The sequence below is a fragment of the Mesoplodon mirus genome (assembly GCF_964341445.2).
Source record: "Mesoplodon mirus genome assembly, chromosome: 12".
NCBI classification, from domain to species: domain Eukaryota; kingdom Metazoa; phylum Chordata; class Mammalia; order Artiodactyla; family Ziphiidae; genus Mesoplodon; species Mesoplodon mirus.
In genome coordinates this window covers 52,106,188-52,381,960 of record NC_138988.1, presented here as the reverse complement: position 1 = coordinate 52,381,960, position 275,773 = coordinate 52,106,188, and the positions used below count along the sequence as shown (strand labels likewise).

The following is a 275,773-nucleotide window of genomic DNA, read 5'->3' as shown; positions in this document are numbered from 1 at the left end:
TTTTTGGGAAAAATCTTTTTTTTTTTTTTTTTAATGCTGCAACAGTGAACTTCCTGTGTTCTTTTATACCTCAGTGTGTTTCTCAACCCGTTCAGCATCAGTATCTTTTCTTATTCCTAGAAGAAGTGGCTGTGGCTTGCTAGCCAAGAAAAGCAGACCATTCCTATCTTAGGGTATGCAATCTTTGTTTCTTCTAAGGGAGGGTGTGTGTGTGTGTATGTGTGCGTGTGTATGTATGTGTGGGTGTGAAGCCACCTTACACCAAAATAGTAAAACTGAAGATGCTATACCACCTCCCAAAGAACTTTTTCTTTTCACACTTTGGTTTCTGAAAAATAGGTATAGTTCAGGATTTTTGATTAAAAGTATTCTCAGAAGTTGTGTTTTTAGTTTGCTGTTGGTTATACAGAATTAAGTAGAAGAAGAAAATTAACCTCCTTTTCAGAAAGAGGATTTTCAGGCATGTGGCGTGTGGACATTGAGTGGGTGGATGGACATGCGTGTGCTGAGTTGGTCAGCAGAGAGCATGAGACACAGGCAAGGGACCCCCAGACTGCGGTTGAATGTTGTTCTCTTAATGTTAGACATTTCTTTTCCTAAGAAGAGTAGGCAAAGGAATGAACTTTTGTTTTAAAAGCACAATTTTTTCCTGGTTTGGAAGTTCAGGGAAATAGAATGTTTTAAAGTCAAGTTTATGGGAACAGCCCATCCCCACACCCTCTTCTCGGGTCACTTTTACAGAGAGGTCTGCTCCCGAGCCATGGAGCACGGTAAACGTGAATTTCCCCCCCAAAGGCCTTTGAATGTAAAGGATTTGTAAACCACATTGCCCCAACCGGAAAAACGTATAGGACGTGAAACCTCTTGTTCAACCTGTATCTCGGTACCAAAGAAAGAAAATTTATTAAGCCAGGCTCCCGCTGCAGAAACATGGGATGGCATCCGTCACTTTACAGGGTGGGTTTGTCGTAAGCTGGACTTGGGTGCAGAACCTTGTGCTTCTGGGCATTAACCGTCTTTCAAATACTGAAATGAGAACCAAATTCCAGAGCACCACAGGAGAAAGAGGTGCTCTCAGATGGCAGTGGCTTCCAGGACACCTCTTGTTTAAACTGGAAGACTAACAGATCAGTTTCTATTCCTGTATTTAAGAGAAATTCCTCTTGCAATATGGATAGAGTTTTTAACGAACAGACTAACAAGTGGATCGATTGTTTTTGTCATCCCCCACCCCACAAAAAAAAAAGGAGCTGATGGGGAACAGTGTAGCAAGCCAATCAAACTGCTTTTCCCATCCAACTCTTTTGGACATTTGATTTACCACTTCATGGTCCCCTGTCTCTTCCCATTGCTTTAGTTCTGGGGTTTCTGAGTGACCAAGATGGGGGAAACCTTGTTCCATAAAGGAGAACCACATGCAATAAAGGATCCAAAAACTGGAAAGTAGCTTCAAACCGCTGTTCCCCAGCTGCTGTGTTTCAGGGTGGGAAGGTGTCGGGATCTTGTTATGTAAAAGCGTTTCTTCTTTTATTGAAGAATCTAATAGTCGTTCCCTCTCTAATAGTGAATCCATCTCTAATTCCTATTCAGTTGCCTTTTATGTTGTCCCTAAGTTCGAAGTTCTTTGACTGGTGAAGAGATCATGTAATTGAACATTTTTATTGTTTTTTATTTTGGAATAACTTGGTGCTGAACCTCCTCCTCTCAATCCCCCTGCCCCCTAAATAATCCCCCTTTAAACACCAAAGACAACTGGTTTTAAATGATTAAATTTTTTTAATTGAAAAAAAAAGTATCTTAAATTCTTTAAAATGTTCTCAGAAACTCAGGTCATGATTATGGCTAGGCTAAGTTATTTCCGGTAGTCAATACCTTTGATTATTCTGTCTTCATTTTCATCATCTTCACTCTTAACCTTTCCTTCCCAGTTTCCCCATATGTGGGGAAATACTGGAACCTGAGTGAGAAATTTTCTTGGTGCGTAGCAGCAACCAAAGCTGCTTATTTAACATTTTTTTGTGGATCTGGTTGTAAAGCCAGGGTTTCCACATGTGGCTAAAATGATTAGGGCTTAATTAATAGACTATTCAATTTGCCTGCTTAAAGCAAGCAGGTCCCCTCCTTGAAATGAACGTGTCGCTGGGTGATAACTGCCTCTTTACTCTCTGTAAAAGGTACGTCTCCTTACATTTTCTGTACCCAAAATTGTGCATTGCTGCCATTTGAGAAACATGGTCACACTTGGGAAGCTTTTGTTTTTAAAATATTGCCATCTGTGGCTGCCCCAGATTGACTCCTGATCCACAGGGATTGGTGCAAAGCACTCCACAGAGTGTGTTTCTTGTACAATGTGGAAGAGAGATGAGAAAAGCCAGCATTTGGACCTCCCTAGTGTGAGAGATAACAGTGTTTATCAGTGCGTATCTCCTGCCCATTATGAGGTGATGCTAGGGTAGCAGGAATTGGGTCAAAGAGGGTGTCTTTAACGTGGTGAAAAGATAAGGTCCTGGGTGCTGTGAGGGAGGAGGATAAAATGTTTCTCTTGAGGAAATGTGATATCGAGACAGTAATCCCCAGGTATGTCTGATCTGGTCAGGGGGTGGGGTGAGGTGTAAGGTCAGTATATGGTTTGAGATGCCAATTGGATTTGGATGTATAGGTTTGGATATTGAGATGGCTAAAGGAAACCTAAATAACCCACAGATACAAGCCACTTTTGGTTGATACCAACTTAACGTTTCAGAAGTGTTACTGTTTTTTGTTGTGGTTGTTTGGTTTTTGTTTTTGAAATAATTCCTCTTTGTGAATTTGGTCACGAGAAGCAATGCTGTCTGAGAACCTGTGCTGTGTGGTGGCTGGCAGGTGGCATGCAAGTTGGCTGGAGCCCAGTGGCCCAAACAGTACCCCCAAGTGCACTAACTCTTTGATTGATGGATGCCCTTTAAAGTCTAACTTATTTGGGGAATCGAGAAAACACATACAAGGGTACCATAAACGGAATCTAAATTACACGCTGGGCCAAAAAAAAGTTGCCAGATGGAAGGCACTTTGTAATGGGGCTGTAAGAGAATAGCATGAGATTGGCTCAGTCTGCTTTATTCTAGTTAAGCCAAAGCTTAGTGATTGGAGGCGGGAGGTCTTCTGGGCTTGAAGCAGCAGAATACTGTTGTATGTGTGTCGTCTTCCTCTTTGGAAGATTCTAAGATTGCTGTGTCCTGGTAGATAGTGAAAGATATGCCAAAGTTATAGGCTTGTTTTTCTGTTTAAAAAAAGAAGAAGAAATCCAATGGTGCCAAAAAATATTTATTTAAAACATCACTCTTACTGAGTTTCCAACAGTCTGGGGCTGTATAAAAGTCATAGTCTTGTACTCGCGTGTGATGGAATCGTGGAGCCTGGCCCTCTTGAGGCGCTCTGTCCTCCCGGGGCTGGGCTGCCTGTGGGCCAGGGCACAGGACACACCAACCACTCCATCCCACACCATCTGTTTTTGTTTAGTTTCTACCTCACTTTTGGTGAAAGTCATCTACCTCATGTTAGTATCTGACGGGTCTCTGAATAGTATTAATCCACCGGGGAGTGGGTAGGAGTGGAGAGCTACCTCGAGAAGAAAACGTTTTCATAAATCCAGAGCTGACTTCTCACAGGAGAAGCGTTTGATTGACCTTGGAAAAGAAACTTTGAAACCAAATAGTCCTATACAGGCAAATGTAGTCATAAATCCAAGTATTTCTTACCAATCTGGCTTTTTTCCCCCACCAGGAGTTACGCACACCGTTACCACGTTGTTCAGTGTTCTGAAACCACGGGTTCATCTGACCTTTTTGAGGACTTATCTGCAAATGAAGACCTTTAGGTCTTTTTTTTTTTTCTCTTCAAGAGAAAAAATATCTGTATTTTGAATGTCTGAAAATACACCCTTTTAGGAGCAATTCTAAGGGTCTAGTTGTTGGGAACATCACCTATTGGAAGGGAATGAACATCCTTTAGACCTCGTGATTGTATTTGTACCCTTTCTGGACCCAGCAGGATGTCGCTCACCATGGCATTGCAGCAATCACTGTGTTACTGAGCAGTGATGGTGAAGTGTGTGTGTTGCTCTTTTGTGTTTGATTTTTTTTCCCCCTACCAAAGGTAACATGTTCTTTGACGGGTTATTCTTTTCCTTTGCTTGTTTATTAAATACTTGATAAAGTTGAGAAGCACATTACCATGATATACTGTATTGCCTCTCCACCTCTCTTCCCCCCCTCGCTTAATTTTTGTTTTGGTTGGAAGAGAGCATCCTTAAGACCACTGTCATTATTGTGAATTTGGTTTATATATGTCATGGTGAAGAAATACCTCAATGATGCCTATTTTAAAAACCGATCTTACGGGTTAACAAGCCAGCCTGGTGGGATGTTTTCCATCATCATTTAACCAGTAATGGTTCTAAAAGTTTTGTGTATCCACATGGTCGTAGACCTCCTTTTAATGATTGTATTAACTTACAAGCTCAGGTAGTATTTTTCTTAAGGCTCTATCTCAGAGCACACTGACTGAATGTTAATGTGTGTAGCAAAGTGTTTACTTTCTTTAAATAACCAGTTCTGGAATAGTTCTTTGTGTTTCTAGCAGTCTGTGTAGTTGTCTTTTCAGAGGAGGATTTTTCACATTTCTGGGGTGTTCTTGTTTCTAGGGCAGTAAGATTTCTTTATTTTCTTCTTTTCCCCTAAATTCAATGCAGGTGAGAGGGTGGGAGGGTAAGGGCTGTTGTTTTTAACTAGCATGTTAGGTATATTCGGGTGGGTGGGAAGGTCGTTTGTATTTTTTTAAATGAATCTTGCTTAATACTGTCCATTAGCTGTCATGCCCGGTCAGCAAAATGTTTTAATTTTAAAGTGTAGAATACATGGCTTGGTTGAAGGTTTTTTGTTTTTGTGAGAAAAGTAAATGCAAAAATTGGAGAAATTAACACGGGCATGTTGCCTTGATGTTAGAATGACTAAGGTAAGACTTTTTTTTTTTTTTTTTTTTTTTAATTTGTCCAAGGCAGACATGTAAGAGATATGCACCACCAGACTAACTGCCCAGGCCACAGAAACCATGCTGCAAGCCCACACCTGGGTGCTGACTGCCTCTTGACACTTTTAAAAATGGGCATCGCGGTGGTGATGCGGATCCCGTCAATTAAGTGGAGAATGGGGAAACAAAGGTTTTTCCCCCAAACCTTTAAGGTAGATTTTTGTTTGGGGTGGGTTTTTTTTTTTTTTTTTTCTCCTGCCCTCTGGATTTTTACTTTTAAATCTTAAGTGATTTACTGCAGGCCTCAGGCATGACAGGCAATGAGCAGGTGAAGAACCAGTGGAAAAGTGTTCAAAAACTCCTGTGTTAGCTAACAGGCTTCTGAATGTATCGCTCTGGTCCACAGAGAAGGCTGGAGAAGGTAGCAAGGAGATGCTGTATCAGCTACTGCAGCCTTAAAACAAAGTTGGTGTCTCTTTGGACTTTAAAATTGTTCCTATGCAGCTTATTTTATTTTTGTTTAATCAAATAAACAAGAGGGTTTTTCCATGGAAAGAGTGTGTCTGTGTCATCCTTTAATTGAGAATAAATAAGGGTGTGTACACTGCCCATCATGAAAGGGAGTCTCTGATGCATGGCCCAGAGGTTGTACTCTGGTCAGTGGGTCAGATTGGGTCCATGCAGTGTTTTCAAAACAGGTGGATACCAGCATTTTAAATGAGGAAGTGTTAAAGAGCTTAAATGCTTAAAATCTGGACTTTTGGATTCTTGGGAAGTTTCAGATCTGGCAGCCACAGGCCTGTCTTCTCCCAAGAAGCTGAGTAGCAGATGTCCCTTTAGAGGGATAAGTATGCGATTTCCCAATTACCACAGCCCCCCACCCTGTTTTCCCACAGATGCCACCACCCAGGTGGGCACTGGCCTTATAACCTCTGTCTGGGTTGGGAGGAACTACTTAGGTGTGAACTCCAGCCGAGGGGACTTGAGCAACTTGCCCAAGTGCCTCTTTGCTGGCAGGGTACCATAGATGCCAGGAGGATGAAGAAGTCTCTTCTCTTGTGCTCTATGTGTTCACAGCTTACTAGGAGACCTCATTTTTCACTGGAGAATTCATTTTTCACTGGGAAATTTTCCCCAACTTTGCTCACCTGCTTTCTGTGTCTGATCAGTCTTAGGTTTAACCTCTGAATGGAGCGTCTGGCAAGCCACCACACTGGATTCCACTCTCCACCCCCTGCACGTTTTCCCCTGTTGTATGTCCCTTCCCAGCTGTGATAGCCTGTACAAAAGTTCCAGTGGTGGTAGGTTCTACCCCTACTGTACAGGAACCTCCTTCCTAAAGTGCCAGGCATAGGGAACCTCTCCACTTCAGCCCATGTTGGCATTGAGCATTTAAAGTGCTTTTTGCCCACTGGTTGCTTCAGCTTCAAGATTGTGACCCATCCTGAGTAGCAGTTTCCTCAAAGACTCAAGATAGGGGTGTATGACTTACTGAACTCTGGACTCCATTCCCCATTTCCTTTTTCAGGCCTCTCACTTTTATTTCCCTTTTACTCCTAGCTGAACACAATGGGAGACTTTTGAACATAGAAAGTTGGATGGATGCACTTTTTTTTTTTTTTAAACGGAAGAAATCTTTAATCCTCTGAAAGCCCGAGGAGAAGCTGCCAATAAAATGAGGCAGGGCTTCCCTGGTGGCGCAGTGGTTAAGAATCCCGCCTGCCAGTGCAGGGGACATGGGTTTGAGCCCTGGTCCGGGAAGATCTCACATGCCACGGAGCAACTCAGCCCGTGCGCCACACCTACTGAGCCTTCGCTCTAGAGCCCACGTTCCACAACTACTGAAGCCCACGTGCCTAGAGCCCGTGCTCCGCAACAAGAGAAGCCACCACAATGAGAAGCCCACGCACGGCAATAAAGAGTAGCCCCCGCTCACCGCAGCTGGAGAAGACCTGTGCACAGCAGCGAAGACCCAATACAGCCAAAAATAAAAACAAATTTAAAAAAAAAATGAGGCAGAACCCACTAACGAGGGAAGTGCAGAAAAGGAAAACTCTAGAAAGAATCAATGCTTGATCTTCAGCCCTCCCTGGTTCCTCCAGTCTCTTCCAGGAGATTCAGGTGAGTTTTGAGGGACCTAAACCTTCTAAAGGTGACTACAGGCCTCTGCAGCTGCCCGTGGGGCTGCCAGTAATCAAAATAGAATATATGGAGTAATGGGAACCCTCATACATTGCTGGTACTACAAACACTTTGAAACACAATCTGGCAGTTCTTCAAGGCCCCTCAGCGCACAGCAATGCCATTTCAAGGTATATATCCACAAAAACTGAAGACATGTCCTCACAAAAACTAGTACATGAATGTTCATAGTAACAATAATAGCCAATAAGTGGAAACAACCCAAATGTCCCTCAACTGATGACTAAACAAAATGAAATATTATTACAGTGGAATATTATTCAACCTCAAAAAGGAATGGAATAGTGATACATGGGAACCTTGAAAATGTAAGTGAAAGAAGCCAGGTACCATACATGATTTCATATACATGAAATATTCAAAGCAGGCAAATACATAGAGTCAGGAAGTTATTGCCAAGGGCTGGGAGGTTGGGGGAAATTGGCAATGACTGCTATTAAGTTTACTTTTTCTGGTAAGACTGTTTGTTTGTTTTTCTTTTTGTTTGAATCTCGGCCGCACTGTGTGGCTTGCAGGATCTTAGTTCCCCGACCAGGGATCAAACCTGGGCCCCAGCAATGAGAGTGCCGAGTCCTAACCACTGGACCGCCACGGAATCCCCAAGACTTTTTTTTTCTTTTTAAGAGCAGTTTTAAGTTCATAGCAAAATTGAGAGGAAGGTACAGAGATTTCCCATAGGCCTCCTGCCTCCACAAGCAAGCATAACCGTCCCTCGTGATCCACATCCTCCTGGGATTTCTTTTGGGGATGCTGGAAATGTTCTAGAATTAGGCAGTGGGGGGATGGTTTTACAACTATGTGGGTGAATTCTATGGTATATGAATAATCTCAATATGAAAAGGCACAGGAAACCAAGCAATACATCTGACTACATTGAAAGCCTGTTTAGGGAATTCCCTGGCGGTCCAGTGGTTAGGACTCAGTTCTTTCACAGCCAGGGACCGGGTTCTATCCCTGCTCTGGTAACTAAGATACCACAAGATGTGCGGCGAGGCCAAAAAAAAAGAAAAAGAAAAACTTAAAAAAAAAATTACCAAAAAAACCCTTCTGTTTAAATGAAAAGGTCTGATTGCCTTTTCTGTACTTGTATTGGGAAGGTCATGTGACTAGCCTGTCCCGAAGGTTGTGAGCGGCAGTGATATGGTGCCACTTCCTAAGGGGAGTATTTCATCAGCAGAGTGAGCCCTTGCTGAGCTCTGGTCCCTCTCCCAGGGCCACAGGCAATATCCTAAGGAAGGCAGCATCACCAGCCTGGGAATGAGGCAGGCACATCCAGTCAACAACCATGGAGGTACATGTGATCAAAATGTGTACGGTTGTTATTTTTTAAATCTTTTTTAAAAATCTGTCCAGGATTGATCCCTGGTTGGGGAACTGAAGATCCCACATGCTGCATGGCACGGCCAAAAAAAAAAAAAAGTATCCAATGAACAACATAAAAAATTGAAAGCATTTTCTTCTGGGAGAGGATTTCTATAATGGTATAAGAGGGTATAGGACTTCCCTGGTGGCACAGTGGTTAAGAATCCACCTGCCAATGCAGGAGACACACGTTCGATCCCTGGTCCGGGAAGATCCCACATGCTGTGGAGCAAGTAAGCCCATGCGCCACAACTACTGAGCCTGCGCTCTAGAGCCCGTGTGCCACAACTACTGAGCCCACATGCAACAACTACTGAAGCCCATGTGCCTAGAGCCCGTGCTCTGCAATGAGAGAAGCCACCACAATGAGAAGCCTGAGCACTGCAATAAAGAGTAGCCCCCTGGGCCGCCCTGGTGGCGCAGTGGTTGAGAGTCCGCCTGCCGATGCAGGGGATACGGGTTCGTGCCCCGGTCTGGGAGGATCCCATATGCCGCGGAGCGGCTGGGCCCGTGAGCCGTGGCCGCTGGGCCTGCGCGTCCGGAGCCTGTGCTCCGCAACGGGAGAGGCCACAACAGTGAGAGGCCCGCGTACCGCAAAAAAAAAAAAAAAAAAAAAGAGTAGCCCCCGCTCGCTGCAACTAGAGAAAGCCAGTGTGCAGCAACAAAGACCCAACACAATAAAAAATAAATAATAATTAATTAATTAATTTTAAAAAGAAGGCATAAGTAACAACAAATAATATCCAGAATATTTAAAGAACTACAATAAGGAAAACATAGCCCAATTTAAAAAAACAGGCAAAGGATGTGATTAAGTAATTAAGTAATTTACATAGTTCAGGGACTTCCCTGGTGGTGCAGTGGTTAAGACTCTGCACTCCAAATGCAGAGGGCCATGGTTCAATCCCTGGTCAGGAAACAAGATCCCACATGCGTGCCGCAACTAAGAGTGCATGCCGCAGCTAAGGAGCCCACTTGCCAAACTAAGGCCCGGCAGAACCGAATAAGTAAATTTTGTTGTTGTTGTTGGTTTTTGGTTTTTGGGGGGTTTTTTTTGCAGTACGCGGGCCTCTCACTGCTGTGGCCTCTCCCGTTGCGGAGCACAGGCTCCGGACGCGCAGGCTCAGAGGCCATGGCTCACGGGCCCAGCCGCTCCACGTCATGTGGAATCTTCCCGGACCGGGGCACAAACCCATGTCCCCTGAATTGGCAGGCGGACTCCCAACCACTGCGCCAGCAGGGAAGCCCCAATAAATTTTTTTTAAAAGGTAATTTACAGAGTTCAACTGCACTAGAACTCAGACAAATAACAAACTAAATAAAAATAAGATTCACACCCATAACTTTGATAAAAATGTAAGAGTCTCATAACAAGTGTTGGTGAGAAATAAGAACTACACAGCTGGTGGGAATGTACAACCCTTACTTAGTAGGGGAATTTGTCAATATCTAGTAAAATGGGAGATGTGGGTGTGCACTAAGACCCAGTACTTTCACCTGCAAGAGTGTGCTGTGGAGAGATTCTAGTACAGAACGTGAGAAGAGCTCATGCGATATATTTATTCAGTGGAAGCCAAAATGAATGACCAGGAGCTAACTGTGGGTATGTTTAAAAGTCAAAGGAGCTAGTTCCAGGGTGACTTTACAGTACACATTTTACACGTTTGAAAAAAGCTCAAAACAATACTGCATATTTGTTATAGATCTGGTTTTTGTTCAGGCAGCATTACGTGGCTCGGTGGGTTACAACAGGGGCCGCCGACCACCGGGTGTGGACCGGTACTGGTCTGCAGCCTGTTAGGAACCGGCTGCACAGCAGGAAGTGAGTGGTGGGCCAGTGATCAAAGCTTCATCTGCTTCTCCCCATCTTTCGCATTACCGCCTGAACCATATCCCACCCCTCCCCCACCCCGGTCCCTGGAAAAGTTGTCTTCCATGATACCCGTCCCTGGTGCCAAAAATGTTGGAGACCGCTGGGTTACAAGATGGATTTCTTGCTGGATGAGCGAGTTGTAAAATTGAAAGCAACTAATCCCCTTATGGTTACTAAAAATGGAGGGTGACCAAGAAGATGAAGAAAACCTCAGAACTTCTATTTTCCCTTTTCCTCCAGTATAGATCCTGACTTGCTCATAAAACATGACAATAAGAAGCAGAAATATGAGAACAATAATGGCAGAACTTTGCGTTTCTAGAAATAATACAATGGGGTATAAAATGGGGTAAAATTGGGTATATAGGGACTTCCCTGGTGGTCCAGTGGTTAAGAATATGCCTTCCAATGCAGAGGACGTGGGTTCGATCCCTGGTCAGGGAACTAAGATCCCACATACCGTGGGGCAACTAAGCCCCCATGCAGCAACTACACAGCCCATGTGCTCTGGAGCCCATGCACCACGACTAGAGAGAAGACTGCACACCGAAACGAAGAGCCCACATGCCACAATGAAAGATCCTGCGTGCCACAACTAAGACCCAATGCAGCCAGAAATAAATAAATAAATAGATAGATAGATAGATAGATAAATAAAATGGAGTATATAGCTATTAAGAAATTTCCTTTCCATGAGTGATATATGACTCCCTACCATCCCTCCATTCTCCTCAGACATGTTGTAAGTTTTGCTTTCTCTACCTTTGACATCTATTCTTTCTCCCTAAGTGTATAGTACTAGACTTACTCTTGCTTAAATGTGAGTTTTATGTCTCCTAGGCAACAGTGCTAGTTATTAAAATTTAATAATGAGCACCAGAACAAATCACAGTAAGCATATAATCTGGTGGGATATTTAGAAAATCAAATTTTAGAGACTTAACACTTTTTTTTAATTTCAAAAATTGAGGTAAATTTTACATATAATAAATTTCACTCTTTTTGGTTTACATTTCTGTGAATTTTGACAAACGTACATCGTCATGTAACCAACACCACAATCAAGATAGAGGCCAGTACCACCACCCCCCAAATTCCTCCAGTGTCTCTGTAGTCAACCTCTACAGCACCCTTAGCCCAGCCAGTCACTGGGCTTTTAATTTGTTTTTTCTTTTTCTTTCCTTTTTCAAAATGTCACCTAAATAGAGTCATTTGATTCAGGACTAGCACTTCTGAATTAATGGTAGGCCCACAAGAATAATAATAGTTTAGGCGATGGTGACTTAAATTGTTTTCATATTCTTTGAGGATGAACCTACCAAGTATAAATTTTGAAAGGTAAAATGATGCACACAATATAGAGTGTGCATGCGTCAAAGACGTGTTCAGCTCATCAATGAGGGAATGGCAGTGTTAAAGCTGGTTCAAAGAGGATAGGAAGAGGGACGAACACATGTCAGCAGAAAAAGGAATGCTGGCATAGGATTGCGATGTGAGTTACAAATCCACTTAATGTCCTTCAGGGCAGTGAGATCTTTGGGGTTATCATTCCTATTGGACAGAACTCGTTTGCACTCTTCCCCAAGTTAACATCTAACTTTAGAGAGAGAGCTTGGGCCTACTCAATAGTAAATAGTAAGTCAAATTTAAGTTACGGGCTTCCCTGGTGGCGCAGTGGTTGAGAGTCCGCCTGCCGATGCAGGGGACACGGGTTCGTGCCCCGGTCTGGGAAGATCCCACATGCCGTGGAGCGGCTGGGCCTGTGAGCCATGGCTCCTGGGCCTGTGTGTCCGGAGCCTGTGCTCCGCAACAGGAGAGGCCACAACAGTGAGAGGCCCGCGTATCGAAAAAAAAAAAAAATTTAAGTTACGTTTCTCTAGAGCATCACATGACCCTTAGGGCCTAAAAATTAAAGAAAATATAATTCAAATCCTTTGAAATACTAAATTCACTTATTATTCTCTTAAAAGGTGCCTCTGTCCTGGGTCCCACACTTCAGCAGTCTCCACTCTGGCTCTCCTCCATGTCCCACACCACTGGGGAAGGAGTCCCAGTGGCCAAGGGCTGTCCCTTCTAGACCATGCTGCAAAACCTGGGGCTACAGCTCAAATTACCTTAATGCTGCTTCTAAGGCCTGCACAGGTCCCTTCCCTAGAACTGCCTTCCTAGGGCAGACAGAGTCAGGTGTGGCCAAGCATGGCTGTTTGCAGGATTGGGGGGTAGGGAGTAAGGATGTGGGCTGAAGCACCCATATATTGTAAGAATATGGCTCATTAAAAAAAAATTTATTTATTTGGCTGTGCTGGGTTTTAGTTTCAGCATGTGGGATCTTCGTTGTCACGTGTGGAATCGTTAGTTGTGGCATGAGGGATTTTTAGTTGCAGCATGTTCCCTGACCAGGGATCCAACCCAGGCCCCCTGCATTGGGAGTGCAGAGTCTTAACCACTGGACCACAGGGCAGTCCCACAATATGGCTCATTATGGTGGGGACAGCCATTTCTCCAAGAAACCCTGGTTCCTTGTATTGCAAACTGGTATTTAGAAACAAAAATCTGGGTGCAGAGTGGACTCACTTTTGCTGGAGTGTCATTGCTCTTAGGTCCTCTTGGCAGACAGCACTAGGAAATATATTTATGTACATAGATGCACCTACACACATATCTATCTGTAATATACTAAAAACCTTGAGTTCATACTGATACTTCTGATTCTAACCCAACATCACAGGCTTTATTCCAGTCTCCTTCCTTTCATTATTTGTAAGTTTCTTCACAGAGAGAAACCTGGGACTCATTATCTAAAATATACTTACTTATTTGCCCAGTCCTAGAATACGTATATAGTAGTTTCAGAAATGCTTCACCAATAGTCTTATGTAAAACAAATTTACTACCTAAAATACCATATTGATGTACAGTTCTTTTCATCTTTAGCCTTACAACTAAGGACGATGTTCCCTTCTGCAAAAGGATTTGGGCTGTGTTGCCTCATTCCTTCTAATTCTTCATATCCAGGGAGTGGTCGTTTAGTTTGGGCATTGTCTAGGATGACTTAAAACCAGTTACAGGGAATTCCCTGGTGGTCCAGTGGTTAGGATTCCACTTCTACTGCAGGGGGCACAGGTTTGATCCCTGGTCGGGGAACTAAAATCCCACAAGCTGTGTGGCGCAGCCAATAATAAATAAAATTTTTAAATAAGTTGTCTTAAAAAAAATTACAGTCTTCTCAGTTAGCTCACCATTTCCATTGTTGATCTTTTTTTTTTCCCCAACAAGACTGATTTTGGGACTTCCCTGGTGGTTCAGTGGTTAAGAACCCGCCTTCCAATGCAGGGGACTTGGGTTCGATCCCTGGTTGGGGAACTAAGATCCCACATGCCACGGGGCAACTAAGCCCATGCACCACAACTACTGAGCCCACACGCTCTGGAACCCACACGCCACAACAAAAGATCCTGTGTGCCACAACTAAGACCCGACGCAGCCAAAAAAAAAAAAAAAAGAAAGAAAAAAAAAAGACTTTTTCTTTCTTTTTTTGTTTTAAGGTTGTGTTATGACTTACAATTACTCTTGATCCCCCATGCCTAGCCTAGTGCTGGAATGAAGGCTTTCCTAGAAGAAATGAGGAGGTGGGGAATGGTGGGGAAGAAGTTGTGTGGGTTTTGGAACTGGGTTTGGAGGTGAATATTCCTGCAACACTGACTGACACATGTGAACATGACCTTGCTAGTCCAGTCAGGCGGATGCATGATTTTGGCTGGGTATTCACCCACTTTTACCTCGTGGGTTCCATGATGTGAATGTACTTTCTGCTCAACCAAGCCCTTCTAGGGCCTGCTGGGACAGGTGGCCTGACAACTTTGTTTTCTTGGGTGGGGTAATTTCCTAGTGTTTTACCCAAAAGATGTCAACTTTGATTTTAGTGACTGGAGACTTATCTTGGCAACTTTTACAGTCAAGCATTCCCAACATTAAAAAAAAATTTTTATTGAAGTGTAGTTGATGACATGTTTTAAGATGGCTATCATATATAACACTCAGAATTCTATTTCTAGTAGTATGTGCTATCCTTGCTACAAAAGGCTAAAGACAGAGTATTTTCACTGGACCAAGCTAACTATCGTTGAATCGGAAACTTTTAACTTTTTTTTTTTTTAGGCCGTGCTGCTCAGCATGCGGGATCTTAGTTCCCCGACCAAGGATCAAACCCGTGCCCCTTGCAGTGGAAGTGTGCAGTCCTAACAACTGGACTACCAGGGAATTCCCAAAACTTTTAATTTTTTACACTGTGTTCTCAGTTAGCTCACCATTTCCAGGGAGACACCCTACTGCCTGAGGAGAGTTCAACAGCAGCCTGGACCACCTTCTCCCAGATGAGCTGGGGTTATCTTCGAGGGGCTGGCACCAGGACAAATTCTTAGTAAGAACAGGGTGGGCTGGGGACTGCAATACAGCCTCTAACCTGGACTGAGAGATCTCATCAGGTTTGGGAACTCAGTTTAGGAATGTGCCTGTAACATTAAGGTCTGGGATGGGAATGAGAGAGAAAGGGGGAGGGATCCACCCAGAACACGCTGTCCCACTGCCCTCATGCGGGGCAGGTGCCAGCATGTCAAGGTTCCCAGCCAAGTCCGGCAGCATCCCCAGGAAACAGGCTCTGTCGTGACTCCTTTTGCAGAAGGGAACATCGTCCTTAGTTGTAAGGCTAAAGATTAAAAGAACTGTACATCAATATGGTATTTTAGGTGTATTGCTGCACCTTCCACATAGCAACATACTCTCTCCCAACAAGATCTCCCTCCAGGACACTTTTCCTAAAGCAAGAGAGACCGAGATGCAGGCAGAAGCCCACTTTGGAGGAGTAGGAAACCACTGGAGACAGAGGAATGGCCTTTTGTGGGTGGGGCTTTTTGCCCATTTGTGACAGAGGCCAGGTAGCACTCTCCAGTGTTAAGGAGCCATTCCTTACTCCTTTGGGTTCCTTTCTGCTTTAAATATTTTTATTCTTTTTTCTTTGCATATATTTTAAAAAGTATTTTTATTCTTTTATTCTTTCTTTTTTTTCTTTATATGTATATATTTTTTCTTAAATCTTTTTATTCTTGATCGTATCAGATATGCAGGTGTGTGTGTGTGTGTGTGTGAGTATAGGTATGACTATGAACCGAAGAGTTCATTTTCATATTTGTCAGTTCTCCAGGAATCTCTGCCAACACCACCCATAACAAGCTGTGAAACTGAGCCCATCTTGTCTCTTCCCTGCCAGCTGGCTTCCTTCACCAACTTCCTCACACCTGCCAGGAGGACCTCCGTTGTCACACTCTCAGACTAGAGTTCTGGCAATGCCCTTTTGTTTATTCATTAGTATATTCTATAGTCAAATATTCAAATATTTCAACTCTCTTTGTTTTCTTTCTCATTTTTTACTAGCATTTATGACTAGCTTATTTTACCTTGTTTATTGATTAGTCATTTTTATCCCCTCCCTCTCTGTTTAGCTCACTTTCTGTTGTATTCTCAGGGCCTAGATAGTGTCCAGCATGGAATAAACACTCAATACATATTTGAAAAATGAATGGGGGACTTCCCTGGTGGCGCAGTGGTTAAGAATCCGCCTGCCAATTCAGGGGACACGGGTCCAAGCCCTGGTCCGGGAAGATCCCATAGGCCGCAGAGCAACTAAGCCTGTGCGCCACAACTACTGAGCCTGCGCTCTAGAGCCCGGGAGCCACAACTACTGAAGCCTGGGCGCCTAGAGCCCATGATCCTCAATGAGAGAAGCCAGGAGAGATGCCACCACAATGAGAAGCCCACACACCACAACGAATAGTAGCCCCCACTCGCCGCAACTAGAGAAAGCCTGCATGCAGCAAAGAAGACCTAACACAGCCAAAAATAAATAAATACTTAAATACATTAAAAAAAAATGAATGGGGACTTCCCTGGTGGTCCAGTGGTTAGGACTCCGTGCTCCCACTGCCGGGGGCCTGGGTTCGATCTCTGGTCAGGGAGCTAAGATCCCAGAAGTCCCACGGTGCAGCAAAAAAAAAAAAAAAAAAAAAAAAAAGAATGACAGATCTATGTAAGGTATTTAGAATTTTGTAAGCAGTATTAATTCCAACTAATTATGTTTTTTGTTTCATCAGTCATCACTTCACTCTATGAATCATCTGCTCTGGAACACATATTTCTTGAACGCCTCTATGACCCAGGCACTGTTCCAGGTGCTGGGGATACTGCAGTGAACAACGTGGACCAAAGTACTGCCCTCGTGCAGCTCACATACTGCGTGCCCTGCTTCCAATCTCTCACTAGTTCCTGTCATTTCTCCTGAAATGATCCCATTCCTCTTTATTTCCTCTCTCACTGTGCTTCTCCCTTTATATGTAGAACCACAGCTTCTTCGCTCCCTGCTCTCTCTACTCTCCTGGCCTCACAGTCCCGGTGTCCATTTCCTCCTGTGTCCTATCGCCACACTGCCCAGAGGGGAGAGGGACCTTGGAGCTCAGCTCGGTGGTTTGGCTTTGGTGGGTAGGATGATATGGGTGTAAGGATGGCTGAGACTTGGGGGGCTGATTCTATGGCAGGAGCAGGAGGCCAGGGGGAGGGATGAGAAGCAAGAGACAAGCCCAGAGTGGGGACTGGGAATAGGTGGGAAGAGCTGAAGCTAAGAAAACCGGAGGGAAAACATGTTAGTGGAGACCTGGAAGGCTTGGTGACAGGTGGGATTGGAGGTTCATTCAGAGGTTCAGTGGCTTCTCCTGTGTCGGGCAGGAGCCCAAACCCAGGGAGTGGTTCCAACCCCAGGCTCAAAACCTTTCTATATTTTGGTTCTGGTGAGTAAAGGGAGAGCTTCTCTCTCTTCTCCCCCAGATGTTGTCATCCAGCCTTGGGGAAAAACCTTTGTGGGCGCCAGACCAGAAACCCCAGCTTTCAGAGGCCCCTAATTCAGGCGCTGCTGCCCCCTCACAAGTGAAGCTGTCTTACCTTTGGGCTCACACTTCTCATCTCCTCCGTGCTAGGACACTGCACTTCCCTGATCTTTTTCTCCTCCAAATCTTTTTAGAACCAGGAGTGTTTGAGAAAGAACAGCTGCTCTAGAGCACGTTAGAGAAAAATCAGTGTCCTCAGGGGATGACCAGATTTTAGTATTTAATACTTAGCATGTTGAATGTGGAGGAAACACTGTGAAAGATGGTAGAGGATATTGGAGTGGGGTGGGAGAAGGCATTCCTGATGAAGGGCCATGAGGTCAAGGATGTACAGTGGAAGGGTTTGGGGGTGGTGGGCTTTTTTCCAAGGTTGAGCTGCCCTCCCTAACCCTAGAGATGTCCAGCCCAGTCCTCTCATTTTTAATTTATTTTAATTTATATTATTTATTTTTGGCTGTGTTGGGTCTTCGTTGCTGCGCATGGGCTTTCTCTAGTTGCGGTGAGCGGGGGCTACTCTTCATTGCGGTGCGCGGGCTTCTCATTGCGGTGGCTTCTCTAGTTGCGGAGCACGGGCTCTAGGCACGCGGGCTTCAGTAGTTGTGGCACATGGGCTCAGTAGTTGTGGCTCGCAGGCTCTGGAGCACAGGCTCAGTAGTTGTGGCGCACAGGTTTGGTTACTCCGCGGCATGTGGGATCCTCCCAGACCAGGGCTTGAACCCTTGTCCCCTGCATTGGCAGGCGGATTCTTAACCACTCTCCACCAGGGAAGTCCCAGTCCTCTCATTTTAAAGGCAAGGAGGCTTGGGGTCCAGAGGGGAAAATGCTGCCGATCTTCTTCCTTTCTCAGTCATAGATTCCGAGGCTGGGATAAAGTTTGAGGGGCCTTTTGGTCCAGCTCCAGACACAGCCTCTTCCCGCTGGACCCCTCCTTGCAGGGGGACCTCACCCCCTAGCCAAGCCATTTTCCTGGGGCTTCCAACTGTTGGACCCAGTTCTGCCGATGCCATCCTGAGGTGCCTCCAATCTAGAAAGGCCTTTTCCTAAAGAAGCCTAAATTTAGGTACCAGAAGGTGCTACCAATCCCCCTCCCACTCCTCAGCCCCTGAACTCCTCACATTCTTCAGACAACTAGTTAGGGAAATGACAAGAGCCTGCGCTAGGTTTATCTGTCCCTTTTCTTACAGTTCTAGTCATCCAACAATTTAAAGGGAGGCTTTTCCATCTTCCTTCCTTTTGTAGATGAGAAAGCTGATCTCAGAGGGGTTAATTCCTTTCCCTGAGGCCACAAAGCTTGGAGGTTGTGAAACCTGCTGTGAGTGAAGCTTGGCCTCGGACTCAGCCCTTGCAAGTTGTTAGTATGCAATCTGCCTCCACTTCCTGGGGCGAGATGAGCTCCTAGTCTGATGGGGTGGGCGTGGGCGGGCGGCACAAAGGCAGGGCAGTCTCAATGCAGGATGACCAGGGCCAGGCCATCTGAGATCAGATTCTCCCAGGTTGGAGGAGGCTTAGAGGAGAAGATGGCATTGCGTCGGCCTCTGAAGGAAGAACCGAAGTCAACTGGGAAGGAAAGCGAGAAGGGCATTTATGGCAGAGGAACCAGTGTGAATTCAGGCTTGGATATTCAGTAGCTCTCAGTCTCCTATTACTCACAGTGCTGAGCCTTGACAGCACAACAGTGAGACGTCTAGATGTTCCCGTGGATCTCGCCCCATAGGAACCCACAAGACATTGACCACCTCATGGGGGTATTCCTAAGGTTTACCTATGAGATAAAGCCTTGCACCCAATACCTAGCAACCACTAATCTGTTCTCAATCTCTATAATTTTGTCGAGAATGTTGTAAAAATGGAATCTTAGAGTTTGTAACCTTTTGAGATTGCATTTTTCAGCATAATTACCTTGCAATCCATCCAAGTTCTTTTTTTTTTTTAATTTAAATATTTATTTATTTGGCTGTGCTGGGTCTTAGTTGCAGCACGTGGGATCTTTGTTGCTGCATGCAGGATCTTCACTGTGGCAAGCGGGATCTTCAGCTGTGGCATGCAGACTCTTAGTTGCAGCATGCATGTGGGATCTAGTTCCCTGACCAGGGACCAAACCCAGGCCCCCTGCATTGGGAGCACAGAGTCTTAGCCACTGGACCACCAAGGAAGTCCCCATCCAAGTTCTTTTTTTTTTTTTTTTTTTTTTTTTGCGGTATGCGGGTCTCTCACTGTTGTGGCCTCTCCTGTTGCGGAGCACAGGCTCCAGACGCGCAGGCTCAGCGGCCATGGCTCACGGGCCCAGCCGCTCCGCGGCATATGGGATCCTCCCGGACCGGGGCACGAACCTGTATCCCCTGCATCGGCAGGCGGACTCTCAACCACTGCGCCACCAGGGAGGCCCGCATCCAGGTTCTTGTGTGTAGCTTGACACTTGTTTTTAGGAGAGGTTGGGGTTCTTTGTGGACCCATGAAGTGATATGGGTTGACTCCTCTTAGCCAGATCAAGAAACAATGGCTCAAACCTCAAGCACTGGATGTTAATCTAGGCTCCATCACTTACCAACTTTATGATGTTGGCATGGCTACTAATATGTGTGTATCTCAATTTCCCCATCCACATATGGAAGATAATGAAAAAACCTACTTCATAGAGTAATTGTGAGGATTTAAATGGATAGATATATATTCAGTAGAGTGTATATTACAAAGTAAACATTCAGTAGTTCATCTTTTAGAGTTCTCTTATTATCCATTTTATTCATGTCCATGTGAGAGAATAAGATTGATTGAATTATGGCTTTTCATATTTGAAAAGGCCCATGATTACTTCAGCCTATGTCTAATATCCATTACCATTAATATTATGATCTACCACACTAAACATTTTACCATCTTCAGACAGCTAGTGGTACAATCCTCCTAGACTTCACACTATACTACTAAGGTACAGTAATCAAAACAGTGTGGTACTGGCACAAAAACAGACTCATGGGTCAATGGAACAGAATAGAGAGTCCAGAAATGAACCCATACACCTATGTTCAATTGTCTATGACAAAGGAATCAAGAATATACAATGGAGAAAAGACAGTCTCTTCAACAAGTGGTGCTGGGAAAACTGGACAGCTATATGTAAAACAATGAGATTAGAATAGTCCCTCATACCATATACAAAAATAAACTCAAAATGATTTAAAGACCTACATGTAAGACCAGAAACCATAAAACTCCTAGAAGAAAACATAGAACACTCTTTGACATAAGTCATAGCAATATTTTTTTGGATCAGTCTTCTAAGGCAAAAGAAATAAAAGCAAAAATAAATGAATGAGACCTGATTAAACTTAAAAGCTTTTGCACAGCAAAGGAAACCATTGACAAAATTTAAAAACCCTACGGAATGGGAGAAAATATTTGCAAATGATGTAACAAGGGGTTAATATTCAAAATATATAAATAGCTCATACAACTCAATATCAAAAAACAAACAACCCAATCAAAAATGAACAGAAGACCTAAACAGACATTTTTCCAAAGAAGATGGCTAACAGGTACATGAAAAGGCACATGAAAAGATGCTCAACTTTGCTAATCATCAGAGAAATGCAAATCAAAACCACAACAAGATATCACCTCACATCTGTCAGACTGGCTGTCATCAAAAAGTCTACAAATAACAAATGTTGGAGAGGATGTGGTGAAAAGAGAACCCTTGTACAGTGTTGGTAGGAATGTAAATTGGCACAGTCTCTGGAAAACAGTATGGAGGTTCCCAAAAAACTAAAAATTGCATTCTTGGCTATATATCCAGAAAAAACAAAAAGGCTAAATCAAAAAGATACATGCACCCCAGTGTTCATAGCCACACTATTTACAATAGCCAAGACATGGAAGCAATCCAAGTGCCCATTAACAGACAATGGATTAGTAAGATGTGGCATATATACACAATGGAATATTATTCAGCCATTAAAAAAAAGAATGATAGGGAGGGTGGGAGGGAGGGAGACGCAAGAGGGAAGGGATATGGGAACATATGTATATGTATAACTGATTCACTTTGTTATAAAGCAGAAACTAACACACCATTGTGAAGCAATTATACTCCAATGAAGTAAAAAATAAAAAAATTTAAAAATAAATAAAAAATAAAAAAAGAATGAAATTCTGCCATTTGCAGCAATATGGATGGACCTAGAGAATATTATGCTTAGCAAAATGTCAGACAAAGACAAATACTGTATGATATCACTTATATGTGGAATCTAAAAAATAATACCAGTGTTTTCAGACTCATAGAAAACAAACTTGTGGTTACCAAATGGGGGAGGAAAGGGAGAAGGGACAAATTAGGGGTACAGGATTAACAGATACAAACTACTATGTATAAAATAGATAAACAACAATGATATACTGTATAGCAAGGGAATTATAGCCATTATCTTGTAATAACTTATAATGGAGTATAATCTTGAAAAATGCTGAATCACTGTTCTGTACACCTGAAACTAATATAATATTGTAAATCAACTTTTTGAAAAAAAAATAATAAAGATATAAGAAAAGAAACAAGAAAATAGAATATTTGGTATTTTAGGTAATAGGATATGCTAGGGAGAAAAAAAGCAGAATGGGGATTAAAAGAATATGTCAGAGAGTGTTGAAATTTTCATTCGGATAACAGTTGAAGACCTCATTCAGAAAGTAATTTTTTTGGTAAAAACTTGAAAGGAATGGGAGAATTTACTGTACATATCTGGAAGAAGAATATTCGAAGCAGAGGAAAAACCAAATGTAAATGACCTGAGGTGGCAACATGCCTGGTGGCATCTCTGAGGCAAAGGCTAGTGTTGAGGGAGAAAGGAAGAGATGGTAGGAAATGAGGTTAGAATATTAAGGGTAGATCATGTAGTGTCTTAAAGTCATAATAAGGGCACTGACTTATGTATACATGTAACAGTTTCATTTAGATATAATTCACATACCATAAAATTCACCTTTTTAAAGGGTACAATCCAGTGGCTTTTTGTATATTCACAGTTTTGCAACCATTATCATAATCAATTTTAGAACATTTTCATCACCCCAAAAAGAAACCCCATACTCATTAGTAGTCACTCACCATTCTCTCATCCTCCTCTCCCCCAGCCCAATTAACCATTAATCTACTTTCTGTCTTTATAGATTTGCCTATTCAGGGCATCTCATGCAAATGAAATACTATCTTTTCTTTGTGACTGGTTTCTTTCACTGACCATATGTTTCCTAAGTTTATCCATGATGTAGCATCTACTAGTACTTCATTCCTGTTTATAGCTGAATAATAGTTCATTGTGTGGCTAATTACATTTTGTTTATCCAGTAATCAGTCTTCCAAAGTGGCTGCACCATTTTACATTCCCACAGTAATGTGTGAGGGTTCCAGTTTCTTTATGTTCTTGTCAACACTTGTTACTATCTGTCTTTTGGGTTATAGCCATCCTAGTGGATGTGAAGTTGTAGATCATTGGGGTTTTGATTTACATTTCCCTGATAGTTAATGATGCTCACCATTTTTACATGTGCTTATTAGCTGTTTGTATCTCTTCTTTGAAGAAATGTCTATTCAGCTCCTTTCTTCATTTTAAATTTGGTTATTTGTCTTATTAAGTTGTAAGGGTTTTTATATATTCTGGATACAAGTCGCTTATCAGATATATATATTTTTTCCCATTTTGTGGGTTGTCTTTTTACCTGATGACATCCTATGAAGCATAAAAGTTTTTGTAGGGCTTCCCTGGTGGCGCAGTGGTTGAGAGTCCGCCTGCCGATGCAGGGGACACGGGTTCGTGCCCCGGTCCGGGAAGATCCCACATGCCGCGGAGCGGCTAGGCTCGTGAGCCATGGCCGCTGAGCCTGCGCGTCTGGAGCCTGTGCTCAGCAGCGGGAGAGGCCACAACAGTGAGAGGCCCGCGTACCACAAAAAAAAAAAAAAAAGTTTTTGTAAGTCTAATTTACTTTTTTTGTTGTTGTTGTGCTTTTGTTGTATATCTAAGAAGGCTTTGCCTAATCCTGGATTACATTTGATAACTCACAATATCTTAACTTGTGCCTAGGATTAATTTGAATATACTAAACTATACCTTCTGCCACCTGCTGGCAAGATTCATTACCCTAATACTGCAGTTTTCAAAGTGTGGAATGTGGAGCCCTCTGGTGGGAACCAGAGATTCTTTTAGAGTGTTTGCAAGTCCAAAACTATTTTCATAATAATGATAAGATGTTATTTGCCTTTTCCACTGTGTTGATATTTGCACTAATGGGGCAAAGGCATTGTCAGGTAAAACCACTGGCAGCATCATCACATTGTAGCCTCTGGGAAATTTCATTGTACATTCTTTATTTATTTTTTAAAAAGAAAAAATATATTTATTTATTTATTTGGTTGCACTGGGCCTTAGTTGTGGCACGTGGGCTCCTTAGTTGCAGCATACATGTGCGATCTAGTTCCCTGACCAAGGATCAAATCCGGGCCCCCTGCATTGGGAGTGCGGAGTCTTAACTACTGTGCCACCAGGGAAGTCCCCTCATTGTACATTCTTTAGGATATAGAAGAAAAAAGTTAAAGACAGATATATAGTTGACCCTTGAACAACACGGGTTTGAACTGCACGGGTCCACTTATAGGTGGATTTTTTTTCAATAGTAAATACTACATTACTACACGATCTGATCCGTGGTTGGTTGAATCCACGGACATGGAACTGCATACTTGGAGGGCCAACTTAACTTATAGTCGGATTTTTGACCACATGGACGGTGGGTGTCTCTAACCTCGACGTTGTTCAAGGGTCAACTGTAATTCTAGAAATTCTTTAGAAGTTAAAATTATTTACTTTGGGCTTCCCTGGTGGCGCAGTGGTTGAGAATCTGCCTGCCAATGCAGGGGACACGGGTTCGAGCCCTGGTCTGGGAGGATCCCACATGCCGCGGAGCAACTAGCCCCGTGAGCCACAATTACTGAGCCTGCGCTTCTGGAGCCTGTGCTCCGCAGCGAGAGGCCGCGATAGTGAGAAGCCCGCGCACCGCGATGAGGAGTGGCCCCCACTTGCTGCAACTAGAGAAAGTCCTCACACAGAAACGAAGAGCCAACACAGCCATAAATAAATAAATAAAATTAAAAAAAAATATTTACTTTGGTATTAGTAGTAGTATTACAAAAATAGTTTTGACCTCATAGGCCCCTTGAAACAATCCTAAAGCCCCTTTATGGGTCCAAGGACCACACTCCAAGAACCACTGTACTGCCATAATAGATCCTTTGATGGAAGAATTATTTGAAATGCACTTTAAATTTCTACCAGTATCACTTATATATTGAGGAATCTTTGATCTAATTAAATACTAATTTTGGGGGGGTTGGGGAGAAGGAAGGATTCTCCTTGCAGCAAGTAAGGAGAATACTGGAGATCTTTTCCCAAAGAGGTGTCTCCCCGAACTGCAAAATTGGGGAAGTTTTAAACTAAGGGTACGTGCATATTCAGGAGGGGGCTTGAGCTGAGGAGAATTCAGCATAGAATTGGGGCAAAGGTCGACAGAGTCCAAGCTTTAGTTGGTTGAAGTCAGGAGGGTCAACATCATCATTCCATCCTCCACCTGAGTGGGGGGTCTTATTAGTTCCTGCAGAACTGGTGTCAGGACTTATTGAAGCTCAGGTTCTTTATGCCTTGTCACAGAAAGAATCCACTGAGAGACAAAGCGATCGGTAAGAAGTGGCTTTATTTAGAGAGGTACACGTTCCATAGACAGAATGCGGTCCGTCTCAAAAAGTGAGAGTGGCCCTGGGAAAAACACACTCCACGGACAGAGTGTGGGCCATCTCAGAAGGCAAGAGTCTAAATATTAATATTTAATTTAGTTTTCGTATGTGACTTTAAGTATATTTTAAATTAGTACATTATTTCTGTTCTTAACTTTTTTTTCTAAATTCTGTGATGAAAAGGCTGCACATGCATATAATCAGATTGTGGCCCTTAAAATAACTGCCAAAATGAAGCCTTGAATCCTAGTTTGGGTACAAGAACAATAGTCAAGATCTGTCATATGACATAACAACTGAGGTAATATCTTTATCATTAAACTGATTATGTGAATTTTTCTAGGTTTTAGTCTACAGTAATATTTCTCCCCAAATATTCCAAGCTCTGTAATAAACTGTGACTGCTAAACCATAAGGTGGGTGGGAATGATATTGTTGATGATCGTCTTGAGCACATTCATAGGTAAGAATTCTGAAACTTAACTCTCAATTTCTTGAGAAGGGATATTTTTTCACATGTAAATTTTCCACATGTTTAAGAATGATAATATTATTTGGATCCTCCAAATTAATTCTGAGCTGAATTTATTTATTTATTTATTATTTAATTTATTTATTTATTATTTTTTTTGCGGTACGCAGGCCTCTCACTGTTGTGGCCTCTCCCGCTGCGGAGCACAGGCTCTGGACGCGCAGGCTCAGCGGCCATGGCTCACGGGCCCAGCCACCCCACGGCATGTGGGATCCTCCCGGACTGGGGCACGAACCCGTGTCCCCTGCATTGGCAGGCGGACCCTCAACCACTGCGCCACCAGGGAAACCCCCTCTGAGCTGAATTTAAATGTTAGATATAAAATTAGATTGAATTGAAAAGTTGGTTACATTACTTCATAACCCATGAGAGGCCCTAGTATGCAGATGAGGATGTGACAGTGAATTTGGAGTGGCATTCAACTCTGGAGGTAATAGAAGCATCAAGCAGAAACTCTTAGAGAAGCTGAAAGAAGCTAAAGCATTTAAAAACATACTAAATGGGTGAGTTTAAATACTATAGTTATTCCCTTAGTTGCAAAACTTAGTTGATTAGAAGATTTTGCTCATGAATAAATGATGTAAGTTACACTCAGCATGGAAAATGCATTTCTTTGTTTCACTCTCATAATTCTAAAATCAGCTTTGTATGTTAAAATATGTTTAATGTAGCTTGGCTGACACTTTTGACCAAATCAGTCCCACTTCTCAATTATATGCAAGAATGATCCTTTTCCAGCACTCAGTTATTGATCACAACATCTCTTCCTTTTTTCCTTAATAAACCAAGACATTCAAATAAATACATCTTGGAACTGCTAACAATGTGTGCATGTCCCATAAAGTAAAAGGAACCCCGTTTCAAAAAAAGTATGAGGGAGGAGGGCTTTTGTAATGCAGATATACCATTGTACCGTGGATACATTTTAGTACATGAGCTTTTTATTACATCATGTCATTGGGTAGGTGTGAGTACTGCTTATATAATATCTGCACCCAAAAGTGTATGTATACAGGGACACACACACACACAAGCTAACACACACACACATTCTTGTTTGATAACATATTCACAGTATCATTTTGTGTTTTATTATATAAACTTTAAATATTTTCAGAAAAGAGCAAAAGTTAATTTTCTCTACATGACATTTTTAAGTACCATAGATAATATATAAAAAATGTTTTCTGATTAAAAATACATTTTATTTTATATTAGGTATCACTTCTTATCTTGGAATGTTCTCAAATATCATAGCATGAGAGAATCACAGTGGCTATGTGGCTATAAGGTAAATATTCAGTCTTTCCTACTTCATTTCCCTCTCCACATTGACTTCTGGCACTTAGGAAGGCTTGGTATATCCCAGCTCTTAACCCTTGGTGCTAATATTTAAGCAGATTCTGGGACTAAGTGTTGACGTGGGAGTGTCAGGGAAATGGCAGGGCCGGAGGAGGCCAGAGGAAAGAGAAGAGGGAGGATGGGGATATCTATTCCTAAGAGATGGGAGAGACAGTGTCTGACACCTGGGAACACTGAGGAAGGAGTAACCCCTAAGGGAATATGGCCCAGGGTTTCTCCCAACTGCTTTTAAGCAGTTTTGTTTTTCTTTGTTGAAAGCCCTGGGTTTTTCAGTTCAGGGCTTCATTATTCAGCACATCATGGAGCCATTATTTTCCGACAGATTTTTCTCCTCTTTTTACCCTAGACCAAAAAAAGATGGCAGCAACAGACCATGGTGTACCTCTGCAGTCTGTTTTCCAGTCTCCACAGCCACCTTCTGCCTCCACAGGTCCCACCCAAGGATTCTCAGAGCTGCAGGAAGGAGATTTTTTTCCAACTTCTTTCCTCATGGTGACTCCTCACGTACCCTCTTGAGGGCTGTGGTAAACTGTTTCTCTGTAGTAAAAATGCCCATGATACTCTTCTCTACTGCCCCTCTCACATATAAGATGGCACTATTAAAATTCCTCATATTGAATGTACTGTCATGTTTCCAAAATTATTTACATGGTAAAATAAAAATATATTCTTTGAATATGCAGAGCTGTATTTTATATTTTGTGTCTTCAGCTGTGTTTAACAAGGAAGGAATAGAACCTTGGGTTAAGATGGGAGGAAGAACCTCACAGGGCTGACTTACAGGTAGAAAGTCAGGATTGGAGGCAGTTGGTTATTTCAGAGACAGGATTTGGTGGATTGTAGGTGTGTTGGGTGGTAGTTGCTCTGGAGGAGGAAAGGTGGTCGTTGCTCTGTGTGGAGTATATGTCCTGAAGAACTGATGGAACATGTTGGTATCTAGCAGTATGGAAGGGACCTCTCTAGGGTCTAGGCGCTGTTCCCTGGAGACTCTGCTGCCCATCAACAGTCTCCCATTGTTTTTTTTATACTATTTCTCAGGGTCAAACAACTGCAATTTCACCAGTGGGCTATAGTCGCCGGGGGCTTGGGGGGGTGGTAGACAATATTCGGGGGGCTTCCTAATAATGTAAAAAGTCTATCTCTGGAAGAAAGTCATTGAAATTGGCCTCCATAACTAAGGAATGATGCAGCAAATAAACTCATAAATCATATGGTTACGTATATGTTTCTATTGATTAGGTACAGCAAAGATGAAAAGGCAGGAGTGTTGCCCCAGCCTGCTCCAGTGTTTGGCATTCTTTATTGTGTGAATTTGAGGAAAGAGATGAGCAAGGTTCTTAGATCAACCATCCAGCTTCTTGCAGCCTCTCCCAAGCAGAAGCAAGGGGAACGGGTTGAGGAGCTGTGCTGCCGAAGCGGCTGCTGGGAGTGGCAGTAGGTGTTTGGCGTCTCCTGCTGGTCAGTGTTGAGCAGTTAGGGGGCAGGTAGCCATGACCAACTCCTCTGAAGCCATGCCCCCATGCTGCTCCCTTGGCTGGTAGGCTGTGAGGCACCACCCCTCCTTGTGCCCTACAGACAAGACCCTTGTGAGCCTAAGCCAGGCTGGAGCGAAGGCTTTCAGGCTTTATCTGCTGCCTACCATATTTCTCTCACTTTCTCCTCTCTGGGCCACTGGTGGGTTTTGTATAGGGGTAGGGGTGTTGGAAGTTAGGGTTCAGAAGCTCAGGGGTTGGTGGGAGGGCTGGGCTCCACTCTCTTCAGAGCATGAGGGCCCGAACTGGGGGACAGGCTATGAGGTGTCCGAGCCTCACCCAGAAAAAAATCTACCTCAGGGGATTGAAATACCCTCTGGCCAGTGACCCTGGGCAGTTTTTTCCCCTCAGTGAATCTCTAACTGTAACATGGGGACCGGCTGGGTGGGAATGAGGTCGTTGGACTCTGGGCTCCAGCTCCCTTCTGGCGTCAAGCGTCACCCTTGGGAGGAGTAAGGTGTGTAATCAACCATCGATCTGTTTGAGATGATTGGATTTGTTCCTTCATGAATGCTGGCCTCCGCTTGACTTCACACTAATACATTTGTTCATAAAAAGAGAATAATGCATATTTTATTATTCAGAATTTGGCAGTACTTGTGTGATATATTTAGTTCCTTGGATGCAAAGAGGAAATTAGCTGTTGTCTCCTATCCTCACCTAACGGGAAGGAAAATTGTCAGGGTTAAATCCAAAGAAGGGGTGCTGCACACTGGCTAAGCTGGCCCTGGTGTGCTTTGGGGCAGAAGAAAACCATCAGGAGCTCAAAAGAAAGCAAGGAAGTGGAAGGTGACTATCCCATGGGGTGTTCCCAAGAGCTACCTACTGCATGGAGCCTTAGACACATCCGCATCACTGTGCTCAGAGGTAGAGCTAATGTTCGATTAGAAAGAAGAGCATTGGGCTTCCCTGGTGGCACAGTGGTTGAGAGTCCGCCTGCCGATGCAGGGGACACGGATTCGTGCCCTGGTCCGGGAAGATCCCACATGTTGCGGAGTGGCTGGGCCCGTGATCCATGGCCGCTCAGCCTGAGCGTCTGGAGCCTGTGCTCTGCAAGGGGAGAGGCCACAACAGTGAGAGGGCTGCGTACCGCAAAAAAAAAAAAAAAAGAAAGAAGAGCATTGGTGAGATTATGGTTTCTCTTATTTCAAAGAATGCTGATGCCAGTGATGACTTCAGCCTGTGTCTGATCTCAGTTACCATTAGTGTCCCTCCCTGCCTACTACACTGAGCATCACCATCCCAAACAGTTTTCCTGTCCTTTCTCTATTCCTTGCCTCTGACCCCACTGTTTCCTTAGCCTTGCCAGTCAGTCCTTACGTCATGCCTTCATTTGGCAAATATGGTTGGCGAATATCAACTCTTCTTAGGAGCCTTCCTTCATTCCAACAAGCAGAGCCAGGTATGATTTCTGTTCTATTATAGAATTGTGCTCATATCTCACTTACTCAGTATTATACTTTATAAAATATCTATTTATTTTATTATACAGTTCTGTTCAATCTTATTTTACATAACATTCTATCATAACTATCTTCTTACATTGTCATCTCCTCCACTGGATTGCGAACTGGTGCCCTGAAACATGGACACTTCCTCTTGAACTCACCATTGTCCAGTACATAGGAGATGTTCAGGAAATCTTGTTGAATCATTGAATGAATTTTCACCTAGGAGAATTGGTCACAACTTAAATTCTTAGGAAAAAATCTCTTGCTTTTGTTGTTGTTGTTTGCTAGGAAGATTGCACATTATTCCATTATCACTTATTACTAATTGTATTTTCTATTTGGTGAATTGTTACTTTTATACTTTTTGCCCATTACTGAAGTCTTAAGTTTCTTGGTTATGTCATATAAAGTAATTTGTGTAAGATATTCATTCAGCGAATAATTTTGAGCATATCCCATGTGTGACATTGTTTTAGGTGCTAGAGATGTGTAGTTAGCAAAGAAACAAAAATCCTTGCATGGCAACCTAAATGTCCATCAACAGAGGAATGGATAAAGAAGATGTGGTACATATATACAATGGAATATTACTCAGCCATAAAAATGAATGAAATAATGCTATTTGCAGCAACATGGATGGACCTAGAGGTTACCATACTAACTGAAGTAAGTCAGAGAAAAACAGATGTTATATATTAATGCATATATGTGAAATCTAGAAAAATGGTACAGATGGATCTACTTGCAAAGCAGAAATAGAGACACATGTAGAGAACAAACGTGTGGGTACCAAGGAGGGAAAGGGGTGGGGGTGGGATGAATTGGGAGATTGGGGTTGACATATATACACTACTATGTATAAAATAGATAACTAATGAGAACCTACTGTATAGCACAGGGAACTCTACTCAGTGCTCTGTGGTGACCTAAATGGGAAGGAAATCCAAAAAGGAGGGGATATATGTACATGTGTAACTGATTCACCTTGCCGTACAGCAGAAACTAACACAACATTGTAAAGCAGCTATATGCCAAAAAAAAAAAAAAAAAATCCTTGCATGTTTGGTAGAATTTTCCTATAAAACCATCCTGAGATGTTTTTTGTATTTTTTTTAACTTTGTTTTTGTGCAAAGCATCTAAACTACTGATTCAATTTTTGAAAGATTATGTCAATTTTTATTTCAATTTTTGACTGATTTATACTTCTTTTTGAGACAATTTGGGTAGGTAGATTTTTCTAGGAATTTATCCATTTCATTTAAGTTTTCAAATTCATTGTAATAAAATCATTCATAATATTTATTATCTTTTAAGTCTCTGCTCTGTATTTATTTCTCCCTTTACATTCCCAAGATTGTTTCCTATTTTTTCTTTACTTATCTTCCTAGAGGTTTGTCAATTTTGTTACTGTTTTCAAATACTTTTATGGGTCTATTTTACTTTCAATTTCTTTTTTTTTTAATATACTTATTTATTTATTTATTTCTTTTTGGCTGCATTGGGTCTTTGTCGCTGCGCGCAGGCTTTCTCTAGTTGCAACGAGCGGGGGCTACTCTTCATTGTGGTGCACAGGCTTCTCACTGTGGTGGCTTCTCTTGTTGCGGAGCATGAGCTCTAGGTGCACGGGCTTCAGTAGTTGTGGCATGGGGGCTCTGTAGTTGTAGCTTACGGGCTCTAGAGCGCAGGATCAGTAGTTGTGGCACACAGGCTTAGTTGCTCCACAGCATGTGGGATCTTCCCAGACCAGACCTCGAACCTGTGTCCCCTGCATTGGCAGGCAGATTCTTAACCACTGCACCACCACGGAAGCCCCACTTTCAATTTCTGTTTAACTAATTTCTCTCTTATGTTTATTATTTTTTCCTTATACTCTTTTTCTTCTTCTTCTTCTCTTTTTTTTTTTTTTGCCACACCGCACAGCTTGCAGGATCTTCCCTGACCAGGGATTGAACCTGGGCCACCTCAGCGAAAGCCTGGAATCCTAACCACTAGGCCACCAGAGAAGTCCTTCCTTATACCCTTTTTGAGTTTCTTCTACTCTTCCTTTTTCTGCAGTTTCTTTTTCAAGTTAAGCACTTCTTACCAATTTGTAGCCTTTCTTCTTTTCTGGTATAAACATTTAAGGTCTAAATTATCCTCTAAGAGTCTCTTTAGCTGCCGACCACAATTTTTGTTGTTGGTTGTTTTTTTTGGCCGCACTGCACAGCATGCAGGATCTTAGTTCCCCCACCCACACCCCCTGTAGTGTAAGCTTGGAGTCTTAATCACTGGACCGCCAGAGAAGTCCCTGACCACAATATTGGATAAATGATGTTTTATTATCATTCAGTTATAAGTGTTTTCTATTTTCTATAGTATTTTCTTTGACATCCAGGTTACATGAAAATGTGTTTTCTAGTTTTCAAATGTGCAGTAATTTTTGGTTCTTGTCAAAAAACAAAACAAAAGGGCTTCCCTGGTGGCGCAGTGGTTGGGAGTCCGCCTGCCAGTGGAGGGGACACGGGTTTGAGTCCTGGTCCGGGAGGATCCCACATGCCGCGGAGCGACTAAGCCCGTGCGCCACAACTACTGAGCCTGTGCTCTAGAGCCCGCGAGCCACAACTACTGAGCCCACGTGCCACAACTACTGAAGCCCGTGCGCCTAGAGCCCGTGCTCCCACACACTGCAACAAAGAATAGCCCCCGCATGATGCAACTAGAGAGAACCCACGTGCAGCAACGAAGACCCAACACAGCCAAACATAAATAAATAAAATAAATAAATTTAAAACAAAACAAAACAAAACAACCCATTTGTAATTTAACTGTTTGCAATCTTTTATTTCCTTTCCAAAGTTTTGTCTGTTTCTTCAGACCTCCCCTGTAATATAGTTTGTTCAAATGCTTTCTTCCCCCAGTTTTGAGGCCCGGTCAGTTCCCCTTTTTGAAGTTAGGTCCATACCCCAGTCACTTCCCCCATTAGCCTCTTGTGTGCACGCTGGGATCACTAGGAATCAGCCCTACTTGTCCTGGGGACTGGGAACCAGATGACTAGGGACAGCTCCCCTGCTCCAAGCCTACAAAGTTTTTCAACTTAGCCAATCAACAGAGAGCTCTTGAAAGCTAACTAACCCCACCCTGCTTGCCATACATAAGTCGCCCCCTACAGCTCTAGCTTGCTATTACTCTGTCCTTGGGTGCAACCCCTGTGTGGCCTGCCTGACAGCCTTCTCTCATTTTAAGCTGTAAGTAACAGGTCTGACGCCAAATTCTGGATGCTTTATCAGCAGAGGTCCATGGAGGTCCTCCTGAAGGCCTTGAGAGTTTTTGCCTTCCAGGGTCAGACACGCTGGGTGGCTACGGTACCTGTGGCCCGGGGATTGTATTTTGATGTCTTTGGTCGTGAAATAAGGCTTGGTCCACCAGGGGGCGCTGTAGGCTCACGCTATCGCTTTGTTTCTTTTCTTTTTTAAGCCTTGATGTGTCTGCAGTAATGGAACAAAAATCAGTCAAGAGAAGAAACTCATCATGTCTCTTATGTCCTTCCAGTATTTCTTTTTTTTTTTTTTTTTTTATAACAAATTTAATCAGTTATACATATACATATGTTTCCATAACCCCTCCCTTTTGCGTCTCCCTCCTACCCTCCCTATCCCACCCCTCCAGGCGGTCACAAAGTACCGAGCTGACCTCCCTGTGCTATGCGGCTGCTTCCCACTAGCTATCTACCTCACGTTTGGTAGTGTATATATGTCCATGCCGCTCTTTCACTTTGTCACAGCTTACCCTTCCCCCTCCCCATATTCTCAAGTCCATTCTCTAGTAGGTCTGTGTCTTTATTCCTGTCTTACCCCTATGTTCTTCATGACATTTTTTTTTTCTTAAATTCCATATATATGTGTTAGCATACAGTATTTGTCTTTCTCTTTCTGACTTACTTCACTCTGTATGACAGACTCTAGGTCTATCCACCTCATTACAAATAGCTCAATTTTATTTCTTTTTATGGCTGAGTAATATTCCATTGTATATATGTGCCACATCTTCTTTATCCATTCATCCGATGATGGACACTTAGGTTGTTTCCATCTCCGGGCTATTGTAAATAGGGCTGCTATGAACATTTTGGTACATGTCTCTTTTTGAATTATGGTTTTCTCAGGGTATATGCCCAGTAGTGGGATTGCTGGGTCATATGGTAGTTCTATTTGTAGTTTTTTAAGGAACCTCCATACCGTTCTCCATAGCGGCTGTACCAATTCACATTCCCACCAGCAGTGCAAGAGTGTTCCCTTTTTTCCACACCCTCTCCAGCATTTATTGTTTCTAGATTTTTTGATGATGGCCATTCTGACTGGTGTGAGATGATATCTCATTGTAGTTTTGATTTGCATTTCTCTAATGAGTAAAGATGTTGAGCATCCTTTCATGTGTTTGTTGGCAGTCTGTATATCTTCTGTGGAGAAATGTCTATTTAGGTCTTCTGCCCATTTTTGGATTGGGTTGTTTGTTTTTTTGTTATTGAGCTGCATGAGCTGCTTATAAATTTTGGAGATTAATCCTTTGTCAGTTGCTTCATTTGCAAATATTTTCTCCCATTCTGAGGGTTGTCTTTTGGTCTTGTTTATGGTTTCCTTTGCTGTGCAAAAGCTTTTAAGTTTCATTAGGTCCCATGTGTTTATTTTTGTCTTTATTTCCATTTCTCTAGGAGGTGGGTCAAAAAGGATCTTGCTGTGATTTATGTCATAGAGTGTTCTGCCTATGTGTTCCTCTAAGAGTTTGATAGTGTCTGGCCTTACATTTAGGTCTTTAATCCATTTTGAGCTTATTTTTGTGTATGGTGTTAGGGAGTGATCTAATCTCATACTTTTACATGTCCCTATCCAGTTTTCCCAGCACCACTTATTGAAGAGACTGTCCTTTCTCCACTGTACATTCCTGCCTCCTTTATCAAAGATAAGGTGACCATATGTCCGTGGGTTTAACTCTGGGCTTTCTATCCTGTTCCATTGATCTATCTTTCTGTTTTTGTGCCAGTACCATACTGTCTTGATTACTGTAGCTTTGTAGTATAGTCTGAAGTCAGGGAGCCTGATTCCTCCAGCTCCATTTTTCGTTCTCAAGATTGCTTTGGCTATTCGGGGTCTTTTGTGTTTCCATACAAATTGTGAAATTTTTTGTTCTAGTTCTGTGAAAAATGCCAGTGGTAGTTTGATAGGGATTGCATTGAACCTGTAGATTGCTTTGGGTAGTAGAGTCATTTTCACAATGTTGATTCTTCCAATCCAAGAACATGGTACATCTCTCCATCTATTTGTATCATCTTTAATTTCTTTCATCAGTGTCTTATAATTTTCTGCATACAGGTCTTTTGTCTCCTCAGGTAGGTTTATTCCTAGATATTTTATTCTTTTTGTTGCAATGGTAAATGGGAGTGTTTCCTTGATTTCACTTTCAGATTTTTCATCATCAGTATATAGGAATGCCAGAGATTTCTGTGCATTAATTTTGTATCCTGCAACTTTACCAAATTCATTGATTAACTCTAGTAGTTTTCTGGTAGCATCTTTAGGATTCTCTATGTATAGTATCATGTCATCTGCAAACAGTGACAGCTTTACTTCTTCTTTTCCAATTTGGATTCCTTTTATTTCCTTTTCTTCTCTGATTGCTGTGGCTAAAACTTCCAAAACTAGGTTGAATAAGAGTGGTGAAAGTGGGCAACCTTGTCTAGTTCCTGATCTTAGTGGAAATGGTTTCAGTTTTTCACCATTGAGGACGATGCTGGCTGTGGGTTTGTCATATATGGCCTTTATTATGTTGAGGAAAGTTCCCTCTATGCCTACTTTCTGCAGGGTTTTTATCATAAATGGGTGTTGAATTTTGTCGAAAGCTTTCTCTGCATCTATTGAGATGATCATATGGTTTTTCTCCTTCAATTTGTTAATATGGTGTATCACGTTGATTGATTTGCGTATATTGAAGAATCCTTGCATTCCTGGAATAAACCCCACTTGATCATGGTGTATGATCCTTTTAATGTGCTGTTGGATTCTGTTTGCTAGTATTTTGTTGAGGATTTTTGCATCTATGTTCATCAGTGATATTGGCCTGTAGTTTTCTTTCTTTGTGACATCCTTGCCTGGTTTTGGTATCAAGGTGATGGTGGCCTCGTAGAATGAGTTTGGGAGTGTTCCTCCCTCTGCTATATTTTGGAAGAGTTTCAGAAGGATAGGTGTTAGCTCTTCTCTAAATGCTTGATAGAATTCGCCTGTGAAGCCATCTGGTCCTGGGCTTTTGTTTGTTGGAAGATTTTTTATCACAGTTTCAATTTCAGTGCTTGTGATTGGTCTGTTCATATTTTCTATTTCTTCCTGATTCAGTCTTGGCAGGTTGTGCATTTCTAAGAATTTGTCCATTTCCTCCAGGTTGTCCATTTTATTGGCATAGAGTTGCTTATAGTAATCTCTCATGATCTTTTGTATTTCTGTAGTGTCAGTTGTTACTTCTCCTTTTTCATTTCTAATTCTATTGATTTGAGTCTTCTCCCTTTTTTTCTTGATGAGTCTGGCTAATGGTTTATCAATTTTGTTTATCTTCTCAAAGAACCAGCTTTTAGTTTTATTGATCTTTGCTATCGTTTCCTTCATTTCTTTTTCATTTATTTCTGATCTGATTTTTATGATTTCTTTCCTTCTGCTAACTTTGGGATGTTTTTGTTCTTCTTTCTCTAATTGCTTTAGGTGCAAGGTTAGGTTGTTTATTCGAGATGTTTCCTGTTTCTTAAGGTGGGATTGTATTGCTATAAACTTCCCTCTTAGAACTGCTTTTGCTGCATCCCATAGGTTTTGGGTCGTCGTGTCTCCATTGTCATTTGTTTCTAGGTATTTTTTAATTTCCTCTTTGATTTCTTCAGTGATCACTTCGTTATTAAGTAGTGTATTGTTTAGCCTCCATGTGTTTGTATTTTTTACAGCTCTTTTCCTGTAATTGATATCTAGTCTCATAGCATTGTGGTCGGAAAAGATGCTTGATACAATTTCAATTTTCTTAAATTTACCAAGGCTTGATTTGTGACCCAAGATATGATCTATCCTGGAGAATGTTCCATGAGCACTTGAGAAAAATGTGTATTCTGTTGTTTTTGGATGGAATGTCCTATAAATATCAATTAAGTCCATCTTGTTTAATGTATCATTTAAAGCTTGTGTTTCCTTATTTATTTTCATTTTGGATGATCTGTCCATTGGTGAAAGTGGGGTGTTAAAGTCCCCTACTATGATTGTGTTACTGTCGATTTCTCCTTTTATGGCTGTTAGTATTTGCCTTATGTATTGAGGTGCTCCTATGTTGGGTGCATAAATATTTACAATTGTTATATCTTCTTCTTGGATCGATCCCTTGATCATTATGTAGTGTCCTTCTTTGTCTCTTCTAGTAGTCCTTATTTTAAAGTCTATTTTGTCTGATATGAGAATTGCTACTCCAGCTTTCTTTTGGTTTCCATTTGCATGGAATATCTTTTTCCATCCCCTTACTTTCAGTCTGTATGTGTCTCTAGGTCTGAAGTGGGTCTCTTGTAGACAGCATATAGATGGGTCTTGTTTTTGTATCCATTCAGCCACTCTGTGTCTTTTGGTGGGAGCATTTAGTCCATTTACATTTAAGGTAATTATCGATATGTATGTTCCTATTCCCATTTTCTTAATTGTTTTGGGTTCATTATTGTAGGTATATTCCTTCTGTTGTGTTTCTTGCCTAGAGAAGTTCCTTTAGCATTTGTTGTAAAGCTGGTTTGGTGGTGCTGAACTCTCTCAGCTTTTGCTTGTCTGTAAACGTTTTAATTTCTCCATCAAATCTGAATGAGATCCTTGCTGGGTAGAGTAATCTTGGTTGCAGGTTTTTCTCCTTCATCACTTTAAGTATGTCCTGCCACTCCCTTCTGGCTTGTAGAGTTTCTGCTGAGAGATCAGCTGTTATCCTGATGGGGATTCCCTTGTGTGTTATTTGTTGTTTTTGCCTTGCTGCTTTTAATATGATTTCTTTGTGTTTAATTTTTGACAGTTTGATTAATATGTGTCTTGGCGTATTTCTCCTTGGATTTATTCTGTATGGGACTCTCTGTGCCTCCTGGACTTGATTAACTATTTCCTTTCCCATATTAGGGAAGTTTTCAACTATAATCTCTTCAAATATTTTCTCAGTCCCTTTCTTTTTCTCTTCTTCTTCTGGAACCCCTATAATTCGAATGTTGGTGCGTTTAATGTTGTCCCAGAGGTCTCTGAGACTGTCCTCTGTTCTTTTCATTCTTTTTTCTTTATTTTGCTCTGCAGCAGTTATTTCCACTATTTTATCTTCCACCTCACTTATCCGTTCTTCTGCCTCAGTTATTCTGCTATTGATCCCATCTAGAGTATTTTTCATTTCATGTATTGTGTTTTTAATCGATGCTTGATTCATCTTTAGTTCTTCTAGGTCCTTGTTAACTGTTTCTTGCATTTTGTCTATTCTATTTCCAAGATTTTGGATCTGGGAAATAGAATCTTGGATCATCTTTACCATCATTATTCTGAATTCTTTTTCAGGTAGAGTGCCTATTACCTCTTCATTTGTTAGGTCTGGTGGGTTTTTATCTTGCTCCTTCTCCTGCTGTGTGTTTTTCTGTCTTCTCATTTTGCTTATGTTACTGTGTTTGGGGTCTCCTTTTTGCAGGCTGCAGGTTCGTAGTTCCTGTTGTTTTTGGTGTCTGTCCCCAGTGGCTAAGGTTGGTTTAGTGGGTTGTGTAGGCTTCCTGGTGGAGGGGAGTAGTGCCTGTGTTCTGGTGGATGAGGCTGGATCTTGTCTTTCTGGTGGGCAGGTCCACGTCTGGTGGTGTGTTTTGGGGTGTCTGTGGACTTTTTATGATTTTAGGCCACCTCTCTGCTAATGGGTGGCGTTGTGTTCCTGTCTTGCTAGTTGTTTGGCTCAGGGTGTCCAGCACTGTAGCCTGCTGGTCGTTGAGTGAAGCTGGGTGCTGGTGTTGAGATGGAGATCTCTGGAAGATTTTCGCCGTTTGATATTATGTGGAGCTGGGAGGTCTCTTGTGGACCAGTGTCCTGAAGTTGGCTCTCCCACCTCAGAGGCACAGCACTGACTCCTGGCTCCTCAATTTGGGATGATGTGTTGTCTATTCATGTATTCCACAGATGCAGGATACATCAAGTTGATTGTGGAGCTTTAATCCGCTGCTTCTGAGGCTGCTGGGAGAGGTTTCCCTTTCTCTTCTTTGTTCTCACAGCTCCTGGGTCTCAGCTTTGGATTTGGCCCCGCCTCTGCGTGTAGGTAGCCGGAGGGCGTCTGCTCTTCGCTCAGATAGGACAGGGTTAAAGGAGCAGCCTCTTCGGGGACTCTGGCTCACTCAGGCCGGGAGGGAGGGAGGGGCACGGAGTGCGGGGCGAGCCTGCAGCGGCAGAGGTCGGCGTGATGTTGCACCAGCCCGAGGCGCGCCGTGCGTTCTCCCAGGGAAGCCGCCCCTGGATCCCGGGACCCCGGCAGTGGCGGGCTGCACAGGCTCCCGGAAGGGCGGTGTGGGCAGTGACCTGCGCTCGCACACAGGCTTCTTGGCGGCGGCAGCAGCAGCCCCAGCGTCCCACGCCCGTCACTGGGCTCCGCGCTTTCAGTCGCGACTCGCGCCCGTCTGTGGAGCCCCTTTAAGCAGCGCTCTTAATCCCCTCTCCTCGCGCACCAGGAAACCAAGAGGGAAGAAAAAGTCTCTTGCCTCTTCGGCAGCTCCAGAGTTTTCACGGACTCCCTCCCGGCTAGCTGTGGCACATTAGCCCCCTTCAGGCTGAGTTCTCGCCGCCAGCCCCAGTCCTCTCCCTGCGCTCTGACCGAAGCCCGAGCCTCAGCTTCCAGCGCTGCGCGCCCCGGCGGGCGAGCAGACAAGCCTCTCGGGCTGGTGAGTGCCGCTCGGCACCGATCCTCTGTGTGCGGATCTCTCCGCTTTGCCCTACCCAGGTATGTGGGGAGTTTCTTGCCTTTTGGGAGGTCTGGGGTCTTCTGCCAGCGTTCAGTAGGTGTTCTGTAGGAGTTCTATCGCTTTGTTTCTTGTTGAAGGTCTGTGCTGTGCAGCATATGGCATACCACCTTGCTTTGGGGGAGGGTTTGCTCTGGGTATTTTTTTGTTGGTCACCTTCTCTCTGGTCAGGTTTCAGAAACTTAGCTCAATAAAAGATATTGTCCATGAAAATGTCAGGAGGGTAGGCGTTAGCCCTGACTGTGTCTCTGGCTGTGTTGCCTTGAGTGCACCACCTCCCTTCTCTGGATTCTTAAAATTTCATCCTTTCCTTTTTTTTTTTTTTTTTGTGGGTGGGGATATTGTTTAGTTTTGAATCCCTTACTGGAGGGAAAACCTATTTAGTGTTTCTCCAGGACACTATCATTATTACTTTGCAAACCTGAAGACCGACTTTCTCTAGGGCAGTAACCTTTGTAACTTGGAAATCTGAAACCTGCTTTTTTAAAAAAATTTATTTGTTTTTGGCTGTGTTGGGTCTTCGTTGCTGCGCACGAGCTTTCTTTAGTTGCAGTGAGCAGGGGCTACTCTTCGTTGTGGTGCACGGGCTTCTCATTGTTGTGGCTTCTCTTGTTGCAGAGCACGGGCTCTAGGTGCGTGGGCTTCAGTAGTTGTGGCACGTGGGCTCAGTAGTTGTGGCTTGAGGGCTCTAGAGTTCAGGCTCAGTAGTTGTGGTGCACGGGCTTAGTTGCTCCGCGGCATGTGTGATCTTCCTGGACCAGGGCTCAAACCTGTGTCCCCCTGCATTGGCGGGTGGATTCTTAACCACTGTGCCATCAGGGAAGCCCTGAAACCTGCTTTTAACCTGAACAGCAACTCAGAAATTGATTGGGGCCCACTGAGTCTAAATCAAAATATTTCCTGGATTCCTAGTTATGGCTAAGGGCAACATGCCAGGCTCACCCATTTCAAGAGAGAAAGCTATTCCTGTGTGTTTTATTTATCCTACTAATTTTCACAGCTGGTGCCATTCTGAGCACATATCTGTACCAGGCACCATGCTAAGTGTTTTACAAACATTAGGTCATTAATTCTCCCACAATCCTCAGACTTTATCACCCTTTTTTACAGATGAGAAAATTGAGGTTCGTATAGCTAGTACATGGTGGCCCTGAGACCAAAACCCAGACTGAGCAGGCCTCAAAAAGCAAGTGCCCTCAGCTAACATGGACCCTGGAGCTTGGGCTTATCCCCACTCATGGGGCCAGGTGTCTGTCACATGGCCAGTCAGTCAAGGGAGCACCAACTAGCTTTAAGGGACCATCTCCAGACCCACAATGACCAACTACCACTATGACAATTTGGACATCCAGATATCATCTGTTCTAGACCTTACCACTTCTCCCCCCTCCATGGAGGGTCCATGGAGATTTAGGCAACATGCTCAGATGGCCTTGCCCAGGGTAATTCGTCCCTCAAGACCTCTAATTCCATGGTGGAACCTTGCTCAGGCTCTGCATTTCTAAAAATAAGTTACTCTGTATAACGGGCATAGATTTGCTGGTCAAATTGTTACTGAATTAGGTCGTATGGACCCCTGCTCGGGGCCTAGCCCAGCCGAGGCCCCCTGCCTCAGCAGGGAAGTTTTAGGTTCCTGCAGCCCGAAACAAAAACGAAGCTGAGATTGATGCAGTGCAAGCTTTATTAAATGGCCTGAGAATGGAGAAGCGGGAACTTTGTTTACGGATGAGCTTCTCGCCCACGTGGCGCAACTTTGGGTCATGGCCGCGAGCAGGAGTGTCATGTAGTAGCTGATGTAGTGAAATCAGCATAGAATGAGGCTCAGGGGTTGCTGGAGGTCAGATTCATCTTGGTTCCAGCTGGTTCTATCTGAGTTTTTGTTTTTCTCTTCCTATAACTCCCCTTCTTTGTCTCCAGACCCTGTGACTTAAAGATATGTGTTAGTTCCTGTCCAAGGGAGGGGTTGGAGGGTTTTGAGCAAGGATCTGGTGTCAGCTCTGGCAACAAAATACATCTGGGACATTTTTGCTCTACATCTGCTTCCAGAGTTCATGATACTATTAACACTGGAAAGCACTGCCGTAAGGAACTGTATTTAACCTGAATCCAAGCCCAGCATTCCCTAAGGTTATTTGTCCATTTCCTTTTCACAGGATTTCTATGAATCTGGCTCCACAGTTCACAGGTGGGAATATTGCTCTAGCTGACAAGTCCTCAGCCTCAGCACTGCTGGCCTTCTGGGCTGTATGACTGTATTGTGGAGGGCTGGCCTGTGTGTGGTAGGATTTTAATCAGCATTTCTGGTCTTTTCCCATTAGAAGCCAGAAGCAACTCCCCCCACCCTAAACAAACCTTACTCTTACATATATATAAAGCATATATATTTGCATATATATATACGAAACATAAGCAGATTTACTATTTATCTGTAGTATTATTATTTTATTAATTTGGCTGCACCAAGCAGCTTGTGGGATCTCAGTACCCAGACCAGGGATCGAACCCGGGTCACTGAATCCTAACCACTAGACCACCAGGGAACTTGCCTATTTATCTGTGGTATTAAAATATATCATGGGGAGGTGATTAGGAAAAAAACATCCGAAAAGACTCCTTGGGAGGGGTGATCATGGAAAAAAAAAAAGGTTGATAAACACCGTTCTAGCTCAATTTTTCAGTCATTTATGCAAATTCCTCAGGAAAAATGATATTTGTGGCTCTTGTAAGCTGAACCAAAGAGCCAAGCAACTGTGGACACATAGAAGGAAATGGCTGGGAGCTGGCAGAAGCTGGCAGGATACCATATAGAAAAGACTCAGGACTGATGTCAGCTCCTTGGCTATGATGGGTACATGAACCTGAAGAAACTCTCAGCCAGGAGCACTGTCAGGGGAAGCTCTGTTGTTTCTCAGTGGAAGGGGCTTGGGGGAGGGCTCTTCCTGTTGGGAAAGGGGCTTAGAGCTGTGTTGTCATGTCACTTTACACCAGGCTGAGGACGTTTATCGAATGTGGTTGACTAGGGCCTCCACGTCACTGCCAGACTCACACATTTGGATACACTTTTCTCTCCTCCTGACTATCCTTATTCTTGAATAAATCTGGCCTCTCACTCAGACCTCCTCAGGTCCCACTGTTTAGAGAACACTGAATATATTGATTGCTGGCTACTGTACATCCATGATGGGGAAATAACAAACAGCCCACTGATCCAGAATATAAAGATCACTTCTACTGCACATAGCCAGCTAAAATGAAAAAATTTAAATTAAAAATCCAACAAATAAATTTTAAAACATTTAAAAGTTTCTCTCTTGAAAAACTTGACTCCCCTTATCTTGCAGAGAGCAAACCTTCCCAGCTTTCAGTTTGGGGAAATGAGTGACTAAGAGTTTAACCTGAACCCAAGCTAAGAGTCACTCATTTTCTGCTTCTTACTTCTATCAAAAAACCCCACTTGAACTCAGCGTAGATGGATGAGAAACAGAGCTGGTGCTCACAGGAAGCCACGAGCCCTTCAAAGGCTCCTGTCGCTCTTAGCGCCCTGCTTCTTGAGCAAGCCAGGCACTGCCTCGCAGACCTGCCTTGGAGCCACTTTCCGAAACGCAAGGTAAGGGGCCGGCGTGGCGGGGTGGCGGGGGGCAGGGGGCGGGTGAGGGGGCGCATTCCCAGGGCCTCAGGCCCTGCGTTGTTTTGTCCACAGGTGTGTGGACTTTGGAAGCGCTGAAAGCTGCCCAGCCACACAGCTAACCCCATCACTCAGGCATCCTGGTCATCCTGCTGGTCGTTCTGTTGGCACCTGTCCTGCAGCTCACACACAACCTACCCTCCCAGCCCTCATCTGACTGGCTCTCACATACATACAGGGCTCTCCTCCTGCACACATCTGGCTTAAGCCACAGGCTCAGAACACACAGCTAATTTTCATTCAACATATACACTTCTCTGCTTCTGGCTTCTATCAAGACTCCCAGGTCAAGAAACACCAGCCAAATAAGGCCTGCAGAATAATTCCAGACAGTTACCAGCTGTGTTGACTTTCGTTTCTTCTCCTGATAATTTCCTAACACCTCAGTCTCTCTTATTCCTTTCATTTTCAGTGGTAAAATGATGGAGGAAGGCTAGAATTGTTATTCATTTAACTAGAATTGGTAATCATTTAACACAGCTTTTTTTTTTTTTTTTTTTTTTTTTTTTGAGACCCTGAGATGCCTCAGGTCTTCAGCATCTGTTTGCAGGAATAAACCAAAACCTCTCTCTTGAGAAACACATAGCTTGGGTGTTTGGGTGTGTGGTGGTCAGGGTGGGAGATGGGGAATAGATGTGAACTATCAAACAATGTGAAAGGGTTTTGATAAGGAATATCAGGGTGCCACTAAGAAGGATGCAAGAGGAGGCGGGCTTGAGTCGGAAAGCCTCCTGCATTGCTCTGATTCACATGTGGACGTGTGAATAACTTTAAGCAGGTTTTAACCTCCTCATCTGCCAATTTAGATAATAAATGAGGGTGGTTGGCGAGGTAGAGATTTTATTTCTGGCTATGATGTGCCTTTTCTAGATCTGTCCTGCTAATTCCCACTGATAGGATTCAGTGTGTAAGGTTGATTCTTTACATGTGGTTTCAATGAAAAGGCCAAAAATTTCCCTCAATTTACCCAACTGAATACTGCAACCTTTTACAGGGCCTGGAAAACATTTGCTGCATTAGTGTCAGGTTGGCCCAGGAGTGGCCAGCCACCCAGCCTGGGAGGCTAGGTGTGTTCCAACTAAGAAGGTGCTCCAGAGGGAACATGGGGCTTGGGCGTGGCGTGCTAGGGCCCACCGCCACCAGCTCTCAGGAGCTGATTGTTAAATCTTCAGGAATTTTTGAGGCGGTTGGTGGCTTGAACTTGGCCACGGTGGGAGTATTTACACCACAGAAACCAGCAAGAGCCATAAATCAGAGCCTCCCCTCCCCCACACCTCTTTGCCCTCCCAAACCTGGTTCACCAGCACATCACTGGGACTTGAGGCCCGAGGAACAAGTTCTCTACATGGTTGTGTGGCCTTCAGGAGGCATTTAACTTCTCTGAGTCTTTCATGAGTCATCTACACCATGGCTCAGTATGCTTATTTGGCTTAGAGTACCAGGTTTTTGTTGGAGGGGGGTGTGGGAACAGGAGCACAGGACTGGGATTGAAGGTACGATAGGAGTGAACATGATCTGAAATCCTATGAAGTACAAAGCACACAGAAGGAATTAGAATTTTAAAAAAAAATATTTTCTTGGTCCTTGCCCCCTTTCCTTTTATTCTTTTTTAAAAAAAAATTTATTTATTTGGCTGCATCGGGTCTTAGTTGCGGCACGCAGGAGCTTCGTTGTGGCATGTGGGCAATCTAGTTGTGGCATGCAGGCTCAGTTGCCCAGCGGCATGTGGGATCTCAGTTCCCTGACCAGGGATCGAACTCGCATCCCCTGCATTGGAAGGCGGATTCTTAACCAGTGGACCACCAGGGAAGTCCCAGAATTTTTATATAAAGGCAAGAGGCCAACCTGGTTCCCTTCTAGCCTGATGATTTACCTAAGTCATCACTGAATTTTTGGTGTTACAGTCTGAAGGGGAAACATGCATAGATTTTAAAATATTTGTTTAATTTTTTTTTTTGGCTTTCATGTCAGAAAGGCCCTGGGTAAAGTTCTGTTGGGCACGTCAGCTAGTCTTGTCATTCTTGCGAGTGATTTCAGTAATGCCAGACTAGCTTTCAGAAATATATTTTTGAAAAACGCCTCATCGTTGGGACTTCCCTGGCAGTCCAGTGGTTAAGACTTCGCCTTCCAGTGCAGGGGTTCGATCTCTGGTCGGGGAACTAAGATCCCACATGCCTCACGGCCAAAAAACCAAAAAACATAAAACAGAAGCAATATTGTAACAAAATTCAATAAAGACTTTAAAAATGGTCCCTATATTGAAAAAAAAATCTTCAAAAAAAAAAAATAGAAAAACCTCTTGTTGATAAGGAGGTTTTACTACCCCCGCTTACAAACAGGAGAACCCGAGCTCCCAGCAGAGAGGTAGGAAAAGTGTCAGAGCTGCTGTAATTTGGAATCTGCCTCCAAAGGGCAGGATTATTTCACTTTGGCTGCACTGCCTTTCAGTTCAAGGACCTGAGCCCTTCAACGTGGGAAGGTTGGGAAGAGTGTATGATGATCTGGGCAAAATACGAAGCAGTTGTGCTCTGTACACAGCACCGTTCTGATCTGCTTTTGTTCTGATAGAAATCTTGTTGGCTCTTCCACTCATTAGGTTCTTCTGGCTGGGCTCAGACCTGCCGTGAGGAGCCTGTAAATCTGAAAATGAACCCCACGGGTATAGCAGACACCACCCTGGATGAAAGCATCTATAACAATTATTATCTTTATGAAAGCATCCCCAAACCCTGCACCAAGGAAGGTATCAAGGCATTTGGGGAGCTCTTCCTGCCCCCCCTCTACTCTTTGGTCTTTCTGTTTGGTCTGCTTGGAAATTCTGTGGTGGTTCTGGTCCTGTTCAAGTACAAGCGGCTCAAGTCCATGACCGACGTGTACCTGCTCAACCTTGCCATCTCAGACCTGTTCTTTGTGCTCTCGCTCCCTTTCTGGGGCTACTATGCTGCAGACCAGTGGGTGTTCGGGCTCAGCCTCTGCAAGCTAGTTTCCTGGATGTACCTGGTGGGCTTCTACAGTGGCATATTCTTCATCACACTCATGAGCATCGATAGGTACCTGGCCATTGTGCATGCGGTCTTCTCCCTGAGAGCGAGGACCTTGACTTACGGGGTCATCACCAGCGTGGCCACGTGGGCAGTGGCTGTGCTCGCTTCCCTCCCAGGCCTCGTGTTCAGCACGTGTTATACTGAGCGCAACCACACCTACTGCAAAACCAAGTATTCTTTCAACTCCACGAGGTGGAAGGTTCTGAGCTCCCTGGAGATCAACATTCTAGGGCTGGTGATCCCCTTGGGGATCATGCTGTTCTGCTACTCCATGATCATTAGGACCTTGAAGCACTGCAAAAATGAGAAGAAGAACAAGGCAGTGAAGATGATCTTTGCTGTGGTGGTCCTCTTCCTGGGGTTCTGGACCCCTTACAACGTGGTGCTCTTCCTGGACACCCTGGTGGAGCTGGAGGTCCTTCAAGACTGCACCTTTGAGAGACACCTGGACTATGCCATTCAGGCCACAGAGACACTGGCCTTTGTTCACTGCTGCCTTAATCCGGTCATCTACTTTTTCCTGGGGGTGAAATTTCGCAAGTACATTGTACAGCTCTTCAAAACCTGCCGGGGCACTTTGGTGGTCTGCCAGTACTGTAGGTTCCTCCCGATCTACCCCGACACCCCCAGCTCATCTTACACACAGTCCACGGTGGACCACGATCTCCACGATGCTCTGTAAAAGATGAAAATGCAAAAAGCAGAGTTAATAAGCTTCCCAAATTAAGAGCTTATTTAAAATTGTATTGTAGTAAGAGTTTCCTGAACAAGTACCGGGAAGAATTATATCCACTGCAAAAAGTAGGGCTTGACTTCCTGCCAAGTACAAGTTCCGTGTGACCAGAGTTCACCCGGACCAAGGTGTCCTTCCTCGCACCAGGCATTCCTGCAGGGATGAGTAAACCTGAGGAGGATTCTGAGCAGTGTTTCAATGAGGAGTTGGATGATTCTGGAAAGGGAAGACCAGTCCCTTCTAACCTGAACTCATGGGATTCTCTAGAGGGGACTGTAGAGAATTGACTGGGGGAGTAAATCTCTACTTCTTGCTGTGAAAATGAGCCCTTTAATTAACGTCTAGCTTTTTGTGAAACAATATAGAAAACTTCGGCATGCTGTCCCAGTGTTTTCCTAAGAATATATCTGAAGCATGGTATACTCCATGAAGCCAGGTATCTGCAGAAACGAATAGTGAAGTAATGAACTTAGATCTTTTTTTTTTTTTTTTTTTTCGGTACGCGGGCCTCTCACTGTTGTGGCCTCTCCCGTTGCGGAGCACAGGCTCGGGACGCGTAGGCTCAGCGGCCATGGCTCACGGGCCCAGCCGCTCCGCGGCATGTGGGATCTTCCCGGACCGGGGCATGAACCCGCGTCCCCTGCATCGGCAGGCGGACTCTCAACCACTGCGCCACCAGGGAAGCCCTAGATCTTGATTCTTTTATTGTAAAGGATTATTTGTTAATGGAAGCCAAGCTTTCAATGTTGATTACAATCATAAGGAGAAAAAGGCATTAGCATGGTCTGATTTCCCAACGTGAAATACAAGGCATTAACAAATCTAAACATACTTGTGGAAATTCAAACACAGCTTCATATGCTTGTGGACATGTTTTAATTATAACAGATGAATATTCAAATTTAAAAAATAATACATAGGCCCAGACACATTTATTTGGGGTCTTTTACTCATTTACAAACATTTCCTTCAAAACCAAAAATGATGAGGACTAATCAAGTATGACAATTTTTCCTTAATCATTTTAAGTGCCTGCCGTCAAGTGAGGCAAGAATAATCCACCCAAAGTTATTGCTGATGTGGCATAAAAATGACTTTCCAAGGTGTCATCCTCTCTTTTGAAATATTGGCCCTGCTTTTTAACTTTTGGATGACTCAAAAGTTCTTACAAGTCATTTTAATTATGTAACTAATCATTTTACACCATTAGGATAAATCTCTGTTCGTACAGCCTTAATCAGAATTAAGTAAAGACTTTAACAAAGTCTAGGGATACCTGTAATATCTCCAGAAACAAAACCTATTTTACAGACTATTACCTGAGTTAACCAGTTTAAAATGTTTTTGTAAATTTACACATTATTGCACGCTTTACATTTATAAAGAATGCATTTCCAGAAAATTTATTTTCAGAAGTGATTTTAACAGGGTAAGTTGATGTTGCCTTTATAGAAATACAATAAAATACAATAAAATAAACCTGGGTATGGTTTCTCCTGGTTATGTGTGTGTTTGGTCTCCCGATGGGGATGAGAATCTGAGCCACTAATATTCCCATTGTCTCGATTAATCATCTTTGCTACATGTCGTAGACGAGATGGATGTCCCTGAGAGGAAGAATTAAAGGGTTCACTGTTAAAATCACCACTTGGGATGGGGAAAGGAGTCGCTACGTGTTGTCACAACAACTCTTGGAGGTTAGAATGGATAAGGAGTGGGGGTGGGCCGGGTTCCTAGGCAGTGTTTCCTTAGAAATCCTCCGCACCATATGGCAGGGTCTGCAAATCTTACCTCTGTGTTTCCTTGTGAGTCTGAGCACATTACTTTCCTCTCTTAGCCTCAGTTTCCTCACAACTGTAAAGCAGAATATAGTTCAGAGTGATTGAAAAAAAGAAATAAGATGATTACTGAAAGCATCTATGCTCCTTAGGCATAGATAAAGTGTGGTTTTGAACTTCCCAGCCAGTGACTGCCTCCCCTTTCCTGAGGGAGCTTGTAATCTCATTCATTTAATCACAAGGAGACAGAAATTTAAGGACACCGAGGGAGTTCCCTGGCAGTCCAGTGGTTAAGACTCCGAGCTTCCACTGCAGGGGGCACGGGTTCGATCCCTGGTTGGGGAACTAAGATCCCACATGGCACACAGCATGGCCAAAACAAAAAAAAAACAAAACCCCCCCCCCAAAACCCCAGTAAGGACACCAAAAGACAAAGACTGGCCAAAGGGGTTTTACTGTCCCTTCCTTGTGCATCGCATACAATGCTAAGCAAGGCTGCAGTGCAGACCACACAGCTACCACCCTTCCACCTGAGGGTAGGGTCACTTATCACCTCCAGCCACTCAGGGCCTCCTTTGTTCCAAAGTTGGGGGGTGTCCCCTCAGGATGGGAATTTAAAACCTCTGGTGATACCCAAACATGATCCTCTCAGAACACTGAAAAGAAAGTTCCTTCTTCCCCTTAACAGAAACATAGAAAGCAAGCCAGCTTGATTTCTACACAAAGGTTTTTTTTTTTTTTTTTTTTTTTTTTTTTTTTTTTTTTTTTTTGTGGTACGCGGGCCTCTCACTGCTGTGGCCTCTTCCGCTGCGGAGCACAGGCTCCGGACGCACAATGGGCCCAGCCGCTCCACAGCATGTGGGATCCTCCTGGACTGAGGCACGAACCTGTGTCCCCTGCATCGGCAGGCGGACTCTCAACCACTGCGCCACCAGGGAAGCCCAAGGTTTTTTTTTGAGGGCATCAGGACCAATGATCACCAGCTGCCCAAGTACCAAAAAATTATGCTTCCAAAATCTCTTGATGTCGATTCCGCACAAAGAACAAGCAAGCTGCCCTACGTGTGCCACTCACAACAGAAGCCTTTTTTGTGTGTGTGTGTGTGTTACGCGGGCCTCTCACTGTTGTGGCCTCTCCCGTTGCGGAGCATAGGCTCCGGACGTGCAGGCTCAGCAGCCATGGCTCACGGGCCCAGCCACTCCGTGGCATGTGGGATCTTCCTGTACAGGGGCACGAACCCGCATCCCCTGCATGGGCAGACGGACTCTCAACCACTGCGCCACCAGGGAAGCCCCAGAATCCCTTTTTAAGGTGGGTTTAACAATAAGTTTTCAGACATTAGACCCATCCTTTTCTTGTTGCAACATGCCTTGCTTCTGGGGAACACAGGCTAGGTGTAAATTCTTTAAGAACAAAAGAAGCGGGTTTGCTTTGGAGGTGATGTAAATGTTTTGGAACTAGATAGAGGTGATGGCCGCGCAGCATTGTGAATGTACTAAATGCTATTGAATTGCACATTTTTAAATGATTAGTTTTATAGTATGTGAATTTTACCTCAACAACAACAACAACAAAAAGAATAATAAGAAATAGCCCTGTCAGGATCTGTCCCGTAGTTGGTACTCAAATTCTATTAAATAGATGTGTTACCTGCTTCCCATGAGAAGGAAGAATACAGGATGATGGCAAAAGGTCTTCAGATCTTAGGTTATTCCTAAGAAACTCTCATAACACTTTGGGACATTTGATGCAATTAATTCCTATTTGTTGAGTCTGTTTTGTGCCAAACCGGATGTTAGGTAATGGATAGGATATAGGATAAAGGAGTGAGCTCTGCATGTATGGAATTTATAATCTGAGAAGGGAAAACACAAGCACAAGATTGACTATAGTGCAAGCAGGACAGATAGGATAACAAAGTCACAAACAAAATGCTTCAGGACCCCAGATGAAGGAGAAATCGATTCAATGTCAAATTTCATAATACAAGTAGCTTTTTTTTTTTTTTAGCGGTACGGGGGCCTCTCACTGTTGTGGCCTCTCCCGTTGCGGAGCACAGGCTCCGGACGCACAGCCTCAGCGGCCATGGCTCACGGGTCCAGCCACTCCGCGGCACGTGGGATCTTCCCGGATTGGGGCACGAACCCGTGTGCCCTGCATCGGCAGGCAGACTCCCAACCACTGCGCCACCAGGGAAGCCCTACAAGTAGCTTTTGAAGTCGGCTTTATAAGAAGAGCATGATTTGGATCAATGGAAGGGAGGAAGGACATTCTATGCTGATGAAATCACACATGAAAAGGCAGGTGTGGTGTCAAGAGCACACTGTGTGGTCAGGTAGTGGTGAGTAGGTTTTTGTAGTTAAAGTGAACGTTGCAGGTGGGGGAGAGGAGCAAAGTAGGAAAAGATGAGACAAAAGAAAAATTACAGACCTAAGAGGCAGCAGCTTTGAGCTCCTGAGCCAGTGGCCATCCTGCCTTGGGCTGGAGGAGACTGTTAGTGGGTGCTGTGGAATGCCATCCACACACCCCATGCAGGACGGAGGGCCACTCACTGCACCATCTACCAGGAGCCCGGACATCTGCGGCTCTCAGCTGGTCTCCTTTCAGGACTGTCCTTCCTGGGCCAGATCATATCCAGCGCCTGGATACTGAGGAGAAAGAAACACTTGCCCCCTTGCTTTAATTTGGGACAACGCTGATAGGCCATTACAACTGCAGAGCTCCCCATAAGATTAGCTGGGGCCTCTGTTACAGCTACATTGTGGACCAACTTTTCCTACTGCCCACTCCTGCTTCCTTCATGCCCTTACAGGTGTTGTTCCCAAGAGGACTCCCCATTAAATCTCCTGTATGCTAATCTCAGGGTTTCAGAGTCTGTTTCCAGGAACTCAGGTCTACAATGGGGACTTCTGGATCAGCACCTAATATAAATGGAAATTGACCCCACTTCCATTGTGGGAAAATGAGGAAGCACTGCGTTTGCATCAGGGCTGTCCATTCATTGCCTTCTGGCCCCCATTTGACTCTTGGTTCATGCAATTCCATTAGTCAACCTCACCTTTGCTGCCATAATTTGCCTGCCTCAAGCCCTGAGGCATTGTCCCTACACTCTGTTTCTATTATAGTCATAGGCCAACTCTACCCTTGGCCATGTTGCGGCCACCTGACATCCTGTGTTCTGTACCAGTCAGTGACTTCCTGGGCTCAAAGGAACCAGACACAAGCTCCACCCATTTCTGTGGTCACAATACTTTACTCCTGAATGGCCATCATCAAAAAGTCTACAAATAATAAATGCTGGAGGGAATTCCCTGGAGGTCCATTGGTTAGGACTCCATGCTTTCACTGCCAAGGGCCTGGGTTCAATCCCTGGTCAAGGAACTAAGATCCCACAAGCCATGTGGCCCAGCCAACAGCAAAAACAACAACAAATCAAAAAAAAAAAATGCTAGGGAGGTCGTGGAGAAAAGGGAACCCTCCTACACTGTTGGTGGGAATGTAAATTGGTGCAGCCACTATGGAAGATAGTATGGAGGTTCTTTGAAAAACTAAAAATAGAGCTACCATATGATCCAGCAATCCCACTCCTGAGCATATATCTGGAGAAAACTCTAACTCAAAAAGATACATGCAGCCCAATGTTCACAGCAGCACTATTTACAATAGCCAAGACATGGAAGCAACCTAAGTGTCCATCAACAGATGAATGGATAAAGAAGATGTGATACATATGTACAATGGAATATTAATCATCCACCAAAAAAAAAAAAAAAGAAATAATGCCATCGGCAGCAACATGGATGGACCTAGAGATTATCTTATTAAGTGAAGGAGGTCAGACAGAGAAAGACAAATATCATATGATATCACTTACACATGGAATCTAAAAAAATGATACAAATGAACTTATTTATAAAACAGAAATAGACTCACAGACATAGAACACAAACTTACGTTTACCAAAGAGGAAGGGGGGAAGGGATAAATTAGGAGCTTGGGATCAAAATATACACACTACTATATATAAAATAGATAACCAACAAGGACCTACTCTGTAGCACAAGGCACTATGTTCAATACCTTGTCATAACCTTTAATGGAAAAGAATCAGAACAAGAATAGATACATATATGTATAACTGAATCACTTTGCTGTAAACCAGGACAACATTGTAAATCAACTAATTTCAATAAAAATAAAAATAAAATACTTCACCCCTTAAAAGCTTATAATGGTTCCAAATTCCCCTTTCAGAATATCAGAACTCCACCAACTGTTTTCATATATTGAAACTCATTTTAGCCTCTTCTTAAAGTAGATAAGGTTGTTTTTATTATCTCCCAGCAACTGAGTTCAGGGGAAACAATATTCTAATAATGAATTAGACAAACCTTACCAACAATAATCATCACCTCACTGCTTAGTAAAATGCCTAGCGCAGAGCAGTTGTTCAATTATTTTTTCGTGAATGAGTGAATTTCCTTATCTCTTAATTAAGTACTCTGTGCTGGCAATTCAAGTTTCTATTTCACTACACAAAGTTCACCAGTCCTCTCTCCAAAATCCCCATTATGTTTCTAATAAAACTTTGTGTGACAGAGTTCAAAGGTTGATTGAATTGCCTCCTAGTTCCAGAAATTAGTTTGTGGTCTTTGAGTCAAAAATGACTTCATTAAAGACTTCTGGTATGAACAGAGCTGCAGAAGTCTGCATTTTCATCTTCTCTGGGAAATTGTAAAATAACAGCAAGAAGAAAGAATGAAAAAACCCACGAACTCCATTTTCAATCAAACTTGGAGAGAGAGATACTGTTCAGGCTCCAAAATATATGAAAGGTCTGCTAAAAGCAGCCGACGTCAGGCACAAAGTGTGGGGCAAGGTGAAGAGAAGGGTGGGGAGAGGGTGCAGCAGTGACGGACCTCACAAAGCACTAAAAGAATCCACTTCCCAAAGGGAGGGGCACACCTCCAGGAGAAGGGCTTCAGTCAGAAGCCCTCCGAGTCCCAGTTCATTCAGAAGAGCAGACGAGGCAGATCTGTTAAATTTCACATTTGCAGGATTGCAATATCTCTCTGTGGCAGTAGAAGAGAGTCATTGGGTTGTGAAAACAGCTTGCCTCCTGGAAAATTACTGACACCTTGCCCCAAACACACACACAGACACACACAGACACACACAAATACAAACATAATCATATTTAACAGTTCAAAGATAGGGCTTCCCTGGTGGCGCAGTGGTTAAGGATCCGCCGGCCAATGAAGGGGACACGGGTTTGAGCACTGGTCCGAGAAGATCCCACATGCCGTGGAGCAACTAAGCCCATGCACCACAACTACTGAGGCTGTACTCAAGAGCCCGCAAGCCACAAATACTGAGCCCACGTGCCACAACTACTGAAGCCTGCGCTCTGCAACAAGAGAAGCCACAACAATGAGAAGCTCAATCTAAAACAGCTCAAAATAAAAACAAACAATAAATTAATCAATTGAAAAAAAACAATTCAAAGATGGACACTAAGAAAAATAATATTGACTATAACCAGGATAGGAATACTACAGAAGTGTAGGAATATAGTATTTTATTACCATGATCAAATATATTTATCTCAGTTCAAAATGCTTAACAGGGCACTCCTGAGGTGTTCTGGCTAAAAGCAAAAGACAACAAGAATGCCTGCTATCATCACTGCTACACTCCATCGTGCTGGAGATACTAGCTCCTTGCTGTAAGTGGAATAAATTAGAGGTATAAAAACTGGAAAGAGGGACATTCTACAAAGTATCTGACCAGTACCTCTCAAAACTGTGAACATCAGCAAAAACAAGGAAAGTCTGAGAAGCTGTCCCAGCCAGGAGGAGCCTGATGAGACATGACAATTAAATGTAGTTAGTTGTGGAAAAGAAAAGGACATTAGCAAAAAACTAAGGTCATCTGAATAAAATGTGGACATTAGCTGATAATAATGCATCAATATTGGTTCATCAAGTATAACAAATGCATCATGCTAAGGTAAGATATTAGTAATAGGGGAAATGGAATATGGGGTATATAGGAACTCTCTGTACTTTCTTCATAATTTTATTTTTTTTCCTCTTCCAGTTTTATTGACATATAATTGGTATATAGCACTGTATAAGTTTAAGGTGTACAGCATAATGATTTGACTTACCTACATCATGAAATGATCATCACGTTAAGTTTAGTGAACATCCATCATCTCATATAGATATGAAATAAAAGAAAAAGAAAAAATGTCACCAAAGATATTACATAATTATTGGATATATTTCCCACCCTGTACATTTCATACCTGTTACTCATTTATTTTGTAACTAGAAAGATGTACCTCTTAAACTCCCTCACCTATGTCACTCATCCGCCACCCCCTCCCTTCTGATACCCACCTGTTTGTTCTCTGTATCTATGACTGTTTCTGTTTTTTTTTTTTACATTTGTTCATTTGTTTTGTTTTTGTTCATTTGTTTTTTAGATTCCACGTATAAGTGATGACATACAGTATTTGTCCTTCTCTGTCTGACTTATTTCACTTAGCATAATGTCTTCTAGATTCATCCATGTTGTCACAAATGACAAGATTTCATTCTTTTTTGTGGCTGAGTACTATCACATTATATATATATAATACATATATACCACATCTTCTAAAAAAGAATATTTATATATATATAACTGAATCACTTTGCTGTACACCTGAAACTAACAATATTGTAAATCAACTATACTTCGATTAAAAAAATAAAGATGGCATCTTAAATCAAAGGAGGGACACAAGGAATTGTTTATTTAAGGAGTAGACCAAAATGGACCATCATCTGGGAAAAAAATGAAGCTTGATTCATACCTCACACTATACATGGTTAAATTACAAATAGATAAAATATTTAAATGTAAAAGTTGGAACAATAAAAGTTCTAAATGGAAACATGGGAGAATTTCTTCAGAATTTTGGCACAGGCAAGAACATTCTCAAAATTCAGAAGCCATAAAAGAAATGAGTAATAAATTCATCCATGTGAATACAAAAATATGCAGGACGAAACGTCACCAAAAGAAAAATCAGAAGACAAATGACAAACTGGAGAAAATATGTATACATGACTGAACTTTTTTTCTGATGATTAAATGGCACATGGATGTTTATTACATTATTCTTAGTACTCTTCTGTATGGTTAAAACATTTAATAATAAAAATTAATTAATTAATGTATATCCATATTATGGAATAGGCCATTAAAAATAATCACGTCCAGCTATAAACTTACTACCATGCAGAAATGTTCATGATGTATATTAAGTGCTTCTATTTTTTTGTTTTTGTTTTTGGCTGCATGGCTTGTGGGATCGAACCTGGGCCCCGGCAGTGATAGCTTTGAGTCCTAACCACTAACTACTGGACCACCAGGGACTTCCCTTAAGTGTGTTTTAAAAACCTGGAAGGATAAACCTCAAACTTCAACCCCAAACTATTAGTCATTTTAAATGTTTCCAGATTTATTGAGATATTATTGATGTTAGCCATTTTATAGAGGGAAGAATTATGCTTTATAATTTCAGGGCTTCTTTATTTCTTTAAACAAACATGCATTATTTTCATATTCTTCCAAAACAATATCCTCCATTTTAGAAAAATAAAAAGAGGGAGACCTTGTGATTAAGGAAAACTGACTAATGAACAGCAGAGAGAGAATCTAAAAATCAGGGCTCGCAAGTGAGGTGAGCAAGTGATTGCTCATCCTGATATACCTGCCCAAGGCTATAACTGGAGCCCTGCCAGGCAGGAAAAAGATCTGCACCAAGACTGGACTGTACAACCACCTCTCCATGGTTGCCTTGGTTAGAGGGATTCCTCCTAATTGTAATGACATCGCCACAAAAACATCACATGCAAATAAAGTGAATGGTGGTTCAAGCGGCAGGTTTTGTGGTCTAGCTGGGCTTCTCTTGGGGGAATGACTACGGAGGAGTTTTAGAGGGTTTGTACAGTCGACAAAGAGTAAGCTTATGAGGGAATGGATTTAAGTTGAAAATAAAAGAATGTCCTTTGGAAACTTCTCTTTTTTAAAAAAAATTTATTTATTTGTTTTTGGCTGCATTGGGTCTTCGTTGTTGCACACAGGCTTCCTCTAGTTGAGGCGAGCAGGGGCTACTCTTTGCTGCGGCTTCTCAGTGTGGTGGCTTCTCTTGTTGTGGAGCACAGGCTCTAGGCGCGTGGGCTTCAGTAGTAGTGGCTCATGGGCTCTAGAGCTCAGGCTCAATTGTTGTGGCACATGGGCTTAGTTGCTCTGTGACATGTTGGATCTTCCCAGACCAGGGCTCGAACCCGTGTCCCCTGCATTGGCAGGCGGATTCTTAACCACTGCACCACCAGGGAAGCCCCCCCCAACCTTGGAAACTTCTTGAGGGTTGTAGATGTGTTGAGCCTATCACTGAGAAGACTTCCAATTAAGGTGCAACAAGAAGCCCACAGTTTGGGGGCCTTCCTGTTTTCCAAAACTCACTGAGATGATACATAACATGTAACAAGAAAAATTTAAAAGATGGTTGGATACAAAAGCCACTTTGGAAAATAGCTTGACAATTCTTCGTAAGGTTGAACATATACGTACCCTGCGATCCAGGAATTCTAGTCCGAGGTATTTACTCAATAGAAATGAAGACCTCAGTCCTTAAAAGACTTGTTCAAGAATGTTCACCACATCATACTTGATGGTGAAAGACTGAATGCTTTCCCCTTAAGATCAGGAACAAGACAAGGATGTCTGCTCTCACCGTTTCTATCATAGTGGAGGTTCTGGTCAGGAAAAAATTAAAAAGGCAAGAAAAAGAAATAAAATGCATCCAGATTCAGATTGGAAAGGAACAAGTAAAACTACATCTCTCTGCAGACAACATGATCTTTTATGTGGAAAATTCTAAGGAATCCATAAGGAAAACTCTTAGAGCTAATAAATGAGTTCAGCAGATTACAGGATACAAGATCTATATAAAGAAATCAGTTATATTTCTATTCAAATTTAATCTCATCCAGATACCCTCACGGACACACCCAGAATAATGTTTAACCAAATGTCTGTGGCTTAGCCAGGTTGACACATAAAATTAACCATTACAAGTTGCCTGCATTGGCTTGATTTCACAGGGGCTCTGGAGCATGAATTGTTTCACAGAATTAAGCCCATTTTGAGGCAAAGAGTATGGCCTTTTGTATTCTCATGTTAGTGAGGCATCTTCTTAATTAAGCCACGAGTAGTTCTCTGGGGAAAAGAACAACCAACGCTCACAGCAGGTAAAGGAGGGGTGCAGCAGTGGGCAAAGGCTTCTGGGTAGGGTACCAACAGCCTCCAATACAGAGGCAACCTCAAAATTCCTATATAGGGATGGAGGAGCAGAGAGAGAGAGAGAAACAAATCTTTATAAACAAACTAATAGGAAATCTCCCATTCAAAATGAGCCTGCAATCCAACACTCCTTAGTCCAAGGAAGAAATATAATTCTACAACAATGAATAAGGACAACAATCCAAACGAGCTCACTTGAGATGAACTCAATATAATAAAGTAGCGGAGGAAATACTTCTAAATAAATATGCTGATCCATTCTGAGGAAGTAATAACACCTACTAACAAAGAACAAACGATTCTAAAACATTTACCGACACCAGATAGGGCTGATCCTACCCAAAGGTGTTAGGAGAGATGTATGTGGGTGTTAACAGTAAACTTCTGTCTAGAACTGAACTTAACTTCTGTTTTGAGACCCCAGTTCCTCCAAAAGGCAGAGACTTAATCTCAGTCAATTCAGCATTTAACCCACCCCCCTTCCTTCAGTGACATTTGGTGTCACAGTTTTGGGAAAGGGACTCTGGTCTTTGTCTTCTGTTGCTGTCAGCACCTGCTGAAACGCACCTCATCCTATCTGGGCCTCAACCATCAACCCATGGACTGACCTCCTGAGTTGATCCACTGATCCTTTGGCATTCCTCTTGCAACACTGGCAATGCTCCATTTTCTCCTGTATTCCTCTGTGGCCTCAGAAGACTTAGCAGGGCTTTCTGGAGGCTTTGCTACTTCATGCTGCTCTGGTTGGCATAAAAGACCATCCTTCTGCTCTCCACTCCATGTCTTGCTCATAGGAACCCTTGAAGGAGCCTTGGTCCACGTGCAGACACCCATCTCATGCTGCCTCCACACTTGAGCCACGATGGGGAGCTCAGGGATCTTGCTTCCTCCCCGCAAAGCCCCATTTGCTCAGATCTCAAAACTTTGGTGGGGATTCTCTTGTGGTTTCCAACTCCAAGGGCTTGGCCATGGGAGGTGGCCATGCCAGAACACTTCCCAGGGATGCTCCCTGGCATCTGACTTGGCTTTCCTTTTGACTCCTCTCTCTTAGTGCATGGAAGCCTTCTCAGGGGCCCTTCCTAAGAAACTGGACCTGAAGGAGAAAGGTGAGAATGTGTCATTTCAGGAATACAGCTGGGACATGTTTAATTTTTAAGTTATTAGAAACTCAGAGGGGGGAGTGGACAAAGAAGAGAAGAGAAGCGAAGATAAACAAGGATGGCCAAGCAATATGGAGCATGGCAGAATGTCTTGTAAAAACTGGAGTGTCTGATATTCAGTACTATCAAGCTTATGCTGTTGCTCTGTAGACTGTCCCTCACCCACATCTCTTAAAAGCTTCTGTAAAGTTCTAAAGATGAAAGGCCCAATGTGGGTGAGGTTTTGGTGAAACTCAAGGGACTCAGTTCCACATTTGAGTCAAGATACTGCAAAAGACTGTGTGGGATGATGAGCTCGTTCATGAATTGAACTAATTCAGTGGAACCACAATGTGTAGCCAGAGGAAACCATGAGAAAGGAAGCTCTCCTGGGGTTCACCGAAATCTTGGGAAGGTTTTAAAGACAAATCTCATCTAAATTTTTTAAAGAGGACACCTCAGCTAGCATCTGTGTTCGACACAGGTAAAGGAACACTGAAAACACATGGACCCACTCCCAGTCTGTGAATGTAGACGCAGAAGTATTTTTTCATCCAGGAAGCATTGATTGAGGGCTAGATGTGCTGTACTGGGTACCAAGGATACAAGAATGAAAATCACATGGTACTTGTCATGAAGGCTCTCAGGTCAGCGGTAAACAAATAACAACAATATTATGAGCTAAGTCCCACAGAAGGAGATGTAACCTGAGCAAGGATTAACAGTCCCTCCACTAATAATTATCAGGGCAACTTAGCTCTTCCATTTCCTCGTCTGTCCCCAAGGCTCACAGAATGTTTGCCGACCTGGTCCTAATCCCCAAGTCTGAATTTCTGACACAGTGCCCAGGCTATTTACTTATGTGTCCTTTGCCTAATTAAACGATGGAAGTTCCTCTTCTTTTGTGATTGTTATTATCATTGGCTATTGCTTCATGAGCATAAGACTACTCTGCAGAAGCTCCATGATGACCACATATGGCAGTTAAGGTGATGGGAGAGTACAGTATTAACAGCAAGTGTCAACAAAACAGGAAATCGCCCATTATCTCAAAAACCTTTGGGTGAGATAATTGCCTTAATGTCCATAGTTAGCACGAAAAACAAAAGGTTCTTTTTGGAGGTGGGCATCTGTCCCAAAGAGACAGATGAGATTCTTAGCACATTTAGTGTGAAGATAGAGAGATTTTACGAGACATGATGCAGATGGAGGGATTGTGTGGGACATGTTTTCTTCAAGTATGAGTCGAAAAGAAAAATTCTCCCCTACCATTTTCCATAATAACAGCAATCAAGAAAAGAAAGAAGAAAGAAAGAAAACAAATTATCTAAGTTTCAAGAGTTGAGGAGGAAAATAAGTTCTTGTATTGCAGACTCCTGCAACAGAAGAATTCACTGGACTATGAAACAAGAGTTTTAACCAAAATTTTTAGAAACTGAGACCCGATTGAAATAAAAAAGTGTTTATTCGGGGGTTGTTAGGACTGTATCCTGGGAGACACAGACTCAAGAAGCACCTGAATTTGTTCCGCTGGACTACAAAATGGGGGAGGCTGATAAAGGCAAAACCCACAAGGTTACTGTCAGTTACGAGAGTTGTTTATCGAGAATTAGAATTGGAGCTAGCGAGAAGTAAGGGTGCTTGTTAAGTAAGATTGGTTGGGGTCTGAATATTTCTGGAATTCTCTATTGTCTGTCTAGACGTTGGATCTTTGTAGTTGCTGCTTCCTTCCTGAAGTACCTTCTGTTCTCTTCATTTCTATTCCTTTCTCCTTCTCTTATTCTCCACATGGCTCCACTCCAGGAGGCTTACCCTGACCAATCCCAGCTCTGCAACAGGTCCAGGACTAAATCCGGAATGTTCACAGCACGCTGGTCTTGTCCTTCGAATTGTCTTCCCCAAAAACACTGCATCGTCCATTCACACATCTGTGTGCTCCTTGAGGGGCAAGAAATAAGTCCTACTCAGTAGCATGAGGTTCAGAGTAAGTACTGAATGAACATTTATTGTATAAATGAAAACACTCCACTCATAGTTAAAGGTGAAGAGCACACCCACCCTAAAAGGGAAAGGACCTGAGCCCCCGGGGAGTCCTCACTGACACTTTTTGGGACACTTCATGACCTCAAAGGCCATGGAAAAGAGGAGAGGTGATCCAGAACGGCCCGATTTACCTAGATAAAAATCCCATTGCTTAGTAAAAATTAAAGCCAAGGGGAAGTAAATTGGACAGAGTGCACATCTTGCTCAGAAATCTAAATCCAAAGATAACAAAGAAGGAAACCAGACTTTAAGTGCAGTAAACACTCCCATCACCTCACCCTGCCATATACTCTTGCCGGTGGAGGGTCATACAGTGGATTTCTAGTCTATGTTCAGAGTCACAATTCCCCTTTCGTTAATACCTGGTAGGACCCCTAAAGGCCAGTAATCTGCAAAAGAGACAAAAGAATCCAACTCATTAACACAGGCTAAACGTACCCACTCTGGAGCCAGCACGGTGCTCTGCCAACGGGACCTCGGACCAAGGGTGAAGGGATTCAGTTCATGTTCACCGGCTTCTCAGACTTTACTGGGATGGACGTAAATCCACAAAAAGGACGCTCTAGAATTCCCTCCGGGAACACGCCCTCTTGGAACCTGGCTACTGAAGGCATAGAGAAGGCCATGTATGGAAGCTTTGGTTGACAATCCTAGCTGAGCTCAGCCTTCAGACATCCCAGCCCAAATGCCGTCTGGAGTGAAGGAGCCTCCAGAGGATTCCAGGACCCAGCAGAGGTCGCAGATGTCATGGAAGAGACAAACCATCCTGTTGTGCCTGTCCCAATTCCTGATCCACGGAATCATGTACATCACAAAATAGTTTTTTATGCCACTTATGCAAATGTATTGAAGCAGTTTGATGTGTAGCAACAGGCCATGACCAGCGCGGCATGCAGTGATGGGAAATGCCCTTCAGATTAGGAATTCAAGGTGTTGGCACCAGAAAGTTGCTTACGTTTTGAGAACAGGTGAACAGAGGCCTTAAGGAAGGCCTACACTGAGGTTTCTGAAGTCCATGCTGGATTTCAAGTGTTTTCTGTAGGGCACAGGCTGCTCCCAGCAAGGCCAGGCTAGTGCTGGAGGGTCCTGACGGATGGAGCACCTTCACCCTTTCTATGGAGCCTCCCCCCTGTTTTCTGGTCTGGGTCCATGTTTGATACTAGACTGTCTCCTTGGCTTTGCGTCTTTCAGCCAAGCATGGCACCCGGTCAGAAGAGCCAAGTTGTTGAACTGAACACAAGGAGCTCCAGGGAAAGGATGGTGTCTCATGGTGGCTTTTCTTCCCTGTGCGTCCCTCAGGTTTCCAGATGATCGGTTACCTGCTTCTGTGGAGGAATGTGATGGGAAAGAATGCAATTAGCCTTCAGGAAGCCCCTGCTCCATGGCAAGTGCCCTATGAGGCGCTTCTATGATTATTGCCTTTGACGTAAAAACTCCACAAGTGGGGACCCCACTTAGGAGGTGAGGATATGGGGGCTTAATAAGCGAATCACTTCCTTGAGACCTTGTCGATGGTGAGTGATGGCGTGGGCACACGCACCTGCGTTTCTGTCCCCAGCCTGTCCTGTTTCACCGGGGCAGGGGTGGGGTGGGACAGTGCTGCCGGCCTGAGGGCTCAGAGGCCTGGGCTCCTGGGGGGTTCCTCACATGTGGAAAACCCCTGGGGGTACAGAGCAGCTGTCTGCTGAGGAATCAGTTAAGAATCTTCCCTGGGCTTTTATAGACAACAGAGGGCTGCAGGGTGTCTAGTTAGCAAACCTCAGGACCCGAAGGCTGAAGGGCAGGGGACAACCTGGGAACGTGCTCAGTCAGACCAAGAGCAGAGGCTGGGCTTAACCCAGAACTGCCTCAGCCCAAGTATCTGGACACCGACTGGACTTTCCTCACAGCCCACGAGCTACTAGGCCACCCGAGCCGTCTCTTCTGCCACAGACCAGACAGACTCCCTCAGAGCACTGACTGAAAAAGTGATTTCAGGAAATGACTTTTTTTTTTTTTATGCTCATAAGGCAAGAAACAAAGACCACACAAGATCATTTCCTTCCTATGTGTGTCATCTGACAGAAGACCTATCGCTTGTTGGGGAAACAATGAAAAAAACCCAAACTTGGATGAACACGAAACAATTTCATTCTGAATAAACTGGATTTGCTGAGAAATAACAATGGACTGACTGACAGACAAAAAGAGAGAGACACTGAGTAGCCTGACACAGAGCAGGGTAAAGAGACAGCGGGCACGGACTCCAGTGCCGCAGGGCTCCACCCAGGGCGACTCTGTCCCTACTTCATCCCTTCCTTGCCTCAGACAAGGTCTTCTGAAATTGTTTAGCAGTTTCTTAAAAAATGGGACATACATTTATCATGTGACTAAACAATTCTACTCCTAGGTGCCTACCCAAGGGAAAGGAAAACAGTTGACCACATGAAGAATTGTGCATGGATGTTCAGATCAGCATTATTCATAAGAGCCCCGAACTAGAAACAATCCAAATGCCCATAACTGACAAATGGATGTCCATACATGGAATGCTCCTCAGCAGAAAAAAGGAAGAAATTTCTGATCACGCTACAACACGGGCGAACCTCAAACACATTATGCTAAGTGAAAGAAGTCAGGCGCGGAAGACTTCATATTGTGATCCCAGTTCCATGAAATTCTGACAAAAGGCAAAATTACAGTGATGGAAAACAGATTCGTGGTTCCCTGGAGTAGGGTGCAAATGAAGATCTTCTGCACTAGAGAACCTTCTGGGGTGAGAGAAGTGTTCTAAAACTGGATTGTGATGGTGGTTTACACCCGTATAAGTTTAGTAAAACTCATCAAACTGAGTGAATTTTATGGTATGTAAATCACACTTCAATAACTCTGTTCAAAACAAGAGGTCCTGCAGGTTGTGTAAATCTGGGGAACATCTAAGCCAAGGGTACCAAGGAAAAGGCCACGATGTTTACAAGGATGGCTGAAAATATGGTAATGTTCCAGGAACGTCAGTGTTATGGTTGGGTTAGCTCAGGCCTGCTCAGAAAGCTTTGACATATTAAAACCAGCTTAAGGGCTTCCCTGGTGGCGCAGTGGTTGAGAGTCTGCCTGCCGATGCAGGGGACACGGGTTCGTGTCCCGGTCCGGGAAGATCCCACATGCCGCAGAGCGGCTGGGCCCGTGAGTCATGGCCACTGAGCCGGCGCATCCGGAGCCTGTGCTCCGCAACGGGAGGGGCCACAACAGTGAGAGGCCTGCGTACAGAAAATAAATAAATAAATAAATAAATAAAACCAGCTTCAGATAAATTTAATATAAAAGGTTTACATAGCAGGCAATAAAGGTGCTGCCCTTATTATTTTCAGAGGTAGCACCCTTCCACAGAGTTAAGAAATCAGGAATGATGGAAGGGGCATTGTATTTTAAGAACAACATTATAGAAGATGAAATGTATGCCCCTGAGAGGCAGTACAGAGAGTTGGAGAGGTTTGGGTAGCGTCCAGGGTGGTACCATTTGTGTATTAAGATTCTGTTTTCCAGAACATGTCATCCTGGACAAGGGTGAGAACCCTAAAAGATTCCCTCACATGAACCAGACAAAACACTCTGGCTTTGCACAGAGATAGACCAGATTGGAATCCAACTCCAGCTCTCGCTGACGTTTAAATGTTTTCATCTGTGAAGCGGGTTTACCGCTGCCTATCGTAGGGTGAAGTTCTGAATATCGGATGAGAGGATGGAAGGGAAATGTACACCCTGACGCGGTGGTTTCACTCCACTGCCTGAGCCTCTGGAGACTCCACGACAGAGAATCTCTGGGAAGGGGACGTGCAATGTACCAATGTATGTAAGGCTTTAAAAGGAATGGTCTCACATCTTCCCAAAACGTGTCATTGGGCACAGTTCTTGAGAATCGTTTTCTAAGTTTTCAGTAACTTAGTAGTGGAAGAAAGAGTGATGCAGTGAGGCTGCGTGTGCAGGTAGCAACCCCCTCACCCTGTGGTCTGCCCAATATCCAAAGGATGCAGGACATCCAGCAGAAGATGCTATGGAAGACAGTCCTGAGTTAAGTTCTGGTCTGTCTCAACTCACACTTGCCTCCTGCAGTGGCTCAACCAGAGTTTCCAAACTCCCTGTTGAATCCCAGACAGTCATCACTGATGTCTAGGAGACAGAGAAAAACACACTCCCGTAAAAGATGTTGTAGATCAGCATCAGAAATTTTTCCTTTCTTCCTCCCTTAAAAAAATGTACATCTTCTCTGTACAGGATTTAAAATACAGGTAAGCAAAAAAGAAAAAGTAAACAATCTCTCAAACACCCACCACCCAGATATGCTCATACTGACAATTCTATTTATGTTGCTGTGGTCCTCTCCTGTGGGAACATGAGCATGTGTCGATACACAACGAATGCAGTGTGTGTCTAGACACCAGAGCCAGACAACCGGGGTTCAAACCGTATCTCTACCACTTGTAGACATGTGCCCTGGTAAATTGGGGAAGAGGACAATACGTTCCTCTGAGTCCTTGTGGGGGACAAGTGGATTAAATATACAGTATGCTCAGAACTGGGTGTGGTGGAGGACAGTGCCCAACGTCTGAGAGCAGGATGCCCCGGGCAGGACATGCATCTCACACAACGCCTGGTCTCTGCATGTCCACATGTGTTCACGTGTCTACTGACGTTGAACAGGCCTGGGCTGAATGTGTGCATACATGCAGCTCTTATGTCTAAACACACAAAATGGGATCCAACTTAAGGCAGCCTGCTTTTTTAACACCACTTACCATGATCTGCATCACCATTTTAGTGGCTCTGGGGTCTCCTACTGTACAGATGCACCATCCTATCTACGCTCTCCAACTGTCAATCCTTTGCATAATTATTTGGAGTTGTGTTTAAAGGCTCACCTAGTAGATATCACAGAGATTCAAAAGGAAGTCAAATAAAGATCAGAAAAGCAATAGTCCACTAGATCAAAACAAGACTATTTTCTGCTCCTTTGAACCAACCTCAAGTTAGTGAAGTGGCTTATTCAGCCCACTCAAGTCTAGTTATGATTTAAATCAGAACCTATAATTTAATACCTGCTCAACATTAAAAACAGTAAGATCATTTGAATACAAATTTTATTTAATCAAAAGACTACATGATTTGTACAAAATAAAAATCGGAAACACCTTGAACGCTTCCATTCCAACTCTGCAGATGCCTCTGTGTGCTGCTGGGCTACCACCCTCACCCTATGTCCACGCAGCCAGACGGGGGTGCGTCAGGCACCGCCAGGCTACAGGGAAACCTCAGGTGAGAACACACCTAATCTATTTTCCAATCAAACTCTCCAGTGAATGCTGACCTTCCGAGGGGCATGTGAGGTATGAGCAAGGCTAGAATTCCAAAGGGTCACAGTCCTTGTCATCACACATGGTCCAGCCATGAGTCTTAGTGTTGGTCTGCAGGGACATGGCTGTGGGTCTTGGCTGCACTGATCACCGGCCTGTCCACGAACTCCACAGTGCACAGTTCTGGGCCACCGTCCCCACAGGGCGCACGCTCTAGCTCCAGCACGATGACGGTGTTTGGGGCCGAGGTCACCAGGATGTGCTGCGGCACGAACAAGGTCATCTGGGGGCCCCGTGCTGGCCAGTAGCGGCCAAGGTTAAAGCCATTAATCCACACCTGACCCTGGAGAGAGAGAAAACCATCAACCCAGCTGCACTGACCACCCTGGGGAGTGCGAGAGCCTTGGTGCAAGGGGCCCAGGGTGGGGAGGCGGGCAGTATCCCCAGAAAGGCGCTCTCCTGCCACAGGCCAGGCCCAGAGCCAGGCCAGGCCAGCGTGGGGTCCAGCATCCTGCCGAGATGTCCAGCCAAGTCGGGCAGGGGCTGGGTGGGAGAAGCCACAAAAGCTGCCCCTTGTACCCACCCTGCTTCAGGAAGAGATGTGTCTGGTCCCTTTGACTGGCTTCAGCACCACATATATCAGCACTGGATGACACTGTGGCAGATGCACCAAGTTACTGGATTTCGTCCTGGGTCCAGGGCGGGGTGGGGGTCAGGTGCCTGTCGGCACACACCAGCCTCTGCCTGGCGCCTCTGTAGGCAGCTGCCTCCCTGCCTCCTCAAGGAGACGAGCTTTCCCTCTTTATTCTCCCCTCCTCCAGGCAGGTGGTGACCTCGCTGCCTCTGTGCACGAGATAAGCACGGGGCCTGCAGCCTGGGATACACAGGTCCTCTAGAAGGATGTGGAGGTCGCGGAGGGAGAGACGGGGGCCGCCCAGGAGGGTGTTTATGTTCCTGCTGTGTTTTGGCAGTTTTCACACCAGCATCAGAGTGAGGGTGGGGACTTGCTTCAAGAAGCAGAGGGGATCCTACAAGCTGCAAAGACGACTTCCGTGAGTAGGAGAAGCTGCTTCCACCACAAAACTGAGAGGGAGGAGAAAGTCCTCAGGAATAGGGACCAGGTGCAGGTGTGTCTGCACAGCCTCTAGGCAGCAGCTAGGACTTGCTCACAGGTGGGACTTAGCAGCTGGATGAATAGATGGAACCTTCTGTCACACAGAAAGAGAGCAAAGGAGGGGAGATCTCACACACACGACAGAGCAAGTGGGGAGAGAGAGAATACATGGGAGAGGATGGGGGAAGGAAGGAAGAAGGAAGGGAGGGAGGGAGAAGTATAAATATCGCTCCCACGGTGGCCCACATGTATTGAGGGACACCCTGGAGGAGGCCCAGTCCTGGCTGCCACCTGCAGCCCTGACCCAGCTGCAGAACTACTCAGTTCTCACCTGGTTAACCCCAGGTGTCCCCTCAATGTCAGCGTCCTACCTGGGTTCAAACCTTACTCCTGCCACTTACTGGCTGTGTGACCTTGGGTGGCTCCCCACTCACTCTGGTACTCGGGGACAGTGAGGGCGGGAGGAAGCAGTGCCTGGCCCGTGGTCAGCATGGCGTGGTAGCACCCGTCACACCAGCACAGTGAAAAGACCTTGGCCTCCACAGGTCCACGAAAGGAGGCCAGTGATGGAAAGCCACCTGTCTGTTGGGATAAGTCATTTAGAAAAAGGGTGACAGTTTCACAATTCTCAGAATTATTTTACTCTTGTTTTTACCACGGGATATGCTATCTCGATCCATCCTGAAGGTACACGCAATGACAGCCTCACCAGGTTTTATCAGTTGAAGATCTGGCAGCGCCGTTTCCGCAGTATTAGAGAACAGCAGAACTTGACTTTTGCGGTCGAGGGGGAACAATGGGCTCCAAGGGGGAGTGCGACAGTGAGTAGCACACAAGGGCTGGCCTGGGCGACACGAGCTCCACACTGCATCCCAGCCACGGCCATGCTGAGGGTCAGTCCCTTCTAAGATGCTACCCCTCACCTCCCTCGTGCTGCACCGGGCATGTCCACCTGGAAGCTGGGGACCGGGTCCTGAGTCCCCTCTGTTGGTTATTGGGACCTGGGAGCTCAGGGTGGAAATAGGCTCCCCTGGCTCCCTCCAGGGTTAGGGGGTGTAACTCGCCCGGGCAAGGAGACAGGGTGCAGCGAGCAGGGGCCCTGGGAGCAGAACGCTCCCCGAGCAAGGAGCAACTTGCTTGACACCGGAAGGTGGAAGGGGAACCGGGACACTGCTGGGGGTTTTCACGGTTAAACGAGGAACTGACAGAACCAGGCAGCTGTGGGCTCAGCTCACCCTTGGTCCAGGTCCAGCTCGTCCTCCTAAACGCCGCCCTGCCAACCAACAGTGCAGTAACTGCACAGACAACGGCCCCAAGGCCTCCCGTGAGCTTCCCAGGGTACCACTTGCTCCTGGGAGTCCCCAGAGAAGCCGACTGGACCAAATCGGGAGGGTGATGCGCGTTTCTGCCTTTGATGGTCTGGTCCTTCTTCCAACTTTCACTTCTCCAGCTGCCCCCATGTTTCTGGAAGGTCCAACTCCCACTAGCGAACACTCGTGGTGGCCCCACTTCCCAGACTACTCTGCGACGGATGTAACCCGCAATTGTCACTCCTAGTTGCACATCCAAGGTGATACAATTTTTCTCCTGATTCTCCTTCATTTGCACGATCTGTTCTAGTTATTCTTTTTTTTTTTTTTTTTTTTTTGCGGTACGCGGGCCTCTCAGTGTTGTGGCCTCTCCCGTTGCGGAGCACAGGCTCCGGACGCGCAGGCTCAGCGGCCATGGCTCACGCACCCAGCCGCTCCGCGGCATATGGGATCTTCCCGGACCGGGGCACGAACACATGTCCCCTGCATCGGCAGGCGGACTCTCAACCACTGCGCCACCAGGGAAGCCCTGTTCTAGTTATTCTTTTCTCCCCCAAATGATCACCTGTGGCCTATTTTAAGCCTTCAGCTCCCACGTGGACTGTTTTATTGGCTGCGCCGCAGCGTGCGGGATCTTAGTTCCCTGACCAGGGATCAATTTCGTGCCCCCTGCAGTGAAAGCGTGGAGTCTTAATCACTGGACTGCCAGGGAAGTCCCTGGACTCTGTCTTTTAACTTGTCCAAGTGACTCCAACATGTAGGCATCCTGCCTGGCACCTTCCCTCCAACTTTCCCAAAACCCAGGGTTACACTGTCTTTGGTTTTGGTTAATTTTCCAAAGCTATGAAAGTCTTCAGGACAGACTTCCCCTCTACTCTCAGTCCTTAACAGAATGGACATTCGATGAAGCCTGTGATGGTTTGGTTGCCCTTCCAAGAGAGGAATGAAGGATTGGGAAAGCACAGGTCATGGTACACAGCTCCGAGGCCTCGCTGGTCAACAGAACTGTCTGCAGAGATGGAGGGCTTGGCGATGCCAGCTGTGTGCCCTGACAGTGGCTCCTGAGCACCTGCGGTGTGGCTGGTGTAAGGAACTGACTTTTCTCTTTGAATTAATTCAAACGTAAACATAAAAGAGCCACATGTGGTCAGTGGCTGCCGTGCTGGGCAGCACAGCTGAGTTGCAGCCAACGGCCGTCACTCCATCATCAGACCGGTGTCCCCGCTGCTCTCCACCCTCATGGCCAGTCCTCCAGAGCATGTCCCAGGCAGTGCTGACCCAGTCTCCTGCAGCTGCCCCCCAAGGTTGGCCCCCGGACTTCCTCTAACTCTAGATCCCAGGCTCCACACAGCAGCCACATAAAAATAAGACAATTTTCACATACTTCTGCTTCTAATCTCCTTAGTGGCCAACAGGCACATGCCTTGGTCCTCTCACCCTTGATCCCAGCTCCCCACTTCCCCACTCCACACGCCAGGCTTGGTCACCTGTGCACCAAGCATCCCCTGCGCCTGCAAGACTGTCCCCCACACCTGAAGCCCTCAGATCCCTCGAGTCTCCACCCCATCATCACCTCCTCGGAGAGAAGGATCATGTCATCCCCTCCTCAATTCTGGGCCTTCCATTCCATCACTCACTCTCCCTTTAATTTCTTTCTTCTAGTTACTGTCAGTGTTTGAAATTTTGGTCATTTGTTTCATTACTGGTTTATCAGCTGTTTCCAGCAGAGACTCTATGAAGGAAAAGGCTGAGTCCGTCTTGTTCACAGAGAGCTTCTCAGCACCTAGCAGAGAGACATTCAATATACACCAGTGTTGACTCAGTAAATAACACTGGAGGATGATTCTGCCTGGGGAGAGACTCAGCCCTACTCAAAGATACTTCATGCCCCTCTGCTCTCAGCTTAAGAATTTTAGAGAATACTGTTTACTGGAAGAACAATGCAATATTTGCTTTCCCCCTTGATTAACACTTTAAAAGAGTCAAACTTAAAAAAAAATCTATTTTAAAAAACATATACACTCTGGGACTTCCCTGGTGGCGCAGTGGTTAAGAATACACCTACCAATGTAGAGGACACGGGTTTGAGCCCTGGTCCAGGAAGATCCCACATGCCCCGGAACAACTAAGTCCGTGTGCCACAATTCCTGAGCCTGCGCTCTACAGCCCACGAGCCACAACTACTGAGCCCACGTGCCTAGAGCCCATGCTCCGCAACAAGAGAAGCCACTGCAATGAGAAGCCAGTGCACCGCAATGAAGTGTACCCCTGCTCGCGTAACTAGAGAAAGCCGCGCACAGCAACGAAGACCCAACGCAGCCAAAAAGAAATAAATGAAATAAATGAACTTATAAAACAAACAAACAAACAAACAAACATATACACTCTGATTCTTGTTTCTCTTTTTAAAGTAATGCTGAAATTATTGGTGGAGGGGAGAGTAGGCACATGTGATCTAGAAGTAGACACACTCTTTTTTTTTTTTTCTTTTGGCCGCTCCGTGCAGCTTGTGGGATCCTAGTTCCCCGACCAGGGATCAAACCCATGCCCCCTGCAGTGGACGCGTGGAGTCCTAACCACTGGACCGCCAGGGAAATCCCTAAAAGTAGACATACTCTTAATTAATACAGGGAGGCTCACTGAGGCCGAGCATCTGTAGAGTGAATCCAGTGGCTTCTGGGGCTTCCTGTGGTTGTCCCAGCCGAAATATCTCCATGACAAAGGCTGACTTTCTCTGACCACGGCTAGACCCCTGGCTGACTCCAGCTCTCTGCTATTATCACCAAGGTGGTAATAGTTCCAATGAAGGATAGGAAGTGCCTGACCTACTCTGTGTTGTCAGACAGACATGTGTCTGCTTGTCTGTTTTAAATTCTCTAGATTAATAGAACCCTCTGATAAGAACGCAAAGCAAAAGAGTCAATCCTGGGGCTTCCCTGGTGGCGCAGTGGTTGAGAATCTGCCTGCCAATGCAGGGGACGCGGGTTCGAGCCCTGGTCTGGGAGGATCCCACATGCCGCGGAGCAACTAGGCCCGTGCGCCACAGCTACTGAGCCTGCGCGTCTGGAGCCTGTGCTCCGCAACGGCGGGCCATGACAGTGAGAGGCCCGCGCACTGTGATGAAGAATGGCCCCCGCTTGCCGCAACTAGAGAAAGCCCTCGCACAGAAACGAAGACCCAACACAGCCATAAATAAATAAATAAATAAATAAATAAAAGAGTCAATCCTGGTTTAAGTCATAGCTTCTTAAAGTTTTCAGATGTGGTCAGGAGTTCCTTTAACAACACCAAACCTGGGTTGAATGTCGACTCTGTCCTACTCTGGAAAAAGACATTTAGACACTTGGAGGACTTAACGTGGAAAAGACAAAGTTTCATTTCTCAAGGTTAGAAGGCTCTCGCCACACACAATTCATGAGTATTTATGGTGCTAACTTGGGAGGAAAAAAAAAAAAGGAAAAACAAGGGTAAAATAGTGAGAGATAAGACATTAAATAAACCTCCATGAAGTACACAGGGGAAAAACAAAATCACCCCTTCCTTCAGACCCCAAGGGGTCTGTAGCTAATGCAAATCCTTTGCTTCCTCCTTGGTCTTAAGAGTAAAAATGTTAAAGAACTTTATGCTTTCTCTGTATTTTGGGACAGACCCAGATAGAATCGAAGCCATGAAAACATAGAATATTAGCCTAAAAGATGAGTCACTTCCTCCTCTCAGCACACCCCAGAGATAAATTCCTTCCTTCTCAACTCCCCCAGAGTGCCACCATTGCTTGATCTTTTTACGGAGCATCTCACCTAACGACAGTCATCACGCGTTCTCACGTGCCTGAAATGAGGCTAGGAACTGGTGAGTGAAAACCACCTCCAGGCAGCCATATACTATTTGTTACAAAGTCCATGCACTAAAATTTGTAGGAGACCTCCTTCACTCAGGGCCTATTTACTCCTGTTTACACACAATTCTTACAAGTTTTGTTACTAAATTAATATATATTTATGCAAAGGAGTCTGATTATGTAGTTTCCAAGTTCAAAGGACTTGTGACTAGAAACAACGAATGAGGTGGAAATAGTAGATTTTGTCGGGGGTAAGAATAACTGTAAATCAGGCCAAAAAAAGTTGAAAAAACATATCAAATTCAGAATGAAAGTAGGGTCAAACAGTGCTAAGACTTTATGGCAGACTGCAGAAATAGCCACAATTCTGTGCAGCTTCCCCTATCAGGAGGTAGAATCTGTTTCTCTATCCCTTGGATGGGGCTGGCCTAGTGACTTGTTTTGGGCAAAGAACATGGAAGAAGTGACATGTGAATTCTGACTTGGGTCTTAAGAAATGTTGCACATCTGCCTTCTTTCTTTGAACCCTGCCAGTCACCATATGAACAAGCCAGGGCTGGCTTGGTGGATGATGAGAGAGATGTGGACCAATCTCTGTGGCCTCAGCAGACAGCCAGCCAGCCCCCAGGAGGAGGGCCTCCTCGCTGACTAGAAGGCCCTGCCCATCTGAGACCAGCAGAAGAACCACCACCCAGTCTGCCAACACTCCAAATCAGGACCTAAATAAATGGTTTTGGTTTGAAACCACTAAGTTTGGGGTGGTTTGTTAAGCAGCAAAAGCTAACTGATACACATCTCCATGGCCTCAAGGTACAGTAGCATTCTGCTTTTTAGTAAAGTAAATGATGTCATTGAACCCGATTTAACAAGAGTAGGATCATCCTCTACTAGTCAGTTCCTCTTTCACTAAATAGTCACCAAATCCCGTTAGGGCTACCTCTGTCGTGTCCGTGCCTCTCTCAGGGTTGTTTTGAAATGATAGTGAGAGGACACAGGTAAGCACTCAGCACAGCGGCTGGTGTGCAGGGAGTGCTCCATGATGAGGCTGCTGGTATTATTTCCCACAGCTGGGCCCCTTCTCCATCCCCCCCCGCCGCAACTGCTGCGCTAAAGTCCAGCTTCCTTCCTTGTCCTTGGACCACTTCTCCTGCAGAAGAGTAGGTTTCAGGGGAATGAGGAGGAAGGGTCTGTCTTATATGTATCGGGTGGGAGGTGCCTCTGAGGCCTCTGGTAGCTGGTCCCCCCAGGTGCTTGGATGTGGTGTTCCCGGTCCTCAAAAGTGGTGAGTTGGAGCTGAAAATTTGGGTATTACCAGCACATCTGTGAGGATGACCTCCCACGAAAATGTAAGAAGAGGGCCCAGGGGCTTCCCTGGTGGTGCAGTGGTTGAGAGTCCACCTGCTGATGCAGGGGACACAGGTTCGTGCCCTGGTCCGGGAGGATCCCACATGCCGCGGAGCGGCTGGGCCTGTGAGCCATGACTGCTGAGCCTGCGCGTCCGGAGCCTGTGCTCCGCAACGGGAGAGGCCACAGCAGTGAGAGGCCCGCGTACCGCCAAAAAAATAAATAAATAAAAAAGAAGAGGGCCCAGGATCAAGTCCTGAGAACTGAAACACAGACACAGAAAGAGAAGCCTGAGGAGGAATGAAGACGGGGAGGGAAACCAGAAGTTTAGTCACAGACGTCAGGATAGCTTCAAGGGAGGGAGTGGTTACCTATGTCAGACGTTACTTGCCAAGACATTAAGTGAGAAATGTCTGGGGTGTCACTATGTGGGTGTCGGTGGCCTCGGCGGGGACAGTTTCCGAGGAGTGTGGGAGCAGAGTTCCTCCCCATCGTCCTCCACTCGGGAGTCAGTTCTACAGGTTGGGTCCTTTTCCTAACAGCCCCAAACCTGGGACAGGCACCAAAAGCACACCTTTAACTTACATTGTAGCCCACCTCCCCATTTGTACAGATTATCCGTATAGACTCAGGACTGACAGGCCTTCTAGAGTATGGCCATCAGGTCTGGAAACAGAGATGACAATATTCCATTGTACTGAGTGCAGCTTTCCTTTTTTGCTGTGTTGCAGGCTTTGGTGGCCAAGAGCAGACAGCTCCTCGTGGATGAACAGGAAGTACTTGAGACTGAACATGCTCAACACAGGGCCTCTGGTCCCCACCTGTGCTGCTCAGTCACCCCTCTCAGAGGCTGACAGCTCCAGCCCTCCAGTTGTGTAGGCTCCAAACTCTGGAATCCTGCTTCTGAACAACCAGCTGTAAGCTGGGGTTTCCCACGCATCCCTCCCCAGGTTCAATAGTTTGCTAGAATGGCTCAGAGAACACAGAAAAACATTTTACTGATATTTATGGGCTTATTATAAAGGCTACAACTCAGGAATGGCCAGATGGAAAAGATTCATAGGGCAAGGTAGGAGGGTGGCTGAGCTCCCAGCCCTCTCCAGGTGTACCTCCCACCCAGGTGTACCACCCAGCACTTGAAAGTTTTCACCAACCCAGAAGCTCCCCGAATCTTGTTGTTCTAGAGTTTTTATAGAATTCCATCTCCAGTCCCCAACGTTGGCTTTAGAGATTGGGGGTGGGGCTGAAAGTTCCAACCCTCTAATCACATCATCCTTCTGGTGACCAGGCTTCTGGATAGGACTGGTCACCAGAAAGACCAATTGATTAGAGAGCTGTAAATTTCAAAGGTAAGCTGCAAAAACAGTCTCAACATAGAAGGGATTTCTGTCAGCTCTTTGTTATAAATTCTTTTACTTCATGATTTTTTTACATCTTCAAAGAGGGAATGTTTGCCTTTAAAGAATAAAATTGCTTTTTGTCCGTATTCTATGTTGATTCTCAACATTCAAAGCTTAATTCTGGTAGAGGAAAAGCGGGAAGTTATCCCACCCCTCTCACTGCCAGGCTTTGCTAGGCACCCAGATGTACTGCGAGTGGTAGAAAAATGCAGGAAGGCTACACAGGATGTTCATGTGAGATTATCCACACGCATCTGAAGGAGAGATAAACAGCACACACGTCACTGCAGCGGCAGAGCATGACATTTAAGGTCTGGCACATCTGACCCAGCTGGAGCACTGGAGAACAGTGTGTACTGCGGGGAGTTTGCATCAGATGCGAGTTCTGTGCGGACAAAGCGCTGGCCTGTGTCTCTGGGATGGAGCAAAACATGCCTGACCGCTTCCCACTGAAATCCCAGTTGACATTCGGGCATTTAACCAGAAAGCCACATCTGACTTAAGTAAGGCTGAGTAATCAGAAGTGATTTTTTTAATCTCCTGAATCACCCTTATCATTCACTCCATCAAGGTAGTTTCTCTACAGCAAGTGAATAGCATAAGTCAAGAGGCTGGGACAGGGGCCTGACAGGGCCTCCCTGCTGGAGGTGGATGGAGCGGGGTTAGTGCCTGGAGGCAGAGTCTTGGAAACGGCCCAGGCTTCAGGCAGTCCATCCCCAACGCACCCCCAGATCTGCCAAAGTGCTCATTCTCCCAAAGTCAGAACTCCATGCCCTGTTGGGAGTGGGATCTGTCTGTTCTGCATCTGCTCATCATTCAGAACCTCAGGAGCTGGCCCGGGACTGTCCTTGGCAACTGGGACCATGCTCGCTGGAAAATAACAGAAAACACACATGCTCTGTCCTATGTATGATACACGTATGTCCTCTGACCTTCAGACCCGTGCAACCCAGGTCCACAAAGCCTGTGGATGGGTCTTTTTGCAGGTGTGTGTGTGAAGCTTTATTGAGTTATAATTCACATATCATACAATTCCCTCATTTCAAGTGTACAATTCAGTGGTTATTAGTTTACTACAGAGCTACCCAACTATCACTCTGAAGAGAAACCCTGAACTCTTTAGTATTTACTCCCCATCTCCCCCCAATATTCCCTTCTCCCTGCTCTAGGCAACCACTGATCTTCCCATATCTAGAGATCTGCCTGTTCTGGACATTTCTTTTTTTTTTTTGGCTGTGTTGTGCGGCATGCGGGGTCTTAGTTCTGCGACCAGGGATGGAACCCGTGCCCCCTGCAGTGGAAGCGTGGAGTCCTAACCACTGAACCGCCAGGAAAGTCCCTGTTCTGGACATTTCATATACATGCAATCATACTGTATGTATGGTTTGTGACTAGCTTCTTTCACTGAACATGTTTTCAAGGCTCATCCATGTTGTAACATGGATGAGTACTTTACTTATTTATTTATTTGTTTTCATTTATTTTTATTGCCAAATAATCTTCCATTATGTGAGTAGACCAGATTTTGTTTATGCATTCATTAGCTGATGGGCATTTGGGTTTTTCGACCTTTTGGTTGATTTTGGATACTACTGCTGTGAACATTTGTGTACTCATTTTTGATCCGACATATAAATTAGTTGGGCTTCTGGGGTTCCAAACCCCTTGACACATTCATAAATATTGTGTGTACACGTGCTTTTCAAGCATGACGGTGCAGAAAATCCATCAGGCTGACTAAGTAAGTAAAGAGCTTCTGCCTGGATAATTAGCACAATCTCCCAGCTGGCCCTCGAGGCCCCATACATGCTGCCTGCCTTTTCGTGTGGGCCTTCAAGTCAGACAGACCTGGGGCTGGGGAGCCTTTCCACCACCATGTCTGTACCTCACACATGATATTGAGGTCTCTGAGCCTCTACCTGCTCATCTGCAAACTGGAGACACTATCAGGATATCCTACCACAGGGGCCTCCTTTGATGATTAGGAAGATAGTGTCTCTTAAGTGCTGAGCAAAACTCCTGAGTCAGTAACTCCTGGGTGTGACACTTCTATTACCTGGCCAAGGCAAAACCCCTTGACCTCAAAAACATCCTATGCTTCTCCATTTCTTCATTTTTGCATCTACTATTCTTTCACCTGAAATTCCCTCCTTGACAAAGCCTCCGATTCCGATGAAGGACCATTCATCCTTCAGGTGTGTTTCAAGCTCCATCTGAGCCCCCTAGCCCTGTTCATAACCCCTGTGACAGATAATGTTCTCTTTCTACTTTGCATCTCCTGAAGGTTGTTTCTCTTAAGGCACTAAACTGACACCACCTGGTGAGCAATGGTTTGTGTTGGGTCTTCTCATTGGCCTTGGCCCTGTACCCAGAGCACCAGCCAAGCCCCTCTTCACCAACAGGACCGCCCAAGGGCCTACACTCCTCTCACGTGCTTTCTTTCAAGGGACCCAGCAACACAGGCAATTCCCCCTTTCCACCTGAAAGCAGTTACAGAGCAGCCAGGCCCAGGGAGGACACAGAATAAACTGGGCACTTAAAGAAATGCCCCTCGTGAAACTTATGACTCAGTGGGTGAAACCAGGGTGCCAGCCTGAGTGATGAAGCATCACGGAGCTGAGTCCAGGCGGGGCACGAGGTGGATCAAGGGGGACTAAGGGTCTAGGAAGGTTTCAGAGAGGAGTTAATGCCAGTCCTGATGTCGTGAAGACCTGGTGGGCAGAGGGAGGGAATGAAAAAGCGTGAACAGAGGACACCAAGAGGAAAAGGGGGGAAGGACCGGGGGTGGGCAGGGAGCAAGAGAACAAGAACGAGCCTGCTTGTGCTCCAGTGGGAAGATCCGGGGAGGGCTTTGTTTTGTTTCTGGGTCGCAGAGGCCCTGGATATTGCTTCTGGGCTGCAACACGGGAGTTGGCAGAGAAGACAGAAAGGCTGACAAAATGCAGGAGGAGAAAGAGAACAGGATCTCGGCCTGGAGGAAAGTGGTGGGAGGGGGATTTGGAGCTTAGACTTCCTCCTAGAGGCCACTGGGCAAGAAGCGAGGGTGGAGGCAGAGAGGTAAGTCTGACAGGAAGCTGAGGAACAAAGGAGCTCCACCTGAGAGTGTCAAGGAGGGTGAGTCCTCAGCGGAGGGGATGGGGAAGAGGAAGGTGGTTTAAGGGGGATGATGAGGGTCATAAAGGCCATCTGGGGACAGGGAAGAGAGAGGCCCAGGACTGCTGGGCAACTTGGCACCTTCAGAGTTTGGAGACAGTGAGGGGAACGTGGCCCTGACAAATGTGCCAGAGTGGCTCCCCCAGGGCTGCTCAGTTACTGGTGAACCAGCGGAGGCCAATGGTGGACCCACTCCCGGTGGAGGATGATCAAGGAGACAGAGTGGAAAGGCAAGGGGGTCAGTGCATTGATGGCCCTTAAAAAAATGGTGGTGATGTCTAGGCAGGATAGGGAAGAACTGCGGCCTTAATGGTGGAGCTTCAGGTCATCCATAAGATCCAAGAGTAGGCTTGGGAGGCATGAGAGTTTGAGGGATAGAAATATGTGGCCAGAGAGAGGATGGTAGAGCTTAAAATTCCGGAGGTATATTCATCAAGAAATACAATATGCTTGGGCCATAAACCAAGTCTCAATAAACTTAAGAAGATTTTGCAACCATCACCACAATTTAATTTTGGGACATTTCCATCACCCCCAAAAGAAATCCCATACCATTTGCAGTCATTCTCTATTCCCACCCTCAGTCCTAGGTGACCATTCACTTACTTTCCGTCTCTACAGATTTGCCTTTCCTGAACGATTCATGCAAATGGGATCATACAATATGTGGCCTTCTATGACTGGCTTCTTTTACTTAGCATAATGTTTTTCAGATTCATCCATGTTGTAGCCTGTATCAGTAGTCTGCTCCTTGTTACTGTGGAATACCATTCCATTGTACGGATATTGCACAGTTTATTTATCCATTCATCAGTTGATGGACATTTTGAATTATTTCCAATTCTTGGTTATTTTGATAATGCTACTATGAATATTTGCATGTAAGTCTTTGTGTGCACATATGTTTTATGTCTCTACCTAGGAGTAGAATTGATGAATCCTATGGTAATTTTATATTTAACCCTTGAAGAAACTGCCAAACTGTGTTCCAAAGTGTTTGTGCCATTTTACATTTCCACTAGCAATGTAGGAGGTTTCCCATTTCTCTACATCCTTGCCAACATTTGTTCTTGTCCATGTTTCATTATTATAGCAATTCTAGTGGGTATAAACTGGTATTTCATTGTGGTTGATTTGTACTTCCTTAATGATGTTGAATATTAAGCATCTTTTCATGCACTTATCAGCCATTTGTATATCTTCTTGGGTGAACTATCCATGCAAGTCCTTTGCCCATTTTTTGATTGGGTTGGTTGTCTTCCTATTATTGAGTTATACGAATTTTTATATATTCTAAAATCAAGTCCTTTGTCAGATATATGATTTGAAAACATTTTCTGCCAGTCTGTGGCTTGGATTTTCATTTTCTTAATAATGTTTTTTGAAGGGAAAACATTTTCAATTTTGATGAAGTCCAATTTATCCATTTTTTCCTTTAAGGACCATGTATTAGGTGTCAAATATAAGACATCTTTGCCTCACCCAAGATCATGAAGATTTTCCTCCTTCTTCCAGAAGTTTTATAGTGGAATTTAATTAGAAATCAAAAATAAGATATGCTTTAAAAAATGTACAAATATATGAAAATTAAACAACACACTTCTAAATAATCCATGGTTCAAAGAGATAATAAGGGAAATAAGAAAATATTTCAAACAGAATGATAATGAAAATATATGTCCATAAACATGTAAAAAGCAAACATTATAAAAGGGCATTTATTAAACACATGCCATGTGCATCGTCTCTTCCAGTTTTTTTTCCAGTATTGTTTTCCTCTTCTCCTTCAGAGTCAAACTTCTCAAGAATGTTTATCTTCAAGTATCCGTATTTATTCATGTGTTCATGTCCTCCCCCTACACTCCTTAGTAGAAGGCCATCTGGCTTGCAATGCTTCACTCTGCTGGCTTAGCGCTTACTGAGGGTCCCCATGATCCCCTGGTGCTAAATCCAGCAGAGATGTTTCTGTCTTCATCTTACTTGTCCTCTTGGCAGCATAAATGTTGTTCTCCTCTCATTTTTGGCCTCTCCTCCTCACTTTCTGTCATGTTTGTGTCTCTCAAAGATCAGCCTGAGGCCTTCCTTTCTTCCTTCTTCATCCTCTCTCCTTAGAGGACCTCATCTATCCCATGTCTTCAACAACCATCCGTACACAAATGATCTCATATGTATGTTCCCAGCCCAGATCCCTCCTCTGAATCCCCACCCATAAATCCAACAGCCTCCTTGTGTACCTTCTCTCCACTGTTCTCCAAGGCATTTCTAACTCAGCTGTCCACATCCAGACTCATGATTTTGCTCTTCCAGCCCAAGTCCTCTTCTGAAATTTCTTCTTTCAGTAAATGGTACCATCTACCCAGCTGCAAGCCTGGAACCTCAGAGTCATCTGATACGTCCTTCTCTTTAAATCCCTATATCCGATCTGTCATTACATCTTATTGATTTAACTTTATTCTTTTTTTTTGGCTGCACCACGTGGTTTGCAGGATCTTAGCTCCCTGACCAGGGACTGAACCCACGCCCTTGGCAATGAAAGTGCGGAGTCCTAACCCTGGACCACCAGGGAATTCCCAATTTAACTTCAAACATCTCTCATATAGTTGATGTCATCTCTATCTTGGCTCCCACCATCCCAGTCTCTCAATGAAACTATGGTCCAGCCTCCTAGACAGTTTCCCTGAATCCACATGTACCCTCAACCAACCCATCCTGGGGTCACAGAGGCTCATCACATCACAATCGTGCCACGTCTCTCTGCTGCTTCAGTGACTCTCAACAGAAAGACCAAACCTTAATATGGTTTAATTGGCCTGTCCTGATCTGGTCTCTACCTGCTTTCTAGCCTCTTCTCTGAACCACACTCCCTTTTCTCTGTGTTCCATACATTTCAGTCCTTTATCAGTTCCTCACACTGGCCACTTTCCCCTCTAACCACATGGCCCTTGCACATGCTGTCCCCTCTGCCTGGAGCATGTTTCCCTCCCCTTTCTGCCACGTTAATTCCTATTCAACACTCCTACCTCTGTCAAGCATCATGTCCACAGGTAAGGCTTCCCTGACCTCCCTGACAAGGTCAAATGCCCAATTATCATCAATCTCCATATCTCTTCTTAGCACCCATTGCAGCTGCAGTTCTGGCATTTAATTTGGGTGATTATATGATTTGGGTTGGCTGCCCCAACAAGACTTTAAGTTCCATGAGGGCAAGAACCATATCTGGTTCTATTCATTATTGTATCCTTAGCACCTGGCACAAAGTTTGGGCACACAGTAGTGAAATGGAGCAAGACGCTATGGTCCTTCCCCACCATGTCCTCGGCCTGCCTTTTGTCTCTAGAAAAATTTTAGCCAAAGGATAAGGTTAATCAGAGAAGTGAGAAAAATACAGAAGCAAAGGAAAACAATCAAATAGGACAAAACAATAATAGTTTAGTCATTAAGCAAAATCAAGGACCTTTAGTTTGGGACTTCCCTGGTGGTCCAATGGTAAAGAATCCACCTTACAATGCAGGGGATGCGGATTCCATATCTGGTCAGGGAACTCAAATCCCACATGCCACAGGGCAAATAAGCCCATGCGCCACAACTACTGAGCTCACTTGCCTCAAGTAGAGAGCCTGTGTGCCGCAAACTACAGAGCCCACGTGCCTTGGAGCCTGCGCACCAGAACTAGACAGAAGCCCATGTGCAGAAAGGAAGAGCCTGAGCGCCACAACTAAGACCCAACACAAGCCAAAAATAAATTAAAAAATAATAAATAAATCTTAAAAAAATGTTTTAAAAAAAGGATCTTTAGTTCCTCCTCAAGGGCTATAGATAATATTCTAAGCCATGTCCTGTGAGCTGTCTTATAGATACTGAAATCCCCACCAGGTGGAAGAAGTTAACTACATGAGGACCAGACTGTAGCCATCACATAAGCTGCCACAATTCAGAGAATTGGCCTCAAGGAAATGGTAACAAACCGACTCTGGAGCTGAAGATTAACTGTACTTAAAACAGTCAAGATGATGGTGGTCAGGCCACCACAGGACCAATTTCAAGACAACCGTCAGAGCTGACTGTGCTGTTTCTATATGTAGCCCCCTCCATCCACCTATAAAAGCTCTTGCCCCCTGATTGTCAGTTGGAGTGCGGGGGAAGTCGGCTTTGGATAGGAGTCTGCCCTCCCCACCACTTGCCAGCCTTGGAAATAAAGCAAACTTTCCTTTCCACCAACCTTGCCTCTTTATTGGCTTTTGAGCAGTGAGCAGCTGGACCCACTTTTGCTAACAGATTTTGGCTTCCAATGTGAAGCTGCACTCTCACAATATCTGGCTCCTTGGAGTTTTCTCCAGCAGAGCTGCCACCATGACGATGCACCGGGATGGCTGCAAGGAGCCCACTGCTCATGGTTTGCTGGCCCTGAGAGGGGGATTTGGGGGCGTTCCTAGCAGCTGCCAAAACCATTTGTTTCGGGGATCCTCCCTGTTTCTGCCCTGCTCGCCGCTGGCTGCCAACGTACGCTTTTCCTTGGTGGAACAGAAAGATGCCTCTGGGCGAGCTGATGAGCTCCAAGACCAAGGTAGGTTCACTGGTGTGTACCTGGGCAAACTTCTCTTTTGAGCATGAGGTGCTATTTGGGCATTTTGCCAATTGGTTCTGATGTATGTCTGACATTGAGAACCATTTGTGAGCACTGAGTGTCATTTGGGCATTTTGCCAATTGGTTCTGATGTGTGTCTACCATTGAAGACCGTTTGTGTTGGAAAGTGTTTGTTTGGGACTCCATATTGGTCATTCTCTCAGAGGATCTGTGACAGTTCTGTCTTCTGGTGTGTGAATGTGTATTCCATTTGTGTCTTTGGTATTCTTGTTGCCTTTTGTAAAATGAGAAATTCAGGTACAGTTCATTAGAAAGATTTTAGCTATGACACTATGACTAAAGAAAAAGAAAGACGATTTCTTAAAACACTGTGTGGCCACCAACAGTATTCTTCAAACTCAGAAAAAAATTGGTTAAGATGAAATTTTTTTTGAAATTCCAAAACTGGTTATTTTTGTATATGCAGTTAGAGAAAGCTAGCTTGATAAATACTTTTTTTTTTTTTCTCAGAATTCTGACCCTGAGAGAACAAAAATATGCTTAGGAGAAAGTTTGAAGTTAACTCTTAACACGTCCTTGAAATACAAACACAGCTCACTTTGCCTGAGACTTCAGCCTTGGGTTAATTAGTAGAACTTCAAGCCAAAAAAAAAAAAAAAGAAAAAAAAAAAGAGAGGAAAGAGGACTTAGGTGTATTAAACATACATCTGGTACCACATTAAAGAGCAATTGTGCATGAAAAAAATGTATGTTTTTAGAGGTTATGGAATATGTTCTTAAGTTTGCCAATCAGAAAATGCTGGTATAACAGTTTGATTACTTGTTTCTTAGTTTTGTTAAGGTTTTAAAGGGTTAAAAATTGTAATATGTAAAAATGATAAGGGAAACATTTCAGTATGTAAAGCAAGTAGGATGTGTGTTGTTGGCAAGAGAAAATATAAAGAATGGAGATATTTTTGTTTTCTGTTGTTTTTTTTCCTTTGGCCATGCCATGTGGCATGCAGGATCTTAGTTCCCCAACCAGGGATCGAACCTATGCCCCCTGCAGTGGAAGTGTGGAGTCCTAATCACTGGACTGCCAGGGAATTCCCTGGAGATATCTTTGTTGAGGGATAAAAGTAGAATAATTTTGTCCTAAAGCTGGTTGCTTCTGGATGGGAAAAAAATAAGGGACAAATTAATATGGATATAGAAAGTATCCTTTTTTTGTAAAAAAAGGTATTTTGAGAAAAGAATTTTGTACATTGTTAAGATCAATTAAGATTAGATTGAATTTAATTATGTAAATGAATTTTGTTATTAACAGTAAGCTGGTACAAGGTGGGAATCTGGTTTTCTCTCTGTTAAGAGAACAAAGTTTTCCTGGAATATTGAGCTGCTTTTGAAAACAGATTGTAAGTTTCTTTATCTATCTAATTTTGAGTTTTCCAGAGGGCCCCTGAGGAATCTCAGAGATAAATATTGATAAGAAATTTGAAGAATTCTAATGGAAAGCTACTGTTTTTCTTCTAACTATACTTCTGACACCAATGTTCAGGATGGAAAAAAGTGTCTAATGAAGTTGTCACAGAGTATAACTACTAATGATGTGTATCACTGCTGGCTTTAAGTTTACTGCTTAAAGCACATGTACAATGTTTGTGTGACAACTGGGTATAACTGATAAAATGTATAGCCTATAAAATGTTCCCCCATCAACAGGCTTTTCTGTACTTGTTTGTTATGTCTGATTAGTTTTCCCCCAACGTAGGTGACTAGACAAATATATAAACAAAAAGTAGGTCTAGGGCTTCCCTGGTGGCGCAGTGGTTGAGAGTCCGCCTGCCAATGCAGGGGACACGGGTTCGTGCCCTGGTCCGGGAAGATCCCACATGCCACGGAGCGGCTGGCCCTGTGAGCCATGGCCACTGAGCCTGCACGTCCAGAGCTTGTGCTCCGCAACGGGAGAGGCCACAACAGTGAGAGGCCTGCGTACCGCAAAAAAAAAAAAAAAAAAAAGTAGGTCTAGCACTGAGGGACATGAATGGACCCAGAGTAGGCAACTGAGCCATTATGGCAACTGAGCCACTATGGCAACTTGGAAAAATACATTGATTATCAATGTTTTCTATTTACAGTTGAAAGGGGAAAATGATAGAAGAAATTTTCACATATTGAGGTATGGGGAAGTCATTCTGTCTTATACCTGATTTAATTTGAACTTTAGGCTAACCAAACAGTCTGTATATGGCCTATTAAACATACACTGTACATCCACTTTAACCATTAAGGAAAAAAATACATTCAGAGAATAGTATAAAAATACATTTTGGGGCTTCCCTGGTGGTGCAGTGGTTAAGAATCTGCCTGCCAATGCAGGGGACACGGGTTCGAGCCCTGGTCTGGGAAGATCCCACATGCCGCAGAGCAACTAAACCCGTGGGTCACAACTACTGAACCTGTGCTCTAGAGCCTGCGAGCCACAACTACTGAGCTCGCGTGCCACAACTACTGAAGGCTGCACGCTTAGAGCCCGTGCTCTGCCACAAGAGAAGCCACCGCAATGAGAAGCCCGTGCACCGCAACAAAGAGCAGCCCCCACTCGCTGCAACTAGAGAAAGCCGCTCACAGCAACAAAGAAACAAAGCAGCCAAAAGTAAATAAATAAAATGAATAAATTTATTTAAAAAGCTGATCTTTAAAAAAAAACATTTTGATTATTATCCTCATTGCAATATGACTACTAATTTTCAAATGTTTGTCCAGGTACTATGACAAGGCAATCAAAGACAGAGGTAATGTTTTCATAATACAAAATATTGATGCTAAGCTTGGAACATGAAATTATTTCCAACTCTGTGTCCAGTCCCCAAATTAGGCAGGACTAGGCCCCATTTCACCAGGAAGTAGCCAGAGCAGTTGTCACCCCATTCCCTCAAAGATTTGGGGGAAATTGGAACAGAAATGGAACTAAAACCAAGTTCCTCTGCCAAGTTTATGATTAACCTCTCTATCCAAAACTTTATTCCCTTTCTTGTTCTATACCTGTCCCTCATCAAGATTGGGGAGTATCAAAGAAAAGGGGGGATTGAAATGGAGCAGGACCCTATTGTCCTTCTCCCTCCATGTCCTCCACCTGCCTTTTGTCTTGTAGAAAAACTTTAGCCAAAGGATAGGTTTAATGAGAGAAGTGGGAAAATACAGAAGCAAAGGAAAACAATCAAATAGGACAAAACATTAATAGTTTAGTCATTAAGCAAAGTCAAGGACTTTAGTTCCTCCTCAAGGGCTATAGATAATATTCTGAGCCATGTTCTGTGAGCTGTCTTATAGATACTGAAACCCTCACCAGGTGGAAGAAGTTAACTACATGAGGCCCAGACTGTAGCCATCACATAAGCTGCCACAATTCAGAGAATTGGCCTCAAGGAAATGGTAACAAACTGACCCTGGAGCTGAAGATTAACTGTACTTAAAACAATCAAGATGATGGTGGTCAGACCACCGCAGGACCAATTTCAATATGACTGTCAGGCTGACTGTGCTGTTTCTATATGTAGCCCCCTCCGTCCACCTATAAAAGCTCTTGCCTGGGGGCTTCCCTGGTGGCGCAGTGGTTGAGAGTCCGCCTGCCGATGCAAGGGACGTGGGTTCGTGCCCCGGTCTGGGAGGATCCCGTGTGCCGCGGAGCGACTGGGCCCGTGAGCCGTGGCCGCTGGGCCTCTGCGTCCGGAGCCTGTCCTCCGCGGCGGGAGAGGCTGCAGCAGTGAGAGGCCCGCGTACCGCAAAAAAAAAAAAAAAAAAAAAAAGCTCTTGCCTGCTGATTGGGGGCGGCGGGGGAGTCAGCCTTTGGGCAGGAGTCTGTCCTCCCCACCCCCAATTGCTGGCAACCAAAATAAAGCAAACTATCCTTTCCACCAACCTTGCCTCTTTATTGGCTTTAGAGCAGTAAGCAACTGGACCCACTCTTGGTAACAGTGGCCACTAAAATATTTGTTGAATGAATAACTGAGTTATGATAAGGGCATCTAGGATGAAAACAGGACTTGAAGTGGAGAAGACAACGGTGAAAGAAGACATGCTGATGTCTTCAAAGAATAAAGGAGAGTGAGCAGGCAGTAAAGTGGCCAAGGGAGAGCTGAGGATCGTACAGACAGTGGTGGATGCCCCCAGGGCACAGGGGCACTTTCACACGGAGGTGAGGGTGTTCTGAGAGTATAGTTAGGCATGAACAAGAGAAAACAGGTTCCCCAGATATTCACCCGGTTGCCTGGGCCAGATTTTCTTCAGGATAAAGAAGAAGGGTTCCTCCTAGGCACTTTCCAAGGGGACTATGATTTTTCTTAAAAGAAGGAGGAAGTTTCTAAAGAAAGTTGTCAGTCAATGAAAATGGGGTAGATGGTGTACCTTCATGCTGACCATTGCACCTTCAAAGATCTGCCATGGTCCTGCTCCTGAGAACTGGGTAAACTTCCAAAGAAAATCTTCCACTGCCAGACTCACACAGCATCCCATTAGCAGCTCTTTTTGATTCTCAATCAGAGACTGAAAACCAGACGTCTGAGGCCTGAATTCAAACACTTCCCATGAAGACACATACCTTGGTCCATCCGGAAAACTGGATAAAGGTGTCCTGGGGCAAGTCTGGGATCCCACTGGGAATAGAGAAATTAGCCATATAAAAGGCCGGGAGTGTGTAGTCAGATGGGCTGTGGGCACAGCCGCTGTCATGGCCATCCCAGGTCCCCAGGTGGCTGCATACTGCATCCTCCATGTCCAGTGGGAAGATCTCCCAGTCGGTGAGGATATTGGAATCAAGGGTCAGGTTAGAAGTAAGACCCTGTAAAGGAGAAACAGAGCAATGAGCTGGGGGTGGGGGTGGAGGGAGGCTTCAAGTGACTCTGTGTTCCAGCCTTGAATTCCTGGGAAAAGCAAACTGGGATATGAAACACAAACAGTATATGCAGACTCAAACGGTGTGTACATCAAAGTGACAGATCTGGCTTGAAGCCAGAGCTTTTGATCTCAAATCCCCAATCTTCAGTTTTTGGTTCAGAGACATTGCTAGAATGGAGGAAATGATGGAATTTGAGGATGAGAGAGTGAGTGGAGGGGGGGATGCAAAAGAACATCCAGCCCACTGTAAAAGGATAGAAAGGGCCGTGATGATGATAGGGAGCCTCAGACTCACATTCTGAAGTTGATCTATTTGTCCAGCAGGGGCAGGGGCCTGGGGTGTCCATGGCATCAGCCACTGCATTGAAGCCTTTGATCATGGTTTATCTGGCTTTCTCTTCCCAGCCTTTTAAAAAATTAATTAATTAATTAATTAATTATTGGCTGTGTTGGGTCTTCATTGCTGTGCGCAGGCTATCTCTAGTTGCAGGGAGCGGGGGCTACTTTTCATTGTGGTGCGCGGGCTTCTCATTGTGGTGGCTTCTCTTATTGCAGAGCACGGGCTCTAGGGTGCATGGGCTTCAGTAGTTGTGGCACATGGGCTCAGTAGTTGTGGCTCACGGGCTCTAGAGTGCAGGCTCAGCAGTTGTGGTGCACGGGTAAGTTGATCCACGGCATGTGGGATCTTCCGGGACCAGGGCTCGAACCTGTGTCCCCTGCATTGGCAGGTGGATTCTTAACCACTGTGCCACCAGGGAAGTCCCTCTTCCCAGCCTTTTATGAGGGGAACTTCTCCAACCCAGTGGGATCCCAAATTAGTCCCAGGACACTTCTCAATACCAAGCCTCAATCGTCCAATTAGTAATTCAATAAGCATTAACAAGGCAGCTGTGTGCCAGGCTCTTTGCTGGGTCCTGGGGACTTAGACACCTCATAAGCGTCCCCATCACTCTATAGGTCATCGTGGCCTGTGACAGCCAAGCAGGAAGGCCACTGATTACAGCCTGAGCACAAGGACTGTAGCAGGGACATTTCTACTGGAGACAAAAGTGGCCCCTGTATGGCTATTCCCTAAGAGTGTCATTGCCTTGCCTCCGAGGTGTCACCAGGAGGGTCAGGAAATAGCCACAGACACCTGTCCTCTCCTAGAGTGGGTGGTGTCATCATTCCCTCAGTGAAGACTTCCCTCCTCTAGCAGATGGTGAGCTACCCATGGGGTAGCCTATATCTCAACATCCTTGCATCCCCCAAAGCGCCTCACGGAGCATGTGCACTGAGTATGAGCTTCACAAATGTTTGCTGAATAATGCTCTCAAAATGTACATTAGAAAAACGTATATGGACTAGACACCTAGGCACAGACTAACCAACAGAAGTGAGAGGCAGTGCACCAAGGGAAAGGTTCAATTCAAGAGTTTGTCCTGGTTCATCCACATCCAGAAAACAGAGCAGACCAAATGCTAAGCTGGCTTTGTTGGCAAGGGAGTGCCTTTTGCGACCTCAGTGGGTTTTTTAAGCAAAGGAAAAGCATGGTGCAGTGGCTTTCTCCCCCTGTTTCTTACTAAAGGATGACTGAATTCAAACGCAAAGGAAGGTTTCTGTTTGCAAAGCTCAACTTTCTCATCACCTGCAGAGGAAAACAGTTCTTCAAAACAACCCAACTTCTAGGTTGCAAAACAAATCAGGGTAGGTTCACTCATCAAATACGGAAGGGTGGGTGTGCTTTTAAAAATTACTTCTATGTGAACAGGGCTGGAGGGAAAGAGTGTATGTGGGAGTTTTTAAATGGATTTACAGAAACTTCCCTAGTGGCTTAGGCACAGGTCAACCTTTGAACCTCACTCCTAACAGGGAAGCTAGGCCTACCTTAAAATCGTTGATAGAATTGCCATAGTTCACACGCCCCATGTTCTCCACCAGGAGGTCCAGGGTGGCTCCAGCTTTCCCTGTTATGTTCAGGGTGATCACAACATTTCGCTCAAGGACTCCGTGGGGGACCTGTCAGTTCAATGCCAAATGAGAATTAACTAGGGTGGGAGGGTCAGCAGAGAGGCAGCCCACTCAGTTAATTCAGCACTCATTTTCCTGCCTGGAAATGTCACCAGACTTGGGAGGAAATGCTCTGATGGCTCCTTTGCCCAAGTTACTGGCCAGACGCCCACATTCCTGAAATCACTGCTTTCTACACAAGAAGATCAGCAGACTCAGCTCCCAGCAAGGAAGGGGCAAGGCTGGTTTCCTTAGCTCTGGGATGTTTTGTTGTGCATCTATTTTTATTTTTAAATTTTGTATTTATTTTTTATTTTTATCTTATTTTTTTTTTTTTTAATTTTTTGGCGCCACTGCACGGCATGTGGGATCTTGGTTCCCTGACCAGGGATCAAACCTGTGCCCCCTGCAGTGGAAGCTCAGAGTCGTAACCACTGGACCACCAGGAAAGTCCTTTAGTTTTTAAATTAAATTTTTATTTTATATTGGGGTGTGGTTGATTTACAATATTGTGTTCGTTTTAGGTGTACAGCAAAGTGGTTCGGTTATACATACATACATATGCATTCTTTTTCATATTCTTTTCCCATATAGGTTATAACAGAGTGTTGAGTAGCCTGTGTATCTATTTTTAACAGAAAGGGGATAGAGGCAAAAATTCCAGGGGAAGATTCCTAATACAGGAACCTCTTCACGTTCTCACAGCAAAAAGGCAGTCACAAAAAGTAGCTTCTAAACAACATGGAGAGAGGAGACAAATGAGATAAAATCAGTGAGTTAGGTGGAGTAGTCTCACTTCAAAATACCTGATATTAACCACAAAGGTGAAATAACAGAATGAGGGGAAACAACAGGTGTTTTAGCAGCAACATATTCCTAGTTTTTTTAAATGCAAGATTTAAAAAAAAATGACCGTAATTCACTAAGACAACCCCCAGATTGGAATTTTAGAAACAACTGCTGCCAGTATACACATAATGTCTTAGACACTTGCTGCCACTGAAATTAAAGCCGCTAATGACAACAGAACGGAAATATTTTCATTAAAAATTTTCTGAACAAGTTTTCTTGGTTAGGAAAAATCTCTTCATGTGTTTTTTTTCACATGATTGTTTCAGTGAGAGGAAGGGAAATCCTAAAATGTTATCTTTACTTTGCTACAAAACCAAAGCCTTTGTGTCTTTTAGCTCTAATTATCATGAACAATCCTACAGAATATAATTTCTCATGTAATGAAGACCCAAAGTTAAATGAGTCATCTGGGGTGTACAGAACGGACCCTGCCCTCCAGGAGCAAAGAAAACATGGGTGACACACATGGTCAGTCAGAGGGGGATGGCCCTGGACTTGGGGCAACCAGGAAGCTTTCCGAGGAGGTGGGGCCTTAAGCACAGCCCTGCGGTTCGGATGGGTGAGGGGGTGTATCTCAGGTAGATGGAGCACAGGTGAGGCTACATCAGCAAGAAAGGGGCACAGCTAAGGGGCATCACGAGGAGGGGTAGAGCCTGAGGATGGAAAGGCAGCAATGGCCTTGACTGTCATGTTACCAAGTGCAACCCATAAACCTCCTCTCCCGTGGAGGCAGACCCACAAGTACAGAGAGAATTCTTACCCCATCCACAGAGACGTAGGCCCGATCGTGGACGCCATTGAAGGGCGAAGAGAGGGGTGTTGGGTTGCTGCAGTCTTGAGGAAGTGTTGTTCGGTACAGCACAAACCCAAAGTACTGGTTAGAGAAGGATGCAAGAAAAAGACATTCACGTTAGGAGAACTTGGTCACCCTCGATCTGTGTGAAAGTGACATTTCTAAAACCAGAGGAATGAAATGCTTTCCCAGCCTCGGCAAAAATTCCATTTGAGAGAAGGGAACTGGCTTCAATCTTCAGGTCACAGAATAAAACTATCACAGCAGCGAACTGCAAGGAAGCCTGAAGAGTGTTTTGTCAAACGTCAGCTCCCCTCCCACAAGAGGGAACTGGGCCCTGGAATGTGTTAAGTCATTTGCCCAGAATCACTCGGGGGATCCCATCATATATATCCCAAAGTTATTTCTGTTACCTCAAAAACCAGAACCAAAGACAACAACAACAAAAGGCAAATGGCAACAGAATGCTCGGTAAAACATTCTCCAGATTCTTGGGCTAAATCCGCGCTAACATACAAAACAAGAGTCAATCAGAAACTGTTTAAAGTGGAGGCACGAGGGAAACCAACAGAGATGGGGGTGTAACCTGTCGCTAAGTCAGAAAGTACTTTGAGAGCTGGGATCCCTGGTCCGAAAGGTAGGGATCCATCAGCCTCGGTTCGTGGCTTCCTGCTGTGGCCATTAGCTGGGGGAGGTGGATAAATCCTGAGTCATACAAGAGAGTCCAAATGGAAATCCAGCAGGGAACAGAGACAAAGTTCCCTACTCCTCAGGTCCCAAAAGCAAGAAAGTGCACCCCAGGTAAGTGGAGAGGTGCCTTGCAGGAGTGGAAGGAAAACGCTAACACACGTTCCTGTGTTGCAGGAAAGTGCTGAACTCAAGAAATGCTATTGCTGTCGCCAGCCAAACCTTCAAGTGCAAGGATGCCTCCCTCCCAGACCCCAAATCTTCATCTCTCTCTTGTTTTTATCTTTTGAAAGTACCAAAGTGGTGAGTCCTAGCTCAGAGGCCGAGGAAAACTTAACCAGGGGTTTCCAGGAGGGGAGCAGAAGCTGAGATCTTCCCTGCGAAGGCAAAGCTGAGGCCTCTGGGGATGGGGTGGGGGGCAGCTGCAGGGGTACCAGGGCTGCACCCCACTCCCTGCCGCTGTGCCCGCCAAGGGGGTTGCTGGAAATAAATCTTCTATGGGCTTGTCTCAGATCTGAAACAGCCAGGGCCCAGGAGCCCCACCCGATCCGAGAGCACTGCCTTGGCCAAAGATGAGAGAGCAGAAGGGGTCTGAGGAAGAACGAGGGCTGCCGGTGTCAACACATGAGCCTGGGATTCACTTCCCAGGTCCCTACTGCTCCGTGTCGTGTCTTGTCTGATGTGCTCAGACCCTACTAGGTGGAGAAGACAGGTAGATGAGGACGTGGACGTACAGTCAGTGTGTGTTAGAACCAGAGAAAGAACCTACCCAACGCTAATAAAAAAGTGTGGGGTGGGGAGCTTAATTAGTCATTTTTATTTATCACAAAGCAGTGCTGTTGGAGTGAAATCACAAGTATAACAATAGTAACTGGAGGCAGAAGATGTTAGAGTGAGATCAGATGTGCTATTATTCCTTCTAGAAGGTGATCTCCCTGGGAGGTCAGAAAGGAGGGCCGAGATAACTTTCCATTTCAAAAACGGGGCTGAGATCCTAAGTGATCAAACTGAACATTGAACCAAAGGCAAAAAGTGACCTCATGGGCATCCTGAAATGGTGCCCTGAGAAGAACACATCACCGCTGTCACGTTTGCGCCAAAAATGTTTCACTGAATCTAACCAGTGAGAGGCCATATACAAAATTGGGCTGACCTCTTCAGACATGTCCATGTCATGAGAGAAAGAAAAAAAGACTCAGGAACCATTTCAGATGAAAGAAGACAATGTGTGATCATGAACTGGAAACTGGACTGAAAAACAGTTAAGCTATAAAGGACACTATTGGAATGACCAGGGCTACCTGACTTTGGAATGTGTATTAGATAATAGGATTGTATCAATGCTAAATTTCTTTCTTTTTAAAAAAATAAATTTATTTATTTATTTATATTTTAAATTTTGGCTGCGTTGGGTCTTCGTTGCTGCGCGGGCTTCCTCTAGTTGTGGTGAGCTGGGGCTACTCTCTGTTGCAGTGTGCAGACTTCTCGTTGCGGTGGCTTCTCGTTGCGGAGCACAGGCTCTAGGCACATGGGCTCAGTAGTTGTGGCTCGGGGGCTTAGTTGCTCCGCGGCATGTGGGATCTTCCCGGACCAGGGCTCGAACCCGTGTCCCCTGCATTGGCAGGCGGATTCTTAACCACTGTGCCACCAGGGGAGTCCCAATGCTAAATTTCTTAAGGGTGATCATTATTTACAGTCGTGTAGGAAAATGTCCTTCTTAAAAATATATGCTGTAATATTTAAAGGTGAAGTGTCATGATGTTGACAACTACCTCAAACTGCTGGAAAAAAAAAAGCAGTTGACTGAGTATACACACAGAGAAAGATAAAGCAAGTGAAGTAACTGTTAACACTTGGTGAATCTAGGTGAAAGCTTTACGGGTGTTTGTTGTACTATTCTGGCAAGTTTTCCAAAATAAAAAGTTGGGGAAAACTTTCACAATAAAGATGGGGCTGTGGCCTGGAGATTAAACACACACACACACACACACACACACACACACACACACACACACACAAGATGTACTGTTCTTGTTCTCTTCAAAAGCAGGAAAAAATCTCTAATAACCTAATCTATTAAGAACACAGTCCTTCTACCTTTGAGCTAAGGACAAATAATTGTCTTTTTTGAGTAATAAAATAGTGGTTTTCCTCTGATACCTTTTAAGAAAGATTAATTATGTCCTAAATATACTCATTTTATAGCTTGTACAGAATTATGCTGAAGCAGGTTGAGCTACTACCTATCTGATAATAAGAAATGGGGGGAAAACACAGGAAAGATCAGCTCATCATGTAGTACTTAGAACTAAAGAGAGCGTGGAGATTCATGGTTAATTTATGTGGGGTCTGATTTATATACTTACCATTTTGGTCTCTGTGTTCAGAACAGGCAGTGCAGAAAGCACATTTTTGCAAGTAGAAAAAAGGTGAAGCATTACCTTTGAAGGCCTACCTGTTTCACCTGGATAAATGTCAAGGGATAAACGCTTTTTACGGGTCCAGAGGGACACAGAATGTCGAGAGCTTCCTCCACTGTCTTTAACTGAAAAGAAACAAAAGCATCATTCACTCACTGTCACCCCTCCCTGGTAATCACAGTAGAGAATAACGTCATTGACCAACCCCTAAATAAATTGAAATGGTTCAAATTCTACTTAGTGTTGTCCCCCAGTCACCTTCAATCAATTCCATCTATTCCTTAACCCTGGATGAAAATTAACAGATGATAAACTTAAAAATAGTTTCAAACATAGCTATTTGCAAACACAACCTCCTGTATATGAAAGGCTCTTAAAATGCATGAAAACCAAAGCTCTGTAAAGCCTTCCCACCACTCCCAATGAAGTAGCTCCGACTGTGCCCTCCTCTGAATTGGTCTGCAGCACATTTCCCACGCCTGTATCACTTTCCAGTTGTTTATACCACTGCTGTCCTTGCTGACCGTCAGCTCCTTAAGGGCAGGGTCTGTACTGTGCTTACCTCCAATGCCAGCAGAAGGTAGACACTCAATTCATACTTACGTTGTGTATGCTTGCAGCTCACGGTGTTTATTCTGATGCAATAACAACAATGATAATGGCTATAAGCTCTGGCTGCCTCACCAAACTCCAGGGGAGACATCACTTTACCCGCATACCTTACTGAAACCTCACAACACCGGGAAAGGCAGGCATTACTGTCCCTTTTTAGGAAAGAAGAAACGGGGATCAGAGCAGCTCACTTGAATCAAGGCACAGACAGGATTTGCAGTTAGGTTTGGCTCCAAACCCAGGGCTTTCCCTAATACGATACTGGTCAGGAATTTTTTTTTTTTTTTTGCGGTACACGGGCCTCTCACTGTTGTGGCCTCTCACGTTGCAGAGCACAGGCTCCGGACGCACAGGCTCAGCGGCCATGGTCCACGGGCCCAGCCGCTCCGCGGCATGTGGGATCTTCCTGGACTGGGGCATGAACCCGTGTCCCCTGAATCGGCAGGCGGACTCGCAACCACTGCGCCACCAGGGAAGCCCGAAAAGAGTCTTAAGTACAGTCCCAATTCAGCTGAGTGGGTGCTTTCCCACTTGGACAACTAAAGGAACTCAACTCATGGTGAAAGCTTTTATCCTATATAACTATGTTCTACTTAAACTTCATTTAGTTATATGCCGATTTGCTATCTTCAATTGTATATATTTAGTTTCTGGTCTCACAATTTTCCTTCCTGGTAAACAAAATGTGCTCTGGTACTAAGGTAGCTATGTTTTAGCAATGTTGTTGTTTGAAACATTTGCAGTTATTTTCTGTTGCATAAAAATAAAATTTTCACAGCTCTATAAAGACATAAACCGGGACTTCCCTGGTGGCACAGTGGTTAAGAATCGCCTGCCAAGGGCTTCCCTGGTGGCACAGTGGTTGAGAGTCTGCCTGCCGATGCAGGGGACATGGGTTCATGCCCCGGTCCGGGAAGATCCTACATGCCGCGGAGCGGCTGGGCCCGTGAGCCATGGCCACTGAGTCTGCACATCCGGAGCCTGTGCTCCGCAATGGGAGAGGGCACAACAGTGAGAGGCCCGCGTACTGCAAAAAAAAAAAAAAAAAAAAAAAGAATCGCCTGCCAGTGCAGGGGACACAGGTCGGGAAGATCTCACATGCCGCGGAGCAACTAAGCCCATGCACCACAACTACTGAAGCCCATGCACCCTAGAGCCCGTGCTCTGCAACAAGAGAAGCCACCACAATGAGAAGGTCATGCTCCGCAACGAAGAGTAGCCCCTGCTTGCCACAACTAGAGAAAGCCCACGCGCATCAATGAAGACCCAGCACAGCCAAAAATTAAAAAAAATTTTAAAAAGACACAAACCAACCCTTTCCTTAAGTAGCAGTAGCAATGAACAAGTAGAAGATACTCCCTTTACAAGTGTGATTAAAGTTTGGTTAATCTAAAGCAAGATTCCTATCAGGCAGAGAGACCACATTCTTTATAGATCATAACACACCTGTCCGACACTAGGTGGAAAATGTTACAAGAGCTCAACCAACCAATAATACATCAAAGGGCTTCACGAATGGAAAAATTATACAATCATGTTTGGTATTTTGCTTAAAGATAAAAACTTATGATGCTATTTTAGAATTATCAAGATTTGTAAGAAATATGTAACTGTTTTTTCCTTGTGAGTTAACCCATGTAGGAGTTAGGGATTATCAGAGGGGAAAACCTGAAGACACAGATGGTCAAAACAAATTGATTTGGGCTTACGTCACTTCTATCAAATGAAACCTCGCTTCTTTGTCTCTTTCCCTAGAATAAAATGGTCTTCACTCATATTTATGATTCACTTCTAGCTTTCCCCCCGATGTCGCAATTACCATATAAGCCACAAGCCACGAGGACATAATTTTGAGATGGAGGGGAGTGTATAATTGAGGGTTAACGCCTGTGGCCTTTGAGAACCCCCTTTGAGAAAGGTGAATTATAGAAAAGAACACCACCAGCCATAACAATAAGGTGCACGTTATTCCCACAAGGGCTCCTAGTGCTGCTTTTGACATGGATAATGGCACCAAAATGATCTAAGAATGCCCGCTCGTGCCCCACGTGCTCACCCTGTCAACATGCACACAGAGTCTCTCACCTCCCGTGTCTCCGTTTTCCCAGAAACATCATCCACCCCATCAGTCTCACAGGAAACTAGTTCACAGAAAAATAACGAACCGATTCCCCAGCATAACACTTTCACTCACGACTGCTGAATTCCACTTCCTCACTCTCAATGTTTCTGTCACTTTTTTTTCCTTACCTTTTTCAGACCAACTTTTCCATATGCAAACTTCGGTGTGGATGGAGGGATAGGGCCTTCCGGTACTTTTTCAAACTATAAACCAGAGTGGAAAAAGAGAGAAAAGAAAAACAGCCGTTAAACTCTCAGAAACATATCTATACAATTCATGTTTCAAAAGGAGGGTCAAAGAGTCAAACAACAGTGCCAGTGATTTTTGGAAAGGCAAAGGAACCAAAAACTCTCCCCAAAACAGAATCTAAGTATATATCTTTGTATGTCTTTTCTTTAAGCTCCAGGAATCATTCAAATAATTATAGAACAAAAGACTTCAAACCGAAAGCAAAAACAAGTAGAGAGAATAACGGTGACAGCAGAAGACTGAAGTGGAGGAGAAAAGGAAAAAGGTACATGGTAAAACGGACTCTGAAGGGAGGGAGTTTATAGTAGGAAAAGATTGTATTTGCAGATTAAATCTCATTGGTAGATTAAAGTTTTGTGTCAATGTTAAATTTGATGTGGTTATATAAGAGCATATTCCTGCTTATTCTTACAAAATACACACTCAAGTATTTAGGGGTAAAGGGTCCTGATGTCTGCAACCCTCCAGAGGTTTAGGAAACACACGGGCTTGACGAGGGGCAAATGATGACGCAAATAGAGTGAAATGTTGACAGGGTGAATCTGGGTGTGGAATGTACAAGTGTTCTTTGTAATATTCTTAGTCTTGAAACTTTTCTGTAAGCTTGAAATTATTTTTAAATAAAAAAATTTAGAAAATAAAGCCTTATTAAATATGTACACACACAGAGTCACACACACAATTTATATTAACATCAGAAGGTATGGGTGTAATTCCCAGGTCTTAAAAATGTCTATGTCCATCTGGAATCTCCAAGTAGGTTGTATTCTGATCTGTCAGGATCCTTACAGTTCTTTCTTTCCTCCTTTCTCCCTTGCTTCCTTTCTCTCTTCCTTCCTTCCTTCCTTCCTCTCTCTTGCTCTCTCTGCTTCCCTTTTTAAAAGTAATAAAAAAGAAGAGAATAAAACACTGCTATAGTAAAAAGCAATAGTCTCCTGACTCACTATTCTCTTAGTTCTGTTCTTCAGAGGAAACCATTTTAAAATCATTTAATTCTTCCAATTTTTGCTTCTTTTAGTCTCTAAATAATATACTCATCTGCTATTTCTTGTTCAGTCAATTTAAAGCATGATTATTGATTTCTTTAATACATGGGATTTAGCTCAGCTGTACTCTTCTGGGTATCTCCCTTTCTTACCAATGTGGTTATGTCATTTTCACTTTCTCTACTGGTTACGTTTGTAGCTTTAAATAATATCATATACCTTTATATCTCAGTTCTAACCAACTAAGACATCCCTTGTGTCCACACATTTAAAGATAAGGCTATTTGCATGCTTTGCTGAGCTCTCCTCTCCACTCCCACCTCCAAACCATCAACTGTACTTTTTACATTGTCACGGTTAAAGTCTAGTCTATAGCCATAAGTCCTCCCTTCAAGTGTACATTGACTCTAAATTAAAAATCAGGGCTTCCCTGGTGGTGCAGTGGTTAAGAATCCGCCTGCCAATGCAGGGGACACGGGTTCAAGCCCTGGTCCAGGAAGATCCCACATGCCTCGGAGCAACTAAGCCCGTGTGCCACAACTACCGAGCTTGTGCTCTAGAGCCCGTGAGCCACAACTACTGAGCCCATGTGCCACAACTACTGAAGCCCTTGCACCTAGAGCCTGTGCTCTGAAACAAGAGAAGCCACCTTAATGAGAGGCCTGTGCACCACAACAAAGAGTAGCCCCTGCTCACTGCAACTAAAAAGAAAGCCTGCATGCAGCAACGAAGACCCAGCACAGCCAAAAAAAAAAAAAAAAAAGTCACCAATGCTCACATTATTATAATTATATAAATATTGCTCTCTGCACAGCTAAGTGGCGGATATGTACTGGGATGGTATGTTCTCTCTCCTTGTAGATGACTTTTTTCTCTTCTTTTCCCTGGGGTTTCTAATTGCTTTCTTTTTTCCTGTCTGCCGTTAGGTTAACACCTCTTTAGGTTGTTCCAAATTTTCAGAGATGGTATCAAGCTTCTCCCACCACTCTTTCCCCCACCTAGAAAACTTCCTACTGGAACCCTCAGTCTTCCTGCTCCAAGGCTTGAGAGTCAAGGATTTTTTTAAAACTTTTATATTTTATTTATTTATTTATTTATTGCCCCACCGCATGGCTTGTGGTATCTTGATTCCCTGACCAGGGATTGAACCTGGGCCCACAGCATTGAAAGCGCCAAGTCCTAACCACTGGACCACCAGTAAATTCCCTGAGAGTCCAGGATTTACCTTCATTATTCTTCTGGCTTTTCCCTCCTGTTTCTAGACTCTCATGACTTCCTCATTTCACTAGAGAAATCTCAAGTAACTTCCTAAGGACTGGTACATGGGAGGTAAACTTCCTGAATCTTTGCAATGTCTGAATATGTCACATTTAATTAATAATTTGGATGAGTATAGAATTCTATATTGAAAATCATTTTCCCTTAGAATGACAAGGGTACTGTTCTGTGTCCTCTATCACCTGGTGTGGCTCATGCCAGGCTCATTCCTGAAAAAGGTGACCAGCTTTTTCTCTCTAGAAGCTTGTAGGCTGTTTATCCTTGATGTCCTAAATTTTTATAAGGATGTGTCTGGATACATATGTTTTTTACATTCATTATGCTAGGCAACTCAGATATCCTTTTCTGTTTTGGAAAAAAAATCTGTACTGTTTCTTTGATGTTTTCTTTTTCTCCATTTTTTTTCCCCTTCCTTGTAAGTAACCTGCACATCCTAGATTCTTCCTCTGTATGTCTCATATATCCTCTCTTGTTTCCATCTCTGTCTTCTGGTTCTAATTTCTAGGATATTATTTTTAATTTCCAATAACTTTTTCTTGGTCTCCTTTATCAAAGTATCCTGTTCTTATTTTATGGATGCAATATCTTCTCAAATCTCTCTAAAGGATACACATTTGAGAAAGTTTGCTTTGTTTTGTTTAAGGTCTCTCCTGTCTCCTGAATTCTGTTGCCTTTAGGGTTTTCTGTTTATTTCATCTTGGTCTTTCTCTTTCCCTTTGCAGGTTTTACGGATGTGCTCAAACATCTGGCCGTCATCCTCAGTTGTCTATCCATATTTAACGGTAATGCAGATGAGTGCGCTAGCATGTGCACACTCAGCTTCTCTCTGCCAGTCTTGCTCTGTGTACAGGCGCCAGGCTTGTGCAGTTGGGAGCTTTGTTTTAGGGTGACTTGGCAGGGAGTCAGACATAATATATGGGGTCTTTGCTCTGGGGCTGTTCTTTTTTTTTTTTTCCAAAAAAAAATCCTCTGATTTTCTTTTTTTTTTTTTAATAAATTTATTTATTTTATTTATTTATTTTTGGCTGTGTTGGGTCTTTGTTGCTGTGTGCGGGCTTTCTCTAGTTGTGGCAAGCAGGGGCTACTCTTCGTTGCGGTGCGCGGGCTTCTCATTGGGGTGGCTTCTCTTGTTGCGGAGCACAGGCTCTAGGCACACGGGCTTCAGTAGTTGTGGCATGTGGGCTCAGTAGTTGTGGCTCGTGGGCTCTAGAGCGCAGGCTCAGTAGTGGCGCACGGGCTTAGTTGCTCCGCAGCATGTGGGATCTTCCCGGACCAGGGCTCGAACCCATGTCTCCTGCATTGGCAGGCGGATTCTTAACCACTGTGCTACCAGGGAAGCCCTGATTTTCTAACTGATAGAAAGATGCTTCCTTGATGGATAGTCTATTTCAAAGTGGGGTGAAGAAGTGAAGGACATGACAGGAAATATGTAGAGTTTCATCAGCCTTCCCATTTTCAGCTTTCATTTTCATCCTTTTCCTTTCCTTTCCTTTTCATTTCCACCCTTTCATTTCCATGCCTGCATTTCCAGGGCCCTGGCTCTCCAGGGTTCTTTAAGGCCAATCTCCCCCTGTTCCCTGTTCCTATAACCCCCTTTCCATCATCACTGGGAACCTAGATGTTCTCATCCTACTTCTTCAGTCACCATTGCTCCACCTATTTTTGTTTCCCAGAAATCCGTTGAAATCTCTCATGCATGGACAGCTCCCCTCTTGCTGGCTTCATTAGAAAAAAAATCCTTTTTTATCATTTAGTAACATTTTGGAAGGGAGAAGAGACAGATATGTAGACAGACAGCCATCTTGAACTGGGAACCCTTTGTATTTCTAATATTCTATGAGTCTATATTTCTGTGAAAATTTTTTAAAGATCATATTAAAAATGATCTTCATGACTCATAGTAACATGAATGTGAGGCCAGAGTTACTGCTAATCTTAGAGTAAGATGTAAGATCTCTCTTCCCAGCTTTCCCTGAAGTCTAGACCACATTCTTTCTTCTTTGTAAGCTGACCCACCCCATTCCCCCCCACCCCCATTCTGGTCAGTAAAATAAGTAAACACAAATCCACAGAGGAGACCTGACAGCTGTACAGTTCGTTTTCTGAGGTCCCCTATACACTGCACATGGTAGTGACCATGGCACATCTAACTCCTGAAGTCAAGGTGGATTCCAATATAGCCAGGACTGCAATCCCTCTACCACATTGGAAGAAAAAGTCACCGCACAGACACCTTTATTCAACCTACATTCAGCCAGTTCTCTCATCTTATTTACTACTCACAAAGACCTTCATAGCTAGTTATTATATTTCCTTTTTAGAGCTGAGACTGAGGAACTTGCTCAAGATTTTAAAGAGGGCAAGGGAGGGAGCTGGGACTTTGACTCCAAGTCTAGCGTTGTTTCTACAGCTCCATCTTGACTCCTTTTTTGCTGAACAATAATGGAGTAGAAAGTGTCTTACCCCATAATTCCAAAACCAAAAAAATCCCACAAAACCTTCTCTCTTCTAGTTTTCCTCCTATACCCCCTCCCCACTTATGCACACATAAAGATAGGAGGTGATTTTGTAATTTGCCACTTACCAAAAGCACTTTTGACATGACCAAATAGTAACAATAATTTTATTTACTTGCATATTACAGTCAAACGGATATGACAGAATTTACATATGGTTATGTATGGTTTACATAACCATAACCTTTCAATATTAGGAGTTGAATTATTTCCAATTTTTGATATTATAAATAATATTGCAATGAACAACTTCATGTCTATAGCATTTTCCATGTTCAGAATTTTTTAAAAATAAAGTTCCAAGTAAGGGGTCAGTAGGTCAAATGATATAAGCATTTTATATGATTCTTAATATAGTGTATGCCAAAGCTTTCACCAAATGTCTATACTTGTTTATGTCTTTTGCCCAATTATCTAATTGGATCTTGAATTTTTAATCAGTGGTATGAGCTCATTATATTCTCATTATTAAGCCTCCATGTGTCTATTCCACTTGCCACAATCTTCTGTCTTTAAAAAAAATAATTATAGTGAGTTTTCATTGATTATCATACAGCAAAATTCTAATCTGTCCAACTGATTAATATGTCAGAAAAGAAATAGACAAATATGCCAAAATATTATACTTCTGAACCTTTATTTCTCCATAGTAATTTGTACTTTAATCATAGTTTGTTTTTTTTTTTTTTTGCGGTACCCGGGCCTCTCACTGCTGTGGCCTCTCCCGCCGCGGAGCACAGGCTCCGGACGCGCAGGCCCAGCGGCCATGGCTCACAGGCCCAGCCGCTCCGCGGCATGTAGGATCCTCCCAGACCAGGGCACGAACCCATGTCCCGTGCATCGGCAGGTGGACTCTCAACCACTGCGCCACCAGGGAAGCCCTTTAATCATAGTTTTAAGAGCAGTCATAAATACTGCTTCTTATCCTACCTGTTTAGATGGACAAATTCAACATGGGAAGCTGCTCTTTTCCCAGTGTAATCCAATAGATTCAATGGTGACCAACTTTTCTTTTCCCAAGATCTCTAATGTTTTCATTCATTTATCTAACAAGCTCTTAGGAAGTACTTTGGGAAATTCCCTGGCCAGAGTTTAGGACTCCACGCTTTTACTGCCAGGGCCCGGGTTCAGTCCCTGGTCGGGGAACTAAGATCCCACAAGCCACGGCAAAAAAAAGGAAAGTACTTTGTGTCAGGTCTTATGCTTGGGACTAAGGATAATAACAGCCCCTAGTCCAGAGTGAGAACGTATAAACAAGTTATATCAGCAACCTAAGAGAAGTTGTGTCTTCAAGAGTTCCACAGTATAATGTGGTGACAGAAAACAAAGTGTGACTAAATCTTCAGAGAGACGAATCAAAGACAAACCCCAGAGAAGGTAATGAGATGTGTCCTCATTTTCCAGATGGATCAGGGCAGAGGGACCAGCGTGTGCAGAGGCCAGCAGTTGTAAACTGCACCTCCTGTAAAATTCTAGAATTTTATGTACCTTCATTTTAAGGCTAGAGACTCACATACAAGAAAGTGAGAATTGAATAGCACAGGGAACTATATTCAATATCTTGTAATAACCTATAATGGAAAAGAATCTGAAAAAGAATGAAAAAGTACTGAATCACTTTGCTGTACACCCCGAACCTGACACAACATTGTAAATTAACCACGCTTCGATATTTTTAAAGTGGTACAGAAAAAAAGGGGAGAATTGAAAGATGAGGCTTGATGAAAACAGGGGCAGAGTCATGGAAGGCATCCTGACGAGATCAGCATTTCAGAGAAACCACTCTGGAAGACAGACTAGAAAAGCCAGGTCTGTAGGAAATGAATAGACTAATGCCACAAGAGTACAGGTGATGCTTTAAAAGACTATCTATTTGGATTAGCAGATGCAAACTATTATATATAGGAAGGATAAACAACAAGGTCCTACTGTATAGCACAGGGAACTATATTCAATATCTTGTGATAAACCGTAATGGAAAAGAATATGAAAAAGAATATATATATATGTATATATGTATAACTGAGTCACTTCTGCTGTAGCAGAAATTAACACAACGTTGTAAATCAACTATACTTCAATAAATTAAAAAAAAGACTAACATTCATTAAGTAATATTCACATCGAACTCCTTAATTATCAGACATAAACACTGTGTCCACCAGCAACATGGATCATCAAGAGACAGCTGTGTCTACCCACTGAGCTAATGTCATTCCAGCCATAAACCAAGAAGGACAATCAATCAGCCAGTATAGACTGGTCCTGGGTCAAGTTTCAAACTTCATTAAGCTTCTGGAGTACTGAAAATCATGATGGCCATTCTCTCATGTCCAGTCCCCGCCCAGCCTCACTACCACCCTCATGGAATTCCGAGATCCCCTCCAGTCATCAAGGTCCTCAACTACAACTTAATTTCTGCAGAATGACCCATCTTCAGAAAGTCAGCTGGACTCACCTTTGATGGAGTCCCTATGAAGAACTGGAACAAAACTCTTTTAAAAATCGGTCTGAAATTCATTCAAAAGCATACAAAAATAAACTCACCACTGCCCCTCTGAGGAATTGCTACCAAGGAGGAGGGCGCTACCCTATAGTATTATGCTTCATCCTCGAGGTCAAGGTGTTAACCACGTCTGGTTGAGTTTTACCCACACCAAAGAGAATACATTTAAAAATGCAAATGTCACGAGCTTTGTCACGCCTTGAAGAGTCCTGTGCAAGGGCTGCCTGGAGTCTTCACCGCTGAGCACAAGCTTGTGCAGCCTGCTGGGAAATTCCCATCTCTAGGAGTCCATGTCAGTGAAACAGACTGTCCATCTCCATCCAGCTTACTCTTGAGATGAGCTAAAGAAGAGACCCATTCGACTTTTTAAGTCTTTGGTGAAGGAAAGAGGCAGGAAGAGCTATATATGGGGGTATTTATGATCCCATTTCTTTTCCTCGATGCAGACAAATACTTTGAATACCACCTAACAAACCATCGAAGTGAACATCTACAAAGACTCAAAAGAAAGAGCTCACTTTTAAAGTCGTTCATTTCTCTCTTCCAAACCTGAAATATCAAAAAAGAGAAGTGGGGAAAGATGACCACATCTTAAGCTGCAATCTCTCATAAGCTACTGAATTACATTAATTTCTGAAGACTCTGTCTCCTTCATGGGTTCATTTTACTGTGGCCACTGGTTAAATGCTTGGGATCCTCTGGGTTTGTCTTTTGCTTGGCCCGCTGCCCTTCTCACTCAGCTTCAATCTCAACCTCTCCTGGACTTCAGCCTCCACCTCCACAATGACTGCAGAATCTGTGCCTAACGGATTCTTCTTGGAGCTTCTCACTCTTAAGTGAGGTGCTTGCCAGACAGACACCTCCACCTGGATGTCCTCAGAAGCATCCTGAGCTCAACTTGCTTCTCCCTCCCCCTTCCCACCTGTGCCTTCTCTGCAACCCTCTATGTTAGCTGCTGACCCCAATACCAATCTAGTTATCCAACCAAGGTTGTAACCTGGACAAATCAATGACTCCTCATTCTCCCTCACACCGGCATTCAGCCAGTTGCCAAATTCCATCAGTTTTACCTCCTGAATATTTTTCAAATCAACTGCTTCCTCTCCACTCCCCGTTGGCCCTGCCATCATCTAATTCCTAGGTTACTGCAGCAGCTGCTGAACTCATCTTCTGCAGCCAGAAGTGCCCCAAGGGAGGGTCCTAGCAGTGCGTTCTCATGGTTATAGGTTTTTGTAAAATTTGCAGAAGTAATGCAATTTAATCACAAAAGGCTAAGACCCTCGCCTCTTTCTGTTCCAGCTTTCCTGTGTTAAACATCCTCTTGGGCCAGGAGGCTTTAGAGTGGCTACAGGCATCTTTGAGATTCAACCAAACGAGAGTTGAGGTGGGGATTTATTTAATTTGGGCATAGAATATATTTACAAGGTTCACTGTCACTCCTATGAGTAGGTAAATTATTGCTAACAGATTATGCTGATTCGCAATATGATTGTGCTCTAAGGCATCCAGCTCCAGAAATATGTGGGTTGTGGAGGGGAAACAGGGTTTAAAATGTTATGGGGCCAGATCATCAAAAAATCTACAAACAATAAATGCTGGAAAGAGTGTGGAGAAAAGGGAACCCTCTTGCACTGTTGGTGGGAATGTAAATTGATACAGCCACTATGGAGAACAGTATGGAGGTTCCTTAAAAAACTAAAAACAGAGTTACCATATGACCCAGCAATCCCACTATTGGGCATATACCCTGAGAAAACCATAATTCAAAAAGAGTCATGTACCACAATGTTCATTGCAGCTCTATTTACAATAGCCAGGACATGGAAGCAACATAAGTGTCCATCAGCAGATGAATGGATAAAGAAGATGTGGCACATATATACAATGGAATATTACTCAGCCATTAAAAGAAACGAAATTGAGTTATTTGTAGTGAGGTGGATGGACCTAGAGTCTGTCATACAGAGTGAAGTAAGTCAGAAAGAGAAAAACAAATACCGTATGCTAACACATTTACATGGAATCTAAAAAACAAACAAAAAAAATGGTCATGAAGAACCTAGGGGCAAGACGGGAATAAAGACGCAGACCTACTAGAGAATGGACTTGAGGACACAGGGAGGGGGAAGGGTAAGATGGGACAAAGTGAGAGAGTGGCATGGACATATATACACTACCAAATGTAAAACAGATAGCTAGTGGGAAGCAGCCGCATAGCACAGGGTGATCAGCTCGGTGCTTTGTGACCACCTAGGGAGGGTGGGAGGGAGGGAGATGCAAGAGGGAAGAGATATGGGGATATATGTATATGTATAACTGATTCACTTTGTTATAAAGCAGAAACTAACACACCATTGTAAAGCAGTTACACTCCAATAAAGATGTTAAAAAAAAAATGTTATGGGGCCAGGACCTGTCTATAGAAATGTCTTCCAAATATTACAGCTCATGCATGAAAGAATTTGAGAGAGATCTCCCCAGTTTAGATAACAATCCTAAATATTCATATAATGCTATCAGTAACAAAACGTGAAGCTTTCCTGTTTTTCTAAACTATCAATACTAAAAAACAAATTTCAATCAGTCACACTTGAGAAAGATTGCCAGTCTCTCTAGAGAAGAAGATTACAAACATTGTTGTCTTCCGAAGAGACAATAAAACAGCATGCAGCCAAAAGAATATAAGGAAAGAAGGATGGCAGAGGTGTTTCAGTTAATAAAGCCAAAATATGTTTTTAAGTTTTGTGATGTTTGCAATTTTTTTTTTTTTTTTTTTTGCAGTATGCGGGCCTCTCACTGTTGTGGCCTCTCCCATTGCAGAGCACAGGCTCCGGATGCGCAGGCTCAGCGGCCATGGCTCACGGGCCTAGCCACTCCACGGCATATGGGATCTTCCCGGACCGGGGCACGAACCCATGTCCCCCGCATTGGCAGGTGGACTCTCAACCACTGCGCCACCAGGGAAGCCCTGCAATTATTTTAATTAAAAAATTTTTTTTAATTTGTAATGATTTTTAAACAATTTTTATTGTGGTATAGTTGATTAATATTGTGTTAATTTCAGGTGTACAGAAAAGTGAATCAGTTATACATATACATATATCTACTCTTTTTTCTTTTTAGATTCTTTTCCCATATAGGCCATTACAGAGTAATGAGTAGAGTTCCCTGTGCCATACAGCAGGTTCTTATTAGTTATCTATTTTATATACTGTAGTGGGTATATGTCAATCCCAATCTCCCAATTTATCTCTCCCCCCACTTATCCCCTGGTAACGGTAAGTGTGTAATGATTTTTTTTTTTACTCATTTAAATATACATTCGCTTTTGGTGCCTCACTCAGTACCCTTTCTGAAATGTATATCTGACTATGTCACATGATGTATTCAGCAGCATTAATGTTCTTGGTGAAGGAGGAGATAGCATCACCTATACCTTAAGGAGAAAGCATGGCAGTGTTGGTTCCCACTAGAGGGGGAGAAGAGACCAGGATGTAAATAGAGAAGTGCAGGTAATTAAAGGTCCAGTTGAGGTTGGAAGTACAAATTCCTGTTCCAGCCAGTCCACACTGAAGTTCACAGTCCTCCTGCCTGGTTTCAGGGCCAGAGTGTGACAGCAGAATGGTCCAGGCCAGTGGATTGTGGAGCAGGTGCCCTTGAACAGCAGCAGAGAGGGCTATGGAGGGTGATGGTGAAAGACCCTAACAGCCATCAATCCTAAGAGCCAGTGAAGATCAAGAAAATGTGAGGGGTTGCAGGGGTTGGGGGAAGGGGCAGAAAGAAGTAGCTAAATATGTGGGAGAATAAAGACGTGAGGTTATGATGAGGCCAAAGATTAGATGATGTTTTGTGCAAGAAAAGCACATGTAAATATCTGCTTTTAAATTTGACTTGGATTGTTTTTCTATGTTAAGCATAGAAAAACTCATTATTTCAGAAGGTAAATGATTCTAAAAATAAACCTGCCAGCAACAGCACTGAGAGGTATATACCCAAAGGAATCAAAAGCAGGGACTTGAACAGATACTTGTGCCCCAATGTTCAATGTAGTATCATTCAAAATAGCCAAAAGATGGAAACAACCCAAATGTCCATCAAGAGATGAATGAGCTGAATAGATAAACAAACTGTGGTATACAAGTCGTCCCTCTGTATCTGCAGAGTATTGATTTCAGGACCCCCACAGATACCAACATTCCAGGAAGCTCAAGGGACTTGAGTACATCTGCATATGTTCCGTGCACATTCTCTCATATATTTCACATCAGCTCTAAATTACTTATAATACCTAATACAGTGTAAATGCTATGTAAATAGTTGTAAATACAATGTAAATGTTATGTGAAAAATTGCCTGCATGCAACAGACTCAAGTTTTGCTTTTTGGAACTTTCTGTAATTTTTTTTTTTTTTTAATATTTTCAATCTGTAGTTGGTTGAGTCTGCGGATGTGGGACCCACAGATATGGAGGGCTGCCTGTATATATACAATGAAGTATTATTCACCCATGAAAAGAAATGAACTTCTGAAACATGCTATAACATGAACCTTGAAAACATTATGCTAAGTGAAATAAGTCAGACACAAAAGGAAAATATTGTATGGTTCCACTTTTGTGAAACATCTACAATATGCAAATTCACAGAGGCAGAAAGTAGACTAGTGCTTACCGGTGGCTGAAAGGAAGGGGAAATGGGGAGTTATTGCATAATAGTTAGCGTTTCTGTCTGGGTGGATGAAAAGATTTTGTAAATAGATAATGGCGATGGTTACACAACATTATGAATGTAATTAATGCCACTGAATTGTACACTTAAAAATGGTTAAAATGGGGCTTCCCTGGTGGCGCAGTGGTTGAGAGTCCGCCTGCCGATGCAGGGGACACGGGTTTGTGCCCCGGTCCGGGAAGATCCCACATGCCGCGGCGCGGCTGGGCCCATGAGCCATGGCCACTGAGCCTGTGCGTCTGGAGCCTGTGCTCCGCAACGGGAAAGGCCCGCATACCACAAAAAAAACAAAAACAAAAACAAAAACAAAAAATGGTTAAAATGGCAAATTTTATGTTATATATATTTTATCACAATTTTAAAAAATTAACATACAAAACCCACTGAATTGTGTATTTTAAATGGATGAAGTCTATGGTATGTGATTTACATCTAAATAAATTTGTTTAAAAATAAACAAACCTGAAGTGGTTTGTGAGATGAGGCAACAGACTGTAAAAGAAATAAGTCCACAGGCACTACAATAAAATCAAAGAAATCAGTAATTTAAAAAGGGAAGTACAATGGAATATTCATGTACCATTTAAAGAGACAAAAAAATTAAATATAGTGTATGTGGATGCATGTATTTGTGGTAAAAAATCACAAAAATGTGTGTGAAGGATAAATACTATTCCTCCTCCTCCCTCTGAGGAGGGAGGAGAAGAAACAGGAAATAAACCCAGCTTTATCTGTGATGTATTTTCTTAAAAAATCAGAAGCAAAGATTTCATAATAACCTGTGTTAAATCTAGGTACCAGGTACATGGATGTGTGTGACATTATTTTATATATTTAACATTTTTTAAGTAGGTTATATTTTAAAGACAAATATATATAATAATATTTCTCATAAAGAAATAAAAGACTCCTTTTATAATGATATTAGTTTTAGAAACATGGAATATTTGGGAACAAACATATTAAGAAATGGACAGGGACTATTTTAAGAAAACTTTAGAACAAGAAGGACATCAGAGAAGACTTGAATAGATAGAAAGGCATTTTCTTAGCTAAGACTCAACATTGTAAATATCACCCCTAATTTGATGTATAAACTTAAAACAAAATAGGTATCTCGAGTTTTTACTTTGTTTTGAAGTTGACAGAATAATACGAACGTTTACATAGAAAAGTAAACTTGCAGGAATAGCCGGAGAAATACTGAAAGACTAAAGATGGAAGACTAATCCTACCAGATAATAAAACATTGTAAAGGTAACAATTAAAACAGTTTGGTATCAATAAAAGAGAAAAAAAATCAATAACATTGGGCTTCCCTGGTGGCGCAGTGGTTGAGAGTCCGCCTGCCGATGCAGGGGACATGGGTTCGTGCCCAGGTCCGGGAAGATCCCACATGCCACGGAGCGGCTGGGCCCGTGAGCCATGGCCGCTGAGCCTGAGCGTCCGGAGCCTGTGCTCCGTAACGGGAGAGGCCACAACAGTGAGAGGCCCGCATACCGCAAAAAAAAAAAAAAAAAAAAATCAATAACATAAAAGAAAATGTTCAAAAATAGACCCAAATACTTATGGAAATTAAGTAGGTGACAAAATGGGCACATCAAACCAGTGGCAAAATAATTGATAAGTCAATAAAAAGGGCTGGGATAACTGTCTAGTCATTTAAGAGATGAATATATATACATGTATAACTGAATCACTTTGCTGTACAACAGACACTAACACAACATTATAAATCAACTATACTTCAATTAAAAAAAAAAAAAAGAGAAAAGTAAAGAAAGAAATGAACCCTTCAGGGACTTCCCTGGTGGCACAGTGGGTAAGACTCCACGCTCCCAATCCAGGGGGCCTGGTCAGGGAACTAGATCCGACATGCATGCCACAACTAGGGAGCCCGCCTGCTGCAACTAAGGAGCCCACGTGCTGCAACTAAGACCTGGTGCAACCAAATAAATAAATAAATATTTTAAAAAAGAAAGAAAGAAAGAAAGAAATGAACCCTTCAGCCCCACGTAAGTCTTCAGAGACTGCTGCTTCGCCAACAGCTTTCAGTGCAACCTCAGGAGAATTCACGAGCTAGAACATCCAGCTAAGCCACCCCTAGATTCTTTACCCTCAGAAGCTGTGTGAGGTCATAACATTTGTTTTTGTTTTTTTTAAATTAATTAATTAATTTAATTTTTATTTTTGGCTGCGTTGGGTCTTCGCTGCTGCCGCGGGCTTTCTCTAGTTGCGGTGAGTGGGGGCTACTCTTTGTTGCAGTGCGCGGGCTTCTCATTGCGGTGGCTTCTCTTGTTGCGGAGCATGGGCTCTAGGCGCACGGGCTTCAGTAGTTGTGGCACACGGGCTTAGCTGCTCCACGGCATGTGGGATCTTTTCAGACCAGGGCTCGAACCCATGTCCCCTACACTGGCAGGCGGATCCTTAACCACTGCACCACCAGGGAAGTCCCACATTTGTTGTTTTAAGCTACTGAATTTGTAGGTAATTTGTTGTACAGCAATAAATAGGGGAGAAAACAAATCTCCCTTGAAGATTCACATCCACAACTAGCCCACAACTAAAATACATGACATTCAGAGCGTGTAAGTCAGGAAGGATGTAATTGGAGTTAATGTGAGATAAAGTTCTGGTTGTAGGAAGGAAGTAAAGATATGGATTAATTTTAAATTCTTGTAAGTAAAAACTGAATGTTAAAGTTTTTTGAAAGCCAGACATAAAGGAGTGCATACTGTATGAACCCATCTATATAAAGTCAAAAACAAGCACAGCTAACCTATGGTGATAGAGGTCAATGGGAGGCCAATGACCAGAAGGAGCATGAAGGGAGCTTCTGGGGGGCTGTGTGTTGGTTCCAGGGGTTCACGCTGTTCTATACTGAGTTGTATTTTGGGGGGGGTACATATTTCACACTTCAATAGGTAACCACTAGAAGAATAAAAATATAGTGCTTCCCTGGTGGCGCAGTGGTTAAGAATCTGCCTGCCAATGCAGGGGACACGGGTTTGAGCCCTGGTCCGGGAAGATCCCACTTGCCACGGAGTAACTAAGCCCATGTGCCACAACTACTGAGCCTGTGCTCCAGAGCCCGCGAGCTACAACTCCTGAAGCCTGGGCGCCTAGAGCCCATGCTCTGCAACAATAGAAGCCACCGCAGTGAGAAGCCCGCACACAGCAACAAAGACCCAACGCAGCCAAAAATAAATAAATTAAATAAATTAATTAAAAAAAAAAAGAATAAAAATATAGTAAATAACATCCAAACTAGGGTGGGAGGGAGATGAAATAAGGACACAAAAATAAACAGTTTAAAAGAAAGTAATAAGGGAAGACAAAACAGAAGAGCTGGACAAATAGATTATTATAAGATGGTTGAAATGAATTGATGTGTATCAAGAATTATAATGAATGACAATGAACAAGTGCACCAGTTAAAAGACAAAAATGTTCAAACTAGATTTTTTTAAAATCCAGCTATATCCTGTTTACAAGGGACACGTTTTTATTTTTATTTTTTTAATTGAAGTAACGTTGATTTACAATGTTGTGTTAAGTTCTGCTGTACAGCAAAGTGATTCAGTTATACATATACATTCTTTTTTATATTCATTTCCATTATGGATTATCACAGGATATTGAATATAGTTCCCCATGCTATACAGCAGGACCTTGTTGTTTATCCATTCTGTATATAATAGTTTGCATCTGCTAATCTCAAACTCCCAATCTATCCTTCCCTCCCCCCTTGGCAACCATAAGTCTGTTCTCTACGTCTGTTGAGTCTGTTTCTGTTTCCGGACACGTGTTTTTTTTAAAAAGGATATAAAAAGGTTGAAATTAAAGCATTATGAAAGATATACCAGATAAATACTAACCAAAAGAATGCAGGTAGTATTAGTATCAGACAAAACAGACTTTAAGGCAAAAAGCATTATCAGAGATAGATGACTTCCATATAATGATACTAAAAGATTTAATTCTCAATCTACATATTAATAACATGGCCTCAAAAACTGACAGAACTACAAGAAGAAATACATAAACACAACTCTCTCAATAACTAATAGAATAAACTGACCAAAAAATTTAGGAAGGATATCAAAGATATCAGCAGCACCATTAATAAGCTTAATCTAATGAACACATATACAGATTATAGCCAACAATTATAAAACACGAAGTCTTTTTGAGAATACACAGAATATTTGTTCATATTGGTATAGGCCAGGCTCTACCGAGAGGTTCAAGAAACTTCAAGGGATTGGTATCATACACACTACATTCTCCAACCACAATGCAAATATGTGAGAAACCAACAGACTAGAAAAATACTTATGTTTAATAATTTAAAAACTCACTTCTGAACGTTTGAAGGGTCAAAGAGAAATCAAAATAGGCATGTTTAAAAGCAAACAATAATAAATATATTACATATCAAAACTTATGAGATGGCACCATAGCAGTACTTGAAGGAAATGTATAGACTTGAGTATTTATATTAGAAAAGAAAAGAAGAAAGCCCAGTTTAAAAAGCTAAGCTTCAAATAAAGGAAGGAAATAATAAAGATAGGAATAGAGAGCTTTGAAACAGTGAACAAATGTACAAGACAGGACTTGGGAGTCATCACTCTAAATTCTACAGAGATTAAACCCACAATAAAAATCACACGAGCAACATTTTAACCACACATCTGAAAACGTAGATCAAATGGACAAACTCTAAGAGTAGTTAAGTATAGATCATATTTTTCAATATGTTTAAAAATTTTCATAATATAAATAACACTTAGGCTTAAACTAAGACTACAGTATACCTAAAACTAACAGAAAAAAAAGTCCATACCATATATAGGCAGAAAATCTTTGTTTTTTAACTTCAAAACTCAGGTGACTGAGCAGAAAAACTGTGGGTTTTTTTTTTAAAGCCACACAGAGACAGGAAACCCCACCTGGGTGCGTTAGATGCCTCAAAGGTCACAACGTTAGCAGGACTAAGCATTCAGGTGTCAGGCCAGGAGGAAACAGCAATCACTTGCCCCAAATAGAAAAATGAAGCATTGCTGACAGCTCACATTTGTACCGTGTTCAGAATGCCCATGGATTTTCTTTCCTGCATACTTCAGCTACTTATGTGGACACACATTTTCTTCTGTTTAGTATGAATAATAGTATAAACGGCCACCGCTTACTGGACAACAGATGTGTCAGGGCTGTACCGGAGGCCTTACCTGTGTTCTTTTTAATCCTTACAACGTACTGTGGAGTACCTTGCTGACAGGCTCACTCTTAATCGGGTGGGACCAAGACTCAAGGCCAAGTCTTGCTCATGCTTCTCTTCATCCGTCCTTTTAAACACAAAGGCTCCAGGAAGTTGTCTACAGAGCATTGTGAGTCCCGGGCAGGCTCTGGCCCAGACCAGCCCCTGCAGCCCATACAAAGCACTCACCTGCTGAATAACATCCCGCACAGCAAAATATTTCTCACTGAGGTCCCCGGCCTCGCTCAGGGGGGCATCATAGTCGTAGCTGGTGGGCTGTGCTTGGTAGGGCGTGTTGGCCCCTGGAAGACAAAACCGTGCCACTAGCTACTAAGGAAGGCCTTCCCCTGGGACAAGTTCTTTGGGATTCATGGCTCGGCATTGTGGAGGGAGAAAATAAGGAACACATTAGAGCCAACTGTTAAGTGACACAGAGGTGGCCCTCAGGAGGCAAGGTTTAGAGAAACGAGTTTCTTCCTGCAGGTGGCCCTCGCCAAGCTCTTAGAGTCTACGGAGCACTTTCCCCATCCACTCTCTCAGCGACCCCAGCAGACAGCCCTGTCACTGGACAAGCAGGGCCTCTGAAGCTCCCCCCAAAATCCCTGGACATCTCACAACCAGCAACGGCAAGGCTCATGGCATGACCCACATGTCTGACTGTTAACCCTGCAGCCGTGATCTTGTTCATGACCTCATGTGTGGCTGAGAAAAGGTCCATGGTGGACACACCGTTTTCTGGGCCCAGGATCAGCTGCAAACAACTAAGGGGCTATCAGACCAAACAAACTGGGAGATGACTGCAGACACACATCAGCCCACTGAAAGTCAAGTGTAACCTTGGGCGTTTGTAATGTCTGCAAAGAGCTAGGGGGTGCTGTGGTGTGCCTCTCACATTGACCTTCAGGGCCCAGGCACTCACTCATTCCCCCAGTTACCGGGAGTGCTGGCTGAGTGCCCCTCTCTGGTCCTTGACCTCTGCTGGGCCGCCTTGCCCAAAATTACACCCCTCCTGGGATCGCCCACATCCAAAGATTGACCAGTGCAGGGATATAAAAGCCCAGTCCCCTTGCCTCAAAGGGCCATCCCAGCTCCAGAGCTCCCTCTAGAATCAGCTGAGCCACTTCTGAGACTGCATCACTGCCCAGCTTCTCCTTCTGCCCAATCCTGACTCTCACTGGTGTTGCCGCTGGGAGCACACCCCAATAAACTTGTGCCAGGCAATCTCAGAGTCCGTTTCCCAGGGAACATGACCCGCCACAGAGACTAATAGGTAATGCCAATACTGTGGATGCAAAAAGCAAACAGCGTTGCAATTATTGTCCAAGGGGCACAGTCTAGACCAGTGGGCCCCAGCCTTGTCACAGGTGATATTCACAGATAGGAGACTCTGCAAATTTGGGCAGTGACCCTGTGTCAGCACAACCTGCCCTGGCCTGAGAGTCACGTGGAGAGCTCGTTAAAACACACTCCTTAGCCCAACCTGGGATTCTGATTCACCAGGGCTAGGGTCAGACCGGAGACTCTGCATTTCTAAGTAAGCCTCCCAGGTGACACTGACGCTGCTGTTTGCAGACCAGCAAGGCTCCATGCCACCCCTTTCTCTTCTATTCCAGAGAGCATTTTGCAGTGCAAGTGTGTGAAAGAATACAGTTATTTTAGGATAATCTTATATCCAATCTAATTTTTAAGTAAATGAGGCACAAAATCTGACAGTTCACTATGATTTAGTAACGAATTCCTTGGAGTGATCCCACAGCTCACGAATGATGGAGCCGCCCTGGGTGATCCTACTGGTGGCGGGGTTGACAGATGAGGGAGGCCAAGGATCAGGTCATCCCCCAAAGACTGTCTAATCTGTTCTATGCACAGAATCTATATTTTGAAAGACCTGGACCACTCAACCAATTGAATTGATCCAGTCATATTACTTTTACTCTCCTGCCTCTGGGAACACCTATGTTAAAACACATCCTTTGCTGTGAGATACAAAGAAAAGAAAAACCACATCCCTTGCTGCAAGGAGCTCACCTTCTCCTTTGTGGTCCCTCCTCTTGCTCAGTGTGGCAGTGACCTCGCTCCACTAGACCAAGTGCATCCTAGTGGTAGGCATGGCCTTGTTTACCCGAGGCCCCTGCAGAGCCATGCATGAGAAGGAGCTCTGTGAAGGAGTGTCAACAAGTGTGAACACCCAGAAACATACTTTACGGGCCAAGGGAACCCAGGCTGGGAAGTTGGCCAATGGGTTACAGGACAGACTGGAAAACTAAGTCTGTGCAGTTCTATCAGTAGAATCTTCCTCTGGATGTTTCAGATCCCCACAGGGCAGTGTCCTAGGGAAACAGTGCTGACTTCAGCCTCCTCTGGCCACGCTGGGGAGTGTGAGGTAGGAAGACAAGAGAAATGGCAGGATGTACCGCTCCTCAGCTTTGCAGGGTGTGTGAGGAGGAGAGGACAGCCTGGCTCCCGTGAGGATACATGAGCACAGAGTGGGCGCCTATCTGCACAGCATGGGCAACTATTGTGGGCAGGAACGCAGTGAGCACCTGAGCCGGAGGTTTTCTCCCATGCTCTCCTCTGGGAAGCTGGCCCGAAGAATAGCAGCCAAAAGCAGAGACTGCTCATCCCCCCCGCCCAACTCCCACAAAGAGACCGGGCAACAGGGCAGGAGAGAAAGGACCGCAAACACAGAGGGGCTGGTTTGGGGGTTGGAAACACAGGCTTCAGGCTGCAAGGAGTTATCCAAAGAGCGGTGACCAGCTTTCCAAGGCCTGAGTTTGAGCCCAGGCTCCACTCTCTGCCAACTGAATGGGAATCTTGTGGACTTTTTTGGTACCCTGTTTTTCTTCTTTGTAAAGTGGGTCCATAATCCCCAGCCCAGATGAGACTGCTATGAGGACTAAGTGGGAAAACAGAGGCAGAAAAAGCCTTGTATTGTTTATGGCAGGGTCAGGGGCAAGGGACAGGATTAAGGACAACTTCTGAGTGGTAGTTTTATACATGTAAATTTTATTTATTTTTAAAATTTTTATTGGAGTATAGTTGATTTACAATGTTGTATTAGCTTCAGGTGTACAGCAAAGTGAATCAGTTATTATACGTAAATTTTAAAAAAGAATGTATTGGGACTTCCCTGGTGGCGCAGTGGTTGAGAATCTGTCTGCCAATGCAGGAGACACAGGTTTGATCCCTGGTCTGGGAATATTCCACATGCCGCGGAGCAACTAAGCTAGTGTGCCACAACTACTGGGCCTGCGCCCTACAGCCCACGAGCCACAACTACTGAGTCCGCGTGCCACAACTACTGAAGCCCACTCGCCTAGAGCCTGTGCTCTGCAGCGGGAGAGGCCACCACAATGAGAAGCCCGTGCACCACAACAAAGAGCAGCCCCCGCTCGCCGCAACTGGCGAAAGCCCGTGCGCAGCAACTAAGACCCAACGACGAAGACCCAATGCAGCCAAAAATAAATAAATATATTAAAAAAAAAAGAATGTATTGTTTTCAATAAAATAATAGGATATAAAAAATTGTTTCATGAACTGTAAAGTTTCAAAAAATATCAGTCTTTATTCCTGGATTGGTGACTGGTCTTGGTTCCATGGATGGAAGCTAGGAGGAATCTCTACTTTCTGAATGCAAAAGGCATCACAAAGTCTGAAGTGTTTCTAAGGGGAAGACAGACACAGGGCTGATCTAACTTCAGTTACCAACCTTGGCACACTACTGTCTTTTAAGAAATGACATTTGAACTTTGCATTATCTCCATTTTTTGGCTCTAATAATAATATTAATAATACTTTAACCAAAGTCTTCTCCTTGACCATCCTGCCCTGCACAAAAGATAGCAGTTTGAAGAAGAAAATTCATTAAGAGCTGATAGTGTCCAATTACTAACACCAGGAGACTGAGGTCCAATTAGGTTTCCAAAACTCAACTGTAGAGCATCCTCAGTGACTCCTAGAGGAAAATGCAGATGTGGAGAGATGTGGGGAATGAGGTCTAGAGAAAAGCAATATAGGATGGTTTGTCTGGCAAAAGTCAATGACAATGAAGAGAATTTTACCATAATTTTTCCTACTAAAAAAAAAGACCATATAGGCCATATAGGAATGTAAAATGGTGCAGCTGCTTTAGAAAACACTGTGGCAGTTCCTCTAACTCTAAATATAGTTAGTTACCATATGAAACAGCAATCCCACTCCTAGGTGTAAAGCCAAAAGAATTGAAACAGGGGTTCAAACAAATACTTACATATCAATGTTCATAGGAACATTATTCATAATGGCCCAAAAGGGGGAACATCCCAAATGTCCATCAGTTGATGAATGGATAAACAAAATGTGGTATATCCACGCAATAGAATATTATTCAGCAATAAAAAGGAATGAAGTCCTGATACACAGTACAATATAGATGAACCTTGAGAAGATTATGCTGAATGAAAGAAGTCAAACACAAAAGACCACAAATTGTATGGTTCCCTTCGTATGAAATGTCCAGAATAGGCAAATCCATAAAGACAGGGAGTAGACTAGTGGTTGCCAGGGGCTGGGAGGAGGGAGAGTGGGGCATTTCTTGGGTACGAGGTTTCTTTTTGGGGTAATGAAAATGTTCTGGAATTAGATGGTGATAATGGCTGCACAAGTTTGTGATAAACTAACCACCACTGAATTATATACTTTAAAATCATGAATTTATTTATTTATTATTTTGGCCACACCATGTGGCTTGTGGGGTCTTAGTTTCCCAACCAAGGATCAAACCCAGGTCTTCGGCAGTGAGAGCGCGGAGTTCTAACCACTGGACAGCCAGGAAATTCCCCAAATCATGAATTTTATGGTATGTGAATTATATCTCAACAAAACAAAGTGTTTTTTTTTAAAAAAAAAAGAGAAGAAAAAGACCAGAATATATGAACAAGTAAGTTATAGCCAGAGACTATGACATGCCTGACTAGCTTGATTTAAAACAATAGGTTCTAAATGTACAAGTTATGTCTCTTAAATCTTTTTTAAGGAAAAATGATTTTTTGACCTACTGTATAGTCAGAGAACTATACTCAATATTTTATAATAACCTATTAGGGAAAAGAATCTGAAAAACAATACATATCTATATATCTATATCTATCTATATCTGAATCACTTTGCTGTACATCTGAAACTACCACAACACTGTAAATCTACTATACTTCAATAAAATAAAAAAAGAAAAAAAAAGAAAACTTTGAAAGATTCGTATTTACATATGAAAAATATTCCATTTCTATGATCCTATAACACATTTATAAATTAAATTAAAATTCTGAATTTAATTTTAAAAGAACAAGTAATTTGTGAGCATCTAAAACAAGTATAGAAGGGTAATTTATAATCATCATAATGCAGTTCCTCATTTATATAACACTGATTATTTCATAACACCTGGATACTCAATTTTTTAAAATCAGTTCTCAATAGAAAAGTAAATTCAACATTTCTCTCCTCTTCTTAATAAATAAAAGAAAAATGATTCTTTAAATTGTATAGGCAATTCTTATATATTAGAAAATTTGGGAGAAAGCAAACAAAAATAGAAAATAACAATTGTCCATAGGCACACCCCTCCAAAAATCAAGCACCAGAAACATTTTAGGATTAGATTCTACAAACAGATGTTAAATTGCTCTTACCATTCCAATAGGCAAAATTGGTGCCACCTATAAACATGTACCTACAAGGAAACAAGAGAACAGACAGTACTTCACCATGAGCCCACAGCTACGGAGAACAGCCTCCCCTCCGAAAAATAACACTCACATGTTCACACTGGCCCCTCGGGAAAGAATATCGTGAAGGGAGGAAGCCACCACTTTAGTCTTGACTGTTGAGTGAGGTTGGCCCCAATGGTCTAACCAGCCAGTGTAGAATTCAGAATTGACCTGAAAAGAGAAAGGGATACGGAGCTTAGGATAGACTTAAGACTTTCACATGCTGGGCTTCTCAGTAACTACTGCCCTAGGTTCTCTACCGAGAAACAGGTGGGGAGAGGAGCTGACATTCATTACCTTACCTGGAGCTGGGGGACCAATGAGGACATCCCATATAGCATTGCCTAAACTCAGGTCTCAGGTGCGGACAATACAGGTGTCCCTGAAAAGTTGTACCTGCATCAAAATCTTGTTAACCAATCCCCAGTTTGAATATGGTAGGAAAGTTTGTTGGGCAAAAGAATCAGATGACAAAGTGTTTATAAAATAATTAGCTCCAAATTCACCCTTTGTGTGAATCCAGATTTTCAGATCTCAGGTTGACTTAAAGTGAGGTAGACTTGTCCAAATATTCTGCCAAGCAGGCCCCAAGCACTTCATGTTTCTGTTGGGCATGACCCTGCCAAGCCCTTGATCTATAGAAGGAAAGAGAAATCTGGACGTGTTCTAGGGACTTCTTGTCTCAGGCTCCAGGAAATAGCTCCACCCAGAGTCTGGGAACTTGGGTTCTGCATGGTTCACCAAGCAGAGACCAGGTTCAGAAAAGGCTGCTTTGTACAAAGGTGGGTACACAGGCGGGGCAGCCTGACTTGCTGAGGGGAAGGCACAGGATATTCCCCCTTACACGGGGCCAAGTGACAAGGATAACTGCCACAAATGCAAGGAGAAGGGAAGCATAGAGAGGGCTGCATCTTTGATGGGCTGAGCATACCTGCCAGGACCTGGCCGCCATCTCCACCTCCCAGGCGCCTACACAGCATGTCACAGAGCCCCGCGGCTCCCAGAGTGGTCAGCAACCCTACATCCCCATGTCACCTGGTTGCTTGTCAGAAATGCAGAATCTCAATCCCCTCCCAGACCCAACAGATCAACGTTTGCATTTTGGCAAGAGTCCCACGTGATTTGTAAGCACACTAAAGGTGGAGAAGCTCTGTCACAAAGAGCTTTCAAGAAACACAGACCTGAACACAGATCCTGGCCCTGCCACTCACCAGCTGTACGACCCTGGGCAAGTGACGTGGTCTCTGAGCTTCACTGAAAATGGAGACAATGATACTACCTATGAGAGCTGGCACGAGGACCAAATACGATGAGGTATGCAAGAGCGCAGAGCCTGGGCTTCCCTGGTGGCGCAGTGGTGGAGAGTCCGCCTGCCGATGCAGGGGACGTGGGATCGTGCCCCGGTTCGGGAAGATCCCACATGCCGCGGAGCGGCTGGGCCTGTGAGCCATGGCCGCTGAGCCTGCGCGTCCGGAGCCTGTGCTCCGCAACGGGAGAGGCCACAGCAGTGAGAGGCCCGCGTACCGCAAAAAAAAAAAAAAAAAAGAGCGCAGAGCCTGATGCAGGCGGGATGTTCACTTTGGTCCCCATTCTGCCCCCCTCCAGTGCAGGGCCTCAGTGTCAAGCAGCAGTACTGCTTCTGCTGTTTCCCATGTGTCCAGAAGGGGGTCTCTACACTCCCATCAGCTGCTGACCTCAGACCCAGAGAAACCAAGGATCCATTCCCACCCTCTGCAGCAGTTAATCGCTCTCTCCCAGCAGCGGTAATGAAGTTAGTACAAGCAAACGGTCTCCCCAGGCCTCACACCTGATTCTTACCAAGGGTCCTTTGGGTTCACTCTTCCTCTGGATTAGGAAAGCAGCTGTGATGTTGACATCTGAAAAATGAGAGGGAGAAGGACGGTCAGCCATGGGAATGACAAGAAGTTAAATAAAAAGATTCCTTGCGCCCGAGGCCCCCGCCCTTCCCCACACCCCCAGGGGCTTGCACACCTCCAAGCTAGCTTTAGGTGGGGACTCAGGCCATCCATTTGACGGACCGTGGGGACCACGGAATGATGCTTCCTCTGTGAACAGTGCCCGGGCCTCTCCTGACTGCTTTCCTTTGGGAGATCACGGCACAGGCTTTGTGCTTCCTCTGTGTCCCCAGCACCTGGACACATGGCTGGTGTCTCTCTCTCTCTCTCTCTGTCTCTCTCTGTCTCTCTCTGTCTCTCTGTCTCTCTGTCTCTCTCTCTCTCTCTCTCTCTTTCACTCGGACATCTGGTTGACCTAGCTGCTCCCTACAGGATAGCCCTGCTTTGAACATACTTCCTGGTAAGCTCCACAGTGCCATACACATCATAGTGGCACAAATATCTACCACTTAATTAACAAATCAAAGGGACAAATGTGCTCTAATTACATTTATCCCTGAATCACGGAGTATACTCTGAATTTTAATTTGTACATCAACAGTCATTCCAGACTACTCGCGAACTCAATTTTTTCTTCTGAAATATTCCATTAGGATGCCTGTATCTCATCTTGCTTTCCCATGTCTCTGTTCTCCCCTCCACCTCTAAAGAGAGAAAGTGTTTCTCCCCAGAGAGATAATGGGCTGCTTTACATCAGTGAACATGCACAGTGCTTCCCAGCCAGAGCAGAGGACACCCTGACCCCACACTGCACAGTCCAGTTCCCGCAGTGAGTGTCCCAGTGTGAAAGGAACACCAGCCAAGTCTCCAAAAATCCCCTACTCTTGGACAAGCCTTGGGCTTCTCTGTAAGGCCAGCTTTCAGGAGAGAATGTGCTGATCAAGAAAGAATGGAATCTCATTTATTTTATGGCTGTAAATTTCTCACTATTAAGCGTTCGGTAGCTTCCAGATCTTTAAATGCTGCTCTCAGGCGCCTCTCCTGGGATCTGACCCCAGGCACTGCCCCTCTTGCACACAAATGAATAAAGCTACCACAGCCCCACCTGCCCCAGGTACACCGGTCTTGAGTGTCTGTCCTTGAACCCGCAGCAGAAGCATTATTTGTATGTGCTGTCACGCTATATACAAATAATGCTTACAACTAACTCATAATAATCTGCAATTTGTTCCTCCCAACAGAAAAATACTGTGCTTTTTCATCACTGTGTTGGGAAGTGTGCCAAAGCAGGACGAAACCAGCATGCCACTTCCTGTGCAGCGCTTTGTGGATGAGTTATTTCATCGTCAAATGCTCTGAGCAACGTACCATGTTTCTAGAAACACTCAATTCACTCAGAGCCAGTTATTTCCTTGTTGGTAGTGTAGAAGAATCTTTTTAAAAATGCAGCTTCAGTTTTCTGTAGCAACGCTGGATGTGTGTCTCATCCCTCAGATGGGAGAACAGCGGGATCCTTAATGCTACTTGAAGAGCTGGTCTTTTTGGGTGGGGCAGTAACTTTTCATTTTGAAATAATTTCAGACTTACAGAAAAGCTGTGAGAATAGTACAAAGAACTCATCTTCCCTTCACCCAGGTTCCCCAACTGTTAACATTTTACCACATTTATCAGGTTTTCCCTCTCTATATGAATATGCATATTTTTTTCTGAGCCATTTGAGAGTAATTTTCAGACAGAATGGCCCCTTACCCCTAGATAGTTCAGTGTGTATCCCCTAAGGGCAAGGGCATTCTTTAAATAAACAGAATACAATGATAAAAAACAGGAAATTAACATGGATAGAATACTATTATCTAATCTAAAGGCTTTATTCAAAGATTTCAATTGTCTCAATAATGTCCTTCATAACAACAAGAACCAAAGAAAGAAAAAAAAAAAAACGGAAAAAAAAAAGTCCAGGGGCTTCCCTGGTGGCGCAGTGGTTGAGAGTCTGCCTGCCAATGCAGGAGACACGGGTTCGAGCCCTGGTCTGGGAGGATTCCACATGCCGCGGAGCAACTGGCCCCGTGAGCCACAATTACTGAGCCTGTGCGTCTGGAGCCTGTGCTCCGCAACAAGAGAGGCCGCGATAGTGAGAGGCCCGCGCACCGCGATGAGGAGTGGCCCCCGCTTGCCGCAACTAGAGAAAGCCCTCGCACAGAAACGAAGACCCAACATAGCCATGAATAAAAAAAAAAAAAAAAAAAAAAAAAGTCCAGGATCACACAATGCATTTAGCTGCCATGCCTTTTATGAAAGCTGCTCTCAACCTACATGGAGATTTCTTAATGTCATTACAGCCCGAAGCATCCCAGCCCTCCTTTCATGTGTGGAACCTCAGCAGCTTACAGAGCACTAATGCATCAGGCAAGACGATTTTTTGTAGCATCTGCCAAACCACCTCCGGCCCATCACAGTTCCCAGCCTTATGAGTTTATGTAGAAAGAAAACGGAAGTGCCAGGTAAGTTCCCCGAACCCCAGGGCTGGCCTCAGAGTTCACGATGGCCACGACCCAGCTCGAGCATCCAGCCACGACTCGGGGGACAGGGGGAGCAGGGAAGAGCAGCACATCCCAGACAGAGCCTGAAAGGTGGAGCTCCTCCACCTGGAACTGCTCCTGGCAGGCAGCCCCTAAGAGAACGGGACTCCAGGCTTCAGCCAGCTCCGCCAGGGCTGGAAATGGAGCTCTTGACCTAAGGGCCAGCTCAGCTGACATAAAATGATCTCTGCAATGGAGGGGTGCATTATCAGGTTTTCTATTTTACCAGTTACCAGACACAGGAAAATTTGGGAAATCTCACTCGATATGCCCTTGCCACTTGAACAACAGCTGCCTAGAACGACCGATGGAGTAAAAAGCCCAAACCTGCCTGCTCAGCTGGGTTTCTGTGACTGTAGACACCAACCTGCTCCGAAGTCCACGGTGGCATAGAGCCCCTGCAGTGCCCCGCACTGCAGGAGACTCTCACGCACCCCGTCCGTGGTGAACAGGAGCACGTCCTCACCCAGGTGGTAGTGGAAACGCTTCTGCAGGAAACGCAGGTAGTTGTAATCACAGGTATAGTAGCTGCCATATTCATTTTCAACCTGCAAATTTAAAAAGAGGAGGGGAAAGAAATCAGGAGACTCCAACGTCCGAAGGCAAGCTTTTGTTTAGAGAAACTACCTGCACATCTCTGAGATGACAAGGCTTAGTAATACCCCCAAATATCTCCTACACTCAAGCCTCAAAACTCATTTTCCAAAAAGCAACTCAGCATAAAAACCTACCTTCTAATACCTCCCAGAAATAAGGAAAACAACCAATATGTTAGTTTTCAGATTGTAGTGATATTGTCCCCTATAATAGGTAACCGATACTTTAAACATTACATAAATAATACCTTTCCATGGCAAAAATATTAAAAAATGAAGAAAAATCATCTGTTAATTCAGTGGGTAGAGGCCAAAGGATGTTGCTAGAGATCCTGCATTGTCAGCCACCACAACAAAGAATTACTGGGTACAATGACAATAGTGCTGAGGGTAGTAACCCCTGCTCTGAAGTGTCCATTCTCAATGAGGTGGAGAGCATCCCCAAGGAGGTGGGAGCTGATTTTTATAGGATTTAAAAAAAAATCTTATTTTTCATATAAAGTACAGATATATGTACAATTATACAGTATATCTCAGGTATTAAAATTTCATGGGGGGCAATTAGAAAAATATGTCTAGAGAGGATCTTTAATGGGCAACAATGAAAAAAAGATTAAGTAACATTGCTCTAAAGCAATAAAATGAATGACCTTCATTTATTTCCAATACACCAGATACACCAAAAAATCCAATACACCAAAGAATCTTAGAGGTATAGAGGTTGGTGAAAGAAGCATGACACTGAAAAATACACACGATACAATTTCCCGAATAGAAAATCCAAATCATTCAAAACCAAACTATCAAGTCTTGGTGTGCACATAATTGGTAAACGTGAAAGAAAAGCAAGAAGCTGATGGCTACGAAAGTCAGAAGAGTGAGAAGAAGTGGGGTGTGATTAAGAAGGACACCCGGCAAGCTTCCAGGGTCCTGGCCACGTACCATTTTCCATCTTGAGTGGTCACTCTGTGGCTGTTCTCATCATAATGCTTCATTATTGCACATTAATGTGTGTGTGGTATACTTCACAATTTTACAAAAATTTTAAAATTTCCCATACATAACAATTTCTACCTGCACACAACGCAAAACAAATTTTTGTGATCCTAGGGATACATGGCCTTTGAATATGAGCGTAAGAAACTGTGAGCCCCCAGAAAAGAGGTGCCCAGTCTGAGAGTGGTTGGAAGAGATGGTTAAGGAAGCTTCTCCGGAGGGATTGCCCGAGGCAGCTCTAGACAGAAAGGCACTCTCTGGTCAGGGAAGCAGGAGGTAGAGAGTATTCCTGCAAGGAGTATGCTGTTGGCAAAATTGCTAGTAACTCCATGAAGCCTATGGACAGAGTTGGGGAGTGGGAAGGGAGTAGGGAGTGATGGAGAAGAACTAGACACCACCATCATCATCTGCAAAGCACCTCCTCCCAAATGGTTTAATGCACGATGGTTTTCTCAGCGAGAATCCCTCTGACTATACTCTCATGTTATGGGTTCAAGAAGCAAAACAGGGCTTCCCTGGTGGTGCAGTGGTTAAGAATCCGCCCGCCAATGCAGGGGACACGGGTTCAAGCCCTGGTCCCGGAAGATCCCACATGTCGCGGAGCAACGAAGCCCGTGTGCCACAACTACTGAGCCTGTGCTCTAGAACCCACAAGCTACAACTACTGAAACCTGTGCACCTAGAGCCTATGCTCTGCAACGAAGGGTAGCCCCTGCTCGCCGCAACTAGAGAAAGCCCACGTGCAGCAACAAAGACCCAACGCAGCCAAAAATAAAATAAATTAAAGAAAGAAAGAAAGAAAGAAACAAACAAACAAAACAAGGACTTCCCTGGAGGTCCAGGGATTAAGACTCTGCGCTTCCAGTGCAGGCGACGTGGGTTCCATCCCTGGTCGGGGAACTAGGATCCCATATGCCATGAGGTGCAGCCAAAAAAAAATAATAATAATAAATTAAATTAAAAAAAAAAAGAAGCAAAACAAGTAGTGGTAGGCCAGTATCAAGGGCTTCACAGGTCATGAAGCCATCCTGCAATAGAAGGTGTTTGCCACTCACACAGAGTAGGAAACTCCCCTTGGATGACTGATCCTGATACTCTGATTAGTGCCTCAGAAGTCCCTTTGGAAATAATTGAAATAAATCTTAAGAAAAGCTTTGCAAATACTGGCAAGGTACTGTCCCCCTCATTTTCTTTTTTCTCCTCTTTAATTAAGAGCTACTTAAATGGCTGTGTCTTCCTTCATCATCTGGCTGACAAGAAGTTCAGAGCTAAATTTAAGGGTCGGCTTTAGCAACTAAGAGGGCCCAGCACCTCTGCACCTCTCGTTCTTTTCTGGCCAAGCCCCAAGCCAATGTCATTGATTTTCACTTACCCTTTCAAATCTTATTTATCTATTATCATCATTGTATTAAGATAAAATACAGGACTGTATTTTAAACAGGATTGTAATAAAGGCATATACCTAATTTGGTTAGGTTTTTAGAGAAAGAGAAAAGCTTGACATTCGCAAGACAGCTTAGTGCTGCGGTCACAGGCACAGACGTGAGAGGCCCGAGTCCCTGTACAAACCTCAGCTCTGCCTCTTCTTATCCAGGTGGCTCCACCTGTAAAATGTCACTTTGTCTGTAAGAGGTGAGCGTATCTACCTCACTGGGTTGTATGAGGATTCACTGAGCCAATACACGAATAGGGCTTTTGCACAACACCTGGCACCTGCTAAGTGCTCAGAAAGCTGGCAATAAGGCATACAGTCAAGTTCTCTATCATTGCCAACGAGAGGAAAGAAGAGGTGTGTGTGGAGGCGGGGGAGGTGAGAGGAGAAACACACAGATAAGGGCTTGAGACTCATAGACGAAGTTGCAGTTAGCCTCAGAGGAACGCTCATTTTTCTAAAGTTTGCCAACTTTTTCTATAAAGGGCCAGAGAGTAAATATCTGGAGCTTTTTGGCCATATGTCTCTGTCTCCACTACTGAACTGTGCTATTGTGGTTCACAAGCAGCCCCAGACAATATATAAATGGTCGGGCGTGGTCATGTGCCAGTGGCCTTTATTTACAAAAACAGGCAGAGGGCCAGGTTTGCAGGTTGCAGGTCTTTGTTCTAGAGTAATTATCTCACCCTGTAGCTCCTTAATAAAGCAACAAAACACTGCAGACGTTTTCAGTTGTTCCTTTTCCAAAACAGCAGGTATAAACAGGGCTAATCCCTCATGAGTACCTCACAAATTGGATGAAGCAAATTTGTGGGTGGAAGGCCCCCACTCCTAATTATCAAGGGGCAAAAGGATTAGGTGGGATTTTAGCAGGTGGAGATGTGACGGGGGGAAGGGAGAGGAGGAAGCTGAGTCCTCCAGCAGGATCCACAGTCAAGTTCAAGTCATCTGAGGTTGCCAGGGATGGACATAGGAGGAAATGCCCCCCAAGACAGTCAGCTTTGCTCTCCCCTGCACAGTTCATATTTGTTGACATTGTGGTGCATTTCAATAACCAAAAAGTACAGAAAAGCCGTCAGCAAAAATGGAAAGTGATTTCGGCAGAAGCAGAGACTAAAAAGCAAGGGAAACTGAGGAAAACCTGAGATCAAGAGAAAGGAAGAAGACCCAGCTATGCAGATACATCCAGTTTCAGCCTTGAAATCTTCGTACAGGAAAGTGGGCTCCTGTAAGCTTAACTGGTACAGACTCAGGACAGGTGAGGGGCAGTGAGTGCTATCAGTACGCCTCTCTGGGAGTAGCAGCCTGGCCTCTCTCCACCACGCAGGATACCCTGGCCAGCCCAGCCCTCTCATATCTGAAGGGCATGGAAATGGCCAGGCTCCCTCCCCACAATGACCGTCCCTGCAAACACTCCACAGTGCTATTCACAAGAAGGAAATCTGGCCCACGCTCCCCTAGGGAGCACCGCACGCACCCCCTTGCTGGTCCAGGATGCAGCCAGTTTTACATAACCTATTCTTTGCAATCAGAGCGTCCTTGGTAAATGACCAACAGACATGGTTTTGTTTTACCTAAGTATTTTTACAAACATTAAAAATCATCGCAGGTCAAGTATACCTATTTTTCACTTGGAAAATTCTTACCACGTGATATACCTCACAATCTACCAGTCATTGCAAAGTGAAAAACACATGGAAGAAGGAAAGTGAGGGCAGGAAGTAGGAGAGAAAACACAGTGGCCCCAATTCACTGCATCCTCTTTCCACACCCATGGAAACTGACGGCCTAGGCAGTGCAGACACCAAAGTAGGTCAGTCCATGCTGCATCCCTGTGGCCAGAAGGCAACGTGGCACCGGAGAGAAGCCAGGCTGCAACATCTGCCAGCTGCGTGACCTTGGCCAAGTCAGTTAACCTCTTTGAAGATGGTGGTTGGAATAACTGAACAGCATTTGTAGGGCATCCAGCAGAGAGTCTCACACAGCAAGCATTCAAAAATGGTAATGCCTCCCCAAAATGCAATTTAAATCAAAGCACCATCTGTGGCATTGCCTCTTAAAGAAATAGACATATGAAGATAAACAGCAAGGACCTACTGTATAGCACAGGGAACTATATTCAATATCTTGTAATAATTTATAGTGGAAAAGAATCTGGAAAAAATATATATATACGTATATATGTATATGACTGAATCACTTTGCTGTACACTTGAAACTAACACAACATAGCAAATCAACTATACTTCAATCTTAAAAATTAAAAAGAAAAAAAAAAGAAAGAAATAGACATATGAGGTTCATGTCTGCTTTGTTCCCATATATAATGTGGATGGGTGGAAACCTCCCCTGACCCGGCCAGGCTCCTCTCTGCGGTTACCTGCACTGTTATAATCGGCCCTCCATTCTGATAGAGGAGGGGCCTCATCTTGGGCAGAAGGATTCCCAACCACTTGTCCACAGCTGCAAGGTAATCTGGAAGACAACCAGGTTTAACACCATCACACGCCTTTTTCTACAAAGAGACACAACGCAGCCTATTACCCTGGGGCTGGCAGCAGAGATTGAACAGACTGGATTCAACAACCACTTTCTGAAATGGGGGGTGCTACATGCACTAAAAGTCTGCTAAAAGTTGCCCTGCCGGGCTTCCCTGGTGGCGCAGTGGTTGAGAGTCCGCCTGCCGATGCAGGGGACACGGGTTCGTGCCCCCGTGTGGGAAGATCCCGCATGCCGCAGAGCGGCTGGGCCCGTGAGCCATGGCTGCTGAGCCTGCGCGTCCGGAGCCTGTGCTCCGTAATGGGAGAGGCCACAACAGTGAGAGGTCCGCGTACCGCAAAAAAAAAAAAAAAAAAGTTGTCCTGCCGAGAGTTGTCTCCTCAGCAGAGCTCTGAGAGGACAAGGACCAGTATGCCTGGTATCTGTCCCTGCCATTAGGACAAAAAGCCTGCAGCACAGGAGGCATCCACCAATGTTTGTTGAATGACTGAGTGATGTGTCCTCTCTGTCACAGTTGAGTTTTTTTAAAAATTAAGTTCTAATCAATTACACATTTACATTGTCAAATGGGGATAACAGAGTACATAGGTCATAAAGTTGCTGTAAGGATTAATTGAGATAAAATGTGGAAAAACACTAATATACTAAGAGCGTAAAATGTGAGGGTAGTACACCAAGAAGGAAATGCATATAGAGCATAATATACTAGCCTTTTACACAGCAAATTTAATCAGTGTTAGCTGCTCTTATGACCAGCTTCATCACCAAGAGAAACTGAAGCCTTCAGAAGACAGAAATGCAGCTAAGAACTCTGCTCAATTCTCTGTAATGACTTATATGGGAAAAGAATCTAAAAAAGAGTTGAGATATGTATATTTATAGCTGATTCACTTTGCTGTACAGCAGAAAGTAACACAACATTGTAAATCGACTATACTCCAATAAAAATTAAAAAAAAAAAAAGAATAGCAGCTAAATGGGACCTGCAGATTGATCAGGGTTTACAGCTAAACAAGAAAAAAACCTATCATTTTACAGATAACCTTGTAAAAGTAGACAAAGGAACTGAAGACACCGCAGCTACTGAGAAATCCAGTGACACCACTGCAGAAACTACACGTGCCATTCTGATTAGCTGGGAGTCATCACCAGCCATGTCGTATTCTAAGAACAGAGGCAGAGAAAGCATTAAAATCAGCCAGTCAACCACAAACAGGGCCCAGTGCCAATTCAAAGAGTTACCAGGGTATCAGCGAGATCTGGTCAAGTTGTTCGAATAGTCCTTCTTTCCTAAAACATTCAGTATCTGGAGGAGGAGGATGAACACTCACACTTTCGCTAAACTTTTGGAAGCATTCACCCAGGAGTACCCCAGCCTTTGAAATACCTGACTCTTTTGATATAAATTATCTAAGCTTTCTTAAATTCTCTTACGACATCTGTAACAGCTTACCTGGATCAGAAGAACGGAGAACAATAGATTCTTTCTCTAGTAGCCAAGCAGGTAATCCTCCCTAGGAGGGGGGAAAAAAAAAAAAGGAAGAAGAGGCCATAATAAGGTCTTAGGGGAGACAGAAATTACTATTAGCAGTGAGGGGAAAGAAGAAAAGTGTCAGGGAGAAGGGGTATTTGAGCTGGGCTTTCTGGGTTGTAACTTTCAGGGCAATTAGAAATTGTAAACATAATAAAAATAAGATCACTCTGCATGAATGCAATGTTTTGAGAATCAAAGCCTTTTCTACAGATTCCTCCACTTAACCTCACAACTACCCTGTGAGGCAGACAGAGGCCACACCATGAACTTCTTTTTACAGATGAGGAAACTGACTTCTGTATGTGACCACCAAGAGGAGGACCCATGCCTTCTGATCCCTCCCTGCTCCTCTCTGCCTGGGCACTGCCCAAGGTAAAAGACAACTGGGTTTGCTCAGTCACAGGCCCGTGTTACCTGGAATTAGAGACTTACCAACGCTGCTTTAATTCACTTGCCCCCAGATCCCTGCCTGTCCGCACACCAGGCAGGCAGGGCAGGTCTAGCCGCACTCACCATGTCCCACTCCGCACAGATGTAAGGTCCAGGCCTCAGGATGACCAGCAGTCCCAGCTCATGTGCCAGCTGAATAAAATGCTCCACGTCATGGTCCCCAGTGAACTCATACTGTCCTGGCTGGGGCTCGTGGAAGTTCCAGGCCACGTACCTGCCAAGACACACACAGCCCCTTCCTGGAAATAGCTCAAAAAATCCAGGTGTCCTACGTGAATTTCTGAACCGTCTGCAGAACTATAAACCCGCAGGACACACAGACATCTTCCTAAGGCAGACTCGCAGAAAAGAAGCCTTCTTTTGAGTTTTCACAGCAGCTACCAAGAGTATCAAACTTGTGGGGAACACTTTTAAGTGTATGACCTTCAAAGAACTCCCATTCCTATTTAATGCTTGACTTAAAAAACAATACAGAGTTCAGGGACACAAATTACTACTATGGAAAAATTACTTATGCCTATGTAAGGGCTTAGGAAAAATGACAATATTGGTGCTAAAGTAATAAGAGGCATACTTATTTTTTGAAAAATATTTTTCAATAAAAATGGGAAAACCTCCAAGCCCTGTGTCCTCCTAACAAAAGATTTTGTCAGGAATAGCCCGAAGGAGGTAAAATAACAAAAATTCTGGGACTTCCCTGGTGGCACAGTGGTTAAGAATCCTCCTGCCAATGCAGCGGACATGGGTTCAAGCCCTGGTCCGGGAAAATCCCACATGCTGCGGAGCAACTAAGCCCGTGCGCCACAACTGCTGAGCCTGCGCTCTAGAGCTTGTGTGCCACAATTACTGAGCCCGCGTGCCACAACCACTGAAGCCTGCGTGCCTAGAGCCCATGCTCCGCAACAAGAGAAGCCACCGCAATGAGAAGGAGCCTGCACACCACAATGAAGAGTAGCCTCCGCTCGCCACAACTAGAGAAAGCCTGCATGCACCAATGAAGACCCAATGCAGCCAAAAATAAATAAATAAATTTATAAAAAATAAAATAAAATTCCAACCAGCTCCTCGGGCTGCCTGCAGCATGGGACACAAACTTATTTATTTATTTATTTTTAAAAGTTTATTTTTTTAAATTAAATTTTTGGCTGCGTTGGGTCTTCATTGCTGCGTGCGGGCTTTCTCTAGTTGCAGCGAGCGGTGGCTACTCTTCGTTGTGGTGCGCGGGCTCCTGCTTGCGGTGGCTTCTCTTGTTGCGGAGCACGGGCTCTAAGCATGCAGGCTTCACTAGTTGTGGCTCGTGGGCTCTGGAGCGCAGGCTCAGTAGTTGTGGCGCACGGGCTTAGTTGCTCCGTGGCATGTGGGATCTTCCCGGACCAGGGCTCGAACCTATATCCCCTGCATTGGCAGGTGGATTCTTAACCACTGCGCCACCAGAGAAGCCCTGGGACACAACTTTAAATGTGAAGCCACCCACTGCCATCACAAAGGTGTCTTTGATGACCGCTGGCTTGTGTTTTTTTTCCGCAATCCCATGGTTTCAGGGTTCCTTGGAACAGTCTTGGTCCCCCAGAACTTAGTGTTGAAGCTACAGACATGTCCCAGTGGCCCTAGAACCAGAATAACAAGTGGGATTCTTCCTAACTATCTGTCCCAGGAATCTGCCGCTGGGTTTTCTCACCCTTTATCTTTGAAGAGTTATCAGCAATCCATATCAGCAATGCAAAAACCAAAGTGGCCAGCCACCCCAACTTCCTTCTCAATTAGTCACTTTACAACAGCAGAAGAGATAAGGAGAGCTAGTTTTGGGGATAAAATTCTGTAACCTTGGGCCATGGAATCACCCCAGCAGAACCACAAAGACAAACTAGGTTTCAGGAATCTACCCAACAAGGCATATCCCTCTAGGAGCTGAGAGGAGCTATGGTTGCCTACCAACACCCTTATCTTCAAATCTCAGCGGGACCTCTGTCCAAAAACATGTGCCTGGGCAAATTTCAGTTTCGCCAGCTGCAAACAAGAAGGGTGACCTTGGAGAAATGGCATCATCCATGTAATGTGCCCTGCACACAGTAAACGCTCAACCATTGTTACTTCCCTTTGCCCTTTCAAGCTGATATTCATTTTATGATTTCTGGTGACAAAGTTCACGGTGGGAAGAAGTAGTTAATTGTCTAAAGAAGGGACACTCAAGCCCATGACTAGACGCTCCCGGGACCCCAGACCATGCTATTCCCCGTTCTGAGCAATGAAACAGCTGCGCCGAGAGATGCAGCTGGACCCTCCCTCCAGGGGTGGGTGTCCAGGCCCAGGTGAGAGCCCAGTGCCCTCCTACTTACGTCTGGATGGCATTCAGCCCAGCCATCTTCATCTTCAGCAGCCGGTCCTTCCAGTAGAAACGGGGCACGCGGAAATAGTGAATGCTTCCCGAGATGTAGCGGAAGGGCTGGCCATCCTTGAGGAAGCAGTTGTGGCCGTAATCGATCTCGAAAGTCCTCTGGGAGGCGTTCTACAGAGCAAGGACGGAACCACATGAGAACTTCCACCCTCCGCATCTCAGAAGCAGACGCTTCAACAGTGGCAACTGACTCTCTTCCCTCTTAGTTTGTGTACGTTCTTGATTCTGGGCTATAAAGCAAACCACTAATAAGTCAGGGCACGGAGGAGCCACGTGCAGGATTCCAGAGGCCGGCACCAATGTGACAATCAGTGGGTGAGCTGCAGAAGTTACATGCCCAAAGAGAAAACCCTGCTGCAGGGGACTCTTCGCAAGGTGTGGCGAAGCTCAGTGTGCTGGAGCTGGAACACACACATACACACCCTGGCCCCCATGGCTGTGACCTGCCAGAGCTCTGGGTGTCCATCAGGAATGTCTTTGTGCTGAAAGCAACAGATCAGAAGTCCGAAGCCCTGAAGCCTTATCCTAGGTGCTGCGCTGAGTCCCACAATGACTGAGCATCGCTCTCTAACCCTGCATCTCTTCATCCATAAATATGCAGGATGCCAGGCTAAATGAACTCTAAGGCAGTATGTGCGACCCCATTTGTAGGTCATGAACTCAATTTGGTGATGATTGGCACTTTTTATAATGAAAGAGAATAGAAATATCAGTGTATTGCACATAGTAAAGACAAGTGTTTTTTTTTAATTTATTTGATTGAAGTATAGTTGATTTACAATGTTATCTTAATTTCTGCTGTACAGTAAAGTGATTCAGTTATACACATATATACATTCTTTTTCATATTCTTTTCCATTATGGTTTATCACAGGATATTGAATATAGTTCCCTGTGTTACACAGTAGGACCTTGTTGTTTTTCCATTCTATATATAACAGTTTGCATCTGCTAATCCCAAACTCCCACTCCATCCCTCTCCCAACCCCCCTCCCCCTTGGCAACCACAGGTCTGTTCTCTATGAAAACAAGTGTCATTTTATGAAATTTTGTTATATATACATATATAGAGTTGCATATGGTTGTATGTCTCTGTGGGGTTGAGATGTAAGATGTATTTCTAGAAGTCAAATCAAAGTTTGAGAAACACAGTTTGGGGATCACTTCAGGAGCTGAAATGCTAGGATTTGAAAGGGAAGACCTCTGGGACTTCCCTGGAGGTCCAGTGGTTAAGACTCTGTGCTTCCAGTGCAGGGGCTTGGGTTGGATCCCTGGTCAGGGAACTAAAATCCCACATGCCATGCAGCGTGGCCAAAAAAAATTTTTTAATTAAAAAAAAAAAAGAAAAGAAAGGGGAGACCTCAAAGGGGAGGCCGACTGTGAGGCAGAATAGAACACTGCCCTCTGGTGGATATAAAAAGGTAGAAATAGACCTCAGGTTCCAACAGGACAAGGGCTACAAGAGACCATTTAATTAGTATCCTCCATTGTTGGTAAGATTCCTTGTGCATCTTTAGGCTTTTTTTTTTTAATCTCTTTTTCATAGCAGCATCACAGTCCATGAGAGCTTTGGGGGTTGCCCTTGAAGCCATATCTAGAAACATCAATGAGAGCAAGGGTCCTAGATCACCTTTGGCCTGAAATCCAAATGTAAAGTATTGTGACTGTGGGCATTCCCTGGCAGTCCAGTGGTTAGGACTCCAAGCTTCCACTGCAGGGGGCCCGGGTTCAGTCCCTGGTCGGGGAACTAAAGATCTTGCATGCCGCCAGGAGACTGCTTAGGGGCAACTTAGGGGAAAGCTTTACTGTACGCGAGTTACTAAAGCTAACCAAAAATAAACAAATAATTTAAGAATCATTTTTTAGAAGGCCAGAGTGTCAATTTAATATCTCCAAACAACGCTTTAATTGCTACTCAAAAGCAAGAAACTCACATGATTTCTTATACCAGGTGCCCCAATGGATGACTTTGAAAACATCTCACAGCATGTATATGATTAAATGTCAAATAAGGGTTTCCCACAAGTTCTTTGAGTTCAAAGGTGGCCCATATGTTGGGGAAAGTGTTTGTACAGGTAGAAAGGGAGTGAGAACCTTTGGGCAGAACTGGGAAAAGGAAAGGGCTGTTTGGAGTTCACTTGTCTAAGGGAAGGGATTTGGAGAAGCAGATGAGGTTGGAGAGAAACGATCTGGGCAGATGGTGGAATATGGCCTTTGTCCCACAGAGCACAGCACCTCTGCATTCAAACAACCTCAAAATCCAGCCCAAACATCAACCTAACAAGCACTTGCAAGTATTACAAACACCTACTATGTGCTGGGTAATAACAGAGGGGGAACCAAACAGATGCAGCCACAGACCACATGAAGCTTCTGTCTAGCAAGGAAGAAACCCAAGAGTGGACATAGTGAGGCCTACATAGTAAAATGAGGATAAAACCACCAGGTTGTACACCTTCAACGTACACAGAATTATCCATCAATTATATCTGAGTAAAGCTGGGGGGACAGGATTAGAGCAGAAGGCTGCAGCAGTAATAAATGGCATGTAATCCAGGCCTGGGGGACAAGTTTCCCAGAGGAAGGAACACCCCAAACTGTGGTTCTCAACCTTGGCCACACATCAGAATCACCTGCACAGGCTTTTAAAAATAGCAAAGTCAAGCCTCATTGCCCAGACATTCAGATGTTAATTGATCTTGGGTGGAGCCCAGGCATTGGTATTTCTTAAAACTGCCCAGAGGATGTAATGTACAGGCAGGGTTAAGAATAATGGGTCTAATCTGAGCCCCAGCATGAGGAAGAGTTAGCCAAGGGGATGGGCGACACAGGCAGAGGAAACTGTGAGCACTGGTGGAGGGGGCTCCACCCTCCTGAAATTTTTCCTAGTAAAATGTTGACACAAATTAAAAAGTCAGGGGCAGGGAGAATTGGAGAAAGGTGGTCAAAAGGCACAAACTTCCAGGCACTTCCCTGACAGTCTAGTGGTTAAGACTCTGCGCTCCCACTTCAGGGGGTGCAGGTTCAATCCCTGGTGGGGGCACTAAGATCCCACATGCCGCGTGGCACAGCCAGAAAAAAAAAAAAAGAGGCACAAACTTCCGGTTATCAGATAAATAAATACCAGGGATGTAATGTACAACACAGGATTCAGGGAAGGAGCAATGGAACCTCAACACAGATAAAGCATGGTGGCAGCCGAAACAGGGGAGACAGGCAGGGGCCAGACTGAATGAGCCCTGAAGTCCATGTTCAAGGGCCTGGGCTTTATGCCAAGAGCTATAGAGAGCAACTTAAACAGAAGAATGATAGGATCAGACATGTTTTCAAATATTTGGCACTGTGGTCTTTTCCTGAAACGGCAATAAAGGAAGCAGAATCATGGACGATGGTGGGTGGCAGCAAGGTGGGCAGCGGGCAGGAGATGGAACCCACAGGACCAGGGGGCGGGGGGTGGGGGGAGGGGTTGGTTAGATGCAGGATGAACACGGAGACTAACCTGAAGAGGCTCCTATTGGCCTCAGGTAGAAAAATTAGAGCTTTTTTTTTTTTTAAGAGAGAGAAACCTAAGAGACATATGACCTGGAGGCAGGGGTGGGGGAAGGCTGCAAGGATATTAACACCTGAGTTCATAATGATACACAGAGAGGAAAAAAGAACTAATCGGTCACCTTTGGAGGTTGCCCATACTCTAAAAGGGTCTTTCCCTTTCACATGAAAACTATATTTTGGGGTAACCGTAAAGCTGACAATGGAAAACTCTTCACAGAATTCCAGCTAATAAATGCAGATGGAATAACAGAATCTGAAAAACCCCCTTTTCTGAACACTTAGTGAAATAATGGATTTAAGGTATAATCATCAATGGATGCTAAAACCATCAGCAAGGTTGATGGAATTTTATAAAGAAGGGATCAGGCAGATTCTCCGTGATCCCAGCTGCTCAGCGTCAACCTCATAAAAATGGAGTGAGCAGACGTCACTCCCATGTTTTTTTTTTGTTTTTTTGTTTTATTTGCGGTACACGAGCCTCTCAGTTGTGGCCTCTCCCGTTGCGGAGCACAGGCTCCGGACGCGCAGGCTCAGCGGCCATGGCTCACGGGCCCAGCCACTCGACGGCATGTTGGATCTTCCCAGACCAGGGCACGAACCCATGTCCCCTGCATCGGCAAGCGGACTCTCAACCACTGCGCCACCAGGGAAGCCCACTCCCATGTTTTGATTCATGAGGAAGGATACAGCCTCTCCTCCAAGCAGTGCTCATTGTGGAACTTAAATCTCCACTGAACCCGAATCTAACTATAACACAAGGAAGTGATAAGCCAAGCCTGAAATGGGGGACATTCTAAAAGTCCAGCAATGGAGTTACTCTGAAAAGCTGATGGTATTAAAACAAAATAGAGTATTGTTAGAAAATAACAATGCTTGGGAAGGACTATGAGGGAACTTTCTGGGGGCAAGGGTAATGTTCTAGGGCTGAATCAGGGTTTTGGATTACCAGATATATGCATTTGCCAAAACTCATCAAACGGTGCACTTACGATTTGTGCATTTCATTGTATGTAAAGTTAACCTTAAGAGGGAAAAAAAGGCATATAAACAAATATTGACCTCTAATTAATGATTTATATGCTGATGTATTTGAGGGGAAGTACACTGATGTCTGCAACTTACTGTGAAACGCATCCCCAAAATAAGATGGATTGATGGATGGAGGGATGGATTAATAGTAATTGTTAATGGTAGAATTTGAAAGGTGAGTATAAAATGTTTTCAACTCTCAATTTTTATGTGTGCAAATTTTTCCTAGTAAAATGATGACACAAATTAAAAAGTCAGGGGCAGGGAGAATTGGAGAAAGGTAGTCAAAAGGCACAAACTTCCAGGCACTTCCCTGACAGTCTAGTGGTTAAGACTCTGCGCTCCCACTTCAGGGGGTGCAGGTTCAATCCCTGGTGGGGGCACTAAGATCCCACATGCTGTGTGGCACAGCCAGAAAAAAAAAAAAAGAGGCACAAACTTCCGGTTATCAGATAAATAAATACCAGGGATGTAATGTACAACATGATGACTATAGCTAACACTGCTGTAGGATATACAGGAAAGCTGTTAAGACAGTAGATCCTAAGAGTTCTCATCATAAGGAGAAAAATTTTTTTTCCTTTCTTCTTTCTTTCTTTCCTTTTTATTTTATCTGTATGAGAAGATGGGTGTTAGCTGAACCTATTGTGGTAATCATTTCACAACATGTAAATAAATCACACTGTTTGCCTTAAACTTATCCCAGTGCTGTATGCCAATTATTTCTCAATAAAACTGGAAAAAGATTAAACTTAAAAAGTGGACTGATGGGGCTTCCCTGGTGGCGCAGTGGTTGGGAGTCCGCCTGCCGATGCAGGGGACGCGGGTTCGTGCCCCGGTCCGGGAGGATCCCACATGCCGCGGAGCGGCTGAGCCTGTGAGCCATGGCCACTGAGCCTGCGCGTCCGGAGCCTGTGCTCCGCAACAGGAGAGGCCACAACAGTGAGAGGCCCGCGTACCACACACACACACACACAAAGTGGACTGATGAAATAAATTACGGTTTCTATGTTATGTGTATTGCATATGAATGTACATACACACACATGATGAAACATTATGTACATCCTGAGAGTAATGACTTATTCTTGCCACTGTGGTAAGATCTCTGAGGCAGAATAAAGAGAAGGTCAAGACGTGTTTTTTAAAACACACCTGGGGACTTCCTGGCGGTCCAGTGGTTAAGACTCCGCGCTTCCACTGCAGGGGGTGGGGCGGGTTCCATCCCTGGTCGGGGAGCTAAGATCACGCATGCCTCGAGGTGCGGCCAAAAAATTAAACAAACAAACAAACAAAAAAACGAAACCTCAAAAAAACACACCTATGTCAGCTCCTGTGGATAGTCCCGCGCGAGTTCAGTGTACAGTGTGCTGACCGTGTCTCATCTCAAGCTCACCCGTCAAGTCTTTGTGTCTTTCCCACCCACACGCCACGGGCACCTGCTCACCCAGGAACCCAGGTGTCGGGGGGAGTCCACGCACCTCGGAGCGGCCCTCAACCAGTGGGAGTGGATAACTGCACTCTCTTTTTTTTTTTTTTTTTTTTTGCGGTACGCGGGCCTCTCACTGTTGTGGCCTCTCCCGTTGCGGAGCACAGGCTCCGGACGCGCAGGCTCAGCGGCCATGGCTCACGGGCCCAGCCGCTCTGCGGCATGAGGGATCTTCCCAGACCGGGTCATGAACCTGTGTCCCCTGCATTGGCAGGTGGACTCTCAACCACTGCACCACCGGAGAAGCCCCACCCTCCTCTCTTAGGCAGGCAATTCGGGAGACGTTCAGTCAGCTCTCCAGGAGACCTTGGCAGAATCGTGGTCCTGTTGCCCAGAGTGAGAATCCGTCCCTCTTGGACCGCTTCCCAGATCACCTGCACTCCAGCCCTGGTTTCATGTTTTAGAGGAACCCAAGTTAAGACACTTGGTACCAGAACTGTCCTAAACAGCAGATCCTCAGGATGTGAGTTAATACCTGGATTTCTCATTTCCTGTGCGTCAAACAGCTGGTGCTAAGTGGGTGGCGACGGCCCACGGTATGCAAACACACACGATAAGGCCCTCACCTGTGCAGGACTGGGAGGGGGCACGGGCGGGGGGGGGGGAGTGGGCATCTGCATTAGCCCCGTGGAATGGGGCGGAGGGGTGGGTGCTGGTAATTATAAGGATTGTGAGGTTGGCTGGTTTTTACTAACAGATTGGAAGCTTTGAGGAAAGAGACCGGTTGACAGGCTCAAATCAGCCATCCACTCAGGGCATTCTGTGAATGCCAGAGGCTTCTATGGCAATGTTTAAAGAGACCTACATCTCCTGCCAGAAAGATAAGGCCAGGACTTAATCGGGGAGGGGCAGGGGGGACACTGGGAGGGGATCTTGAGGGGGCAGAACACAAGGCAGATAGAGGGGAGTGTGTGGACATGGTGCGTTCTCCCATGTGTGAGCTATCATCTTGGTAGAGGTGCCCAACCCAGTCCCTGTGCTGTTGGAACCCAGTGCCTTGGAACTTGGACATGATATTGACTTACAGGAAATAAGGTAGAGGTGCCCGGACTGCCATGGAATCCTGAGGAAGGTATGAGATGGCTCCAAGAAGTGAGAAAGTAAAAACGGTGACCAGACACCCCAACATCTGACCATACTCCCCAGGACTGGCCAGAGAACACACCCTTCAGTAAGGAACACAGCAGTGAGGAGGGTCCTGGTGTCCTCCAGAAGTCCCCTGAGGGCTGTGCTCTGTGGGCAGGGGGTGACAGAAGATGCTCCCTCGTGTCTTCGAGGGTGATGAGATCCTGGCATAACCAAAGAGGTACCACTTAACCGCCAGATGCAGATGGACATAATTACCACCACAACCAGCTAGGCCAGAGTGGCAGCTGGGGTGTTGTTGACAGAGGTGACCTCAGGCAAGGGCTCAGAAACGACAGCATTCCTAGAGGGTGAGATGGTTGGCCAACCAGTGAGGGTGCTGCTTGATGTGTCTCGCAAGAAAAAAATCAATCAATCGTGAGCAAAAGGCTGAGGTCAGCCCCTGCAGTGGAAAATCATGACTCCTTCATCTGGTTCCCAGCTCTGAGGCGGTTCTACAACAAACAGCTGATGGAAGGAAGGATTGGATGGATCCCCTTGAGGAAGGGCCCTGTGATGCCACCCTAAGTACACACAATAAATATTCCTTCCCCAGCGGGACTTAGGACAATGCACCCCCAGATCTCGTGAGGACTGTTGGATGCAGTCTGGGCTGGTATGTATATACCAGGGCTCCTGAATGCCACCACCCTCACCTTGTTGCCACGGGAAAGGGCCCACGTCCTTCTCACTAGTCAGAGGACCTACCCTATGGCGATGTCCCTGGTTCTGAGTGCAAACTGGGGTGGTTTTATTTAACAGCCCCCAGGAGCCTCCCCATGAGTAACAGCCACTGTGGAGGGAAGGGCCAAACAGATGTCCTGGAGCTGCCCACTGCCCACCTCCACCCAAGATAAATCTAAACAAGCCCACAGTTCCTCCTGGAATTGCAGACACTGGTGCCTCTACCACAAAGACTCAGTGGACATCCTCATCACATCCCCATTCAGATCACCAGGGAGCCCCTGCCAAAAACAGATCGTGCTGGATGGTGGTGGACCACTTGTTTAACCAAGTGGTAGCCCCAGTGGCAGCTGTGGGACAGTCAACACAGCCTCTGGCATTTGGTCTGTGGCTAATCTTTTCAAAACTATCAATAAAAAGGGTCAAAAGCAGTTGCTCTGTAAGTGGGCAGGACACCAGGACACATTCTTGGTCTTGCTCCAGGGACCTGGTAACTGCCCGGCTCTCTCCCATGAGACACCTCGACTGTCAGGACACTGCCTGAGCTGTCACACTGGTCTGATGTACAAACAACAGCATATTATTTGGACCTGGGGAGCGGTGACAAGTCTCTGAAACGGAAGCTTAGAAAAGCAGCAGAGGGGATGATACAGACAGATGCAGAAGCTGCATCACCTAAGAGACAGCCTCTAACTGGTCAGGGCCGAGGTAAACAGGGAAAATCCACTTCATGGCTCCAACGTGACCCCTTTCAATGTTGAAGGACCTGAGAGGACCCAGCCTAAAAGAGCCAGCTTCCTTAATCTCTGAGCTGTGGCACCACTGATGGAAGTAGGGCCATCGAGAAATGTGGGGGGAGGAGAAAAGAGGGAAAGCTGCCTTCAGAGTTTATTCCCCCCAAATACATATAATGGAAAATTTGCCCTGTGTGCAAATTCCACCCCCCTTTTTTGGCTGCGCTGGGTCTTCGCTGCTGCACGCGGGCTTTCTCCAGTTGCGGCGAGTGGGGGCTACTCTTCATTGCAGCGTGCCGGCTTCTCATTGCGGTGGCTTCTCTTGTTGCGGAGTGCAGGCTCTAGGCACACGGGCTTCAGTATTTGTGGCACACGGGCTCAGTAACTGTGGCTCGCAGGCTCAGCAGTTGTGGCTCGCGGGCTTAGTTGCTCCATGGCATGCGGGATCTTCCCCAACCAGGGATGGAACCCGTGTCCTCTGCATTGGCAGGCGGATTCTTAACTACTGGACACCTACTTCCCCAACCCCTTTTTAATTAATTCGCATTGGAACCAAATACTGAAGAGCCACAGTTTTATTTCACATGTGCTCGGGTGTGGTAGCATCAGTATTTACAGTGCGTGAGGTCACAGAACTTACAGAATAAAACGCAATTCCAAGCAAGTCAAAGCCCACACCTTTCCAAGCCGTGCCCCCACCCCCAACCAATGTATTATGCATAATGCATATAACACTGGAGAAAAAAGACCACAGTACAAATGAAATAACCCCAGACCAAATACGTATCAGGTAACTAATACTGTCCAATACAACATTTTTAAAGTTAATGATACTGTTGAGATTATTTCAGTGGTGAATAAGCCTTTCTTTAAAAAAAATTCAATGTAACATTGGTGTTTACAACACCAGGTAATGTGAACAAGCCTCAAGTTGCCTAATCCTCAGGACTAAAAATAATTATATTTGCATTATTTGTGCACATTCCTCAACCTGAATAAAGAAATAAAAGGAGCTCAGTGCTATCACAGGTTATGTGTCATGCCGATTACGTGAAGATGCTAACGTCTTCACGTCTCTCATAATAACTCAGGTAAGCACCTATTCCATGGATCTCCATCCCCAGCACCCTACATACCTTCTCAACTCACCCCAGAGGCCCAAGAGCCTGGAGAATTCCAGACATGAGCTGCTCAGCTCCAGGGTGACAGAGACCCAACCATCCCAGGCTGCTAGCACCCTAGTGTTGAGGGAAAAGGGATTAAGAGAAGGGGAGAAGACAGGGGTGGAGGGGTGTTTACACACATGGGCTTCCCAGATCCCTCAGTTCACAGAACAAAGAGAAAGAGAAGGAATATTGCAGACGACTATAAAACATACATTGATAATGCCAGAGCTAGAGCCTTTCAAACATCAAATGTCATGGAAGCACCATTACATCAGACAGGCTGTAGAAGAAAAACCACCACACGGAATGAATGGTGATAATCAATATGGATCTGGAGGAATTTGTGAATGATCTGCTATGGCTTATAGATTTATTAATTTTATTTACTTATTCTTGTCTTGTTCCAAGAAGATTTTTGTTCAGCATTCCGAAAGACTGTGGATAAAGAGTGCAAATGTCAATGGAAGAGGAAGGGGAAATGGCAGAATGGAGGAGAAATGAGCACAGCTGAGGATCAGATCCCTATCCTCCAGGACTCACAGACATTTACAGATTTAATTCTGCTCCCTCATCATGGAGAAAAGGTAAGTACACAGTTTAAAAAAAAATAAAATAAAAAATAAAAAATAATTCTTAAAAGTGAAAAACAGACCTAACTGTCCACAGAGGAAGTAATCATTTCAAGTGAATTTGAAATAGTATTTTGACTATATTTAGACTAAGGATAAAAATACATCTTGAACTGCATTAAAACAAATAAACCTGCATCTGGTAGATTTCATCCTATTAATAATATTTCATTACTATTCTGAATCTATAAAATACATAATAGGATAAATAGGTAATTACATCGGGTTTTTAGGAACCAAACATTTCAGTATAAAATAGAAACAAACATAAAATCAAAGAAAGTTAAGTAAAAGCCCTGCAATCAGGAAATCTCTGTACCATCCACTCAATTTTGCTATGAACCTAAAACTGCTCTAAAAAACAATGTAACTTAAAATTTTTTCTCTTTCTAAAAAAATATTTATTTCCCAGCAATAGCCACAAAAACAGCTAAGAAATGACACTAGCCAGTAGCACTTAGCTCCTCTAGCACTTAAATTATGGTCTCTAAATATTTCCCACAAAAAGGAACCAGGGCTCCTTAAGAAATTACTTAATCCAAGTCTGGGGCAGAATATATACAAAATAAGCCTAAAACAATCAACAGCTATTAGGGCCACACAAAATGACATAGAAGCCAATTTGAAGGAGCTCCAACTGGCTGAAAATGGGATATTTTGAGCATTAAAAGATGTATCATTTCGTTAGATTGAAACACATCAGATATGCAAAAATAGCCAAATTCATAATACTCCTTCCCACCTAAAAGAAAAGCTTATTGGGCATCCCTGAAGTCTGCTGGGGTATCAACTCATTATTCTGAAAACTGATGAATAAAGAGGAAGAATACAGCATCCGTCTTGCCTTTGCTACAGACTTTTTCAGAATAACCAAACAATTGATGAAGAGAATTCTTTGTAGAAGAACCACAGCTAGTAAATGCAGAAGAAATGAGAGTAAAAATCATCGTTTTGGGGGCTGAAGGCAGAATTACACTTCTTTTTCTTTTCTTTTGGCCGCACCGTGCGGCTTGTGGGATCTTAGCTCCCCAACCAGGGACTGAACCCAGGCCCTCGGCAGCAAGAGTGCAGAGTCTTAACCATTAGACCACCAGTGAATTCCCAGGATTATACTTCTAAGCTCCACAAAAACTCCTTCAAAATTCAGAACTGAGGTAAAAGAAGTTTCCATTGTCTCTTGAATAGATAAAAGCCAACTAAATACTCCCAGAAAATCTATTTAGTACTCTGGCCTACTAAATTCTGTATTAAATGTATCAAACTTAAAAAAAATCACCATTTTACAATCCCTGCTGGACTAATGACTTTAGGCAACAATCACCAATGACTGCTGAAACATTAGATGAAAAGATGATGTGGAACTTTCTAGTGGAGGAGCCAAGCTGACAACACCTGGTCAATCTCAGCATCACTGAAAGCAATGAAGTCTTCCTACCAAAAAAGGAGAAAAGTTGAACATGAATCTGTCTAGCTTCTAGCTCTAACTTTAATAGATGTCCACCTCTACCAGTTTACAGAAAATATGAAGGATAGTACATGTCAAACACCACCACAAATCCAAAATGTAGGAAATATGAAGATATAATATCCAGATAACTTGAACAAATAAATGGCACAAAATAAGGAGAGAGGGTATCTTATAGACTTAGAGAGACTTAAGAAATATATCACATACAATATATGGATCTTGTTTTTAGATCCTGATTCAAACAAAAGAACTGTAAAGTGACACAATTCCTCAAGAAATCAAAGAAAAAAACTAAACCTAAAGCTAGCAGAAGGGAGGAAATAATGAAAATTAGAGCAGGGATTAAGTGAAATAGAGAATAGAAAAAAGATCAATGAAAGTAAGAGTTCATTTTTTGAAAAGATCAACAAAACTGATAAATCTTTAGCTAGATTAACTAAGAAAAAAGAGAGAAGACTCAAAATCAGAAATGAAAGAGAAGATATTACAACTGATGGCACACACACACAAAAAAAGGATTATGAGACTATTATGAACAATTGTATACCTATAAATTGCGAAACCTAAAGAAACAGATAAACGTCCAGAAACATACAACCTACCAAGACTGAATCATGAAGAAATAGAAAATTTGAACAGACCAATAACTAGTAAGAAGATAGAATCAGTAATTGAAAATCTCAAAGAAAAACAAAGGATCAGATGGTTTTAGCTAGAGAATTCTACCAAACATTTAAAGAAGAATTAACACCAATCCTCCTGAAACTCTTCCAAAAAATTAAAGAGGAGGGAACACTTCTAAGCTCATCCTATGAGAACAACATAACCCTAACACCAACGCCAGACAGGACATATCAAAAAAAGAAAACTGCAAGCCAATATCAATATTCCTGATTAATATTGATGCAGAAATCCTCAACAAATATCAGCAAACTAAATTCAACAACTTTTTTTTTTTTTTTTTTTTTGGTCACGCTGCATGGCTTGTGGGATCTTAGTTCCCTGACAAGGGATGGAACCCGCGCCCTTGCCAGTAAAAGCACTGAGTCCTTACCACTAGACCACCAGGGAATTCCCTCAACAACTCTTTAGGAGGATCATACATCATGACCAAGTGAGATTCGGAATGCAAGAATGATTCAACATATGAAAATCAATCAATGGAATGCACATTAACAGAATGAAGGACAAAAACATGATCATTTCAATTGAGGCAGAAATTTATTTGGTAAGATTCCACAACTTTTTATGATCAGACACTTAACAAACTATGAATAGGAGAAAATTACCTCAACACAATGAAGGCCATATATGAAAACCAATAGTTAACATCATACTCAATGTGAAAGATTGCAAGCTTTTCTTCCGTGATCAGGAACAAGGCAAGGGTGCTCACTCTCACCACTTCTATTCAACATACTGTTGGAAGTCCTAGCCAGAGCAACAAGCAAGAAAAAGAAACAAAAGACATTCAATTTGAAAGGAAGAAGTAAAATTATCTCTACTCACAGATGACATGATCTTATATGTAGAACACCCTAAAGATTTCACACACACACACACACACACACACACACAAAATTGTTAGAACTAATAAATGAATTCAACAAAGTTGCAGGATACAAAATCAACATACAAAAATCAGTTGCATTTCTATACACTGACAATGAACAATCCAAAAAGGGAATTAAGCAATTCCAATTATAATAGCATCAAAAAGAATAAAATACTTGGGAATAAACCTAACCAAGGAGGTGAAAGACTCATACACTGAAAACTACAAAACACTGCTGAGATTTAAAAAGACACAAATAAATGGAAAGACATCCCATGTTAATGGATCGAAATACTTAGTACTGTTAAGATGTCCATATTACCCAATGTTATCTACAGAGTCAATGTAATCTCTATCAAAAACCCAACAGCATTCTTTGCAGAAATAGAAAAGTTCATCCTAAAATTCATACAGAATTTCAAGGAACCCCCAATAGCTAAAACAATTTGGAAAAGAAGAACAAAGTTTGGAGACTCACACTTCCTGATTTCAAAACTACTGTAATAAAAACAATGAGTTACTGATATAAAGACAGACAAATACACCAATGGAATAGAATAGAGGGGCCTGAAAATAAACTGTCACGCAAATGTTCACATGGTCATCAGTAAGGGTGCCAAGACCACTCAATGGGGAAAGGACAGTCTCTTAAACAAAAACTGTTGGGAAAACTGGATATCCACATGCAGAAGAATGAAGTTGGATCCTTACTTTACACCATATACAAAAATAACTCAAAATGGATCAAAGACTGAAACACAAAACCCAAAATTTAAAACTCCTCGAAGAAAACACAGGGGGAAAGCTTTATGATATTGGGCTTGGTTGGCAGTGACTGCTTGGATATGACACCAAAAGCACAGGCAACAAAAGCAAAAATAGACAAATGGAACATCAGACTTAACTTTTTCACATCAAGGGATACAATCAATACAGTGAAAAGTCAATCTATGGAATGGGAGATAATAATTGCAAATCATATAGCTGATAAGCGGTTAATATCCAGAATAATAAAGACCTACAACTCAACAACAAAAAAATCAAATATGATTTTAAAATGGGCAAAAGACCTGAATAGACATTCTTCCAAAACTGGTATACAAATAGCCAACAAGCATATGAAAAGATGCTCAACATTACTAATCATCAGAGAAATGCAAATCAACACCACAATAAGTTATCATCTCACACCACTATCAAAAACAAACAAACAGGGACTTCTCTGGTGGCGCAGTGGTTAAGAATCTGCCTGCCAATGCAGGGGACATGGGTTCAAGCCCTGGTCCGGGAAGATCCCACATGCCGCGGAGCAACTAAGCCCATGTGCCACAACTACTGAGCCTGTGCTCTAGAGCCTGGGAGCCACAACTACTGAGCCTGCGTGCCACAACTACTGAAGCCTGAGCGCCTAGAGCCTATGCTCCGCAACAAGAGAAGCCCTGCTCGCCACAACTAGAGAAAGGCTGGGCACAGCAACAAAGACCCAATGCAGCCAAAAATAATTAAAAAAAAAAAAAAAAAAGAATCTGCCTGTCAATACAGGGGACATGGGTTCGAACCCCAGTCCAGGAAGATCCCACATGCCACGGAGCAACTAAGCCTGTGCACCAGAACTACTGAGCCTGTACTCTACAGCCCGCGAGCCACAACTACTGAGCCGCGCGCCTAGAGCCCATGCTCCGCAACAAGAGAAGCCACTGCAGTGAGAAGCCCGTGCACCGCAACGAAGAGTAGCCACCGCTCACCGCAACTAGAGAAAGCCCGTGCAGAGCAGAGACCCAGTGTAGCCATAAGTAAATAAATAAATAAGTAAATAAATAAATAAATTTATTTAAACAAACAAAAAAATGGAAGATAAGATTTGGTGAGGATATAGAGAAACTGGAACACTCGTGTACTGCTGATGGGATTATAAAGTGGTCCAACTGCTATGGAAAACAGTATAGAGTTTCCTCAAAGAATGAAAAATAGAACTACTATATGATCCAGCAATCCCACTTCTGGGTATATATCCAAAAGAATAGAAAGCAGGGTCTCAAAGAGATATTTGCACACCCATGTTCACAGCAGCACTATTCACAACAGGCAGGAGGTGAAAGCAACCCAAATGTCCACTGATGGACGAATGAATAAACAAAATGTGGTATATACATGCAATGGAATATTATTCAGCCTTAAAAAGGAAGTCTTGGGCTTCCCTGGTGGCGCAGTGGTTGAGAGTCTGCCTGCTGATGCAGGGGACGCGGGTTCGTGCCCCGGTCCGGGAAGACCCCACATGCCGAGGAGCGGCTGGGCCCGTGAGCCATGGCCGCTGAGCCTGTGCGTCTGGAGCCTGTGCTCCGCAATGGGAGAGGCCGCAACAGTGAGAGGCCTGCATACCGCAAAAAAAAAAAAAAAAAAGGAAGTCTTGTCACATGCTACAGTGTGGATGAACACTGAGGACATTATGCTAAGTGAAATAATCCAGCCACAAAAAAGACAAATAATATATAATTCCACTTACATGAAGTACCCAGAGTAGTCAGATTCATAGAAACAGAATGTAAAGTAGTGGTTACCAGGGGCTGGGGGTGGGTAGGGGAGTTGTTGTTTAATGGGTATAGAGTTTTACATTTGCAAGATGAAAAAGCTCTGCAGATCTGTTGTACATCAATGTGAATACACTTAATGCCATTGAACTGTACACTTAAAAATCACTAAGATAATAAATTCCATGCTATGTGTTTTTCTATCACACACACACAAAAGACAATTGAGATAATCAGGAAAAACTGAAAACTAACTCTTCACAGTTAACTGCATTTGAATCCTATACTAACCTGTAATAGATACAGCCACCTAATCCTCAGACAGTGGAAAAAATACTTTTATTAAGAGGTAGAAAACCTAACTTCTAGCCCCAAGTCTCCTAACTAGGTATAAGATGATATTAAAGAATTACTGTGAATTTCATCGGCTATAACAGCATTATGGATATGCTTTTTTAAAAAGGATTCATACTGAAGCATTTGGGGGTGAAATTATATTTTCTAAGATTTGCCTTAATATACTCCTGACAAGAAAGAAAGAGTGAAGGGCGGGGGTAGATGAGAAGGAACAGTAGAATAGTCACAAATGTTGAAGCTGGGCGATGGGGATTCTGCTGCTGCTCTCCCTAGTTTGTGAGTACTTCCAAGTTTTCACAATAAAAAGCTTTTAAAAAGAACAAACAAGGGGGAAAAAAGGATGGTTGGACGGATGGATGTTTCGAATGAATGGCAGTAGGATTTATGTATTGAGGTTTTATAACAATAGTATCCCAGAGCTTCCCTGGTGGTGCAGTGGTTGAGAATCTGCCTGCCAATGCAGGGGACACGGGTTCGAGCCCTGGTCTGGGAAGATCCCACGTGCTGCGGAGCAACTAGGCCCATGAGCCACAACTACTGAGCCTGCACTCCGCAACAAGAGAGGCCGCGATAGTGAGAGGCCTGTGCACCGCGATGAAGAGTGGCCCCCACTTGCCGCAACTAGAGAAAGCCCTCGCACAGAAACGAAGACCCAACACAGCCAAAAAAAAAAAAAAAAAAAAAATAGCATCCCAGTACACAGGCTATAGTTAATTTTTAGAAAGCTTTATGTTTTATTTTAACTTGCATTTAACAGATTTTTAAAAAGAAACTAGAATGCAATTGAAAGCATTTTCAAGCTTCAAGTAAATGTTTCTCACCACCTCCCCCGGCAATAAATAAACAAATCAAAGAAGGTAAATGAGTGAAGAACAGGGAACAGAGGTACCAAGGGGGCCGTGGAGAGCAGCCCACCAGGACCATATCTGGACACAATTGGAGAAATTTGTGCTGGGAAAACTTCCACCATGTCATGGAATACAAATGAAGTGTGAGAAGGTGCTGCTGACTATTCCTTGGGCACAGAAGATAGACGTGTCTTGTTTCTGTTAAGAGAGGAATCAGTCAAGCAAGGACTTCAGAGCAGGGATGACAGGTGCTCAAGACTGAAAAATGCTGGCACTCAGGGAAAGAGAAGAGACAAGAAGGTGCAAGATGAAAAGCAGGACGGATGGAAGTGAATTCCATCCAGCTCAGGGCACTGATGAGAAAGATCCCAAATCAAGAAACCAGTGAAATAATACTTGGATAGAGGAGACACACAAGGTGGAAGACAAATGGCAGAACTAGTGTAGACTGGGGGTGATCCCACCTGGGGTCAGGGCACGAGAAAGTGAGAGGGTCTGGAAGAGTGACCTTCCTGAGGTGGGGGGGTTGAGTGATGCCACCGAGAAGGCAGTCAGGAAACTTGAGCTGAGCTGGGCGCTGCCCTTGGCAAAGCACTTCCCCCTCCTATAACCCCACCATCCGCAAAATGTGTTAAAAGAAAGGCTCTCCAGGGTCCTTTCCTTGGTTCTGGATACGTTTTTCTCCAAACTTATTCCTGGCTGTAAGGATGATTAAACATGAGGGGGTAAATAATAAGGAAACCACTGAAATCTCAACTCAAAGATACATTTTAAACTTGACTGGAAGACCCGCTGTCAATACTCTGGTTGCCTGGAAACAAGAAAGGTGGTCTCCAGGAGCCCCCAGGGTTCCGCTAACCAAGAGGACAAGGGGGAAAATGGAGAGACTCGCCCTGGCCAGGCTGAGTGTGCACTGGGAGACAATAACACAGGCAAGAGACAAAGAAAAGCAACCCCAGCAGTTGCTGCTGTGACAAATCACTGGGCCCCAGCGGCAGGCGGCATGGTACCCACTCCTGTTCCCCAGGATTGGCTGCTCCATAAATTCTCTGTGCACCTGTGACCAACACAGCCCCTTTGCAGGGCCCATGGGATGTTTAAAAATTAGCAACATCAAGTGCTTCCTTGTGACTGAACCACAAGCAACTTCTGCGCCATGTCTTAATACCCTCCCTGCAAAACAATCTTGAGGTCGATACGATAATTATCCCCATTTCAGGGTGAGGGAAACCAAGGCTCAGTGAGGTCATTTGCCCGATGCTGCCTGACAAGCGGAGGGTAAGCCCCTCCAGTCAGAGTTCCCTGTCGCAGAAAGATTCTCAGTGAGGCCTTGTCTATCAGGCCTTATTGCTACCCCAGGGTCAAAGGGTATCCTACCTCTGGCACAGAGGCCGGCCAGCGAGGGTGGGGCTGCTCCAGACACGGTAACCCCTGCCTTTTTTTCTGAGGGTCCAGCTTAGGGATGGCCATCTGGTTGTGTGGCCAGAGCGCTAGGACAGCTCTGATGGGGTCAGGCTTGGGGGGGGGGAAGGGGGCAGTGCGCCACCAGCAGGAAGGACAGCCCAGCATCCCAGAGCCAGGGGTCCCACGAAGGGAAGGCCTTGGGGCCCATGGGAGCTCAGTGCCCTGCCACTCCCCACGCAAGCCTCAACCTCCCTACCGGTAGAGAGCGAACCTCCGTTTCTGACCCAAACCTGGGGTGGAGGGTGTGCACTCCAGTTTCCTGACTGTCCCTCCAGTGTAACAGCCATCCTACACTGAAACTGGCCGACCCCCTTCCGGGTCCGGCTCACGCAGTTACCATGAACTGAAATCGGCCTCAAGCAGACCACTTCGAAAGGGCACCAGGTTATAGGCCCTTGCTTGTTCTCGTTCCAATGTTACTTGTGTTTGAACCTGTAAGGGTACAGCTACTTACCGTCAGGCAGTGGGAAGAGCACAGGTCTTGGGAGGCAGAAAACCTGGCTTCCAGCCAGAATCTCCCATAACCCTTGTGCTGCGGCCAGTGCTCTGACTCCCTTTGCCTCAGTTCCCTCATCTCTCCGTTGGGGAAAGTCGCCTGCCCCTAATCACCTCATCCAGGTGTTGTATAAAAGGAGCCAAGTTTGGCAAACACCCTCTGAATTCCTAGGCAGCAGCAATCTGACCTTCATTCACCTACCAGTGTTCCCAGCCTTCCACCCCACCCCCACCCGCAAAGGCCCAGGAGCACAGCCAATTAGACAGCATCACTCACGGCCCGGAACGGGATGAGCCCTATATTCCAGCGGATTTGACTGACGCTCTCAGTAAAGGTGACTCTGATAGAACCAAGGGGGAAAAGAAAACCTTCTTCTCCAGCAGCCAGAGGGGGCCTCCATCTCGCCAGTTCTCCCAGATTACCTAGCCACACTGCCCCTTCCCCAGAAAGCTCTGGATCAATGATTTTGAAAATTGCTTAAGTCCTAAAGAGGCTTTTAAAATACCAAGAGTCCCCTCCCTACTCCACTTTCCACAGGCATCCCCTTCAAGCAACCCCCTGATTCAGTTCATCCCCATGAGTTCTGCAGAGGAGGAGGGCTTACTCCACATCATCTGGAAAATAGATGCCTGTTCCTACACATGTGACTTTAGTGGCCTCACAAATGCACAGAAAGAAGCAGATGGCCATCTACAGAGTTAACTGGCCTGGACTTGCCAGGCAGCCCCACCACTGATCACGGTGCAAGCCAGTCTTGTGACAAGCATGTACTGGCAGGAGAGACTGGAGGGGATAAAGCAGGCAGCCTGGTCTTCAGAGGGTCGGGGACAGAGGGCAAGGGCAATGAGGAGGTGCATGGGGCAGGGGCGGGTTCAGGGAACCCGCTGCAGGACGAGCTCTGTAATCTCCGCCCTGCTGCCCAGTCGCATGGGTATCCCATAGTAGGCCGTCCCTGGGCTCACATAAACAAATGTAGTCTGGGCCACTTGGTACAGACCAGCAAAGAAGGGGTTCAGGAGATAGGCTGCCACATTCAAGGGGAAGATCTGCCCAGCGTGAGTGTGCCCAGAAAGGATCAAGTTGATATCTGGCCGAGCCTGGAGAGCTCTCTTGGCAGCCAGGGGCTGATGAGCTAGCAAGATGGTGGTGTGGTCCGGGCTGCAGCCCCCCAGAGCCTTCTCGAGATCCATGCCGTGGCCAGAGTAGTGCAGGATGTCTGCTTCGATGTCGTCCACCCCAGCCAAGCAGATCCAGTCATCATCCTCACCCCCGCCAGGCTGGGCCCGGGTGGCAGAAATCTTCACATTCTGATTGTGAAGGGGCGTGACATTCAGGGATTCCAGCAGCGCAAACCAGTTGCTGACATCTGATGTGTAATACTCGTGATTCCCCGTGACGAAGTAGGTGCCGAGGCGTGAACGAAGCTGGCCCAGAGGAGCGACGGCTGTCCGGAGGACAGAGGCTTCGGCATCGCACAGGTCACCGACAATCACTGTGACATCCGGTTCCAGCGTGTTCACCATCTTCACGAACATCTCCATCTTGGTCCTGCCCACCGTGGGGCCCAAGTGGATGTCCGAGAGCAGTGCAATCCTGAGGTTGTCCATGGAGGCGGGCAGCCAGTGGATGGGCACCTCCACGGTTTTCACAGCCGGGGGCTGGGCAGCGTTCAGCAGCCCTACCACACTGAGCACGGCGGACACCAGCACCGCCAGCACTGGCCTGAGTGCCAGCTTCCTTGTCTTGTCAAGGCTGCCCACCACCCTGCCGGCGCGCAAGGCCAGGAGCTGGTAGGCCTGCTCCATGCCACTGAGGGTACAGAGGAAGCAGACCATGATGATGTATGCCCCGAGGCAGGAGTAGGCCATCAGGGAAAAGAGATAGGGCTCCTCGGCCACTAGAAAGAGCATGGTGAAGAAACTGGAATGGGCCAGGGCCAGGAAGGCCACAACGGCCATCTTCCAAAGCTGGAAACAGGCCGACTCTGCAGCAGGGGAGTGGCTGAGGTTGCTGACGGTGCTTCGCCAGATGTAGAGGGAACCGAGGAGCATGAGCGAGTTGGCAAACAGGGCGAGCTGCAGGCGGAACAGCCACCGCCAGGCCCTGAGCTCGAGGCTCTCCGCCAGGTAGGAGCGGGAGACGACCATGGACACGAAGACAGTGCCGGCTGCCAGGGCGGCCTTTGCGCCCAGGGACAGCTGCCTGAAGATCGCCATCACCTCTGCTCCTAAGAGGGTCCCCTGCCAGTTCTGTGCAGGCGGGCTCTGGAAGGTGAGCTCCTTAGATAGGACAGTGGCCAAGGACAGGTTTCCAGGTCAGCTCCGCCTGCAACCAGGAACCGGCGTCAGCTTTGTGGGATATGAGAGCTTCCTTGTCCCCAGTCAAAACCTGAAGGCCACTTAAACCTGCCCAACCCACCTTGAAACCAAGCCACTCAAATACCAGTCAGTTGCTACATTTTATTATTGAAATACAAACACGCTGGATTATAACAGGATGGGCAGTTTCATTTTCTTACCGTTTTCTGTATGTTTAAGGTATTTCCATAATGCGTATGAACTTTTATAATAAGAAAAACATTATTCTAAACCAGCGGTTCTCAAAGTGTGGTCCAGGGAGACCATATCGGGGGGTCCATTAAGTCAAAACTATTTTCAAAAACAGTACGAAGCCATAACCATTCTCTCATGAGTGTACAGTGAAGTTTTCCAGAGGCTACATGACATGTGATATAGCGAGACTGAATGCAGAAGTAGCTATGAGAATCCAACTATCATCTATTAAGACAGACATGAAAGAGATTTGCAAAAATGTACAATGTCACTCTTCGCCCTAAAATTTGGGAAGAAATTATTATTTTTCAAGAAATATATAAAGTTTATTAACATATAACGATTTTATGATTTCTTAAGTAAGTTAATAAATATTTTTAAATGTTCGGTTTTAACTTCTAGGACAGTTAATGTTTGAGAACCGCTGTTGTAAATAAATGTAAAGAAGGAAATCATGGAAAGCTAGTCGGCTGGTATCTTTTTCAGCTCTAGGCCCAGGAGGGACACCTAGACACCTGACATAAGGATTCCTGGGGTGAAGACGGCCTCCTGGCAGTCACAGGGCAGCCCCTGTGAATGATGCTGCACAGGATAATGAGCAACCACGACATGGCAGGCTGCCCTGTCCCCCAGCTCCTCCTCCATAAATCCTTATCCCTCCTGTCTCACAACACTCCTAGATATTGGTTAAGATCTGCCTTCTCCCCATCTTTCTCTGCCACTGAATCCTTGAACTATTCTCTGTGGCTCTCATAGCTGGCTAGTTCCCACTCCAGGGCTCCCAGACAAAAAACTGGGGCAGGGGAAGCACAAAGGTAGACAAAGGTTAGCAAGTAGTCATTTGAGGTGACCTTTTCCCAAGAAGAACCCAAAATGAAAATATTTTCAGCAGTTGTTTTCCAAATAAGATTCTCAACCTCGGTTTAAAACAAACAAACAAACAAACAAATAATTTTTTTCCCCCTGCCCTACGCACTTTACTGAAAGCCTTTTATCAAAGGTGTAATTTGCAAGTCAAAGTTCACCATTTTCCACTTATAAAACAAGTCCCAGACTCAGCCCACCCAAACTCTGGAGGAACCAAAGTTGGTTCCCTGAACGTGCAGAGAGACAGGCGCCCGTTTCAATCCCCCGGTCCCTCCCTCCTCAGATCCACCCCACCTTTCCAAGGCCGTGATGCTGACCTTCCCAGGAGCGATTCGGAGTTCCCTCGGCCCCTGTCTTAGCTCTGCCGGGTGGACTGAGGCTGTAGTTCTTCTCCCGCAATCGTGCACGGCCCGCACCGCCCAGCACCTCGCCCCGCCAGACCTCCCTCCAGCAACGCTGGCGGCTACCTGCAGCCTGCCTCTTGCCCACCGCCAAACCCTGAAGGTTTGGAAAATCCAAGCCTTAAAAAGTAGGCGGCGGGAAGGGCCGAGAAGGGCACGAGATGTCCGAAAAGAGAACACCTCGAAGGTAATTAATCCAGTGTTCCCATTGAGGGGGCCTCTCCTGACCCCATTTTTCTCCTTCCGGAGCGCTCCGCAGAGCGCTGGCAAGGGAGGGCGCGCCAAGCCAGAGCCCAAGGCGCCCTCCAAGAACGCGCGCTACTTGGAATCCCCCTCCCGGAAACCCGCAAAGCTGGAAAGCACCTTATCTCAGCCCCTCATTGCACCAATAAGGAAGTAGGTCCCAGCGAAAAGAGGCGGCAGAGGCGGAACACACGAGCGACAGAGCTACCGGTAAGGAAGCTCGCCCCGCCCGGCCGGCCCTCTGCCGGCTCAGCCCACTGCCTGAGCTCCCCCGGTTGCCTTGCGGGCCCGGGCGCGCCTTGGGGTCCCAGGACCTCCGCCCTTTGGGACCCCAGGTGGCCGCAGCACCAGCCCGGTCCCCCGCCAGCCTGTCCCCTATCCATCATTCCTGCGCGGGGGTCCTGTGAACTTACGTGCAAGCCACGCACAGAGCCCAGCAGCAGCGGCACCAGCAGCAGGGAGAGGATGCGAACGACCCCCGGCATATCCACACTCCGGCCTCCTGGCTCCACAGTCAGCGCCCGGGCAGCCGCTGGGTATCACCTGACTGAGGACCCGCGGCCTGGCACCGCCCCGCGCCGGCTCCGCCCCGCGCCCCGCCCAGCGGCCGCCGAGCCCTGAACCCAGGGAGGCGGGAGCCTGGGGCCAAGCGCGGCCGCGTGACAGCAGGCTGGTGTTATCTGGCCCTGGCAGGGCTCCGCCGGAGGGAGGGGCCTTTTGCAAAGACCCTCAGGAGGCCTGGCTGTCAGCAGCTTGATAACGCGCCTCGGGGTTGGACTTTAACAGGGGTCTCCTTGCTCCCTGACTCCCTTGACAGGACAGAAGAGGGAAGTTGAGGCCAGATAAACCTAAGTGGAGTAGATGGACTCCCAGCCCTGCCTACGGGGCTGTCCGGAAGACTAAACCAGGGGCCTGCAAAGTGTGGTTCCCTAGACCAATCCTGTATCTGGTACGTGTTAGAATTAGCAGGTCCTCACCCAAGAAATTCTAGGAGTGGGATCCAGAAATCTGTATTTTTACAAACCCTCCAGGTAGTTCCGATTCACGCTAAAGTTTGAGAACCACTGTTCCAGGTTATTGATACATTTAGAGGTGTGTTTCAACTGTGGCGAAATCTTTCCGAATGCCAACCCTCAAAGCACCAGGGGCTGCGGAATTTTTATTTCATCGTTGGGTTTTGAGAGATAAGAGTAGCAACACCTCCCATCTTTCAGTTTTGCCCTTGAGCCTCTCAACATCCCTGCGATGCCGCAGATCTGTCAACTGGGCATAAAATACAAGTTTTATCCAAGTTTTCCACTCGTGAAAACGAAGTCTCTACTGTGTGAGTTAACGTGTCCAGGACCGCTGGTTAACCACTAGATATGAGTCTGAAGTTAAGTCTTTCCTACCTAGTTCCCCGAACTCTCTGAAAATCCCCCCTTTCTCAGAGGAAGGAGCCTTTGGGGAAATCGATTTCAAATATATGTATTTTTCCAGCTTTATTGAGTTATAATTAACATTCCACAAAATTCACTCGTTTTAAATATTTTCGACTTTCATATTGTTAACTTAGTTTTGAAAAATAAAAATGTAGGGTTAGGGGATTCCCTGGTGGTCCAGTGGTTAGGACTCATCGCTTTCACTGCGGTGGCCTGGGTTTGATCCCTGGTGGGGGAACTAAGGTTCCACAAGTCTCAGGGCGCAGCCAAAACCAAAACAAAACAAAACAAAAAAAACAAATGTACGGTTAAATTATGCGGTCTATTGACAGACTCCTAGACTAAACTTTAATTAGGCTCCTCTGACTAGAGACTCTTTTAGAGTCTTCTAGACCTGGACCTTGGCCTTCTATGCCTGTCCTGTCCTTGCCTGCCCTGTATTGTCCAGTCTTAGCAAAGAATCCTGCTAAGTCAGTTTAGGAACAATCCCCCAATTCTTGTTATCTGATCAAGGTCCTCATCCCCACCCCACCTCCCTTTGACATCTAAGTCCTTGACCTCCCCTTAGCAAGAAACCCTTGAGATCTCCTCTTATAATTTTTCACCAACAAACCCTTCTCTCTCTGCTGGCTGTAAATCCCCAGCTATCTTTGCTGTACTTAGAATTGAGACCCATCCCTCCCCACCTATGGCAGTAGAGTTGACCCTTATTACAAAAAAGTCTTGAAGGAAATCTTCCTTACCATTTTAGCAAGTGTCAGAATAATTTTTTTTAGCACTATTTTTTACAACTTGTGCATCTTTTTAAAACTTAGTCTGGTTTTTAACACTGTGAGCGATGATTATAGAAGTCAAGAATAGTGGTTATTTGTGGGGGTGAGATTGTGAGGGGCCCCATGGAAGGGCAACAAAGTTTTGTTTCTTGAACTAGAGGGTGGTTACAAGGGTATTCGCCATTTAGTCCTTTTTTTGTTTTGTGTTGCTTTCTGGGTTTTTTTGGCCTTGCCGTGCAGCATGCAGGATCTTAGTTCCCCGACCAGGGATCAAACCTGAGCCCCCTGCACTGGGAGCACGGAGTCTTAACCACTGGACAGCCAGGGAAGTCCCTCATTGCCTGACTTCAGAGCCCGAATTATTTTTTATTTTTATTTTTTAATTGAAGTATAGTTGATTTATAATGTTGTGTTAGTTTCTGGTGTACAGCAAAATATATTCTTTTTCATATTCTTTTCCACTATAGTTTATTAGAACCCGGATTACTTTTACAAGGCCATGCTTCTGTGCCTACTTTACTTATAGTTCCTGTCCAAGTGTGCATATAGAGTGTGTGCTGGTGTGTAAACCGCCTGCTCCAGGTTGTGGGGAATATGAAATGATCTCGAGAAGGCTATCACCCCATAGGGAATCATTTCCAGTAGAAAGATGTCCACATATACAACTATATATGGGGCATGCTCTGATATAGACCAGTGCTACTCTAAGTGTGGTCCGAGGACCAGTGACATAAGGTAAATACAGAAATTCAGAGTAAGTATTTGGAAACTTATAGCAATTTGAGAAAGCTTGTCTGTTGCATCTAATAATGAAAAAATTAGATGTGAATTTTATGTCTATTTTTATTTCTTTTTTCTAGTAATTTATTGTTATAAATTTGTACAACCAGATCAGTCCTTGAAAGATGGGAAAGAGCACTGTTAATCACAGAAACAAAACTGATCCTTCACCAAAGGTAGCTTGAGAAGCACAGAGGCCTCCTAAGAACAATGAAGGGAAGAGACATATGCGACCCAATAACAGGTAAAAACTTTGTTTTTCTATCCTAACAGGGCTTTGCACAAGTTAGGATAAATTGGGAGATTGGGATTGACATATGCACACTACTATATATAAAATAGATAACTAATAAGGGCCTACTGTATAGCACAGGGAACTCTACTCAATACTGTTATTACCTATATGGGAATAGAATCTAAGAAAAGAGTGGATATATGTGTATATATAACCGATTCACTTTGCTGTACAGCAGAAACTAACAGAACATTGTACATCAACTATTCTCCAACAAAAATTAAAAATAAATAAATAAATAAAGTTTTAGAACAAGAATCAATCTCCCTTTGAATGACCTGTTTTCCATTGTGGTCCTAACAGAGCTTTCCTCAGGTTCCAGTGTCAGTTCTTTTCTTTTCTTTCTTTTTTTTATTTTTCTGGCCTGCACCGCTTGGCATGTGGGATCTTAGTTCCCTGACCACGGAACGAACCCGAGCCTTCTGCACTAGCTCAGAGTCTTAACCACTGGACCGCCAGGCAAGTCCTCCAGTGTCAGTTATGATCTGTATTTCAGTGTAAAAATTTAGCTAACTTTACATTTGTAATATTTTTAAAGTTCTATTAAAGTGATTGTAATTTGCAATAGGTTATAGGAATACTAAATGATAGATGTTAAAAGCAAGGAAAAAACAAGGCCTCCACTAAAAAGAAATGACAAGTAAATGCAGTGCATGATCCCAGATTGGATCGTGAACCAGGAAAAAAAATTGCTACAAGAGACATTATTGGGACAATTAACAAAAGTTGAATATAGACTATGGATTAGAAAATAATATTGTATCAAGATTAAATTTTCTAATTTTGATAACAATACAGTGGTTATGTTCTTAGGAAATACACTCTGGGACTTCCCTGGTGGTGCAATGGTTAAGAATCTGCCTGCCATTGCAGGGGACATGAGTTCGATCCCTGGTCTGGGAAGATCCCACGTGTCGCGGAGCAACTAAGCCTGTGCGCCACAACTACTGAAGCCTGCGCGCCTAGAACCTGTGCTCTGCAACAAGAGAAGCCACTGCAATGAGAAGCCCATGCACCACAACGAAGAGTAGCCCCTGCTCACTGCAACTAGAGGAAGCTCGCACGCAGCAACTAAGACCCAACACAGCCAAAAATAAAAATAAATAAATAAATAAATATAAAAAATTGTTTAAAAAAATCACACACACACACAAAAGGTAATACACTCTGAAACATTTAGGGGTAAGGGGCATAATGTCTGCAATTTCCTCTCCAATGATCTTATGTATATGTTTATATATATAATTATACATTATACATAATATACATATTATTACATGTACATGATTATGGAGCAAATAAGGCAAAATGTTAACAATTGATGAATTAGGTAAAGGGCATATAGCAATTCTTATATGAAAATAAAAAGTTATTTAAAAAATAAATAATAAAGCCTCCTGCCAACAGATGCAGACAATTCTGATGTGCAGCAATTCCTCATGCTTCTCACGAGTCTTTGAGTTTTCTGATACAGGAAGTCCCAAGACCTGTATCCTGGGTTTAAATTGTGCAACCAACTGATGGGTATGGTTATGAAACAATAAAAAGATAAAATTGTGAAATCATTGGCAACAGTTTCCCCACAATCCCAATAAAAGTTAGCAGCTGTGTCCCAGGACTGGCCCATCCCTCTTGACAGTCATGAGCATTAGGATGCCCTTGTCACCATGTCCTCGAACTCCCTTTCAGGAGTCTGAGATCTAAAAACAAATGCCCCAAGTGAGGCCGGCCTTAGTGGGGGGGAAAAATGACTTTGCCTTCACTATCTGGCAAAAGCATCTGCTTCCCTAGGGTCTCCCAGCTGCTTCTTTGCAGTGTTGTTTTTTCCCCTTTGTGTTTATCTAGGCCTGTTGTTTCTTCTTCATCTGGGCCCCCGGATTTAGCCCCCCCGTCTTTATATCCACATCTGCAGCCGTGATTCATGTCTCTGAATGATCACAGTAGTTTTCTAGCTCAGTCGAAGGTTACAACTAGATATGGCCAAAGGGCTATTTGTTTTGACAGTCACCATGTTGGCCCATCGGTGTCTTAAATTTTATGTAATCACTGGAATTGTCAATATTTAATCAGGGGAATTTACATAATCTGGATTTCCAGTTTCTCTTCAAAGATCAGAAGGTCTGGCCATACCAGGGTAACAGTAGATCAGAGATATGCATTGGGACATTCTTTAGGCAGGTAGGTTCTTCCAGTTGGCAACAATCTCCATCTGGTCCACTGCTCTTTTGACATGGCCTGCAGGCCCCATAAGAGATTTAAGTTTGCAACTTCTGAGTCAGACAGTTTCCGTGGTAATTTGATCACAACCTCTCTGAGTGCTATAGCAAACATTATCTGTGTGATGCCTCAGATTCCCTAGTCACCTGTCTCCAGAGCTCTAGCCTTCCTGTTTCACTCAGCTGCCCTGGCAGCACATCTGCTGCCCCAAAGCAACCATCTGGAGTTTCTGGCTCCTCTACACACCTCTGCACTCACTGGAACAAAGCACCATGCTTCCTACGTGGCTGCCAGAGGCTGGGTGGTGCAACCCAGAGGGGCAGGCAAGTTCACTCCCCCGTAGAGAACCATAGTGCAACAGAGATCAGAGGAGGAAAAGAGCCAGTAAATAAATGGCTTCTTCCTTCGGATCAGCTATTTCAAGGAGTGGTTTCTCTCTATAGCCTGTTCAGAGACATTCCACGTAGTCTAGTGGGTCCACCTGCCAAGGCTGTTCTGAAGCTGTAGCCAGTGTGGTAACACATTACTTTGTGTTGCATCTCATCCTTCCTTTCCCTCTTTGCCTCTCCTCTCTCTCCCACTGTCATGGGTTTACCTCCCAAATAAAGAATGAGCACTTAGTTCTTGCCTCAGCCTCTGTTTTCTAGCCCAGGATAAGGTAATTATTTGTTGAACATGAAGAAATTGCTCTGCAGCCTACCGTTACCTGTATGTATTTCTTGAACTTTCTCTAACCATGGGTTTTGGGGATGTCCTCTTAGATTTTGCTTTTAGGACCATAGGTCACAACTCATTCCCAATTCAAGTCCCAGATTTAATACCTCTTTTGTGATGAAGTAATCAGTGCTTGCACTAGCTGAAGGAGTTCTTTCCTTCTAACAATTTCCACACCGCTCTACCTACATCTAACTTATGACATTTATCTTTCTCTGTGTTATGACCCTTTATGGTCTGTGCCTTAACTCAGGCCCTCATCTTTCTTTATTTAATTTAATTAATTAATTAATTTTATTTTTTTGTAGGGGGCACACCATACAGCTTGTGGGATCTTAGTTCCCTGACCAGGGATTGAACCCAGGCCCCCAGCAGTGGAAGCGTGGAGTCATAACCACTGGACCGCCAGGGAATTCCCAGGCCCTCATTTTTCCTGTGGAGATCACACTGAGGGGTGTCCTATGCTGTTATTTGGCCACCAGTCCCATCACTTGTCTTCTTCTTTGTAGTGTTGTTTTCTTCACCCAGAATCTTCTTCCTTTGTTTATTTTTGCCTCCAGCAAACTTCTATTCCATTTTTTCAGGTCCTTTAAAGGAGTTCAACAATGGCTTCTTGGGGCTTCCCTGGTGGCGCAGTGGTTGAGAACCCACCCGCCAATGCAGGGGACACGGGTTCGAGCCCTGGTCCGGGAAGATCCCACATGCCGCGGAGCAAATAAGCCCGTGCACTACAACTACTGAGCCTGTGCTGTAGAGCCTGTGAGCCACAACTATTGAGCCTGTGTGCTGCAACTACTGAAGCCCGTGTGCCTAGAGCCCCTGCTCCGCAACAAGAGAAGCCACTGCAAGGAAGAGTAGCCCCTGCTCGCCTCAATTAGAGAAAGCCTGCACGCAGCAGTGAAGACCCAACACAGCCAAAAATAAATAAATTAAATACATTTGAAAAAAAGAAAAAAAGAATGGCCTCTTGCAAGAAACTTTCCCAGACTCAGACTAGATTAGTGCTATAGACTGAATGTTTATGTCCCACCCCCAGCCCCCACCAAATTCATATGTTGAAACCTAATCCCCAAAGTGATGGTGTTTGGAGGTGAGGTCTTTGAGGTCTTTGGGGTGATTAGTTCATGAGGACGGGGCCTTCATGAATGGGATTAGTGCCCTTAAAAAAGAGACCCCTGGGACTTCCCTGGCGGTCCAGTGGTTAGGACTCTGCTCTACCACTGCAGGGGCCCAGGTACGATTCCTGGTTGGGGAACTAAGATCCCGCATGCTGCGTGGCCAAAAAAAGACTCCAGGGAATTCCCTGGTGGTCCAGTGGTTAGGACTTGGTGTTTTCACTGCCGTGGCCTGGGTTCAGTCCCTGGTCAGGAAACTAAGATCTTGCAAGCTGCCCAGCCAAAGAAAAAAGGAAGAGAGAGACTCCAGAAAACTCCCTTGCCCCTTCTATCCTGTGAGGCCCCAGTGAGAAGATGGCCATCCATGAACCAGAGAGCAGGTTCTCACCAGACACAAATCTGCCAGCACCTTGATCTTGGGCTTCTCAGCCTCCAGAACTGTGAGAAATAAATTTCTGTTTATAAGTTATCCAGTCTATGGTAATTTTGTTATAGCAGCCTGAACCCACTAAGACAGTTACCCAGCTCTCTTTGAGGCCCACACAGCACTCTTTCCAGCTCTGGTGGTGGGTAATTGAAGGTTTACTTATGTCTTCTCCAGACTTTGAGTTCCCTTAGGAAAGAGGTGATATTTATTTAATACAGTGCGTATAGGTTCACTATAGGTTAATGGAACAGTTCACTATAGGTTAATGGAACAAATTAAAAAACTATAGATGTCTTATCTCTACTCGACTGGAAGTTCCTTTCAGTCAAGGATATATGTGTGATTCATGTTTGCATTCCAGTGCCAAGGGCAGGACCTGGTATAAGGTAGATGCTGAACAGTGTATTGAAAGAATGAATAAATTCATGAAGGAGAATTTGTCATTAAAGTCACCTGGGGGGCTTCCTTGGTGGCGCAGTGGTTGAGAGTCCACCTGCCGATGCAGGGGACACGGGTTCGTGCCGGCAAAAAAAAAAAAAAAAAAAAAGTCACCTGGGGGACGGTGGCTCCTTTATGGAGGAGACACTCTTGGACACAGCTCTAATGAAGCTGAACAGACCCCCGAAGCAGGGGTCAGCCACTGTAGACATTGTCTGGTTTCACTTCCATTTATAAATTGTGTTGAATTATCATGGGAAGCAACTGTTCCCTCCACCTCCACCTGCCCACCCACGACTGTCTCCTCAAAGGCAATTCCAGTTAACCTTTGTTGCCCCACACTCTCTCCCCAACTCTTTTTTTTCTTTTCGGTACGCGGGCCTCTCACTGTTGTGGCCTCTCCTGTTGCAGAGCACAGGCTCCGGACGCACAGGCTCAGCGGCCACGGCTCATGGGCCTAGCCTCTCTGCGGCATGTGGGATCTTCCCGGACCGGGGCACGAACCCGTGTCCCCTGCATTGGCAGGCGGACTCTCAACCACTGCGCCACCAGGGAAGCCCCCAACTCTTTTTTTTTAGGGGGGAGGAGCTGTGCCGTGTGGCTTGTGGGGTCTTAGTTCCCAGGCCAGGGATGGAACCTGGGCCCCCTGAAGTGAAAGCGTGGAGCCCTAACCACTGGACGGCCAGGGAAGTCCCTCCCCCACTGTTTATACTCTGGCCACAGTAGCCTTCTCTCCGTCTCTTGTACCCTTCTTGTCTCCTCCTCCAGAGCCATCTTGTGTGGGATACCGGCTTGTGATATGTGGAGGTAGCCTGGGCTCCAGGGAGCTCCCAGAGATTTCCCAAACCCCACTCTCAAAGCAGAATGCCCTGGAAGTGGCATAGAGCTGATGGACCTGGAGGGGCTGGGCCAAGATAATGAGGGTGACGCCTTAGTGGTGACCAACACCAGATGATATTTCAGCAGAGGACACAGTGCACGTATGACAGTTTCTCTCCATTAACCCCACCAGGTTGACTTAAACTGACTTCAAGGACAAGAGAGGAAGCCAGATGAGAAGAAAAAAGGAGGGTACACTTCTTGTTAGTGGGATTGAACTCTTTTCTGTTTATTGGCCCCTTTGTGTGTCTGTTTTGGAATTGGGGTATTGACTTTTTCATGTTCTCCGTACATTAAGGATATCAAGCCCCAAGCAAGATGGTCACAGATTGGGCAGGAGTTTCCAGGGGACCAGGTAAACTCTCGTCCCAGCTCAGCTCTCTCCACAGGCTTCCCCTCACTCGCACATCCCCCCACCACCTCCATGACCCCATTCAGGTCGGCTCAGACATCACCTCCTCGTGCAGTCTCCCGCCCTCCCCCATCCCATCCACTTGTTTCATTCTCTTTACATCACCATTGCAATTTTTTCCCCTAAAGATTGTTTTTAAAATAACAAAGAACTGTAAAATAATATCTTTTTTTTTTTTTTTTGCAGTACGGGGGCCTCTCACTGCTGTGGCCCCTCCCGTTGCGGAGCACAGGCTCCAGACACGCAGGCTCAGCAACCATGGCCCATGGGCCCAGCCACTCCGCGGCATGTGGGACCCTCCCGGACCGGGCCATGAACCCGCGTTCCCTGCATCGGTAGGCGGACTCTCACCCACTGCGCCACCAGGGAAGCCCTAAAATAATATCTTTAAAATATATGTATGGCATAAAAAAATGATGCAGTGAATGTTCCCATACTCACTTGCATCCCCTCTCCCTCCTGTGACCCTCTTCCAATTCCATGTCCTTCCTTCCACCTTACAGGAAACCACTCCAAAGTTTCTGTTTATGGCTCCTTTTTCATTACAGTTTTACCCTGCATGTTTGTATGAAATAAGACTGTATTACTTGCATTCCTAAATAATATTTTGTGTACTTTAGCATATTTTTAAACTTTTAGACAAGTGGAATCATTCTTTTTTTCTTTTTAAGGTTGAACTGTGTTGTTATGTGTAGCTGTAATTCTTTCACTATCCTCTGCTGTAAAATATTCTCCTCTGCACACATCCTTTCTCTCTCTAAAAAAAAAAATCCACTCTTCTGTTTTTAGACAGGTTATTTCTGCTTTCTGCTATTAGGATCTGTGCTGCTGTATCATACCCCAAACACTTATTAATTACAAAAGAAAAAAAATGAAGTGGAGAAAATGGATACGACCTTAACAAGGTAATCAAAATTAATGTCACCGATAAGGTGATAAAGTAAGACCGTGTGTTCCTTCTGTGACAGCCGAGAAGGATGGTATTCTAGTCCAACGAGCCTAATCTGAATCTAATCATGAGGAAACCTCAGAGAAGCCCCAGTGAAGGGCTTTTTATAAAATAACTGGACTGTGTTCTTTTTTAAAATAGACTTTACTTTTTAAAGCAGTTTTAGGTTTGCAGCAAGACTGAGTGAAAGGTACAGAGATTTTCCACATACCTCCCATCACTACATACACACAGCCTCCCCCGCTATCAGAATCCCATACCAGAGTGGTATATAGAGTACAACCAATGATACTACTTTGACACATCGTAATCACCCAAAATCCATGGCTTACATTAGGGTTCACTCTTGGTATTTCACATTCTGTGGGTCTTGACAAATGTATAATGACATTTATCCACCATTATAGTATCACACGGAATAGTCTCACTGCCCTAAAAATCCTCTGTGCTGTGCCTGTTTATCCCTCTCTCCCCCCAACACCTGGCAGCCACTGCTCCTTTTACTGTCTTCAAAATTTTGCCTTTTCCAGAATGCCACATATTTGGAGTCATACAGTATATAGCCTTTTTATATTGGCTTCTTTTAGTTAGTAAACTGTATTTGTTTCCTCTGTCTTTTTTGCAGCTTGATAGCTCATTTATTTTTAGTGTTGAGTAATATTCCATTGTCTGGATGTACCACAGTTTATTTATTCATTCGCCTATTGAAGGACATCTTGTTTCCTTCCAAGTTTTGGCAATTATGTAAAAAGCTGCTATAAATAATTGTGTGCAGATTTCTGTGTGGACATAAGTTTCCAATTTATTTCAGTAAATACCAATGAATGTAATTGCTGGATGGTATGGCAGAGTATGTTTAGTTTGGTAAGAAACTGCCAAACTGTCTTCCAAAGTGGCTGTATCATTTTGTATTCCCACCAGCAATGAATGAAGAGTTCCTGTTGTTCTACATCCTTGTCAGCATTTGGTGTCGTCAGTATTTTGAATTTTGGCCATTCTAATAGGTGTGTAGTGGATCTCATTGTTGTTTTGGCCTGTATTATTATACAGTGTCAATGGTATGACAAGAAAAGCTGAAGGTTCAGATTCCAGAACACCAACTAGAAGAGACAGCTAGATTCAACACAGGGTATTGGATCATATCCTGCCCAGGGGGATAAAGTGCTGTTAAAGACATTATTATGGGGCTTCCCTGGTGGTGCAGTGGTTGAGAGTCCGCCTGCTGACGCAGGGCACACGGGTTCGTGCCACGGTCCGGGAAGATCCCACATGCCGCGCAGCGGCTAGGCCCGTGAGCCATGGCCGCTGAGCCTGCGTGTCCGGAGCCTGTGCTCCGCAACGGGAGAGGTCACAACAGTGAGAGGCCCGTGTACCGCAAAAAAAAAAAAAAAAAAAAAAAAAAGACATTATTAGGACAGTTGACAAAACAGGAATAGGGAATATAGATTAGTCTTCCATCAATGCTAAGTTTCCTGAATTTGATCATTGTCTGTAGTTTAGTTCTTAGGACATACATATCAATACTAAAAGATTAAGGCGTAAGTGACCTCATGTATGCCATGTACTCTCAAATGATTCAGAAAAAAACATAGAGATAAATATAAAGTAAATGTGGCATAACAGCAATTTGTGAATGTGGATGAGAGCTATATAGGAATTGTTTCTACTATCCTTTTAATTTTTCTGTAAATCATTTATTTATTTTAAAAAATTAATTAATTTATTTGGCTGCACCGGGTCTTAGTTGCGGCCCACAGGATCTTAAGTTGCATCATGCGAACTCTCAGTCACGGCATATGGGATCTAGTTCCCTGACCAGGGATGGAACCCAGGCTCCCTGCATTGGGCGCACGGAGTCTTAGACACTGGACCACCAGGGAAGCCCCTCTATCCGCATCTTTTCATGCACACATACAAGTTTCTCGAGAGTATTCTTTTATTTATTTATTTATTTTTTATTATTTAAAAAATATTTTGGCCGCTCCCCGGATCTTAGTTCCCCCACCAGGGATTGAACCCACGCCCTCAGTAGTGAAAGCGCCGAGTCCTAACCACTGGACCGCCAGGGAATTCCCTCTCCAGCGTATTCTGAGGAGTGGAATGGCAGTCATAAGGTGTGTGCATCTTCAACTTGATTAGCTTAATAGTTTACAAAGCGCCACTGACATCCTTATTAATTTTATTTATGCATTGTCTTTCTCATTGAAATGAGGTCGTCGCAGTGCCATCAAAGTGTAGGCCGTGGACCCGCAGGATCAGTCTCAGCAGGGTGCCAGTTAGAATCGCAGATCCTCAGACCCCCATCCCAACCAGACTTGCTGAATGAGAAACTCTGGAGTCACGGTCCAGGAATCTGCGTTTTCACAAGTCCTCTAAGAGATTCTAAAGTGTAAGCAGCGCTGATCTATGATCCATTAGGGCCGCGTCTGGCTTGCAGACTGCCCTCTTTATAAAGGAGCTAACAGTGGAGCCCGGGATCACGGGTTAGATCGTGCAGGAACTAGAGGGCAGCGCCCCTCCCCAGGATACCCACTCCGCGCTGGCAGCTTCGCTCGGACCCCCGGATTGGGTGGGGAGGGGCAGCCGGACGGGGCGGGCCGGAGGCTGGCGTCCCCGCCTCCCCAGCATTCGGCTCGCCGCGTCGCTCAGTCCTCCCGCTTCCTTTCCTTCTCACACCCCTCCTTCCTTTCTTCCTTCCTTCCGCCGGGAGCGATGGAGCCGGGGCGCCGGGCGGCCGCGGCGCTGCTGGCGCTGCTGTGCGCTGGCTGCGCGCTGCGCTCAGGGCGCGCCCAGTACGAGCGCTACAGCTTCCGCAGCTTCCCTCGGGACGAGCTGATGCCGCTCGAGTCGGCCTACCGGCACGCGCTGGACCAATACAGCGGCGAGCACTGGGCGGAGAGCGTGGGCTATCTGGAGATCAGCCTGCGGCTGCACCGCCTGCTACGCGACAGCGAGGCCTTCTGCCACCGCAACTGCAGCGCGGCGCCGCAGCCCGAGCCCGCCGCCGGCCTCGCGCGCCACCCGGAGCTGCGCCTCTTCGGGGGACTGCTGCGCCGCGCGCACTGCCTCAAGCGCTGCAAGCAGGGCCTACCGGCCTTCCGCCAGTCGCAGCCCAGCCGCGAAGTGCTGGCCGACTTCCAGCGCCGAGAGCCCTACAAGTTCCTGCAGTTCGCCTACTTCAAGGCAAGTCCGCCTCGCCTCGCCCCGCCCCGCCCCCAAGCCTAGGCCCCGCCCCTAGGCCCAGGCTCTGTCCCTCGGTCCTGGGCCGCGTCCCACCGCTCTTTCTTGACTTAGTTCTTTCCCACCCCGCGCTGCCAAAGGACGCCTTCAAATCCTGTTCCCCCTATTCTTCATCTTCAATAGAGATGAAAATACTTTTCTTGAAGGGTTGTTCTGAGGCGGAGAACATACATAGAACGCCTAGCACAGTGTTATTTGAAGACAGACTCGTTTTTTGGTATATACCATTAAAATCCCATTTCTCAAGTGAGTGGTGCCTTTCAGTAATAGGGCGGAAGAGGACCTGCGGAGCCGGCCGGTCCCTTTTAAAGAGGAAATTAAGGCCAGGAAAGGGCAGGGCTCCTTGGAAGGACACTTCCCTGCCTGGAGGAGAAGCTGAGCGCTGTGATTCGTCAGGGCTGGCGCTCTGGGCTGGCTGTCTTTCATCTAGAATTAACACAGTTGTCTTCCTCCTTTTTGTGGCTGCTTACATTCTGCCTGTGATTGCTGACTAAAAATAGCCACAAATTGCAGTCTCTATCCTTTAAGTCCTTACTCTGGGGACCCACAAGTTTTAAGAGGGGCTGAATTCCCTGTTACTGTATAAACAGGTTTTAGCTTGGTGGGTCTTCACCGGGTTTTGCCAGTAGAGCCCTCTCAAAGTCCAGTTTCTACTTTCTCTAACCGCAAACGATTTTTTAAACTTTGCTTTCAGTCTTTGGGCTGCAAGATCTGTTTTTCATATTTCCCAGAAACGGAGCTGCGTGTGTGTTGCATTAATATGAGCCATAAAATAGCAGAAACCCTAAATAGGAGAAAAGCTGTGTTATTTCTATGCCTGGTTACAGTTTTATATAAGTATCAGATTTGTGAATGTTTGTCCTGGCAATAAAAAAACAATTTTAAAATAGAACGGGGAGGGCTTCCCTGGTGGCACAGTGGTTGAGAGTCCACCTGCCGTTGCAGGAGACAGGAGTTCGTGCCCGGGTCTGGGAAGATCCCACATGCCACGGAGCGGCTAGGCCCGTGAGCCATGGCCGCTGAGCCTGCGCGTCCGGAGCCTGTGCTCCGCAACAGGAGAGGCCACAACAGTGAGAGGCCCGGGGATAAGATTAATACATTTCCAGAATGTATGAAATGCAGAAATGATGGCTGAGTCATACAAGCAGTATTTTTTATGCTAGAAAGGACTCGTTTTAATCCTCTCTCTTTTTTGTAGAACTTTTGGCAAATACAGTCTGAGCCAAATTTGAGTCACATAGTCTAGGGGAAAACGTTTTATTTTTAAACCTGGAGAATAGGGGAAGCTCTGATTTCTTTAATATACAGATGACTTTGAAACAAGTGCTGCAGGGAGGAGGGGACTGCAGTGCTACAATGTGACCAGAAGGCAGGGGTTTCCTCCATCCTGGCATCCTCAAAGGTTAGGAAATTCATAGCTTCTCTCAAAACCCTTTGTAGGTCTTGTAACAATCACTTACTTATAAGTCAGTATAGGGAATTCCCTGGCGGTCCAGTGGTTAAGGCTCTGCACTTCCACTGCAGGGGGCATGGGTTCGATCCCAGGTCAGGGAACTAGGATCCTGCAAGCTGTGGGGTGCAGCCAAAAAAAAAAAAGTCAGTATAATACCATCCATCTTAGTATTTTGAGATCACTTACAGGGCAGGGAGAAGTTTAGAATTTTATAAATAAACCAGAACCTTCACTTAATTGCTTCAACTGAAAATCACTGAGAAAGTGATTTAGGGTGATGATATTGTATGGCTGATTTTTTTTTTTTTTCCTTAATGGTGTTTATATTTTCAAACTCTGTTTCTGGGTAGAGAGGAAATAATTGGTGACAGGCACATTCATTCTACCTGGCACCTGACGGCTGGCGACAGGTACTGGAGATGGATGGTGCTTCCTGCTCTAGCAGGATCTGAAACCACGGTAGGTTTCATGCTCCCAGCCTGACTTAGGTTCATGTCATGAGCTGTGGGTTCTCTCTGTGGCCGCCATCTCCATGAAATGCTCATCTTCCCCACAGGCTGAGGAACAGGTGGGCCCCAGCGCTTTATCAAATCCTTGATGACTGTTGAACTCTGAGCTGACAGAGCTGGCTGCCTCGCAGGCATGCTTACCCCCTCTTTGCCTGGACCTGGACTGTGTCCTCCCCTGGTTGAGGGGTGGCTGGTTTGGCAGGTGACTGGGAGCCTCTCGTGCAGGTGGCTGTCTCTCAGGAGCCCATGGCAGGGTAGGTTCCCCCACCCCCTCCTTCTCTAAAACCTGCCTGGGGTCTGTCAGAGGTTTAGCTGTCAAGATGTGGCTCCATGCTCCAGCTGACACAGCTGGAGTTAAAAATGAATAAAATCATCCTTCAGGAAGGGATTCCATTTTGTAAAACTCAGGTCCTGAGTGAGAGGCCTTAAAAATCCCACTCTGTGCCACTCTTTCTAAGTGCTCTTCTGAGAATCAGAGAATCTAATTTCATTGGCACATGCTTGAAAAAGGGCTGCATTCATACTCTTCCCTTCCTTCTAGCTGCCAGACTGGCCTTTTTCCAGCCAGGAGTATAAAGCTGTCTGTAGAACTCTTTCAAAGGCAGTTCTGGGAATTCCCTGGTGGTCCAGTGGTTAGGACTCTGTGCTTCCCCATCCCCCTTCCGACCCCCCCCCCCCCAGAGTTCCATCCCTGGTCCATGAGCTAAGATCCCACAAGCAGCCGGCAGCAAAGCCAAAGAAAAAAAAAGGCAGTCACACTCCAGGTCACTAGCTGGCATTCCCCAAATATCAGCACTGACTTCTGGGAGTCTGTCCTTATCACCACCCATCACTCCTCCAGGGCAGCCACTGCCATTGTCTCCAGATGACTGGGCTCCCATGCTGGGGCAGTTTTGCACAGGTATGTACTATCCTTTGATTCTCGGAAATCCAGAGTGTGCCAAGTATCCCTTTATTTTTCTCTCTCCAAACTGAATTCCCTAATTCTTGCCCCCAAGTGTCCCTCTGGATTGGCTGAAGGAGTCTCTGTGCACGAGATCCGGGGGCCTCCCCCCACCCCACCAGGTTGTGCTGTGATTCCAGGGGACCGAGGAGCCAGGACATCGCGGGGGGCCCTCTGTTTGCTGCTCGCGTGTCCACACAGGGAGGTGTCCCTATCCTCGGCTGCCCACCTCTTGAGCCTCCCGCCCCCAGAGCATCCCATTCCTCTCTAAGGACTTCTGCTCTCCTGGGCTCCGCCTGCAGGTGCCAAACCTGAAGGTCAAGGGCCACAGACCTTGCTGCCCCTGCAGACCCCAAGGGGGACTTTCTTCTGGCCTAGAGGATTCCTCTTCCTCCCTCTTCTTCTTCCAGGCCAGTCAGCTTCTTCCTGCAGCTCCCTCTCCCAATTTCCTCCTCTTCCCATACTTGCCAAGTTTTCTCAAGAGTACAGGGGCTTTTGTCATGTTTGTGTGCCCTGACCAGACAGCTACCTCCCATGAGGCAGTGAAACTCAGAATCAGCTGACCACCACCTAATGGGGAGAAGAGAGAGAGGGGAAAATAGAGGGAAACATGAATTAATTTCATGAAAATATTATGCAGTGGTGAGGTTACATCCAAATCACTGGCACTTACCAAGTCCTGCTTTGTCGCAGGAACTGTGCCAGGTACCAGGAGTGCAGACATGAATGACCCTGCTGGGTCCTTCAAGGCTCAGATTCTGGAGGGGGAGACAGACCCATTAGCTGAGACCACAAAGAGGTGTGAAAAGCAGGGAGACAGAACACAGGATGACACAAAAGATGCTATCATCAAAAAATTCACAAACAATAAATGCTGGAGAGGGTGTGGAGAGAAGGGAGCCCTCCTATACTGTTAGTGGGAATGTAAATTGGTACAGCCACTGTGGAGAACAGTACAGAGGTTCCTTAAAAAACCAAAAATAGAGCTACCATATGACCCGACAAACCCACTCCTGGGCATATATCTGGAGAAAAACACGGTCCGAAAGGATGCATGCACCTCAATGCTCATTGCAGCATTGTTTACAATAGCTGTGACATGGAGGCAACCTAAATGTCCATCGACAGATGAATGGATAAAGAAGATGTGGAACATATATACAATGGAATATTACTCAGCCATAAAAAAAATGAAATAATGCCATTTGTAGCAACATGGATGCACCTAGAGATAGTCATACTGAGTGAAGTAAGTCAGAGAAATATATGATGTTGCTTATATGCAGAATCTAAGAAAAAAGATACAAATGAACTTATTTACAAAAATATATACATTTTAATTATAATGTATTACATATATTACATTATATATTATATAGTGTATAAAATATATTAGTACACATATATCCATGAAATAGTAAAGTTACATGTCAACATGCCTATCTGCAAGTATTCACCTGTAGACCCATGTATATGATGGGGTGTGTGTGTGTGTGTGTGTGTGTGTGTGTGTGTATATCTACATATATAGATAGAGGAGAGAGGAAATTAATCCATTTGGTACAGGTTGGGTCAATTACTTGAAATAAACAGGTCATAAGGAGGCATGTCCCCCCACCAAAAAAAAAAAGAGGTTCTTGATCAAGGTTACGGGAATAGGGAGGGCTCACCTGCATGTCCAGTACGTAAAGGCAGGGATTCTTTCCCTGTTTTGCTCATTGTTACAGGCCCATTTCCTAGAACAGTGCCTGGCATGTAGGAGGCTTGCAATAAATATTTGCTGAGTGAATGGATGAGTAAGTGAGGAGGTGGTGGGAATCACTGAGAACAGTGAAGCGGAGATCTGTGAGAGACTCTGGAAAGTATTGATACATCTGTCAAGGTTCTGGCAGAAAAGATGTGATGTAGTCATACTGAGTAGTTGGAGGAACATTTAATAAAGCAGGTAGTTACAAGGGCTAGTGACAGTGAGGTGTGACACTCCCCCACCCAGGCCAGAGGGGGCAAGGGAGAGACCAATTGCTGGAAGCCAGAAGGAGAGATACCGGAAGGAGAGGCCCCCTTTGAGAGGGGCTGTGACCTTCATTCAAGGGAGCGACCTTGCAGGGAGGGAGCCAGGACACTAACAGCCCAGCCTTATTCTCTTCCCTTCCTTCAGTCTCCTGTTGGGTTCCTGTTTGGCTCCTGTTGGAGCTCCACATTGATGAACCCACTGGAAGCTGGGGGGCAAGGGAGTCTGCTGTGACAGCCTGTACACCAGCCTCCCGGGCAGGGCAGGGTAGGGTGGAGACTGCAGGGCGTAGATCGGGACAGGCACACAAAGGCCATCTACTCACCTGCGGGGAATGAACACTCTTCCAGAGTGGCTGGACCAGGCCTTGCTGGGTCTTGGAAATCACTGAACCCTTAGCTTCCAAAATTGTGTAGAAACACAAAGTTGCTGAAGGACTGAACAGAGGTTCATGCTCACCACCCATTGAGTAGCTTTTCTCTTTCTTCTTTGTACTTTAGGCAAATAATCTTCCAAAAGCCATTGCAGCTGCTCACACCTTTCTACTGAAGCATCCTGATGATGAAATGATGAAGAGAAACATGGCTTATTACAAGAGCCTGCCCGATGCCGAGGACTACATTAAAGACTTGGAAACCAAGTTGTATGAGGTATATTTGCATTTTTACACAGTGGTTACTTGCAATGCAAGTTGTCAAAGAAGTGTATCTCAGTGAACATCTATTGACATCAAAGGACCGCTAGTGATTTTTGATGACATTTAATGAATATTATGACAATAGAAATGATTGCCTTTTTAACACCTAGTTGATCCATTTAAGAATGCAATTTTACTTTCCATGATGATTTTAAAGCCACTTTTAAAAAAAATGCTACATTTTAGAAATATGGTCATGTGATGGTAGAATAAGATGGTAGAATAAAGACGGTCTTGGAAATCATCTGAAAATGACCAAGAATAGGAGAAACAGAAATATAATTCTCCATTTCTGATGAAGCTAGGAAACATATATATTAATACACACACACAACTTTATATCTTAAGTTGGAAAGGAAATAGAGGCACTAGGAGGACTGACTTGACAGATTGGAGGACTTAAGTCTCTGCATCTGCAGAGGGGAATTCTGATGAGAAAGAATGAGGACAATAAGAAGAGGAAGAATCTAAGTCCTTTGAGCACTTACTCTTGTCCAGCCCTGTCGAGCTCAGGCTCTGGGGGTGTGGGTACCAGTGGAGGGTGGGCAGGGTTGAAAACAGAGGGATGTGTTGAAAGTACCCATGGGAGCCGTTAGATCCTAAGGTCTGACTCCAGGGTTTCCTATCGTGGGACCAGATCTCAAGCTCACATTTTCACTGGTGGTGACCCTCAAACATAGTGGGTGAAGTCTCTTTTCTGGAGCCCTTCAGTTTTCCAGGGAAGAATTCTCCAGCCTTCTGCAGGGCTGGTGGGGTGTCTGTGCTTCTCTACTGGTATCTGAGAGCCAGTCTCGAGAGAGGGATGGGGGTCTCACAGCTGAGTCGGAGACCTTACCTGCTTCCTGGTTTTCAGCCCATGCCTCGACTCGGCTCTGCTATGCCTGCTCCCTGGCCCCTCAGCCTTTATGGGTAGAGTCTCTAGAATAGACCACCAGTCTCTGGCAAGGAGTGGCTTTGGGAGGTGTGGTCCCTTAGGTGAGCAGGTGGGCGCTGGTGGGGGAACCCAGGGTTCCAACAGCTCTGTTCAGACTTTCAGCCCTGCTTTCTGTCCCATGCCTTGTGCCAGCCTCCGTGGTCCCTGGTGCCTGCAGGTGCCTACGAGTGTATAGCTCACCTGCTCTGAGGTCCCTCCTCTCTGATAATTTGGTTTTTTGTCTTTCCAAAAGTTGTTGAAATCTCTTGTCTGCTGCTTGCTCCTTTCCAGTTCTCCCATAAAAGGACTGAAGTCTTTTTACTTTCTTCCCTGTCGTTTTTTGGGTAGGGTTTGGGGCGCAGAGCGGAGTGCATGCAGCCAGTGCACTGTGCTTCACGGCAAGCCGCTGCCCCCTTCTTGCCCTCTTTGGGGTCCTGCTGGGTGTGGCGGGCTCCCCCCTCCCCACCGTCCCCACTGTGTGCCCAGGGGCTTCCTCTCTCTGCAGGGCTTTCGTGCTGCTGCTACCCTGCCATTTCTGCAGAGCCAGCGGCCTGGTGTTGCTGCTCTTTTACCCAGTCTCCGGGCAAAGCCCCTTCAGCTCTCTGCCTGTCTTGTTTCCAGGAGATGCTGCCTGCCCAGGAGGTATAAGGAGACCCACCTTCTTAACCTGAGGCCTTAAGTTGGGTGAAAATTTCAGGTCCCAGGGGTGACCCTCAAATACCCCCATTCCAGAGCAACTGAAAACAAAACTACAAATGGAGAGCCCCATGCGTATTTCAAGGCCTGTCTTGGCCCCTCCAATTTGGGAGGTTTCCGCATGTGTCCAAGATCTCTACTTATTTCTTGTGAAACCAGGCTGCTTCCTCAGCCCTAGTTAGTTCTTTTACCTGCTCCAGGCAACAGTTAGCAGAAATTCCTTGATGTTTCCACTATCTGGCACGCGGCTGCCCTCCCCAGAAACTTCTACTGATGTGTGGCACTCCTAGTTCATACTTCACTGTTAGGGGGAGGGGTATCTGACATTTGCTTAAGCTTTATCTTTTCCTTGAATCGATGTTTAGAATCAGCTTTACTGAGGTATAATTTATTTAAAACTTATTTACTAATTTTGTGTGTAATTCGATGAGTTTTGTCAAAGGTACCACCACAATCATGATGTAGAATATTTTCTTCTCCCCTAAAAAGTTCCCTCGTACCCCTGTGCAGTCCAGGCTTTGCCCCACCCCTGACTCCTGGCAGCCACTGCTCTGGTTTCTGTCACTAGAGTTTTCTCTTTTTCCTTTATTCAAACTTGATTTTATTATCAAGTGCCTGTTACTTTTTTTTTTTTTTTAGTTTCTGCTTTATAACAAAGTGAATCAGTCATACATATACATCTGTTCCCACATCCCTTCCCTCATGCATCTCCCTCCCTCCCACCCTCCCCATCCCACCCCTCCAGGCGGTCACAAAGCACCGAGCTGATCTCCCTGTGCTCTGCGGCTGCTTCCCACTATCTATCTACCTTACGTTTGGTAGTGTATATATGTCCATGCCTCTCTTTCGCTTTGTCACAGCTTACCCTTCCCCCTCCCCATATCCTCAAGTCTACTTTTTTTTAAAATTAAGATAAGACACACAATACTAAACAGTGATTTGAAAATAATCTGAACGAAAGAGAGAACATGGTATATCTCTCCATCTGTTTGTGTCATCTTTGATTTCTTTCATCAGTGTCTTATACTTTTCTGAGTACAGGTGTTTTACCTCTTTAGGTAGGTTTATTCCTAGGTATTTTATTCTTTTTGTTGCAGTGGTGAATGGGATTGTTTCCTTAGTTTCTCTTTCTGATTTTTCATCATTAGTGTTTAGGTATGCAAGAGACTTCTGTGCATTAATTTTGTATCCTGCAACTTTACCAAATTCATTGATTAGCTCTAGTAGTTTTCTGGTGGCATCTTTAGGATTCTCTACGTATAGTATCATGTCATCTGCAAAGAGTGACAGTTTTACTTCTTCTTTTCCACATTGTATTCCTTTTATTTCTTTTTCTTCTCTGATTGCCGTGGCTAGGAATTCCAAAACTATGTTGAATAATAGTGGCGAGAGTGGACATCTTGTCTTGTTCCTAATCTTAGAGGAAATGCTTTCAGTTTTTCACCATTGAGAATGATGTTTGTTGTGGGTTTGTCGTATATGACCTTTATTATGTTGAGGTAGGTTCCCTCTATGCCCACTTTCTGGAGAGTTTTTATCATAAATGGGTGTTGAATTTTGTCAAAAGCTTTTTCTGCATCTAATGAGATGATCATATGGTTTTTATTCTTCCATTTGTTAATATGGTGTATCACATTGATTGATTTGCGTATATTGAAGAATCCTTGCATTTCTGGGATAAATCCCACTTGATCATGGTATGCTCCTTTTTTTTTTTTTTTTTTTTTTTTTTTTGCTGTACGCGGGCCTCTCACTGTTGTGGCCTCTCCCATTGCGGAGCACAGGCTCTGGACGCATAGGTTCAGCGGCCGTGGCTCATGGGCCTAGCCGCTCCACGGCATGTGGGATCTTCCCGGACTGGGGCACGAACCTGTGTCCCCTGCATCGGCAGGCGGACTCTCAACCACTGCGCCACCAGGGAAGCCCGGTATGATCCTTTTAATGTGTTGTGTTGTTGGATTCTGTCTGCTAATATTTTGTTGGGGATTTTTGCATCTATATTCATCAGTGCTATTGGTCTGTAATTTTCTTTTTTTGTAATATCTTTGTCTGGTTTTTGTATCAGGGTGGTGGTGGCCTTGTGGAATGAGTTTGGGAGTGTTCCTTCCTCTGCAATTTTTTGGAAGAGTTTGAGAAGGATGGGGTGTTAGCTCTTCTCTAAATGTTTGATAGAACTGACCTGTGAAGCCACCTGGTCCTGGACTTTTGTTTGAAGATTTTTAATCACAATTTCAATTTCATTACTTGTGATTGGTCTGTTCATATTTTCTATTTCTTCCTGGTTCAGTCTTGGAAGGTTATATCTTTCTAAGAATTTGTCCATTTCTTCCAGCTTCTCTATTTTATTGGCGTAGAGTTGCTTGTAGTAGTCTCTTATGATGCTTTGTATTTCTACCGTGTCCATTGTAACTTCTCCTTTTTCATTTCTAATTTTATTGATTTGAGTCCTCTCCCTCTTTTTCTTGATGAGTCTGGCTAAAGGTTTATCAGTCTCATTTATCTTCTCAAAGCACCAGCTTTTAGTTTTATTGATCTTTGCTATTGTTTTCTTTGTTTCTATTTATTTCTGCTCTGATCTTTATGATTTCTTTCCTTCAACTGACTTTGGGTTTTGTTTGTTCTTCTTTCTCTAGTTCCTTTAGGTGTAAGGTTAGATTGTTTATTTGAGATTTTTCATGTTTCTTAAGGTAGGATTGTATTGCTAGAAACATCCCATAGGTTTTGGATCGTTGTGTTTTCGTTGTCATTTGTCTCTAGGTATTTTTTGATTTCCTCTTTGATTTCTTCAGTGATCTCTTGGTTATTTAGTAACATACTGTTTAGCCTCCATGTGTTCGTGTTTTTTACATTTTTTCCCCTGTAATTTATTTCTAATCTCATAGCATTGTGTTTGGAAAAGATGCTTGATATGATTTCAATTTTCTTAAATTTACCGAGGCTTGATGCGTGACCCAAGATGTGATCTATCCTGGAGAATGTCCCATGTGCACTTGAGAAGAAAGTGTAATCTGCTGTTTTCGGATGGAATGTCCTATAAGTATCAATTAAATCTATCTGGTCTACTGTGTCATTTAAAGCTTGTGTTTCCTTATTAATTTTCTGTCTGGATGATCTGTCCATTGGTGTGAGGTGTTAAAGTCCCCCACAATTATTGTGTTACTGTTGATTTCCTCTTTTATAGCTGTTAGCATTTGCCTTATGTATTGAGGTGCTCCTGTGTTGGGTGCATATATATTTATAATTTTTATACCTTCTTCTTGGATTGATCCCTTGATCATTATGTAGTGGCCCTCCTTATCTCTTGTAACATTCTTTATTTTAAAGTCTATTTTATCTGATATGAGTACTGCTACTGGAGCTTTCTTTTGCTTACCAGTTGCATGGAATATCTTTTTCCATCCCCTCACTTTCAGTCTGTATGTGTCCTTAGGTCTGAAGTGGGTCTCTTATAGACAGCATATATATGGGTCTTGTTTTTGTATCCATTCAGCGAGCCTTTGTCCTTTGATTGGAGCATTTAATCCATTCACATTTAAGGTAATTATCAATATGTATGTTCCTATGACCATTTTCTTAATTGTTTTGGGTTTGTTTCTGTAGGTCCTTTTCTTCTCTTGTGTTTCCCACTTAGAGAAGTTCCTTTAGCATTTGTTGTAGAGCTGGTTTGGTGGTGCTGAATTCTCTTAGCTTTTGCTTGTCTGTAAAGCTTTTGATTTCTGCATCAAATCTGAATGAGATCCTTGCTGGGTAGAGTAATCTTGGCTGTAGGTTCTTCCCTTTCATCACTTTACATATATCGTGTCACTCCCTTCTGGCTTGTAGAGTTTCTGCTGAGAAATCAGCTGTTAACCTTATGGGAGTTTCCTTGAATGTTATTTGTCATTTTCACTTGCTGCTTTTAATAATCTTTCTTTGTCTTTACCTTTTGTCAGTTTTGTTGCTATGTGTCTTGGTGTGTTTCTCCCTGGGTTTATCCTGCCTGGGACTCTCTGCGCTTCCTGGACTTGGGTGGCTATTTCCTTTCCCATGTTAGGGAAGTTTTTGACTATAATCTCTTCAGACATTTTCTCAGATCCTTTCTCTCTCTCTTCTCCTTCTGGGATCCCTATAATGTGAATGTTGGTGCATTTAATGTTGTCCCAGAGATCTCTTAGGCTGTCTTCATTTCTTTTCATTCTTTTTTCTTTATTCTGTTCTGCAGCAGTGAATTCCACCATTCTGTCTTCCAGGTCACTTATCCATTCTTCTGCCTCAGTTATTCTGCTATTGATTCCTTCTGGTGTATTTTTCATTTCATTTATTGTATTGTTCATCTCTGTTTGTTTGTTCTTTAATTCTTCTAGGTTTTTGTTAAACACTTCTGACATCTTGATCTTTGTCTCCATTCTTTTTCCAAGGTCCTGGGTCATCTTCACTATTATTATTCTGAATTGTTTTTCTGGAATGTTGCCTATCTCCACTTCATTTAATTGTTTTTCTGAGGTTTTATCTTGTTCCTTCATCTGGTACATAGTCCTCTGCCTTTTCATTTTGTCTATCTTTCTGTGAATGTGGTTTTCCTTCTGCAGGCTGCAGGATTGTAGTTCTTGCTTCTGCTGTCTGCCCTCTGGTGGATTGCGCCTGCCAGTTTTTGAATTAAATAAAATAAGTGTACCACTGTGAACAGGGTAGAAAAATCTAGATATAGGTAAGTTACTGATTGGTTTCCTATTTATAATTAAGAGTGAGCATGGTTTCTCCAGAGCTAATGAGAGTAGAGCTTGACGATGGTCTGATTCCTTTCAGGAGGACAGATCTCTCTCCCTTCATGTCTGGACCTTCCTTGGCTTCTCTCTGGTTTACAGAGCCTGATTTTTGTTTGTTTGTTTTTGTTTTTTTTTAATTGAAGTGTAGTGGATTTACAGTGTTTCAGGTGTATAGCAGAGTGATTCAATTACACATAGAATATATATATATGTATTATTTTTCAGATTCTTTTCTATTATAGGTAATTACAAGCTATTGAATATAGTTCCCTGTGCTATACAGTAGGTCCTTGTTGTTTATCTATTTTATATATAGTAGTGTGTATCTGTTAACCCCAAATTCCCAGTTTATCCCTCCCCTACCCCTTTCCCCTTTGATAAGCAAAAGTTTGTTTTCCTACTTTGTGAGTCTATTTCTGTTTTGTATACAACTTCATTTGCATCATTTTTTAGATTCCACATATAAGTGATATCATATGGTATTTGTCTTTCTGTCTGGCTTACTTCACTTAGTATGATAATCTCTAGGTCCATCTATGTTGCTGCAAATGGCATTATTTCACTCTTTTTTATGGCTGAGTAATATTCCATCTTCTTTATCCATGCAACCTGTTGATGGACACTTAGGTTGCTTCCATGTCTTGGCTATTGTAAATAGTGCTGCTATGAACATAGGGGTGCATGTATCTTTTTGAATTAGAGTTTTCTCTGGATATATGCCCAGGAGTGGGGTTGCTGGGTCATATGGTAGCTCTAGTTTTAGTTTTTTGAGGAACGTCATTACTGCTTTCCATAGTGGCTGTACAAATTTACATTCCCACCGACAGTGTAAGAGGATTCCCTTTTCTCCACACCATCTCCATCATTTATTATTTGTAGACTTTCTGATGATTCCAGAGCCTGTTCATCCGAGCCGTGCGGGGGTACAACAGTGAGAACTGGAGGACATGCATCACGGACATGGAGCTGGCCCTTCCTGACTTCTTCAAGGCCTTTTATGAGTGTCTCGCTGCCTGCGAGGGCTCCCGGGAGATCAAGGACTTCAAGGATTTCTATCTTTCCATAGCAGGTTAGTAGTGGGTTGTGTCCTCGACATAAATGGCATAGCTGCCCCTGTGGGTTCTACATGCCTTCTAGGTACTTGAGTGGCCCCTGAGGAACTTTTGAGCTTAAATAATAGAGGGTAACTGGGGAGGCTGACACATGTATGGATCAGCCTCTGATGTGGCTGGAGCTTCTGGAGAAACAGTGAGTATGGTGTCTAGATACAGGCCAGCAGAGAAGGTCTGCCTAATCAGCCCTACTTGATTACAGATTCCCACAGGCTTTTGGAAAAATAAAAATGGGCCTCCAAACAACTCATGCTTCACCTTAGGGAGATAACTTTGATTATGGCATTTTTTTCAGCACACATCAAGGTAAAATGAAGAGTATAATGAACCTCTAATTAGTCATCACTAAGATAACTTTTGGGAAAAAAATTTTCTGACTATAAAATAATTCATGCTTATTATAGGAAGTTTAGAAAACACAGGAAAGAATGAAGAAAATTGAGGACTTCCTTGGCAGTCCAGTGGTTAAGACTCTGTGCTTCCACTGCAGGGGTCGTGGGTTCGATCCCTGGTTGGGGAACTAAGATTCCCACATGCCTCACGGTGCAGCCAAAAAAAAAAGAAAGAAAGAAAAACAATTGAAAACACATAAATAGCCCTAGGGTTTCTCCTTAACCAGTAGTGGGCAGCAATGCTCCAGAGAATGGGAAATGGCCAAGAGATGTCCCTAAGTGGTTTGGGAACACGGATCCTCAAACTGCACCTTGCAGGAAGGGGACCCAGGTCAGATAGGTCTGAGATTGGCCTGAGCACTGTCTGCCTCTTGGAGTCTCTGTGCCCTGTGATGGTTAATGGCTCCCAGAAACCCTGGGGTAGGCAGCTCTTTTACAGTTATTGAATCCAGGATGGTTTTTGTTTTTGTTTTTTATTTATTAATTTATTTTTGGCTGTGTTGGGTCTTCGTTTCTGTGCAAGGGCTTTCTCCAGTTGCAGTGAGCAGGGGCCACTTTTCATCACGGCGCACGGGCCTCTCGCTATCGCGGCCTCTCTTGTTGCAGAGCACAGGCTCCAGACGGCAGGCTCAGTAGTTGTGGCTCACGGGCCTAGTTGCTCTGCAGCATGTGGGATCTTCCCAGACCAGGGCTCAAACCCGTGTCCCCTGCATTGGCAAGCAGATTCTCAACCACTGCGCCACCAGGGAAGCCCTGTTTTTGTTTTTTAATCACTGTTTTGCTCATGGATCTCTTTTTCCACAGAGTACCTTTATTTTTCTTAACAAAACCTTTTTATTGTGGAAAATTTCAGACATATACAAAAAATAGAAGAGTGTAAAGAAACCCCATGTCACCATGACACAGCTTCACTATTGTCAACTCAGGGTCAACTGGGTGTCATCTAATTCCCACCCACTTACCTCTCATATTATTATTATTATTTTTAAAAATATTTATTTATTTATTTGGCTTGGCCAGGTCTTAGTTATGGCATGTGGGATCTTCGCTGCAGCATGCGGGATTTAGTTCCCTGACCAGGGATCGAATCCGGGGCACCTGCATCAGGAGCTCAGAGTCTTAACCACTGGACCACCAGGGAAGTCCCTCATGTTGTTTTGAAGCAAATCCCAGATATTGTTATCACTTCATTTGTAATGTTTCAGTAGGTACCTCTAAAAGATAAGAACTCTTTTTTTTTCAACCACTGAACCATTACACCTAAAAGAATTTTAACAACAGTTCCTTGATCTCATCATCAAATATCCAGTGTCCCAGTCATCTCAGAAATGTCATAAATGTGTGTTCCTTAAATTTACAATTTGTTGGGTTTTTTGTGTGTTTTCTTTCTTTCTTTCTTTCTTTCTTTTCTTTTTGGCCCCACTGCGCGACTTGTGGGATCTTAGTTACCGACCAGGGATTGAACCCGGGCCCCCAGCAGTGAAAGTATGGAGTCCTAACCACTGGACTGCCAGGGAATTCCCAATTTATTGGTTTGAATCATGTTCAAAATAAGTTCTACACATTGCATTTGGTTATCTTCTTAAATTTTTGTTTTGAACAAAACTTTACTATTTTAACCGTGTGTAAGTGTACAGTTCCATGGCAGTAAGTATATTCACATTGTTGTGCAGCCATCACCACCATCCATCTCCAGAACTTTTTCATCTTCCCAAACTGAAACCCTGTACCCATTAAACACTAACTCCCCATCCTCCTCCTTCCCAGTGCCTAGCAACCACCATTCTTCTTTCTGTGTCTATGAATTTGATTACTCTGGGTACCTCATATAAACAGAATCATACAGTATTAGTCCTCTTATGACTGGTATTTCACTTAGCATCATGTCCTCAAGGTTCATCCATATTCTAGCAAATTGGTTATCTTCTATTTTTTTAATTTTAACAAAATTATTTATTATTTATTTATGGCTATGTTGGGTCTTTGTTGCTTCGCGTGGGCTTTCTCTAGTTGCAGTGAGCAGGGGCTACTCTTCGTTGCGGTGTGCGGGCTTCTCATTGCAGTGGCTCCTCTTGCTGAGGAGCATGGGCTTTAGGCATGCGGCCTTCAGTAGTTGTGGCGCACAGGCTCAGTTGCTCCGTGGCATGTGGGATCATCCTGGACCAGGGCTCAAACCCATTTCCCCTGCATTGGCAGGCGGATTCTTAACCACTGTGCCACCAGGAAAGCCCCTGGTTATCTTTTAAATCTCTTAATCTATAAATCCTCCCACCATTTCTTTTTTTTCTCCTTGTTATTGCAGAAACTGTGTTGTTTGTCCTATAGAGATTCCCACAGTCTGGATTTTGCTGGTTGTAGCCCGTAGTCCTCTGTCCTCTGTATTTTTTTTTTTTTAAGCCCAACTTTTTTTTTTTTTAACTCCTCCACGCGGCTTGGGGAATCTTAGTTCCCTGACCAGGGATTGAACCCACGCCCTCGGCAGTGGAAGTGAGGAGTCCTAACCACTGAACCACTGGGGAATTCCCTCTTTCACTTTTTATTTGTATACTTTTTTCTTACAGTGAAAAATCTTAACGTCTCTATAACGTAGAATATTTATTTATTTGCTTTTCTTACAATGAACATAATACGGTCTCAAATGTATCACACCAATATAAATATTAACAATAAAACTTCTGAGTGACATTTGCGACGTCTTTGAAGTTCTTTTAGTCCTTAGATCTGTGCCGTCCAGCATGGTAGCCACCAGTTGATGGTGGCTACTGAACACTTGAATGGTGACTGGTCCAATCTGAGATGTGCTCTGAGTATAATGTAGATACTGGATTTTGCAGAATTAGTACAAAAAAAAGGATAATGAATATCTCATTAATAATTTTTTATATTGATTACATGTTGAAATGATAATATTTTGGACATTTCTGGGTTAAATATGTTATTAATATTAATGTCACTTGTTTCTTTTTAGTTTTTTTTTTAATGTTGCACTAGAAAATTAACAATTACATATGTGGCTCACATTGTATTTCTATTAGACTGTGCTGCCTTACACTGTATCCCACTAAAAATATTCAGTTACTGCGATCTGTTCTTTTCTCTGTGTGGTACCAATTGGGTATACATCTGGGTTTATTTTAGTGTGTTTTCAATCTGGAGGCTTGCTTGATTTTTCCTTTTTATTGTTTAGTTTTTTTTTTAATATATAGAATATTCATATGTTTGAGTGAAAACTATTTAAAAAAGTCACACTCAGAGAAGTCTTGCTTCCATCCACATCTCTCCTATTCATCTCACTCACCCCCAAAGGTAACCTTTCTTTATTCGTTTCTTTGATATACCTTAGATAGATAGATATTTAGGGATTTTTTTTAGTTTTATTTTAAAATACAGTTGACCCTTGAAGACTGGAAAGCACCTCAACCAAATGCTTAAAAATTAATGTCACCAGGACTTCCCTGGTGGTCCAGTGGTTAAGAATCCACCTTCCAATGTAGGGGATGCGGGTTCAACCCCTGGTCAGGGAAATAAGATCCCACATGCCGCAGGGCAACTAAGCCCGTGGGGGCACTGACCCTCAGTGCTGTTGAAGATCCGAGTATGACTTAATAGTTTGTCCACCATGTCCTTTGTTCCTCTGAATCCATAATTCCTCCAAATTTGTGGTTCTACATCCAGGGATTCAACCAACCAAGAATCGTATGGTACAGTAGTATTTACTATTGAAAAAAATCTGCATGTAAGTGGACCTATGCAGTTCAAACCCATGTTGTTCAAGGGACAACTGTAATTTCAAAACTGTAGAGAAGTTCCAAAAGTAATACAAAGAACTCTCACATACTCCTTACCCAGATTCACCAATTTTTGACCTTGTGCACATTTACTGTCATTCTCTCTGTATACGTGTGTATATAGTTATTTTTATTTCAGGACATTTTGAGAGTAGGTTGAGGACATCACGACGCTTTACCCCGTAATTCTTCAGTGTATTTCCTAAGAACAATATTCTCTACATATCCACAGGGTAGTTATTAAATTCAGGCAACTTAACATCGATACAATACTTTTTTTTGGCCGTACGGCATGTGGGATCTTAGTTCCCTGACCAGGGATCGAACCCGGACACCTTGCAGTGGAAGCTCGGAGTCCTAACCACTGGACTGCCAGGGAAGTCCCAACATCAATACAATACTTTTATCCAATCTACAGTCCATATTCCAATTTTGTCAATTGTCACAATAATGTCCTTTCTAGCAGTTTTTTCCCCTGGTTCAAGATCTTGTCCAGGATCACATTTCCTATTTATTTGTCATATTTCTTTTTTGTTTTGGCGGCGTCAGGTCTTAGTTGTAGCACACGGGATCTTTGTTGAGGAATGCGGGATCTTTTGTTGTGGAGTAGGCTCTTTATTGCGGCACGCAGGCTTCTCTCTAGTTGTGGCGTGTGGGTTTTCTCTCTCTAGTTGTGGCACCTGGGCTCTAGAGCGTGTAGTTGCAGCACACGGGCTCTCTCGTTGAGGTGTGCGAGCTCAGTAGTTGTGGCGCACGGGCTTAGTTGCCCCGCGGCATGTGGAATCTTACTTCCCCAACCAGGGATCAAACCCGCGTCCCCTGCATTAGAAGGCAGATTTTTTACCATTGGACCACCAGGGAAGTGGTGACATTAAGTTTTAAACATTTGGTTGAGGTGCTTTCCAGTTTCTCCACAATATACTTACTGTTTTTCCTTTTTAAATTAATAATTTGTGGACAGGGCCTCCCTGGTGGCGCAGTGGTTGAGAGTCCGCCTGCCGATGCAGGGGATGCGGGTTCGTGCCCCGGTCTGGGAGGATCCCATATGCCGCGGAGCGGCTGGGCCCGTGAGCCATGGCCGCTGGGCCTGCGCGTCCGGAGCCTGTGCTCCGCAACGGGAGGGGCCACAACAGTGAGAGGCCCACATACCGCAAAAAGAAAAAAAAAAAAAAAAAAAAAAAAAAATTTGTGGACAGGTGCTTCCAGACTAGGACAACTTGCTGTCCATCAAACTCTGCCCCCCTCCCCACCCTACCCCCACTGATGTAGCACACTGTTGAGAATTCTTGCCTGAATCATTTTTTCTATAAAGGTTGTGTGAATATAAAACTACTTTCCCTAGGGATTTCCCTGGTGGTCCAGTGGTTAAGACTTTGCGCTTCCACTGCACTGGGCAGGGGTTTGATCCCTGGTTGGGGAACTAAGATCCCACATGCTGCGCAATGTGGCCAAAAAAAAAAAAAAAGAAAAAGAAAAAAAAAAAAAACCCGACTTTCCCTTTATTTTTGTGTCTGCTTCTTTCATACAGAATAGGTACCATACGTTAAACACTATTCTATTTTATGCTTTTTCCACTTAACGATATATCCTAACTAGTGCATAGAGATTGTGTCATTCTTTTTATTACTGCCGAGTGCTCCACTGAGGGTTGGGGGAGTGATGTACTACAGTTTATTCAACTATCTGATAGATATTTGGGCTGTTCCAATCTTTTGCTATTACATCTAATACTGCAATGGGGAATTTTAGTGGGTTGTTGTTGTTTGCTAAGTATGGAAGTGTGTTTGCAAAGTCAACATCAGTGGGATTGATAGTTCAGAGTAAAGGTTTACATAAATTATATGGTATTTTAAGGTACCATTTTGCATTCCTACCAGCAATGTAGGAGAGTGCCTGTTCCTCCACAGTCTTGCTGGCAAAATGTTTATCATCATGCTGGAGTCTTTCGCTTCTGGCTGCATGAAAGGAGAAAAGGGAGGGGCCAAGGGTCACCTGGGATGTTGTTAGGGACCAGCCTCAGAAGTAGTATTCATCAGTTGTTACTGTCCACATTTCATGACTCACTTAGTCAAATGGCCCCAACCTAACTGCAAAGGAGGCTGGGAAATGTAGTCTTTGACATCTTTCTATGTGACTGTATTTAGGTATTTTTAAAATTTTATCTTATTTTATTTATTTATTTGGCTGCACCAGGTCTTAGTTTTGGCACTTGGGATCTTTAGCTGTGGCATGAGAACTCTTAGTTGCGGCATGCATATGGGATCTAGTTCCCTGACAAGGAATCGAACCTGTGTCCCCTGCAGTGGAAGCGCAGAGTCCTAACCACTGGACCGCCAGGGAATTACCGAGAATACATGTATTTTAACCTTTGATAAATTTTGCCAAATTGTACTCCAAAACATTTGTTCCTATTTTGCTCCTACCAACAGAACATGAGAGCATGAGTCTCACTATTCTCTTCCTATCACTGGACATCATCAAATTTTAAACGTTTTGCCAGTGTAATAGCTTACATTATTTTAGGTAGAATTGTATTTCTTAATTTCAAATGTGGTTAAGATCTTTTCACAATGTTTATTAGCCCTTTTTATAATTTCTATTAACATCCTTTTGGCTATTTTTTTATTTTTATTTTTTTTTTTTCTTTTTGCTGTATGCGGGCCTCTCACTGTTGTGGCCTCTCCCGTTGCGGAGCACAGGCTCCGGACGCGCAGGCCCAGCGGCCATGGCTCACGGGCCCAGCCGCTCCGCGGCATATGGGATCCTCCCAGACCGGGGCACGAACCCGTATCCCCTGCATCGGCAGGCGGACTCTCAACCACTGCGCCACCAGGGAGGCCCCTTTTGGCTATTTTTATAGTGGACATTTGTCTTTTTCTTAATGATTTAAGAAACTTTGTGCATGAAAGATTTTAGCCCTTTATCATAAGTGTTGTGAATATTTTACTTTTATCATTTTATCATTTATCATTTTTACCTTTTACCTTGATCTTTGGGGCAGTGGGGCAGAAGCAGCATTAAGAAAATAATGGATTCACTGCCTGAAAATTTGTGTGTTCTTTCAGATCATTATGTGGAAGTTCTGGAATGCAAAATACAGTGTGAAGAGAACCTCACCCCAGTTATAGGAGGATATCCAGTCGAGAAATTTGTGGCTACCATGTATCATTATTTGCAGTTTGCTTATTATAAATGTAAGTAATCATTTTCTAGGAGATCTGAGCAAGGTACTAAGACTTAGCTTCCACATCTGTAGAGAGTACTAACCTCCTAAGATTGTTGTGAGGATTAAATGAGTTGGTAGACGTGGAATGCTTAGGAAATTCACACACTGGCACACGGCAAACTCTATATAACTGTTTTTTTGGTTGTTGTTGTTGTTTTGGCCGCTCTGCGTGGCATGCGGGATCTAGTTCCCCGACCAGGGATCGAACCCAGGCCCCCTTACAGTGGAAGCGTGGCGTCCTAACCAATGGACCGCCAGGCAAGTCCCTTTTTTCTTTTTTTTTTTTTTAATATCATTATTTCCCTTCTTCCACATCATTGGCTTTACTTTTCAGACTCTTAGAATGTCATTGCAGTTGGTCCTGCCTTAGCCTGAAATTGGAGTTTATCAATCAGAACCTTCCAAGTGGACAAAGGGGACACATGGGAGAAAGAAAGGAACTTGGAGTTCAGACTTCAGAGCCTGAATTTCCTGGCTTTCCCCCCCTCCCTGTAGCCAAGATTGCTGGGTGCCACTCGCGTGAGCAGCGTGTACCTTGGCAGTTCAGGGACAAGCACGGGAAGTTACTAGGGTCATTTGCAGCAGCAACAACTCTACCCTCCTGATGAAATGTCTGGGTCCACTGGCAGGTGTCTGGCTAGCTTCCCCAAGGCTGCCCATCAAACTCAGGGGCGGCTGGTCTTGGGGACTCAAGGGTGTCCTGGAGGAGTGCCAGGTGACCTTGTCTTCCACAGCTCCCCTTCCCCGCTGTGTCCATCCTGTTCTTTGTTGGGTTCCCTCTGCCTCAGCAGCCACCTAACCTGCCTACCTTTTAATCCCATCTCATCTCCTCTCCAGGACACACTGAAAGCCTTGCCTGCTGAAGGTTAAAAAAGGGAAAAAAAGAAAAGAAAAATATTTTCCTTCTCTCCCTCTCTCTCTCTTTTTAGTTTTTAAATTAAAAATATTTAAATTTTTGCAGTTAATCAAGATGGCTTCTTTGTTCCTGAAAAGTCTCTGATACTGACATTTATACCATGTTTTTCTGAGGAAGGTAACTGGCCTCTCTCAGCAGTGAACCTGATCTTAGAGCAGCCTGAACCTCATCTAAGGATGCAATGAAATGTCCTGAAATGTTGGGACATTTCTGAGATCAAGAGGAGGTTGAGGTGTGTTTTTAACAGGTGTCCTTCCCAGAAGTCCCCTTTCATGGAGGGAAGGATGAGATTTTATTTGCCACTGTCACCCCAGCATGAGCTGTCTGGTAAAGGATTATTTAGCATAGAGGTCAAGAGTCTAGTTCTATATAACGTGTGAACATGCTTTCCTATGAGGCAGCACTGAGCTCACAGCATGGTGCCAGCAAACATTTACTGACCACATTCTAGTGTGGAGGGGACAGTTTTCCACTAGGCAGTGTCTTTGCTTATGAAGAGCCCTCTTTTCTAATATAAATAGCTGATTTAATGTAAGTGCTTTTTTTCAAAAAGGCTTATAAGAGAAGCTTATTGCAGTGAACCAAACATCTCAGAGATGTACAGAGAAACATCAAAAGCAAACAACCCATCTCCATCCCCCTCCCCGCTCTCCCCCAACCCCAGTGTTAACTGTTGGCTTATATTCAGCCACACGTGGAAGGACCCCGTTTTAATGAGAATTATAAAAAAATTATGTACATGTTTTATTTAACTTCTGGAAATTTAAAAACATATATTGGGGGCTTCCCTGGTGGCGCAGTGGTTAAGAATCTGCCTGCCAATGCAGGGGACATGGGTTCAAGCCCTGGTCCGGGAAGATCCCACATGCCACGGAGCAACTAAGCCTGGGCACCACAACTACTGAGCCTGCGCTCTAGAGCCCACGAGCCACGACTACAGAACCCATGTGCCACAACTACTGAAGCCCACGTGCCTAGAGCCCGTGCTCTGCAACAAGAGAAGCCACTGCAGTGATAAGCCTGCGCACGTCAATGAAAAGTAGCCCCCAGTTGGCCGCAAGTAGAAAAAGCGTGTGTGCAGCAGCGAAGACCCAACACAGCCAAAAATAAATAAATAAAATAAATAAAGTAAAAAAAAAAAAGGTAATTAAAAAAAAAAGAAAAACAGGGCTTCCCTGGTGGCGCAGTGGATGAGAATCTGCCTGCCAATGCAGGGGACATGGGTTCGAGCCCTGGTCTGGGAAGATCCCACATGCCACGGAGCAACTAGGCTCATGAGCCACAACTACTGAGCCTGCGCATCTGGAGCCTGTGCCCTGCAACAAGAGAGGCCACGACAGTGAAAGGCCCGCGCACCGTGATGAGGAGTGGCTCCCGCTTGCCGTAACTAGAGAAAGCCCTCGCACAGAAACGAAGACCCAACACAGCCAAAAACAAACAAACAAATAAATAAGAAAATAAAAAGCAGTTTCCTTTAAAAAAGAGTAGCCCCCGCTTGCCACAATTAGAGAAAGCCCGCGCAGCAACGAAGACCCAACACAGCCAAAATAAATAAATGCATTTAAAAAAACCGAGCAACAACAACAACATATGTTGGAGAGGTTGGTATAATGAACACTAGGGTGCCCACCACCCAGTTTCAACTTTTATCAACACATTGCTGATCTTGGATTCAGTTTATAGATGTTCTCTTGGAAGAAAATATAGCCCGTGTTTTTCTTTCATTTTCATGAGAAGCTGTGCTGACACTTCACGAAACTGCCCTGTGAATGGACATTGAAACATGGATCTTCCAGCCACTAAGCAGGCTTGGTTCAGTGGGAACACGCGAGAACACTGGATTTTAGAGGTGTTCCGGACACTTCCAGGCCCTGGAAGCTCACTGGTCAATCCTCTGAAATCCTGACTAACTCTAAAAACCAACCATAATATCAGAAAGTGTGGCAAAGACATAATGGATAAAACACCAGAACTTTCAGCTTTTCTTGCTGCTCCCCAATAAATCTTTGCTTTCTGGATTACAGGTAAACAGTGTGAGTAAAATTTACGTCTTGAAATTGGCCTCTTGAATCCTCTTGGCCCTGTTTTGAATTCTTTTTCAATCACCTACCCCAGGACGTTTCTTGAGGACAGGTGTCATTTCCAACCCCACAGGCCTTGTGACTCGGAAGTGCCCATCAGCAGTGGTTTTAAAGTTGTTGTTATGGGAAACGGCCACAAGGCGGCAGCATTTCTTCATGCCCAACTTGGATACTTCGGTAACCGGAATCTTAGGAAAATCATGTTCCTGGGTTGTCGAGGAGGGCGTAATGTGCCAGAAGAAAGGCCCAAGGGCTTGTGTCTCATCCCTTCTTCCCCCTTACCCTTCACCCCACAGAGAAATCGCAGCCCCAGCAAAACCGCTGCACTGAGGGCGCTGTCGTCCCTGGGTAGGGTGATTCTAAGGAAGGAGGATGGAGGTGGGAACGCCACCACCAGGAGACGTGGAGACCAGGTGACTTTTCAGAGCTTCTCCAGACCAGAGGTCCACCCTTTCTTGGGTGCACTAGGCTTGGCTTAGCTTTGGAAGGGCCCACTTGGATCTGGAGACGGCAGTCTCATCCAGAGGGGACCCGGCACTACAGGTCCAAGGGGAGCTCATTTGATGGCATATGCTCCCCAGCTCCCTCAGCCCCACGAGAGTGCAGCCTTGGGACCCAAGCCTCCTTAGGCTTCAGGGATGTGACCCCAGCCCCGGTTACCAAGCCCTGAGGGAAATATGGCAGGTACTACTTTTTTTTTTTAATTGAATTTTTTCTTTTATATGGACTATAGTTGATTTACAATGTTGTGTTTGTTTTAGGTGTACAGCAATTTGATTCAGTTATACAAACATATAGAGCTATTCCTTTTTGGATCTTTTTTCCATATAGGTTATTACAGAGTGTTGAGTAGAGTTCCCTGTGCTACACAGTAGGTCCTTATTGATTATCTATTATATATATATGAAGGTGTATCTGTTAATCACAACTTTCTAATTCATCTCTACCCCCCCCCCAATTTCCCCTTTGGGAATCATAAGTTTGTTTTCTAAGTCTGTGAGTTTCTTTCTGTTTTATAAATTAGTTCATTTGTATCAATTTTTAGATTCCAACTGTAAGTGATATATGATATTTGTCTTTTTCAGTCTGACTTACTTCACTTAGTATGATCATCTCTAGGTCCATCCATGTTGCTGCCAACGACATCATTTCATTCTTTTTTTATGGCTGAGTAATATTCCATTGTATAAACGTACCACATCTTCCTTTTCCGTTTGTCTGTTGATGGACATTGTGGTGGCTTCCATGTCTTGGCTGTTGTAAATAGTGGTGCAGTGAACGTTGGGGTGCCTGGATCTTTTCTAATTCTGGTTTTCTCCAGATATACACCCAGGAGTGGGATGGCCGGATCATATGCTAGCTCTGTTTTTAGTTTTTTAAGAAACCTCCACAGTGTTCACTGTAGTGGCTGTTCCCAATTTATATTCCCACCAACAGCATAGGAGGGTTCCCTTTTCTCCACGCCATCTCCACATTTATTGTTTGTAGACGTTTTGATGATAGCCATTCTGAATGGTGCGAGGTGATACCTCGTTGTAGTTCTGATTTGCATTTCTCAAATAATAGTGATGTGGAGCATCTTTTTAAAAAATATTTATTTTATTTTTGGCTGTGTTGGATCTTAGTTGCAGCATGCAGGCTCTTTGTTGCGGTGTGTGGGCTTCTCCCTAGTTGTGGCAGTGTGGGCTGCAGAGTGTGTGGGCTCTGTAGTTGTGGCTCAGGGGCTTAGTTGCCCCGCGGCATGTGGGATCTTAGTTCTCCGGCCGGGGATTGAACCTGCGTCCCCTTAATTGGAAGGCAGATTCTTTTTTTTTTTTTTAAATAAATTTATTTATTTATTTTAAAATTTTGGCTGCGTTGGGTCTTCGTTGCTGCGCATGGGCTTTCTCTAGTTGCAGCGAGCAGGGGCTACTCTTCGTTGCGGTTCATGGGCTTCTCATTGCAGTGGCTTCTCTTGTTGCGGAGCACGGGCTCTAGGCGCGCGGGCTTCAGCAGTTGTGGCTCAGGGGCTCTAGAGTGCCGGCTCAGTAGTTGTGGCACATGGGCTTAGTTGCTCTGCAGTATGTGGGATCTTCCCGGACCAGGGCTCGAACTCATGTCCCCTGCATTGGCAGGCAGATTCTTAACCACTGCGCCACCAGGGAATTCCTGGAAGGTGGATTCCTAACCACTGGACCAACAGGGAAGTCCCAGCGATGTGGAGCATCTTTTCCAGTGCTTTTTTTTTATTTTTAAAAACAGTGTGAGTGAAACTTACCTCTTGAAATTGGTTTCTTGAAAGTTGGCCTTGTTTAGAAGTCTTTTTCAATCACCCCAGGACATTTCTTGAGGACGGGTGTCATTTCCAACCCCACAGGCCTTGTGACTCGGAAGTGCCCATAAGCAGCGGTTTTAAAGTTGTCGTTATGGGAAACGGCCACAAGGCGGCAGCATTTCTTCATGCCCAACTTGGATACTTGGGCAGCCAGAGCCTTAGGAAAGTCGTGTTCCTGGGTTGTCAAGGAGAGCGGAGTGTGCCAGAAGAAAGGCCCAAGGGCTTGTGTCTCGTTCCTTCTTCCCCCTTACCCTTCACCCCACGGAGAAATCGCAGCCCCAGCAAAACCGCTGCACTGAGGGCGCTGTCGTCCCTGGGTAGGGTGATTCTAAGGAAGGAGAATGGAGGTGGGAACCCCACCACCAGGAGACGTGGAGACCAGGTGACTTTTCAAAACTCTTCCAGCCCAGAGGGTGGACCCTTTTTTGGGTGAACTAGGCTTGGTTTAGCATTTGAAGGGCCTGCCTGGATCTGGAGATTATGGTTCCCATGCAGAGGGGACCAGGCACTGCAGGTCCAAGGAGGGCTCATTTGCTGGCATGTCCTCCCCAGCTCCCTCAGCTTCAGGGCATTCCAGCCTTGGGACCCAAGCCTGCTTAGGTTCCAGGGATGTGACACCAGCCCAGGTCTCCAAGGCCTGAGGGGAATATAGTAGGCATTTCTGCATAGGTCTCTGCCTAAGGAGGAACTTCTTCTGTTTTCCAAACTGGCCTCCACGTTCCCATGGATACCCTATCTGTGACCTTTTCACCCTGGGAAGATTTCTTTTGTCTTTGCAGGTATTCCGAAGGAGGGTCTGTGGAGAAGGGGCTTGTTGGTGGTCTTTTTCTTTTTGAAGGTGTTATTCAGTGGAGGGTGGGTCGTGAGAGGTTGGCTGATTTCCTGTTCTTGTTTCCTTTGCCTTCAGTGAATGACTTGAAGAACGCAGCCCCCTGTGCGGTCAGCTACCTGCTCTTTGACCAGGACGATAAAGTCATGCAGCAGAACCTGGCGTATTATCAGTACCACAGGGACAAGTGGGGGCTCTTGGAGGAGCATTTCCAGCCCAGACCAGTACGTGCCAGTGCACCAGGCATCACGTTTCCTGTTCTCTTCTTCATCCCACTTTCAGGAAGCAGCTTTGCATCTTAAGAGACAGGTTATTTCAGAAATGAAGGGAAACTCAGTTTTTTTGGTAGCTTTTTTATCTTTTAACATTTTACTTCTTTGTTCTCATTTCTAAATCAGTCTCTACAAATTTTAAACATTACAGAAATGATTCACTTAGGAATTGAGACTGCTTCTTAATCCCATATTTTCTCTTTCTCATCCTGCCCTATAGCTATGCATTTACTGTATATGCAGCATGTAACTTAATTTTTACAAAAATGGGATCTTACATTCTGTTTTGCAACTTGCTTTGTCTTTCTAACAATTTCATCATGAACACTTCCCATGTCCCACCCATACCACCTCCTTTTTTTTTTTTTAACAGCTCCATGGCAGGCTTATTTATGGATGAATCATCATTTAATTCCCTTGATGGATGCACTCAGCTTTGCATGTGTTCAGGGAAACCTATGGATTATATATCACTTTCAGAAGATCTTTTCTAATTTGCCCTTAACTTGTATTTTCATTGAGATTTGTGCATGCTGTCCTGGTTTGCCATACATACATCTTCCTTCAGCTTCACTGTCCAGCCAACACACACTAACATACACACACACACACACACACACACATTTTCTCTTTCATTCACTCAGGATTGGCTACTCTTTTTTTCAAATTGAGATATAATTCATATACTGTCAAATTCATGCTTTCAAAGTGCACAATTCAGTGGTCTTAGTATAGTCACAGAGCTGTGCGACCATTACCACTATTTAATTTTAAACATTTTCATCACCCCCCAAAGAAAGCTCATACCCTTCCCCCGCCTGCCACCAGCCCAGTTCTCCCCTTAAAAGGTTGGTCATATAAACTGTTCTCTGTTTGTGTCTGAACAGGAAGCAGTTCAGTTCTTTAACGTGACGACACTCCAGAAAGAGCTGCATGACTTTGCTAAGGAAAACATAATGGATGATGATGAGGTAAGTTTTCCTGTTTAGCACACGTCTGGCTAAGAGAAAATATTACTCACAGCTTTGGTAAAAATCACTGGAAGGCCGAGTCATCCCTGAAATGAGAAACAGAAGGGGCCTTGGGAAACAGAGTTTCTGTGGGCGTTTTTACGTGTCAGAGTACTGGCCTGGACAAGAAGGGTTTTCTAGGAAACCCAGGCTGAAGCACCACGTTTCCTGACAGAGTACAGAGCCATCCTCCAGGAACCCATCACAGGAGCTGTCTGAGCATCTTTTTTTTTTCTTTTCCTGCACCATGTGGCATCAAGCATCATTTTTTAACATTATAAAAACACACTGAATTTTAGCACTCTGAAGACACCGGGAAGCCCACATCCCAATTTTTCTGTCAGTTTGTTTTGTTCTGTTTTTGTAAATTAGGCATTTTATGCTTCTCTGGGATTGCTTGAAATTCCTGATTAAGTCTTACTTAGCTGACTTCTTTATTGATGGCGGAGACTCTGCTGGTTACGGAGCTGTCATTCTGTGGTGGGGCAGCCTAGTCACAGAAAAGCCATCATTAGGGGTAGCGTTTAGAGAGATGCGTTTGGAACAAACCGTCAAACTCTTTCTAGGACAGCTGGGGACTTGCCAGCCATCGGAGCTGGGAGAGAGCTGCGGGTTTGTTCTCATCTGACCCCTCACTTTACAGCTGAGGAGCTTGGGGGACAGGAAGGTTCCGGGAGCTGCTAGGCCAGACCCGGGAGCCCTGAGCCTCCATGTCTGCTCTTTCCACTGCCCCAGTTTTCGGTGAAGCACCTGTAAATAAGACATCATCATGGAATTTGTTTTCTGTGCATGAATTTGCATGAGATGGATCGACCACTAGCATGCATTTAGCTCCCCTGAGCCTCAGTACTTCGTCTGTAAAATGGGGCTAAAAACATTGACCTCACAGGGTTGGAAGAATGAAATATCACTTTGCACATCGAAGTGCTTTACAAACTAGGAAGTGACCCATGTGCCATATATCTTGGCTTGGATTCTCTTGAAGCAGAGCCTGTGATACGACTACAAGGATGCTGAAAAGGAAGGAATGCTGACCAGACACAAACAAGGTTGACCGCTATGGTTTGTAAAGTGGAGAAAAATATATTTATTTACTTATTTATTTACTTATTTATTGGCTGCACAGCACGGCATGCAGGATCTTAGTTCCCTGACCAGGGATCAAACCCATGTCCCAGGCAGTGGAAGCATGGAGTCTTAACCACTGGACCGCCAGGGAATTCCTGAGAAAAAAGTATTTAGGAAAAACGGGACAGTAGAGTTCCTGATTATGTAGAGGCAAGCTACTATTGATATTTTGGTATTTATGTCTCCAGTTTTTTCTATATATTTCCCATATATATTCACTATAAACTTGACTGTAATTATATATCATGGCTTTTCCACATAACACTGTAGTATGAGCAATTTCCCTGGTTATGTTTTTCTAGAACAGTTTGGGATATTATTTACATATTGTACAATTCTCCTTTCTAAAGTATACAATTCAGTGGGTTTTTTTTTAGTATATTCATAAAGTTGTGCATTCAAATTTGAGAACATTTTCACCACCCAATGAAAACCCAGGGGCTTCCCTGGCAGTCTGGTGGTTAGAACTCCGTGCTCTCACTGCCGAGGGCCAGGATTCTGTCCCTGGTCGGGGAACTAAGATCCCGCGAGCTGCACAGTGCAGCCAAAAAAACAAAACAAAACAAATGAAAACCCAAGCCTGTTAGTAGTCAATTTCCATTCCTTCCCCTCTGCCCACCCTGACCCTTTCCCCCAGCCCCTGGCAACCACTGATCTACTTTCTGTCTCTGGATTTGCCTGTTCTGGATGTTTCATGTGAATGGAATCATGGTTTTTGGTCTCTGTGACTAGTTTCTTTCACTGAGCGTAATGTTTTCCAGGTTTAGCCATGTTGTAACATGCATCACGTTACACGTAAAAATTCCTTTTCATTGTTGAATAATATTCTACTGTATGGATATACCACCTATTGTTTTTCCTTGGTTGATGGACATTTGGGTTGTTTCCACTTTTTGGCTACTTTGAATAATGATACTATGGACATTTGGGTACAAATTTTTGTTTGGGCAAAAGTTTTCAATTCTCTTATACCTAGGAGTATATATTTAGGAGTAGAATTTCTGGGTCCTATTACTCTATGTTTAACTTGTTAAAGAACTGCCAGACTGTTTTCCAAAGTGGCTGAATCATTTTACAGTCCCACCAGCAAGGTATGAGAGTTCTAATCTGTTACATCTTCCTCAACAGTTATAGTGTCTGTCTTTCTTTTTGTGTGTGTGTATGTGTGTGTGTCTGTCTTTTTTATTATAGCCATCCTAGTGGGTGTGAAGTGGTACCTAATTATGGTTTTGACTTGCATTTCCCTATTGACTAATGGTGTTGAGCATCTTTTCATATGACTATTAGCCATTTGTATATCTTCTTTGGAGAAATGTTGATTCTATTCAAGTCCTTTGCCCATTTTTAAATTGGGTTGCTTGTCTTTTCATTGTTGAGTTGTAAGAGTTCTTTATATATTATGGTTATAAGTCCCCCGTCAGATATATGAATTGTAAAATTTTTCTCCCAATCTGTGCATTATCTTTTCACTTTGTTAATGGTGTCTTGAAGCTCAAAAGTTTTAAATTTTGGTGAAATCCAACTTATCTATTTTTTCTTTTGTTGCTTATGTTTTTGGTGTCATATCAAAGAAAATATTGTCTAATCCAAGATCACTAAAATTTACTGTTTTTTTCTAAGGTTTTTATAGTGTTATACACTTACATTTAGGTCTACAATCTTTTTTTGTTGTTGTTAATTTAACATATGATGTGAGGTAGTGGTCCAATTTCATTCTTTTGTGTGTGGAAATACTGTTGTCCAGCATCATTTGTTGAAAAGACTTTCTTTCCCTATTCAATTAGGTACCCTTGTAAGAAATCAATTGACCTTAAATGTGAAGGTTTATCTCTGGACTCTCAATTCTATTCCATTGATCTAGATTTCTATCCTTATGCCAGTACTGCATTGTCTTGATTACTGTAGCTTTGTACTACATTTTGAGATTGGGAAGTGTGAGTCTTCCAACTTCTTTTTTCTTCTTCTAGATTGTTTTGGCTATTCTGGGCCCCTTGCATTTCCATATTGAAATATGGGATCAACTTGCCAAATTCTGCGAAAGGCAGCTGGGATTTTTATAGGAATTGTGCTGAATCTGAAGATTGACTGACATCTTAACAATATTAAATATTCCGATCCATGAATATGGGATACCTTTCTACTTATTTAGGTCTTCTTTAACTTCCTTCAATAATATTTTCCCAAGTTTTGTTATTCTTGGTGCTATTGGAAATGGAATTGTTTTTCTTATTTTGATTTTCTAGTTATGCGTTGCTGGTGTATAGAAATACAGCTGATTTTTGTATGTTGATCTTGTAATCTTGCAAACTTATTGATCCCACATGCCGTGGAGCGGCTGGGCCCGTGAGCCATGGCCGCTGAGCCTGCGCGTCCAGAGCCTGTGCTCCACAATGGGAGAGGCCACAACAGTGAGAGGCCCACGTACCGCAAAAATAAAATAAAATAAAATAAAATTCCTAGGATTCTTAGACTTGGACCTTTCAAGATAACAGGACTCCATTGAAGTTCCCAAAGTAGTTAGGTTATTAATCAAAGCTTTAGAATTATAAAAGAATTTCTAAAGAATAAGCTATTTTTAAAATTATATATCAAATTATGGCAAGTAATAATTTGAAATAAACTGTAACCAACACAATAAAATTCTTAGTTAATCCTTAAAAATTTCCAAAGGACAAAATGCTACTTCGAAACAAAGCGTCAGTACAGTCTCCTGATATTTATGGTATTCTTCTTTATATCTTTCTGGGCTTGAAATATGTGTAAGAACTCCTGAAAGTTTGCACACTGGTTAAAAATTTTGCAGAGGCCCTGTTACAGTTTCAGAATGTTTATAAAGCAAGCTGAAATAGATGCTCTTGGGTAGGAAAGGAGGTGAGGGGCAGGGGAAGGAGCTACGCACACATGTGGTCTCACCTGCAGTCAGGTTATCCTGATCCTGTGGGGAGCTCCGGAGCATGCATTGTATCACAGAGCTCCTTCCGCCTTTTGTCATCCCCTTTCTCAGTCCCTCACTAGTTGTTGGCAGCCCGGAGCGGGTGATGTATAAGCTCCCTGGCAGGGCTGCTCATTTTGGCCAAGATCAGTCATGCAGAGAAGGGATAGGTATAAGCCATTAGCAGCGACACTCCCAGCAGCTGGGGGATGGATGCCTGGAAAATATCGATAGATCTGAGTGTGACACCAGTGACCTTATAGGAGGATGTGTTTCTTTCATCTCTATTGCCGGGGACACTTAGTAGTGAGCTAAAAGCAAACAATACTATCATCCCCACCTCACAGTAGCCACACAACAGGAAACAGTAATCCTGGGAACAGATGTCATGGCCATATATGTGATCCTCTGCCATACCCTGTTTTCCTTGTGGGGTCCAGAAAGCAACTGAAGAATGTTGTTTATTCAAGCAGTGGTCTTCCACTCCCATCACTTGAGTTCCTAATTGCAGGCATGACGTGTAGAAGCATTTGATAAAAATAATAAGACCCCTTTTGTGTCTCATGTACTTGATAGATTTTCTAACTATTCTCAAATGCTGAAAGATTTTATGACTCTCTCCGTGTTAAAATATCAAAAGGAGCAAATTGGCTCTTGGCCTGGGAGGGAGGCCTCCGTGAGGGGGGCCAGGCTTTAGCAGGGGGTGGTCACCATCGGTGGGGCTGCCTGTACTGACCTTAGGGGAAGGGGCTTGGCCTTATTGGTGATTCACTCATTCTCTGCAGTAAAGGGAATGGGTGTCATCAGCTGGTGGGTCAGATGTGTCGTGGGAGTGGAATCAACACAGAGAAGGAAATCAGAAAGTATGCTGGGCTGTTTCAGGTAGAGGCTTAAGGCTCATTGCAAAAGGAGGGAGCAGGTGGGCTCCTGTACTACCCAAGCGTCTCTTGTTTGAGTGGCCTGATTGCTTCAGTTGCACCAGCAGTAAGACGCCTACACGCAGTCAGCCATCCCCTAGCAGGTTTACCGAGACCTGTGTGTGCCAGTTTCTGCAGAAGAGGGTCCTGTTTCTTGAAAAGCTCATGGTCTGGGGATCAAAGCAGAAAGGGAACAGACAGAAAGTCTTCCTGTGGGGTAACTGCTAATGGGAGGGGAGTAGGGCTGGGGGAGGGATGCACAGAACAAGGGGCACTAAACAGGGTCTTTCAGAAGGGGCTGGACCGCCCAGTTCACACAGGCCATCTGGGGGTCTTGGAGCACTTGACTCCAAGTTCACATGGTGTGGAAGCCAGGTCCCTCCCAGGGAGAAGTCAGATCCTCTGGGCTCGAGGGAAGAAAGGCTGCTCCCGTCTAGGGGTGGCTGGCAATTGCCTCTTAGAAACAGTCTGTGCTCACCAGCACTTTGAAGGTCAGGTACCTGCTTAACAGAGGTGTCTTATTGTCTCTTACAGGGAGAGGTTGTGGAGTATGTGGATGACCTCTTGGAGCTGGAGGAGACCAGCTAGCCCCCAGCAGCCAGAGGACTTCCTCTCGATGTTCAGGAAACACAGATTCTTTGTCTTCCTTTTCCTAATAGTATAAGTTGTTGATACCTCAGAGCCTTCTCTTTACTCTGTGAAGTGAAAGGGAAGCCCCCATCTCTCACTACAGCTAACCAGGGGTGAGCCTGCCTTCCACGTGTCCACACCTGCCCCCCCCTCTTCACACCTGTCCCCGCTCTTCACACCTGACCCCCATCTTCACACCTGCCCCCCTTCACACCTGCCTCCCCATCTTCACAGCTGCCCCCTCACACTTGCCCCCATCTTCACACCTGCCCCCCCAGCTTCACACCTGCCCCCCACTTGCCCCCATCTTCACACCTGCCCCCTTCACAACTGCTTCCCATCTTCACACCTGCCCCCCTCTTCACACCTGCCCCCCATCTTCACATCTGCCCCCTTCACACCTGCCCCCTTCACACCTGTCTCCCCCTCTTCACACCTGCCCCCCATCTTCACACCTGCCTTCTCCATTTTTATACCTGCCTTCTCACCATTTTGGTTAGAAGGACAGTTTTCCATGGATAGTATTTTTCTTTTCCCAGAAAATCAGTATTATTTTTTAAACAAGAAAAATACTCCTAAAAGGTGGTAATTATAAAAACCTACTCTAGCCTTTCTGCTTTTCCACATTTTGGTTTTGTTTCTCCCCATCCCCTGATCCAGCAAAGATGGTGAGGACAAAGGCTAAACTTCTCCTCATGATGGTCTGTACACGGTCTGACCTGCATTTTTTTCTGGTGCCCATTGAAAAAGAAGTTGGGTAGACAGGGTCGATTACAGAAATGTGGCTTTTGCCCAACACTTTCACATGTCCAAAGTCTTACAATGGTTGGTAGATCCCATCTGAGGACACTGCTCAGCCGTTAGTCTCAGAGTTGGGAATGGAAGGAAGCAGAGGGAAGCTAGTTTCATTCACTCTTTCAACAAATATTTACTGAGCACCTACTACGTGCTAGGCTTTGACCTGGGCACTGGAGATACTGCACAGAAAAACAGAAAAAAAAAAAAGTCCCTGCCCTCATGGAGCCTACATTCTTAAGGGAAAGACAACAGATAAACAAAAATAAATATGTACAAGGCATCAGAGGGTGATCATTGCTATGGAGAAAAATTAAGCAGGGAAGGGGGTAAGGAGGCCTGGAGACGAGGCTGCAGTTTTTGTTTTCTTTTTTGAATTTTTTGGCCGCGGCGCATGTGGGATCATAGTTCCCCGACCAGGGATCAAACCCGGGCCCCCTGCAGTGGAAGCGTGGAGTCTTAACCACTGGACCGCCAGGGAAGCTCCAAGGCTGCAGTTTTAAATAGAGTGGTCGGGGAAAGCCTCAGCAAGGTGACAGCAGAGCAGAGGCCCAGGGAAGGGGGTTTCAGAGCAGAGCGTTCCAGGCCGGGGGGGCCGCGTGTGCAGTGCCCGACAGTGGGGATGTGCTTGTGTGGTCCAGGGACAGTAAGGAGGCCCAGGGGAGGCGTGGGCCAGGGGCAGAATGGAAGGAGGTGAGGATAAGTGTGTGGGTGGGAGGGTGGCTGGCTCAGCCTTGCCGGCCAGTGTAAGGCCACTGGCTTCTGCCCTGAGCGGGGTGGGAGCTGTGGAGCAGAGTGGAGCCTGGGCTGACTTGCGTTTTACGGGGAGCACGCCAGCTGCCATCCCGTGAGAAACGTGGAAGCGAGCAAGGGTAGAAGCAGGAATACCAGTTAGGGGATGGCTGCAAAAATCCAGGCAAGGGCGATGCGGGCTCGGCCCCGGGCGGTAGCAGGAGAGACATGGTGAGGAGTGGTCAGATTGCGGATTTTTTTTGAAAGCAGGGCCAATAGGATTTGCTAATAGATTGGCCATAGAGTATAAGAGGAAAAAAGAGAGAGGCTCGAGGTGACCTCGAGGTTTGGGGCCGGAAGCACGGAAAGGATGGAGTTGCCATTTCCTGAGATGGGGAAGATGGCTGGGTGGGTAAGTAAGGCATTCGGTGCCAAGCAGCTGTCTGAGGCTGGGATGCCAGGTTCAGGCTGCAAATAAAATTGGAGGGGCTTCCCTGGTGGCGCAGTGGTTGAGAGTCCGCCTGCCGATGCAGGGGACACGGGTTCGTGCCCCGGTCTGGGAGGATCCCATATGCCGCGGAGCGGCTGGGCCCGTGAGCCATGGCCGCTGAGCCTGCGCGTCTGGAGCCTGTGCTCCACAGCGGGAGAGGTCACAACAGTGAGAGGCCCACGTACTGCAAAAAAAAAAAAAAAAAAAAATTGGAGCATTTTCTCAGGTGAGGTCATTAGCAGAGCCTAAGTCAGGGATCCAGTGGGGAGTGGGTCCCAGGGCGGGACTGCAAGGCAGGCAGGGCCCGTGCTTGGGTGCCCTGCCCCAGGACCCCATCAGTGGAGGCTCTGGACCCGCACACACTTGAGCCTCCTTGAAGCTCCAGGCTGCGGCTCTTCCCGGCTGTACGAGGACATGCAAGGAGGCCCGACTGTCCACCTCTCTGTGCCCACAGAGCTCCCCTCTGGTCCTCCTCCTCGGAGCCCGGGTGAGCTTTCTGTGGGTGAGGATGTTCCCCACAGCGTTGCCTGGTGGTGGGCAGAGGTTCTCCTCCACTGTCTTGAGGTTGGCCTCTTTTCACTGGGGACTGAAAGCGCCTCCACCCCCATCCTAGCGGTGTCCCCTGGGAAAGAAACCCTGGGGACAGTAGGATCAACACTGTCAGCACTTTGCTTTGCTTGAAGGCTGTGGAACCAAATTACTAAGTTTTTACTTCGAAAGAAGCCAAACCACTTAAATGAAAAAAAACAAAACAAAAAGTGGGACGATTCTTCCAAACCCACCATGAATAAACCCCAGCTCGCAGGCTGCATTCAGCGACCTCAGCCCAGTACCTCCCTGAGCGGGTTTTCTTGGAAGAACCTAGAAGAATCCTGGATTGAGACCTCGTGGGCTCAGCATTAGTCTGGTCTGTCTTTTGAAAAAAAACAAAACACATTTGTAAGCTTTGTGGGAGTTTCCAGACCGAGACTAGGATGCCTTGCTTGTCCTCTAACCCACCTGCACGCAGCCCCACGGGTACTGTTAGGTTTCCACCCAGGGAAGCTGCCCACCACGGGGCAGGGGGTTCTCTCCAGCCCCAGTGCCTCTCAGGCAGCCCAGGCAGGGGCCTACACTGGGGAGGGTCTAAAGGCACCCCCTGCACCTCTGTTAATGTTCACACTTTACCTTAGCAGGAAAGGGTTGGGGGCAGGTTTGTGTATACATAAAGATTTAAAAGCAACTAATGGACTGAAATGTTGCACATACCATGCTATTCAATGTACTAATATCTTTCTGAGTTTGAGGCTTTCTAATTACTGCCACTAACCTGTTGTGCTCACCTCTGGGATCCAGAACCACTGGGTCCGTTGCCCACAAATGCCGCCTTCGGAAATGTTGCTTTTAGGAGTTCTTACTAAGGGAATCTTAAGAGCACAAAAATTTTATTGAACCAAACTCAGTGGCAAACAGAAAATGATTTGTTAGATTGTCAGTGGGCAAGAGTTTATTATGACTGCTGGTGGAATCAACAGTGGCCCGTTTCTGTCAACATTGATGGGAATAACGTTTTTAAGTTTTAAATGTGAGATGTAAACCTAAACTACTTCAGTTTTTTTTTAAAAAATTCAATACTTAAACTGTGGGGAGAAGGTGGATTGGAGCCAGAGAAAACATTCTCATTTAATAGTGTTTGCACATGGAACGGCAGCTCAGTTTGTAGCGAAGCTCTGAGAAAAACCCACAACTAATCCTTCATCGCAGCTGTCCGAACTCTTGACCATCTGCCATCTCCCAAACAGCGACTTCTTTTTTCTGGTGACTCCAGGCTTGAATGACCTAGTGTGGAGAGTTTAAACTATATACAAGGAGGGGGGTGGGAAGGGAAGGGACCTTAAGTCAGCCTCAGCCAAAGGTTTTGTGCATAGGACTTCCTGTGCCTGCAGCCCGTCCCCGGGGCATCTCCCTGAGAGGGAATTCACCAGGACGGCCCAGCTTCGCCTTCACTCACCCACTCCTACCCCAGAAACAAGTCAGGAGCAGCCGTGGAATGTGCCATAGCAGAATGTTCTCTCTCGGAGGTGGGCACCGTGAGCACCATACCCTAGGCCTAAACTGCGCCCCACCTCAAATCTGGCTTTGGTGGCCTGTTGAATGAGTGAGTTGACTGGCTATCTTCTTGGAGCTGATAGCGTAAGATTAATGGTGCCTCCTTTTACAAGAAAAAGTGGGAAGAAATGAAGCAATTTCTTAACTGTACCAACAGAAACAAGATGGGCCCACTTTAGGGTCGTGGTCAGCAGGCCACACTACAAAGGTTGTTGCCAATATCTTTTCCACCTCCTCTCCTTGGGTCAGGGCAGTGGGTACAATTTCATTCTGTGGGAAATTCGAGTCACATTAAATGTTTTACTTTGCTGCTTCTTTTTTTTTTTTTGACCGCACAGCATGCGGGATCTTAGCTCTCTGACCAGGGATCCAACCCGTGCCCCCTGCAGTGGAAGCGTGGGGTCTTAACCACTGGACCAGCAGGGAAGTCCCTTACTTTGCTTGTTCTTTACTGCTTTCTTTCTCAGTCTGGTGGTGGGGCTGTCCTAACCAGACCCAGTCATTCTAGGACGCGTGTTGTAATGAGCTGTTTTCTCAGGTCTGTGAGGTTTCTGATGTGCATCTAGTGAAGCAGAGCCCTCACCCCAAGGACTGTTGGCTGTCACGTAGAGGGGGAGTCCTTGCCAGCTGTGGACGGGCCCAGAGCCTTCAGGAGATGCAGGCTCATTGCTCTCCCCAGGAAGACTCTCTTTCAGAGAACTGGGATCTCACTAAGAAAACACTGGGAATCCAGGGCTTGCTTTGGATCTAATGAGCTGGTCCCTTGCTGCCAAGGTCTGAGAAGTGATGAAGTATTTACTGTTTAATGAGGACCAAAAGCCTCCAGGCATGACAGCAAATAGCTACTGTGCTCCAGGCCTATCACCCAAGGACCAGCAAGGAGAAAGAAAAGTGTAGAAGGAGGCAGGTGGAAAGAGTGAGGAACCAGCCAGGGCAAAACTAGACCCATGGGCCAGAGAGTTCACACGCATCGGCTATTGGAAGAGGAGGTGGAGGACACAGGGATTCTGTTGATGTCAGCCCAAGAATTCCAGAGGATACAGTGGAAAAGTTTGGACTGAGCAGGAGTGGCGGTGTAGGCAGTAAGAGTTTACCCATCAATGGACGTCTTAAGTCCTGATCTCTTGAAGCAAAGCCTTGTGCGAGTGATGGGGTGCTCTCAGGAGAAGGGAAGCAGGAAGGAGCTGGAAAGGGTGTGGTCTCGTTGGAGACCAGCCTCAGCATGATCCCATGGGAGCTCTCCCACCTTGAGGCAAGGAGGCCGGCCTTCTGTGTGCTTGTGTCCATAACTCACTGGCTGTATGCAGGCTGCCGCATGGGTGGAGGGGTGTGAGGGGCTAATTCCTGGGCGAGGGAACTCCCATTAGGCTGAGGACAATTCTCTGGGTGAGAAGGGTACGCGTATGCATTTATGAGCATTTTAGCAGCCAACAGGGCAGCAGGAGGAGGGTTCACCTGCCCAGTGAAGGGGATCTGGGTGGGCACCAACAGTATCCACAACATTGGGTGGCTTGGGAGGGGTCATACCCGGTCTTTGCAGAGGTAAAGAGGGACATAAGGCAGATGGGACTGGTGCTGATGGTCTCTGAGCTGAGTTACTCCATTCACACCTCCAGATCTGTTGTCCACCTTGCCCTATGCCCCTGGGTAGACATTGCCTGGGCTCCCTCACCCTCGACTGCCGCTGCCCACAGCTGGGACTTGCTGGCAAGGGACTGCAGGCTGAGAGAAGAGGTCCAGGTCTTTAAAAACCCTGCCTCTCTAGGCCACCGCTGGACAGGGGCTGTATTCTTATTGAGGCCAGAGCCCTTGTCCCTCGGGGGCTTTCCTGTTGCTGAAGCTCTCGTCTGGGCCCCTAACAGCCCTCCACCACACGTTGATGGTTCTCTTAACCCTCCCCAGGCTTTCCTGACCACCTACCCCTAACTCTGTCTATTGATTCCTTTTGACTGTCCCATCAGTTAGGAGAAGGGAGGCAGTTCTGGTCTCTTAGGCCAGTGCTTCTCAAACTTGACCGCACGCACCCATCACCTGAGCATCTTGTTAAACACAGAGTCTGAGTCAGCAGGTCTGGGGAGGGGCCTGAGATTCTGCATTTCTAACAAGCTCCTAAGTGGTGTCTGTGCTGCTGGCCTGGGCACCACACTTTGAGTAGCAAGGCCCTGGGCTTTTTGTTGTAGTGAGAGGCATAGTCTCTGGTTGGGGTGAGGAAGATGGAAGGAGGGAGGAGGGGGCAGGAGCTCTGCAGACTCTCCAAAATCCTGCTGTGGGAGGTCACATGGCTGAGAGTTAGGCTTAGAAAAGGTGGTCTTAGATCCAACAAGTATTAAGACATTACTTTCAAGACTACTAGAGAATCCTTTTTAAAAAAACCACTGTGATGTAACGCAGATATAAAATACACTAAGTAACTGTTTGGGGAAATAATTATTTATTTAAAAAATGTCAGAAGCTTTGTGTTAATGGATCCCCACCCCCAAATTTTTGTGAGCAGTAAACATTTACCAGTCTCAAAACACACATGATGACATACAATTTAGGTTTACAGTGTTTTTAAGCATTCCCTTTCTACATGCATTTTTAGATCCTATAACATTAATTTAGATGACACCAAATCAATAAAAACTTAAAAATTGATGTGTTGGGTTTATTTTGCAGTTCTATCAAATAATACATTTGTGTGTCTTATTTATTTGTAATAAATTTGTTAATACATTTGTATTAATATTACCTATTTTTGAGTTGGAAGTGAGGTTTCGGCAACCTCAAATGCTATCCAGGGGCACAGCGATGCCTGACCTCCGTGCAAGACAGACCTCAGGTGTTCCTCATCGGTGCCTCCAGAGCCTCAGCTGGCCTCAAAGCTCAAAATTTATGTGCTTGTAAGCCTGTGGTTCAGTCCTGAGCGTGCATCAGAATCACCTGGAGGGCTAGTTAAAGCACAGATAGCTGGGCCCCACCCCCAGGGTCTCCACTTCATCTGGGGTGGAACCAGAGAATTTGCACCTCTAGCAATTTCCCAGGTGATGTTGATGCCACTGGTCTGAGGACCATGCTCTGTCATCATAAGCAAGATGTGCTGAGTCACCATAAGATGATGGAGACACCGTGAACTGGGTGCTCAACAGCCATGGGGAGTCCATCCTGCACTCAGGCTGCTTCTAGAGGGCTCACAATCGCCACAACAGGGTAAAGAACAGATCGTCACAGACCATTTCATATTCCTTTTCAATTCCTCTGCTTCTCTATCAGGTAGGTACCCATGCTTGATATCCTAGCCCTTGGCCCTCTTGAAACATTTTTTCCCTCCTAGCTCATTCTCTCTTCCTGGAGTTCAGAGAAATGGTTAATCCTGAGAAAAGAAACCGAGGACTGAGTTTTGTTAGTCCTGGCAAAAACTCTTAAGACATTCCTAGGCACAGACTGGTCAAGGACAACCAGGCCACTGCTTCTGAGAGGAAAACGGTGCTTACTGGTACAAAACAAACCTTGTTTTTTAAAAAAACGATGGGCTGTCCCACAGGATAGAGGGAACAGGGTGGATGTGTGTCCCACCACTCCTCCCCTCCCCTCCAACCAAACATCTGTTGTAAATTCTTTCCAATCTCAACAAACAATTTTTTAAAAATCTCAAAGCTTCTAGACTATGTCCTGGTTCTTGGCTCATACGCCCTCGGCAACGTCACAGCATTAAAAGGAAATAACCCATTATTCTTCCATATCCCACTCCCAGCAATTAAATATCTATATCTGAAATAACACTGCTCTCAAATGCTCTGTACATCACATCTATTTTGAAAATTTCATGTTGCAGGCTCAGTCATTTTCTTTCCTAAAAAAAAGAAAAACTGTATGATGAAGAGGTGAATTTTTTTTTTAATTTTTATTTATTTATTTATGGCTGTGTTGGGTCTTCGTTTCTGTGCGAGGGCTTTCTCTAGTTGTGGCAAGTGGGGGCCACTCCTCATTGTGGTGCGCGGGCCTCTCACTATCGCGGCCTCTCTTGTTGCGGAGCACAGGCTCCAGACGCGCAGGCTCAGTAATTGTAGCTCACGGGGCCAGCTGCTCCGTGGCATGCGGGATCCTCCCAGACCAGGGCTCGAACCCCTGTGTCCTGCATTGGCAGGCGGACTCTCAACCACTGCGCCACCAGGGAAGCCCCGAAGAGGTGAATTTTGACCTCTCACTGGAATTAGGAAGCACAGGTCTGGGATTAGTGCAACAGGTTCCAGGGCAGTTGGTCAAGGGGATGCTGAGGTGTGTGAAGATGCCACCAAAGCCTCCCTGCCCTGCCAGGTGCCTCCAGAGATGCTTCTCAGCCTAGAAAACAAAGACCTGAGAAAAAGAAGACGAGCCCTGCTCCACTTTTTTCGTGCGCTAGTGAATTGTCAGTGTTTCTCAATGTGATATGTCACAGTTTATCTTCCTCCAAAGGGGCTTCGGGCAAGCCCCCCAAGGTGGCTAGACCTTCTCCATCTCAATCTGCTGGTGGTAGTGACCAACCTGCCGCTGGCCAACATTCAGCTTGTACACGGAGCTCTTGTGCTGGCACCTGCGGTAACCCCACACGGCCCCCATGCCTGCCAGGAACAGCAGCAGGCACAGGACCATGACAATGGTGGCAATGATGGGGCCTCTGCTGAGGCTGGGACACTTATCCCCTACGCAGGACTCCAAGGTTGGAAGAAGCTCCTCGCTTGCACCTGGGCCGGGGACTTCCTGTCCCAGGAAGTCCTCAGACAGCAGGTATGGAAAGGTATCCTGGACCTCAGGGGCAGTGATTTCCATTGGAGTCTGGGTGGCCGCCATGACAGTTGAGGGAATGAGGTTCGACGTCTTTTGGATGGTGGTTGTCACCATCTCCAGGATAGAGCTGGTGAGCTCATAGGGTAGGATGGACATGGGAGGCTTCTCTGTGGCATATCTCCAAGGAACAGTTGACTGGTCCCTGGTCAGGTCACCATCCCCCTTGCTGGGACTCTCAGTTTCAGACACACTCATGGGTCTGAGAGCCAAAGCTTCTACATCTAGAGTTTGAGTTGGAAGAACTGAACGGTGGGTTGTGTCCTCACTGAGTGTGAGGGTGGTACTCCTGGGCTTCTTAACTTCCACAAGAGCAGGCTGATTGGGTGTAACTAGGATGGTTTCTTCCAGTCCTACTGATCGATTGCCCTTGTCCTCCTCTTCCTCCTCTTCTGCCTCTGTCTTCCTCCAAGCCCCATCGGTCACAGGGTAGCCATCTAACCAGGACTCATCGCTGCTGCTCACCATTGGGTCATCTGCCTTGCTGTCATTCCTGCCCACAAATGGCCCCAAGGGACCATCAGTGCTGCTGTAGATGACCCTAGTTTCTGGCTCACCTGGGGCCAATGTGGTGCCACTGTGGTTTTCTCCAGCAGGAAACTGCTTTTTGGTGTCCTCATCCATCTCCTTTTCCAACTCAGGCTTGTGGAAGGTCTCATCAGGAAACCAGAACATGTACTTCTGGTTTTGTTGGGATCCTGGCAGGTCTGTGGGGACACTGCTCCCAGTGCTGGGCAAACCTGTGGTTGGCACAACAGCTGTATCCTGGGCTGTGTCCTCTCTCCCCACAGAAATAGAGACCAGATGGTCCTGCTTTGGAGCCTCCTCAGAGGCTTCTCCCTGACCCCTGTCCTCCTCTGCCTCTGTCCGGGAATCCTCCATGAGCTCTCTGAATGACACAGATCTGTCATCAGGAAAATTATCTTCATAGTCAATATGTACCTCACCCTCATCTGGAAGGAAAGAGGGAAAAGCCTCATTAAGTCCGAGGTCACAGAGCCAGTGTAGAACACAGAAAGGGAAACCAAAAGCATAATGACTGGAACAAATGAAATAAAACTGTTATTCTCAGATGCTATGACTGTATCACAGATAAACCCAAAGAACCTATATACAAAGTGTTAAACAAATTAACAGGCAAGTTTATCAAGGAAACTGGGTCTACAGTCAACATAAAACATCAACTGTATCTCTATGTACCAGCAATAAACAGAAAACAAAAAATTTAAAAGATACCATTTGCCATAGCATAAAAAATCCCCAAACTCCTAGGAATAAATCTAACAAAAGATGTGTAAGATTTCTACATAGAATGGTACAAAGTATTTCTGAGCAAAATTAAAGAAGACTTAAGTAGTGAAGGGCTATCCTATGTTAGTACAATGGAAGTGTAATGGTTAAGCTGTCAATTCTGCCCAAATTGATCTATGTAGATTTAATACAATCCTAATAAATATCTCAGACATTGACACGCTGATGCTAAAATTTATGGAAATGCAGAGGGCCAAGAATAGACAAGGAAAAAGAAAAGCTGGAGCATGCAAACTACAAGATTTCAAGATTTACTATAAAACGGAGTACTTTTTAAGACTGTGTGTGGTATTGGCACAAAGACAGACAATCGAATTACATTAACTTTAAGAACTTCTGTTCATCAAAAGCCACCATGAAGAGAGTTAAAATGCAAGCCACAGAGTTGAAGATAATTGCAACACATATAGCCTCCAAAGGGTTCCAGAATTTATAAAGAACTCCAACAAATCAATAATAAATAGGCAGAGACTTCCCTGGTGGCGTAGTGGTTAAGAATCTACCTGCCAATTCAGGGGATGTGAGTTCGATCCCTGGTCTGGAAAGATCCCACATGCTGTGGAGCAACTAAGCCCGTGTGCCACAACTACTGAAGTCTGTGTACCTAGAGACCGTGCTCTACAACAAGAGAAGCCACCTCAATGAGAAGCCACCTCAGTGAGAAGCCCGTGCACTGCAACGAAGAGTAGCCCCTGCTCTCCACAACTAGAGAAAGCCCGCGCGCAGCAACGAAGACCCAACGCAGCCAAAAATAAATAAATAAATAAGTTTAAAATAAATAAATAAATAAATAAATAGGCAGACAAACCATAGAAAAGTTGGCAAGATACTTGAATCAGAACATCACAAAAAGGACATCTAAATAGTCATTTAACACATGTAAAGAGGCTCAACCTCATTAGTAATAGAGAAATGCTAATTATAGCCATAATGAAATACCATTTACATAGCACCAGAATGGCTAAAATTAAACAGACCGAAAATCCCTAGCGTAAACAAGGATGCGAAGCACAGCAATTCCACTCCTAAGTATGTACCCAACAGTAACGTGTGGACATGGGCACCAAAAGACGTGCACGAGCATGTTTATAATAACCAGAAACTAGATACACTTCAAATGGCCATTAATTGCAGAAATGACACATACACTGTCGTACATTCATACAATGAAAATCTAGACATCAATAAAAATGAAACAACCCCTGCTTCCCACGACATGGAATCTCACAGCCATAAAATTGTGCAAAAGAAGCCAAGCACAAAAGAGCAGATTCTTTCAGGGGTACTGGCAGCATTCTACTTCTTGACCTGTGTGGTGGCCAAATTTCTTTATTTTTTGATAATTTATTAATCTGTTCCCTTATGATTTGTATGTATGTTTTTTCAAACTTTCTAAAAATTGAATGAAAGATCTTTAAATTCTATAGTGGTTTACAGTTTTCAACAGTTTCACACACGATTCCATATAATCTCATAATAACCCTTTTATTTTTATCTTCTACCCCTATGTTGCCCCTCCCCCTTCCCTCTCCCCACTGGTAACCACTAGTTTATTCTTTTTTTTTTTTTTTTTTTTTTTTTTTTGCGGTATGCTGGCCTCTCACTATCGTGGCCTCTCCCGTTGCAGGCACAGGCTCTGGATGCGCAGGCTCAGCGGCCATGGCTCACGGGCCCAGCCGCTCCACGGCACGTGGGATCTGCCCGGACCGGGGCACGAACCCATGTCCCCTGCATCGACAGGCAGACTCTCAACCACTGCGCCACCAGGGAAGCCCCACTAGTTTATTCTTGATATCTGTGAGTCGGCTTCTTTTTTGTTTTATTCACTAGTTTGTTTTATTTTTTAGATTCCACATATAAGTGATATCATTGTATATATGTTTTAATTAAATAAAAAAGTATCTTTTGAAACTCTGATTTGCTCTTTGTAAGACTTCTGAGTTGTGAGATGTGCTGTGAAGTATCCTGAATCCAGCTGAGTGAGAAGCAAGACGGGCCTCACAGGCAGGAGCCCAGAATGTAAGGACAGCTTGGTGAGGTAGGAACCATGCTGGTTAGGAAGGTCTCAAGTAGCTGTGTCCTCAGAAGAGAGCAGCCCACTGAGCTTGCCCCTCTCAATGGTCTTTGAAAGTCACATCCCACTACAAGACACAATTATTTTATTTTTAATTTATTTTTAAATTTTTTGGCTACAATGGGTCTTCTTTGCTGTGCATGGGCTTTCTCTAGTTGCGGTGAGCAGGGGCTACTCTTCGTTGCGGTGTGTGAGCTTCTCATTGTGGTGGCTTCTCGTTGCGGGGCACGGGCTCTAGAGCGCACGGGCTTCAGTAGTTGCGGCAAAGCTCGGGCTCAGTAGTTGTGGCGCACAGGCTTTGTTGCTCTGCGGCATTTGGGATCTTCCTGAACCAGGGCTCAAACCTGTGTCCCCTGCATTGGCAGGCAGATTCTTAACCACTGCACCACCAGGGAAGTCCAAGACATGATTATTAAATAGAAATGTTTCCTATGCTCTTGTGATATAATAACATACATATTTGGTCTTTGGTTCCTGGCACAGAGTTCCTAAAACCCTTGGAATTTCCTGAGTGATAGGGGTGACAGGAATATTTTTTGTTACGCATAACAAGTTTCTTTGACCATACCTGAGTTATGTTAATGAGGTGACTGTGGGCCCCTAGAGAGCTTCAGGATGGGGGCTGGTTGTCAGAGGAACCAACCACGTGATTAGAGGGTTGGACCTTTCAGCCCCACCCCCACCTAGGGAGAGGGGCTGGAGATTGAGCTGATCGCCAAGGCCAATGATTTAACCAACCATACCTACATAATGAAACGTCCATAAAAACCCTTAAACTACAGGGTTTCAAGAACTTCCAGGTTGGTGAATGCATCCATCGTGCTGGGGAGGAATACACCCCAGGTTCACAGGGACAGAAGCTCCTGCCCTCGGGATCTTTCCAGACCTTGTCCTATGTACCTCTTCATCTGGTTTATTCAACCTGTATCCTTGTAATATCCTTTATAATAAACTGGTAACTATAAGTAAAGTCCTTTCCTGAGTTCTGTGAGCTGTTCTAGTAAATTGTCAAACCTGAGGAGGGGGTTGTAAAAACCCCCAATTTATAGCCAGTTGGTCACAAGTCCAGGTGACCTGGATTTGTGATTGGCATGTAAAGCAGAGGCTGTCTTGTGGGACGGAGCCCGTAATCCATGGGCTCTGCACTAACTCCAGGTAGGTAATGTTAGAATGGAATTGAACTGTAGGACGCCCAGCTGGTGTCCAGAGATTTGCAAAACTGGTTGTTGGTGTGAGGGATCCCCCTCCACTGCCCCCCACTTCACCACATTTGGAGTCAGACATGTTCTGCAGGTGGAAACAAAGCTCAGGAGTTTCCCCCTACTTCACTCTGCACCTTAAAAAGGGCAAAATGCAAAGATCTCCAGCACCAAGGTCTGGATGGAATGCTGAGGTGTGGTGCTTTCCTGGGCTCTGAAACTGGATTAGTGGGCATTTGGTTTATTTCTAATAAGTCTCCTTATCTTGCTTATTTAATGACTTGCAGAGTTATAAACACATTTAAAAATCCTTTCTGATCTGCTCCTAAAATTTAAGCCCATTCATTTTACTTTTCATTATTATATTTGTGATCTTTGATGTTACTGCTATGACTCGATGAAGGCTACTTTGTAGATACTAAAACCCCCAGCAGGTGGAAGAAGTTAACTATATGATGACCAGTCTGTAGCCATGACATAAGCTGCCACAATTCTGAGAACTGGCCTCAAAGAAATGGGAACAAACCGACTCTGGAACTGAAGATTAACTGAACCTAAAACAATCAAGATGATGGTGATCAGACCACCGCCTGACCAATTTCAAGATGACGGTCAGAGCTGACTGTGCTGTTTCTGCATGTAGTCCTCTCCCTCTGCCTATAAAAGCTCTTGCCCACTGATTGTCAGTGGGGGGAGTCGGTCTTTGGACAGGAGACTGCCCTCCCCTCTCGGTTGCTGGCCTTTGAAATAAAGCAAACTTTTCTTTCCATCAACCTTGCCTCTTTATTGGCTTTTGAGCGGCGAGCAGCTGGACCCACTTTAGGTTAAGTATTTGGCTCCCAGCCTGAGGCTGGGCTCTCGCGATATCTGGCTCCCGGGTTTTCAGGTTTTCCCCACCAGAGCCGCCGCCATGAAGACGCGCCGGGGTGGCTGCGGGTAACTAGTTGCTCGTGGCTCGCTGGCTCTGAGAGGGGGTCTAGGGGGACGTTCATAGCAGCTGTCGAGACTGTTTGTTTCGGGGATTCTCCCTGTTTCTTCCCAGCTCGGCACTGGCTGCCCGCGTACGCTTTCCCTTGGTGGAATGGAAAGATGCCTCTGGAAGCGCTGACGAGCTCCAAGACCGAGGTAAGTTCACTGGTGTGCACCCGGCAAGCTTCTCTTTTGAGCACCAAGTGCTATTTGGGCATTTTGCCAATTGGTTCTGACGTGTGTCTGACGTTGAGAACTGTTTGTGAGCACTGAGTGTCATTTGGGCATTTTGCCAATTGGTTCTGCCGTGTGTCTGAGGTTGAGGACCGTCTGTGTTGGGAAGTGTTTGTTTGGGACTCCATATTGGTCATCCTCTCAGAGTATTTGTGACAGTTCTGTCTTCTGGTGTGTGGACAAGTCCTCTCTGCCTTTGTATCCCCAGCACTCAGCGTGGTGCCTGGCACATAGTAGACACTCTGGAAATATTTGTTGAATGAATAAACGCGTGAGTGAAGAGGTGAACAAGTGAGTGACGGAAGCCCGTTTTGATCAAGCTTGATTCAGTCTGGAAGTCCGTCAGTCAGGGCATTATTTGGTGCATGACAGTAGCAAAGAATGGTAACCCACCTCTTAGTCCTAGTACTGAGCATAATCAATGTCGGCTAAATTCCTTCTCCCATGTAACCCAGCCCATGAGCTTCAAAAGTCAAAAGGCACCTGGAATATGGGCAGGACATGAGCCATTTTCTCCTCCCCCATACCTTCTTGTGCAGGAAATACTGGCCTAGCGTATAATGTTAGAGCTGGGGATTTGGGATAGGTCAGCCCACTCTTGCCTGGTGGGCCTGCCTTGACCTGGACCCTTATGGCCAGTCTGAGCTGTGTGTGTGTGTGTGCGTGTGTGTGTGTCTGTCTGCCTGTCCGTCTGGAGGTTCTGCCTTCAGAGCTCCCTGAGCTTAGAGCATCCCTGGATGGCAGCCCAGGGCCCAGAGCCAAGCTCTTCCTGCCTGCCCAGGTTCTCAGGTCAAGGTCTGGCTCAGAAACAGGCTCTCACTGTGTCACAGTTTCGCCAAAACCTCAAATGAAGACACAGACACCAACTGTTTACAAACAGTCTACTCATGACAAAATATCCCAAGCCTGTTTTTCCCTTCTTGAGTAACAGTAGAGTTTGTTGCTCACTGAATGTCAACCCAAAATTACACTCTGCCTCAAGGTGGGGAACATCAGCCCTTTGCCTGCTGAGGTGTAATTTCTCTCCCCTCCCTTTGCTCCCCTGAGTCTGCGCTCTCCTTAACCAACCCTCCAGCCCTCCCTTCCCCCACGCTCTCCTGAAAGCTGGGCTGGCACAACATTGGGCCTTCTGATTTAGACCAACGGGTCCAGGAAATGTAAACTCCATGGGCTCTCTTGGCAAAAACCAAGTCATTCCCTGTGTGTTTAGATTTAATTGTTACTTTAGGAAAACCAAAGACTACACATCAATAGAAATCAGGAGTAAAAAGAAAAGGGTTGCCCAGGTCGTGCCTTTATCAGGGGCAGAAGTATACAGGCCAGGGTCCAGAACCCTGGGCTCTCCCATTGCTGCCACTTTTCATGTTTTTTCATGTTGTTTCATTTATGGAAGCCCACACATGCCTTCTTTTTCCCTCTGGTCTTGGCTACACAGCCTTTAAAAATAGTAATTTTGAAAAAGACAACCAGACAAGCCAGAAATAACCACTGGTTCAATGAACCTCTGAACAAATATGGCAATATTTACAAAGAAATTCTAAATTCAGTCCAGTCTCTGGCTTTTATCCTATGAAGGAAGTCTAGAAGATGGAGAAAAACAGAAATGGAAGTTAATTTAAGAAAACAAATGATGGGCTTTAGAAATGAGGGAAAATAGCAAAGGAACTTAGTGAGGGAACAGCTAGTTTACAAAGCAAGCCCTGCACTGTCCTGATGCTTTTTAGAGGCCCCTGGAGAAGCACACAGCCATCATAAAGATGTTGGAGTGAGACGTGCCTGGTTTTAATCTTGGCTCTGCTTTTTTTTTCTTTTTAATAATTCTTTTTTTATTTTTGGCTGCCTTGGGTCTTTGTTGCTGTGCACGGGCTTTCTCTAGTTGCAGTGAGCGGGGGCTATTCTTTGCTGTGGTGCACAGGCTTCTCATTGCGGTGGCTTCTCTTGTGGAGCACAGGCTCTAGGCGCATGGGCTTTAGTAGATGTGGCACGTGGGCTCAGTAGTTGTGGCTCGCGGGCTCTAGAGCGCAGGCTCAGTAGTTGTGGCGCACAGGCTTAGTTGCTCTGCGGCTTGTGGGATCTTCCTGGACCAGGGCTCGAACCCGTGTCCCCTGCATTGGCAGGCAGATTCTTAACCACTGGGCCACCAGGGAAGTCCCTTGGCTGTGCTTCTTTCTGGCTGTCTGACACAGGAAGTTACTGAACCTCTCTGTCCCTCAGTTTTCCCATCTATCAATTGGAGCTGGCCATTTCTACTTTCAGACTTATGAAGATGAAATGAGATAAAGTGTATAAAGCTCCTCTTTCAGAAAGGAACATGAGGAGACTTGGGGAAGATGAAAATGTTCTGTATTTTGGTTCTGGTGGTGGTTTCATGGGTGTACACATCTGTGACAACTCAGAGACTTTTATATTTTAAATGGTTACTGTTTATTGTATGCAAATTAAACCTCAGGAAAGTTGTTAAAAAAAACAAAACAAGAACAAAACACAACTCCCCAAACAGAGATGACATGGAACAGGTTTGGCATGATTTACGACAGCTCTTTTCTCAGTGCCCAAATGGGGAATGGGTCTTGTTTCCATAGCTGCGACAGACCAGGGAAGGGAAAAGGAATAGCTGTCCATTTGTTGTTGGACTCAGAGGTGGCAGGGCTGGTGGAGTGAGGTCAAGCTTGGTGTCACTCACTTTCCTGATACTACAGACCAGAAAGCACAAACAGAACCATGGAGCTTGGAGTGGAAAATCTTAAAGGCTTTTCAGAGCCTGTCTTAGCAGATACCCTTTGTCAGGGCAAGTTGTCTTTTTTTTGGCCACGCCATGTGGCATGTGGGATGTTAGTTCCCTGACCAGGGACTGAACCTGTGCCCCCTGCAGTCAAAGCTCAGAATCTTAACCACTGGACTGCCAGGGAAGTCCCCAGGGCAAGTTTTAAAGGAGGATCAAGGGGCAAATCAGAGAGCAAGGGTCTATGAGTCTCTCCCTTCCTGGGGTATCTGCAGACCAGGGTAGAGGCCATAGGACCACTGGGTGCTGAGTCAGGAGAGGGCAGAGGTGTTGAAGGCAATGAGCACCCAGGACAGCAAGTAGGGGAATGGTCAGTGTGCCCAGGGAAGCACGTGTGGCACCATGGTCACGTGGCCAGGGGTGGCCACTCGGAGTGCTGGGAGGTCAGAGACTATTCCTAGGGTACAAGTGGCCAGAGATGGATATGGCCTTGAAGATATGGGACTTGGTATAATAAGAAGCCCAAAGAAAACCAAATATAGCATGGACATCTGCGCACATGCGTAAGGAGCAAAGCACCAGGATTTTTCTATAATTAGGGCAACAACCAATCATAGTTGGATACCAAGAACATTAGAGAGGTATGACAAACATTTCGTGCTGCCCAACTGGGAATGGAAACCAACTGTGGTTTCGGGTAGGAGAACGGAAAACAAAATGGCCAGACCCAGACCTGGACGCTAGGAACCAAAGCTAGAGAAATACCAACACGCAGAGGGGAGAAAATGGCAGTTTAAGAAGTCCTCACCCATTCAGGTTGATGGTCATGGTAGAGTCCCTGTGCTAAGTGAGAGATTTCACCAGCACCACTTGAGGCTGGACCATAAGGTCGAGGTGAACATACAACCTGGGTGGGCAGTGTGTGCCTGAGGCACCCTCCTGCACTGGCCACTCATTGACCACCCAGGTGGACGTGCCCCTATGCATTCATGCCTGCTCACCATTCAAAGTTTAAATTTCATCACACTCATTCAGGCAGTCCCCGCTTTACTAATTTTTCTTTAAACCACTGCTCTCCTGAACTGATGCTTTAATAAGCAACTAAGTTCTCCACTGTAGTGGATGCTGTCGGTGCTCATGTCCCCTTTCCCAGACCAGTGCACCCATCCCCCAGCCGCTGTGAGTGACGGCAGCTGAGGGTTCACAGCTGCCACTCCTCTGGAGGACTGCCCTTGGAGGGATGGGAGCCTCAGTTAGGGGGGTTGCAACCCGCCTTGCCCTCCGTGCACAGCAGCCTGCAGCCAATGACAGACTAATATGGAGGAACTCAGGCCGGTCCCCTTGCTTCCAAGTGGGACCAACCCTGTGGTGCAATTCATGCTCCCCAGCTCCCCAAGGGATCAGGCAAAGCAAGGATCCAGCTGAGGCCAAATCCTTAACTCCTCCCTCTCACCTTCCCTGCCTCCCTTATTCCCTTTCTCCCTCAACAAGCCATGGACATCTGAACAGGCTCTGCTTTTAGAGAATCTAACCCAAGTCTTCTAGCCAGTCTTCAAGATGCCCAAACAGTGACAAATTTGAGTGAAACAGTCTTCCTAGTAGCCCTGAGCTCCTAAGCCCCTGCAATCTCCGAGACCAAACTCGTTTGAGCCCCAAGTTCTTTTAAGTCTTGACCTCCATGGCACCCGAGCCTTGAGGCTCTCTGGGCCTGAAGAGGTCATGAGGGGAATAAGGGGCAGGGACCCCGGGGGCAGGTTCTGCCAGAGGGGTTGGAGCGAGCTCCAGCACCTCACAGGAAACATAAGGAAACGTTCTGGGCTGGGGGCAGGGGAGGGTCTTGACAGACAGCCACATGGTGTGTAGGGAGGGTTGTGGGCCGAGCCCAGTGCAGAAGTGACAAGTGCTCCCTGGAGCCGAGGGGCAGCTGGGGCCACAAGTCTGGAATGCTTGGGAGCTACACGTTAGAAAGTCCCCGGCTACTTGCCCACGGGGTCTCCACCAAGTCCTAAAGCCACACAGGCCATGCCTTTCTGGAAGGATCATTTGCTGTCTCCAGAATCTGAGATGCCCGCTGGCAGAGACCAATTTCTCGCCCAAGTACTAGACAGCTGAAGTCACAGCCCGCCTTTGATTATCTGTTGTACAGGAAGCTGGAGTCAGTAACACACAAGGGAGCAAGGAGCCAGCGTCACACAAATCCCTTTAGATCTTTCAGTGAGGGGCCTAATAACCTCCTCCATCAGCGTGAGAGTGAAAGGGAAAGAATATGGTCTGAGCTCAGACCATATCACAGGTCCTGTTCTGAGTGATGTACTTCCCATCTTAGAATAACAAAAGCAAGCAAGCAGACAAAACAAAACTACCCCTCCACCTCTCTGGCCCCCAATCCTCCTGCAGCTCTACCTTCTGCCCCTCCCCCCCGCCGCCCCAATCCTCTCCGTGAACAGCAGAAGTTGTCTGCCTTGGCCCTCTTCCTCACTCCAGCTCATTCCTGTGCTCGCTGCAGTTCCGCCCAGGTGCATCCCACTCCCCAGCTACACACTGAAAACATGAGGCTACCAGAACCTTCTTAGGCTGTGAAACCAGTGCACACTTTTTAGCTTCCATTGACTGAACCTGTGCAGCCTTTGAGCACTTTTCCCACCTGGGAACACACACTTCCTTTAAAATTTCACCTGGGACACATCGTTTTCCAGCTTTCCCTTTTACCTCATCATCTACTACTTCTCTGTCTCTCCTAAGGTATTCAGTTTACTAGTTTCCTTTAGGGTTGGGACAGTTTTGCTCAACGTTGATTACACAGTACCTGGGACCCTGCCAGATGAAGGGAGAGGGACATAGTGAATGAATGAATGGCCAATAGGCCGTAGAAGGAATGTTGTCCAAACCAAGATGGGTCCAACTCCAAAACCCTTGTTCGGCCCACCCTCTCAAGATGACTTTTCTCCAACTGAAGCAGTTCCTTAATCAAAAAAATTTGGTGTTCACTGGAAAAATACATGCAATGTGGAGTCAAACACCTGGTGACAATATTCTTGTAACACACACACACACACATATACACACACACGCACACACTTATAATAACACAGATACTTTAAATGTTAAATCTACAGAGTAACGAAAACTATAATGGTCTGTATATTCAGCTAAGTGTAGAAACCAGAATTTCTGCCCAGCAGCTGAAAGCTCCAACGACTCTGCTTTGCGGTGAGAAAATAAACACCATTTCAGACACACAAAACCTTCATTTAGTTCTCATTCTACTGGGGCCAGTAAACAACCCCTTTGAGTGGTGGGCGTGCCTCGTGGGATGGTGCAACCTCGGTGCCTCGCCAGAAACACAGCCAGCCCACTGACGCCTCAGGGTGAGCCTGGGTCTGCTTTGAGGCGACACATGCAACAAGCAGGAAGTCAGGTCTTATGCCTCATTTTCTCAGACAGGTGAATCCATCGGAACTGGCAGGAGCTCCTGCCTGCCACAAAGCGGCAGCAACGGAGGAAAGTTCTAGAAAATGGCTCAAATTGTGTTTCAGGGACTTGTCCCACTCTGTAACTTTGTTATTAGTATGTGACAAGCAAGTAGGAAGTTTTTAGAAGCTTTTGTCTTTTTCTTTTTTTTTTTTTTTTTTTTTGCGGTACGCAGGCCTCTCACTGTTGTGGCCTCTCCCGTTGCGGAGCACAGGCTCCAGACGCACAGGCTCAGTGGCCATGGCTCACAGGCCCAGCGCTCCGTGGCATGTGGGATCTTCCCGGACCGGGGCACGAACCCGTGTCCCCTGCATCGGCAGGCGGACTCTCAACCACTGCGCCACCAGGGAAGCCCGTAGAGATACTCTTTTTTTTTCTTTCTTTCCTGCGGTATGTGGGCCTCTCACTGCTGTGGCCTCTCCCGTTGTGGAGCACAGGCTCCAGACGCGCAGGCTCAGCGGCCATGGCTCACGGGCCCAGCCGCTCCGCGGCATGTGGGATCTTCCCGGACCGGGGCACGAACCCGCGTCCCCTGCATCGGCAGGCAGACCCTCAACCACCGCGCCACCAGGGAAGCCCCTAGAAGCTTTTGTAACAATTTGACAGGGGAATTTTATGTCTATTTAAGGAAAATTTTTATTTATATCTAGAATATCTTTCCTTTAGTTTTATGCTAACTCATTTTTATTGCATTTTTACTAACGTGTCAGTCTATCAATAACAAGAAAACAAATTTTTAATTGTGCACAGAGAGTATGAGACAACAAAATCTCACTCTTCATCAAAAAACACTCCAAGAGGAAAAAATAAGCCACAGAATGAGAGAGAAAATTTCAACACATTAAGAAAGTTTTCGTAAAAAAGAAATCCAACATTAACGTAAATAATTAAATCAGAGAAATGGGCAAAAATCTTGGACAGACACTTACTGAGTAAATGCTAATAGTATCTGATTAGATAAGTGCTTGGGTAGAGACATGGGTTTTACAGGTCACCATGGAGTAGTCACCAGATTGGTAAAAAGGTAAAAAGTCTCACAATCCTGAAGGTTGGTGAGGATGATGGAACAGAGCTCTTACTCTCAGACCAGTTTACTCTCCCACAGCTGGTGGGAGAGTAAACTGGTCAAAACACTTTAGAAAACTCTCTGGCAGCATCCATATAAGCTGGACACACACCTACCCCATGGGCAGCAACTCCACTGCCAGGAACCAAAAGAAATGTGTTCACATGTGAAACGAATGATGTGAGAACGATCACCGCAGCGTAAATTTTCGACAGTCACAACACGAGAACAAGCCAAATGACCACCAGCAGAAATAATGGGTGGTGTATTCACACTATAGATAGTAAACTGCAATGAACACAAAAAACCACAGCTCAGGCAACAACATGGATGAAGCTCACAGACAAGACAGCACCCTAGTCTCATCATGGTTCTCCCATAGGATCTGCCGGACATTCTGGGGACCAGCTGTCCTATAAATTCAGTAACATTGTGGTGCTGGAGTTATCCCCCTCTATAGCGCCAACCTCCACTTGGTACCCAGAGGTCATGGGGGATCAGGAAGGTGGGCCCTGAAGGAGTCTTGGGGAGAAAGGAACCCTGTGAGGTCAGGGAACAATTCACGGTCTGGCATGAGGTCCATGGTGTAGGAGTCATAGGAGAGAGTGATTTCTGCCATTGGGAGAATTCCCAAGGGGGCTGGGCAGGGGTGGGATGCAGAAGCCTCGCCCCCAGGCCTACGATGATGATGGAATGGGGACATCTGGGGGAATCAGATCAGGTTTCGGGAGCTCAGTGCCCACCAGGAGTCTTTCTAGCCTCAGCTCTAATTTTCTTCAGACTCACGGGGCAGCCCAGGGAGCAGAGCAAATCAGCAGGGCAGCAGCAGCAAAGTCCCATCAGGAGGAGCGGCCCAGACAGCTGTCCTGGAGCTATCTTCCTGCTTACCTTTCCCGCAGGCCTGGACCAGGCCATACCACTCCCCGCAGCTGTTGCACAGCAAGGTGAAGGCTGTTTCGCGCCGGCCCGTCACGTGGCCGGGGGCACAAAGGTACAGCAGCTCATCCCCCATCTCCAAGCCCGTGTGGCCCTGCAGGATGGTGTGTGGGAAGGAAGGTGGGTCTCCACACGGCTTCTCTGAGGACAAGGAATCACAATAAGTTTTCCCAAGCTCTGCAGAACTTTTTCAGCCTGGGAGGAAAAAAAAAACTTAAAAAACAACCCCTTGGGACTTCCCTGGTGGTCCAGTGGTTAAGAATCTGCCTTCCAATGCAGGGGACGTGGGTTCGATCCCTGGTCGGGGAACTAACATCACACATGTTTTGGGGCAACTAAGCCCATGCGCTCTAGAGTCCACGCACTGCAAAGATCCTGCATGCTGCAACTAAGACCGGATGCAGCCAAATAAATAAATACTGAAAAAAAAGAAGCCAGTAGAGGAAGTAAAATGGAATAATATAAAATATTGGATTAATCCAAAAGGAACAGAACAATAGAAGAAAAACGAAAAGCAACCCCCTCTCCCCCATGGGTGTTGCCTGCACCTTAAACTGAGATCTCCTTCACCCTGGCATCCCCAGGACCTGGCAGAATGCCTGGCGCAGATGAAGCACTCAAAAAATACTTGTTGAATGAATAAATGTGCTACAAAGTGCTACAACTTTGTGTTTTTATTTTTTAAAAAAAGATTTATTTATTTAGCTGCATTGGTCTTCGTTGCAGTGCTCAGGTTTCTCTCTAGTTGTGGCGTGTGGGCTCCAGAGCGTGTGGGCTCAGTAGTTGCGGCACACAGGCTCTCTAGCTGTGGCCCACAGGCTTAGTTGCCCTGTGGCATGTGGGATCTTAGTTCCCCGACCAGGGATCGAACCCACGTCCCCTGCATTGGAAGATGGATTCTTAACCACTGGACCACCAGGGAAGTCCCACAACTTTGTATTTTTAAATTGCCAGGCAATGTTATCCTCTAATGTCTCCTTGAAAGACGGACCCAGAGACAGTGCCCAGCAGCAAGTGGTACTTTTTGTCAAATGCTGAAATATTACAGACTGTAGAGTAGAGGATGCCTCTGCCCTCCCCCAGCCTCGACCCTGATGGTAACACTGTTACCGGTTTGGTATTTACAAATAAATACTGATAGAGATGCACATAGGTATACTACATATGTAGCTCTGTGTGTGTGTGTGTGTGTGTGTGTGTGTGTTTATTATTTTTTATTGGAGTAGAGTTGCTTTACAATGATGTGTTAGTTTCTTGCTGTACAGAAGAGTGAATCGGTCACACATATACATATATCCACTCTTTTTTAGATTTCTTTCCCATTTAGGTCACCACAGAGCATTCAGTAGAGTTCCCTGTGCTTACAGTAGGTTCTCATTAGTTATCTATTTTACACACAGTAGTGTATATATGTCAATCCCAATCTCCCAACTTATCCCACCCTCTTCTTCTCCCCTTGGTAACCGTAAGTTTGTTCTCTACATCTGTGACTCTGTTTTTGCTTTGCAAATAAGTTCATCTCTACCATTTCTCTAGATTCCACATATAAGCGGTAATATATGATATTGTGTGTGTGTGTTAACATAAACAGGATTACATCATATTTATTACCGAGTACCTGCTTTTTAAAAAACTAATAAACTAATTTTTGGAGCAGGTTTAGGTTCACAGCAGAATTGAGTGGAAGGTACAGAGATTTCCCATGTTCCCGTCTCTACCCAGGCACAGCCTTCTCACTATCCTGTACCACAGTGGTACATTTGTTACAATCCATGAGCCTACATTGACATGTCATTATCTCTCAAAGGCCACAGTTTACATGTGGGTTCACTCTTCATGTTCTACAGTCTATGGGTTTTGATTGTATAAACCCAATCTATGGGTTTTGAATATATAATTACATACATCCGCCATTGTAGTATGATACAAAATAGTTTCACTGCCCCAAAAATCCTCTGTGCTACACTTATTCATTCCTACTAACTCCTGGCAACCATCAATCCTTTTACTGTCTCCATAGTTTTGCTTTTTCTAGAATGTCATATAGTTGGAATCATACAGTATGTAGCCTTCTCAGATTGGCTTCTTTCACTTAGTAATAAGCATTTGTTTCCTCCATGTGTTTTCAAGGCTTGATAGCTCATTTCTTTTTAGCACTGAATAATATTCTATTGTCTGGAAGTGCTACAGTTTATTTATCCATTCACCTACTGAAAGACATCATGGTTGCTTCCAAGTTTTGGCAATTAGGAAAATAAGCTGCTAATAAACATTCATGTACAGGTTTTTGTGTGAACTTAAGTTTTCAGCTAATTTGGGTAAATATCAAGAACTGTGATTGCTGGATCACATGGTAAAAGTATGTTTAGTTTGGTAAGAAACTGCCAAACTGTCTTCCAAAGTGGCTGTACCATTTTGCATTCCCACCAGCAATGAATGAGAGTTCCTGCTGTTCCACATCCTTGTCAGCATTTGGTGTCATCAGTGTTCTGGATTTTGGCCATTCTACTAGATGTGTAGTGGTAAATCATTGTTTTTTGTTTTTTTGTTTTAAATTAATTAATTAATTTGGCTGTGTTGGGTCTTCGTTGCTGCACGTGGGTTTTCTCTAGTTGCGGCGAGCAGAAGTTACTCTTCGTTGCGGTGCGCGGGCTTTTCATTACGGTGGTTTCTCTTGTGTGGAGCACGGACGGGCTCTAGGCGTGCAGGCTTCAGTAGTTGTGGCTTGCGGGCTCTAGAGCATAGGATCAGTAGCTGTGGCGCACGGGCTTAGTTGTTCTGCAGCATGTGGGATCTTCCCGGACCAGGGCTTGAACCCGTGTCCCTGGCATTGGCAGGCAGATTGTTAACCACTGCACCACCAGGGAAGTCCCTCATTGTTGTTTTAATTTGCATTTCCCTGACGACATATGATGTGGAGCATTTTATCGTACGCTTACTTGCCATCCGTGTATCTTCTTTGGTGAGGTATCTGTTCAGGTCTTTTGCCTATTTTTAAATTGAGCTGTTCATTTTCTTAATGTTGAATTTCAAGAGTTCTTTGTATATTTTGAATAATAGTCCTTTAGTAGATATGTCTTTTGCAGATATTTTCGCCAGTCCGGGGCTTGCCTTTTCATTCTCTTGACACTGTCTTTTGCAGAGCAGAAGTTTTCAATCTTAAGTAAGTCCAGCTTAACAATTACTTCTTTCATGTATTGTGCCTTTGGTGTTGTATCAAGAAAGTCATCACCATAAACAAGGTCATCTAGGTTTTCACCTGTATTATCTTCTAGGATTTTTGTAGTTTTGCATTTTACATTTAGGTCTGTGATCCGTTTTGAGTTAAATTTTGTGAGGGGTGTAAGGGCTGTGTCTAGATTCTTTTCTTTTGCATGTGGATGTTCAGTTGTCCCAGCACCTATATTAAAAAGACTATTTTTGCTCCATTGTATTACTTTTGCTCCCTTGTCAAAGATCAGTTAACTATATTTATGTGGGTCTATTTCTGGGCTCTCTACTTGATTCCATTGATATTTGTCTGTTCTTTCACCAGTACCACACTGTATTGATTTCTGCATCTTTATGTCTTTTAAAATTTAATTTAAAAAAGATTTTATTTTATATTGGAGCATAGTTGATTAACAATGTTGTGTTAGTTTCAGGTGTACAGCAAAGTGATTCAGTTATACATGTACATGTATCTATTCCTTTTCAGATTCTTTTCCCATTTAGGTTATTACAGATTATTGAGCAGAGTTCCCTGTGCTACACAGTAGGTCCTTGTTGGTTATCTAATTTAAATATGTGTACGTGTTGATCCCAAACTCCCAATCTATCCCTCCCTCTAGGTAAGTCTTGAAGTTGAGTCATGTCAGTCCTCCAACTTTGTTCTTCTTGAATTATGAGTTAGTTATTCTGGGTCTTTGTCTCTCCATATAAACTATAGAATTAGTTTGTTCATATCCACAAAATAACTTGCTGGAATTATGACTGAGATTGCATTGAATCTATAGATCAAGTTGGGAATAACTGCAGTGGGATTATCTGGGCTGCTGTCTGCAGCCTCCTCAGAGCTGCCCAGCAGCCACTTGAGCCCCCAGGGATGTTCCAAACCCAACTCATTCTCTGAAGCACTAGGACAAGGGCTCACCCAGAGCTAGTCTCCCCAGAACCACTGGGATCTCAGATTTGTAGCCCGTGCTCCAGCTGTTTTCTCTGCAGTGTCCTCTTCTCCTTTCCCTAACCATTATCCCCACAGAACAAAGTCCTTCCAATTCCACCTCAGCTGCCACAGCCTCAGGAAGTCTCCCTAATTACCTTCCTCCTTTGTGCCGTGGAAACTCACTCATCTCTTACTTGTCCTTATACACCGTCAACTCCTTGAGGGTGGAGAGGAGTCCTCTCTCTCTCTCTCTATCTCTCTCTCTCTATTTATCTAAAGCACCCACAAGTCTGAGCCCTGCTTTGCATTACCCTGGACAAATAAATGAAAAATTGGCCAGTGCCAGGTCAATGGTAATGAGTAGAGACTCTTGCACATTTCCTTGGGAGACCCTGAACTGGATAAGTTCTGTCAGCTGCTTAAAGCATTGCAGTTCATTGGTTCCAGTCTCCCATCGTTGCTGGAATTTCCCCAAAGCTGATCTTGAGGCACAGCACCTCCTCAAGCAGATCTGGGAGGTGGCTACTCTCAAAAATTCCTGCTCACCTGAGAGGTGAGCATTCAGCTCTCTTTTAATTTTTGGCCACACTGCAGCTTTGGGGATCTTAGTTCCCTGACCAGGGATCGAACCTGTGCCCCTGCAGTGGAAGTGCGGAGTCTTAACCACTGGACCACCAGGGAAGTCCCTCAGCTCTCTTCTTGAAGACATAAAGGAAGGGAATCATTCCATTTCTATTTTTAAGGGAGATACAGGTAGGAGTGACGTATGCAGGGGAGGTGAAGTACAGTGCTAAGAAGGTGAGGTGGGCTGGTGGGGAGAGCAGCCAGGCCAGCCCTGGCTTAGAGGGGGAGAAACAGAAGCACACCCTTAGTGAGCCTTGGGTGCTACAGGGAGAAGGTGAGAGGAGACCTGAAGCCTCCAGACCCCACGCTGTTGACTCCACAGACAAGCTGCCAAGAGAAGCAGAGCCAGAGAACCCAAGTGGAGGCAGCTCATTTCATCAGCATCCAGTTGGTTAAAAATAATTTCACTTATTAAAGTGAGGTCACCACAGGGCTGGAAATTCACTGTCAGTGAAACAAAATTACTGAAAGGAAACAGAGAAACGTCTACATTCATGATGAACTTTATTTCAAAAAAGAAACACAGGAGGAAGCTGCCTGAACATTCCACAGGCTGTTCTCCTTCTGGGCTCTTTATGAGGCACATGTCTGCCATTTTTGGAGTTAGCACCCTTCATTCTTCCTGTCTTGCCAAAGAGAAGCAACAGCCCAGGGCTAGGTGCAATGAAGCATCATCAGGAAAAAGGCAACCTTTAGAGGTGATACTGCACCTGGGTGTCTGCTGAACCAGACCTCACGTGCACTCCCCAGGAGCCTCTTCTTGGCTTCTTACCTTCCTTTGGCACACAGATTTCCCTTGGTGAAGTATAGTTGATTTACAGTGTTATGTTAGTTTCTGGTGTACAGCAAAGTGATTCATGTATACACACACACACACACACACACACACACACATATACAATAGGACCTTGTTGTTTATCTACTTTATATGTAGTAGGTTTTTAAAAAATATTTATTTATTTATTTGGCTGCGTTGGGCCTTAGTTGCGGCATGCAGGGTCTTTCATTGTGGCGTGTGGGCTTCACTCTAGTTGTGGTGTGCGGGCTCCAGAGCACACGGGCTCAGTAGGTGCAGCGTGCGGGCTTAGTTGCCCCACAGCATGTGGGGGTCTTAGTTCCCTGACCAGGGATGGAACCCGCGCCCCCTGCATTGTGGAAGGCGGATTCTTAACCATTGGACCACCAGGAAAATCCCTATATGTAGTAGTTTTTATCTGCTATTTTGTATATGGTAGTTTGTATATGCTAATAATCTCTAATTTACCCCTCCCCCACCCCCCTTCCCATTTGGTAGCCATAAGTTTGTTTCCTAAGTCTGTGAGTCTGTTTTTATTTTGTAAATTAGTTCATTTATATCATATCTTAGATTCCACATATAAGTGATATCTTATGGTGCTTGTCTTTCTCTGTCTGACTTACTTCACTTACTGTGATAATCCCTTGTTGACTGTCTACAAGGCTCCCCTGAGGAAAAGTGAAGAGCCATTTGGGAACCGTTTACATGCTCTTTCTAAAGAAGGAAAGGCAGAGGAACAGGGACAGAGCTCTCTCTGAGGGATCATGGGGAATCCATCCTGCTTTTCTGGAAAGTCCGAGAGAGAGCAGCCCTCTGACCCTAATCTCACCTCAGCATGCATTCCTGAGCCCCTTCATCACCCATCTGAAGCCTCTTCACAAGTCAGGCCCTGTTGGACCAAGACTGCAGTTTTCCCCATGCAAGCCTCTCCGTGTTGACCTGGAGGGGAGGAGAGGGGGGCAAGCTAGGCTCAGGCAAATTGCCCTGGATGCGGGGCTCTTGAGCACTTTGACTCAAAGACACCCACACAGGGCTCACTTGCTAAAATGGCATCAGTCCTTACATAAGCTGATAGGCATCATGAATTTGCTTCATTTTTTTGTTTTTGTTTTTGCTTTGTTTTGTTTTGTGCTTTCCTATTGTTGTTATTGTTGTTTTGGGAGGAGTATGTAGACCATTTCGGGGGAAATTTTCATTTTCATATAATTTCAAAGTTACAGAAAAATTTTAAAAAGAAGGAACTCCCATAAACCCTTTATCCAGATTTACTAATGTGTTTTCATTTTGCCCCATTTGCTTTATCATTTTCTCTCTCTAGATAGATATAGATATGTATATATATATATATATATATATAAAATATATATCATACATAAACACATATATGTGTATGTATACATATACGAATATATGTGTATCTATATCTGTAATTCTTTTTTTTTTTTAATTTTGTCTGCTCTGGGTCTTTGCTTCATTGCAACACACAGGCTCTTCATTGCGGCACACGGGCTTCTCTAGTTGCAGCGTGTGGGCTTAGTTGTCCCGCGGCATGTGGGATCTTAGTTCCCCAACCAGGGATCAAACCCATGTCCTCTGCATTAGAAGGTGGATTCTTAACCACTGGACCACCAGGGAAGTCCCTGTAATTCCTTTCTGAACCACTTGAGAATGAGTTGTAGATATGATGTCACTTTGTCCCTAAGAACCTTGGTATATATTTCCAAGAACAAGGATATTGTCTTATATAACTGCAGTAGTTACCAAAATCAGGGAATTTAAGCATTGATACAATACTATTATCTAATTCAAATCCATATTCAGATTTCATCAATTATAGCTGTTTTCTCCTGGTCCAAAATACAATCTAGGATCACAAATTACATTTAGTTGTCAAGTCTTTTTAGTCTATTTTAATCCAAAACAGTTGCCTTGCCTTTCTTTGTCTTTTTTTTTTTTTTTTTTTTTTTTTGCTGCACCACGAGGCTTACAGGATCTTAGTTCCCCAACCAGGGATCGAACCTGCGCCCCCTGCAGTGGAAGTGTGGAGTCCTAACCATTGGACAGCCAGGGAATTCCCTCTTTCTCTTTCTTATCCTTGACATTCTTCTTTTGTTTTTTAAATTAAATTTAATTTATTTTTGACTGCATTGGGTCTTCGTTGCTGCGTGCAGGCTTTCTCTAGTTGTGGTGAGTGAGGGCTATTCTTCCTTGTGGTATGCAGGCTTCTCATTGCGGTGGCTTCTCTTGTTGCAGAGCATGGACTCTAGGCGCACGGGCTTAGTTGCTCCGTGGCATGTGGGATCTTCCCGGACCAGGGCTCGAACCTTTGTCCCCTGCACTGGCAAGCGGATTCTTAACCACTGCACCACCAGGGAAGCCCTCCTTGACATTTTAAAAAGAGTATAGGCCAGTCATTTTATACGATGTTTCTCACCTTGAGTTTGGCTAAAGTTTCCTCATGATTAGATTCAGGTTGCACATTTTTGGCAGGAATACTACTGAACTGAAGTTGTGCTCCTCTGAGTGCAGTATATCAGTAGGCACGTCTTACTGGTTTGGCAATAACTCAGTTTTGGAGTCACTGTCATGGTTTTAAACTTGGTGCCCTATAGGATGTGAACAGATGTTTCCAGCCTCTGGCTTCATGCACTACAGTTGTGGGCAAAGGGGCACACACTTGCATACACACAACCTGTTTGAAGCCTGTGAGGTGGAAAGCCCAGGATCTCCTGTTGTATGATGAGTAACACATGGCTCAGTGCCTGCCCCCCACCCATCACCCCAGTCAACATCCAGCCAACGCCCAGAAGCAAGGCCCCTACCCAGCAGCTGACTGTGGACTCGTGAACGAGCCCAGCTGAGGCCAGAAGAATAACACAAATTTCTGCCCTCCCCCCAAAATAGTGAACTAAACAAACAGTTGTTTTAAGCCACTACATTTGGGGGTGGTATGTTACACAGCAAAAGCTAGCTGCTACCTCTTGTTCGTGAGAGGAAAGAGATCAGACTCAGAAGCCCCACGTATCCATTTGAGATCACTAAAGAAAGGTCATGCTGGTTTTCCTCTGGCTCTGTCCTGTCTCCCTCAGGGATCTGAACCTTTGCCTATGTTTGAGATTCAAAGGATCGTTCTCATTTACTTATGTGGTTTTTTAAAAAAGCAAACCATGGATGTTGTTCTCCCCAGAGCTTTCCATGGCCACATCTTTCAGTTGCTTGACTGCAATCAGCAAATGTAGAACCCTTCCTGGAGGGAGATGCCATGGCAGCAGAGAAGCCTACTGCCAATAAACATCTAACAAGCACCAGCCAGGGCTGTAGGGTTCACTGTGGCTCTTTGATTTACCAACTCCTCTGACACCTTCCCTGGAGATTGGGATTTGGTGCCTCTGGGATGCAGCATGAGGGTTTGCATTTCTAATAAGTTCATCTGGTATTTCTCATCATCAGAGAGCTTTGGGAAACTCTGCATTAGAGAACTACTTCTGAAACTGGGCTACATGTTATAGTCACTGAGCAGCTTTAAAAAAGCCCAATGTCCAGAACATTTATATCCGTATCTCTAGGGCTGGCACCCAGGTATCAGTAGTTCTTAAAACTTCCCAGATGAGACCAGTGTGCAGCCTGGCAGTACCTGTGCTGATTTTTATGACTGATGAGTAAGCAGCTTGCTTTCTCCCCATTTTCATGGACATTCCCTTTCAGCAGCATATATTTCTTTTTTTTTTTTTATTTCTTTTTTTTTTATTTTTTGCCTTATAACAAATTTAATCAGTTATACATATACATATGTTTCCATATCCCCTCCCTTTTGCGCAGCAGCATATATTTCTGATAATGAAGGTGTACTTTCTCCAGTGCACATGAAACGCTGCCCTGGAGACTCCTTTATGGTTTTCTCCTCACCACTCAGCTGATTTCCCAGAAGGAAGTTGTATTTTTCTTTCTAGGAGCAATTTCCTAAATCCTATAAATTTCCTTTCGGAAAAAAGGATTTTTTTTCTTTTTAGAAAAATTTCCACCATGAAGACAGACCAAAGGGTAAGTGGTATCAGCAGCTGCAGCACATGCTGTCAGGGGTCTGCCCATATTTCCTAGATCCCTTTACCATTCCCATGCACAGGGGCTCTGGGTGAGCATCTGTGCATCTTTGTTGGAGGGTGACTCAGCTATCATAACTCTTTGTCTGAGCACACTGAAAACCAGAAGAGTCTGGGAATTTATATCTCCCTGAAGCAGCCCTTAAACAATGACTGACAAGGTCAGTGGTATCAATACCCCTGTTCTCTCACCCCTGGTCAGGAAACCGTGGTGACCTGTGGTCACTGTCTCCAGAGATTCCCTGCAGGATTGAGCCAAAGTTACCCCCCCACCTCACAGCCACTGTGGACTTTGCTTAGTGCTGCACCGTTGCCTTCCCCCTTCCTTTCCCCGTCCACTTCCCCACTGCCTTGTTGGCTTTTCTTTGGAAGTCTTCCTGATTCTTGGTGTTCAGTGAATCCTCATCTTAAGGTCAGTTTCTAGAGAACACAACCTAAGAGGTCAACCCCCACGAGCACATCCTCCGAAACCTTTACAAAGGCTCTGGCACTGACCTTCATCCTTAATACACAGGGCATTGTATGTGCCACCAGGAACTGGGTTGCTTTCAATTCGCACATCGACAGCTCTCATGATTTGCTGTTCACCACTCCCCTTGCTACACATGGTTGTCCTAAAACAGACAAAGAAGACAGTGGGTTAGGAGAACTAACCAAAACTGGGAAAGAATTCTTTTCTGCTGTCAGCTCTGAATCAGCAGAGATTTTCCTGATTCAGGAGTTTTGGCTGAAAGTATCGATATGATAAAGTATCAATACTCTCCCCAGAAGTCTAAAAGCAGGAAGTTATAGGTGGTGCTTGAATTGAGGTCACATATATCAATTCAAGATTCAGGGGCAATACATTGTTGATCTCTTCTAGTATACGTTTGGTTTTTATTTCATAAAATTCTCTTCTCTTTATTAGTTCTCTTCTTTTTGGGGGGTTTGTTTTGCTGTTATTTTCGGATTTCTTAAGATGGATCATTGGTTCATGAACCTTCAGCCTCTTTGCTTTTCTAACACAAGCATTTAACACTTTACATTTTCCTCCAGGTATAGCACTGGTGGCATCCCATGAGTTTGAGTATGTTATATTTTAATATCATTCATTTCTACATATATGTGAATTTCCATTATAATTTATTTTTGCCCCATGATTTATTTAAGGATATCTTTTGTAAATAGCAAATAGTAGAACTTTAAAAAATCCACCTGATGGTCCTTGTTTTCTAATTAGAGCATCACATCTACCTAATTTAATAACAGATCTCTTTGAATTTAAATCTGCCATATTTCTATTAGTTCTGCCCATTCTTCTTCCTTTCTTCCTCTCTTTTCTTTCCCGTATTTTGATTGTTTGAATTCCTTTTTGGCAATCTCTTTTTCTTCTGTATTGGTTTGGAAGTTATATGTTCTTTTACTATTCTTTTAGTGGTTACCACAGAGGTTATAACACGCTTCCTTGACTTATTAAAATTTAATGTTACTTTTTTTTTTTTTTTTTTTTTTTTTTTTTTGCGGTACGTGGGCCTCTCACTGTTGTGGCCTCTCCTATTGCAGAGCACAGGCTCCGGACGCGCAGGCTCAGCGGCCGTGGCTCACGGGCCCAGCCGCTCCGTGGCATGTGGGATCTTCCCGGACCGGGGCACGAACCCGTGTCCCCTGCATCGGCAGGCAGGCTCTCAACCGCTGCGCCACCAGGGAAGCCCTAATGTTACTTTTACTCTCTTTCCCAACAACACAATTTAAAATACTATGTATTAACATACTTAAAACACTTCCTGACTGATATACCATTTTTTAGTGTTTAGTATTACTGTTACTGCTTTATATAATTATAGATCTTCCTCAACTTACAGCGGGGTTATATCTCCAAAAGCTCACTGTAAGTTGAAAATACGTAAGTCAAAAATGCATATAACACACAAAACCTACTGAACATCAGAGCTTAGCCTAGCCTACCTTAAATGTGCTCAAAACACTTTAGCCTACAGCTGGGTAAAATCATCTAACACAAAGTCTATTTTACAATAAAGCATTGAATATCTCATGTAATTTATTGAATGCTGTACTGAAAGTGAAAAAGCAGAATGGTTGTCTTGGTACAGAATGGTTATAAGTGTATCAGTTGTTTACTGTCATGATCACATGGCTGACTGGGGGCTGCAGCTTAATTCCACTGCCCAGCATCATGAGAGTATCAGACAGTATATCACTAGCCTGGGAGGAGATCAAAATTCACAATTTGAAGAACAGTTTCTGTTGAATGCATAATGTTTTTGCACCATCATAAAGTTAAAAAAATTGTAAGTTGAACCACTGTAAGTCAGGGACCATCTGTACATAATTCCAATTCACCCCCATATTTACTTTTTCGACTCATCCCTTTTGGCATCTCCAGCCATCCACCTGCAATTATTTTCCTCCTGCCTGAAGAACACCCTTCAGTGTTGTTTTTTTTTTAGTGCAGATCATGTATGATGAATTCTCTCACCTTTTGTCTGTCTGAAAATTCTTTATTTTACCTTTATTCTTGGAAGGTATTTTCGCTGGGTATAGAATTCTAGGTTGGCAGTAATTTCCTTTCAGCACTTTGAAGGCCTCATTCAGTGGTCTTGGGGCTTTCACTGTCAATTTATTGTTGCTCCTTTGAAGGTACTCTTTCTTTTTCTTATTATTACTTTTAATAGTTCTTCTTCATATTTGATTTTTACCAGTTTTACCATGTTGTTCCAAGTCGTGAAATTATTTTATGTATCCTACTTGGGCTTTGTAGGGCTTCTTGAATCTGTGCGTGGATGTTTTTCTACAGTTGTAGCTAAGTCTCATACTGCTTTTGCTTCATCTTCTTTCTCTTCTCCTTTTGGAATTCCAGTTACATGCATCTTCTTTGCCTTGTACCCTTTCTTCTATATTTTCATCCTTTTTTCTTCTGTTCTTTATTCTGGACATCTTCCTCTGAAATATCTTCCAGTTCATTAATTTTCTCTTTGACTCTTAAAATCAGCTGTTAGATCCATCCATTAAGTTCTTAATTTCAGCTACTGTATTTTTATTTCTAGAGTTTTCATTTGGTTATTTTTATACTTTTCAGTCTTCTTCCAAAATTCTCCTTTTTGTCTTTTGTATCTTTGAACATTTTAAAGAGTTCTTTTAAAGTTTGCATCTACCAGTGTTAACGTCTAGAGTTTCTATTGGCTATTCTTATCTTGTTGCCTTGTCTCCTCACGTGACTGGTTATTTTATTTTGCTTGACAAATCCTATATTTGCTAAAATAGTTTGTGGAAATAAATTGTCTAGAATAATGTTATTTTCCTCCAGAAAAGATTTTTAAAATCAGTTCTGCTACCTATCTGGAACACTGGAACTCTAGTATCATCTCAGTCCAAACTCATGGCTTCAGAGGATTTGATGCTATGCTGCAGCTCCTTTGAGGGCCTGTGTACTTGTTCCAGTTTACTATGACTCCTAGGGTACAGCCCTTCAATGTTCCAACCCTAAGCAAAAGGATTCCCTTGGCCCCCACATACATAAAACCTGAATTCAAATCTCTGTTCTCCTAGTCCTATGAGGCTATCTAAGTCGCTTCTCAGCTTTTCAGACACGCTTTATGAAATCTGTAAAAGCTCCCAGGAGACAAATAGCCCCCAATTCTAGATTCACCATTCTAGATTTCCATCTTCTAGATATATGTATATATTGAATATAAATTCATGGAGATACAGATCAGATCTATGTAACTACTATGCCATCAATTGCAAGATGCGCCATGCATTTAATAATTAGTTTTTGGTGGAGAGGGGAGATGGCTGTGCAGGAAAGATGCACAGTGAAATGTCCATACTAATGGTCAGATACTTCTTGGTTCCAGAAACATTAACATGGAAAACTATTTTAATATGTCATGTAGTAAATATATCAAGTAAGTGTGTTTACTTTAAAGAAATAGCATCTAAGGGAATTCCCTGGTGGTTCAGTGGTTAGGACTCCACGCTGTTACTGCTGAGGGCTGGGGTTCCATCCCTGGTCAGGGAACTGACATCCCATAAGCTGTGCGGCGTGGCCAACAACAGCAAAAAAATAGCATCTAAGCAAGTTAGAGATCCACTAACATGTCTTAACACCTTACAGGAAACCCAGAGAGGATAAACCTTTCCAGTGACTCAGTTTCAATTTGTAATGCCTGGGAGACCTAAGCCTGGCTCCAAGCTGGCTCTTTGGAATCTTTAGAATACCCTGGTTATCTGATATAATGATAGTGACAGAGTTATGAAAAATATCCACACTTGACTACGTTATGGAAACATGCATACATGGGACATATTTTGTCTATTTAGGAACTTGGATGTGAAATATAAAGCAGAGAGAGCCACAATTCCAGATTCACTGAAAAGCTTTGGAAGTAACCTCATTTGTTCTCTTAATTCAATTGCTGCTTTACATGTGGCACCTTTGGAGATGTGAATCAACATGGTTGCATGTGTTTTCTATGGCCATCTCCCAGCCAGACACCTTCAGGGTCATTATCAAGCAAAGTAGTTTTTGGAGCCCATTTGTTCTTTCACATTCCTGTGGCATGAAGGAAAATGTGGAATGGCTCCTGCCTTCTCTGTTTATGACTAATGGAGTAGTTAACAGCACTAATGGGATGTTTTCTCCTAGCTGGCCACAAGGATTCCATGGGTCAGGAATTCAGATAGGGCACAATGGGAAAGGCTTGTCTCTGCTCTATAATGTCTAAGGCTGAGCTGGAAAGACTTACAGGCTGCCTAACTCAATAGCTGGGGGCTAGAATCACCTGGAGGCATCTGCATTCACATTTCTGGTAGTTAATGCTGGCTATTGGCTGGGACATCAGTTGGGGCTATTGGTGAGAGTACATACATAAGGCATTTCCATGTGGCCTGGGCTTCCTAGGACTTCATAGATAGTATCTCAAAAGTAAATGTCCCCAGAAATCTGACCATGGGTTTTTCCGACCTACCCTCAGAAGTCACACAGTATCACTCCTGCTGTATTCTACTGGTCGAGGCAGTACTATGCTGTCCCTGATTCACAGGGAGAGGACATAAACCCCACTTCTCAATGGGAGCAATGTGAAAGAATTTGGGGCCATATTTTATTTTATTTTTTAAAATTTATTTAAATTTATCCTTTTTTTAAATTGATCTGATGACTCTCAACTTTTATTTATTTGGCCGCGCCACAGGGCATGCGGGATCTTAGTTCCCTGACCAGAGATCGAATCCGTGCCCTCTGCAATGGAAGCATGGAGTCTTAACCACTGGACCGCCAGGGAAGTCCCTTGTGGTTATATTTTAAAACCTCCATACCATCTTCCTCTTCCCATCGATGCAGATGAATATCCACAGAGAAAAAGAGATAAAGAATATATATCAAATAGTTAAGAGTCATTACCTCTGAGGTGGGGAAGAAGAGAGAAACTCACTTTGCACTTCATATATATCTGTATTATTTGAAATTTTTACAAGCATTTTTTTCTTTTGTAACTTAAAAGGAAATTCAGAATAACAAAGTAAAGAGGAAAAAACTGCGACAGAACTCCAGAAAAATGTTTTTATTAACATTTTTGTTTTTATATTTTGTTTAACATTTTGTTTTTATATTTAACTCAAAACAAGAATATACTGGAAGCCACAGCCCATTGCACTCTGACTATCCTGGCACCTCTATTGAGCCCCGTATCAGCCCTAATGGCAAGGCGGGGTGAGTTGGCAGGAGAGCCCCCAGCTGGCCTGACTTACCCCAGGCTGCCGTCCGCCAGCCAGCCCGTGGTGCACACGGAGAAGGCACAGTCCTGCACCACCCTCCGCAGCTCGTCCGCAGACACCAGGTGAGCGCCTCTGCTCTTGCAGGAAAGCCGAGCGGCCTCTAGTTCCAGGCCCCGAGAGCCATTCTGAGACTCCAGCACAAAGAGCTTCCCTGTGTGAGGACAAGCACGGACACAGGCTGACTCTAGGATCCATGGGAATTTAGTCTCAGCAAACTCACCCTCTGGCAGATGCCCATCAGAACTGTAGTTTCCCACTTGCCTAAAGATCCAAGTGCAGCAACTACCCCATTGCATTCGTCCCTGGACTGTGATGACAGTTACACTGGTGTTTTAATCTGTGTTTACCTCTTAACTTAAAAAAAATTTTAACTGCCTGTTCTGGCATGTTTATCTGGATAAGCCCTTCAAATCTTCCTTTTAAAAAGATGTTTAGCAGCATTATTTACAATTGCCAAGACATGGAAACATCCTCAGTGTCCATCAACAGATGAATGGATAAAGAAGATACGGTATACATATATATACAATGGAATACTACTCAGCCATTAAAAAAGCACAAAATTTTGCCATTTGGAGCAACATGGATAGACTTGGGAGGGCACTGTGCTAGGTGAAATAAGCCAGACAGAGAATGGATATCACTTATACATGGAATCTAAAAAGTACAACAAACTAGTGAATATAACAACAAAGAAGCAGACTTGCAGATATAAAGAACACACTAGTGGTTACTAGTTGGGGGAGAGAAAGGGGGGCAATATGGGGGTTGGGGAGTGGGAGGTACAAACTATTGAGTGTAAGATAGGCTCAAGGATATATTGTATAACACAGGGAATACAGCCAATATTTTGTAGTACCTGTAAATTGAAGGTAACCTTTAAAATTGTATAAAAATAAAAAATTAAATAAAAATAAGTAAATAAAAAAGATGTTTTACAAACACCAAGTGCCAAGGCTCATCGTCCTAGGTTCCCTTAGGTTGGGTCACTTGGTGTCCAAGACCCTGATTCAGCCTCAGCTCTGCCTTCCTCTGCTGCCCCAGCCCTGGGGTGACCACAGACAGCAGGTTGCTTCCCTTCTCTCTGTCCCATTGTCTCAGGACATTTTCAGGTCCTTCCTACAGTGAATGCGCTGTATTTCTCCCCACTGGACAAGACAGCAGCAGCCACGTCTGGTGCACCCTGGCTGCCTGCACCACATCAATCTATGGGCAGGTAGCAGGCCTCGAAAAATGTGCGACAGATGGGTGGAATAGGATGTGAGCTCAGGCAGAGGTGGAAGCTGAGTCTGAAAGCAAAGGACAGCTTTAGGCAAGAAAACCATGGTGCAGGAGGGAGTGCTGGGGTCCCCAGGGCCTCTCGGAAGGACGAAACAGTGCCTTGGGTGACCCTGTCAAGCTTAAGATAAAGGCAGGGGAGAAGAAACCCACTTAAAATGGTATACTTCACTTCCATCTGTCAGCAAAATTATCATAATAAATTGATTTTATTAGAATAAGAGACTTAACTGTCATCTACTGCAAAATGATTACAACAAATACAGTAATCTCTCCATCTTTGGAACCAAAAGCTATAATAAAAAATGCAAAAACTTTTCACAGTAAACATATCTTAGGTGACTGGAGCTCCCTCAGATATGGTGACAATGTGCAGTACATGACCTGAACAACTATACTTGATAGTCCTACCTGGAGAAGTAAGCATGCACCCCAAGACACTTTTGTATTAATAGTATTTGTCTATCTGGAAAAAAAATGCTATGAAATTAAACAGAGATTTTGATGGCCAAGCCCCTGTGCAAGAGAGATAAAAGTGAAAGCCCAGAGTTTACATGATGTAGGGAATCTGATAGCCCTCTCCTCCCCACTCTACCACTGTCACATGCACACATGAATCTGAGAGTCTGAAGGGTTAAAGTCTCAAGATAAGAGTGAACAAGGATAAAAAATATCCCCTTCCCTCATTCTCAAGAACTGTTGAATGAGCTGTCTTGGTGCTAGGAGGCCAAGTGCTAATGCTGATTTGGAATTGTAGTTCTAACAAAAATTTATGCCTAAGACACTTCAAGCCATGGATTTAGCTTAAAGTGGCCTGAGACTGACATTTATCCAGACACCTGATAGGAAAAATTGTAACTAACTCCTCTCTGGAGAAAAAAAACCCCTTCATTTTATGCTTCAGGAAATCCCATACAAATACTTATTCAAAGGCCATGACTACTGACTGAAGTAAAAACAGTGAAGTGTACAAGGAAACAAGGCACCATGAGTGAGAAGCAACAGATACCACATGTAGCAGAAACTGACCTAAAAATAAGTCCAATACTGGTATTAACAGGCACAGATTATAGAACAGTCATGATTACTATATTTAAAGAAATAAAAGACAAGTTTGAAAATATCTGCAAAGAATAGGAAATGATAAAAAGTGCTTAGCTGATCTGAAAACACAAAATAGGGCTTCTAGAAATTAAAAATACAATGATAAATTTAAAATGCAATAAATGTTTTTGGCTGAATATCGGATGCATTTAAACAAAGAACTTAACCTTGAAAAAGAAAGCAGAAGGAGACTTCCCTGGTGGTGCAGTGGTTAAGGCCCCATGCTCTCTATGCAGGGGGCCCAGGTTCGATCACTCGTCAGGGAACTAGATCCCATATGCATGCCGCAGCTAAGAGTTCACATGCCACAACTAAGGAGCCCGCATGCTGCAACTAAGGAGCTGGCAAGCTGCAACTTGTGAGCTGCAACTAAGGAGCCCGCGTGCCACAACTAAGGAGCCCACCTGCTGCAACTAAGGAGCCCACTTGCATCAACTAAGACCCAGTGCAACCAAATAAATAAATATTTTAAAAAATCAGAAGACATCATCCAAAATGTAGTAAAGAAACAAGAAAAGATGAAAAATATTCAGATAATAAAGAGACATGAAAGAAGGAATAAGGATTTTAAAAAAATTAATTATTGGCCATGTTGGGTCTTTGTTGCTGTGTGTGGGCTTTCTCTAGTTGTGGCAAGCGGGGGCTGCTCTTTGTTGCAGTGCATGGTCTTCTCATTGCAGTAGCTTCTTTTGTTGTGGAGCACGGGCTCTAGGCGCACGGGTTTCAGTAGTTCTGGCACGTGGGCTCAGCAGTTGAGGCTTGTGAGCTGTAGAGCACAGGCTTAGTAGTGTGGCGCATGGACTTTGTTGCTCTGTAGCATGTGGGATCTTCCCAGACCAGGGCTCAAACCCATGTCCCCTGCGTTGGCAGGTGGATTCTTAACCACTGCGCCACCAGGGAAGTCCCAAGAATAAGGATTAACATATACTTTAATCAGAATTCCCAGAGAGGAGAGAAAAAAATGAAGTGGAAGTGATATCTGAAGACAAAATGCCTGTGAATTTTATAGAACTGATAAATATTCCAATACATGGATTGAATAAGTCCAACAACAAATCCCAATATGGAAAATACCTATAAGTATATATATACCAGTGATGCTGCAAAATGGTAAAGACAAAGAAAATATTGTCAAAGCAGATAGAGAGAAGGGAGAGAATACTTTCAAAGTAGCAGCAGTTTGAGTGCTGTCTTCTAAAACAATAGCAATGGAAGCAAGGATACAATTACTAGCAAAAAATAGCTGCAAATTTAGAATTCTATACTCACTGAAAGTATATTTCAAAGAACAAAGATGAAACAAATGTATTTTTTCAGATAAGCCAAAATCAAGGTGGTTTGCCACCAGCAGATCCTCCTTGTAGGAAATAGTAAAAGAAGTATTTCAGGCAGAAAGAAAATTATTTGAGAGGCAAGATGGAGTGGAAAGGGGGAAAAAATCAATACACGGTTAAATAAAAGTGAACATTGATTGTATAAAATGGCACCCAACAGCAGCAGAATACACATTCTTCTCAAGTGCACATGGAACATTCTTCAGGGTAGACCATATGCTAGGCAATAAAATAAGCCATAATAAATTTAAAAAGATTATAATTGTACAAAGTATTTTCTCTAATTACTATGGGGTAGAATTAGAAATTAATAACATAAATAAATTGGGAAATTCATAAATAAATAGAAATGGAACCAAGCACTTCTAAATAACTGATGAGACAAGGAAAAACCACAAAATTAGAAAATATTTTGAGATGAATGAAGGCAAAACCTGCTAAACCTTATGGGATGCAGTTAATGCACTGCATAGAGAGGAATTTATAACTATAAATGCCCACATTAAAATAAGAAAAATTATCTCAAATAAAAATCCTATCACACCAGTCAGAATGGCCATCATCAAAAAATCTACAAACAATAAATGCTGGAGAGGGTGTGGAGAAAAGGGAACCCTCATACACTGTTGGTGGGAATGTAAATTGATACAGCCACTATGGAGAACAGTATGGACGTTCCTTAAAAAACTAAAAATAGAACTACCATATGACCCAGCAATCCCACTACTGGGCATATACCCTGAGAAAACCATAATTCAAAAGGAGTCATGTACCACAATGTTCACTGCAGCTCTATTTACAATAGCCAGGACATGGAAGCAACCTTAGTGTCTATCAACAATGAATGGATAAAGAAGATGTGGCACATATATACAATGGAATATTACTCAGCCATAAAAAGAAACGAAATTGAGTTATTTGTAGTGAGGTGGATGGACCTAGAGTCTGTCATACAGAGTGAAGTAAGTCAGAAAGAGAAAAACAAATACCGTATACTAACGCATATATATATGGAATCTTAAAAAAAAAAAAAAGGTCATGAAGAACCTAGGGGCAAGACGGGAATAAAGACTCAGACCTACTAGAGAATGGACTTGAGGATACGGGGAGGGGGAAGGGTAAGCTGGGACAAAGTGAGAGAGTGGTAGTGTATATATGGACATATATACACTACCAAATGTAAAATAGATAGCTAGTGGGAAGCAGTCGCATAGCACAGGGAGATCAGCTCGGTGCTTTGTGACCAGCTAGAAGGGTGGGATAGGGAGGTTGGGAGGGAGGGAGATGCAAGAGGGAAGAGATATGGGGATATATGTATATGTATAACTGATTCACTTTGTTATAAAGCAGAAACTAACACACCATTGTAAAACAATTATACTCCAATAAAAATGTTAAAAAATAAAAATCCTAACCTGTTGGAAAACACTGGAAAAGAAGAGCAAACTAAACCCAAAGCAATCAGAAAAAGGAAATAATAAGAATTAAAGCAAAAATTAATGAAATAGAAAAGGAAAAACAATAAAGAAAATCAGTAAAACCAAAAGTTGGTTTTTGGGAAGGTCAACAAAATTGACAAACGTTTAGTTAAAATGACCAAGAAAAAAAAAGAAAGAAGACTTGAATTACTAAAACAGGAATGAGAGGACAGTTATTACTCCAACCTTATGGAAATACAAAGATTATAAAGGACTACTATAAGCAACTGTATGCCAGACTTCCCTGGCGGTCCAGTGGTTGGGACTCCGTGCTTCCGGTGCAGGGGACGCAGGTGCTTCCGATGCAGGGGACGCAGGGATGCCTGGTTGGGGAACTAGGATCCCACATGCCACACGGCATGGCCAAAAACCCCCAAAACCTCAAAACAACTGTATGCCAAAAATTAGGTAATGCGTATGAAATGGAAAAATTCCTAAAAAGACACAAACTACTGAAATTGACTCAAGAAGAAATAGAAAATATGAATAGACCTTTAACAAGTAAAGAGATTGATTTAGTAATTTAAAATTACCCAGAAAGAAAAGCACATGTTCAGATGGCTTCACTGATGAATTCTACCAAATAGCTAAAAAGAACTTGATATCAATTCTCTATAAACTCATCTAAAAAATAGAACAGGAGGGAACAACACTTCCCAGCTTTTTCTATGAGGCCACCATTGCCCTAATGCCAAAACCAGACAAAAGACACTGCAAGAAAAGAAAACTACAGGCCATTATCTTTTATAAATATAGACACAAAAGTCCTCAACAAAAATACTAGCAAACTAAATCCAGCAGCATAAAAAAAAATTATATACCATGACCAAGTGGGATCTATCCCAGGAATACAAGGTTAGTTTATATCCCCAAATTAATTAATATAATACAACTTATCAATAGAATAAAGGACAAAAACTACATGACCATCTCAATAGATGCAGAAAGGCACTTGACAAAATTCAGTACCCTTTCATGATAAAAAAACATTCAACAAACTAAGAAGGGAGGGGAATATCTTCAACCTGATAAAGAGCATCTACAAAAATCCCATAGCTTACATCACACTTGGTGGTGAAAGACTGAATACCTTCCCCTAAGATCAAGGATGTCTGCTCTTGCCACTTCTATTCAACATTGTACTGGCAGTTCTCTCCAAGGCAATTAGGCAAGAAGATGAAATAAAAGCCATCCAGGTTGGAAAGAAGTATAACTATATTTGCAAATGACGTGATCTTGCATATAGAAAATCCTAAGAAATCCACTAAAAAAACTACTAGAACAGTTCAGCAAGGTTGCAGTAAAACATTTTTACTTAAGTGACAAAAATCTATGCAGAAATTAAGTAGGTCATCTCTTCTGATTGTAAAACTTTTCCCTAGGATTCCATTTACACACATGGTTTCAAAGGCCATCTTGACATGGATGACTCACATTTTTCTCTTCAGTCCAGACCCTTTCCATTCACCCCATCCTCCTCTCCACCCCCACCCTCTCTCACCTGCACAAGTGAAATAGCACCCTACATGGTCTCTCCACGTCCAATCTTGCCCTGGTGCCATCCATTCTTCCTACTCAGGGTGAGCTTCTCAAAGTGCAAACCTGATCAGTCTCTCTTTTTTGGATTAAAACAAAACTTGGCCCCATATCAGTTTCCCCAGCATCATCTCAAACTACTTCTACCTTGGACTCTGGGCTCCAGTCACTCTGTTTCTTTTCTTTTTTTTTTTTTTTTTTTGCAGTATGCGGGCCTCTCACTGTTGTGGCCTCTCCTGTTGCGGAGCACAGGCTCCGGACGCGCAGGCTCAACGGCCATGGCTCACGGGCCCAGCTGCTCCGCGGCATGTGGGATCTTCCTGGCCTGGGGCACGAACCCGTGTCCCCTGCATCGGCAGGCAGACTCTCAACCACTGCGCCACCAGGGAAGCCCCAGTCACTCTGTTTCTTAACACATGTCCCACTTTCTCTGCCACTCATAGTTTCTCTTGTACATGCTGCTATTCTCTATCCAGATCCTCTTTCTTCCCCCCTTTGCCTAGTTAATTCTTACTTATCTTTCAGATCCTCCTACGCCAAGTCAAAAATCTCTTAATATATGCCCTCATAATACCTCCGTCCTTTAATCTTATCACTTATCAAAATTGCAAGTTCACATTTCATTCATATAATTATTTGCTTAATGACTCTCTCCCTCATTGGATTTTAAGCTCCCTGATAGCAAGGACCTCTTTCTCCTCACCGTTCTATCCTCAACAGCAAGGACAGTACCTAGCATATGGTAGACACTCAAATTATCTGTTGAATTAATGAATCTTTTCCTGCAGTCTTTACCCAAACACAGTTAATTTGCATTCAGTTAATGCGAAGATTTTTCTGTTTCAAAAGTGTTTTAAAATTACAGTAGCAGGTCTCTTTTATGTATAAGATACACATCTAATTAGTCCAATGTAAAACTAAATGTTTTTCATTTGAGTTTGACTTATTTTTGAATAAGTCTATGGAATTTTTAATAACTCCAAATTCTCTCTCTTCAAATGTCTTAACACATCAGTTTAGCTGCACATTTCTTCTTCCTCCTTCCATCACTGTAGAACATAAATACCTAAATGTGAAAAGTGGTAGTTAAGCATATATTTAGTAAGGAAAAGAATCCTTTTATAAATAGATTCTAATTCTTCAATGGCTCTATTATAAAAGTTGGAGCTCAGCAAATGGAGTTTCTTGAAAGCAAATTTACCTATAGTTCTCCATTGGGGAAGAAGGAAGGAAAGGAGAAGGGAGAAATGGAGGCATTTCTGGCAAGTGTTAACAAGAAAATATGCCTGGTGCTGTCGTTACTTTCTCCTTATCCAATGATATTTCTGCCTTAAATTTTCTATGACCCACATCAAGCCAGATAGGCACAAAATATTGATCCATATCCATCTGGCATTCCACTTAAGCAGTTATAATGGGGTGAAACTCTAAAGCCTCATGGGTTGCAGAGATATTTCTTTAAAAGGAATTAAAATTGGTACAGTAGTATACATTGTTCAAAGGTTAATACTAGCTCCAATTTATTCTACTTGCATTCTTTAAAATCAGCTTAATTTTCATGACTCAATGTCAGGCCAAAAAGTACTACAGTAAAGAATTAACAGGGACTTCCCTGGTGGTGCAGTGGTTAAGAATCTGCCTGCCAATGTAGGGGAAACGGGTTCGGGCCCTGGTCCGGGACGATCCCACATGCTGTGGAGCAACTAAGCCCGTGAGCCACAACTACTGAGCCCGTGCTCTAGAGCCTGTGAGCCACAACGAGCCACAACTACTGAGCCTGAGTGCCACAACTACTGAAGCCTGTGCGCCTAGAGCCCAGTGCTCCTCGACAAGAGAAGCCACTGCAATGAGAAGCCTGTGCACCTCAGCGACGAAGTAGCCCCCGCTAGCCTCAACTAGAGGAAGCCCTCGTGCAGCAATGAAGACCCAATGCAGCCAAAAAATAAATAAGTGAATAAAAATTAAAAAAAAAAGAATTAACAGTGGATTGGCTGCTACTAGGTATGGAATTTCTTTTTGGGTGATGAAAATTTTCAGAAATGAGAGAGTGGTGATGGTTGATGACTGTACTAAAAACACTTGGATCGTGCATTTTAAGATGGTAACTTTTACATGAATTTTATCTCAATTAAAAATTAACAGTGATCACTAGGAGCCTTTAAAGTTAACAGTGTTTTCCCCTCTAACACTCTCTCTGAGCATATGGAGAAAAACAGTCATCCTTAATTAGGAGCAAAGAGTTCTACAAGCTGGCACTTAGGACAAAGAGAACCCAAAATTCTAAGATACTATCTGGAGGTTTTCCCCTTGCTTTCTTCTTTCCCTAACCACCATGCTTCTTTTTGTCAAATTTTCTCTCTGCACCCAATATTGTTTGCTAAATAGCGATGACATTTTAAAATATACAAAGCATCCTAAATCAGCTGAGGGTTTTTCTCCTTCATCAATCTAATCTGTCCCAAGCTTGGATTTACTAGTAACCCCTCATGGATGTGAGAACATGCTAGCTTCTTTTCTTTTAGATCCTTCTGCACCAAGTCAACGGGGTTTTGTTCCAAAATCAAAACACAGCTGAATTAGCTTTTTGAAACTGAACTGATATAAGGCTGTGATCCTGCTAAGTTTAGGGAAGTATTGAAATCTGAATTCAGGTTGAAAAAACAAAAAGATGGGTCAATTCTCAGAACCCACAAAAATCTGGTCCTTACCTATTTCCTCTAGCTTTTAAAAAATGTTTTTAATTATATTTTAAATATATTTATTTCATTTATTTATATTTGGCTGTGTTGGGTCTTTGTTGCTGTGCGTGGGCTTTCTCTTGTTGCTGAGAGTGGGGGCTACTGGGCTACTCTTTGTTGTGGTGCGTGGGCTTCTCATTGCGGTGGATTCTCTTTGTCACAGAGCACTGGGCTCTAGGCATGCGGGCTTCAGTAGTTGTGCTGTGCAGGCTCAGTAGTTGTGGCCTGCGGGATCTAGAACACAGGCTCAGCTGTGGCACACAGGCTTCGTTGCTCCGCGGCATGTGGGATCTTCCCGGACCGGGGCTCGAACCCGTGTCCCCTGCATTGGCAGGCGGATTCTTAACCACTGCGCCACCAGGGAAGCCCTGTCTAGCTTCTTGTCGAAGGAGAGCCTCACCTTGAACTTTCCGCTCCAGCCACTCTACCATTTATTCCATTTCCCCTGCGACTCACAGGACCTTTGCACGTGCTATTTCCTCTCCCCAGGACCCTCTCCTCTCTCTTTTGCCTAGCTGATTTCCACTCATCTTTCAGATCTTCCAGGACCAAGCCAAAACTCCAAGGGAGTCTTGTAATCACTGGCCTTGCCATTCGGAGCACATTTAATAGACGTGGGAAATTATGTCTCAGCAGAGGAGGTTCCAGGGCACTCTAGACGTGATTTCATTTTAAAGACCTTTCAAGGAGATCTTGGAAAGCTAGAGGCGGGCCTGCAAGGACCAAAGCACAGGCTTTCTCTTGTGTATTAAGGAGTGGTTCAGGGGCCCTGTGGGGGCGTTTGGGCGTGCGGGGACTCGGTGAGCTGCAAGAGGGAGACGGGGTCGCAGGACAGCTGCGCTCCTTGTTTCCTCCCAGGCTGGTCGTGTTCCGGGCTCGTCCGAGGGGGCACCCCCGGCGAGCTTCACTTTCCCCACCGAGAACCCACGCGCCACCCTGGGCCCGCCGCCTCGCGGGCACTTCCCAGACACTCACCTTCCGCCCGCACGGAGAGCCCTGGCAGGCCGAGCAGGAGCAGCGCCGCCGCCCAGAGCCGGGTGCGGGAGTCGGGTCCCTTGGCAGCCATGGTCCGGGCGTCCATGGGCGGATGGCTGGAGCGCGGGCTCTGGCTGCGCGGCAATTGGGGGTGCCCGCGCCACTGCGCCGCGCGCGCCACTCGGCTCCGCATGCTGTGCTCTGTTCGCGCGTCGCAGGCTTCGCGCCCGGCGCGCAGACAGGGAGGAGCGCGGGGAGCCAGGGAGGCTGGGGATGCCAGATCCGCAGCGCTGGGGCCCCGAACTCCCAGGGGGTCCAGTACTCGGCGCCGGGGAGGCGGCTGTAGCCGGGCTCCGCCTTCGTGCTGGGCACCTGGGGGCCTCGGTGCCAAAAGAGGCTGCGCCGAACGAACGGCGAGCTCCCTGGGCGCCTCCGGGGCAGAGGGGAAGGGCGCGTGGAGGCGGGGAGAGTGGAGAGCCCTCTGCAGGGAACCCCCGCCTGCCTGGGGACCCTCTGCAAAAGGGTGACGCAGTCTGAGAGGCCAACCCACCCCACACACCCCCCGCCCCGGGAGGACCGTGAAAAAACTGATGCCTAAGTCTGTACTCTGCCTCTTGACTTTGCAGCTGGCGTCCTCCTGTAGAGGAAGAATATTTTTACGAAAAAGAAAGCTCTAACTTGCCAACCTCACTCTGAGGAGTGAAACGCTCGGAATAGCGAGACTCCCCTTCCCTAAAAGGCCTGACAGTCATTCACATGTGAGTGTAAATTAATTTACTTAACTGTTCATCTTGCAACAGCTAGCTGGTAACCTGAGGAGTGAGAATTCACATGTCGGGGCTGGAGGGGACCTTTGAAAGGCTGATTATTGCTGAGAATGGAGGGGAGGGGGCAGAAGGCACCTGCAGGAACTACGCATTGATTCCTTCAGGAGCTGTGCCTACTATCGCTTTTAGAGTAGTCAATTGGATATTACTACCGAATCCTAATGAAATTTTAAAGTTTGTCTTTATTCAGACCTGTCCTGCCCTGTCCTAATTGGGGGAGATAGCATGCTCTAAAGGTTTATTTGGTACAACTGCTTTAGAGAACTGTTTGGCTGTTTCATATAAAGTTAAAATACACCTCCTTGAAGACACAGAATTCCACTCCTGGGTGTATATCCAAAAGAAATGAAAACGTATGTGCACAAAAAGATTTAAACCCAAATTTCATAGCAGCTTTATTCACAATAATTAAAAACTGGAAGCAACCCAAATGTCATCAACCAACGAACAGAAAAACAAACGGTGCAATAGAATACTCTTCATCAATAAGAGGAAGGAAATACTGATGCACTTAATAACGTGGATGAATCTCAAAAATATGATGAGTGAAAGAAGCTTTAGTAAAAGAGTTCATACTGTATGATTTCCTTTCTCTCTCTCTCTCTCTCTCTCTCTCTTTTTTTGCCACACCGCGTGGCATGCGGAACTTCCCTGACCAGGGATGGAGCCCACTCCCCCTGCAGTGGAAGTGCCAGGGAAGTCCCTGTATGATTTCATTTTTATATGAAGTTCACAAAGGGGCAGAACTAATCTGTGGTGAAAACAATACTGTGGTTGCCTTTGAGGAGGTGGGAACACACTTCTGACGTAATGGGAACATTCTGTATCTTGATGAGGATGGCGGTCACCTGAGTGTACACACTTCTCAAAACTCACTAAACTATACACTTAAAATCTGTGCATTTTGAGCTTCCCTGGTGGCTCAGTGGTTGAGAGTCCGCCTGCCGATGCAGGGGACACGGATTCGTGCCCCGGTCCGGGAAGATCCCACATGCTGTGGAGCGGCTGGGCCCGTGAGCCATGGCCGCTGAGCCTGCGCGTCCGGAGCCTGTGCTCTGCAACGGGAGAGGCCACAACAGTGAGAGGCCCACATACCGCAAAAAAAAAAAAAAAAAAAAAAAAAAAAAAATCTGTGCATTTTGTTGAATGCTATTTATACCTTAATACCAAATATTTCAAGAATAATGAGTTCAGTTCTTGCCCTGAAGAGTAAATAAGTTTAACAGAAAAGAGTTTAATGAAAGGACCACAGACAGAAATATGGGCAGGGATGAGAGAACCAATAAGGGATGGTAAAGCCCTTGGGACTGTCAGCAGCAGGAAGGGTTACCACCGTGAGGCCTGAAGGTATGAGGGGAGTTGGAGGTGTTATATCAAAATCCATCAGGAGCATGGTCATGAAAGGGGCTGCCTGAAAGGAGAGGTTAACCACAGGTAGAGGAACACAGTTGCTGCCCGTGGTCTGGTAGGGAGGGAGTGAGGAAGAAATACCCCAGCCTCTCTCTCCTTCTACCCTTTAGGTTCCTCCTGATGCCTCCTGGTGGCTGAACCATTTGACAGATGGACGGCAAAGGAGCACAGGTGCCACAGTCCTCAGAGGTCATTCTTCCAGGGCGCACAGTCAGGCAGGGGAGGGTAGAGAGTGGATCTGGAGAGGCAGTTGGAAAACAACAGTCCATTTATTCTCTTCTTTCATTTGGATGAACATAATTTGGAACAAAACAGGGGAAGCACAAAGTTCTATCAGTTTCTGTATGATCTGGGAGTATGTCAATTCAAAGTCTCACTTGGAGCTAAAACAGTAATATTAACCACCATCACTGGTTATTTTCACATAAGTGCTGTTTCACATAAAGAGAAATGGCGAAAAGTAAACCCTTATCATAAAATGTAGATACCACAATCCTTGCTCCTGTAACTGGCCAAGAGGTATTATTTGATAATCATTGCAGTATTTCCCTTCCACCCTCAGAGCATCTTGGCCGACATGACTTTTTTTAATGGGTGGGAGGGATCCAAACCTTCATTCCTTCTGAGGACCTATCTTTATTAGTTTGCCGTGGTTTCTCATTGACTGTTGCTATTGGACAGATTCCTGGGATCTAGACATAGTCATCCATACCCGCATTTTGTAGAAGCAACCCACTTTCCCCTTGGTAATCAGGATCAATCACCAGCCAGTGGAGTGACCTTCTCTTCTGTTGGAGAGCAATATTAGCTTCCAATTTACTGACAGATGCGTGTGTGTTTACTGGTGGAAGTATGTCTCCCTTGCCCACCCAAACCTTCCAATTCACCAATCTAAAGGTTGTAGGGATGGCATGCAAAACTTTGGTAGGTGGGTTATTATATGTAATAGAAGGAAGGTCATTCCCACTTCCACTTGTTGGTTCTTAGACGGTGTATTCTGTCTGTAAGAGAAATGACACCATATATTGGCTGCTGGCTTAAGGCATATACTGTATCCTGGGCGAGTGCCCTAACCTCTCAGGGTATTGGCTCAGCTAGTACCCTGTGACCTCACCTTTCTATCAAGCCATCTGCTTCTGGGTGTTGGGGCATAGAGTAAAACTCATGGGCATGATGCCATTGCCATACTGCCTTTGCTGAAAAATCAGTTTCTTGGTTATAGATGATGTAATGTGCGATTCCACGGCAATAGATGAGGCATTCTGTGAGTCCACGATATCATGCTGGTAGAAGCAAGGCAGGCAAAGAAGGCAAAATCATATCTAGAATAAGGATCTGTTCCAATGAGGACAAATAGTTGTGACCCCTGTGAAAAAAAAAAGGGATCCCATATAAACAACTTCCCCCCACATAACAGGAAGGGCCAGCTAGGGAATGGTGTCTTGTGGGGACTCATGGTTGCCTCTGCTGTTGACACATTGGATGCTCAGCAGTGGTGGTAACCAGATCAACTCTGAGGAAGAAGAGAAGTTTGTGTTATTGCATTCCTGCATGGCCTCCATCTCTGCCACCATGACCCCTATATACATGGTTCCATTACACAAGCGCAGATGCGGCTGGAGACAGAGGTACCTGACAGCCAGAGAATGGGTCCAGTCCTCTAAGGTGCCACCTGATTATTAGGGGTAACTTCTTCATTGAATTCCTCTTGTGGGGGTGTGGCATAGGCTACATACACATTGCCAGGCTGCTCATTCCAAGATGTCCAGACTGACTTTCTTTTTTTGGCTGCGGGGCATCATGTGGGATCTTAGTTCTCTGACCAAGGATTGAACCCGCGCCCCCTGCAGTGGAAGTGCGGAGTCTTAACCACTGGACCGCCAGGGAAGTCCCCCCATACTGACATCTTATTATCAGTTTTTCAGTGTTGAACTAGCTGTCTCTGACCAGCTATTTTAGGCATTATCCATAAATTAGTACAGATCCATGAATAAGGCCATCTCCCCTTTCATGTAAACCAAAGTTCCACACGTTGGGAAGATTTTCTTTTGCTCCTGGTTTTTTCATTGTGGTAAAATATACATAACATAAAACTTACCACTTTAACCATGTGTAAGTGTATGGTTCTGTGGCATTAAGTACATTCACATTGTTGTGCAACCTTCACTCCTGTCCGTCTCCAGAACTTTTTCATCATCCCCAATGGAAACTTTGCACCCATTAAACACTAACTCCCATTCCTCCGTTCCCTCCCTCCAGCTCCTGGTAACTGCTGTTCAACCTTCTGTCTCTGTGAATTTGACTATTCTAGGTACCTCATATAAGTGGAATCATACAGTGTTTCTCCTTTTATGTCACGACAGTTTTTTAGTTCTATACCAGAGTGGAGATGGCTAATGCCACGCCACGGACACTCAAGTACAGAGCAGGTCCAAGTTTTTCCCTCCTGTGTTAAGTAAAACTCCCCGTGAGTCCATAGATGTGGGTTGAGGTACAGGTAGCAAAGCAGTAGAAGCAAGTGCCCTGGAATCTGAGCCACCTGCTCATGTAATTTACTTGTTCCTTCCAGGACTGCTCTTGTATACTCCATTTCCATTTGACAGTGGAATTCCACTCTGTAGTTCAAAATGCCCCATTCAGGTAAGGTCTCATACTCACATGGTCAAGCAGTCAGTCTCTACCAGGGCCCAATTGCGAGGTAGAACTACTTATCAAATGGAGAATAGATGATTATACTCTAAAACTCCAGGGATCTACATCACCATTCTACTATGTAGTTTGCCCATGCTTCATAAGGCATCCCTACCTACATTAAAAGTATTGTGTCGGGCTTCCCGGGTGGCGCAGTGGTGGGGAGTCCACCTGCCGATGCAGGGGACGTGGGTTCGTGCCCCGGTCTGGGAAGATCCCACATGCCGCAGAGCGGCTGGGCCTGTGAGCCATGGCCGCTGAGCCTGCGCGTCCGGAGCCTGTGCTCCGCAACGGGAGAGGCCACAACAGTGAGAGGCCCGCGTACCGCAAAAAAAAAAAAAAAAAAAAGTATTGTGTCTTTTATGGCATGAGGCTAAAGTGGCAACACAGTTTGCTCTGCAGCCTGGATACTGCAGAGTTCCCTATTGCTATGGACTGCTTTCAAAACTGTAAGCCTTATGAGTTTCCACATAGTAAATGGTCCCTAAACCATTTTATCTTCTTTCTGCAAAATTTATTTTATTGAAGTATAGTTGATTTACAATGTTGTGTTAGTTTCTGGTGTATAGCAAAGGGATTCAGTTATACATATATATATACACATTCTTTTTCATATTCTTTTCCATTATGATTTATCACAGGATATTGAATATAGTTCCTGGTGCTATACAGTAGGACCTTGTTGTTTATCCATTCTATATATAATAGTTTCCATCTGCTAATCCCAGCCTCCCACTCCATCCCTCCCCCAACCCCCCACCTCAGGAGCCACAAGTCTTTTCTCTATGTCTGTGAGTCTGTTTCATAGATAAGTTCATTAGTGTCATATTTTAGATTCCACCTGTAAGTGATATCATATGATATTTGTCTTTCTCTTTCTGACTTACTTCACTTAGTATGATAATCTCTAGGCCATCCATGTTGCTGCAAATGGCATTATTTCATTCTTTTTTATGGCTGAGTAGTATTCCATTGTATATATATACCACATGTTCCTTTTTTTGGGGGCCGCACTGCACAGCATGTGAAACTTCCCCCATCAGGGATCGAGCTCTTGCCCCCTGCAGTGGAAGCACAGAGTCTTAAACACTGGACCACCAGGGAAGTCCATACCATATCTTCTTTATCCATTCATCTGTCGATGGACATTTAGGTTGTTTCCATGTCCTGGCTATTGTGTATAGTGCTGCTGTGAACATAGGGATGCATGTATCTTTTTTGAATTATAGTTTTCTCCTGGTGTATGCCCAGGAGTGGGATTGCTGGATCATATGGCAACTCTATTTTTAGTTTTATGAGGAACCTCCATACTGTTCTCCATAGTGGCTGTACCAGCTTAGGTTCCCACCAACAGTGTAGGAGGGTTCCCTTTTCTCCACACCCTCTCTAACATTTGTCATTTGTAGACTTTTTTAATGATGGCTATTCTGACTGGTGCGAGGTGGTACCTCATTTCTCTAATGATTAGTGATGTTGAGCATCTTTTCATGTGCCTGTTGGCCATCTGTATATCTTTTTTGGAGAAATGTCTATTTAAATCTTCTGCCCATTTTTCGATTGGGTTTTTTGTTGTTGAGTTGATGAGCTGTTTGTTTATTTTGGAAATTAAGTCCTTGTTGCATCATTCGCAAATATTTTCTCCCAGGCGGTAGGTTGTCTTTTTGTTTTGTTTATGGTTTCCTTTGCTGTACAACCGTTGTATCTTCTTATCCATGGTGGTAGTACATGGCTATCAGTTTCTCTCTAGACAAAGTCCTGACATAAAACAGTGAAAATGTGCTACTCTTCTTGATGGCTGAAGGAATTAAAAATGAACCATTTACTGGGTTAATAACATAACAGGTACCAAAGCCTGTATTTATGTATTCTAGTAATGACAATATACCTGGAAGAGCAGTTGCAACTGGCATCACCACCTGATTAATTTGAAGATAAGCTACTAATATTTTCCAATAATTCCATAATATTTTCCAGCTTTTGCTCTGGCAAACAGGAAAGAAACATTGAATGACCAAAAATCCTGGTTTACACTTCCTGTTTACACCTGTTGTCCCAGGGTCCCATCCAATTTCACACCTGACTCAGATTTTTCATTTTCTAAAGAAGAGTTTTTTGGTTTTTTTTTTTTTTTGTGGTATGTAGGCCTCTCACTGTTGTGGCCTCTCCCGTTGCGGAGCACAGACTCCGGACGTGCAGGCTCAACGGCCATGGCTCACGGGCCCAGCCGCTCTGCGGCATGTGGGATCTTCCCGGACCGGGGCACTAACCCGTGTCCCCTGCATCGGCAGGCGGACTCTCAACCACTGCGCCACCAGGGAAGCCCTAAAGAAGTGTTTTTAACACTAGAATTAACATAAACCAGAATGGTGGTCCTCAATTTTGCACTCCTAGCTTCTGTATGTTTTCATTTAGTAGCGAGTGAGATGCATGTGCAATTCTCACTTGAAAACATGATTAAACCTGAACGATAAGCAGTGACCCATCTCATTTTCCCTGATCGTTTTCTGATGCCAAGTAACCAACTTCTCCCTTTCAAGGACAGTATGCAGAATGATCAGTGACGTAAATCAGGTGTGCTCAGACACAAGGAGCTAGGGACAGCTCACTCCTTATGGTCTCTGGTCTTGGTGGGAAAAGTATTCAAAGCCCTGCCAGCCACTCAGTTTACTAGGCAGTTTTTCAGTAAGATCCATGAGGCCACCAGTCAGCAGGTCAGGGAGAAAAGTGAGCACTTAGTAGGTAGTTTGAGTGCTTTTGCTACATTATATGTCCGGGTATGAGAAAGAAACTATAAGTAACCTCTCGAACACCTTGTGACTATACAGTGTAGGTCAGTGTGTTGTGATTATATTTATGGGTTCTTTCCTTTCTCTGGAGAATAAGTTTCCAGAGGGCAGGGGCAGTGTCTCACCATCTCTGTATCCCAGTGTCTACCACAGCCCCTATCCCAGTGCCTGGCACATAATAAGTCCTCAATGAATGTCTGATAAATGAATGAGTGCGTACTTTCCATGGTATTGTGGGCACTCTGTTTCCCTCAGCCCACATACTTGAATGCTTACTCATCTTTCCTGACTCAATACTAGCATCATCTCCCTCTGAGAAGTCTTTTTTGTGACTAGTCCAGTCTCTCCACTGACGATTCTCTCCTTTGTGCTCCCCATGTACCCTGAAGAGTTGCCTCAGTAATCATGGCTCTTTAATGGAACAGTTGTTCTACAGATCTGTCTCTCCCACTTGTCTGAATGTCCTTGAGGACAAAGACCATGTATTTTCTGTGTTTTTATCTCTGGTGCCTTGAGAAGTGCCTGGTTCATGGTAGGTTCCCAACCTCTGTTTGATGAGTTCATTATACACCAGACCTGTGGGGTTAACTCATCCAAGGACCCCAAGTAGAGAGCATGTCAAGGGCCATGGAGATGGTCTCAGTAAAATAAGGAACTTGCCAAGGGATTGCATGGACCTCTTCTTACCATCTTTTTAGGGCAACCATGTCCATTTATGTTCTATCTTTGGTAGCTAGTACAGTGCCTAGCATATAGGGGGCATTTAATTAAGCTTCGATGAGCAGAAGGATGAATAAATGAGCCTCAAAAGCAATATATGCCAGCCAATGTAGATTTCAAACTTGATGGATCCAAAGCAGTCTCACAAATCATCTGCCTCCAGTCCGAAACCACATAACCGAAAAATCACTGCATAATGTAGCATTTACACGTAGGCTGCCTTCAGGGCTATGGAGGTTGTGGGCTGGGTCCTGAGTAAACACAGCCTACACTGAAAAACCACTGTGGGCTCTGGGAGTTCTTTCAACTTCCTCTGGGTTCTGAACTTGATTTGCAGCTGGAGCCAAGTCTCTACCAACTACCCCACTCTTTTTGGCAATTGAATTATTAACTATAAGAAAACCATCCAGAGTGTAGCAGTTAGCAGTGGGCTGCCAATGGTAGGGAAATTTTGCACCTAATCTATTGAAGGGTAGGAATGAGCCCTCAGAAAGCAATTCAGAAGACCTCGTTCTGAAGGAAGACAGGCTTTGGACTTGGTAGGGAGGCCGTTCAGGGCAGCCAAGGAGTGGCGCTGCAGTGCTACCCCTCAGGACAAGACTGATTTCCAGGTGGGTGTTATCCACAGCTTCCTTCTGTGCTTGCTTTTCAGGGACCTGGGAGGGCCCCAGGGCTCCAGTCTCCCAGATATCTCCTGTAATCCCTGCTTTGAATTCTGCATCATTCACTGAAGTCTTTGGTCCTTGTTGAGATGCAAATGCACAGAGAGGGACAACTCTGGAAAGGAGTCTGAGTTTAAGTCTGACTTTTGCAACTAATAACCCTATGAATACATCACTTTACATCTCTGGGCCTTGGTTTCTTTACCTATAAAATACAGATGAAAGTGCTACCTAACATACCGGGTTTTTGAGATTGGAATTACTTTGTTTTCTTTTTGGTTTTTTTTTGCCACACCTTGCAGCTTTTGGGATAAGTATACTGCAGTCTTCTATCATGTCTAACCTTAAGATCCTCACTTCTTTAAACCTCACAGAGTAACCACTGGACTCTGTCCTTTGCTTTGGGAAAGCAGGGCAAACTGACCATCTCTGCTGAATTCCCTGTGGAACTCTCAGCCCTTAAACATGATGACTGCTATTCCAGGGACTATTCATCCTAGATCTTGCTCAGGTAGCCCATGTATTAATAGTAGACAGTCCTGTTGTGCCCATTGGTATACCTGTACTTGTCAGGCAATGTACCCAAAACTTCATTTCCAGAAGAATGGTCATCATGTACATGAGACATGGTGAGAAGGCAGAAAAACCCAACGCAATGATGTGACATGTTAAATATCCCTCATCTTAGCCCATATGTTGATTTTGCTTTTTACTGAAGTATAGCAAAGACACAGACATTTAAAAATTTACTTTGAGGAGTAGTGTGATAGAAGGGCCTGAGATGCTTGGCTTCTTCTCTTAGTCTGTCATCAGCCTATTGGACTAATCATTCCTTTGCCCTCCATTTCTCATTCAGTAAAGCCCAGCAATGAAGAGATGGCTTCTAAGGAGACTTCCATTATTCTCTTTGGCCCCAGTGGCCCCTTTCCTCATGCATGGCTGTTTTCTGTGTTTAGAATGCCTTCTGTTGGCCAAGCTGGAGTCTCTACCTCACACTCCAAATTTGCCAGAGCATGGGACCAAATGCAGGCCCTGCTGGAAAGAGGGTTGGATGGGGTTGTCTTGGTCCTGCCACACAAGGCTCTCTGGAAAGGGCAAGAGACTCCAGCAGGAAGAGGAAAGAGGTTTATTTAAGCTGCCCAAGGGCTGTGAAAAGAGCTATAAAGGGTCCCAAAATAGAAATGCATCCACAAGGGACACGGGAGCTCAAACAGGTGGGAGGGAGAAGACTTAATGCCAAGCAAATTTGTGCATTTTGATTGCTAAGTGTCTAGTGCCAATTTCTGAAACAAAACTGTGTTTGCAAATTTAAGTGGTAGTGGGACCATTACCTTGAAGTGGGAAGAAAATCCATGGACCCACTAGGAGTTTGGGGACAGGGATAATTATTCCCATGAAACAATGTTCAAAGGAACAGTGGAAGGTAAAAACAAACTTGTGCTTTGATCACAATCCATGTATCACCTTTGTTCAACATTCCAGCTCATATGCTTTAAATATATATTTTTTATTCATTTGGAGCCTCAGTTTGCTGTCTGAAGATATATATCAAGCTGTGTGCAAATATTTTCTCTTTTTAATGTTATGTACTGGAAGCTAAAACCACTCACTGCAGAGTTAGCAAATCAACAGCAATTAGGTTAAGTCATCTACAAATAACAGTAGGAATGTACACAGGACAATTTTCCAGGCACTTACCTAGAACTGACTTGGACCCAGATAGGTAGTGGGGAAAAGGGGAGAGTTATATTTTGTCTTTCTCCTCCATTCCCTACAGTGGGTATCAGGGTGGTGAACAGGAAAACAAGTGGGTTCTGCCACTTGGTAGTACTGTGAACGTGGGCAAATTGCTTAGCTCTCATTCATTCAACAAACAAGTGATGGGGAAACAAGAAGTTGAAAAGCAGTCCCAAGGAAAATTCAAGTTGGAGGAGGTTGACAGCTGAAATCTAGGGATGATGCTGGGTTGTGATCAAGAGAGGGCAGCCAGAGCACATGGCAGATACTATATAGGCATATAGCCACTGAGGGACCCACCAGACATTGAATTAATGCCAGAAGGGCATCCCTGCTCCGGGAAGACTTGCATTATCTGCATCTTGTGTTGCTAGGCATGCCATCTGCTGTCTTAGTGCCTGTTTACTTTTTATGTCATCCATAAAAAAGGTGGTCAAGCTTGCTTTAATTTATTTTTAAAAAGTAGGAATAGCCTTGGGAGAATAATTAGAATCCCACTGTTCTTTGTCAGCATATTTTCCTGTCTACTCACTTTTAAGAGGGCCCTGCCAAATAGTCTGTGTAAGAGTAAATGAACAAATAAAAGGATTGCTCTGCAGCTATTTGGACTTGGTTTTTAAGGAACTTTATCTTCCTTCAGATGAAAAAATAAATTCTTAACTTCACCTTCTCCAGATTCAACAAAAATGCACAATGTGTGCCTGCAGAAGCAAAAAGGGGAAAAAGATGGAAAGAATGACTCAGTGTTCAGGGGAAAAGGTTCTGTTATGTGAATAGAGGGCATTATATGGATTGATTAGGTGGTGATATTGACCAAATTATTAGGGGAAAAAATGGAGTAGTAGTAGGATCTTTTGAAACACTGCAGAGGAAAAGCCACTATCAACACAGTATGTTAAAAATAATCCCTAAATGCCAAAGAAGTTGTCTGGCAAAATGATACTCACTTATCCAGAGGTCTTCTGTTCTTACTCCAGAATGTCCTTTCATCAGTATAACTCTAATAATTCTTGAAATTTAAAATTACATGAGTCAAAATAAGTTCATTCACTTATGAAAAATCAAAACATTATATAAAAGCCGAAGTATCCTTTGACTGCCAACTCTATGAAAGACAAACCCTTGCCCTAACCAGAGATATCCACTGTTATGAGTTCAGTGGATACTATTCAGAAAAGAATGAGGCAGATCTATATGTTCTATTAATATAGAAGTCTCAGCATACTGTTGAGAAAACAAAATTACTGAGTATACTATTCTTGTGAAAAATTAAAATACACTCAAGACAATACTATATTGTATCTATATATCTACAACATATCTATGTAGTTCTCTCTATGTCTATACTATCTATATCTAAATCTAAATCTAAATCTCTACATCTAGTGAGTAGAAAAGGTTTAAAGGAATTTTCTCTTCTGGTCATGGTGAAATAGATTAGTTTCTTCTTGAGGATAAGGGACATTTAAAAACCTGTGCAAAATTTGATAACATTTACTTAAAGACATTAAGCACCCAATAAGATAGTGAATAATTGTTAGACTCTGATCTATGGAAGGGCAGGTGCTCAGAGATATCATAGAGATTAAGACCTTTTTCCCCCTGGGGGATTATTTACTCATTTTAGAGGGGGCTCCTGAGAGGATGAGAAACTGAATTGTTTTCATAGCCTTGTTAGGCTAAGGAAACTGGAAAATGACACACTGCAACCATGAAGGGGTGTTTCTTTGCTTTGTGTTGGGACCTCAATGCTTCACATTAGTGATAAGGTTATACAAAAAAAAAGACTGGTTCTTGCAGAAATTGCAACTCAGCTTTGAATAATCTCAGTCATGAATTTGGTTTAAAGTGAACTCGTGTTACTTGGGCATGCATGTGCCTACCAGAAATAAATATATGTTCTCTGGAGGAAGAATACTTCATTCTGGGGAACAAATTAGTCTACAAACAATTTTGCAAGTAGATATCTGATCTACAATTAAAACAGGCACATGAGAGACAAAAAGGAAAAAAACAAACAATGAAAACCAGCAGAAACAACAGATGATAAGAAGAGACCCCCAGAGAAACCAGATATTGGAGCTATCAGATTCAGACTTTAAAAACCCTATTCAAGTCTGAGAAATATGGCAGAGTACTAGAAACTATAAAAATATAAAAATGTAAAGTCTCCAACTAAAAATTATAATTGAAAAAAATAATGAATATTTTCAACAGAAGAGTAAACATTGCTGAACAAAGATTTAGTGAACTGGAAGATATGTTGGAAGAAAATATCTAGAATGAAGCATAAAGAGACAAAAGGAAGAAAATATAAGATAAAAAAGAAAATAATAGATATAGAGAATTCTGTGTGAAGATCAATCATATGATACCTTAAGTGAGAGAAGGAAAAGAGAGGAAGAATGGAGCAGAAAAATATTTTAAGAGATTATGGGGGACTTGCCTGGTGGTGCAGTGGTTAAGACTCCGTGCTCCCAATACAGGGGGCCCAGGTTCGATCCCTGGTCAAGGAACTAGATTCCACATGCATGCCACAACTAAGAGTGTGCATGTCACAACTAAGGAGCCTGCCACAACTAAGGAGCACATGCTGCAACTAAGGAGCCTATGAGCTGCAACTAAGGAGCCTGCCTACTGCAACTAAGACCCAGCACAACCAAATAAAAAAAAAAAAGAGAGATTATGGCTGAGAGTTTTTCTCAGTTGATAAGATATCAAGGGGAGTTCCCTGGCAGTCCAGTGGTTAAGACTCTGCGCTTCCACTGCAGGGGACACGGGTTCAAACCCTGGTCAGGGAACTAAGATCCCTCATGCTGTGTGGCACGGCCAAGAAATTAAAAAAAAAGGATATCAAGCCACAGATCCTAGAGGACAGACAAAGCCATGCAGGATAAACACAAAGAAAGCTATACCCTAACCCTAACTCCTAATGTGATGGTGTTAGTGGGATTAGTGCCCTTATAAAAGGGACCTCAGAGAGCTTCCTCACCCTCTACCCACCATGTGAGGATACAGTGAGAGGACAGCAGTCTGCAACCTGGAAGACAGCCCTCACTAGAACATGACTGTGCTGGCACCCTGATCTCAGATTTCTAGCCTCCACAACTAGAATAAGTAGAAATAAATTGTGAGAAATAAATTTTTGTTGTTTATAAGCCAGACAGTCTATAGTACTTTGTTGTAGCGCACCGAAACTGATGAAGAAGACAGCGGGGAGGAGGAACTATCAGCTAAAATTAGACTTTGAGGACTACTTTCTTTTCTGTCTTATTATTTTTATTATTATTTTCCTGCACTGAGTGTTGCCAGGGAAGTCCAAAGACTTTGAGGACTTCTGATGCTGACCAAGATGGAGTATGCCTCCTACAGTCTACCTGTGTTTTATTGCAGTAAAATACTGTGGACAGGGACTTCCCCAGTGGTCCAGTGGTAAAGAATCTGGCTTCCAATGCAGGGGATGCGGGTTCGATCCCTGGTCAGGGAACCCACATGTTGCAGGGCAACTAAGCCCATGCGCCTCAACGCCAGAGCCCGGGTGTGGCAAAAACTACAGAGCCCATGCGCTCTGGAGCCCATGCGCCACAACGAGAGAGAGAAAAACCCCACAACTAGAGAGAAGCCCTCGCACTGCAGCAAAGATCCTGTGTGCTGCAACTAAGACCCAACGCAGCCAAATAAATAAATAAGAACTAAAAAAAAAAAAAAATACTATGGACAGAATAGAAAAAGCAAGTATCAGAGAACTCTGAGAAAGCCCTGGACAAAATTCAGTACACATTTAGTAAAACAAGACAAAACAAAAACCCCCAAAACCTCCTAGCAAATTAGGAATAGAAGGAAAGTTCATTAACTAAATAAAGCTATAAAAACTCTACAGCTAACATCATGCTTAACGATGAGATATTGAATACTTTTCCCTATAACTCAGAAATCCCAGTCCTGATTATCGATCCAAGTGAGTTGAAAACTAATGTTCACACAAAAATCTGTATGTGAGTACTTTTAGCAGCTTTATTCGGAATTGTCAAAGACTGGAAACAACCCAGATGTCCTCCAACAGGTGAATGGATAAACAAAACTGGGGTATGTCCACACAATGGAATACTACTCAGCAGTAAAAGGAATGGATTATTGATTCACATAATGACATGGATGAATCTTAAATGCACTCTGCTAAGTGAAAAATCCAAAAGGCTATATACTGTATGATTCCATTTATATGACATTCTTAAAAAGGCAAGACTATAGGGATGGAAAATAGATCAGTAGTTGCTAGGGGGTGGATGTGGGAGAAGAGGTTGACTATCAAAGGTTACAATGAGGGAATTTGGGGCATGATGGAACTGTTTTATATGGTTCTGTGGTAGATACACAATTTTATGTATTTGCCAAAAGCCATAGAACTATAAATCAAGAGGAGAAAATTTTACTGTGGGCAATTATTTTAAGTCAACCACCAACATGGAATTCAGAGTATGACAAATGAATCTAATTCTATATAACATATTTATTATATTCGACATAACCACACTGAATTGGGTGGGTAAAAAAAGTTGCTTACCTGCGTAACTTTGGAAAACAGTGTTTTGAATGAATACTGAAATACTCAAAGACAAAAAGAACTGTAGGAAAAAATATACTCTAGTTGGTAAGTTTGTTTCTTACGGGGATGTGTATTTGTAATCCTGAAACTATTTTACATGTATACTAGAGTTGAAAAAATAAGTACATGTCTTGTAGATCATGATAACCAAGTTTCTCACTGCTGGAGAAAGAATTTACTGTATGCCAAGGAGGAATGTCTGTGGTGCTAGACTGAAATCCAAAGCATCAGTATAAACTCACCGTTTCTTTTTATACATATACAGAGAGGTAACACAGAGTGCATGGGTGAGCACACACACAGACATACCTCATTTTCACTTGGCTTTATTGTGAAGATGTTCACAAATAGTTGAAGTTTTGTGGCAACCCTGCATTGAGCTAGGTGCTCACTTCATGTTTCTGTGTTACATTTTGGTAATTCTCGAAATATCTCAAACCCTCCAACAAAAAGATTATGACTCACTGAAGGCTCAAATTATGGTTAGCATTTGTGAATAATACAGTACTTTTACACTAAGGTATGTACATTGTTTCTTTAGACATACTGCTATTGCACACTTAGACTACAGTATCGCATAAAAATAACTTTTATATACATTGGGAAACCAAAAAATTCATGTGACTCACTTTATTTCAATATTCACTTCATTTGTTACACTTGATTAACCAATGTTTTATTATTAACTAAAGTCCATAGCTTACATTAGGGTTCATTCTTTGTGTTGTATAGTTCTATGGGTTTGACAAATGTATGTCACGTATCCACCATTACAGTATCATACAGAATAGTTACTGTTTTAATAATTCCCTGTGCTCCCCCCTCTCTCTCCCTTCACCTCTTGAGTCCCTGGCAACCACTGATCTTTTTACTGTCTCTACCTTTTGCAAAATGTCGTATACCTGGAGTAATATAGCGTGTAACTTTTTCAGATTGGCTTCTTTTACTTAGAATAGACATTTAAGGCTTTTCCATGTCTTTTCATGATTTTTAACTCATTTATTTTTTATGCTGACAATATTCCATTGAATGGATGTACCACAGCTTATCTGTTGACCTACTGAAGTACATCTTGTTTGCTTCCAAATTTTGGCAATTATGAATAAAGCTGCTATAAACTTTGTATGCAGGTTTTTCTGTGGACATAAGTTCTTAACTGATTTGCGTAAATTTTGAGTAAATACCAAGGAGCACAAAATGCTGGGTCATATGGTAAGAGTGTGTTTAGTTTTATAAAAAACTACTAACCTGTCTTCCAAAGTGACTTTACTATTTTGCCTTCCCACCAGCAAAAAAATAACAGTTCCTCTTGCTTTACAACTTCACCAATGTTTGGTACTGTCAGTGTTTCGGATTTTAGCCATTCTAATAGGTATGTAATGTTATTTCATTGTTATTTTTAAATTAATTAATTAATTTTATTTATTTTTGGCTGTGTTAGGTCTTCATTGCTGCATATGGGCTTTCTCTAGTTGTGGCGAGTGGGGGCTACTCTTCCTTGCGATGTACAGGCTTCTCATTGCGATGGCTTCTCTTGTTACAGAGCACAGGCTCTAGGCGCACGGGCTTCAGTAGTTGTGGCTCACGGGCTCTAGAGTGCAGGCTCAGTAGTTGTGGCACACAGGCTTAGCTGCTCCGTGGCATATGGGATCTTCCCAGACCAGGGATCAAAGCTGTGTCCCCTGCATTGGCAGGTGGACTCTTCACCACTGTGCCACCAGGGAAGTCCCTATTTCATTGTTATTTTACTTTACAATTTCTGTATGATATATGATGTTGAGCAGCTTTTCTTTCTTTTTTTTAAAAATAACTTGAACATTTTATTATCTAATTCCAGAGATGTTTGCCATACTTTAACTTGGTCTATAGAAGCAAATAAGGCACAGAAAACTTGAGTAGCTTATTTTTTAAATTTCATCATGATAGAAGGGTAGTAGCCCCTATATCCAAGTACGTATTCATAATTCCATTTCTAGATTTCTGAAATACCGGAAGTTCTGAAAACCAAATATTGTTTTTCTTTTCTTTTGGTTTTTAAATGTTTAGCATGAAAACTAAGTTGGCAGCAAAACTTCACCCAAACAGACAGGGTAATTTTACTCCTCATTTATCACACTTACTGTGACTATTCATTCATATATTTCACTGCAGAAATATTAATTTGTTTAATTACAGGGGGCTGCCACAGACCCTACTCAGAATGTATATATACATACAGTATACTTTCAACAAACAAAAAAATAAGCATAGACACGCTTTCTGAATTCTGAAAAGTATTAGTTTAGTTATAGTTAACAAACTTCACATATGAAAATTCATATTTAAAAAAATATAAATTAAGAGGTGATTTAAGGAACCTCCATACAGTTCTCCATGGTGTCTGTACCAGTTTACATTCCCACCAAAAGTGTAGGGGGTTTTCCTTTTCTCCACACCCTCTCAAGCATTTATTGTTTGTATGTAGATTTTTTTATTTTTTATTTTTTGATATGTGGGCCTCCCACTGCCGTGGCCTCCCCCGCCGTGGAGCACAGGCTCCGGACGCGCAGGCCCAGCGGCCATGGCTCACGGGCCCACCCGCTCCGCGGCATGCGGGATCCTCCCGGACTGGGGCACGAACCCATATCCCCTGCATCGGCAGGCGGACTCTCAACCACTGCGCCACCAGGGAAGCCCTGTATGTAGATTTTTTAATGATGGCCATTCTGACTAGTGTGAGGTGATACCTCATTGTAGTTTTGATTTGCATTTCTCTAATAGTTAGTGATGTTGAGCTTCTTTTCATGTGCTTTTTAACCATCTGTATGTCTTTGGAGAAATGTGTATTTAGATTCTCCACCCATTTTTTGATTGGGTTGTTTGTTTGTTTGTTTTGGTATTGAGCTGAATGAGTTGATGTATATTTTGGAGATTAATCCCTTGTCGGTTGCTCTGTTTGCAAATATTTTCTCCCATTCTAAGAGTTGTCTTTTTGTTTTGTTTATGGTTTCCTTTGCTATGCAAAAGCTTTTAAGTTTAATTAGGTCCCATTTGTTTATTTTTGTTTTAATTTTCATTACTCTAGGAAGTGGATCAAAAAAGATCTTGCTGAGATTTACATCAGAGAGTGTTCAGCCTATGTTTTCCTCTAAGAGTTTTATAGTATCTGGCCTTACATTTAGGTCTTGAATCCATTTTGAGTTTATTTTTATGTATGGTATTAGGGAGCATTCTAATTTCATTCTTTTACATGTAGCTGTCCAGTTTTCCCAGAACCACTTATTGAAGGGACTGTCTTTTCTCCATTGTATATTCTTGCCTCCTTTGTCATAGATTAGGTGACCATAGGTGCGTGGGTTTATCTCTGGGCTTTCTATCCTGTTCCACTGATCTATATTTCTGTTTTTGTGCCAGTAGCATACTGTTTTGATTACTGTAGCTTTGTAATATAGTCTGAAGTCAGGGAGCCTGATTCCAATAGTTCTGCATTTTTTTCCTCAAGATTGCTTTGGCTGTTTGGGGTCTTTTGTGTTTCCATACAAATTGTGAAGTTTTTTGTTCTAATTCTGTGAAAAAGGACATTGGTAATTTGATAGGGATTGCATTGAATCTGTAGATTGCTTTGGGTAGTGTAGTCATTTTCACAATATTGATTCTTCCAATCCAAGAAAATGGTATATCTGTCTATCTGTTTGTGTTATCTTTTATCGGAATCTTATAGTTTTCTGAGTACAGGTCTTTTGCCTCCTTAGGTAGGTATATTCCTAGGTATTTTATTCTTTTTGATGAGATGGTAAATGGGATTGTTTCCTTGATTTCTCTTTCTGATCTTTCATTGTTAGTGTATAGGAATGCAAGAGATTTCTGTGTATTAATTTTGTATCTTGCAACTTTACCAAATTCATTGATGAGCTCTAGTAGTTGTCTTGTAGGGTTAGCGTATGATCCAGCAATCCCACTCCTGGGCATATATCCAGAGAAAGCCATAATTCGAAAAGATATAATCATTTGGCATAATACAAAAAGGCATGTGCGCCCCAATGTTCATTGCAGCACTGTTTACAATAGCCAGGACATGGAAGCAACCTAAATGTCCATCAACAGAGGAATGGATAAAGGAGATGTGGTACAGATATACAAGGGACTATTACTCAGCCGTAGAAAAGAATGAAATAATGCCATTTGCAGCAACCTGGATGGACCTAGAGATTGTCATACTGAGAGAAGTAAGTCAGACAGAGAAAGACAAATATCATATGATATCACTTATATGTGGAATTAAAAAAAAAGGTACAGATGACCTTATCTACAAAACAGAAATAAAGATGTAGAAAATAAATTTAAGGTTACCAGGGGGTAAGGGGAGTGGGAGGGATAAATTGGAAGATTGGGATTGACATATACACACTACTGTATATAAAATAGATAACTAATAAGGACCTACTGTATAGCACAGGGACTCTACTAAATACTCTGTAATGGGCTGTATAGGAAGAGAATCTTAAAAAAGGGTGGATATATGTATATGTATAACAGATTCACTTTGCTGTACACCTGAAACTAATACAACATTGTAAATCAACTATACTCCAATAAAAATTAAAAAATAAAAAAGAGGTGATTACTTACTGTTCAACATGTAAGCATTTACCTAATCCCTCTGTTTTCAGAAAGGGGTCTTACCTGTTTTACCTTACCTCCTACTCCTCCCCAACCTGTTTTACCTTCTCCAGGTAATAAACCTCCAGGCTTCTCTAATGGGTGGGCAGCTACCTGACTGTGTGGAGTTTGTTCTTTTCTTTTTTATGGAAGTATAACTTACTTACCATATTATGTTCTCAGGTGTACAACATAGTGATTCAATATTTTTTGTATATTACAAAGCAATCACCATGATAAGTCTAGTTACTGTTACCATACAAAGTTATTACAATGTTACTATATTCCCCAAGCTGTACATTATATTCCTGTGATTGATTTATTTTACAACTTGAAGTTTGTACCTCTTAATCTCCCTCACCTATTTCACTCATCCCCCCACACCACTCCCCTCTGGCAGTCATTAGTTTGTTCTCTGTATCTATGACTCTGCTTCTGTTTGGTTATGGTAATCTGTTTTTTTAGATTCCTCATATAAGTGATATCATACAGTATTTGTCTTTTTCTGTGTGACTTATTGTTTCACTTAGCATAATACTCTGCAGGTCTATCCATGTTGTCCCAAATGTCAAGATTTCGTTCTTTTTTTTTTAATAGCTGAGTAATATTCTATTCTCTCTATATCCTACATGTTCTTTATCCATTCATCTGTTGATGGACACTTAGATTGCTTCCATATCTTGGCTATTGTAAATAATGTTTCAGTGAACATAAGAGTGCATA

At 44.3% G+C, this 275,773-nt stretch overlaps 5 protein-coding genes and 2 long non-coding RNA genes across 11 annotated transcripts; 3 read left to right on the top strand and 4 right to left on the bottom strand.

Moving 5' to 3' along the window:
• The first annotated feature begins 45,314 nt into the window (after window positions 1-45,314).
• Window positions 45,315-48,566, top strand: CCR4 (C-C motif chemokine receptor 4). The gene has a single exon (XM_082637560.1). It carries the CDS (start codon window positions 46,363-46,365, stop codon window positions 47,440-47,442), a length of 1,080 nt encoding a protein of 359 aa, XP_082493686.1. The 5' UTR covers window positions 45,315-46,362; the 3' UTR covers window positions 47,443-48,566.
• Window positions 48,567-66,910: 18,344 nt separating this feature from the next.
• On the bottom strand, window positions 66,911-159,600 carry GLB1 (galactosidase beta 1). 2 transcript variants are annotated; one of them, XM_082637545.1, is made up of 16 exons: window positions 159,441-159,599; window positions 135,782-135,951; window positions 133,509-133,659; window positions 132,915-132,975; window positions 131,343-131,437; window positions 126,306-126,486; window positions 123,322-123,380; window positions 121,553-121,674; window positions 121,426-121,466; window positions 115,946-116,058; window positions 98,363-98,437; window positions 95,536-95,625; window positions 92,361-92,474; window positions 90,626-90,757; window positions 88,464-88,703; window positions 66,911-67,483 (listed from the first exon to the last, which is right to left on the bottom strand). In XM_082637545.1, the coding sequence occupies exons 1-16, from the start codon at window positions 159,510-159,512 to the stop codon at window positions 67,241-67,243; spliced, it is 1,959 nt and encodes a 652-aa protein (XP_082493671.1). In that variant the 5' UTR covers window positions 159,513-159,599; the 3' UTR covers window positions 66,911-67,240. The 2 variants fall into 2 exon arrangements, with proteins under 2 accessions (XP_082493671.1, XP_082493672.1); XM_082637546.1 differs by lacking the exons at window positions 126,306-126,486; window positions 132,915-132,975; window positions 133,509-133,659 and having other exon boundaries at window positions 159,441-159,600.
• TMPPE (transmembrane protein with metallophosphoesterase domain) lies at window positions 151,660-157,247 on the bottom strand. Its single transcript, XM_082637559.1, has one exon. The coding sequence runs from the start codon at window positions 157,178-157,180 to the stop codon at window positions 155,837-155,839; it is 1,344 nt and encodes a 447-aa protein (XP_082493685.1). The 5' UTR covers window positions 157,181-157,247; the 3' UTR covers window positions 151,660-155,836.
• On the top strand, window positions 159,013-166,187 carry LOC309813034. Of its 3 annotated transcripts, none has more exons than XR_014295439.1 (3): window positions 159,013-159,237; window positions 162,112-162,245; window positions 165,536-166,187. It is a non-coding gene; the product is annotated as an uncharacterized lncRNA (long non-coding RNA). The 3 variants fall into 3 exon arrangements; XR_014295440.1 differs by lacking the exon at window positions 159,013-159,237 and adding an exon at window positions 159,847-159,976; XR_014295441.1 differs by lacking the exon at window positions 159,013-159,237 and having other exon boundaries at window positions 161,959-162,245.
• A 5,894-nt stretch (window positions 166,188-172,081) lies between these two features.
• CRTAP (cartilage associated protein) lies at window positions 172,082-206,250 on the top strand. The gene is made up of 7 exons (XM_082637981.1): window positions 172,082-172,630; window positions 178,104-178,253; window positions 185,552-185,723; window positions 193,012-193,140; window positions 199,391-199,536; window positions 200,472-200,555; window positions 206,106-206,250. The coding sequence occupies exons 1-7, from the start codon at window positions 172,160-172,162 to the stop codon at window positions 206,157-206,159; spliced, it is 1,206 nt and encodes a 401-aa protein (XP_082494107.1). The 5' UTR covers window positions 172,082-172,159; the 3' UTR covers window positions 206,160-206,250.
• A 1-nt stretch (window position 206,251) lies between these two features.
• Window positions 206,252-212,959, bottom strand: LOC309813274. 2 transcript variants are annotated; one of them, XR_014295473.1, is made up of 3 exons: window positions 206,586-212,959; window positions 206,381-206,448; window positions 206,252-206,341 (listed from the first exon to the last, which is right to left on the bottom strand). It is a non-coding gene; the product is annotated as an uncharacterized lncRNA (long non-coding RNA). The 2 variants fall into 2 exon arrangements; XR_014295474.1 differs by having other exon boundaries at window positions 206,381-206,435; window positions 206,657-212,959.
• Window positions 212,960-214,767: 1,808 nt separating this feature from the next.
• SUSD5 (sushi domain containing 5) lies at window positions 214,768-255,064 on the bottom strand (the record flags this gene model as incomplete). Its single annotated transcript, XM_082639112.1, has 5 exons — window positions 214,768-216,062; window positions 229,044-229,232; window positions 239,251-239,369; window positions 244,504-244,681; window positions 254,974-255,064. The coding sequence occupies 5 exons, from the start codon at window positions 255,062-255,064 to the stop codon at window positions 214,768-214,770; spliced, it is 1,872 nt and encodes a 623-aa protein (XP_082495238.1).
• Window positions 255,065-275,773: the final 20,709 nt, after the last annotated feature.

Coding starts and splice junctions, on each gene's coding strand:
- CCR4 (XM_082637560.1), top strand. CDS start 46,363: ATGAACCCCACGGGTATAGCAGACACCACCCTGGATGAAAGCATCTAT.
- TMPPE (XM_082637559.1), bottom strand. CDS start 157,180: ATGGCGATCTTCAGGCAGCTGTCCCTGGGCGCAAAGGCCGCCCTGGCA.
- GLB1 (XM_082637545.1), bottom strand. CDS start 159,512: ATGCCGGGGGTCGTTCGCATCCTCTCCCTGCTGCTGGTGCCGCTGCTG. Junction 131,438..132,914: donor TCTCCGTTCTTCTGATCCAG/GTAAGCTGTTAC, acceptor GTTGTCTTCCAG/ATTACCTTGCAGCTGTGGAC. Junction 121,675..123,321: donor GTGAACCCAAAGGACCCTTG/GTAAGAATCAGG, acceptor TTCTCTTTTCAG/GTCAATTCTGAATTCTACAC.
- CRTAP (XM_082637981.1), top strand. CDS start 172,160: ATGGAGCCGGGGCGCCGGGCGGCCGCGGCGCTGCTGGCGCTGCTGTGC. Junction 172,631..178,103: donor TGCAGTTCGCCTACTTCAAG/GCAAGTCCGCCT, acceptor TTTGTACTTTAG/GCAAATAATCTTCCAAAAGC. Junction 193,141..199,390: donor GCAGTTTGCTTATTATAAAT/GTAAGTAATCAT, acceptor CTTTGCCTTCAG/TGAATGACTTGAAGAACGCA.